This window comes from Archocentrus centrarchus, chromosome 7 (assembly GCF_007364275.1).
Source record: "Archocentrus centrarchus isolate MPI-CPG fArcCen1 chromosome 7, fArcCen1, whole genome shotgun sequence".
NCBI classification, from domain to species: Eukaryota; Metazoa; Chordata; class Actinopteri; order Cichliformes; family Cichlidae; genus Archocentrus; species Archocentrus centrarchus.
In genome coordinates this window covers 15,034,471-15,298,785 of record NC_044352.1, presented here as the reverse complement: position 1 = coordinate 15,298,785, position 264,315 = coordinate 15,034,471, and the positions used below count along the sequence as shown (strand labels likewise).

Below are 264,315 nucleotides of genomic sequence, written 5' to 3'. Positions count from 1 at the left end.
TTTTCCCTTTGTCTGTACATATTTCAAATATTATCACGATTGCAGTTTGAACCTGTCAGAAGTGCCTGATGACTGCATAATATTTAGAAACTGCTATAACTGATACATGTAAAGGCAGCTGTTCTGCACAGGAATTTAGCATATGCTTTTGCTGATAAGTCGTGTGTGTGTGTGCATGAGAGGAGAAAGGCAGAGAAGATAAGGGCACTGTGAAGATACAAGCTCTGTAAAAGGGTTTTGTCTCCATGTGAGAAAAACGTGACACTGTCTGACAATGAATGTGCAGGTGGTGTTAATTGTTCTGAGAGTTCAGTGTGTGGGGTGTGTGCAGTTTTGTCATGTCTAATCTCAGTGTGTGTACTATGTGTGTGCTGAGGATGTGTTTGACTTGGTGGGAAGTGCATAAAGAGTCTGTGTATGTGTGTGCAAAGGGGAGGGAGTGACTATCGTGTGCCTGCTTCACTGAACCCCTCTGGCAGAGAGGGAGATAGAGAGAGAGAGCAAACGCTCTAGCTCTGTATGAGAGGGCTGTGTGTGAGCTCATGTGAGTGTATGAACAGGGCATGATAAATCCTCTGGAAAAAAGACGAGCGATTAGTAAGAATAGCTCAGAAAGGGGGGACCACAGCGAAATGGCAAGAAAAGGACACGGAGCATTTCTCTCCCAGCTTTGGATTTTATAGAAGGAACAGAGCTTAGCAGATAGTAGTTGTAGATAAATGTGAGCATTGAGAATAATTGTCTAGGAAGGTAGTGAGGATCAGAATTTGTCTTCTGGAGCTCCACACTTTACTGGATAGTGTCAAAATTTAAGGACATGTTGGACCTGGAGCACAGGAATGAAGAAACAAAGATGTTTTATCTGAGCAGCTGAGACCTGGTCTCTTGGGTCGCCTACTTTTACCACAGCTCTCTGCCCACTACTAAAGATCAGCAAGGTTACTTCCAGAGGGTGGCTCCGCTGATTTAACTCCAGCCATGCTCTGTGGTCTGAGGAGAGACACCAAGAACAGCATTGGTAAGAGGAACACATTTTGAGATTTATAGTAAAGGGGTACAGCTTGTGTGTAGTCATAGAGGATTTAAGGCAGCAGGAGGTCACTTCTGAAAGGCAGCTATGTCCCTGCAGTCTTAAATCTGTTCAGCCTAAATGCAAATGAATTTGATGGTGGAATAATTGCAATCATGCAATATAGCAGTGATAGATTGCAAGCGATTTAAATGTCAGTGGACTCGACCACCAGCTCTGCATATCATCCTGCCATGTGTAATTGGGGCAGATATAGCAGCATAAACTGGGTCTGGAAGGGCCCAGTTTATAAATAAAGTTTCACCTCTGAAAATAGCATTATGATTTCATTGTCTCTGTCAGCACTGGCCCCATATTTAACCTACATTCTGGGATGGCAAAAAAGTGCCCTGAATTAATTCCGAAGTTAATTAACTCACCACATATTTATGCAGGGAGAATCTTATTTGTAGTCACCAGGTATTTCAGATCCTTGGGGAAAAAAAAGAGTTTCCAACAAAGAAACAGAACTGAGAGTTTTCATAGTTGTGGCTGTCTATAATCAACACTGTCCCATTCTTAATTTTGGCTCATAAGGTGAGTGATGGTTTTTCAAAGCTGGAGGAGGATGCCTGGAGGATGGCTTGATGGTATAGTAGCATTCAGTCACATGCGGTGCGTTGGGTCTGCGTAACCCAGAGCCAATGTTGCCTTTTGACAGCAATGACAGCTGCTGGACTGTCAGGGCCCCGAGGAGTCCATGTGGTTACGAGGCTTTTGCCTTGCCTAATGTGTTTGGGATGTGTCACTCACTTTGTGTGTTTGTTAGTGCCTCACAGCTGCTGGATACGGGATTTGTGCAGGGATGTGGGGTAAATTAATGATGATGCTATGCATGGGTATATTCTGTAAATCGCCATAATGTGCAAGACAGATATTTCTGTAGTTAAGGTTTGACTCATGCAGCTGTGTCCACATGAAGGCGGAATTTTCTTCTTGTATCCCATGGCTGCCTGAAGGTTTCAGGTCAGTAAAGGTATGACAAAGGATCTATGCCTCTCAGCTGTCCAAAGGCTTCAGCTTCAGTTGGACAGATGCAGTGACTCGATGTGGACAGCGATAAAGAGGTGGGTTTGATGCCCTTCAAGCACTTCAGTCTTTACAAATCAGTGAAGACAATAAAAAGACATGTCAGACTAACTGAAATTGTATTTTTCATGTCAGAAGAATATACCGCCAGTAGATCATTGTCAAACTGATATATTCTAAAACCTGAGAGCTGACTTACTTCTGTCATTTCTGACCTCCAGAGCAAATGACAGTGGATCATACATTAATCTGTCACTTTCGTCATACATTACATATGTGTAGTGCAATAGGAAAAAGTTTTTTGGTCCATTGTAATTCTCTATCTTACTTGTATTTAGCAGATTGTCATGTTTCAGTGAGTTCTGAAGTGGGCTACAATTTGAAATCTGCTTTTTTACTATAATTGTTTACATCTGACACTGTTAAAAGCATGCATAATTAGCTTTTAGCAGCAGGTGCTGTTTGCAGTATGTTTGTGGATATAAAGAAAAACGTGGCTTCATTAATTTTATACAAAGGAAAACTTACATTTATGATGATTCCCCAGCAAGCTCTGGAGTACCATGGTTTGCCTTTTCAATGATGTGTAGACAGATTTATGGACATTTGTTCAGATGGATATTGTAATTATTATGACACTCTCACACAGCGTAAATCACACTGAATCTAAAAACATGTGTATCACATGGCACCTCAGTTTCCTTCAAGAGTTCTGGGGCTGTGTGCTGCTAAATCTATGTACCAAAATACTTAACTCCACTCTCCAGCAGTTTGAAAAGTTTGGGCAGTTAATGTGTTTGGACTGACTGCTACCAGTGTCACTCTATTAATGCAGTCATTGCAGACTCTTGCTTGTGAGTATTTCAGTTTCAGTTTTCAGTTTGATGCATGCCATGAAAAGCAGTAACATTCCCCATCCATTCTTTAAGTGTGGACCTGGCGCAGCTATTTTTGAAGTTTGTAGTGTGATGTTCAATTGCTGTGCTGGACAGCTGAAAAGGTAATCCGCAGTGGACAGGATTAGCGAAGTGCCAAGTCAGTTTCCTCATTGCTGCGACTGCTGACATGGATGCATGGCTGCTTTCAGGTTCAGATGGCTGGGCAGTGGCTCTGCTAATCTGAGGACTGCCCAGTGCTGAGTCAAAAATGGGTCCCACTATGGGTTAAGAATAAAAACGAAGTTGCTCTTCAGAGCACATTTCCTAGCTGTCTGTGATGACTGCTATAAATGACATGAAATGATGATTTCCTCTCCATGCATGAACAGATCATTAACTGCATGCTGTTCTTTCAGGGAAATTCCCATGCTTTAGTAGCTGCTTGCTGCAAATGCGTTCTTGTGTTAAATTAATGGTTTTCAAAGGTCTTTGCTGGAGACAGAGGCTAGCTATTTTAAATCCTTGAGCCTTCAGTATAATTGTTGGGGAAACAAATTGGTGTGACCTTTCAGGGTCCCGAGTTTGAGGTGATCACTCTAGCTCAGACAGTCCTGACAGATGTATTTTTGGCTGTACCGTTTCCCTACAAAAACTCCTGCATGACAGAGGGTGAAGTTCAAACCCCTAACTGTGGGTTGCTGTCACGATGTGCAATGGGGCAGTCATTTTCATTTAGTCTTCTACTGCAGCGTTTCCCTACATATCCTATCACCACGCTGTCTCCTCAGATGAAGGACCATACTCAAAAGGAAGCAAAGAGTCTGGGGCAACTGACCAATCACATTCATCCCGGAGGCGCAGCCTTTCAGGTACAATACAGTCAAACCTGATGTTACATCATTTATTTTTGTTTGTTGTCTGATTCATGCTACTATGCTCAATTTACCTGGGTCTTCGAGAAGCGGAAGCGTCACTCCGTGTTTGATTGAGAATTTTGTCTGCATGCACGTGGAGCCATTTGTGTCCTGTGTTTTGCTTGATGTTGCGCTGTTTTGAATGCTTAGATAAGGTAAAATATTTGCTTGTGTTGCGTACCTGTCATTGGCACTAAACCACACATCACAGATTTGATTTAACAGCACAGCACAATGTGGAGCGCAAGACAGAATGAGTTCTCTGTTGACACGTACAAGCACATATCCATCAATTAATGCCAGGCTAACAGTTTCCAACTGGTGTCTTTTTAAATAATAATGCACTGGATTTCTTCTCATAATCCTTATGTAAAGTGGTTTTAATAAAACCAGTTTTATTCTCCTCATCCTCCTCTGAACCCTTCACAACAATTAACTGAGACGGAAGGATTTGAAGGTACAAGGAGAAGACAGGAGGCTGAGAAAATAAAGTACGAGGTCTTGTGTCAGAGAGCATTTCTGTGAAAGATTCAGGGAAAGAGTCTTTCATTGCCCCTCAGACAGGGTGAGTCTGTCAAGCAGAGGCTAATGCTGACTGCGGATCTGTGCCTGCGTCTGTATCTGTCAGCAGAAGAGTATCGAGGAGTGACCACAGTGGACCTGATGAAAAGGGAAGGCAGCAGCCTTGGCCTCACTATCTCCGGAGGGTCTGATAAGGATGGCAAGCCCAGAGTGTCAAACCTGCGGCCAGGTGGGCTAGCTGCCAGGTGAGATCTCTGCTCTGTGATGCATTTAAAACCTGGCAACCACACCAAGCTGTCCGGACTTGTTATTCTACCTCCAACAAATGTACACATGTTGCAAAGCTGCACCATCTCACTACCTGCAGGACTGCAGGCAATGTGTTAGATCAGTTTGTCTCAGAGTGATACCCCAACAGAATCAATGTAGCTGTGTCCATGAATTGATTTAAATTTTATCTTTATTTTTGATCAGTCCCTAATTTGCTGTATTGTGATGGGAACTCAGTGTAAGTGTTTTTGTGAGTTTGCTTTTTTGTGTTCAAAGATTGTTTAATTAAGATAGAGCTAATTATCCTCAACATCAACCACGTGAAAAGAAAATTCAGAGGAAAACTCACATTTGATGATGATTAAGCAGCACATGACTGTAGTGAAACACACACACACACACACACACACACACACATAGGTTTGTTAGAATGACACAGCCCCTATGAAAATGTCTCGGCCAAATATGCCTTCGCTCGTCAGATCCAAGGAGTTTTTAAACACAGACACGGTGCTAATTCTTCCACGCAACTTGTTTTCCTTCAGCCGAGTTCATGCTTGCGTGGAAGTGCTAGTTAATTTACTGGGTGGAGAGACACACAGGCAGACAGGAGAGCGACAGGCAAAGACATAGTGTGATGAGACTGGACCAGGCGACAGGCTGTTCAGCTCTGCTGGTTCAGACATCTCTCTTACTGCTGTCAGTGTTGATTGTCAGTAGCCTAAAGGTGAGGAGGGCAAGCTTTGCAGAACATCTATTTAATTAATTAGCTCTCTGATGAGCAGCGTGGTGACTCAGAATGTCACATGTCAGGCACCATGTACAATCATCTCTGTCACTGTGCAAAGACGAGAGGCTTTCAGCCAACCTGCTCCAGCATCCAATCTCCTTTCTGCACAGGTGGTTTGGTGTGTTAGTCGACTTACTGCAGCTGCACATCAAATCCAATTATCATGACTGTTTTAACACAAATAGAAAACCAACTATGATTATTTCTGTAAAGATTTTGTATCACATACTTAAATAACATTTTTGGGGTTTTTTCACACAAAGGGATGATGCACTAAAAGCCACTCAGAACCTTATTTCAGCTTGCTGATAGCAGGTGGCTTTGGGTAATGAGAGTGAGGGCTGTTGTGACTTATCAGTCCAAAAAAAATGAGTTCCCAAAATATTTTGATAGTTCTCATTATGAAGCACAGCTCTCTCTTAAAGATATGTGTAATTTCAAGGATCCTCATTAAGCTGTGGCCACAATATCAGGTAATACAGTAGTACAGACAAGAGCGGATATTGCACATGAGTGGTGCAAATTTGAAACTTTGATAACACACTTGCATTGACTCAAGCTATTAGCCTAAGAACAGCTGCCTGCTTTGCCCACTTTTGAACTGAATGTTGATCTTAATTGTCTGCCCATGACTTTCCACAGGAGTGACCAGCTGAATGTAGGAGACTACATCAAGTCAGTGAATGGTATCAACCTGTCAAAGCTTCGGCATGATGAGATTATCAGCCTGCTGAAGAACATCGGGGAGAGAGTTGTGCTGGAGGTGGAGTACGAGCTGCCTCCATTCGGTAAGTGATATGTCTGACTGATGGTTTTAGTGGATAGAAAAAAACCGTGTGTGGCGACAGTATGAAAATATTTAAGGAAAGCTGTATCATTAAAGGAAATGCTTTTGTATTTTAAAATAGGGTATAGGTTGATAAATAAGCTTCTTAACACTTGCTTATGTTAAATAAACCAGTATAACTGTCAGAGGGCACTGAGGGTCTGATCAGTGCCCTCTGACAGGGCACTGCTTTACAATCTCAAAAAAGATAATGACAAGAAAAGTTATAGAGGCATCAGCAGGAAGTGTTCTTCCAACACCCCTCTTCTCTCTCATCACTGGTTCTAACACTCCTTAAATACTGCTGCATTGTTTGGTCTGCAGCCAAAAAGGTGGATAAAAAATGAAAGTTAAAATGTATGATGGGGAGAAGAACATAGCTGCCTGTCAAAAGCATACTTTATCCTGTTTACTGTTAGTAAAACTAACTGCAGTAGCCAAAAACATGGGTCAAATGCAAAAGCATTTTGGCATACTCTTAATGATAAATATAGTTTTCATTTTCAAATGAAAGGTACGAAAATAATGATAACTGGTAAAAACAAGGGGAAAAAAAAAACCCTGGACATCCAAATGATGCGGGTCATGTTGAGGACACTGCATTGCCAGAGGGCCCAGTCCTCACTTCCACACTCGTCTACACTGTGGCCTTTCTACATGTTTGGATCTAGATGTCCTGACATGTTTTTAAAAGCAACCCACCAAATGCTTAGTGGGATGAATGTGATTAGTTATTTCTGAACAGCTGTTTAGTCTTTGTTTATACCCGTATGAAGCACAGCTGCTCCAACTGAAGACGTTTCTCCTGTATTAAAAGAACAGTGATAACCTGAAACCTGTCAGCCAACTCAGGCACAGTTTTAAGCTGAACATCTAGACAACTTACAGCGTGAAAAATCACCAAATCAATGCTTACTAGGTTTCTGTGATCAAATTGTTGAGCTCAGAAGTGGAGCTGGTCCTCAGGCAATGCTCTCTGGCTGAAAACCAGTAGGTCAAACACATAAAGTTACTCACTTAAGTAATCCATGGAGCTCATTTTCTTAATTCAACATTTCAGATTCAGATACTAAAATCAAACTTTTGAGAAACCTATTTTATTGCTAGTATTTGTTTAATAATTTTTGTCAATTCCTCTTTCCTCTTAGTCCAGACCCCCTCAGGAGTCATAACCAAAACCATAGAGGTGTGTTTACACAAGGAGGGAAACAGCTTTGGTTTTGTCATGAGAGGTAGGTCCCTGGAATATTTCCTTTGTTTTTATGTGATTTATCAGCACTTTAGAACAAATACTACATTGTCTTTCTTTCTTCGGCCAGGAGGCTTCCATGAAGACTGGCGCAGATCTCGTCCCCTGGTAGTGACCAGCGTCAGGCCTGGGGGTCCTGCTGATAGGTAAGGATGAGGACAGAGACATGGACAGGTGTCTGCTGGAATCAGTGTTTGTGTATTTAGGCTATGTGCATTACAGGTGTAGCTATTTGTGTTTCTTGCATGGATTTTATGTCTTGAGAATGCATAAGCTATCCTTTTCACATTATTGCATGAGTGCATTCATGTTTCTGTGATGATGTATGTAGCTGTGTCGTTCCTAATAGATATGTTTTAGCAATTAGCTATTAAAACATGTTATTCTGGTGGAATTTTAGTTTTTAGATGTTAGAATAATGCATCTATTTAAAAATAATATTTAATGTGCACATTGCTCTTCTTCCTTCTGCATTACTATACACTCAGGCCACTGCGTGAAACTGTGGCTGTGACACATATAGAGTATGTTATCTTCAAAGCAGAAAGGCCACTGCTCATCCTGAGGCTACTGTAACATTGCACTTTTTTCCCCATGAACAGTGAGACCGCGAAAACACTGGACTGAGCATAATTCACCATCAAAGACTTCACGGTTGATTATCACCTTTATCCTTCATCTCACCTGGGAGGAAACATTCATGTGGAACTGTTTAATCATCCACTGTAACTGGTGCTTCGATGCTTGTAAGAACGTCTTATGCTTGTTGTCTATGCTTTATTTTGTTCTCTGTTTATCCTTCTGTGTTTCTCCAGAGAGGGCACTATTAAGGCCGGAGACCGAGTATTGAGCATAGATGGGATGCCTTTGAACAGGGAGAGGCACGCTGACGCTTTGACCATGTTAATGCAGAGCGGCCAGGAAGCTCTGTTCCTGATTGAGTATGACGTCTCTGTCATGGGTGAGCACACACACACACAGGAAATATGTGGAGGCACATAGGGCAGCATTGCTCTGAGGGTAAATCATGTGGCCGTTTGGCTGTGTGGATGTGAGTGAGTGATGGCGCTGGAGACACCACCGGGGGGTCATATGAGCCTGGAAGCATATTAGGAAAGGGTACATGATTGTTTTATGAAAAATGTGTTTATTTGCTCTTAAAAAATTAGAAGTATGTTGCTTTTTTTGTACCTGTATTTTTCTTTTTATTTGACACAAACTAAATGAAATATGGTTGGAGCACAAGGCAGACATTTTATTGCCCCTAAGCCCTGGTGATGCTATTTAAAGAGACAAGATGACAAACTTTCAAAGCAATGTATTTACCCTCTAACCCACCTTGTAAGTATATGAAGATCATCTCGTCCCTCACTGACTGATAGCATCATTTTGTCCCAGTTAAGTCCCCTCTGTTATCCAGCAACCCCAGTAGTCTTAATAATGCACCTGCCCAAGTTATATCAAATGTTGGCTGTCTTAAAACTAAAATTCAGCTGTAATAAATCTGATGCATTAATTATTGGTTAAAAAAAATATACCTTGACCTACAGTAGTTCATTGACCATGAATACCAAGCAGTCTGTTCATAACCTGGGAGTGCTTTTTTAGCACTGAGGTCATGCCCCAATGCTCAAGTAAAAAATATGCCAGAATTAGATCATTCTCATCTGTTACACACCTTGACTATTGCAGCCTACTGTAATGCTCTTTATACCAACATAAGTCAGAGCTCACTTCATTGACTCCAGCTGACTCCATTATGTGTATTTATATGATGAAACCAGTTGGGGTTATTTTGATCCCAATAAAAAAATAATTGAATCAAGAATCAAGAATGCCTTTATTAGTCCCACAAATGGGGAAATTGCAGTTAACAGAACATCCATCCAAAAACATAAACATAACACAGACAGGGGGGACAGATGTCTGAGGTCATGCAGCCGTTTCTTAACGGCGCTACCTTTAGCAGAAAGACAGAAAGAGATACACTGGGATAGTTAGGTTCAAAAAATCATCTCATACTGTGTTCATAAAGAACACCTTACGAGGTTCCAAAAAACACCTCAGCAAAAGCATATTGCACATATAAAGCCGGGATAGCAGTATGGTGGGTAGGGTCAGGGTCAGGAGGGGATGCAGACGGAGACGAGAGGGTGGGGGGCATTGTGGAGCCCAGATGCCGGCTCCTAGCCAAACAGTTTGCTGATAGTGATGGAAGTTCATCAGCGGCCTTGGTACACCAGATCCAGCTTCACAAATCACAGAGAGGGCTGAGGGGGAGGGCGGCCTTCACGCATAGCTCTGGAGAGATATGATTGCCAGCCAAGGCCGGCTAGGGAGCCGAATTCTGATAATGCAGATGTTGTTTTGGAACAGGCTGCTTGTTTTTTTCAACAGCCTTCAGTCTCACTGGGAAACTGAAATAAACACAAAAACAGCCAACCCAGAAATGTAATCTCTCCAGCGTGTCTTGACCAACCACCTCAACTGGCTCCTTTCAGTGTGGAGGAGTAGTTGCTCTACTCTGAGTCCCCTCCTCACTCTGCTGGAGAAAGCACATTTCTGCCGCTTGTATCTGTGATCTCATGCTTTCCATCACTCTCCAGAGCTGGAGGTGAGGGTGAGAACATAGACTGACCTGTAAATCGACAGCTTCACCTTCACACTCAACTCTCTCTTCACCACAAAAGACCGGCATAGAGTCCACACCACTACAGACACTGCACCAATCCATCTGTCAATGTCCCACTCCACTCTTCTCTTACAAGACCCCAGCATACTTAAACTCCTTCACTTGGGGCAGTTCCCAACCTGGAGTGGGCACTCCATCCTTTTCTGGCTGAGAACCATGGTTTTAGACTTGAAGATGCTAATTTTCATCCCAGGTGTTTCACACTAAAAACAACTTAAGCAAAGGACACACTACAGGCTGTTTCAGCACACAATTTGCCTCATAAAATATAAAACTATTTCTTCTGCCCCAGTTTGTAATGGGATTTAGTTGAGTCACCATAATTACACCACAAAGATTATTTTTTTGAGACTCACAAAAATTAAGCATGTCCAAAGCCACAGAACACATTATACAGCATGTGGTAGTGCTCATGTGCTGGCTTTAATGTGTCCCATCATGTCATTGCACCTTTAGGTGACTTATAGTTGGACTGTAATGCAATAAATGGTACATACCACCATTACATCAAACAATTTGAACTTGCAGTTTTATTTTGTTGGGCTCATTTTGAGACAGAACGCTGTTAAAAAGGAAAAAAAAACATAACTATAAGTCACTCTGAGTTCACAAATAGAATGCAGTGTAATCAGTTCTACCAAGCATCCTCGCTTGGTTAAAAAGTAGAAAGATATGAGTCTATAAACAGGAACTCACTATAGAACCACTAACCTAATTATAACCTCGATTTGTTCGTGGTGACTAATTCTCAAGATTGCACACGTTGAACTGCTCCGTGCAAAACAGGGCAGGTCACGAAGGACAGCTGACACATATACACACATATCCTGTGTGTGGAATCTAAGGATTCAGCCCTTCCAGCTCCAGAATCTACCACCCACAGGATTCAGGATTCATCTGAAACATTGCTTAACACTTATTATGAGCAATAAGTAATACACTTTATTTGTCCAGCAAAAAGTAACACCACTCAAGATATTGAACCTTTTCTACATAACAGGATCTAAAATGATTTTTTAAAATCATTGCTTACATCAAGATATGTGGACTATAACTTGCCAATCATTAGTAATGCCTAAATGATTTATCAAACACTTATAAGGTCAATGTCAAATTTATGGCATGGTGTGCTGTGTGGCAGGAGAAGGTAGACCCCAAAATGCAGGACTCACAGACAAACTGAACTTAAAAGGTGATTTATTGAGATGAACGGACAAGAAATAATGAACAGTGCTATATCAGGCAGGTGCCAGAACTGAATACAACAAAACCAACAAGCAAGGTGGCACGCAGCAGAGGGGACAGGGACAACAACACAACAAAGAACAGACACAGACTGAGGACTTAAATACACACACAAGGTAATCAGGGAACAGGCAACAGGTGAGGGGCACAGCTGAATGTAATTACACTGATGAGGCAAGGGGAAGCAAAACTAAACACAAAGCACATGGGACAAGGGATTGCCAAAGTAAAACAGGAAACAACTAAACGGAGACAGAAACGCAGACCTGACACACCGCACAGGACACAAACAACACAACAAAAGTGCGTAAGACCAGAGACATGACAGAGGGACAGGACAGACCCCAGAACACAGGGACACAGGGCAGACAGGAACAAAGGGAACTAGGAAATCAATATGTAAACAATAACTAATAACAGGACAGAAAACTAAGATGAATAATCAAAACCAAACTGGAACACAACAGAGAACTCAGTGAAACAGAACCTAAACAGAACTAAACACAAAATGCTGGGCACACGGCCCACACGGACCATGACAATTTATTTATATAGCTCATTTCATTAAATGCAAACTCATTTTGCTTAACGTAAAATCATAAAAACATCTCTTTAATGTCTTAAGGCAATAAAACCAACAAAAACTACAAGGAAATAGAATACAAGTTAAAACACACACACACACACACACACACACACACACACACACACACACACACACACACACACACACACACACACACACACACACAGTTATTAACTTTAAGCCTGTGAGAATAAAAAGGTTTTTGAGTCTGTTTTTGAATGCACACACAGGCAGCAGGCAGCTGGTTAAAACGGGACCACAGTAACTGGAAGCACCCTCAGCACACATAGATTGTAATTCTGGGAATAGTTAAAAAGATCTGCACCTAATTAGGTTAGAGACACTAAGAGCTTTATGAACTTGTAGAAGGATTTTAAAAGCAATTCTGTATTGAACTGGAAGCCAATGAACTGATTTTAATTTGGGGTAATATGTACAAATTTCTATGTATGTGTAAGGACTCTGGCTGCTGCATTCTGGATGAGCTGAAGGCGTCCTAGTGATGATTTGGATAATCCTGCAAATAGAGCATTACAGTAGTCCAACCTACTCGATATGAATGCTTGGACAATTTCTCAGAGTCAGTTTAAAAACTAAATTTTTGAAGTGATAAAGGGCACTTCTGGTGAGGTTATTAATATGATTATCAAAATTAAGACAATGAATCCATGAATTCCATCTTATATTCCCTTTAGAAACTTTAACTTTAGAAACAGCATAAGCAAATACCAAGTAACTGCATTAAACAAAAAATGTCTCCATTTAGAAAATGAACAAGTGTGCATAAAGCGAATAAGAACTCTAAGACCAAAAGTCTGACCACAGTGTGCTCATCCTTTACTGACTTGGGTTCTTTGTCTTTCTTTTGATACACTCGCTAACTTAGTCGACTTTACTCATATCGGTCCAAATGATCTGTTTCAGAGGCAGTCCAGCAGGCCTCAGGCCCTCTGCTGGTGGAGATAGTGAAAGGCCCCTCTGCCAGCCTGGGGATCAGCCTCGCCACAACAATATACAGGAACAAACAAGTTATTATTATCGACAAGATAAAGGCAGCCAGTGTTGTGGAAAGGTGAAAATTGCTTCTTTTTTTCCCCCCTTTTTTTTCTTTTTAAATGTTACTACTGCTCAGACAGTTTCCTTACAGAAACCTTCCTCACACCAACCACTTATGTCTCACTTTTGCAGGTGTGGAGCGCTGCATGTAGGTGATATCCTCCTGTCCATAGACGGGACCAGCACAGAGCACTGCTCTCTGATGGAAGCAGCACAGCTACTTGCCAGCACCTCTGACATTGTCAAACTGGAAATTCTTCCAGCCAGTCAAAGCAGACTTCCCATCAGGCCATATGACACAGGTACATCCTGCAGGTGACACAAAAAAAAAAAACAGAGGAAGTCTCTAAATTTTGTGGAGGCAAAAATGAATTATAGGAGCCAGATTCAGCAGTGAAAGAGGAAGCTGTCTAGGATAAAATGAAGCAGATAATTGATGTCAAAAATAACATACAATTTGGCCCTTTAAGTTACTTTTTTGACATTTTGCTTAACCCTCTTAATTGGAGGGGATGTTGAGCTAGAAATAAAAGTGTTTTTATACCAGGCTGTAAATGTGTATTTCTGCTCTAAAGCTAGGTTTTTTTTTTTTAACATGGGAGTCTGTGGCAAGTGACAACTTGCAAGGTCGTAAAATGAAGCCAAAAGTGCCAAAAAACTACTGTTCCTCAAATGGTCACACAGGCCTGGCTTCAAAAGCAGGTCGCTCTCTGCAGACATGAGTAGTAGATGTTCAACCCTCATTTCTTGCCAAACATTGTTGCAGTTTTTTCAAATTTGTCTTGAACAATAGTTCTCCAGGCTTTCTTCAGACATTGGTTACTTTTTCCACATATTTTCAGTCGAGTCACTGTACCGGTCCCTTTTTAGAGGGCTGTCTTTTTGATGAAGCCTCATCAGAAATGGTCTCAGTGGAAGTGTAGCTGTTAAGAAGCCATTTTTAAGGAAGGAAAACGGGTAGAAAAGGCTGAGGTATGCCAAATTATACAAGAACTGGACTGAAAGTAAATAGCAAGAGGTCTTATGGAGTGATGAACCCAAATTTGAAATTTGTGGTTCAAATCATTATGTACAGAGGAGGCTGTCATTATTAAAAGAAGTTAAGGCTGTGCAGATGAATAAAGGTGGTCACACCAAACATTGATTTTCAAGCTTGTTAGAATTTCCCAAAATGTTTTTGCCTTATTTACTGTATTTCCAGGAAATGGGAGGGTGCTCAAGACTTTTGCACAGTACTGTAGTGCATGTCATTTAAGTATTTGGCTACGCATGCACTGGACCAGTGTGTGGGTAGTGTAGTGTTGCAGTTTACAAAAAAAATGTACACAGAGCACACAGAGCAATCTCAACTATGTGACCCATTGCTTAATCACCACAGCACTGTGTGGAAATCCAGTAGTTCCAGAGTGTAGTCCTCACCATATGTATTCCATGTATTCCTCTGTTCCTTTACCTACAGCTCCAAAGAGCCTGGCTGCTTTCCTGCTCACTTCCTCCATGCACTCTGAATTAGTCCATGTGTGCTTGCGTGTGCATTTGTGTGTGTATGGCCACAATCCCTCTGGCTTTGGGTACACACTCTGCCTCTTTGCATACCAACAAGCTTCACACAAATACACACACACACACACCCTTTCTCTGTCAGAGATCATGTTCTTGCCACGTTCTGGAGGCTTATTTCTGGGTCAGCAGCTGCAGGGACTCCTTAACATGTAGGCATTGGAAGAATCACGTAACAACAAAAGGGAAATGAGCTAGGATTATTTGTTCACTGCTTTTGCTTGGTCTGGTCTGCAGTGCATTTCTTTTTTCTTTTTTCTTTTCTTTTTTTGGACTCATGCACTTCTAATATGTTTCTGAAATCTTTAATCCTCTGAATAGGAGAAAGAATTTGGATATTTTCCTTTGAAGGTGCCTGTGTCACACTGAAATGGCTCAGTTAGTGGCAATTATTATATATTCTGCAATGACAAATGATGCCATTCAATATATTTTCTCAGTTGCTGGCTGACTTGAGTATAGTAATAAAGTACAATGTAAATGTAATTAATGTTGTCACTAATAATGTTTACCACTACAGCAGACAAACATGACACAGATGAATACTTTGAAGGCTGAAACCTTTGAACTGCATATATACTGTCTGGGTTCATAACATAGCAGGCTATCGCTTCTCTATAAGTTTACAGGCATGTCTTGTGAAATTTCAGTTCAATAATTTATCCATTTTTGAATGAGGCGTTGTGGTGTTATGATAACACACAGCTTTTTCACAGCTTCTTCCACCTCCAGGATAAGACATGATTATAAGATGCAATTTGTCTAATCTGCTCTGGGGATTTAAGAAGACTGATATGGCCACTAAGAAATTAGGCGTTAATGTTTCTTTCCATCAGTGTAGAATAAAAGCACCATCTCTTGGAGAGATTCCCCTAGGTGGGCTTAATATAAGCCAGCAGAGCCAGAGCTTTTCAGTTTTGACTAAGTCAGATGGAAAGTAGTTCCCTGAAAAGGGCCAGAGGTTCTCCTGCATGTGTTCTTTAACCAAGTTCTGTGAGCATGGCAACATCTCAAGCGTGACTGCACTCATCCACATTTCCAGCAAATCCTCCATCTATGAGAGCAAGTTGTCAGAGATTAGACGCCTGCAAATGAAGCAGCAAGGATTACTGTCACATGTAGCATTTTTTGACATATTTAGTTGAGTTAATCTGTAAAATAAAGCTAATTATTGAGGTGTGTGTCACACAGTAGGTCAGCTGCTTTCCTTTGAATGCTTCATGAATGCTGTTTGAATACTCGGTGTTTCACAGGCTCAGGCATGAGGGATAAGATGCCTTTCAGCATAAACAACAAGCTCAATTTCTCAAAAGAAACACACACACACACACAAAAGAATTACAGCAGACCACATAGACTGACAATCAGATGCAGAGACAGGCAGTCTACATCAACACCAATCAAGCTTTCAGCTGCATCCAATCAAGGTCAAGACACATGCTTCCAAACAGTTAGGATCACTTTCTTGCCATGTCCAGCAGCAGTCAACTTTCTCTGTTTGCATCTTTGGACTTTTTTGAAAATGAATTTAGAAAAATGATCTTCAATTTGAAATCATCATGTTGGAAGCTTGCTAGGAAAAGTAAGAATTTATCTTTTTTAGGCCCTTCATTCTCACAGAGCTGCGTGTAATGTTCAACAAAATACATTAAACCACAGGATTTAATCTAGCGTACCATGACGAAGACATTAAATATCAATTACTCCGCTCTGAATTATCCTTCCAGGCACTGTGTGGTGTAGTACAAATTTAGACATGGGACTGAAAGTGTGATTTCATGGGTAGAATTTTGAAAAATGCAAAACAGAGAAATGGTGCTGCTTCATTCAGTGGATGCGTTGTCCTCCTTGCTGCTTGCAGTAAAAGTGCAGAAAAGCAACCATCATCACTGGGACCAAAGCAGCAACTACTGCCATCCCCCACATGCCAGCCACAGCAAGACATGGAGCAGCCCAAGCCACCCACACAACCAGCAGGACCACTGCAAATGTAAGTTATCACTTGTGACAGCACTGCTGCTGGCAAGACACCACAGCAGGAGCCTTTTCTTCAGCATGATTGTTAAATCTTTTTTCCAAGAGGTTTACCCCAACTCTGGTTTCTTTCTTTTGTTGCATGTTCCAGTAGTGCTGCTGTGGATGATGAGTTAAGATCTTACTGTACCAGCCTTTTGATACATGTTTCCTTTCAGCTCTGGTGAGTGGTGGCTTCTCCCCTTCCTCCACAGCCACCTCAGGCTTCAGCAGCCAGGGTAGCAACACGCTACCCTGCCCCGTCCTTCCCATCACTCCCACCAGCCCTCGCAGCTCCACTGGCAAGCGGAGGAACAGAAAGAAGGACCACAAGAGCTCATGTATAACAAACCACCTTCTTTTTCCTCTTCCCTCCCAAATTAAAGGCTCAGTTTAATTCAAGTGTTTCCTTATTTAAACCTGTTTGAATCAGATTGTGCAGCTTTTTTTTTGTTTTAATTTCAGAATCATGGCAGATGCACTTTGCCAGTTAATTAGATACAACCACACTAATAATCTAACAGTCCTGCAAAAATTATAAGAGAAGGTTGTTGGTTCAACTCTTAGGTCATCTGGTGGAGCAGCTATTAGCTGTGAAGTGTTGTTTTTTTGTTTTGTTTTTTTTAATTTGAGTGAACTGAGCTTTTAAAACGTAAACCACATTTTTATTGTTTCACCCAGTGTGTGTGAACAGATTTGACTGATTACTGACGTAAGCATGACTGACGTATACTCTGATTAAGTGACTCATTCCCTTCCCGTTCCAATGTCGTCTCTGTGGGCGCATGTCTTTTCCCCTTACTCTCCTCTGTCTCTCCCACAATCCCTTTCTTGCACCATTTATCTGCCACTTCTCTGCTGATATCTCTCTCTGATGTGTCCCCTCCCACCCCTCCCCTCAGTGTCTTTGGCATCGAGCTCTGTCGGCCCAGGGGGGCAGGTTTTTCATGTGGAAACGAGCGAGATCGTCCTAAGGGGGGATCCACTCACAGGTTTTGGGATCCAGCTGCAGGGAGGTGTCTTTGCCACAGAAACCCTATCCGCTCCCCCGGTCATCCGCTTTATTGAGCCCGACAGCCCAGCTGAGAGGTAACGCAATGAGACACCTAACAAGTAAACAAATATATAGGCAGTCACCTTGAACTAGAGTGCCTCGTTGTTAATCATTCAGCCCCACAATGATATGCCACTTATGTCTAAATGACTGCCTGAAATCACCCCTCTCTCATTCACTGTCTATAGCAGACACATTGAGATTTCATACACTTGCCATCATTCTCTGCGATCAATGGCAGGTATGGAGTCACTCAAATATATCCATAAAATTCAAAGAATTGTATTATGGAACTGTCAACAAAAAGTAGTGCATATGCCATATTTTTTACTATACAGTGGACTCGTTTACAACTGAGAATTTGTACAAACTAGTCTTTGAATAACTGCCTCTGGAAAAATTATGTATGGTACTGTGCAAAAGTCTCAAGCCATCCCTCATTTCTTTATGTTTTGCTTCCAAGGACCCAGATTTTCTTGTAATTTTTTTAAGTGGTCTTGAACAATAGTTCTCCAGGCTTTCTAAAGGTCTTTTCAAAGTTTCTTTGGACATTAGCTGCTTTTTCATTTTCAGTCCAGTCCTTGTACTTGACAATTTTCAGAACTTTTTGTTTGATTGTTTAAGCCACTTAACAGTAGCTGAAAGTTATTTCCTTAAGAAATGGGGGGAGAAATCCAGCAAATACCTGACACTGGATATGAGAGATGCCTCTGACCCTTCGGTTGATCCATCTACTGTTCACTGAAGCCTCATCAGAAATGCTCTCAGTGGAAGGGTGGCTGTCAAGAAGCCATTCTTAAGGGAAATCTGGAGAAAAGGCTGAGGTATGCCAAATTACATTAGAACTAGACTGATCTGTGGCAACAGATTATTTTTTTTTGGTTTGCACCTTTATATATGGAGGTCAGGAGAGAGGTACAGCAGTTGGTGTCTGTAGCCATCTGTTATGCACAGTGGAGTCTCTATCATTGTTTGGAGCTGCATTTCAGTCAGTGACGTTGGGGATCTTGTCAAAACTGATGTGATTATGAACACAAAAAAATACAGTCAGGTTTTGATTCACTGGAAAGCCTCTGATGATCCCAAACACATGCCAGTGCAGTTAAAGGATACCTGGATAGAAAAACACTATCAGTGATGGACTGGCCTCTCCAGAGCCTGGACCTCAACATTACTGAGGCAGTGTGGGATCATCTTGATAGAGAACAGAGCAAAAGGCAGCCAACATCCAAAGAAGAGCTTTGAATGCCCTTTGTGAAGCCTGGAGAACTATTCCTGAAGACTACTTAAAGAAATGACAAGAAAGCTGCCTCAGAGAGTTGAGGCTGTGTTGTGGGTGGGTGCACTTTAAGTGCACTTTAATGTGTTTTGTCGCCTGTATTTTTATTGCTTCTGTTGTTTTTGCTGCTGTTCTGTACAGCATACTGAATTTCTACTCCATGAAAACTGCTATGAAAAACAGTTTGTGGTTTTGGTGAGTGATTTCTGATATCTGACAAAGCCAGTAAGTATTTCTTCTTGAGACAGAAACATCTGTGCTGCATTTGTCTAATATGTAATTCCCACCCACAAGTCAAGATGATTGATAGCAGGAAAACATCTTGACTGCCAAGTTATGCATCCCCCCCCCCCCCCCCCCCCCCCCCCCCCCCCCCCCCTTAGACATTCAGCTTAGCTGGTTGTCATTTGGCTCTACAGAGACAGTATTGTTGGCTAGCTAGCCTGCACCTTTGGTCCAGGCTGAAATTTCATGGGAGCAGACAGTACATGGTTCCCAGATAAAGTATTCTTTAACTGGCCTGATATTTCTTAGAATGCTGCCTAAGATCTGTGGGGTTTTTAGTGAAATGTCTTAACTGTGGGGCAGACTGCAGTGACTTTAACACACTCTTTAGTTACCTTCATAAGAAATGTGAATTTACTCAATTCCTTAGGTTAACATTTCACCAGATACCTGTGAAAACTGCACTGCAATGATGTTGGCACATTCACATAAGGTTGCTAGTAAGGCTGTATACTCTTGCACAGTATATAAACTACGATTAGATATTAATTTTAAGAGGAAAATCAACAATCAACAGCTTTTTTCATCGCCATTATGTGAACAAAGGTATTGGGACGCAGCTCTTATTTGAATTCAGGTGTTTTCAGTCCTGTGGCAGATTGTTAAATTTGGCTGTGTAGTTCAGAGGGAAAAAAATGGTTCCTTGAGGAAACTCCTCACATCAAAATTTCTTTTCCCCCCTCCTCAGCAAGACAAGTGCTATTTAGTTCTATTATATTCAAGAGAAGGCGGACATCTCTACAGCTGGTACCTCCAAAAACAAACTAGATGGATAAAAGCATTAAAGACGAGGGTAAAAATATGTAAATTTGATTTTTGGTCCAACCATTCTCTAATTATAAAATGCTGTGTATATTTGTACTCTATGTATTGTACTAATCAAGACTGCATGTTGCAGTCTAATTAACACACAGCTCAACTGTGTAGTAGGTCTATCTATTGTTGTTGTGGTGCAAGATTAATGATGGTGTCTGCTGGCGGTGCAGGGCCGCCTCCCCTGGGTGTTGTAACATGATTAGTCCAGCAGCAGTTGGACAGGAGTGACTCAAGTACAGCATCTGACTGTGATGTTGGTGTCTCAGCCTCCGCGCAAGGTTAATGAGCAGGGGTGGTTAGTGAATTAATATTAGCTGACAGGGCTTCTGTGTTTGAACTCATGACTTAAATGTGATTCCCCCCCCCCCCCCCCCCCCCCTTTTTTTTTCCCCCTTTTTTGGGGGGGTTGGGGGGGGGTGTCTTTCTCATCTTATACACATTTCCTTGCTGAGGTAATTTTTAAGTTCACAAAAGGTCAGTTTGTGAATGTGTTCATGTCAAGCTTCAGGGCTGCATTTCATGTTATAGATGGCATTTTTAACATTCACACTAGGTCGCATGTGGTGTTAAAGCTGATGACAGTGTGGCTCACCAGAATCCCAAACATGCCTTGCTTACGCTGGCGATGGAAATGTAGTGTTAAGATTGATGCTGACACAATTGGTTAACTGATTATTTGATTTCATCTCCTGGAATCTGCATGTGCTTTAAAGCTCAGACAAGCTTTCTAAATAAGTTGGATGCTTTAGATTTTACAATTATTTGTTAGGTGTGTGGTGGTTGGTTTGGGGTTCTTATGATTACTGTATTATACAGAGTGGTGTTTCTGTCACCTGCACTCACTCATATAAGTGGGGTAACACAGTAGAAACGGCATACAGTTCCAGAACATCTTCTAAGATAATGATAAACTTGAATCAATATCTGTAATCATTTATAAAACAATAAAAAAGTAAATGTATGGATGTAAAAGTTCACTTATGTAGGCTGCTTGTCCATGCAGAGCTTTAAAAGTCAACACCAGAATCTTAAAGTGCACAATGCAACTGAATTGGTCACTATGTGAGTACTTGGAAGACTTAGCCGGAAGCCTCGCAGCTGTATTCTGAAAAACCTTCCAAGTAAGTATTAAAATGAGTAAACAATGAATTCCAATAATCCAGATGGTGATGAAATAAAAGATGAATACTAATTTCCAACTCAGAGCATGTCACAATGGAACTCAGTGGAACACAGTGGAACTCAATGGAACCAAATTTGGCAATATTAAGTGATAAAAGGAAGAGCAAACCAGAGATTTAATGTGAGCATCCAAAATGAAGGCCGAACCAAAAGTTACCCCAAGTTTTCCTGATGGAAAATGTGGCAAAGGGACCTGAAATTCCCATGACCTTTGGCACAAATCTGTCAGGGGCACAAATGAGGACTTCTGTTTTCTCTTCATTAAGTTGGAGAAAATTGTCTGCCATCCAACTCTAAGCAAGATCTGTAGCTTGAAATGAGATTAGCGCCTGTTTGAAAATCTTTCCCTTCGAAATACATTTTTAAAAAAAGAACCTTAACATAATTGTCATGAAAGGAGGAATTATTTCAGGACTGTATTAGTTTTATAAGAAGCTGGCAATTTGTGATTCATGTTTTCTGGTTTAAAAACAACAAAACTAACATTTTAAAGAAGACAGTTAATGGTTTACTTAAAAAGAAAAAACAGAAATTAAAACCTATTCTTTTCATTTTTTGTGTATTTTTCTGCATGAAGGTGTGGGCTGTTGCAGGTTGGCGACAGACTGTTGTCCATTAATGGGATCCCAACTGAAGATGGCACTTTGGAGGAAGCTCATCAGCTGCTCAGAGACTCTGCTCTGGCTAACAAGGTCACGCTGGAGATTGAGTTTGATGTTGCAGGTATTGCGCAGGAACAGTAACTTCATATTTTGAAATCTTGTACATGTAAGCCTTTCTGCTTTCCATTTTTTAAACTTAATTCTAAATCTCAATTAGAGTCAGTGGTTCCCAGCAGTGGCACCTTCCACGTGAAACTCCCCAAACGGAGAGGAATGGAGCTGGGCATCACCATCAGTGGTGAGTTTATTAGCAAGGTACCCAGAGGGGGGCAGTGTTGCTCAAATATTTTGCATGTTGTAAATTTCCCTTGAATCAATGTTCTGTGATCCATAAAACTCAGGCTTCCAAAAAAAAGCATGAATCGTACACCTCATTACCTCCAAATAATACAGCCCAGTACCAACATTCATCATTATCCTTTCTGCTCTAACTACCTCTTTAAAAAAAAAAAAAAAAAAAGCACAAAGACAAAAATTATCAGTCCAACAAAAAGAAAGGGAAGCTGAGTATTTTTTTTAATGTTAGTTAAATTGGTGTTGTCTTTATCTTGCTGCCTGAAATGATTAAAAAAATATATTTTGTTTTTAACAGCAAGTAAAAAACATGGTAAGCCCCTCATCATCTCTGACATCAGGAAAGGAAGCATAGCACACAGGTATGTCCTATTATCACGCTGAGCTCATAATGTTGAATGCTTTGTTGCTCCAGCTCTCTCAACACTCAGTTATCCCCCCCCCCCCCCCCCTTAAAAAAAAAATAAAAAATTTTAACCATAAGTGAAACACTGTTCTGTGCCATCAGTGATGCAGCTCACATTAGAAGGACAATGTTTCTCACCACTTTACACTTCAGGGTGATCTAGGTTTTCTGGGCTTAGGTGGGATTATTCATGAACAAAATTACATTTTGTCTATCCACTGTATAACAAAAGCCTAATTGGATTGAGCTATAAAAACTGGATCAGTAGGGCACAGCAGCTACATTTCAGAAGGGCTCAGTGTTGAGTAGGCTGAGGGTGAGGTTACGGTCACCCCCAAGGATCCCACTGAGACATGAAGCTAATAGGATTCTAATGGTGAGTCAGGAGGAGTGGCTCTCTGGTCCCAGTTAATAGTTGTGATCCTCTTGCTCTTGTGTCCGGTAGAACAGGCACTCTGGAGCCTGGAGACAGGCTGCTGGCCATCGACTCCGTACGTCTGGAGAACTGCACAATGGAGGACGCAATGCACGTCCTGGAACAAGCGGAAGATATGGTCAAACTCCGAATCCAGAAAGATGAGGACAATATTGGTACATGAATCACTTAAAATATATTCCATTGTCAAAGATTAAACCACGTTATCCCAACCTGTTTGGCTTAAGGGTCCTGGTTTTTAGCTCAGATGTTTGTTGGTTGGTCCCACCAAAAGTTATCACATCTAAACTTCTTAGATGGTTTCATTTTAAATTGTCATGAAAGAAAAAAATGCTTGAATGTCATTTTTCCACACAAATCAAAATAAAGACTATAGAAAGTCATTTTATACTGTTAATGCTTCGGTTTATAATGTGAATCCTAGAAAAAGAGGTCTCAGCCCACTGTGTGAACCAGTACACTACTACTGCGACTAACCGTTCTTTACATTCCTGATCTGTTAGTTATTTTTCTCAAAAGGTCAGTTTATTCTTTCGTGCACCCACCCAACCCCTCAAGTATTTTGGGTGAAATGAAGAGCAGACTTGTTTCTATTATAACAATGAAATTGACCAGACAGTGGAATGTCACCTGTGAGGAGGTGCCTCAGTGAAGGTCATGACATTCGAGGCCGAGGTTGTGCAAAAAGAAAAAAGCCATTGGTCTTCCTCAGTCTCGTTATATCAATTTTTTCACTTTATTGGTCCATGTCAGATATGGCTTTTTTTTTTTTTTTTTTTTCTAAAACTCAATGAGTCACAATTCCATGGATCATTAGTTGTTACTTACAAAATTCTGGATTGATGTCATGCTAGATTTAAAAAAAACAAACAAAATTTATTTTTACTTCAGGAACAAAAAAGAAGCATGTATCTCATATTTCCAGAGCCAGTATTGACATGCTCTGAAGTTATGTTTTGTTAAGTTTAATATCAAAGTATTCCAGTTTCAGATGACCAGCAAAATCAAAATAATTCTGAAGCGATTAACTGTTGCAGCTCTATGCTGGACAAACTAGCTAACTGTGGATATAAGTGTAAAATAATTCAACAGTATAACAATCTCATATTATACAGTAATATAACCTTCACATCAGCCATTCTCCTACATAACTACTTAATTGCTCTGACGCTTAAACGTTCCAGTTTTTGTGTTGTGTGGTTTTGGTTTTTGTGTGGATAGCTCCTATTATTAGTCAGATCTCTATTTTAACAGTTTATTGTAAGGTTTCATATCTTGAGTGCATGTTATCCTCTGTCTTTGCATACTGTAGATGAGCTGGAAATGTCAGGCTCCATAATCTACACAGTTGAGCTGAAGAGATATAATGGACCACTGGGCATTACCATTTCTGGCACAGAGGAGCCCTTTGATCCCATTGTCATTTCTGGCCTCACCAAGAAAGGCCTGGCTGAGAGGTGAGTGAAGGGCAGGGCGTGACAGGAGTCACAGGCGGGGGTTCAAGGTAGTAGTTCAAGAGAATGGTGACACATTAACCTTAAGGCTGTTCAACTCTTGGGTGTGCTCTTTTCTTTTTCCAACTAAATGAGCCAGTAAACAATGACTGGCTAGTCTTTTCCTGTAACAAAGATGCCTCTTTGTTTCTGTCTGGGTCAGCATGCTGGCAGCCTGACAGCTCTCCTGGCCTGCCCTGTTGGTACTGTCTGGTATAGCTCCGCTTCATCTGCTCTTCTAACCCTGCAGGACCGGAGCCATCCATATAGGGGACCGAGTCCTAGCCATCAATGGTGTCAGCCTGAAAGGAAAGCCACTGAGCGAGGCCATTCATCTCCTGCAGATGGCCGGGGAGTCAGTCACCCTCAAGATCAAGAAACAAGCCGATCGTATATATTTTTTAATTTAATTTTTTTTAAAAGTACTCTTAGTGGAAAAACCTCTTTCATATACAGTTGCAGAATTAAGGCAAAAAAGGCAAAGGGGAAAAAACCATCTGTGTTATTGCACAATGTTAACATTCACATTCAAGTAAAAACTTGTGTAGTTTCACTGTTGGACCTTTTTGAAGTCACTCTTGTGGTAAAGCAAATTGTTCTTTTCAAAACATTATAAAACACCTTGTAAAAAAAGTAAGAGATAAGAGGGGCACAGATGACAAAAACGGGCGATTTCATTGGGAAAGTTTTACAGTGTTTTATTTGGGTATTGTGAAAAATAGGTGTGTATTTCTTCCTTGTTTAATTCCATCTCACTGTTTATTCTCAGAGTTTGATGGCCGGCGGCCTTTAGACAGAGAAGCTGGGTTTTTGAGTGACACAGAAGATGACCTGACAGACTCCCAGAAAACCAGCAAACACTCTGAGCTCTATTCTGCCACTGTGCCCAGTATAGACTCTGCCATGAGCTCCTGGGATAGCTCAGGCTTTGATGCAGGCTACAGTAGCCAAGGTGAAGTCCACTGTTCATGAGCTGCCTACAAGGAAACCATTTTCTTCTGCACATCTAATGAGATTTTTTTCTTATAGGGACGTATCTTCACAAAGCATCTGATATACTGTTCAATACAAATGAGTGGAGGCGCACAAAGCCCAGGAGTCAAACCAGCTCTGCAGGTCTAGTCCACCACACAGCACTGTATGATGGGCGATTCACAGAGGATGAGTGGGACAAGATACCTGGGTAAGTGCAGAGTCCTGAGGTCCATCCCAGATATTTAGTTTAGTGAAAACTCAGGATTCCAGAAAGCACTCTAACTCTGAATCTCGGGTTCATTATGCCCTTTCATCCACTCTATGTAGATGCTTATCAATTTGAAGATTTTAATGTTGAGATGCACCCAGAGAGGGGATTCATTCTCAGTGTAGAGTAAAATCTACACACTGAGCACACATTAGACAGATTCTAAACTGTTCCGCTGCACTGACAGGTCTGGAAAGCTTCAGTAAAATCACTTCATATGTTGTGTCTGGTTAAACTAATGAAATGTTAGATTATGTGAATATGTCTGAGCGAGGATGATCCTGGTGCAGATGAAGACTGGAAGATTTCTAAACCATACAAAGAGCTGTTTAAAGTGTCATTTTTCTCAACAGTGTCTGCATCAAACATGGTTCTACTAACTTTACATGTAAAATGAGTATGATTTAAAAACTGGCAGTCGGTAGCTAGACACTTTCAGTTGCAAATCATTAAAATTAAATGGATGAATCTGTGAGGCCTGGCATTGTGATTCATCTGCAGTTTGTCGAGTTGTAGCTCAATGAATATTCTTAATCTATAACATGGGGGGGGGAAAAAACCCACTTCATCTGTTAAACAAATGCAGTTGTTTTTCTGTTGTACCTGCTTGAACACACCTTTGTGGCCTCTTGTCTCCAACATCTTTGTCAGTGTAGCTTTAAGTGGTTTTCTTTCATTTAAATAGTAATTTGCATAAGCAAACTCTCCCGTGATGTTTCCTTTCCCTGTTTGTTGGGGTCATTGGGGAAAAAACAAAAGTGCTTTCTGAATTATTTTCTTGTTGTTTTATGTTGTATGCCTTCATGTTTTTGTGCTTTTCCAAACTGTCCTTTTCTCTTCTTTCTCAGGTATTCTCTCTCTCATCTGCTTTACTAACTGCCCACAAGCTCTTTGGTGTTTCACATGTGTACATCTTTTTCTGTCACCCTTGTCCACACACAAAAAAAAGTCTTCTCAGAAAAACATCCAAAGGGCCCAAGGATCAGCCTTATGTCTCGTCACACTTTTTTTTTTTTTTTTTTTTCCCCCCCTGAACTTTTGTGTCATGTGCTTTAAATTTCCTGCTTTTTTTGGGGGGGTGACATCACTTTTGTAAATTTGAACTCTTTGAAGGCTTTATCTTAATCTAATGGACTCCCACAGCATTTGAGCTGTTACAAGTGAAAGATTTTACAGTAAACCCTCACTGTGGTCCTGAGAGATTCTCAGAAGGACTCTTCAGCTTTGCAGCCCCAATAAACTGCATTTCCCATGCTGCCTTTGTACGCAGCACCAGCCTCCAGACTGCAGGGCTGCTCTCATGTTTTGGTTCCTGCATTGTCATAGATTTGTCAGCCCCCCTCGTTGCCATGGCACCCTGAACCAGGAAGACAGCTTCTGGTCCCAGGCTCTGCAGGACCTCGAGACCTGCGGCCAGTCAGAGATTCTCAGGGAGCTGGAGGTAGGCCTGCCCATTATCTCCACACACCCCCCGCCCCCCTCCTCCTGTTTTGGTTTCCTCTCAAGCTTTGTCCTACTTCTGTACTCTTAGACTTATACTGGCCTAAATTAACATGCCAGATGAAGCATTATGATAACCATCATCGCCATAATCTGTTATTAAACCTGACAAGACAAGCTGGGCACCTGCTGCCCAGACTGAGGAAGGCTTTTGCATAGTGCCTTGGCCTCTAATCTGCATATGCTGTATGAGTATGTTCTAAATGGAAGTCTGTCTTCCTTTTTAAAGCAAAATGCTCTAATGATCCCTCTGATTTGTCTTTCAGGCATCCATGACAGGTAGTGCGCTTAGTCTGTATTTAGATGAGACCAAAACGAATGACGACTCAGTGTTCCCCTCTGAAATAAGTCCAATCAAGAGGGAAGGAAGCCATGGAGAAGCTAAAAACAAAAGCAGCCTGAACATGTCGACTGGAGCCGGAGATGTATCATCCAGGGTCAAAGGGGACCCCGCTGAAAGTTTGTTCCCTGCAGCCCTGGCACTGCACAAGGTGGGGGGAAAAATAGTAATTTAAAAAAAATCAAGCTTTTTTTTTTTTTTTTTTTTTTTTAAATACAGTAATTACAGGTTGTATACACTGGCCTCCAGGCTAAACTTCGTCCTTTTACAACATAATCCTTGAAGAACATGAGCTAATAATTAATACCTAAGTTGATAAGTAATAAATTAATATGTGACCTACTTTGATCCAATGCTTGACCCTGCTATACACTACATTGATTTTTAAAAACATATGAATAGAACAATAATGATCCTTTTCCCCAGACTCAGTAATGTTGTTTGTTTTTAATCTTCAGGGTTTTAAAAAAAAAATAAAAAAAATCTTCCAGTGTAAGAAGGATAATGGTATACATCTAATGGATAACCAGTTCAAGACTTAATATTTCATCAACTACAGAAAAATGTTTAAAAAAAACTTTTATAGCTGAATTAGCCAAAGTTTTCTTGATTGCAAATCAGCAAATGCATACAGTCAAGGCCTGCTCAAACATGACTGGTCAACATTTCAACAACAGAAACCAAACTACAAAGAGAAACCAGTGAGCTTACGGCACAGAAAATGTGTCCTTGTTGCCAACAGGTTCTGCATATTCCTATGAAGATAGAATTACATTTAAAAAAATAAATTAATTTGGGACACTGTGTAAAATGTAAATAAAAACAGAATGCAACACAAATTTCAACTGTCCTTTATTCATAAAGGAAAAACAAATCATACATAGAAAAAACATAGAAAAAAAAATCAAATGTTTCAACTGACAAAATGTACCCCTTTTTTGGTGGTGGTGGGGTGCATTTTGAATTTGATGTCAGCAATATGTCTCAAAAGTTGGGACAAGGACCAGTTTAAGCAAGCATCCCCTCTTAAGTCTGTAAAAATCTGGAAACTGAGGGGACCAGCTGGTGGACTTATGTGGGAGAGGAATGTTGTCCCATTCATGTGTGTGATCAAATTTTAGAGTCCTGGGTCATCTTTGATATATTTTTCATTTCATGATGCACCACATGTTTTCAGTTCATGAAAGGTCTGGACTGCAGGTGGGCCAGTTCAGCACCCTCTACTACAAAGCCATGCTTTTGTAATACAGTAGCTGCGTTATGTAGTTTTTCATTATCTTGCTGAAATATGCAAAGCCCTCCCTGAAAAGATGACATCTGGATGGGAGAATCTGTTGCTCTAAAGCCTGTATATACCTTTCAGCACTGATACCTTTTTAGATATGCAAGCTGCCAATTCCATAGGCACTAATGAAACCCCATACTATCAGAGATGGAGGCTTTTGAACCTCTCCTCTTTAGTCCAGAGGATGTGACATCCTTGATTTACGGAAAGATTGTCAAATTTTGTCTGTCTGAACAGTTTTCCTCAGTCCACTTTAAATGAGCTTTGGCCCAGAGAAGATGGTGGCATTTGTGGATCATGTTCACATATGGATGCTTCTTTCCATGACAAAACTTTAACTAGCTTAACAAAGCTTTGTTCAGTGATCATATCGCACATTTATCATTACTCTGCTTTTCTAAGATCTTCTTTTTGTATCCAATCATGTTACTGACCTGCTGTAAATCAACCTAATTGGCTCCAAATTTTTTTTTTTTTTACATTTACTTTTCTAGACTTTCTTGGCCCATCTTGACTTAAGATGTGTTGCTGCCATCAAATTCAACATGATCTAATTTTCATGAAATGGTAAAATGTCTGTTTAAACATATGGTATGTTATATGGCCTATTGTGAATAAAATATGGGTTTATGAGATTTGCAAATTATTGCATTCTGCTTTTATTTACATTTTACACAGTGTCCCAACATTTTCACAATTGCAGTTGTATGTTTAAAGAAATGATCTGAAACTTGTTTAGCTGTTCTTGGCTGCTCTTTGGAGATTACATTACACATTCACAAAAAAATCAAGTCTAAACACGACATAACTGGAAAAAAGCTTTTGAAATGCTGTCAAATGGTGATCAGAACTTTAAGCATTAATAAATGGTAAAATGGTAAATGGACTAGTTCTTATATAGCGCTTTTCTACTCAGTATGAGCACTCAAAGCGCTTATACAACCTGTTTGCATTCACCCATGCACTCCCATTCATACAAGCACTTCCATTTTTACAAAGCTAAGTGCTTTTAATTACCTAACATTCACACGCATTCATACTCCGACAGAACGGTCGGAGAGCAACTTGGGGTTAAGTATCTTGCCCAAGGACACATTGGAATGTAGCCCGGAGTAGCCAGGATTCGAACCGCTGACCTTCCGATCAGTAGGTGACCTGCTCTACCTACTGAGCTACAGCCACCCCTACTGAGCTACAGCCACCTGTAAGTCCTGTGAGTCTGTAAAACTCAATTTAAGAAAGTAAATAAAAACATCTAGCACAAATAAATCTAAACACATTATCTTACTGTAAGGGCATTGTTTCCGCTTATACAAAAAAACACCCTACATGTACTATTCAGCTCCACTCTGGTTCTAATCTTGAGCTGTAGTGAAACACTCAGCAGTACACGCACACACTTGACATGTGACACATGGCAAAAAAAGCATGTCCTGAGGGATTCCAGGAGTTATGAAGTAATACCTGCATGCTGCTTTTACGTGACTCATTCCTACTCTCAGTACAGTGCAACTAGACTGAGTGTATACCTGGCCAGTCAGGACTTGCTTTTAAGAAAAATTTATGTGACGCACTACCTGAGAAGCTACACATACTGTGACCCTAAGAAGCCTAGTTGGTGTTATCTGTGCATCTCACTGTGACAGTGGGAAATAGATATCACTCCCACAGTGTGGAAATTTATAATATTTCTAGTTGACACAACCTACGTGATATCATGGAAAATCCTCACGTACCAGCTTCAACCTGCTTATTTGGTTGTGGTTAAAGTTGCTGACCTTGTTTCAGGGAACATGAAAAACAAATAAAGAAGCATGTGGCTGTAGGCAATGTAATTGTGTAGTCTTGACACAGTAAAAGACTATATACAGAGTGTGGTCAGCTGTTCAACCTAGTTTCCTTTCTTAAACTACTTCCAGGTGTCCGCTTGCTTAGTTTAGCATTATGTATAGACACAAAACTGAAAATTATCTAATTTTTGCAAGACATATGAAAATACTCTGGAAAAAAAAAACACGCTGTTAAAGGGGAAATGTTCGAATCAGCCTATGACTCAACCAGTGAATGTCAGCTTTGATGTTAATGGGAGAGGTTATCACCTCTGATTCACCTTGGAGACTTTTTGTTCACTTGATTTTTTTTAAATTTTTTTTCCTTCTAAATAAATGGAAACCCCTCAGTGTTCAAGACTATATCATCTATGACTGTAATGTCCTCTGTTTGTAGGTGATTATAAGAAAGGATCGTGAAAGCCGTGACTTTGGTTTCAGTGTGTCAGACGGGCTCCTGGAAAAGGGTGTCTACGTGAACATGATCCGGCCAGATGGCCCAGCTGACCAGGCGGGGTTAAAACCTTTTGACCGCATTCTTCAGGTGCCATTTGCCTTTTAAAGAAATTAACATGCTGGAAAATGTACTTGCTTGTTTTTGCAGCAAGTTGGATAAGAACATTGATACCTGTCAGTTACGCTCACCAGCCACTTTGTTTGGTACACCTTGATTGTACTGATTTTGGACCTTCTTTTGCTTTCGGAGCTGCCTTAATTGTCCCTGGTATAGATTCAACAAGGTGCTGGAAACATTCCTAAGATTTTAGTCAATATTGACATGATTACATAACACAGTTGCTTCAGATTTGTTGGCTACATATCCATGATGTGAATCTCCCATTCCACCAAATGCTGAAGGTGCTCTATTGGACTGAGATCTGGTGACTGTGTGTGTGATGACCATAGTTGATTATCTTCCAGGGGCCAGAGCAGGTGACATGGAAGATGATGTGAACACCTGGCTAAGGCTAAATGTAGATTTGGTAAAATTATAATTCACATTGGCAGTAATGACACCTACTTGCATCAATCGAAAGTCACCAAAATTAATGAGTCAGTGTGCAACTTTGCCAAAACAGTGTTGGACTCTGTAGTTTTCTGTGGTCAGACTGGGGAGGGGGCAACAGTGGCATGTTTAACAGCATGTTCTTTAGATTGCTGACTGAATGGTGTCCAAAAAAATGTTGGCTTTATAGATAATTGGGAAACTTTCTGGGAGAAATCCGATCTTGTTAGGAGAGAAGGCATCCATCCCACTTTGGATGAAACCTGGTCAAATTTATTAACCCCCCCCCCCCTCCCAAAAAAAAGCCAACAAAATAAAACAAGCTGACTATCCAGGGTTGAGACCAGTAAGCAGAGTTGCAGTCTTACATGCCTCTCTGAAGCTTCATTCCTCCTGTCATCCCCCAAACTTTATCCCCATAGACTATCTGCTCCCAGACCATCAAAAAAAGACATTTAAGCATAAAAATTCACAGAATAAAAAAAAAAAAAAACTGTGTAACATCCCCAGCTGCATTAAAGAGTAAAATGGTGAAATGTGGATTATTAAAAATTAGGTCAGTCTCTAAGGCCTTGTTAGTAAATATTGAACTGAAAACCCTCTTGTCTGATCATTTCTTATAACCTCAAAAACATTTTCATTACAGTAGAAGTCTTTCTGAAAGTGCTGTATTTGTGTTTAAAGATGTAATTCTACCGTTATCTTCAATGCCATGTGCCAACACTCTGCAGAGCAGCTACCTAAACTCTACTCCCGCAGAGGTAGTTTATCTCGTCAATAGCATCCTTACTGCATGTGAGTCTAAATACTGTGGCTCCTCTGAAAAAGAGATCCTCAAATGAGAAGTGCTTGACACCGGTGTAAGTCAAAAACGTGCACCTTAAAGCTGTAAGGTGGAGCGAAAGTGGCATCTTGCAAATTTAGAAAATCTTTGTTCAATTTATTCATGGAAACGCGGGAGTCTTCTTCCCGCATTTAATCATGAAGTTCCACAGGGTTCCATGCCAGGACTGATTGTATTTACATTATACGTGCTTCCTTTGGGCAGTATTATTAGAAGGCATAGCACACACTTTTGTTGTTATGCAGATGATACCCTGTTTTATTTATCTATGAAGCCAGATGACACACCAATTAGATAAAGTGCAGGAATGTCAGGAATGACAAAGATCTGGCTGCACTCTAATGTCCTGCTTCTAAATTCAGATAAAACTGAGGTAATTGTACTCGGACCTAAAAATCTTAGAAACATGTTGTCTAACCAGATACACTCAATGGCATTAGCTTGGCTTCCAGTAACACTGTGTGGTCTTGGAGTCATTTTTGACCAAGATATGTCCTTCAATACTCATATTAAACAAACATGTAGGACTGCTTTCTTGTATTTCACAATATCTCTAAAATTAAAAACATCCTGCCTCAGAGTGATGCTGAAAAACTAGCTCATGCATTTGTTTCAAGGCTGTACTTTTGTAATTCATTATCAGGTTGTCCTAAAATGCCCCTGAAAAGCCTTTAGCTTAACCAAAATGCTGCAGCTAGAGTACTGACAGGGACTAGAAAGAGAGGGCATATTTATGCCATAGTGGCTTCTCTTTATTGGCTCCATGTTAAATCCGGAATCAAATTTAAAATCCTTTTTCTCACAAACGAGGTCGTGAATAATCAGACCCCATTTTATCTTAAAGACCTCATAGTACTGCATTTCCCTAATGGAGCACTTCACTGCCAGACTGCTGGCTTACTGGGGACTTCCCATGATACCTTGAGTGTTTCTTCTTCACTCACCTCTTTTCACTCTGTGTTTATACTCCACTCTGAATTTAATTTATTAATTATTAAACTCTAGCTCTCTTCCACAGCATATCTTTTGTCCTGTCTCCCTTCCCTCACCCCAAAAGGTCATGGCAGACGGCTGCTCTTCCCTGAGCCTGGTTTTGCTGGAGGTGACTGTTGTTGTGATCTGGCAGTATATAATTAAATTGATGTCCTGACTATTTGGATAACTTAGGCACCTCTTGAGTGAAATATTACCAGCAGTCATGGAGATGATAAAAGTGCAAAAATGCAAGTCCAAAATGTATTTGCACACTTAAAGTTGGCTCCAGTTTTTTTTTTTTTTTTTTTTTTTTCCTTCCCATTCCTTGGACCATTCACTGTAAACGCTAGAAATAGTGTTGCAGGGAAAATTCAAGTAGATCAACAGTTTCTGAAATACCCAGACCGACCCATCAGGTTCAAAATAATTCAAATTACCTTTCTTCCCCATTGTAATCCTCAGTTTCAACTTCAGCAGATCATCTTGACCATGTCTACATGGATTGCTGAGTTGCTGCCATGTTGCCAATTAGATATTTGCATTGGGCAGCATGGTGCTTACCAATGTTGCCTCATAGCAAAAAAAGTCAAGGGTTTAAATCCACTATCTAGCCAGTTCTCCTTGTGTCCTTCCTCCCACAGTCCAAATGGACTGGTGACCCCCCCCCCCCCCCCCCCCCCCCAATTTTTTTAATTAATTGTGTTAACAGCTCAACAGGTGCACCTAACAAAGTGGTCAGTGAATATGGTGCAGTTAAGCTATGCTTATTTAAAAGCCAAGATTAAAGGTAGGCTTTAGAATTGTATTTTACTATTTGTGTAGTAATTAATCCACTAGGAAACATTTTCTATACTAAAGCTGACACTTCTGCTAAAAGAATAAAATTAGGCTTTAAATTAAATTAAAATTTCCAATAAAGCACAAAGCAAATTCTCTCTAGTGCCAACTCTTAGGGAAAAGTGGTGTGTACTGAATAATAAACTGGTTGTGGTCTCCCAGGTGAACCGTGTAAGGACCAGGGACTTGGACTGTTGTCTAACTGTGCCCTTAATTATGGAGGCCGGAGACAGCCTGGACTTGGTCATTAGCAGGAATCCACTGGCAGCAGCAGACGCGGAGCTGCCAAACGACTGTGACGACCCCTCAAACTCACTGTTCTGCTTCCCCAACCACAGGAACAACATCGTCGCCCTGTGACCACAAAGAAGATGGCCAACTCTGCAGTGTAGGGACCTCACACACACACACACACACACACACACACACACACACACACTCATCACACGGTTAGGTCTGTCACATTGTACCTCTCGGACACACCTTCACACTCATTTTCAGCATGCAGAGCATCCACAGAAACGGCCACTTTCTTCCCCTGAAAGCATCTTTCTCACAAAGTCACAAGTGCATGTGTTCACAATTGCCAGTTTTAGTCACTGTGTTCACATGATGCAATTCAGGGAAGGCTCTGGCTTCAGGGCAGACTCCCGCACCCCTCCCACCTCCACAGGCAAAGCCACATGCAGGCTTATATAACAGGGGAGTCATAGCATCTGATGGAGCCAGGATGTCAAACACACATGCCTCAGCTCTAGAGAGACTCAAATGCTGCATGCGTTCACTGCACAAGTTACCTTTTTGGTTTAGTAGTTTTAATTCTCATTTAAGGACCGAAAAACCAAATTTAGTTTTTCATGTACACATTTGCACAGAGAAGGCCCAAATGCAATGTTTCATATGCATGTAAAAATATTTACACAGGCACACATGGCGCAAGTAGGCTCAAGATCAAGGAACGTTGCACCTATGTGAGTTATTTCACCCATGACTTGGCTCACTGTCCTCCTTTCCTGTCTCTCCTCCACATTGCCTGCCCCTAGAGAAGGGACAGTGCCTCCAAATAGACAGAATGCTATCTGGTACTTGCCAAGTGTCATTAGCTACATTTTAAATTCCCTTATATATTAATGTCACAAATCCTTGGAAAAAGACTTTATTCTCTGTTTTAAAATCATTTCATGGATTGTTTCTGAATCACCCCACAGATCATATTTTTGTTGTTTTTAGTTTCCTGTTTGGAGATTTTCCGTTTCACAATGTTTTTTTTTTTTTCTTTGTAACACCACATTTGCACCATTCCACATTTAAGAGTTCATATGTTCATTTTTTTTTTAATGTCACCATATGACATCTTTGCATGTGGTATTGTACCAGAATGACTTGTGCGCTGATGTGTCCTTAAGTGAATTACTTTTTCCAAAACATGGATGACACGCCTTTCATTTTCCAGTGATGAGCAGTTGCACTCTACATCTCACTAAACCAGCTATCAGGTTATTTTTCTCTGAAGTTCCTACCAATATGTATAAGCATGTTAAGCATGCATACGGTTTGTCCTCACCGAGTAGCTCTTTGGTATAAGTATTGGAGTGTTCTGTTTCCTTCAGCAGGATCTTTGTGAGAGTGCTTATCATCATAACACTGTTCTTATAAAGGCCCCTGTGAAGGAAATGTGACCTGCTGATTAAGCAGACTGCCAGGAAACAAACATTTGTTTCATTTCATGTGTTGGCTTGTGTGAACATGTGGTGAGTTAGTTGCACTGTCCCATTTAGAGAAACCTTGAGACTGAGTCATCTGTGGGACAGTAACCTCTTGATTTACGACTCATGTCTTTATATTAAATGTCATGTTTTTACAGTGGCCTATTTTTAAGGTTTTGTATTAATTTATGTATTGCCCCTTTTTTATTTTACTGTAAAATGTGTCAGGTATGCAGTGCTTTTTATTTTCATGCACATAGTGTGGTATCTTCATGTAGGCTGTGATACTGAATGTGAACTTTTCATTTTTTTTGACATTTACATCCTCCCCGAATATGTCAGGAATCATTTCACAAGAACTTGAAAGATTTATTGGATATTTTATTTTTGTTAATTAATTTATTAAGTAAGAAATGTATTTCTTTTTATGAGAATAAAGTTATGAGACCACAGTTGAGTTACCTCTGGTTTCTGGTGTTCGACTTGTTTCCCTTACGTGTTAACATTAAGGTGCAGCATGTTTTTAGATTTTTCTCATCCAGCCACTTAATTATTTCCAAGCCAAGTTATGTCAATAAATGCCTCAAACACACTGAGAAAACCAGAACATCAATGACAGAGTAGCTCATGATCTTTCAGAGTTCACAAGTTACTGCCCATAAAATGACAAATGTGACCTTGAATATGTGATAACTTGTTTATTTTTGGACGTGTAACAATGTACCATCAAGTGAATAAGGCCATAGTTGCACAAGCCCAGAGATTGGTCTGTGACCACCTGGAAACGAGCTGTTGTGAGGGCAAATGGATTACTCTCCAACCAGTTGTGAGTGGTTCCTGGAGGTTGATGGCAATTTCTGAGAAAATGACTGCTGAAGTCCCAATCACACAGTCCTCAGTAACCCTTGACAACCACACGTCAAAAAGGACAAACATGTATTCCACAACCTCCTTAGGACTGCTTTGGTCACTAGCATATTGCTGTGGTCGTAGTTTTAATGCAAGTGTCGGACAACAAACAATATCCAGCTACTCTCTGAGCTGTAGTGAAACTGTGAATTGTGCAACACACAAATGGAGACGGTTTGCCTTAAAAGTAAAGGCTGTACCTCAGCACCGCAGCCAACATGTTTCCATTTCCAGTTTTACTATCACTGGGCTAGTAGTTAGCAAGTATTTGCAGACAAACAGGAAATCTGCAACCAACCAAAACAATTGGTAGGTGGGTTTTGGTGCAGCACCTTCTTTGCAACCATTTTTATCTGATTTGATTAGGAACACTAGAAACCAGTCAGGGAATACACATTTTCTCCAAGCAACTGGTGGTTGTATCACATCCAATATGGCAGACAACTCTTGAGCAATGTGCACATGTCACACAAGAAACCTCAACAGAAGTCCTATGAAAAACTGAAGAGTTTATGGACTCAGTCACTCATTTTGGGTTATATAGAATTTTTTTAAAGTCCATTTTGTAAATCCTGAACAGACTATGTTTGAGAAGACAGGCATACCCCAGATAATACCCCAGTGTCTCAAATTGGTTTCACATCCATCCATTTTCTTCTACCTATCCATTTCAAGGTCACAGTAGGATCTGTCTCAGCTACCATAGGGCCAAGGCCCAGGGTATACCCTGGACAGTTTGCCAGTCTGTGACAGGTTAGCTTGGTAACAATCACATCTGGCAGGTGGATTCAAACCCATGAGGCAACAGTACTAACCACCACACCACACTGACACAGTTTTTTGTTTGTTTCTAATTTTTGTGAACACAACATACATGAAACTGGCTTGGAAATATTCTGCGTTTGTCATGAAGTGACTGTGTGGCAGGCAGGATTAGGACCCGAATGCAGGACTCTGGAGAGAGGACTTGAACTTAAAACTTAGCTTTATTTGCTGGTAACCACAGGAGCAAACAAAAGATGCACAGCACAAGGCAGGAACAAAACAAACTAGAAACTAAGACTCTAGTGAAAACCACAGAACAAGGAGAGCACACAGCACAAATAACAAAACAATTAAGGAACCAAACACAACCTTACAGAAAACCATGAACATAAATCACTTCTCAAAACCAAATCGCAAACCCACAAAACGTAAAACCCTGCATCCAACACCGAGAGACTGTGACAGCATGAATTTAAAAGATGGCAGTCTTTTGGTAATTTGGGTTCCATTGTAGTAGCTTGTGTTGATAGTCATCATTTCTAATTGGCTCCATTAATGGATTCTTTGACTATGACTAAGGATATTTTTAGCCTTTTCAAAGATTTTTTTATTGTCATTAAGCAACCACAATGAAAAACACACAAGACATATTAAATGTTTGAATTAAGTCTGCAATGTTTACATTAACAACAAAAAAAAAAAGATCTGGTTTTGCCTTTATTTTTGAACAGGACAGTAGAATGGGCAGGAAAGGAGGGGGAGAGAGCATGAGTGAGCAATATGCAGGAAATGGCCCCAGGGAGAATGAAACCCAGGCTCCTGCAGTAGCCTTTCAGCATGAAGTTTGCTTGTTTAACCCAGTGAGCTACACTGGCACCCTCATACGCTACCTTCTTTTCAGTGAGTAAACATCCTATCACTTGAGGTGACTGAATTCAGTATGAAAAGTGAGCTTCTCACTTGGCTCTTCACAGAAATCCATCTGCAGACATGATTTCACAAAGGGCTGTCCAGTTTCCATGAATCCTTTGACGCCCTTCTATTCGCCTGCACTCAAGACAGTTCTTTGGAGATTCAGTGCTCAAATGGTTTGAATGCTGGAACACCAGAGACATGCCCAAATAAGTCAATCCTACATTTGTGTGTGTGAGATGTCAGTGCAGTTCCCACCTGCTGTGTGGTGAACTGTAGATTAATGGCGGGACAGACACCCTGAAAAAAATTTAGGACAGGTGTCAATGAGCCATCACAGGGAGAGGGGAGTCAGGGTGACATTGGTGGCCTTCGCTGGAGGGTGTTTGAATAAATATAGATGGCTATTTCAGGAGTGGAATCGCGATGTATTGTGATTTGGACAAGGCGCAAACCTCAGAATAGAAAATAGTGTTAATGACGGTTAAAGTGGGAGGCAGTCCCATGATATTTTCTGCACACAGGTCAAAAACATGTGAGCAACAATTCAATTTGAACCCACTGTGAAAAATAAGAGCTGCAAATGATATCCAGCCCAGTACTATTCCTGCATGGCTTCTAGATGAGATTTCATTTATCCATGCAGTATTGCAAATGCTCGATCTCTGTGCAAACATCTCAGTAAGATATACTAGATATACTTAATACACTAGAAATACTTCCACTAGATATCACTTCAATAATATACAACAGTCCTGTCATAACATTTGTTTTTATGAAATAATGTTCAGATTTTGGTGACATGTCTTCTCTGTTCACAGACATAAAGGGAACATCATAAAGTAATAAGTTAACTTTACAGAAGAATGGATTGGATTAAATTGTGCAGGTACCCCTAACAAAATGTACATTCACCAGTTACTTTGTTAGTACGCCTTGCTTGTACTGGTATGCACCCCTTCAGAACTTCAGAACTGCCTTAATTCTTTGTGGCTTAGATACAACAAGGAGCTGGAAACATTCCTCTGAGATTTTGGTCCATGCTGACATGATGGCAGCTGTACATCCATGATGCGAATCTCCCGTTCCACCACATCCCAAAGGTGCTCTAATGGATTGAGATCTGGTGACTGCGGAGGCCATTTGATGACACTGACCTCATAGTCATGATCAAGAAATCACGTTTGAGATTATGTAAGCTTTACAACATGGTGCGTGAGCCTGCTGAAAGCAGCCATCAGAAAACTAGTCAGCAATATTCACATAGGCTGTGGTTTTTGGTACTAAAGTCCCAAAGTGTGTCAAGAAAATACTCCCCAAACTATTACACCACCAGCAGCCACTGAAAACACTGGTACAAGGCAGGATGGATCCATGATTTCATGTTGTTTATGCCAAATTCTGACTCTCACTCACCAGATCAGACTGATGAGTCTGACTATTCTCCTCTGACCTCTGACATCAATAAGGCATTTTAGCCCAGAGAGCTGTCGCTTACTGGACATTTTCTCTTTTTCAGACCATTCTCTGTAAACTTTAGAGATATTTGTTTGGAAAATCTGAAGTACTCAGACCAGCCCATCTGGCACCAACAATAATGGCATGTTCAAAGTCACTTATATTGCTTTCCTTCCCCATTCTGATGCACACTTCAGCAGGTTGTCTTGACCATGACTCCAAGCCTGAATGTACTGAGCAACTGGCATGTGATTGGCTGATTAGATATTTGCACTAACAAGCAAATTGAACAGATATAGAGTGGTATGGTGGTGTGGTGATTAGCACTGTCACTTCCCACCAAGAATTAGAGGCCAGGAAAGTGGATGGTTGGATGAACAGGTGTGCCTAATAAAGTGCATACAGCATATACTGTGAAATCTATTGATGATCATTTCTCCACTAAGCAGGTATAAACAAAAATTATCAGAAACATTCATATCTTCAGAAGTATAAAATACACACACACACACACTCACACACACACACACACACATTCACATCCAAAGAAAATTATGTTTATTTAATCTATATAGAAATGATGCAATGTGCATCTCAAAGGGAAAATACTTTGGTACATTTAAATTTCAACATTGCATTTTTTTAATGGAGAAAGCAGCATGGTACTGTGGTGTGGCGGCTCCTACACATGCTTAAGGAAAACAGTCCTTCCAGATTTTGTGTCAAACTATTGCAAGTTGTTTATGAATGAGCAGACAATGCCACCATTTCACTGAATATTGCACCTTACATGTGCAAATCCAGGCTTAGAATAATTTTCATATTTATTTAGCAAACACATTGGTAAGCTTTGATTAAAATAATGAATCAGTGACGGTGTTCAAATGATGTACAGTATAAAATAGATACAAAAAGGCATATGTGATTTACAAACAATTCAAATTTCTACAAATATTCTCTCAGATATAACTGAATTAAAAGCTAGACTCCAGTGGTAGTTCTGCAGAGTACACCTGCTACTGAAAGCACAACGGAGAGAGCTGTCAGGCCGTTTAGTAAAAACTAATGCTTTTACTTTTTGAGTGATGTTCTCACAGATCCCACTAACAATTAGAAATCTGAATAGTTGGTGGCAAATTTCTAACTTTATCATTTTTTAAAAGACATTGATAGCTCATATCAAAGTGTACAATTTCAAAAAGTTAGAAGCTAAAAATATTTCCTCCTCAAATGTGTTGCAAATGTAGCAACAAGACCTTGCAACAATAAAAACACACTACAATAAAGGTGAAACAACATATAAAGTGCAAAGAGAGGTTTCAATAAATGCACTGGGACTGACTATAATAGTCACACAGGCAGTGTACAAATACTCTAAAAATGCCACTTCCCTTGTTTCCCCCATTTTTTTTTTAATTTCCTAGCTGTTGTTGTCTTTTATTTTATCTCAACTGCTTTCAAGATGGAACTTCCCATAAAGGCATTTCTCACAGTAATTGGCCAAGACCAACTTTTAACTTATAAGATGTCAAGCAAGATTTACTCTATACACTGCATATTGCTGCTTAACATGTAATGGATATGTATTCTAAGAGACACAGGTGGCTCCGTTTCACTGCAAGCGGAGGTACATTCATTTCACTGTGGCATAAAATGACAGAAAAAATTATTAGTCAGTACAACAAGACTGTCACAATCACGTGACACCTTCCACCTTTTTTTTTTGCAGTTAATTATACATTTAGTTTACTTTGCAATGTGAAAAGTGAGAATTTCTTTTCTTCTATGGCGCCGGCAAAAAGCAAATTCCTCATCTTTCCGGAATCAACAGAAAGGTAGTAAACTGAAAATGTTCTAACTTGAAATACTGCCTAAACTGAGATCAGTGCCAGCTACAGAAACAAAAAATGTAACAACAACAATATCAATATAGTAAAAAAGAAGAAAAAAACAAGGAAAAAAATACAATAATAAAACTTTTTTTCATCAAAATCAAACCACACTATCTCTAACGTGAATATATCGGACAATGTAAACCTACTAAAGTTAGCAAATATGATACCACAGAAAGCACATCAATCTTAATTCCTCTCACAGAGAGCGCTCACATCACTGTTTCTACAATGGTGTGGGTGGGCTTGATCAAGCCATTGTTCCCATTTGGATCCAGGGGCTGTGTCAGCTCGCTGCCCTTCAAGTTGTATTCTTTCGGGCGAGAGCTCACGCCTGATTTTGCCGGGGCTGCCACTGCTTTGATCCTCTGAGGGAAGGAGATAGACATTAAAATAATGATCATCAGAAAGTGGGGTGGTTTAAGGCTCGAAGTGACAGTTATCGAGTTTAAAATGGCAAACATCAGATAGATACACTGAGCCGAAAGAAGAAATAAACAACAAGGACAGCTGAAAAGGGGCAGTTGTGGGATTATTAATTGTTGTTTACTTTCTTTTTCAGTAAAATGCTTTCAGCTGCCGAAGTTGGTAGCTGGACTTTGCTGTGTTTGGAAAGAGCCAGAAAATCTGTTTTCACTTGGCTTTGGATTGATAATAAAGTACAAATTGTGAATAGTATCAATTTTCTTATTTACATCTCTGCAAGAATGCTTCCATTAAAATCTCACCTCAATTAGAGGTCCCTCAGACTGTAAGATCTTGATGACCATCACCATCGGGATGCAGATCATGGAGGACAAGGCCAGACACCAGCCCAGACCGATGGCCCAGTCGGGGTACTCATACACCTTATTATAAGTCAGTGGCTTGTACTTCACCAGGGAGAAGACAAAGCAGCCCTGTGGGGAGCAAGCACACGCGTTGCACTTAGTACAAACTGCACCACCTCTGTGTGCCCTTCAACAATCAGCATATGTCACATCATGAACTGGAGTATCTCCAGTTCCTCCAAAACAGTAAAGTGGCTAATGTGATCTCTCACCATGCAGAGGACAGGAGTGATTATGGTCCAGCTCCATTTCATCCATGGGTTTGGTCTGTAGCCAATCATATCCTCAACTGCATCATAGAAGTTATCAACTCCTGTCCAACACAAAATAGTATAAACAATAAGCCACGTCCATATGTTTGCAAGGTTTGCCAAAATAATGAATATTGCACATAAGATACCAATGATGTTAATCTGCACGTGTTGTTGTTTCCAATAATAGAATGACCTTGTTTCTACCAGCTGATATTAACATGTTTATGAACCCTTATCTGCCTTGTTTGCATGAACTGCAGCATATACAGTATTTTCACTGGGTCATGGCTATATAGTATCAATAGTCTCAGCTTTGTCTTTTACACCTTACTAGGCCATCACAGGTCCATGTGTTTAGTGCAAGTGTGCTGTACTAAACTTCTGCATGACATTTGCTGTTGATGTAAATGTCATGAGTTGTTTTATTCTGTTTTTACAGTTTGTCTTTTTTTTTGTTGATTATTGTTGATGAATAAACAACTACTATAGCAACATCATTTCGAAGAACTATTTAAAAAACAGCTTTCAAAGGTTTAGGACACTGATTCTTAAATGTTTGCCAAATGAACCCTTTACAATTAAGCAAGGTATACTCAACACTTATTAAGTCTTGGTATGTCTGTGGGCAATCAACATCTAACCAAAATGTTGTAGTTCCCTTCTTATAGTCTTCACTTGAAAGAGAATATGTAACAATGAGGATCTTGTTTAAAGTATAAACTATAGAAAGCTGGAGAAAAATGCCAGTCAAACACAGAAGCCTCCAACTTTACAACTCCAGTGTCCATATATCATATTTTGAAGCCTTGAGAGCTCAGGACATGCAGGTTGGGAACCACTTTTCTGAGCCACCAATAAAAAAAAGGAGGAGGTTCTATGTGATTAAACCACAGTGGCATTAGCAACTTCACTTCCATTCCATTTAAGGTTTTTCTCTTCTGGCTAAATGTTGTTTTGTTAATAATGGTGGGACATAATCTGGTGGGAGGCGACTCTTAGTGGCCAATCACAATCTAGCAGGGGACTAACTCCATCCCCACCTCCCCTCAACTTCAAAACAACCCCGCAGTTAAAGTTATTTACTACTGGTGTGCAAAAACCTCACAAGGACACATTTGTTTTACACGCCAGAGATCATTTAGACCTCTTTTACAAACTCTTTGACAAATGATGACGTAAGAGAAACCTATCACATGTAGAATCATTTCCACTTACCATAAACCCAGGCTACAGCAATGCATTCAAAGAATGCAACCCACAAAAGGCACACACCACTGGCTGCATAGTAATCAAAGAGCTGAAACACATACATGCCACCCTGGAAGAAGAAGAGACAGAAAGCTGCATTAATTATCTCTCTATGTGCATGCTGAAAAAGGATGTCGCTGAGATATAAGGGGGCATTAAATCAGGGTGGGTGAGGCTGCTGAAAGTAGGACACAAGGATCCTGGCACTCTACCAGTAGAGTTCAACAGGTGCTAAGATGTCACTGAAGCACAGTTGAATGCTCCATGGAAAACAGCATTCCAAATTGTTCCATCCTGACATGCGTGTGTGGTGAATGTGCTAGGCAGCCATATTTGGCTCTGACAATACAGCAGCCGAGAGGCATGTAGAAAATGTTTGGGGTTATCGCTGTTGTTCATCTGTTCCTTTTCCTCTTCTCAACAGGACAGACAGCTGAAGTAAGAGTGCACTGGCTCAATTAAGTAATAGTTAATGAACTCACTTTTGTCACCATGGCGAGTCCCAGGAGATAGCTTATGAAACACATCACAGCTATGAAGATCTCTCGCCGGTAACCTTTCCTGAGGACGGATGGATACAGATCCACAATAGAGGTGATCTGACCTTCCACTTCAACAAACTGCGGGGACAAAAACAAATATTAAGTTCTCAGAGGAATTTTTAAAAATCTGCATCTCTTTCTGTGTGTATGTAGCTCTTGTTTTGCCTCCACAAACCAGTGATTAGAGAATGAGGGCTGTCTTTGTTGGGCGGTAATGAGAATTTAAACAAGGCTCCTCTCTGCAACACTGGTTTGTTGCTACCAAGACACAAGAGAAACAGAACAGTGCATCACTGTCTCTGCCTCCTTGTCTATGTAACACGCTTGCTCCCTTGCGTCTCATCATTGCTTCATAAGCAACAATATGTTGCAACAAAATGACAAATTTCCTCCGATTCATCGGACTGCAGGGCTGTTATGCACAAAGAACACGCTCCTTTGTTGCACAAACACAAAGAAAAAACCCTTACACAACTGTGGCATGTATGTGTGAGCGATGTTAACAATATAAAGCATTCAGGAGTACAAATGTGCATAAAATTTATGGTCAAATAAATGCACCCACACGCGCTGGCATAATTTCTCTCATGGAAATAGCTGCACTTGCATGAGCATTTACATGTCCTCAAATTTAGAGCGCTACCCTGATCTCGCTGTTGGCTGAGATGAGTAGCTGGCCATGTGCAGGATTGAGTTAGCACAGGAGTAGAATTACACTTGAAGGTGGGAAATGTGATCTAGCTGGAGAATCCCTTGGGCATACACTTGTGTTTTGTCTACTTAGATTATCTTGTCTTAGTCAGACCTCTACTTTTATAATAGTTTATCATTACTTTTACTAACTGAATGTTTGGATATCCACCAACTTCTCCAAATTTAATTTGCCACACTATGGGGTGTTAAAAGTGCTGTAATCCTCACGCAGCGTAGTCAAGTGTAATAGTAAAATGCCTTTGTGTAAACTGGCTTCTTGTCTGTCAGTTATCTGATACCTTAGAGATGTTAGCTACAGATCAGAGAGACGCTAAATGTGTTTTACATATTGGGTCCAGCAGGAGCCAACAAACCCACAGAGCCTTGGAGGCGTCTGTCTTAAATTAATGGGCACTAGATCAAACAACTGTTCTCTGGCTAGTTTTACACTACAGCAAAAACACTGACCTGGCTGTCAAGGCCCAGAAGCAGCAGCATGATGAAGAAGAGAATGGCCCACAGGGTTGGCAGTGGCATCATGGACACAGCTTTAGGGTAGGCAATGAAGGCCAAGCCAGGACCTGGAAGGAGAACAAAGAGGGGGTGGGGAGAAGGGGCAGAGGACAGAATTAACATTTCTGTCTAATTTTGGCTTGGCCGATACAGTGAGAGGGAATGGCAAAGTACTGTAAATACTGTGCTAGAGAGGCTGAGCAAAGGAAACATTATATTGTGACCAACAAGACAGACATGAGATAAATCTAAATGGGTTAACAGTTTATTATTATTATTATTATTATTATTATTATTTTGTTGGCCATATGATAAAACATAATAAAACTTCCCTTAGAGTGGTTTCTATGCTAAATGTGTCCTGTAGGTGTTTACTTGCAGGAAAAATAGCAAATATATATATATATATATATATATATATATATATATATATATATATATATATATATATATATATATATATATATATATATATATATATATATATATACTGTACATATGACATCTTGTCTTCTGCTTATACTGTACATATCATACACTTTATGGCATTGCTCTTACAGTATATTTACAGCTCCATTGGTTAGTTATTCAGTCTTTACATTAGTTTATCTGGATACATTTCTATAAGCACGTAATATCTGTAATATGCTACACTGCATTTTGGTACTTACTGCGTGCACTGACAATAAACCTAATCTAAACAAAGCAGACATTTAACAAAGCAATGAACCAGTTCAACAGGATATAATAAAAACTTCAGACACAGAATCAATCAATTGAACAGCTCAATATATTCAAAAAAAAGTTATATATAAAGTTATATATTCTATAGCATAGAATTACTGGCATTATCATGTGTTCATTTGATTATTTTATGATATTCAAGATAGCAAGAGTTTAACTTAAACTGAACAGAGAAAGCATGCTTAAAGAAGACACCTCCCCTTAAAGTTAGCATAGAAAATAAAAGAAGACAGATCCAGAACCAGTGGCGTCAACCTCAGGAGATCCACAACTTGTTAGCAGAACTGGACTTAGAGTACAGTGTTGCCAGTCAAAAATATGACCTCAGGGTGCCAGGGCACATACAGTTAAGTACATACAGTAAGGGGCCAATCTTCTTAGCAATGGTCCAAAAGATAAAGTTACTGAATGGCATGAGGAGGATGGCTGTGGGACAGACTGGTGCCACTGAACAGCTGTAGTAATGATGAAGGCACAATGCAGGAGCTCTTTAATGCCGCAGTTCATTGTGTAGCTAAAACACACAGCATTGCACCAATGCTGTGAAATCTGTCCTCAGAAAACGTGGAAAACTCATTGTAGTAACAAATCTGTTTCTTTGAGGCTTATTCAAGGAGTGTGCAGTTGCCGATACCTCTACATTACTAGATTTCGAGACTTAGATTTTAACTTAAAGCGACTTCTTTTAAATTTGGATTAAATTTTTACGTTTCCAATTGTTATTGTTGTTTTTTTTTTGTTTTTTTTAAAATTGGCAGCAGTGCCCACCATCACTGCTTCCATCACCTTGGACCCTCGTACCTGACTCTGCCACATCGGCAATGTCCACCCCTTGTTCTTGTGCCATGAAGCCCAGGACGGAAAATATTGCGAAGCCAGACACAAAACTGGTACCGCTGTTCAGGCCTCCCAGCAGCAAACAGTCCCTATGTCACACATATGTCATGGAGGTTGTTAATGAACACAGGTGGAACCGAAGTTCCCATTTTCTTTTCACGCAACCGTCTCTGACACGAGTTGCTCTCACAACTACAGTCCTACTCACCCTAGTGGAAACACAACTCACCTGTAGCAGTTGTATTTGTACTTGTTGTAGCTCCCCAGTGATGTCATGGCGCCCAGGCAAATGGCATAGGAGAAGAAAATCTGGGTTCCTGCATCAATCCACACCTGAGAAGTACGAAGTGATTGCTGATTTTTCATGTAAAGACTTCAAAAGTTAAGGGTAGTAGAAATAAGGTTTAAATACTCCATCATCATATCAGCACCTTGCTGTGTTATTCACAAACAACTGGTTATTTGCATATCCAGTATACAGGAAGCTGTGGCCAGTAAAACTCAAATAATGAACTGAAAAATGCTCTAAAGCTCTGTAGAGAATCACATTCGTCACTAAAAATAGTGTCCATGTTGTTTCTAAATGTTTCCAAAAGTGGAAGAACAACTTGGAAATCTGAACATCAAAGGAGTGTGTGAATGATGTGAAGGTGCAGCAAATATGCAGTGAAGCCATGAGCAGCAGTGGGATATCTTAGCTTAGCACAAAGACTGGAAACAAAGGGAAACCGGCAGCCTGACTCTTTCCAAAGGCAACAAAATCCACCTGCAAATCCAGAGCTCACTAACTGAGGGCCAAGCAGGGAAGCTGCTTCTGACACTGGATTCTACTGTATGGCAGCTCTTTGAAGTGTATAGCTAAATCCTTTTAAATTTGGCACAATCACCTAGATTTACTTGCAACGTCTCAAAGACTCGTGCATCACTGATGGCACAGTTAAGTTGGCACATACCTTTTAAACTATGAACAATTTTCAAAAAATAAGTACTATTGAGGTAATTTGATTGAACAGAGCTATGATGTGAACTTCTGCCACACAAGAGTTTTAAAGTTTAAAAGTTCTTCAAAGGCCACAACTTTTTCAAATTTTCACCATAATTGCCACACGTGGTCTTCAGGCTAAGCCTTGTCAGCCTTTATTGTATGGATTTTTCATTTTGGTCTTCTGGCACAGCCAGCTGAATTCAGTGGTAAAGCTGGCAAACAGGAAGAGAGAGCATCCCTCAGTAGTTGTTTTATGTATTGATACCAAAATTGGTGAATGGACATGGCATTCCTTTCCAAGACTGCCCTACAAAGATTGTGTGATTTGACCACTGAGGGTATTGTTATAAGGAAAAATAAAATCTTATTAATACTCATAGTTGTGCTTTTAACATAACCACATCAAGTACCTGACTGCACCCTACTATACTGTTTCATTGCTGCTTGCAGCTGTACTGCAAAAATGTTTTTATACTTTGGTTGTATTGATTAAAGTTAAAGTTGGATTAAAGTTATATCCTGTTTGGGGGATTTGTAACTTCAAGACAGAGCAGGTATAGCTGTTTCAGATCTTTATGGTAAACTAAGCATAGCTTAGTTTGACTGTGTGTGCCTTCATATTTAAAGTTCAGAAAGCTCATCTTGGGCTCAAAAAAGAAATAAGATGTCACAGTAATGTATGACCTGGGATTACAGGGAGCTTTAACAGATAAAGACAGAGTTTTTGTTGCTTACCTCTGGATCTTTTAGGCGGGTTAGGTCAGGGTAAAGGTAAAATTTGATCCCTTCAGCTGCTCCAGGCAGAGTCACACCACGCACCAGCAGTACAATCAGCATCACAAATGGGAAAGTTGCTGTTATGTACACCACCTAAACCAGACAAAGGCTTTATTAGCTAAAAACAATGAACAGTTACAGACTTATGACTCATCACTATTGGGATATAGTGGGATAAACAGTTCTTCATTTTTAAACTCTCATTTCTAACTCCCATTTTTCCAACTGCAGCACAAAAGAAGCATTGTTTGTCATGATCCTGGGCCAGTGGCCCAGTGTCTTGTGTTCTTTTGGTTAAGTTTTGTTATATCTCTGATTATTATTATCGTGTAGATTCTCAGTTTGTTATAGTTTTGAGTTTAGCCTCGTTATTGTATCCCGTTCTTGTCTTCCCGCGTCTCTGTGTTCCAGTGTCTGTTAGCTCCTGGTCTCTTGTCTATTCTATTCCTCATGATGTGTTTGTGTCTTGTTTGGTTACTTCCTGTTTTAGTTTGACAGTCCTGTGTTTTCTGTGTTGTGTTGAGTTTTGCTTCCTGTGTTGTCATTAAGTATGATTCTGTCCACCTGTTCTCTCCAGCTGTTTCCTGTTATCCCTCATCATTCCCTGTGTATATATATATATATATATTGCCTACAGTTCCCTCTGTTTTCTGTTGCGTCCTCCCTCATGGAGGTGTGGATTTTTTTTTCCAGTTTTTCCTGCATGCCTGTCAACTTAAGTTTTGTTGAAGTGCTCCTTGCTTTTGTGTTTATATTTTGGATTACAGCAATAAAACCACCATCTACGTTCAGTTTTTCTTTCAGAGCTCTGATGCTTTCAGATGCTTTGGGGGTCCACTTTGCCTGCCACACCGCTCACACATGACATTGTTCTTCTGAGGTGATAATTTCTCTCTACAAATGACCGAGTGGAGGGGCTATATGCATTTCTTCTCTCAGGAAAGTCATACAGTATAACACTGCATGCAAGCAATCTTTCACTGTCTGATTAAAGATTAGATCATATTAAGACAATTTATCACAAAAAATGGACCCATAAACACAGATCAAGCTCCTAATCCAGTTAACCATTTTCCAAGACTAGTGCCTTTTGCCTCTGACCCATTTTCTGGTCTGCTAACAGAAACAAAGACAGGACTAAGGAGCGGCAGTCAAGTGTTTACAGCAGACAGTTTGTCTGGCCAAGGACTAACTTCCAGGACAACGTGGAGGCCTGTGTCTTTTAATCACGTCTATTAACCTTGTTTCCAAGCATGTGGGCTTTCTCTGAGCAGCAGTATTTTGTCACTGACTTGTTAGGGAAAAACTAAAAAAACTGCATCCAAGCAACCCAAAAAGTACAGGATGTGTTTATGATTCGTACTCACTTTCCCAGTAGACTTGACTCCCTTCCAGATACAGAAAAAACAGATGATCCACACTGCCAGAAGACACAAGGCTAGGTCCCACTTCAGGGGCCCTGGGTCTTCAATCCCAGTGGAGATGCTTAGGACGTTGCGTCTGCAGAGGAAACGTATGTAAGTGCCTAACCACCATTTGACAAATTGCCATTAGAAGTTAACACATCACAAAGCAAATGTGAATGGGGGGAAAAAAATATCTTTCAATTTAATCCGACCAATAAAGTTTAACCTTGAGGTGGCTCTAGCATATGAAGGGTACAGTGTAAACCTAGTTTATATTAAACTAGTGGAGAACTAGTGCTTTATAAAAGTAAACTGTGGTTTTGAAAGAATGTCACTGTTTAAACACATTTACACAAGCGAGATAAAGAGGCAGGGTTACCTTAGTATATTCAGGTGTGTGCATGCGTGTGTGTGTGTGAGTGTGTTTGTCACTCACTCCCAGAACTCAGTGACGGGGGAAGTAAAGTTAGTGCCGTTGGCTGCCAGCCAAAGTGTCTTGTTCTTGCGGACTGTGTCCTCAACACAGTGCTCTGTGTTCCAAGGCTGCTTGCATTTTGCCCAGGGAAGCTCAGGCTGAAAGCACTGAAACAGGTAGTAGAGTCCCCAGGCCAAGATCACAATGTAGTAGATGTTTAGTAGAGACACAATCACGATAGAGGCATAGCCAATGCCTGGAGACAAAACAAGAAGGCGGGCAGATTTAAAGATTATTATTTCTTTTAATATTATAATCAAGCTTTTTTCAGTGCAATGACTTCATTTAAACTTGCAAAAACAGATATGTGACCACAGCAGAAAGCAAGTAGTGGACATAATATTGACACATATGGCTCAGGTCTCCTTTTTAGCTCAGCTGCTCACCTACTCTGTCAGGTTTTTGATGCTGCCTATTGTGAAAGCTCAGTTAGAGTGAACCAAAACAGGAAATCAAAACAATGCAAAGTATACAATGCAGCACACATAATTTGCTGCAGAGACGGGTGAAAATTCCATGTGTATTCATCACAACAAGCAACCCATTTGATGTGCAATTACTCATGTAATTCCCTGTTTATATAAAAATATTGATAATAGCCAGTTTAAAAGCACATGAAAATCTTGTGTAGTTACAGATCCAGTGGTACGCACTTCACACTCAGCAATGATACGGAGTGAGTGTGGTGAACAGGAAACATCTATTTTAATTTTAAAAGTAATAAAAAAAAAAACTTTAAAAGTAGAAACATAATTTCCAAGTAACTGAATATGTAGGGAAACAGCCCAGGTTTGACTTGGCTAACTACCGTTATGATGTCCTCAGTGTTTTTAGGTTATTTTTAGATGACTTTGCTAGGAACCTGGACACAGACACCCCTGTACTCTTCCATCGCTCCAGAGTATTTTTAAACTTATCATCTCTTTCACTCCCACCTCCTCCTTCCCACATTCCAAATGCAAACTGATAGAAGAGTCGGTGCTGCAACACGTACATGTTCGTGCTCGACATGAGTAAAGTGACAGATTTGCTGTGTGATAAAAAAAAAAAAACACACACACATAAAGGTATGATGAACAGTGCAAAGAATTGTGATTGGTCAGTCCTGCAGCTAACTGGCAACTTTCTCTGCCGTGCTTGCTGCTACAAAAGCAGACATCAGCTTCAGCATTCTTTGGATAGCAGGGACTGTTGGCAGCTGCTGGAGATCCGGAGCCACGCAGTTTCCTCTCCTTTCATGTGACGTTCCACGTGCAAACATGAGTAAGGGTGTCAAAGCAGCTGCCAAGGGAGTGGTGCGTCAGTGGTTGTCTACAACACATTAAAATGTGAAGGGCTGCACGTAAGAGGCTGCGAGAGCTCAGGTAAAGAAATCGGTGCGACTGTGGCAGCGCTTGTCCCTGAGGACACGCAGTATTGATTATCCCTCATAATCCAAAACAAAACAAGCAGACACACTGCAGCTCCATAGCAACAAAATGATCTGAGTCTTATGCAGCAGGTCTGCATGAGACTCTAACCATTGCTAGGCAACTTCCCCCCCCCCCCATAGTCTGTTTCCACAGCAACCAAGAACTCATCAGTCCATTTTAGCAAAGACATGATGAGGGAGAGATGCAACATTTAAAGAATTATGAATAGAGGTTGATGAGAGAAAAGTTACTGTACTCTCCCACCCACCAAAAAGCCATTTAGGTGCTTGATGATGAACTAATAAGCCAATTTGCGTTGTTGCACTGAAGCATGTACACAGTTGAGGTTCACATCAATTTCAACTGTTTGGTGGCTGGTATACATACTCCTGATTGTAGGAAAGATTTAGGTAAGTATACATATCTTTATTTATTTATTTCTTTTGCTTTACTTTCTATATCCATAACATAAGTGTGCATTATATTTGAGTGGATACACTGATGTTGTCTGCATACAGAAATGAATTGTAAATGAGGCTTGCATTTGTAATAGAACTATACAGTTTTAATTAAACATAAAAACGTTTTTTTTTTAAGTTTAATTCAAAGCTGGGTTATTATGTTTAGTTGAAAAAAATGGGCTTGGTCTTGTTAGCCCAAAATAACTGCACAGTATACGCTTATGCTCACATATGTATGTTTGTATCCTCTAGCAGGAGCTCCCATCCTCTATGTTCAGGAATTTTAATTCTTAGAGTCTGTATTATTGCATTCTTTGTGATGTAACCTTCACAACACAAAGCAGACTAATGGGGTAAGACTGGTCTAATTACGCTGGCAGGGAGAAGAGGACACCTCGGCAGAACATACTGTCCAAATGATGAATACTGGACTGACACAGGAAGTAAATCAGGGCAGAAAACTTGTTCAGACAGATGAGGCTTTTCCCTCAGCATTAAATATTAAACAGTCTTGTCAGGGAACAGTTGTGCTGCGGTGCAGAGTTTTTATTGATCTTTCTGTGGGTGAGGACATTTGTGTCTGTGCATTTGAACTGACCAGTGAAGATGGGGCAGAGCTTGGCCCAGCAGGTGATCCCTCCCTCAGAGGTGTACTGGCCCAGTGCGACTTCCAGGAAGAACACGGGCAGACCACCCCCAAAAAGGAAGATGAAGTAAGGGATAAGGAATGCACCTGGGAAATTCAAGTAGGGTTGAGTTCAGATATTTTGTTACTGTGATCATTTTTTTTTATGTGTATGTTGTGCATCTTCTGCCTACCTCCACCATTTTTATAACAAAGGTAAGGGAAGCGCCAGACATTTCCTAATCCGACAAAGCCTCCGGCCACGGACAGGACAAAGTCGAGCTTACTGGCCCACTTCTCCCTCTGAGGAGCCTTGCCCTCTGCCTCATCTTCAGGCCTTGTACCTGGGCTCTTCCCTGGTGAAGGTTTCAGGGTGTCCTTGTGAAAGTCCTTCAGACATTGAAGCTTCTCTTTTTGTGCCATGCTGTGGGGTAGAAAAAAAGAGATACAATAAGACAGACAAACAGACAGAGGTGAGCTGGAAGAGCATTAAGGAGATAATGCTGTCTCCTGACTGTGTTTCTGCTTGCTGCATGAACATGGCATACAGTACAATGCTGTTAATCTTGCTAATCTGAGCAACCCATGCATGGAGGTCATTGAGACTAAAGAAATGTTTGGGGATTTGCACTGGAAGAGCGAGCAGAAGCATATTAGATAGCATACTGTCAAAGATATAGTATATAAGGGGCTTTGTGCAAGAAAAGTCATGCAATACAAATTCTGCCATTTATTAAGGGACATCAAAACACCAGTGCTTCACAATGCAAAAGATCTGCAGCAGAATACAGTGGAGCAATCACACAGTGAAGAAACCCACTGTGTTTCTTAATCTGTCTCAATAATCTACCAATGGAGAGAATCATTTGGTTTTAAACACATGATGCAAAGCAAAGTTAAATGACATTGTTGCACATTCACATTACTGTTTTTGATTAGCTGTGCATGCCATTTCACAATGTAAGCCTTCATGTCCCCGAGTGAACCTGAAGAATTGATTTATAGAGGAAGCTATCCCTCGAGATTCTGCTGCTCTCAAGAAGCTTAAGTTAACTCAAGTGTTTACACTGTAAACTGCGCTGCATGAGCCAAAGGGGAAAAGGTAGCCCTAATAGGATAGCAATAGCTATGTAAGGAACATCAAAGCTGAATGTAATTTAAGCTCCCAGCTGGCATATGCTGAAGAACGAACAAAAGAGGCACAATGGCAAAGCTAGAATTAATATAATTTTAAGATATAAGATTATATTGGATGCTACCCAAATAGAAAATGTCTATGAAAAATTAAAAATCTAATCAAATCTACTTAACAAAGATCATCTGACAAAGAGCATGTAATGAAACTAAATCTGAGTTCAGTTCCTGTTGACAACTATACAGCCAAAAAAAAAAAAGGAATTAAAATATGAGGCTTCTTGAATTTACAATCACATGTTCACCTCTCAGGAAATGGACTTTAACCAACAGCAACATTAAGGGGGGAAAAAAAAATTCTCAGAGAGCTCTCACATTCCTGCTGTGGACTGTGTCTCCTCACTAAATTAACTCTCTATGCACACTGCGAGGCATCTTTTTCTAAGTTTTCTCTCTTCCTGTTATGCATGACAAGTTAACTTGAATTGCTTGCCATTCTCAGACTTGCTTACATAACTGGATCAGTTCTGTTTCTCATCCTGTTTCTCTCTCTCTCTCTTTATCCCTTTTACTCCTTTTACTCTCGTCTGCTCAGCATATGCTTTCACTTGCCTGCCTTGTGTTAGGAAGCTACAGATTTAAGCAAACAGTCCTTTGGATTCACCCCAGATATAACTCACAACAAATTCCCTAATCTTATAAACAGGAAAACACTGGAATTGTTGGAAATCCTCAGTGATAAATGTAAAATTACCGCCTTTCTTCTTCATGTCAATTTGCATCACAAAAGACAACAACAAAGTCTGTTTGCTGTTCTTTCAGACCGTATTTTATCTCAGCAAGAGGCTTTTAATATCAAACAAAACACTATTTTGACTTGATTATTTTAAAACCCACTCAAAGAGAAAGCTGTGCCTAGACACACCCAGGCTACACACCCGAGAAAAATCTAAATCTCCCCTTAGCAAAGCAATTCAGAAAACTTACATTTCCTTCATGGCTGCGACTATGTATAGTGTTCCTCTCTCTCAGCTGTCACCATTCCTCTGTACTGAATGTCTTTATGCCGACAGGGTCAGAAGAAGTGAAGCTGACAACAGGGCCCGCCCCTTGGCTAAAGACAATTAAATCCAAAGTAGAGATTGGACACAGCTTCCTTCTGACAGGCAGCTCAGGTACCAACACGGGAGACTGTAAATTTCCACTTACCAGTCCCTGCCCAAAACATACAAACTGCCAAGTGGTGGGTGTCAGTGTGTGTCACACAAGCACATACTATTTATTCATGTTGACACAGAGGACGTTTCAGAGGAAGAGACAGTCTTAGACGGCTCTTCACTGGTTTATGATCTGGTAGAAATGGACCAATTGAATGAAGTATTGAGAGTTTTTTGTCTGTTTGTTTGTTTTTGACACTCAAACCAAACTGACACGATGAATTTCAGTTCCACAGCACCACTTCCTCTGAAGGGGGATCTTTATGTGAAAACTACTTGAATTTAAGAGCACGCCAGGATGTCCTCTGTTTTTTCATGACACGCGACGTGCTATCTGAGAAATATAAACAAGTACAGTATCAGCTAATAACAATGCCAAATAAGGTAATGTGTCTCCTCTGCTTGTCCATGGTCTGTTAGGATACAGTTCACTGCTTCAAAAGCTCACAATGGCTGGCATAGAAAAGTCCATTTGAACTCCTCTGCAGGATTTACACAGTTAAATGAGGGACAAGAATCAGCTGGTGACAAGCTGCCATTTAAACACACCTTTGAATTCATGGTTTTAAATGTCCAAAGATTTTTTTTTTTACAGAACTGCAGGTTCTGTTTGGTGTTTTCCAGTAAAGTCTAATCTGGCTTTCCTGTTCTTAAGTGTAAACAGTGGTTTGCACCTTGTTGCAAACCCTCCGCATTTCCATTCATGAAGGCATCTCTTGATTGTAGATTTTGACAATAATACTCCAACTCCTCAAGAGTGCTCTAGACTTAGATGTCATCAAGTTATCTCCACCATGGAAATAATTCTGTCATCATGCACTTTAGTTGTCCTCTGTTGTCCTTCAGGCATTTTGGTGTTGCTGAGCATTCATTCATTCCAGATTGTTGATATGGCCACCCCTGAATATTTTGCTATCTCTCTGATAGCTTTATTTTGGGTTTTTCCAGCCTAATGATGGACTACTTCACTTACACTGACATTTCCTTGGGCCTCATATTTAAAATTATAGTGAAATGCTATAAAATGCAAATTCAACATTTTTAGTCACGTGCGTTTAATTTGAAAATAAAACGGGAACAGGCCTCACCTGGAAACTAACCTGCTTGTCAGTCGATTGTCTAATTACCGTGGAGCCTCTGAAAAAGGGGGACTATGTATAAAAATGTGTGTTTTCTAAACTGATAATGCATGTTTGTTTGTTTGTGTGTCTGTTTGTTTGTTTTGTAAAACTCCTTGAATTAAAGCTGCAAGTCTGCACTTCAGTCACGTATTGATTGTTCAATTTAAAACCCATTGTGATGGTGTACAGAGGAAACACCATTAAAATGGAGTCTTTGTGCAACAAATTATGGACCTAACTGTAACATCTGACAAAACGCTCATCTCTTGCACGGGTTCGGGTCAGACCACAGGATTTGGATTCTGAAGGTAGACGCTTGCAACACAAAGAAAGTCTATTAGATGGGTCATAAAATCAAACCTTGTGGCGTTTGTTTAAGGAAAACTAAGGGGTTGATTACAGCTGAGTAACATCAAACTGGATCTGTAATACTGCAAACTGTGAATCTAATATTTATTCTTTCACCTGCTTCACCACCTTTTTTTTTAATCCTGAAAGAATCATGTTTGTTTTTTTTGTTTTGTTTTTAATGCTGTTACCTTGTCTTCTGCAATTTGGCTAAAGTGACAACTTTAAAATTGATGTTCACTTTGTAATGATCAGGCCTGTGTGCAATATGAATAACATATGGAAATGGGGAAGTTTCGTTGATATAGCACATTTCATTACACATTAACTCATTGTGCTTTACATAAATAAGCAACCTAATATGCATGCCGTTGGACTGAAGGTGAGTCAGCAGGTTGTGTTGTTTTTAAAAAGAAGAATTACAGTAATCCAGGAAAACACAGCCCAACACAGAAACAAAAAACGATGTCACCTCTTAATTTACCAGAGAATCAATAATTATTTTAAGGTTTATAATTAATTCAACAGTAACTTGCGGAACCACTGCAAAAGTCACAAGTTCACATACAAAAGCGCCTCTTTTTTTTTTTTTTTTTTTTTTTTGCAGAGCGTCTTCAAGAAACATTTCCAACACGCCCTCCGAAAGGCCAGTTCGCGTACTTTATTTTCAGTGCCTGAAAGTACAACTACCCCTTGCGCTTTATCTGCTGAGGGCGGATTGGTGTTAATAAAGGACACATGTCAATCCATCATACACTGGATGAGGCGGAGACACAAGAAGTAGGTTAAGTATGTGCTACTACCATATAAGCTAGTAAACGTCTTAGTTCATCAGACCTACTTCAGCATTAATTCAGCTGAAGACTTGTGGCTGAGAAAAGTGAAGTTGCACCCGGGGCACGCATCAGGCAATAAGCAAAATAAATGATTATTTCCCCCCCTCATCATCACATATCGCTGTAAAACCCGTGCGTCCCTGAACGCACCACAGCAGCCCTGCAAATATGATCAAACAGAAACTGGAAACATCTTATCAGAAATGAACACGGGGAACCGGGTTCAAAGACCAGGCCTACGGTTTTTATATAACATACAGTAATTTTGTCATGTTGTTTGTATAGCAGGGTTTAAACAGTCTTCCTTTTTCCTTTTCCTTTTCCATCTTTTTAGCGGAAGCGCACAGCATCACGTAAAGGAAAATAAAGAGGAAATATTTCTGCTTTTATGAGCGAAAAAAACGTATCCGCGAGCTTACTTTCCACATCAGAACACTACATATTTTTTTAAAAAGCTTACATCTGAATTAATTAGTTTTCTATTACACCTTTTCTTCTTTTAAAATATTTAGTCTATTAACCTCATTTACTTAATTTTATAGAAAGAATATATAGGATTACCTGTCCTCTTACTTTTATTAAGCAGTCTGTTGTTCCTGGTTTGGTAGCCTGTGTTTAACGACGAGTCATACAGTGTAATCTACTTTTTTTTCAAAGATCATTGTTTCAATGAGCCGGTTGCGCGTTTAAATTCAGTTTGAGTGGAAAATCACCAGCTTCTTCATGCTACCTCTTCTTAAAGTGACAGTCTCCCTCCGTCCGCCCTTTTACCCAATTCTCTAACAGCTACGGACTGCGACATTTACCAGTGATTTACAAAAGAGCGGGCAGTCAAAATCTATAGGACTACGTTGAATTTGCCACGATGGTGAAATGCACCAAAAGAAATGAACCAGAACTATGCAAATCAATTTGGTATTACTTTGAGTAGCCTTTGTAAGATGAAATAGCTTTATTGGTGTTTAATAAATGATTTACTGGAGCGGTATTGATCAATTACTACAAAATATTAACAACAAGTGGAAAAATCCAGTCAGAAGCTATCTATCATTTCTATGTAGTATTGTGTTTTTATGGTAATCCATTATTAAATTGCAGCTTTCTGTTAAAGTGGTCCTCTTCTTATTAAAATCTGGAGTCCATGATAACATGACCCTGTTTTCTGTGCCTTTTGCTCCCAGCTTTAGCTGATAAGTTTGTTCATTTCTTTTGCGTTTCTTCCATCTTTCTCTGTGTCAGGCTCATGTGTCTTAGTCTTGGTCACAGTGTTAGCTGCTTCCTGTTTTATTTTGGTGACCTTTTGTCTCTTGTGCTTTGTTCACTTCTACTTCCCTTGTCTGATCATCTGTAATTAGTTTCAGCTGTTTCCCCCACCTGTTTGCATCTATCATCCTGTTTGCATATATTGTCTCAGTCTTCCTTTGTGCTTTGTTGGGTTCTGCCTCACGGCTGTGTTCATCCTTTACAGTTACAGTTTAGTATTACTTGTTCCTGACCTGCCTTATTTTGGATTTTGTCAAGAGTTCAGCAATAAAGCAGCATTAAGTTACCTCTTGTTTTCCCAGTCCTGCATTCTGGGACCTACTGCTGCCAGCTTCACAGCCAAACCCTGACAGGTTTAAAATTCAATATGAAGTTTCACAGGATGAACAGACCATTTCACACAAGACATTTCAGTGCTGGAAAAGAACCAGTGTGACCTAATGTCATTAACCCTGGCTCTGCTCCATCTTCATCTAAGTATTGTGCAAGAAGACCAGAGCAAACAGCACCTGTTGGGAAGAAGATATTTTCACCTAGTTTGAATGTTTGGCCCAAGTGTAAATGGGAGTGACTACAACTGATAAAGGGTGTTCAGTGGGTTATTGAATCATTAAAAATGGGTGTGCTGTTAATTATTTACACACATGCTTTTACTGCTATCACACATCTGCTGTAAAAACACGTCTACGGTAATTACTTTGATTCTCTCACTTCTTATCTTGCAGAATAAAATTAATAAAAAAAAAAGTTCAGTGTCCTAATTTAGCTTATTTGTCTGAATAACAACATTCCCATCAGCCTCAGCTGGCCTTCTGATTAAATGTTAGCATGCTAACAAGCTAAACTAAGATGATAAATGCTAACTAGGCCTTAAATCTATTTCAGTAGTATTTTGTTCATCGTGGACTTCAGCTAGCATGTAGTTCAAAGTCTAACAGGGCTTCTAGGATGGTTGAGAAGTGGTCCACAGTGTCAACAGCCCATTTGATATCAGCAAAGCTGGACCATTAAAACATATACTAAAAAAGCACTCCTCCATTTTTTTTTTCCTTCCTTCAAGTCTGAAGAAACACATTCTGAAAATGTTCAGCTGGGCCAGAGCCAGGACTTTAAAAAAAAAAAAAAAACCTTCACATTCTTCTAACCAAAAACTGTTCTGTCTTTACAATTTAAACAACTTTTTTACATCTAGGAGCCTTCTTCTTCATCAGCTGCTTCTTTTAGGGGTAAACGCAATGGAGCGTCTGCCTCCATCTCACCCTAACCCTAGTATCTTCCTCTGTCACACCAACCCTCTGCATGTCCCCCTTCACTGCATCCATGAATCTTCTCTGTGATCTACTTTTCCCCCCCTGCCCGGCAGCTCCATATTCAACATCCTTTGTATATGCCCTATCCCTTCTCTGCACAGGTCCAAACAATCTGAGACTTGTCTCTCTAACTTTGTCTCCAAAGCATTCAACCTGAGCTGTCCCTCTGATCTACTCAATTTCTGATCTTGTCCATTTTCCCAATGAAAATCTTAACATCCTCAGCTCTGCCACCTCCAGCTTAGCATCCTGTCTTTTTGTCAGTGCCACCATCTCCAAACCATACATCTTGCAAACCTTCCCTTTTATTATTGCTGCCATCCTTCACTATTACACCTTCACACATATGCATTCTGTCTTGCTTCTACTGGCTTTTATTCCTCTTTCCTCCAAACCATACCTCCACCACTGCAGGCTTTCTTCAACATCTAGACATATTAATGAAAACCATCAAGTGGGCCAAACAGGACCCTCTGCTAGGTTCTGGGCCACATGTTTGACACCCTTGGTTTGAGTGGTTAAACATGAATGAGTTCAAAAGAGTTACTTATCAACAGCTGTTTATGGAGCTGAAGTGATCAGTGGACTAATCGACAATTAATGAGTTATTTTTTTCCTTAACTCTCTTTTTGTGTATTTTAATTCATGAAAAACGAAAAAATTAAAACACACAAAATTCCCCCACAAAATTATGCAATGGAAAAAGGCAAAGATATAGGTCAAGAATCTCTATACGTAATGAATGAAGTGACTGATAAACAGGTGAAGCAACAGATGATATGGATGGCACATGTTTTGAAAAAAAAATGTCCAAGGAGAATTATAGAAATGGTTATATAGATTATAGACAGTGAGTGAGTGATTGAGTGATTGTGTAAAAAAGTGAATTATTTAACGAGTTAATTCCAGTCAAAAACAATAAACAACCTCTGAAATACATTTGTTTGCAGGTTTCCTTTTTCACATAAACTGATGTTTGGGTTTTTTTTTTTAATTCAAACAAAGCTCTGCTCTGCTCTTGTGACTATTGAACATATTTTTATTTTTCATGTATTTTATAATCAGTGATTATTAGAAAATAATGTTAGCTGTTCTACTGTATAAAGAATTACTAAAATGCTCATTTGTTAACAATTAATAAAGCCAATAATTAACCACTGATAAAAGCTGTCTTATTAGCTATGGTAATGAAAATGCTTCAATAAGAGGGGATCTTTTATAGCAGAGGGCTAAGATGTAGTTTCAACATCAGATATGCCAGACTTGATCCCTGCAATGAAATGACTGAAGTTCAGCAGTCACTTCTTTGGCATGTAGCCCACTGTGCTGTAGTTTTGTCTTAATCTGGAGCATCAGCCATACTAAACAGATGGCACAGCCACGTGTCTGTATATCATGTATTGGTGGTACAGTAGGGACACATGCAGCGTCTCTCTAAGTGTGTATAAGACAGTTCCCACTGAAGAAAACTACAGTGTGTACAGTGTGTAGAAGGTTATCTGTGATATTAGGTTAAAAATGCACTATTAATAGAGTGGATAGATTAGACTAAGTTTAAGTACAGTATTTAAAAACAGGAAGAGAAAGCTTGCCTCAAGGTTTCATTTTTTTTAAACTTGAAATGAAGCAAAGAAATTCTTTGTGCAATTTCATTAAAAAAAAAAAAAGATGTGAAGAAAAACAGATGATTCAGTTCCCTATTTTTACAACGTGCATGCATTTACTTGCATGTGGAAGCAACATCTCATGACTCTCTTGTGGCTTAAAGCAAAGTCACTTTTAAAGCCTTCTGTGCCTCCGGGTTTCAGTGAAGGTTTCACTCTGCAGAGAACAAAAGCTCTGTCAGTGGGACAGACTGACTTCTGATGCCTGAGGGTAGGATAGCAAGGAAACCGGAAAGTGGCCGGGGTAAAAGCATACAAGTTTGGCCACTCAGTGTTTGTAACAAAAACCAACCTTGAATCTAAATTAGCTGAACACACAGGGTGGGTGGGTGGGGGCTTTGTCTAACTCCGATTATACAAGTAAGAATGGGGGGTATGCCTACAGAGCAAACATCTCAGGCATGGAATGATTTTTAAAAAAAAAAACAAAAAAAAATTTATATATTTTGAAATAAATTAGTTTTAACATTCAAAAAAGGAAAATAAAAATAAAATGTGTAACACAGGTGGACCAATGAGATTTACCTGCTTTTTAATGTCACATTGTTCCTCTGTGAGGTTAAAGGAACCAAAACTCTGCTCAGTTGATCATTTATATGGGTGACGTAATTAAGATGATGTGCTGCTGTTTTAAAAACAAACTGTTTGCAGCTCATTTGCTTTTACTTCTCAGGCTGCATTGCCTTCATCTTAGAGATCCCTAAAAGTGCTTTTTATACTTTGTGTCTCAGAGCCAAGATGTGAACAGACTTAAAAACAATTAAACTATTATAAAGACTGCTTTCAGGCATGCCCCCCATTTGATAGTAGTCATAATGTGAAATGATGTCCCTGGGGTTATTGCCAGTCTCAGCAGTCATGAGGAAAAAGCTCGAAAACTTGAAACTAAAAATAAAAGTGTGAATACAAGTAGATGTAGCACAGACATGTAACTTTCACTCTGAATAAATCAACGGATGTGAAAATTCAGTCTTGATAGTAATAATCTGACTTGGAATAAGTTAAGCAAAGAAACAAACCCACATTTACATTTAAGAAACTAGGCTTGAGTGTTGTTGTTTTTTTTTTGTTTGTTTGTTTGTTTTTTGTTTTTTTAATGTTAGGTGCGGAAAAGAGGAAGTGCAATTTGTACTGTAACCAAACGAAGCAAAACAAACATGAAACTGTTCCCTACACAGGTTGAATCTGCATGTCTGTTTACATTTGAAGCGTTCGGGGCCAAAGGTTGTTGTTCTTGACAGGTTTAGCCCGTCTTTTGTTAGAGGTCTGTCTAAGGACAAAACAGTCACATGGTGACGGTGTAATCCTGTCTCACATGCAGACACTGGATCACTCTGTGGAGCTGACTGTGTTCTGTACTGGCAACCTTGTGACTCACCTCAGGATGAATTTGATGTTGTACTATACACAAATAAACATGCAAGACAGATATAATGAAGCATAAAGCGAACACACACCTGACCTACAGTACATCGGACAGACATGACCACAAAGAACGACCTTTACTGGAGCTTAGATTTGTTTCTGTGATTAGCAACTTGCCGGATATATTTACTCAGCTTTCTCAGAGAGCTCGCCGTGTTCGACAAAGCTGACTAATACGACCACTGCTTGCTTGCTTGTCTGTCCCCAAACTGCTAATACTTAAAGGGAGCGTGTAAGGCTTAATCCCATATTACCGTGGCTATGTTAAGTGTAAGCATCTGACTGCCACACTTCTAAGCAGAGCCTCCATGCAGAGCAGGGAGATAAACAGAATTCTTGCTTGATAAGCTCAAGCTGCAATCAGTGTTTATGAAAGTTTATAAGCATCCTTGTAGCCTGGTATTTGAATTTGACATGGCAGTGGAAATGTGGGGGAAAGGAGCGCCCGCCGAACCCCTCTCATATCAAGGCAATCCAATAAAGAGATCTTCTAGGCGGGAACCTGTTGTTCAGTTAAATGTGTTTGGACCTGATGATGCCATTTCTTACATAATGGCTGGCTGGGACTACACTACACTGACGGACATCCTAAGTCTGTCCAATGAAATGCAAGCATAGGTTTTCTGTGGTGCCAAACAAGGAGTGTAACTACAATACAAGGAGCAAAATATTGCATTTGTATATTGTGTGTCAGAATCGTGTGCATCTTTTTTTAAATGCTTCTTTAAGCATAAAAACATAAACGTGGGATGTAAGATAGAGTGAAAGAGACAAAGCCTTTCAGGTCAGTCACTGGATGAGTATGAGCTTACCACTCTCCCCCCTCTCTGTCTCTCACTAAGGTGGTAATCTCTAACTAATAGCAAATTAGGATATTGGCAGTGACAGCAGCAGTGAGTTATGTCTGCCGCCTGCAAGGACGTGTCATTACTCTGAGACAAGGTCACAAATGTGCAGTCTGTCAACCACAGAACATGGTTATAAGTGACACCTTTAATGTTTACACTTAAGTTTGATTTTATAATGATGTAAAATAACATAGAAATATAAGACATGGTAATATGTCTCTTGTTATTTTTTCTTTTCTTTTATGATCTTTTTCTTATTTAAATGACAGAACCATCTGTGTGTTACTACATGTGAAAACACTACATCTAATATACTACTTGAGTCAAAATACCATGTCAGATGTATTTTAAAATTCATATCATTATATTTTGGAGCAGAATGTCCCAGTTTGAAGGTAAATGTACTTTATTTAAATTATTTTATGATTGTACTCCACAACAGTTGAGCTATCATACTTTTTATTCTTCCACATTTCTGTGATACCTGATTATGATTTTACACACAAATATGATATGATTGGTATTTAAAATTTACGAAAACATTAAAACCCTCCTCAGGTATTACTGCAACAATAATGATAATTTGATAATTAGATGTGTAAAAATGCATCGACTGGCCATTTTATTAGGCTCAACTGTGCATCAACGCATATCTAATCAGGGAATCACATGGCAGCAACTCAGTGCATTTAGGCATGTAGAGATGGTCAAGATGACCTGCTGAAGTTCAAATTCAGCTCTCTGAGGAAAAAAATGTCTTGTTGATGCCAGAGGTCAAAAGAGACTGCTTTGAGCTGATAGGAAGGCACCAGTAACTCAAGTGAACTCTTATTACAACCAAGGTATGCAGAAGAGCATCACTGAATACACCACATGTCAAACCTTGAAGTAGATGGGCATCATTTAAATACCACAGCTTGCATAAGTATTGTAGCTGACCATGTCCATCCCTTCATGACCACAGTGTACCCATCTACTGAGGCCTGCGAGATAACGTGTCATGTCACAAACCTCAAATCATCTCAAACTGGTTTCTTTAACATGAACAAAAATAACTTTGTTGTACTCAAATGGCCTCCCCAGTCACCAGATTTCAATCTAACAGAGCACCTTTTGAATGCAGGATTTGGAGAGTGTGTGCAGTTGGTTATTATTTTAGTCTCTTTTTTTTCTAAAACTTCAGTAAAACATATTTCCTCTTGCCATTGTTGCAAAGTAACTGCATATCAAACACATGATGGAGTAAAATATTCACTTCTGAAAGTAATAAAGTAGAGAGTAATAAAATAATAAAATAAAGAAAAAGACAGAGTGGCCTACTGTACACACTCCTTATTTGCTTATGTTATCAGTCACCTGCAACATCCTCCCTCTGCTCTGCTCCACTATGTAAAAAAAAAAAAAATCCATCATGTTAGCCACATATGCTTCAGAAGAACACCGAGATGAGCTTGTTGGAAAGACAGGCAGACAGATGCTGTGAATGACACAACTCTCTGTACACGTCATCTATGTAGCACCTGAAGTGGCATTTGAGCATGAAACAGCAAATTGCCAAAATAAAACGCGGAGGACTCCAGAGATTCTTTTATTTTGGTGCAGTTAAGCTGATCTGCCTTAAACCATAACTAAACCCCCTCCGCATATATATGTACTCTCTGGCATTGCAAGAGTACGTATATAATAAAATAAAGACGAGACAAGCCCGCAGAGCATCTATAGAGCTCCTCTTGGAAAAGAGGAGGAGCTTTACTTAGCAAAGTAAATGTGTTTGGCACAACAGAGCATTCAGATCTTAATTCTGCTTGCTACAGCTGCTGGACTGGACATATTTTTTTTAAAAAACAAACAAAAAACGAACCTAAATAAACTCTCTGGTTCGCACCAAGTTGTGATTCAAACCTGCCTCTAACAGCCTCTTTTGTCAGTAAGTGCAGCCTGGGAGTTAATAGCTTGTATTGATTTCCTTTTTAAGTGCATAGGCCAGAGAGTACAACCACTTCTCCCTTTGCCTTGTTGATTTCTGCTTTTCCAGATGGCTCCAGTTGTCACGCTGAAGTCTCAGTGAGTCACACAGTGGCATGACTCAAGAGCTGAGAGATTTTAGCCCCTCATCCTCTCTTCAAGGTTTTTTTTTTTTTGAAGACTGCACTGGACACATGACAGAAATATGAGTCATAACTTGGACAGGACAAAAATAAATATAATAACTGTTTTGGTATGGGTCAGTGTGCTCTGTAAAGGAGGAGTAGCCATTTAATTTGCCAGCATTCCAGTGTGATGAAGTGGATTTGAAACGGAAATTAGTGTTTAATGCCTGCCATATCAAAATATGTAATACACAAACCTTCTAATGTCCTCCTGATATTTGATCATTTATTTATTTTACTTTTTTGGTGCTGCTAAAGAGCTGATTGCATGTCATTGGTAAGGTCCTATCAATAGTTCAGGGGTGGCCAACTCCAGGCCTCGAGAGCCGGTGTCCTGCAGGTTTTAGATGTGTCCCTGATCCAACACACCTGAATCAAATGGTTGAATTACCTCCTCAGTATGCAGTCAAGTTTTCCAGAGCCCTGCTAATGACTTCTATATGTGATTCAGGTGTGTTGGATCAGGAACACATCTAAAACCTGCAGGACACCGGCTCTTGAGGCCTGGAGTTGGCCACCCCTGTAATAGTTCATTCATACCTGGTGTGAATGCCAGTGAAGTCCATTTGTAAACTATTCCAAAAGATATTGTCACAAAGGGCAAAGGGAGAATCTGATTAATTGCTCAACAGGCTACAAAGAACAATTTTGCTGCTGTGCTCAGCATGAGATTTGGGTGTGTGTCAAGTTAACTAAAAAACAATGTTGTGTAATCATGGAAAAAAAACCCTAATCAACTCTAAGCTATGTTGGGTCTGTTATTAGCCTTAAAGTTGACTCTTAATAAACCAAAGTAATGGAAATTTTAAATTGGAATTTATGGGTTTTATAGGTTTTTAGAGAAGTTATTAGTTTGCTTAGTTTCAAAAGTCCCAATCTCACCAAATCTAACAGCAATACACCGAATAGCTGTTTAATTATTTTTGCTAAAAGCCAAAAATTTTGTAATTTAAATCTGGTTCAGTGGATGCCCAGCACTTAACCCACCTTGATATGCCTCCGATCAAAGCCATGTAAAGTCAGATTTCATTAGTAGCAGGCAGTCTAGATCAGAGCTCACGGTTTTCAGGCGTCATTCTGACCTGCATCGACTTGATGAGGGCTGAAGACTGCAGAGGTGTGTGCATGAGAAGCTTGATTTCTCAACAGTCTTCAGGGAAAGTGATTACAATTCTTAGAATACATAGGCTGTTGCATTGTCTGAGATAGGATGTGGTAAGTTGTATTTTTCTACTGCAGAGTAAAGACAAGTTGCTTAGGAACAACACAAAAAAATATTTGTAAAGGGAGCTGCTGTGTATTCTAGTCTTTTTCAGCTTTTAAGATACTTGCTGGAAGCCAAAATTTTTGTTTTTTAAAGGACAGAAACGGTGAACGGCACTTTAATGTGTCCTTTTGCTCCACAGTGTCCTCCCTACTGGGATTTGAGATTACCCACTGCGGAGAACCTGAGGGCTCCAGTAAGGTGACGCACAGCTTTGTCTTCACTTCTTTAAAATAAGGGTGACAGAGCCCACTGGGTCACCAATAAGAAACTATAAAACGAGTACAGTAACCAGCATATGCTCATATCTAAATCACAGCTAACACGGAGCCGTATCCAAGTTATTTACAGCCCTTCTCGGCCCTGTTGTGAACTTGTGATAATGAAGCCATTTGGAAAAGCAGTCAAACAGTGTTACAGAGAAAAGGTTCCCATGAGTTCAGAGACCCCCAATGAAGGAAGTGTTTCCCACAGATAAAAAGGTCAGTGAAACATCCATTCACTAGTGAATCTCACAGCAACAGACCGAGTTTAGTGAAATGGCGCCATCTTTAGGTGCCTTCCTAAATTTGCTCCTCTATTTCAAACAAACATACATTGCCTTTTTTTTAATAAATGAATAAAACTGGAAAAGAAAATGGTTAAGTTTCCTATTTTATTTAAAGCTGAAAGAGCCACATCTAAAACCTGTAAACTTCTCTTTAGCAGTAAAACTACTCCATGTTATCATAGAGTAAAATATGTTTTGTTTTGTTTAAAAAAAAAGAAAAAGAAAATGCAAACTATGCAAATATAAAACATTGGGTCAACACAGTGGGGTGCTGGGTAATACTGTTGCCTGACAGGAAGCATTACATCCTTGAATGTATCCTGGGGTCTTTCTGTGTGGAGGATGTGTGTCCTCCCTGTGTCTGCATAGATTCTGTCCAAGTACTCCAGCTTCCTCCCAAAGACTGAGGTTAACTGGTTATTCTAAATTGACCATAGCTGTGAATGTAAGCATGAATGGTTTGTCTCCCTATAACAGATTAGCAATCGGTTCAGGGTAATTGCTGAAAAATACTGACAAGTACACACTCACACAGAGACTGACAAATTTAATTTTAAATTCACCCAATGGTTGTTGGCGACAGACTTGTGAATGACGAGTCTATAGACCAAAAAAAAAACACTGCTCGTGCTTGCAATACTGTGTTTTATTGGTGAAAGTAAGAGCAGTTACTTTCAGATACACACACGAGGCAACAGAGGTTTGCTGGAAAAAAGATTTCTCATCTTAGGTTAAAACAAAGTGCATGAGTTAGAAGGGCTAAATATTCACACTGGAGAAATGTCACTGTTCAAACAGCAAGGCCAACTACAGCAGCCAAATATAAATAAATACAGAGAGTTACTATTGACGTGCTTCTGCATAATAAATGCACCATAAAACAACATCAAAGGGTTAGAAGAAAAGGACGAGATTATTTTCTAGATAAAGTGAATAAACTGTAGTACAAGTAGTTCTCAAGTGTGAGATTGTGAGTTTAACATGGAAACATGGATTTGTTCAGACCAAAATGTTTATAATTCGTTTTTAATGTTTAATATGACCTTCTCTAAATTCTTATAACTACAGCTTATTTATAACTTAAATGCATTAGCAGTGCAAATATATTCTGTTGTAAATGTAAATTTTGCTGTATATTCTGAACCCATTTTTCCAAATATCTTTTGTCACAGTTGGTATGTCTCTCTGAAAAAAACTTTAAACAGCCATCATGAACAGCTTTCTCTCAATCTGCCCCAAACATCATAACCAGCTATTTTCAAATATATATTCTATGCAATAAACTATAAAATAAAAACTGCAAACATACAGATGCATGTTTTTTTTTTTTTTTCTTTTTCATGTTTCTTATTAGAAGTGCTTGTTATCCCTTCACAATATTGCCATTCTTAAAACCTTCAACCTTCACTGGAGCTGCACCACAAACCTGCAGAACCCTCAGCAGTCAATATTAATTCTTGACAGCAGCTCCTCCAAGGCTTCCAGTTTCTGATTAGCCTCCTCGATCGCACTGTACGTCTGCACGTTGCTCGCGATGTGGTAGCGGATGTCGTCCACCAAGGGGACGGAGTCTGTCTCCTGACGCTCCTCTAATGATGCAGCATCCTCTTTGATGATCTCGGCGAACTCGGCTTGCTCCACCAGCTGTGACAGAACGAATGCAAAGAGGTACACAGTTACAGATGGGAATTCTTCCTAATGGGGAACTGAGTGAAATTAACATACTTTAAAAAAATAAGGAATCTAGCTCTGTAGCTCTGGAACAGCAACAAAAAATTAAAAAATTGAATCAACATGATTAACTGCACACATTCAATAAAGAACCACCAGCCACTGACAATGGGACGCTGTCAGTGCCACCTACCCGCTCAATTATCTTGGCCATGAACTCTGTGCACTGATCTTCCAGCCGGGAGAGACGGAAAAGCTTGGCCATCTTCCACATGTGCAGAACGTTTTCCTCGCATATAGTCTTAGCCAGCGTCTTCCCACAAAGACGCTTAAGGCCCGGCAGCAGATACATGTCAGCCACACACAGCACATCAAACACGTTCTCCATCATTAGCTGGACATACAGAGAAACCAGGAGGGAGAAAATGATCATTATGAGAATTAAAAATACTGAATTTATTTAACACACAGCCTGCCAGGCCGGGCTACAATTTGTCAACATGAGAGACAATCCAGATGTCTTTTACTTAGAATATTATGGCATGTAAATATGTCATTTTCATCATCTGGCTACATCTCTTTTTGTGTATGCCTCCATAGCAAAACTTAATGAAGTATTTAAAAATGTAGAGAAAGAGAAACTGCAAAGACTATATGAATTTCACTGGCACGTGTTCTGAGTCACAGTTCTTTCAACTTACTGTAAGAGAAAATGAAAAATACTATTTGAAGGATATTTTAATATTCTACAAAAAACATGTAACCTTCCTCTGCAGCATTAGAGATTTACTGCTACCTGCTACTCTGAAGGTCAATTCTAAGATCCGTGTAGAACTCAAAGGGTCAATTTTGACCACCTTCTTCATTCAGCTGTGCTTTTAAGAGGTCACCACAGTGAATCACCTGCCTCAATGTCATCCTTGTCCTAGCGTCTTCTTCTATCACACAAATTCCCTGCATGTCCTCCTTCACTACATCCACCTTTTCTATGGTCTTCCTCCCGTCCTCCTGCCTGGCAGCTCCGCAGCACCACTTAATGAGTTATTTAACAAACAACTATCCCATCTCCGCACATGCCCAACAGGTCAAATAGGGTTAATATAATAATAGGCAACTGCATTTCATATTTTACAGAAGTCCAGTACACTAGTCGTGCAATTTCATCAATTTTGGAATGAATACTATAAGAGTAGCAATCTGAAAATTTGGACATAGCCCCATTTTGGTCTGCATTTTAGTCATTTGTGGCTACAATTAAGAACTTTTGGTCTTAGACTTGACCTGGTAACACGTCATGAAAACTAGAGCCAACTAAGTTTTAAGCATCATATTCAGTTTCATTGACTCAAAAATAAATAATGTTTGACTGTATTTGTTTCATAAGCATTTTGGCTGTAGACCATGACTCTGATATTACTATGTTTATCCTTTATCAAGGTTTAAAATTTCATCAATCAACACAGCAAAACTTCTCTTACAATTTAATGAAAAATCAGCACAAGGGGGGGTCATTTTTCAGAGAATTCACCAGTCAAAAGGAAGTCTTGCATTTTCTGGCTTTACTAAACAAGTTTGTCTGTGTTTATGACCAGTGTTTTCAAAGATCTTAAAAATAAAATATATCAAACGATTTAATATGCTGCAATGGGTCAAAGATGCAAACATATCGAGGTAAAGAAATTGTGCACAAACCTCAGTGTCATCGGTGTAGATATAATACATGATGTGAATAAAGATTTCATGCGAGATGTTGTGTAAAGTAATCACTGGGGTACTGGGCTGGGACTGCAGCTGCTCTCCCTCACTAAAGTGGTCCTCCAGTAGGGCTTTAAAATAATCACTACGTCCACAGAAAAATGCCTGGAGACACACACACACACACACACACACACACACACACACACACACACACACACACAGATAATTACACTTCAGTCATTCACATTCGTGTTAATAATCTGGATGGTGTGGGAGTCTGCACTGCAAGTGAGAAGACATAGTGAGAAATTTGTCATTCATACCTTATGACACAAGAAATCATAACCGCCAACTCTGAAGCAGATGTCGGGATAAGTAGGAAAATGGTCAACTCTGTTAAAGGGAAGCTCACCAAATCCAACCTAAAGAGAATCAACAGAAAGGAATGTGGCATTAAGCAGCAGCTACAACAGGCTAAAACTCTTATTTTATTGCTCTGATGTCATCACCCTTAGTTCAGTGGGCAGCGCACAGTCTGCTAACTGAGCCATCTCCTCCTGAAGTTGACAGCTGTGAGGCTCGAGGGTGAGAACTTTCACACAGATTCCTGGTTTATTGGACACTTGGATACGAGGAGAGGGGAAAAAAAAGAGACGAGATGGAACAGTCATCATTAGTGAGGGCAGGAGAAAACATCAAACAAGCTCTAGACAAAAAGCCATGTGAAGCTATAAGAAAAAGTGTGCATTACATTAGTAGTATGTATGTACCGTGCAAATTTCTTTGTATTTTGCTAGCAACATGGGAAACAGGTGCAGCAATTCACTAAAGTATACAGTATGAATACAGTGTACAAGACAAAAACAGAGTTTGTCCAATGAAAGTCAGCATTTGGTATTAGCACCTTTATTCCTCAGCACAGCCTGAACTCTCTTGTAATTTCTTTATGTAGTCTTCAGGAATAGTTTTCCAGGCTTCCTGAAGAACATTCAAAGCTCTTCTTTGGATGTTGGCTGCTGTTTGTTCCGTTCTCTGTTCTGCCTAGGTATGCATTGGCATTGGCAGTGCATTTGGGATCATTGTCATGCTGAAAAATGAAGCTGCTACCAATCAGATACGTTCCAGGTGGTATTACATGGTGGATCAAAATCTGATGGTATCTTTCTGTGTTCATAATTCCATAAATTTTGACAAGATCTCAAACATCACTGGCTGAAACGTAGCCCCTGAACCAGACATTCTAAATTTGGATTCATTGCTCTGTAAATCCAGTTTGTAAGTAATGTGGCATACTTCAGCCTTTCCTATTTGCCTTTTATTTTTAAAGATACTGTTCTTTTTTAGGCTCATACTTCTTCTTTGGCCTCCACTTGTCCAGTTTCCTCAAATTTGTTAAGGACACACTGCCGTGCTGAGATAGACCAAGTCTTCAGTTAATAGCTCTCTGGGAATCACCCTGTTGGTGCAAAACTATTATTTTATGCCTGCCAAACTATGTTACTGTAGATTCAACTAAAGAAATGGGAACAAATTATGTGTTTTTGTGAAAGGCCAAAAAAAAAAAAAAAAAAAACTTTAGAAGACCTTCAGAAAGCCTGGAGAACTATTGCTCAAGAACATTTTTAAAAATTACAACAAAGACTGGCTCTTTTGAAGCAAAATATAAGAAAATGAGGGGTGGCTCAAGGCTTGCTTTAAGCTGTACATGTATTACGAGTATAAATATAAATCAAGAGTACTGCCTTACCAAATTCATACACTTGTTTGCATTTATTCTCCAGCTCTTCTATGAGATCTGCCATTTTGCACTGTTTAGCCAGTCGCCTACTGTCCTCCACGAGACTTATATCAATATCCATCCGTCCTGTGAAATACAGATGGAAAAAAAAAAAAACAAAAAAACATTTTCACTCAACTTTGACTTTCATACAGAGGTTTTTATATATATATATATATATATATATATATATATATATATATATATATATATATATATATATATATATATATTTATTTATTTATTTATTTATATATACATATATATATATAAAGATTACAATGATACATTTACTTTCTTTTTCTCTGTGCTTCACTATAAAAACTAGTTAGCAGTCTCACTACAACCTCTCATTAAAGGGTAGCCTGTGCAATTTTCTCTCAAAGAACAGCCAAACAAAATGGCATTTACAATGCTTACGTGCACTTTTCTGATGTAAAAACAAACTTTATTGGAAAGTGGCGTGCTACTATTCCAGAGGCTCTTTTCAGTATATTCAAAAGCAATGTGTCTTAAAGGAAACGCTGCTACACTCCTGTGCAGTAGGAAGTTGGGTTTTTTGTTGTCTTCATGCATCTCTTCCATCACATCTTTTAGTGCAAATGGCTGAGCACAGAAAAATGTTCATGACCAGATGCACAGGGTACCTTTAAATTCAGCTGCAGCCAAGTGCAAGTGCAGCCGAGTGCAGCTGGATAAAGTGGAATATCAGCTGCTGTAATTCACACCCACCTGTGTAAAAATATTGTAGTATGGCTCCAAATGCAGCAGGATTGATCTGAAATCAAAACAGCTTTTATCCATATATAATTAAAATACATACAATATAACTAAATATCATCTAAATGCATTGCAATGTAACAAGGCACTAATTAATTCATCCACAGGCAACATATTGACTAACCAAAGGATGTTTGAGGGTGATCAAGTTCTTCCCTTTCCATTTGGTCTCAAACATTTCAGTGAAGTATTCTGAGCGAGCACTGAGAACACATCGGTGGGCCAGAAATGTTTGTCCGTGAACCAGGAACTTGACGTCACTGTGCTGACCTTGTTCCAACAACCTAAAGAAAAGCCACAGAAATGTTTGGATTAGACAAACATACTGTGAAGGTGCTTCTCCTCTGATTTTATCGTTTCTTTTCAGTGTGGACATGACTCTTACATGTGCAGAAAGTAGTTGAAATCATCCCGCTGCATGGCACGGATGCTTACACACTTATAATCTTTTAGCAGGCGTCGGACAGAGTCGCTCAGCGAGCCATACATGCATCTCTCGCCATCAAATGTGTTGGCTTCACACTTGGCACCTGAAAGACAAGCAATCAAAAACCTAAGATGATACTACAGAATACTTCAGGGCAATTATAAAGCACAGCACGACATCAGGGTAGTATTGTGTTGTTTGATTATGACTGCAAGACTTAAACCAGTGAAATGTCAGTCTTACCACTAGCCAACAGGTACTGGACCAGCTCCTCATGACCACAGAGACAGGCATAATACCTGAAGCACAAAGTGTTTACATTTAAAGCAGTTATAATAATGATACAGTTACACCAGCTGCATAAAATGTACTTACAAAGGAGTGCTGTCCCATTTATCTCTTACATTGAGGTCCACATCTCTTTGTTCAACAAGGTATCTGAGAAAAGAGCAAAGAGTGGTTACAGTGATGTACTGCAAAAAAACAAAGTCATGACTGGCTATAAAGAGAAACACTGCATACAAAATACAGACAGTTCAGTGGATTTAAACAGGAGCATCACATAGGAAAAGGACAGTATATACATATGATTCTATTGATACTAAAGCAATTATTGACTCCTATTTTATCAGTTTCCTTATTCATTCTAATAGATTTTATGTGGAGCAAAAGGAGGAGAAAACAGGGTTTTAGCATCAATGCAACTTCTGAGTCTGAGACTGCTCCACTTCCATGAATATGACATCACTGTTTTCAAAGTGTATCTACCAGAAAACAGCATTAATAAATAAATCCGACAAAATTTAGAGGCATGCAGTTCTGATGGACTGGACAATTTGGTAATGATTCTTACCCCTGCACTGCTGCAAAGACATCTGAAACCTGTGACCGCATGCAAAACATGGAAATTGCCTAGAGGTATATTATTTACACAGCTGCCTGCATAGTCACGTGAAATAGCTTGTAGAGCCACTTTTAGCAGCAACAACTTGAAGAAATTGTTTACTGTATAACTTCATGTGTCTTTAATCATTGTGGAGGAATTTTGGCCCTCTTCTTACAACATTGTTCCCATTCACTGAGGTTTGCAGGCATTCATTTTTATATAATGTGGACTTTGACTGGGCCACTGCAACACCTTGATTCTTTTCTTTTTCAGCCATTCTGTTGTAGATTTGCTGCTGCACTTGGGATCATTGTCTTGTTGCAGGACCCAATTTTGACCAAGCCTTACCCATCAAACAGATGGCCTCACATTTGACTCTAGAATACTTTAGTATACAGAGGAGTTCATGCTCATCTCCTGTAGCTGTGAAACAAGGCCAAATCACTACCCCTCCACCACCATGCTCAACAGTTGGTATGAGGTGTTTGTCCTGATATGCTGTGTTTGGTTTCCACCTAATGTGATGCTGTGCATTACGGCCAAACATCTCCACTTTGGTCTCCTCTGTCCAAAGGACATTGCTCTAGAAATCTTGTTCAGATGCAACTTTGCAAGCCTAAGCTGTGCTGCCATGTTCTTCTTTGTAGAGAGAAGACGCTTTGTTCTGGCAGCCTTTCCAAATAAACCATGCTTCTTCAGTCTTTTTCTAATTGCACTGTCATGAACTCTAACATTTAACACGCTAACTGAGGCTTGTAGAATCTGAGGTGTAGCTCTTGGGTTTTTCGCAATTTCTCTGAGCATTGCACGGTCTGAACCTGGGATGAATTTGCTGGGTCGTCCACTCCTGGGAAGGTTGTGGCATTGTGTTAACACACACCTGAATGCTCCAGACCAGCAAACTGTCAAAACTTCTGCTTTTATAGAAGTGGTCACACTTGCTATAAATAATCAAGTGCATTTGGGTGCTACTTACACTCTTAATTCCAATGGAAGCACAGGACTGTATATAGCCCTATGAAAATGTTCTTTTCACATGACTGTATATACCACCCCCACCCCAATTTGCCTATGCAATTTCTGTGTTGTGTATTAATTTTATCCATTGATTCCTGCTTTCAGTGAGACATAGTTTGCTGTCCTGACCAATTTGTCACTCGTAATTCGTGGTATACGTCCTAAAGCAGAGGAGTCTAGGTATCCAGTCGAGCAGCCGACACTGATAGCTACTACCTTCATTACATTTGGGCACTGAGGAGCAAACCCACACAAGTTAGCTACAGTTACAAACTGGCTCACCCCTGCTACTGTTAACACTGGCTTTCGTGGGTAACTCCCGTTTATTTGCATGAAGTGAAATTAAGCTGCGAGACTGCAGTCTAGAGAAGGCCAAAAAAGCAGGAGGTTAGCCTTTTCTATGCTAACACTGTCACCCGTAAACATGTCAAGCAAAATTAGTGAGTTTTTAGCACACAACCAAAAATAACGTCAGCAGAGCTGATGGTTACCTGACTCTACAAATGTCGCCCTTTCTGCAACTACTAAACAAATCGCACACGTCCATAATCGCCTCGGTGTTTTCGGTCCTCTGTAATGCATTGAGACGGCCTGTCTACCGGACAGGTGAGTGATGGTTTGCTGTAACTTCAGAGTTTGCTCGGTGGATGCTGAGAAAGTTGTTGTGGTTGTTTTTGTTGACAGGGTTTGCAGGATCATCGGTGTTTTGGTCGAAGAGGTACAACAGTCACGTGACTTGAGCGTATACTTCACTGACATCAGGAAATAGCGGTGACCTAATAACGACAAAAATCGGCAGCTATGTACCATAATATACCTCATAATAATATGCCCCGTTTTACGTTTTCATCACATGACTATCAACCGCTTAAACGCTGTACAATGAACTGACGATCCTAACCAAGGAAACATAACTGGAACAAGTAGCAATCTGCGCTCGAGTGTAAAAAGCTGAAATTCCGAGCTTACGTAGATAAATTAATTGCAGCATACGTCATTGCGTCCCATCGTCTGTTTATGTCTTTTAAACGAACAGTAAAAAAAAAAACCATATATATATATGTGTGTGTGTGTGTGTGTGTGTGTGTGCGCCATTATCAGTTCATGTAAATCTCATTTTATAATTAAAAATATAAAATCATATTTTACAGTTTTTGAAATTAATTTCTAGTATTTGTCATCTAGTAATTTACGATGGAGAATGACAACACTGGGTGGTATCACAGTGTAGTATCACCGCATAGAATTTTTTTTTTTTTTTGGGGGGGGGGGGGGGGGGGGGGGGGGGGGGTTGATGTATTTCTCTGGGTTTAGTTGTTATGAATAGGCCACTCTGTCACTTACTGTTTTAACTATGTTTGACACTAAGGGGCTTTTCTCCCCTTTCTTCTTCTTTATTTTACTTTATTATAATATTATTTTACTTTTACTTTTTTTTTAAAAAAAATTCATTAGATAATGTTTCAGGCAAAGCTTGACAAAGCTTTGCCTGAAGGTCCCATGTGGCAAATTTGATGAAGATTGGGAATAAATGCAGACCGAATCAAAATTTAAATGAATAAAATCCAATGGGCAGTCACATGGCAAGTGTGCCACCTTGGGGCCTCTCTTAGTACAAGAACACATCAACCATTTACTGTAGGCCCTCCTAGTGGTGAAATGCTACCTTGATCCCTGGTCCGCATAGCCAGTTTTTGATCACAGATGAAAGGGTTGTTGAGATATTAACTCAACTCCTATTTAACAGCTTCACCACCGATTTTAATTTGCTGTGACAGACAAACACTTAGAAAGTCTAAAACCAGGTTTAAAGATCATATGTGCCAGTTTTGGTAATGACTGTTGTTCTGACAGTTCAAATTCATTTTAAACCTCATTACTTCTTTAACTATAAACTAAATAATGCCCTGTAAACACAAGTTAAACTTTATAGCATAAAAAATATGATCTATGACACAAAGGTGAACTCAGGCTTTGGCCAAAATGATTCTACTTGTTAGTAAGATCAGTTCATTATTGCTGCTATTTATATACACTAAGAAAAGTGAACAATGTCCCAAAGTCCCTACATTTTAAACCTTCTGATTCAAGATTGCATGGCCCTTTATCACACCAAATGTCTAGAATCAATCAGTTACAAAAATGCAAAAACTTATGTGTACATGAAACCATTAAATCCAACTGTAAACAACACTCCTAGATTCCAAATATATTTTGAATCTCAGCTTTCATAGAGGATACACTGCACTGAAACATCAAACCAAGCACAGCCTCAAATCACAGCAAATGTGGGATGGCATTTTAAATTACAACTTAAAGTACTCAGAGTACAGACAGTGGACTCAGGACTTTGTGGACTGGTGCCAGCGGAACCACCTCCTGATCAACGCCGCTAAAACCAAGGAGCTGGTGGTGGATTTCCGCAGGCGCAGACCCACCACACGGACACCGGTGAACATCCAGGGAGTGGACATTGAGATAGTGGACTCTTATAAGTACCTGGGTGTTCACCTAAACAATAAACTGGACTGGACTCATAACACTGATGCGCTCTACAGGAAGGGTCAGAGCAGACTCTACCTGCTGAGAAGGCTGAGGTCTTTTGGAGTGCAGGGGACACTCCTGAAGACCTTCTATGACTCTGTGGTGGCATCAGCCATCTTCTATGCAGCAGTATGTTGGAGCAGCAGCTTGTCTACAGCTGAGAGGAAGAGGATAGACAAGCTCATCAGGAAAGCCAGCTCTGTCCTAGGATGTCCTCTCGACTCAGTGCAGGTGGTGGGAGACAGAAGGACTCTGACCAAAATAACATCACTGATGGACAAGGTCTCCCATCCCATGCATGAAACTGTTGCTGAGCTGGAAAGCTCCTTCAGTGACAGACTGCTGCATCCTAAATGCACAAAGGAGCGTTACCGCAGATCCTTCCTCCCAGCAGCTGTAAGACTGTATAACCATCACTGCTCCCAACAAAAACCACAATAGCCTACACAATGTAGGATAATATATAATATACTGTAAATAGTCCGGCCTGTTAAGGTTCAACACACAGGCACATCATGTACATTGTATATAGTGTTATTATTAGTAGTATTAAGGTTAATATTGTTTGTTGATTTTATATATATTCTTTTCTTAATAGTGTGAATTATTATATCTTTATTTATATTTATAATAACTGCGGCTGCTGTTACACCCAAATTTCCCCTCTGTGGGACAATAAAGGCTGTTTCTTCTTCTTCTTCTTCTTCTTCTTAAAGCAGTGATTTGTAACTTAGCTTTGCCCTGCATTGCACTGAGCATGTTTAATCATATGAATACTGATGCAGTACAGTATGTACCACTAAAAAATGTTTAAGGGGCAAAAACACCAAGAGATCCAGCGTTGCTATTCTAAATATGTTTCATTCTTCCTGTAAACATATCTTTAAGATGCATACCTTTACTATTGAATACAAGTCCTCACTGCAGACAGACAGGCATCCACGCCCTCCTTTTACATAGCCACACTTTTGTAATTTTTTGCAATGCAGATTGCATTGTCTTGTTATAATATACATGGACATCCCTGAAAACAATCTCATCTCAAAGGGTGTATTTTGGTATGTTGCTTCAAAATCTCTTATCGCTTTTCAGCACAATAGTGCCTTCACAGAGATGTTCCATCAGATTGCTTGAATCTTTTAATTATTTTATAAATCCTAAAAAGTCACCAGTCCAAACTGCTTCCTATCCTTTCATTAAGGAACGGTGTTTTAAGAGATTTCAAGGATTTTTTTTCACATTTTACTAGCACGCTGACTTCAGCTGTTTGAAATTATATCAACAGTCATTTTTATTGCCTAAATATTATGTAAATTATGCTCATACTAACTTGTTTGGAAATGCACTGCAAGCTTGAATGGTAGATATAAATGCAAATTTACAAATAAAGTGAAGTTCACCAGGAAAAACAAACAAAGAAAACATTTAATATCCACATCCTGTCTGCAATAAGATATTAAATAAAATGTATTTAGAAATCACTGCTTTCTCCCTTTCTGTGAATTTTCCATACTGCCTAGTTTTCTGAGCAGGGTTATATAACAGCTTTTGAAACACATGTCTCTGCATCTGCCTGGAACAAGACAGAGTAAATTACAGTTTTACTCTTTGCCTGTCATAGCTCTGTTAACTCCTCACTGGGTATCAACAACTGCACATCCGTTGTTGCTCTCTCTCATCTAGAAGGGAGTAGCACTGACTAATTCCACCTCAACAAAGTATTGATCACCCACCTTGTGGGCCTGTGGGAGGATGTGCGTATTAAATGAACAATCCTCCCACAAAATAGAACAGTGAACGAGTCCATATCATGAAGAGGGATAGCAGGGATAGCTCGTCATTTCTTCTGTCATATCAAACTCTTTATGGAAGTTGAATGGCTTAGCTGAGTTTGGTACAAAGGCTGCCAGCACATTTTCACAAATATAGCACACAACTATCCTGTAGGGGGAGTACATTCATTCAGTTCATGAAATCATATGATAACATGTACAGCTGTGGTCAGCAGTTTACGTACACTCATCATGGGCATCAATGTCATGGTAATTTTGGCCTTTTAATCATTTCTTTGAACTGTTCTTTTTCCAGGGTGGAAAATATGAAAACACTGAGTGATAATTTACAGGTTGTGCAATAGGTTTGATTGCTCTGATATGACGGTGAATATTATATCTAAGTAAAGTAAGGGATCAGGATCAGCACTATATTCTTCAGCACTCCAACAGAAACAGTTCTGTAAACTGCAAGTGCTTGACTCCAGTAACGACCTCTGTAGCTGTAACATCTTTCAGTATGGCAGGCCGTTTTAACATAAAATCTGATTCACCTCACTTACATTCCAGATATCTGAAATTGATTTATGACTAGACGTATTAGTAAATTGAGATATCTCTAATTATGTTTTGACTAGTCAAAATACCTATTTGAGATATCTCTAATTACATTCTGACTAGTCGAAATGACGTTAGATTTACCATTCATTCGTATGGCGGCTTCAATTCAAGATATCTTCAATGAATTTCTGACTATCTGAAACTCACATTTCAGATATCTACAATTAAATTATGACTAGTCATAAAGTTAATTCAAGATATCTTGTTTTTTATTCTGACTAGTCATAATTCTATTTAAAGATATCTAAAATGACACCATATTTCAAGATATCTTAAATGTATTTTTAGATAGGCGATAAATAGTTTTGACTAGTGCAAATTAAATTCTAGATATCTTGAAAGTAAATAATGACTAGGCAAATCTAAATTAGAGATATCTAGAACTGTAATTTTGACTAGTCAAAATGCCTTTTAAGAGATCTCCAAATGAATTACAGATATCTTGAATTAGACGGCTTTTCTATTTAAGATATCTTAAATTAACATTCTGACTAGTCAGAATCACGTTTGGGATATCTTGAATTACGGAGCATTTTGGCGGAATGTTTATAAGGCAGTTTGTTAAAACGGCCTGCCATAAAATCTGAGATTCTATGCAGATTTCTGAAGCAGTCTTTAAGTACACGATTCTCGCGCTCTCCGCATATCCCATACTGAGGAGCTCTTTCTATATTGTTGCATTTTATTACAATTTTGTCTATAACGGCCAGCACCATTGCAGGCACCTGAAATTCTACACAGGCAATTGTTTGGACAGCTCAGTACAGCTCGTTAAATTCAGATATCTAAAAGGTAATTTCGATTAGTCATTGTTACGTTTTAGATATCTTAAATTGTAATTACGGATGAGTGACCCATCAAATGACGAATCCGGTGATGTAATTTGAGATATCTTGAAAGGAATTTTGACTCGTCAAAATGTAATTGAAGATATCTTGAATTATTATTCTTACTAGTCAGAATGTAATTGCGGATATCTTAAATTACCATTCTGGATAGTCAAAATGTAGTTTTGTCTAGTCAAAATGCAGTTTTAGATATCTGAAATGTAATTACGGATAGTCAGACAAACGGATTTTATGTTAAAACGGCCTGCCATACTTTCAGTGCTCCCACCAGACATTGACTGAACCTGATAAACCTGCTGCCTTTTCCTTTTGTTAACATGTCAGATTACTTCGAACTCATTAACTCTGAAAAAACAAGTCCACATTTAAAAACGACTCATACATACCACAGGTGTCACAACAACAGACAAAAACAAAAACACACACCAATGAAACTCCTTGTTTTGAGTGGGTCAGGTTCCTGGCTTCAGATAGATGCACATCCATCACCTCCAAAATAACGATGATATCATATCGAGACACGATCTAGAAAAGAGAAACGTGTTTAATAAAAGTCATGCAAAATTTCAAGGACAGAAAGCATATGTCTTCATTCTTTGTTACACATTTCCAAAGAAGAAAACTTCATAATTCTGAATAACTTTGTGTAATGGCTTTGCTCTCTATAATGTGTCCTTGCTGAAAGAGTTGATATTTGCTGCCTCATTGCTTTAGTATGCTCCACGAATGTTTTACCTTAACCAAGCTTGTTTGGACCTCTGGATCTGAGACCTGAGTCAGTCCAAACGTCTGTGCACTGAAGGAAGCAATCATCATTTCAAAAGAAAGGCTAAAAGAAATATTCAGTGTGATGTAAAATACATTTAAAGTAAGTCCAGTATTATTTTAAGTATACATATGACACTAACTCTTGGAGCTCTGTTCTCTGAACTTTAATCTCTGATGACAGGTTGAGCAGGTGGCACAGATTCAGTGGCACATGAACAAACCAGAATAAATCTGGTTCTGTGAGAAACCTTTTTCTTTGTAGTTGTTTGTTTAAGGGGAAAAGATGATTGGATAATCAGACTCAAAGGGGGAGAGGGAGAATTTGAAAAGAAAGCAAGAGGACAGATCCAGATGTTGGAGTATGGGGCCTGGATGGACGGATTTAATTACTGTTTAATTAGTATCTCATTTGTATTAAAGGGCTCTGATTTAGATGAGGCAATAGCTTTTGTACTTCCTGTTTATGGGGTGGAGTGTGTGGAATAAAGAGCTGGGTACATTCTTGTAAAATGAAGCAACGTAGTTTCCTGACCCAAAATAAACAAATAAAAAACAGTTTTTCAGTGTTTTTTCTCATAAATTTGTCTTTACTCTGAGAATGGTTTATGTTTTTCCCTGATATTTACAACTTTAGTATGTTGAAAAATATTTGAGTTTTCCAGAACATTTGTGTTTTTTCTTTTTTCATAAATTTACTGCTTTAATCTCAATACTTCTTTCACTTAAGGGAGGAAAAATTAGAAACACAATTTTCAAAAATGTTCTTCTAATCTCAGTATGTACTGCATATATATTATTTAGGAACATTTTAAGGTAATTGTATTTTGTATATCGTTGTTAGAACCTACTGACTTAAATTTGCATTAAAAACCTGAGAACCCTGCAGTTAAAATCACTTAAAAACTCACTTGCTCTTTGCCATTTTCCTCGTGTTAAAAATAATCTTCTTTTGCTGCTCTTGTTGCACTGCAGCTAAACCTCATTTTGTTTCATTTATTAATTTTTTATAATCAGCGAATATTTTATATATTTTGATGACTTCTTGGGTCATATCATGGACTAACCTTTCAGACTTTGTTAGCATAGACTTTTAGTGCATTAAGGAGGACATCTGAAGCTGTGTAGCAGGAATAGATTTCTATTGCATCTTTACAGTGGGGGCAGGTGGGAGAACAACAGGTATGCGTCAGACTGGTTTACCAACATTCAATCACTTCAGTATCACCACACACCCAGTCAGTCATGCCCTATAAAGCAGATGAAAAGATAAAACATACACCTCAGAGTTGTACCACCACCTCCACCAGCTGAGCTCTCCATTCTATCCAGCAGTGCAAACTCAACAACACCATGAGTCTGAGGAGGAGGCACAATAGCCTACTGAACTCATCTTCAGGACCTTTCAGCAGTAGGTCCACCGATTCCTACTCCATCCCTAAAATCAGCACTGGTGCCCCTATAACACCAGTAACCATCAACAAGAGCCTGCTTGAACCATTAAACATAGAGCTTGACCCCACAGTCCAAGCTGTTCGCACAACGGAGAAAGAACAACTCAAGAGCCTCAACAACAAGTTTGCCTCCTTCATTGATAAGGTAAGAGGAATTTCACCGTTAGACTTAAACCATTTTTAAATTACTGGCCTTTAAATCTATATGTAAAGTTGGACTGTGCTGGATTTTTTTTTTTTTTTTAATTCCTTCTTGTGTGTCAGGTAAGACTTCTGGAACAACAGAACAAAGCCCTGGAAACCAAGTGGCAGCTTCTGAGTCAGCAAAATGCCCCCTCCTCCTCCTCTGAAGTGGAGTCTTTGATCAAGGCCTTCATCTCCAACCTGGAAAAAGAGCTGGAGCTTCACAAACGTGATAAAATGAGACTTGAAAATGAGTGCACACTCATGCACGAACAGGTGGATGACTACAAGACAAAGTAGGTCCTTTTTTATGGAAGAAACCAAACCACTGCTGAGCAAGAGTTCAGTTTGCATCATTCATGGTAATAAAGTTCACAGTGATAAGAACTGCTTGTCTAATCTGATATTTCTGGGTGTTTCAGGTATGAGGAAGAGTTCAACAGAAGGAACAATGCAGAAAATGAATTTGTAATGTTCAAAAGGGTACGGCAGACAATCACACCAATAGATGGTTTTACCTGTGAGAAAAGGAAAAACAAAATAGCAGTGAAAAAACCTTTATTTATTTTTCTGTTGCCTCCAGGATGTGGATGAACAATATATGTCAAAGGTGGACCTGGAAACTCATTTGTCTGCTCTCTCTGATGAATTCCACCTCCTCAAGAAAGTGTATGATATGGTACACAAGCTTTCACTGCAAGTCTTTTACAAATTCGAATCAGTGAATCGTAATGTGTGAGCCTGTCTCATATTCTGGATTTTGTTCTCTAACCTTCACTGTATATGCTGTTTTATATAAGGAACTGCAAGACCTACAGGAGAATGTGAAAGACATCTCTGTGGTGCTGGAAATGAACAACTCCCGTGACCTGAACATGGATGAGATTATATTCCATGTTAAAGCTCAGTATGAGCATTTTGCTTCCTGCAGTCGTGACGAGGTTGAAAAGTGGCACCAGAACAAGGTGAAGGTCTAACATAAATACTTGGAGGTTGCTGTCAATGTAATAAACCAAATGGAAAAAAACGAGCTTTTTCTGAAAAGTAGAACTATGAAAGCGCTCAGAAGTTAAAGCTCATAAATCTACTAGAATATCAGAGCAATATTTGCTCAGATTTTCAATCCAATAATTACTGTTGTTACATTTTTGTCTCACTGTTTGATATTTGTCTACACCAGTTTGATGAGATGAATGCTGCGGTCACAAAACATAACAGTAAGCTGGAAAATACCAGGGCTGAAATAGCTGAACTCAAGAAGATGATTACTCGCCGACAGCTTGAGCTTGAGTCTGCAAAGGCACAGGTGAGTGAATGGCTTATAGAGTTTCTCATGTGCTGTTTGATCTTAAACTGCATTTTAACAAGTAATCCAAATGCTGTACTTGTTTAGAAAATGCACAGCAATTTATCATTTTTTGTGCATATGTTCTGCAAATTAGTTAGCAAATTAGAGTCTGGTGTAAAAAAAACCATAATTTTCCTTGTAGGCAGTATCAAGAGGAGCAACAGGTTTAGTTGCTGTTCTCAGAAAAAGAAAGGAAACTGAAAACAGGGCAAGAACAACATTAATCAAAGTACACATTCAGTCTTTATGGTTTATTTTGTGGTTTTTATCTTGAGCTGGCAGATTAATTACATACATGAGAATTTCTCTGTACTGTCATTAACCACTCTGAAAGACTGATTTAGTTTTGAGGGCACCATACATACAGAAAAAAGCCAGCTTTTAACAAAACCACCAGATCTGTACTTTACATGAATCACTGACACACTCAGATTTAAATAAAACTTTGCTCTTTATCAGCGTCGCTGTATTGAGGAGAACAGGGCTAAGATGGAAGAACAAGGGGAACAGGCTTTAGAAGATGCAAAGAACTGCATCAAGGACCTTCAGGAGGCTCTGAGACAGGCCAAGCAGGACATGGCCAAGCAGCTCAGAGAGTACCAGGACCTCATGAATGTCAAGCTGGCTCTTGACATAGAGATCTCCACCTACCAGAAACTCCTGGAGGGAGAGGAAGAGAGGTGAGCTGGAAATCTTAGCAGCTACTGGTTGCTGGCAGCAGTGTGTTAGGCAGCATCTTTTCAACAATTTATTTTGTCTCATGATGACCACTGATTTGAGGTGATGGCGCTGAAAATCTCTGCATCAATTTATTGATAAACATTAATCAGTAGTGATCTTTTTAATTGTCCCAGTTACCATTTGTGCAAACCACCCGCCGACAGTTTGGGTGGAAAATTGGGAGTGTTATAGCAAAAACATGGCCTTGAGCCAAAAGCTTCAATCAGAGGCAAGAAGTTGTTTTTGTTTTCTAGTTCCACAACCATTCATTATCCAAGTTCATCACTTCAGTGTGTTGCATTAAACAATAATACACAAAGCCCAGGGGGTGGAATGCAGAAAACGCCCACAGGTATTTCATGGCTAAGTACAGGTGTAGAGCAGACCGGCTTTTCAAAGAGCAGATTCAAAGAGAAACAATGAGCCCAATGTACATGTACAATGTACAAACTTTGACAACTAGCAAATAGGTGATGATTTGTGATTCCTTGGAAGTCTGTGTCTTCCAGTTTATAAGAGAAAAAAATGTGAACAATGCACTAGTTGTTTACTCTGGGTAATGTACCACCCTTTGTTTGATCTTAAGCCCTAAACGGTGTTTATTAGCACAGACAGCTCCCTCTAGAGCCACGAAGGGCTTTATGCGTCTTCTTTCCCACATCCACTTGAACAACCGTGTAGAAAACCTTACCACAACATCAATGCTTATCTTGCATTTCCTGTTTTCTCCCTGACAGAGTTGAGCAGGACTCTGTTGTCAGCATCCAAAAAGTGCCCAACAAAAGTAAGTACTATATTTTACAAATAAAGATGAGATCATCAAGATTGCCTTAATCTCAGAGATTCAAGTGACACCCTGTTCTATCTTTTTTCAATCTTCTTTCCAATAGCTGTGCCCGTTAACAGCCAGCCACGAAAGTTAGGCCCTATTCTCATCAAGACAGTGGAGGTCCAGGACAGGTCATACAGCTAAGGCAGAAAACACACTGCAGTACTCTGACCTGCCAGATTGCTACTTAAGTCTATTCTTACATTAATGTCTTTGCAAACTGCACTGATGAGCCACATGTGTGTATTATGTTTTTATTTTCCTTCTGCTTCTGTCACATTTAATTACAACTTGGGAAACTGAAAATAAATCTGTACTCAGCAACATGATCACCCGTGTTCTTTTTTTTTTTGGCTAATTTTAATCATATTAAGCAAAAAATTTTGACAGGTACTGACAGGCCAAGCAGAACACACCTCGGGCAGTGGCTGAAGCAAAAAAATCAGGTGTGCGAGGAGTTCAGTGAGGCCATAGATAAAGACTTTTGGACTGCCTCAAAGCAATTCTGGCAAACCATCCAGCAACTCAGGAGATACGAAATGTCTTTAAAACTGTTTATTAAATTATCCAGGGATATTATATACAAAGAAAAGAGAATTGGTCCCAGGATTGAGCCCTGAGGGACTCCACATATGAAGGTTTGAGTCCCATTACATCTGGCATTATATATTTATTTTACAAGCATTTCATGAAAATAACCTCATACCAGCAGTCAAACATGGTGGTGATAATGTGATGGTCTGGTGCTGCTTTCCTGTTTCAGGACCTGAGTGACTTACTGTAATTGATAGAGAGCAGAATTCATGGTTCTATCAGAAAATCGTGAAGGAGAATGTCTGGCCATCAGCTCATGCCCTGAAGCTCAAGTGCACTTCGGTTATGAGGCAGGATATGGTTCAAAGAAGTTTTGGAGTGGCCTAATCAAAGTGTGGACTTAAATCCAATTGAGATTCTTTTTCATGATCTTAAACAGGCTTTTCATGCTCAGAAAGCCTTCCAAGAAGAGTGGGGCAAACGTCTTCCACAGCAATGCAAAAGACTCATGGCCAGTTATTGCAAATGACTGATTGCAATTCTTGCTGCCAAGCGTGGCACAATCAGTTACTGGGTTTAGTGGCAATTAGGGAGCAAGGTAGGTTTAGATAGTTTTTTTTTTCCTTAATAAATGAAATCATCATTTAAAAACTGCATAAAAACATATAACACTTACATGAGCTGTTTGGCCATGGAAACCATGCCATGAAGCTCCCAGCAGTTTTTAATGCTTATGTTAATCCCAGAGGAGGTTCGGAGCTCTTACTGAGTCAGCAGAGCATTGCCAACTTTTAAGATGCACTATGCACCTTAGAAGTCAGCGACCCCACTCTGTAATTATACATGGTCTGAGATGCTGTAGTTCCTGTATGTTTCCACTTTGCAATAATACCACTTACAGTTGATTGTGGAATATCTAGAAAGGAAGACATTTTACAAACTGACTTGTTGTAATGGTGACATCCTATTGCAGTACCATGCTCGAATTCAGTGAGCTCTTTAGAGCAATACATTCTTTCACAAGATTTTGGTAAGGCAGACTGTATGGCAAGATGTTTGATTTTATACACATGTAGAAATAGAACTGAAAGCACCTGAATTCAAAGATTCTAAATTTGTGATGTGATGTATTAGTTAGTCAGTAGTATCTGTCCAAATGTGCACTGCAAATACTGCTGTAATTAGTGTGTTTAATCAGTGAGCAATGATAATATTCACTGAAACAAAATGTATAACAGAGATGGAAAAACAAACATATTCATTAGATGTGGAGCTTATTTTCATCTTGTCATGCTGAGCCACCTACACAAGCTGTAGTGGGTTATTTGTTTTGTGTGTGTGTGTGTGTGTGTGTGTGTGTGTGTGTGTGTGTGTGTGTGTGTGTGTGTGTGTGTGTGTGTACGCGCGCTCGTTATTTAGTCGTTATTTATTTATTTATTTATTTTACAAGCAATATTTAGAAATCTTCTGCTGCAAGTAGGGTCCTGCATTCAAAGTGCTATTTATCAAGCGTGTGATATCAGCTAAATATTCTAGAGTATACACAAAGTATATGTGAATTCCCAAAGTAACCTGAGTGACGCTGCCAAATAAACTAACGAGGGAAACGTACAATATGAGCTATTAAGCAGCTTAAATGCTTAACTAAAGAACAAGTACGTTCCCTGCTTTTAAGCAACTTGAGACTGATCCTGACGACAGGGACTGACAACACCCTGCTCTTCCTGCTTTAACTGTAGCCAAGCCAGCCCCCCCCCCCCCCCCCCCCCCCCCCGTTGTTTTGCGTTGTGTGTATATCCTAGGTATTACGGTAAGAGGAGCTCTGATTTCAAAATAAAAGCAATTTTCCGGTGAATGTGATTTCAGCATAAACCAATACATGTAGTGCGTCATTAATTATATAACAACTCATGGAATACATAACAGTGATTTAAAATTATTTTTCACATTTATTTATATTATATAAATTATTATAGTATTGAAATCACATTCACATTTTGAAATCCGGTCTCGGTTTCTCTTACCGTAATGCCTGGGATATATACTTGGCGCAAAACAAAGTGGGGGCTGGCTTGACTGTGCTCGAGAAGTGGGGACTGGGTTGAAGGGTTAGTTAGTAAGTAGTTAGGGTGCGACTTTTCCTTTTTACCAGTATACCACGCCCAATGGTAACCATTTCCAGTAATATTCCTTGTACTTTAGGCTATTCTGTAAACACGTGAATTGACGTTAGCACAGCTGGTAAGTACAGTTTATGACACTGTGATTTATTCGTGGACATGGATGCTCTTTCACGGTTTTGACTGAATTATTTTAACTCTGTATTCAAATGTATGCATCCTCAGCGATTAACACAATGGACAAAGACGCCGTATTGATTCATATCCTGAAGTTAAAGGGCGTTTCGACGCTCCTTGGTGGGGATCTGCCTGTCAGAGTCATAAACGAAAATAAGTACATATCCCCACTCGCTGCTGAAGGTGAAGTGATAGAGGAAAACTTACCCACCGTGGATCAAGCCATCCGCACAGCTCTGACTGGTGAGAACAAAACTGTTACCGTCATAGGCCCAGAAGGATCTGGTAAAACCACTGCTTTGGAGAAGCTTGTTGTGGACTGGGCAAAAGGTGAACATCTTCAGAACTTTGAATATGTCTTCCATTTCCGGTTCCAGGACTTAAATGCTCATGAAGATGTACTCTCCATAGCGACCTTAATCCAACGCTGTCACCACTATTTCCCTCCCAAGGCCATGCCCCTGGTTGTGCAGAAGCCTGAGGATGTGCTATTTGTTTTTGATGGTCTGAATGACTACAAGCATAGCCTGGACCCCGCTGCGTATACCCTCTGCTCTGACCCGGACCAGGCAGTTTCAGTTCCGTGTTTACTGGCCAGTCTGCTTCATGGATCCCTGCTGAATGAAGCTACCTTTGTGGTTGCCACCAGGCCAACGGCATATCTGAAGTTCCTCAGTGGTTCCCAGGTGAAGGTGTTGGGGTTTCTGAAGTCCCAAAGAAACTCTTATGTAAACAGCTTCTTTACTGATGCTCCTGCTGCCAACAAAGCACTAATGCACATGGAAAGGACTCTAGGCTTTTATGATTTCTGTACTTCTCCAAGATTTTGTTGGACAGTTTGCTCTGTTTACAAGCCTCTTACTGATTCTGGAGGAAAACTTCCTGAGACTTTATCTCAGCTGTTTGTAGATATCCTGGTTCACCTGATTCAGATGCTCTCACTAAGCCAAGCAGACAGCAGAGAGCTGGTGTTGGCCCTCGGCAGGATGGCTTCTCATTGCTCTACTGGACAACATCTGAGCTGTACCAAAGCGCAAACGTATTCCTTTGGTTTTCAACCATTTCTCACCTCAGCTGACACTTTTTTGCGAAGAGAAGGTGAACTGGAGTCGGATACATGTGTGTTCTCTTTTCACTCGCAACTGATGCAGGAGTTCATGTTGGCCTTGTCTTTCTTTTTGGACAAGTCGATATACACAGGTGCTGAAAAGATGCTGGAGAAGCACAAAGACAGTACAAAGTTTCTAGATCTTTTCTTGTCAGGGCTTTCAGAGCCAACTCAGCGTAGACCACTGGAGAACCTCCTCGGGGAGTTCAACTGTGATCAGATCAAGGATTTCAAGCAGTGGTTTAAAAGCAGCTCAGAGGAAGCACTGCAGGGATATAACACAGACAGTCACTATAGATGCTTCCATCTGCTTCATCAGGCTCAAAGTGAGAGCTTGGTTAAGGAGATCATCATCCCCTCAGCACGGATAGGCATCAGCTACGGCAACCTGAGTCTCCAAGACTGTGTAGCTTGGAATTATATTGTTGCATGCCTCGGTGGGACTGACTGGTTGAATCTGTACCGTACAAGCAATTTAACAGAGGAGATGGCAGAAATCCTGGCTCCAGCTATGAGTCTATCACACAAGATAGTGTAAGACAGATTTCGAGAAAATATTTTGAAAGTTTACATCATTTGTTAAGCGTGCAATGATATATTGCCTTAACCTGTAATATGGGTCTGTGATGTCCCCCAGCTTGACAGCCAGCTTTTTGAGTACTGGGGCTGTCTCTCATCTTGCTTCAGCTCTCAACAGAGGACTCACCAGGGAGCTGGATCTCTCTCACTCCCACCTTGGAGATGAAAAGTTCAAAATCCTCTGCGCTGGACTCAGAGACTGCAAGTTGCAAAAATTACAGTAAGGATAGTCAATTTTTTAATATTTGCCGTTTAAATTGAATGTTTGATTTACCTGCTTTTGGTTTTAGTCTTGTAACATGCAATCTGACGGAGGCAAGCTGTGAAGACCTGGTTTCTGCGCTGACCTCAGACACCTCTCAGCTATGCTTGTTAGAAATGGCATTCAATGAGATTGGGGACCAGGGCTTTGAGAAACTGTGCAGAGCACTGCATAGCCCTCACTGCAAACTTGAGAAACTCCAGTATGTACCTAAATAGTGTAGCTTTCATTAAAACTATTGTATTTTGACTGTTTGTGTTTAAATCATTGCCATATACTTTGATTTTGTTTACTAAAAGGCTTGACACGTGTGAGCTGACTGAGGCGTCCATGGAGGTTTTTTCAGCGGCTTTGTGTTCTGGACAATCACAGCTGAAAGAAGTGGACATGAAACGAAACATAATGGATGACAGTGGAGTGGAGGCTTTGTGCAAAGCCCTCCAACACCCACTGTGTAAACTACAGAGCCTCAAGTAAGTTTAAAACTACAACTGTGCCACATGAGAATCTTTAGAAAGGATGCTCAGTCTAAAATGTAAGAACACAAAAATCACATCTTTTTCTACCTTTTATCCTTTCTTTTAGTCTCTCCATGTGTGAGCTGACAGGTGCATGCTGCTCTCATTTGAGTGGAGCCTTAATGTCAGAGTACTGTTCTCTGTCAGAGCTGGATCTGTCAGTGAACGAGTTGGGCCAGGAGGGGGCACTGCTGCTATGCCAAGCTCTAAGGCGACCTGGCTGCATATTAGAAAAACTTGGGTAGACTCACTCGTATTAACTTTTGACTCTTCAGTGTCAGAATACCACCTTTCTCAAATAATGACAGCATTGTTGTTTGCTTTGTTCCACCCTACAGTTTGACACGATGTGAATTAACTCTGCCGGTCTTTGAGGAACTCGGCTCACTACTGAAAAGTGGGACTTGTCAACTCAAATCTCTGAGTGTAGGTTTAAATAAAGTAGGAGACCAAGGAGTTAAACATCTTTGGGATGCCATTGCACACCCAGGCTGCCTGTTGGAAGAACTGGAGTGAGTTGACAAAATTATAAAACAAAACACTTCTTTTCCCATCTTTTTACACCACATTACAGTCCACTACATTTAAACCTGCTTGTCTGTTTTTTTTACATTGTAGTGTTGAAATGACCAGGCTGACCGATGCCTGTCTTGAAGACTTGTGCACTGCAGTAAGAGCCAGTAAGACTCTGAAGAGGCTGGAACTGAGAAACAACTCACTGACTGATGCTTCTGTCCCAGCACTTGTCCAAGTCATGCAGGACAGCCACAGAATGCAGGAGATGAAGTAAGCACGATTCATTTTAGTCAATCATGCCTAAGCCAGTATGTGCAACAAAGTTTTCAGGCACACAAAAGCAAATGAATTAAGAATCTAACCACTGCTGTTGTCTGTAATTCTTTCAGCCTGAAATACAACGATTTCAGTGAAGACGTTTTTGACATGTTGGACAAGTGCAAGAAAATTACATACTGAAGAAGGCCGACTAGAATTGAGTTAGTTTACTGAAAAATTGACCTGAACCATGTTATGAAGGTGTAGAATATGAATAGTATGTAAGAGTTAAATAGGACTAGTTGCTTTTTTGTCTTACATTAAAAGTAAATAACTGTTTCCTGGACCAAATAATTAATATGATAGATCCATTCAGAAATTTAGGAAACAATAATAATGTTGCAGCAGTTTTCATTCTACAGCCTTTACATAATAAAGAATATAAATCACCACTGGATTTGATGCATTTGTTTTATTAAGAAATCTTTGGTATTTTAATCAAGTTTTTAGCATTTGGAATTGTAAGCTAGAGCGTAAGGCAAAAGGCAGTGATTTCTTCTTGTATTAGTCAAATATTTTATCAATTTCACTTGAGAAATAATTCACATGTGCAGTAGTAGCAGTCTCATTGGCTGCTATTTATTCTAACTTTAAGAATACACACACACGCACGCACACGCAGGGATGGAGACATGCCACACGTTTTTGTCTAATCCTGTAAGCAAACAGCAGATGTAAACTTCACACTATTAAAGTCTGTATGCCACACATGGAGTTCCTCTGTATCCCAGGTCCTCCCTCTATTAGAACAGCACATTTATTCTGTGTGAGCAACAGTGTTCTTCTCAGAAGATCACAGTGACACGGTAGGTTTCACAGGCACCCTGATGAATGAAGGCCACAGTGGAAGTAAATATCCTCTCTTTGGTACTCAATGGTCACAAGTTTCTCCATTAAGGTTACTGGTGTGACTGCTATCATTTAGCATTTGGGTCTGGCTTGGGTCCGTGTTGCTGGAAAGCTCCTCATCTGAGCTGGTCTCTATGTCACTGCGATCATCTTTTGCCACCTGTAAAATAGTGTTCTAGTTTTACTCCTACTTATGAAACAAAGTTTTTATAATTAAAAGTTAAACTTTACACCCTCACTAGCTGCTATGTGAGACTATAACAAAGCTAAGATGCTTTTGCTAATGTAATTTTGATTTGCATGGTAGGAAAACAGATGTTGCGGGATCCTGATGCTAAATGAGATTTGGCAGTTTTACAAACAACTAAATGTGACAAAAAAATAAGAGGGAAGCAACAGCTAACTGCTTTGGTTAGAATTATGAATTATTTACCATTAGGCTGCAGGTTCCCCCAAGATCTTTCAGATAATGAACATCAATTTCCACAACTTATACCAAGACTAACCTTTCCCTTGAAAATGGCTTTGATGGCAATGCCCATGATGAGGTAGAACCAGATGATGTGAAGGAACTGAAGGACCACCAGCAACCCATTGAACAGCCACCAGGACTGATACGGCCCAGCAATCTCCCAGCTCTCAAACAGAACACTGTGAATAATCCTACAAATAATACATGCAAAGGTTACTAGATGTATCTATATTACAATTAAGAAACTAGTGATAAAAGATACCAAGAGTCTGACATTCAATATACTGTATGTAAGTAAGCTCTTGTTTTCCTCACCAGAAGGGAAAGATGACAAGTCTGCTGATGAAAAAGCTTATGCTGAACACCACAAAGAGGCCATCACATAGCCTCTGGTACTTGGCATAGTTTGCTAGCTTGGCTGCCTTAGGAATAAATAATGCATTACATATTAATAATAATAATATCAAACTCACTGTTGTAATATACACCAATGATGCATTGTTACTATAAAGTCAGTTAAGTTGCTTCTCTTTAGAACTGGTAGTACAAGTAGCTCACATCACAGTTTCTGTGTTCCCAGCTGTGTTTACCCACACAATGAATAATCATGGGCAGCTATTCTGAGTTAAACCAAGTGCCCTCTTTACCAGGATCTTGTTTAATATCTAAAAATCAGAAAGACTTTCTTTACCTCAAGGAAGATGTCAGATACATCATGTACACACATGACCAGAGTGCCAGCTCTTAGCATGTTGTTGGCATAGGAGAACGTGATGAGGATTATGGTAGCCAGATGGTGGACAAGCATAATGACGAAATCCTGCCATCAGAAAAATTAATGTAGATGACAAAGAGAAAGAAGGGTGAATTGGTAGATGGGATGCTCATGTTACTGACACATTACGTTTCCAAGCACATAAAAACACCTGCAGCTAAATGAAACTGAAAACAATGGAGTGACAGGATAGGATGTAGAGCTCTGTCTATTTGAACAGTCATGACTATTTGAATTTCAAGTTTAGAGGGAAACTGATCGGTCAAAAAGTCAACACTCGATCCTCTCTTAAACAATGCCACGTATCAAAGGCGATATAGCCCACACCATGTATTCTTCCAGCCACACCCTCCCACATCTAACATCCAAACCCATATATGGCCAAATAAGAATAAGCAGTTAACCTTAACAAGCTGTGGAAGCAAACTGGTGAACCTATTCGGGCACAGAGAGAACAATCAAACTCCACAAAGAATGGCCCCGGCCAACTAGCAGGTTCAAACCCAGAGACTTATTGCTGTGAGTAAAAACCACTGTGCTACCATGCCACCCCTACTCAAATTTCTTCTTCTTCTTACTGGTCCTTTTTGATCACCACAGTGGATCATCTGCTGCCATCTCACCCTATCCCTTGTATCCTCTGTCACACCAACCCTCTGAACATCCTTCACTGCATAAATAAACCTTTTCTATGATCTTCCTCTTTTCCTCTTCCCTGGCAGCTCCATATTTAACATCCTTTGTCCAATATAACCACTATCCCTCCATCTACACATGTCCAAACATTCTCAACCTTGCAGCCATTTTCAGTATTTAATTAACAGATCAGTCACACACAAATTCTAAGTACAATGCTATATTTACCACTTTAAAGCCATAAAGTAGGAACACATGTTCCAGATTTGGTGCCAATGATTAGAACCTGCTTAGGTGGCTAAAGGAGGAACCTCTTATTTAAACCTTTGACATCTGGGATTGTGTTCTTTAATTATTCTCTTTTAATGTGCAGTCCTACCATACCATGATCTAAAAGCTCTCTAAAGTTTTCATTACAAAAGGTTGGATTCCTACAGGTCTGGGATTTTAAAGGATCTCAAATTATTATTTGGCATAAACTATTTAACTGTAATGAAAATCCTTTACAAGAGGCATATAATAAAAACAGCTTTCAGCATATGGAGCTCATACCAAATGTGAATCATGGCAGTGGAAGTATTATAGTTTGCTCTACTGTCTCAGAAACTGGGCAGCTTGCAGCTATTGATTCCTCTTTGAATTCTGCATTTGTGCTTGAAAAAAAACATGAAAATGTAAGGCCAAATGCCCAAGAGCTGAGGTCCAGGTGGAAGGTGTTCTTTTAATGAGCAAAAGGACACCTTCCACCTCGACCTCAGCTCAACTAGCAAATGCATCAAGGCATAGTTTAGAAAGAAATAGCAGGTTATGGAATGGCCCAGTCAGGAAGAAAAATTAAGCTCTCTGAAATGTTGCAGGCAAATTTGAAATGGGCTGTAATTTTCCCTGTGGTTGTATTTAAGCGCTTACATCTGTAGGCACAGTTTAAAACAAGATCAAAAGTTGGCTTGCCTAAATACGTCAAAAAAAACGAAAGCCAACAATTTCCATGGGATGTACTTATAGTTTGAACGTATAGTTTATTATCCTCTTTGCCAGAGCACATAATCATAAGAAAATTCCTACACGTTTCCTTAAACAAAAAAAAACAAAAACAAAAAAGGCATTATATATTTACTGAGACTATTAAATAGTCTCAGTAACTAACTATTGTGCTGCTTTTTAATAATTAAAAAGCAGCACAATAGTTAGTTAGGCCGGTCATTGTTGACTCACCTTACGTTTAATGTCTATGAACTGGGAAAACATCAGAGACCAATAAAAAGCCAGCTCTGCAAGATAGTAGCTGTATTGTCCAGGACTCACAGGCTTTGGAAGAGAGTGAAAGAAACACACCTTTGACAAATATGTAGCAATACCGACTAACCTGTTAACATTATGAAGCTGAACAGATTCACCTCATAATAAAAAAAACTATCAAATGCAATGCTTATGGATAAAAAAAAAAAAAAAAGATTTACCTGAAAAGGGTAATTATGCCAGCACTGTCTGGTATCCCACGTCCAGCGTGTCTAAAGGAAACAGATTAAATGTGCAAATGATTTAATCAACAGTAAGCATACAGTATATTGATACATATTCACTTCTCTTTATATGCCAAACATATGAACCACTTCCATGCAACATATCAGTATTGCATAGGGTAAAAAGTATATTTTAACTTACCGACCATAAATGGTTGATGCCATAAATAAAAATCCCGAGGTAAAAAGTGAATCGCCACCTAAAATTAAAGAGAAGAATAGAATTGGGAATTTAGTATACAGCAAATACTGTATACTAGCACAGGCGCACTTACAAACATAATCATGCTCACAGTGATCATGTTAACATTTACTAAGTAGCACTTGTGTGACTGGCATCTGTAAGTACTGTACTGTAAAGTACTGTGCCTATTTAAATTTTTCTTAACAAGCGTATGAAAAGTGAGTACCAAGATGATTAAAATTTATTTCAAGAGACATTTTACTAAATATTATGGCAACGCATCTCAAATGTTTTTGTGACATTTGATTTAAAAATCACGTCAGAAGCATGATTCATCATCTGGGAATAACTACTGTCTGCAAAATATTAAGAGGAGTCAACAAGCAGATGTTGACAGACACAATGGATTCCTTCTGTGGGGACCTTGGATATCTGTGCAACACTTCAAAACAATTTATATGACAGCTGTTTGCATACACGTGCATGAACCAGACCAGTTAAATCTCATTACACAGCAGTGTAGCTGAAACTCCTGCATGAACCTACATACATGCTCTCACAGAACTTTTTCTGCACGCTGGGCCTGTCCTGGTTCCGACGGACACGAAACCATCTCTGTATTTTGCGTACATCTAAGTCCAGCTGCTTGGAGAGTCCCTCTAGTTGCCTTATATCTGGACACTGAAGAAGACAAACATAAAATGACTCACCACCCCTTGTAAAACCACAGTACCAATAGGTATGCCTATCACATGACAAGAGGTATTTACTGAACATATCATTATGACTGTGGTGGCGTGTTCCAGTACAATAACATCTTGGTGCTGCTGCAGTGTGTACAGGAGCATGTAATGGAGTACAGAACAAACACAGGCTTTATGTACCGCTTTGGACTGATACAGCTTCTCCAGGACAGCATTGGGCTGAGCTTGCCGAGGCACTCCCGGCTGAATCTGAAGTATGTGGGCACAGGGCTTGGCCACTAGCCTGTATACACACAGACAGAGGGGCAAAAAGGAGAGGGTGGGGACGCAGAAGTGGTTTGGTATTAGGAGAGAGAAATTCACACAAGGAGAGAGAAAGAGTTGTTTAGGTGCCTCAGAGGAAAAACAGACTGTTAGCCAGCATTTGCTAAGGGCTTCCACCATTTACATGAACTGTTGAGCTTTCACAGCTTGCCCACACAGTTACATCTGGCATGTGTGTTTGTCTAAGAGGGAGGGAGCATAATAGAAGCTATAGGGGAGACACAGGGAAATGTTGGAAAGAAGGAATCCTGAGGAATGTTGCACCTAGTCTAAACAGAGTGTGATGACCCGTCATGTGAGAGTATGAGAGACAGAGTGTGGGAAGGATGTTTCTATCCAAAATACTAATGTGTGTCATAGGATCATCTGGTTGACTTGACCGGCATTCATGCTTAAATTCAGAGTTATTAATCACACAGCGCCCTAACAACACCCAGCGTATCTGGAAAAGTTTTCACAACATGAAAAAAAAAAAGAAAGAAAAGGGATTTGAATGAATAGCAGTACAGAGTAGACTGGGCTTTGACTTTCCCTGAAAGCACAATCTCAACCTGTTCCCATGAACCCAGATTTAGCTGAAAAACATCATTTTTAGTGCAATTGTGAAGCCTGGACTCAGGAAGACCTAGTTTTAAAATTCCTGACTGATGTTACGCTCACATAACAAGTAATGCTGTTCCCTTAAACCAACGATGTGTCTGAGGCCAGTGGAGTCATTTTATTTTAATACATCTCCTACACAGTTAGCCTGATTATCTCATCAGGAACATTACTTGAAAGCGTCAGAGTCAACCAGCAAATCAGGTTTTTTTGCAAACCTCGCTCGGGCTGAAAATCCCGCTTGTCAAGGAGTGCAAGTCATGTAAGCCTTCTTACATCGGGGCCATAAACGGTAGCTATCAGGACTGAAAAGTGACAGCAGTGCGTGAGTGCTTTGAAAAACAGCCAAAGTGAACTGTACTTAAATTCTAAAGTTGAAACGTCAAAACAGGAAGTGACAAATGAACGAGTGACGTCAGTGTGTGTGGACCTTCATCTTTTATATACAGTCTAGGAGTTGGATTTCCCGCATAAATAATTTTAAGGTGTTATACCAGTGCCAACCTTTAAAGCTTTTTGGTGGAAATTCACTAAACCAGTTCTGACTGCCTGGAGTAGGACTGGAGGTAGTGACTCACAGAGCTACTGAAGAATATCCTAGTCACATAACAGTTGTACAAAATAGTGTCCACTGCTACACACATGATTCAAACAGGAAGTGAAAGACCTAGTGAGCAAATCAGAAAGAATGTATGACCTGCAGGCCCCTCCCTCAAAAAAAGAAAAAAAAAAATTGTTTCTGTTTTTCATCAGCAGTGTCATCACCTCACGAGAATGCAAACACTAAAATAAAAAGACCTTTCATATTCATATTAAAAAGCGATGGCCTATAATTATCTGTCACACGAAAAGGCATGTGACAAGATTTTTTTTTTAAAACATACTGAGAAATCCACAGAGTGGGTAGTCTCCAGAAAGTTAGTCTTTTCTTTGTAAACAAAGGTTTCCGAAGCCCACCCACACAAGCGTAGGAAAAACTAAAGTACACACACACACCTTTCAAACAGGATTCTCAGAAGAAAAACTCCGGCAGCCAGAGGCAGGGCATACAGTATGTCCCTGGGTCGGGGGTACTCCACGCCAGGTGGTGGATGCTCCAGGTCCGCCCAAGAGACATTTTCGGGAAGCCAAAATCTTTCATTCCAAATCCAGGCTGAGATAGAGGAAGTCATCGGGGGAAAGGAAAACACAGCAGATCAGCAGCAGCAAATGAGGTAACTGTGATGGAAAAAAAAAACAACAAAAAAAACTGTCGGACATCCAGTATTAGCTTGGGTTAGCTAACTAAAAACTTGGCAGTCATTCCTCCCCTCTTCTCCCTGCAGTTGTAGTAGCACAACTCTAAGTCAGCATCACTTCTGGTTATGACTCAACTACACAGACACGTAACGGCGACGACTCTCAGGGGCAACACCCACCAATTATTATTCACGTAAGGCAGAAGGAAGGGTGAAGGGTGGCTTGGTGTTGCTTGCTGTGGCTGCGTGGTCAAAGGCAGCTGACGCTAACTACCGCAGAGTGGGCTACACCTTCAATTAGCGGTGAACTTCATTTGATTAGCTTATGCTAGGTTACCAATTAAACCCACCAACCAACTAACTAACTAACCTACTAACTTACTAACTAACGGAGGTGGTAGTAACGTTCCCATATGTTGGAGTCATTGGGTTGGTAAGTTGTAGCATTTTAAGAGCTTTTTAGCTACATTCAGTGCTTTAATTTTAAGGCAACAACAGGCATAAACAATATGTTTGTAATGCTGTCTAACTGAATTTAAAAGCACCAGTCAGATCAGCTGGTTAAGACGGTGATTTAAAAAAAAAAAAAAAAGTTAAACAGTTGGAATAAAAAAAAAAATATAACGTCACTAATTAACTATCATAAAATCATAACTTGATGAGTTTAATCCAAAACACCTTGTATGTATCTTGAAACGTCCCAGGGCATTTATTTGGGTAGTTTCAATGTAAACTGAATTGAAATTCAGTGATTATCGGGAATAATGAATTCATGTGTGAAATCACTATTATTCTGATATATATAAAAAAAAAAAAAAAAAACTGCTGACTTTTCCCAATTATACCCCCACGCCCTCTGACCTCGCCTGAAATAATAAATCCCTAGTAAAAACTTTAATAGTAACTGTAGTTATAAAGTGATTAAAAATTTTTTACAGTAAATAGCATTAAAGCAAAGCACACTCAGCCATTTTATTAGGCACACCGTACTAGTCCTGAAGTGGACCTCCGTTTCCCTTAATTCTACCTTCAACAAAGTGCTGGAAACATTCCTCAGATATTTTGGGCCATGGTAGGATCTCCCAGTTGCTGTGCATCCATAATATGAATCTCCTTTTCCATCAGATCCCAAAGGTGCTCTGTTGGATTGACTGTGGAGGCCATTTCTGTAGAGTGAATTCATCAGTGTCATGTTCAAGAAACTAATTTGAGATCATTTGAACTTTGTGACATGGTGTGTTATCCTGCTGGAAGCAGCCATCAGACGATGGGTACACCAGTCATAAAGGGATGGAGATGCTCATTAATAATATTCTGGTAGGCTGTGGTGTTTAAGTGATGCTCAATTTTACTAAGTTCCCAAACACTGATACTAGGCAGGATACATCCGTGTTTGTAGATTGATTATACCAAATTCTGACCCTGCCATCTAAATGTTGTAGCAGAAATTAAGCCTTCATCAGATCTGGTCACATTTTTCCAGTCTTCTATTGTCCAATGTTGATGAGCAATTTTTGTGAATTGTAGCCTGAGTTTCCTGGTCCTAGGACTGGTGTTCTGCTGCTGTGGCCTATCTGTTACAGGGTTTGATTTATTGCGCATTTAGAGATTCTCTTCTGCTTGTCTTGGATTGCATCAAGTGGTTGTTTGATTTACTGTTGCCTTCCTATCAGCTTGAAGCAGTTTGGCCTTTCTCCTCTGACCTGACATCAACAAGGTATTTTTGTCCAGAGAACTGCCACTCACTGGATGTTTTCTCTTTTTCCAGTCATTTTCTGTAAATCCTAGAGATGTTTGCACAGGAAAATCCCAGTAGATCAGCAGTTTCAGAGTGTTCAGAAATCATGTTTTTATCCCGTTTCCGATGTTCAGTTTGAACTTCAGCAGCATCTTGACCATGTCTGCACACCTAAATCCACTGAACTGCTGCTGTGTGACTCTTTAAATTAAACTATTTGTTTAATTATGTGACTGACTGTGTTAACAAGTAGTTGAACGGCTGTACCTAACAAAGTGGCCAGTTAGTGTACATAAAATGTAACAATAAAAACATCTTTAATCTTTATATAGCAAGAGATGCTGATCAAAGATAATGCCCAGGTTTCTAGCAGATTGCTTTGGGTCAGTTGTTAGTTGCTCAAGATGACACTGTTAGAAATCTGATCAGCACCAATGAAAACGAATTCCAGGAAGTCATTAGATGTCATCCAATCCTTTATAGCAGTGAGGCAGAAATGTGTGGAACCTAGATTTGTATGTTTTTTTCAGGACTAAATAAGACCTACAACTGTTTTCCATCAGCATAACAATGGTAAGACACTTGCGCAAATTACATGGCCAAGGGACATTAAATAAATACTAGACACAAAACAGGTCCGAAGACTGAGCTCTGTGAGACCCCACGTGCCATGAGGGTAGCCAATGAAGTTAAACTATGGAAAGCGGCTCTGAGTACTTTGTTCAGTAGGCCAGCCCAGTTTCTAAGTCTGAGGAGAATTCAGTGGTCTGTTGTGTCAAATGCTGCAGTGAGGTTCAGTAAAGCAAGGGTAATATGGCCAGATGGGAATTTCACATTTTTTTCCCACCCATTGCTTCTAAGAGCAGCTCAGCAACCACATTTTCAAGAATTTTTGAAAGTAGAGGTGTCTCACCTGCCACACTGAGACACTGTGCTAACGAGCTTGCCCCATTGTTCACGAACATCTTCAACTCCTCACTGGAGGCTTGCCACGTGCCTGTCTGCTTTAAAACCGCTACCATTGTTCCTGTCCCCAAGAAGCCAAGGATCACTGGACTAAATGACTACAGACCTGTGGCACTGACTTCTGTGGTCATGAAGTCATTTGAGCGTCTGGTGCTGTCCCACCTCAAGTCCCTCACAGCCCCCCTTCTGGACCCCCTGCAGTTTGCCTACAGAGCCAACAGGTCTGTGGACGACGCCATCAACCTGACTCTGCACTTCATCCTACAGCATCTGGACTCCCAGCGAACCTACGCCAGGATCCTGTTTGTGGACTTCAGCTCTGCCTTCAACACCATCATCCCTGATCTCCTCCAAGACAAGCTGTCCCAGATGAACGTGCCAGATCCCATCTGCAGGTGGATCATTGACTTCCTGATGAACAGGAAGCAGCACGTGAGGCTGGGGAAGAATGTCTCGGACTCCCGGACCATCAGCACTGGCACTCCTCAGGGCTGTGTCCTCTCTCCTCTGCTCTTCTCCCTGTATACCAACTGCTGCACCTCTGACCACCAGTCTGTCAAGCTTATTAAGTTTGCAGACGACATGACTCTCATCGGACTCATCTCAGACGGGGACGAGTCGGCCTACAGGATGGAGGTCAAACGTCTGGTGTCCTGGTGCAGCCACAATAACCTGGTACTGAACGCCCAGAAGACAGTGGAGATTATAGTGGACTTTAGGAAGCACACAGCCCCTCTACCCTCCATCATCCTGACTGACACCCCCATCACCACAGTGGACTCTTTTCGCTTCCTGGGAACTACCATCACCCAGGACCTCAAGTGGGAGCCCACCATCACCTCTGTCGTCAAAAAGGCCCAGCAGAGGATGTACTTCCTGCGGCAGTTGAAGAAATTCAACTTGCCAGCAAGGACCATGGTGCAGTTCTATACTGCCATCATTGAGTCCATCCTTACCTCCTCCATCACTGTGTGGTATGCTGGAGCCACCACTAGGGACAAACAGAGACTACAGCGCGTTGTGCACTCTGCTGAGAAGGTGATTGGCTGTAACCTCCCATCTCTCCAGGATCTGTACACCTCCAGGACACTGGGGCGTGCAGGTCGGATCACAGCCGACCACTCTCACCCTGGGCACAGACTTTTTGACCCTCTCCCCTCAGGCAGGAGGCTACGGTCCATACGGACCAGAACCTCCCGCCATAAGAACAGTTTCTTCCCCTCTGCTGTTGGACTCATGAACAATTACCCTAAGACTGTTACCACCACCCTCCACAAATGCTGATGACCCTATGTCTATGCACCTGTCTGACTGCACTGATGTACATATTAGTGAAATATAGTTTACATTCCTTTATCTTTTAATTAGTCTCTGCACTGTATATTTTGTAAGCTCTAATATATCTGTATATTTGCAATTTGTATACTTGTATATTGTCTTATAGTTTTTATAATTATTTGTTTTTTTGTTTTTTGTTTTTTTCTGTAAGCACGAAGTACCGCAGCAATTTCCTAATGCTGTGAACCTGTTCACCCATATGGCAATAAAAACCTTCTGATTCTGATTCTGATTCTGAATTTAGAGATTGTTTAGTCGCTATGGAGAAGTGTTGACTTTAAATGTGGTTTCTTAAGGAGAGAGAAACTGTTTGTGGTCATGACCCAATTAAAATAGACCAATATAATGCTAAGTAGCCACCAGGTTATGATTTTGAAAACCTTTCTGAACAACTTAGAGGGAATAACATCCACATGCATTGTCATATTTATATGTTCAGGTCCTTGAAAGTAATGAGGGTAAATGCATCTAAAAGCATGGTGGTAGAAATGAACCAGTGGGACAGAGTGTTTCATGGCTTTTTAGTAAAACATTTTAGGATCTTCTCAAGTCTCAGGTTGTTTTTATAGTTGTGACCATCTTTAAAAAGTAAGCAAGTCTCATTTTTAACAGCTCCATATGAGCCAATGCTCCATATGACCATCTTTTTCTGTCAACATTCAGCCCTACATTTGCAAAAACTGCAAGGATGTTTTGTGGGTCCTTGATAAACTGGCAGCTTACTGGACTTTTCCAGTCAAAACAACCACTTGGGGGGGTTATGGCAGAATACATTCACCAATAACAAAACATGATTACTGTTGTGTCACTGTTGTACAACTTTTTTTTTTTTTTTTTAAGTATTCGTAGATTGCTTCTTGAAGCCTGTGACCAGTAGTTGAACTAGTTTGACTTGCTTTTACCGTATCACTAGCTTTTATAACTGAAGTGCTCGCGCTGGAATGTAGGAACACGTGCCAAAAAAACAAAAAAAAATCAACCTATGAATCTTAAATTTTCACTCCGAGTCAAACAATGAGTTTTACTACATCCCTGTTGAAACTTCCTTCACCCTTTTTGAATTTCCTACTGCTATCTGCATTTCTCTATGGGGATTGTTTTCATTTTTTTCGTTTGTTTGTTTGTTTTGCTTTTTAGATCTCTCACCATAATTTTAAAGCATATTGAAGTAACAAACAGTAGCTAAGTGGTACATACAGATTATCCCTACAATGGTAACTGTACAACTATACGTTTTAGGGTGGCATGCATATCTAACCCCAAAAGTCAAAAATTGATAGATATAAAGTGAAAAACTAATGACATACAGGACAAAACAAGAGGGGAAGTGGATGCAACCCATGCATGAAACACTCTCTCATGCTGCCAGTCCCTATTCAGTTCCATCCTGTAGGTTTTTACAGCCGTACCAACCAGCCAGAGAGCAGCTCAACCCCCTGAACAAAACCTCTCTGTGTCAGTATGCAGCTGCAGCTTCCGAGATGCCCTACTCGGATACATGACCCAGAGTAGAGGGGCTGGGGACTTTAGCCACAAAAAGGGGGGGGTCACATTTTTAAGGACACTCTTCCATCTTGTCTCTGGTTTAGCATTAGTGTCATATTTAAGCAACTTTACTCTTTGCTTTAACCTGTTTATTTTTTCCTCTCATGGGTTTTAGTACACAAGTAGCAGGGAGGTCTGGTACAAATTGTCTGTCATCACTGTCCACCCCCCTCGAGCTTGGACTGGTCCGTTTCGCATCTGAAAAAAAAAATCTCATAGTTGGAGAAGAGTTCTTCATGTCAGGGACTGCTGTAGCCTCAGCACACTGATTACTGCTGCTCCTGGTTCATCTAAGGTAATATTTTTCTGTTAAGTTTTATTCTTAACCTTTTCATTAGTGAGTTTACTGTGACCTAGTCCTGAAATTCCTCCTTCCTCAGCAGCTCTCTGCACCTGTCTCCTCCAGAAGTACTTATGTGTTCATAGATAAACATGTATTTTTGTGTTTACCTTTTTTTTTTTTTTTTTTTTTAAATCTCAAATATCTAACAATGACAACACCAACAAAAGTCTTAAGCAACACTGTTTGGGGTCTTTTTAAACAACATTTATTTCATTTAAAGCTTTGTATCTTTATCTGGGCTTATTATGTCTTTTTGTTTTGTTTTTTAGAGATAAGAAAATGGATGAGAAACAGCTGAGTGACCCCCTGAATAACGTATCTGTGATTAAAGGTAACTATGGACACCATTAATTTAAGTGAATGACTAGGCATTGTTTTGCTCCTCTAATGGCTCCTACCTGACACAGCATATCTCCCTAGCTGACTGTGGAAAGGGGGGAGGACCCTGAGTCACACTCAAAATGAGTGTCTGGACCCATAAGGACAGCTGGTTCACTTTAGAGCTTACAGTGCTGTAGATGGCCTTGTTTTAGAGGCTGATGTCTCTTGTGTCAACAGCTTATTAGAAGATGGAGTCTCTTTGCACAGAGGGCAATGTCAGCTGACGATGTCAGTGTGTTAGCTATAACATTTAGGGTGACTAATAAGAATAGAATGCAGGGGATAATGCAATGATGGTGCAAAGCAGGGAATATGAAAATCAGTAGGAACATTCTTGACAAAAAAAATGGCAGAACATTGGTGAGTGAATCAATTTTGCATGATGAATGAATTTGTAATGCTTCACTGCACAGTATATAGGGAGCACAAAGGAGACAGTGTCCTCACAACAATACTATCTGAGCAATTCAGATTGATGAAGATATTTGAGATTCAGCTACATACAGAATATGTTGCAGCTGTAAAACGATCTCCCTTTATGATCAGCAGTTTTAAAGGGAATACTGTGGCAAACGGTGCTAACCCCCTGATTCAGTTAAAGAATGCTGTCACATTCAATGAGAAGGAAACGGACAGCAGGCAAAGATGGGCCACAATGGGTCTAGCCTTCAGCACCGGAGCTAAAAAAAGACTTTCTCCTACATTTTTTTTTTTTTTTTAATTTTTCCTGTCATCACTTGAGGCAGTGTGATGCTCAATATTCCCAACTAGTCTGCGAGGTATTTTTACACACAGACTAATTCCATTACTGTGCTGTCAGGTGTTATTCTATGACCCTAAGACATTATCGCTGCAATAACTAATCTCGCTAAAGATAACATGTTGCACCCTCATTTGAAACACTTGTTATTCCCTATGCTGTCTTTGTGGGGCATTCACACAAAGTGAACACAGACAGCTTACTTACAGGGAGCCCACTCACTCGCACATGAAGGAACACACAATCACATACTGGGCAGAGCACTGTCCTCCCATGCTTTGTCTGGCACACAGCGGGGTGGTCATGTGCTTGAGTCAGAGGGTGTCACCGGCTCTGGGCCTTTGTTTAACACCGCTTCATTTTTATTTATCAAAGCTGTCTACTAACATATACGACTGTATGGGTATTTGTGCGATTATGTAACTGTATGTGATGGATCTAGACATGGTTTTCACAGTAAGTGCAGGATTTCAGGGCGTTTCAGGTTCTGATGCATGTCCATTTATGGTGCACATGCTTAACCTGTCCTCTGCCAAATGTTCATTCTGGAATGAGGTCATCTCTTTTCCTAGCTGTGGTAGATTAGGGGCTCAAGATATTCACTAGGCATTTGCAAAGCACAAGTATTTGTGGAGCCTGTTTCCACCTCCAGAAAACACAACAGACCCTTGACAACGCTGGCAAGCCTATTCCCTTTGTGCATTGTTTAGTTACTATTAATGAGCAATGTCAAATAGCTATAGACACGTATGTGGATAGGTTAATGAATAATTTGGAATGAGAAGTTTGATAGATAAAACACTTGTTACTATTTCTGGGTTTGCAATTACTTTATGTAATAGGCCCATTTTGAATATCTTGGGAAATCATCTAGTATGTCAGTCCTGTTAAATATTTGGGACTGTAGTAGAAGTAAAACAGTGAAACTTCCCATTATTCTTGCCATTTTTGTGGCAACTGACTGAACTGCCAGCATTATTACCTGAATTCTCTTTACTCATGAGTGTGACTCAATACCTCTCTAAGTAGTCTGTCCATGCTGGGATAATGGATCGTCCAACTGGGATTACCATTTTTTTTTTTTTCCTTCATTTCTTCATTAGATGACCTGACCAAGGCAAAGATGGGATCCTCTGGTGACTCTGAAAAAATTATTCAGCGCTTGACTGATGAACTTCGAGAGGCCCAGGAGCTAGCTAATACAGAGAAACACAAATATGTGGAGCTACAAGGTGACGCGCCACATCTGATGATAAATAACACCGTATACTCTGTTATACACATATGTGCACACACATAAATGAAGTAAAGATTTTAATTAAATACTGTTTAGGTATCCTGGAAGAAGAGCGAAAGGAGAAGAAAAAACAAGCTGATGAATCTGCAAAACAGATAAAACTTCTTGAAGGTACATCTGTCTGTGGATTAGAAACATGTTGAATATCAGTAATAATAATAATAAAATTGAAACAGTGACCCTGGTTTGGACAGGCCAGCTGCGGCAGCTCAAGGATGAGATGGGCGTTCTCAGAGAGCAGATGGACATCTCCTCCAGTTCACGCGACGAGCTACAAGATGCACGTGATGAAGTGAAGTCGCTGAAACGTGCCCTGGAGGCAGCAGCTGCCGAGCGGGACCGTGACGTTGCTGCTGTCCAGTCTAACCTGGCAACCGTCTCCAACGATCTAGACAAATGGCGTCAGACTGCCAGCAAATATGAACGTGAGATTGACAACCTGCAGCGTGACCTTCAGCAGCAGAGCAAGCAGTGGCAGAAAACTGCAGAAATACAAGGTACTACATGGTACACTTGTCAGTCATGAATGCATGAAAGGAAGCTCTGTATTTTTACAGTATATATATCACTTAAACACTATTACTGTTCCTTCTTTCTTCACATTCTTTGTCTTACGTGTGTTTCTAACAAACAATTCTCCTTGTGCACTGATGATTCAGAATATAACTAGAAACATTTTTTTTGTGATCATTTTAGTTTTATCTGTAGGCAAATCAAATGCATACCATCTGCTCCAAAACAGCATTATTACATAAGCCTTGTTTTTGTTTACAGCCAGTGAGCTTCAGTCCATGCAGGTGGAGTGCAACGGTCTTCAGAAAGAATGTTCTGTTCTTCGATCTGAGAAGCAGGACACTGTGAATAAGCACCAGAGAGAAAAAAGCAGTCTGCAGAGTGAATGTGCTTCTCTCAGGGCTGAGAAGGAAGAACTCCTCAAGTCTCACCAGAAAGAAAAAAGCAACCTGCAGAGTGAATGTGCAGCACTGCGCACTGAGAAAGAGGCAGTGCTGCAGAAACAGCAGCAGCTGGAGAAGGACCTTGCCAGGTCGGTGCACTGATCTACATCACTAGGAGTGCTTTACCCCCTCCTTTGTGCTCCTTCGTTCTCATTTGCTTGAATCAGTACCCACATGTTTTGATTTACATGATATCGTACATTTTTTTTTTTTTCCCCCTTATCTTTTACCTATTGAACTCAGTGTTGTTTTGCTTTTGGTAGTTTGCGTGCCCAGAATACTGAGCTGAAAAACAGCCTTGGAGCCCTTGAGCACTCCCAGCAGGAGATGGAGAGGAAGCTGGTAGCCCTGCAGCTCCAGCACCAGCAGGATAGCACCACACTGCAAACTCAACTGGATGAGGCAGACAGCCGCAGCAAGGTTCTGCAGAAAGAGGTATGCTCCTCAAAACTGGAGACATCAACCTTAGGGGGTCCAGGGTCTCAGAAGGAGTCATGATGATGAATACTTTTACCTCAAATGTAAAAGGTGGACCTGACAGGCCTTATAACCACTCACTTGTTTTACTTTTAATGCTGCACAAAGTTGATTTGGACTTCAGGCCTATTTAGTCTTCACTTATACTTTTTTGCATTTAAAATTTTCTAGCTAAATGGTAATGGTTCTGAGTGCATATCTGTGGCAGAACTGATCCAGTTTAGAGGCTGTTGGAAGACTGCAGCTACTACTACTGGTGTGCTGCTGACCATGCTGCTTTAGAGGGCCAATGTTGACATGGTGTTGCAGTATTTATGAAGTTACACTTGGACAATCTGGGAAAGGGGAAACGTTCTAGTTTGAAAGCAAGTAAAATTAGACTATGATTACATTCAGTACCATAGACTGGCATTATTGCAGAGGAAAAAAATCCAAATAAATTCAGAAAACGCCACCACTTGAATGGCAAGTCACCCCCAAGCCAAAGTGCATTACAAATAAAAGGAGAAATTACTATGCAGCTGCAATAAAATGACTGAAAATATCCTGGATCATTTGCTCTTCTGCTTTTTCATTTTATGTTTTAAGGAGAATTTAAATGTGAACATGTCTTGGCTATGTTAACAATTTAGCCAAAACTTTCCTGTTGGTGCTCTGCTTTCATGGCAAAATTCCCACCGCATATGTGGACCAGCGTTCTTATGCTCTTCTCAATTTGGAGTCCATGTGATCTCATATGGACAAATTAATTTTTTTTTGTTTTTATTTATTTATTTATTTACCAACCATGATTAGCAGTAGCAACATTGTTAAGTATTAATAAATTTTGCCCATGATTGAAAGTCATTGGTTTTTACTCTAATTAGTAATACAGGATGCATCTGTCCAGCACAAATAATTTTGAGTAAATTGAGACTGAAGTGTCTGAAACTTTTATCTGTTTTGCTGGACCACTGGCTGCTTTTCCACTGGGCATACAGTGGTTTTTATGCATTCATTATTTTTCTTTTTTTTTTTTATTTCCTGTAATATGATTTGATGGAATTTGTTGCCAGTTCTGAATGCCAACTGTGGGCATTCAGGACGTTAGTAGACATTTACAACAGTATGGGACAGGCAATAGCTTTCTGTAGTCATCCACACAAGACATTTTATTGTATTTCTTCTTGCCATCAAAGACTGCACCTGAAAATCGGATGATGAGGGTAATTGCACTAGTTTAGAAAACACATTCTCTATGCCTAAAAGTGGCTCAGAGTGACCGTCACTGAGAATTTAGAACAGATTTTCTATTTTGAGCAGCTTTAATGATTTCCTTTAAAGGGTGTTAGACACTCGCATCATAAAATCTATGGCCATTACTGAAATCGCAAGGAAAATCAAAGCAGCTTCCCAAAAATGCAATCAGATTTTAAGAGAAGAAAAAACAGTTCCTGTCCACACATCCCACTGGTTGCTGTGGCACCACATGCTCTTAGCCTGGATGGGGACTGCTGTAACACTTAATGTGGAGTGGCAGTGCTAAGTCACAGGAACCATAGCTCAAGTCATCCTTGACCCAACTTTTTTGTGGGGCTGCTTTTCAGTTGGTGTATGAATGAAGGGGAAAGGAGTGTCTAACGGTGTCCTTTATCTGCGTTAGGTTGAGCCCCGCCCTGATTAGCTAATGTATAGAAAATTCAGCCGTTAAGCTCTGCAGGAAAGACTGGTTAATCTTGTAAACAGTAAGAAACAGAAACTGTTTCTCAAAAGTACTCAACAATACCCACATCTACAAAATTTACATTGAAACTGAAGTGATAAGTGTGTGTATTTGTGTTGTTTGTTGAAATAAATGTTTAATTTGCTTCATGCAGTACGAGGAAGCTAGGACGGAGCTGTCAGACCTCAAGGAAAAATACGAGAAGGTTGAGCAGGAAAAACAGCTGGTTGCAGATGAACTTGAAGCATGCAAAGTCAACATGAAGGAATTACAAGAGAAAGGGTCAAAGGTGAGTACTGAGTTATCAAACACCCAACCAAAACAGGAAGGCATTTTACCCTAATGTATAAACTGCAGCACGTAATTACTTGTAAACCAGTTGCATGTTATCTATTAATAAGTGTAGAAATGATCATCTACAGTTATGTTACTGCAGTTTTATTTTTCGGAGGCAAACATCTTCAGCAGTTTTATTTTTGGGAGCATGGGCTTTCCAATTTCCTTTTATCCCCCCACCCCTTTTGTTCAACATGTGTTTGCACAACATCTCCAGATATAAAAGATGAATCTTTTGTAAGATTCACATTTAAAAATTTTTTTATTTTATTTTAGCATACATGCTCCCCTCTAGTCATCCAGTGTCTGTTACTGTTGCTTTTATGGGCCATTCACACATATGGATTCAAAAAAGCTGTGCCAGACAGCTGCTATTTGGTGACTAAGCTGAGCTGAGAGCACCATACTACTGTTTCACTTCAAACTCAGATAATGGACTTAATGCCAGGCATACCTGACAGCTTAAAACATCTTCAAGTACTGTAAGGTTTAAAAAAAAAACTCAGCCAACTATGCTGTACAACAGGAAATAAACACAGCTGTTTATTGTAAGGTTGATATTTAGGATGTCTGTACTAAACGCAACACATCCCCACAACTACATATTTATGAGGCCACAAAGTGCCAGCTTCTTTCTATCTGTATGTGTGAACTAACCATGAGACACTGACAGCTGTGTGTGACTGAGATTTGTGTAAATACCAGTTACAGACGTAGATAACTGACTGAAGGAACTATTAATAAAGCTGCACCCAACCAAAGTATGTCCCATTGCAGTTGATTACTATAATATCCCTTCCCTTCTGTAGACATCCCTATTGCTGCCTGTTCAAGCCATAGTCATCGGCCTTATCCTGGCTTTGCTGTATTGGTGCTTCGGCGCATTGTGGTAGCAAGGTACACATTACTCCTGTCAAGTCGGCCTACATCTTTTCATCCTCATTGGTGTCTCTTAGACCATTGCATGATTTAATCAGGTTTTCCTTATTCCTGAGAATGCCTTGCTGAGGGGACCCCCCCCCCCCCCCCCCCCAAAAAAAAAAATTAAATAAAAATCTTCAGAAATCTAACTTCTAATCATACAGCTCCAACATCTGACATCTGTTTGTCCTGTCTGGATGGCTAATGCTTAACTGTTTCTCACAGTTGATTTGGATAATGCTTATCTTTATCTGCGCGAGCTGTGTGTAATTGTGCACTGCCTTGATTTCAATGGCAAACTCCCTCTGTCAAAGCTTTGGTGATCCATAGATGGGCGGTGGTTTATGTGCCGTTCCTCAACTTTCTATTTCTGTGTTGCCACTTATTCCAGAAACCGTGGATGATCTGGGGGCCTGTGGTTGCTGTGGCTCTAACAGCTGTGACTGCCGCCGTGCTCTTCAGGACCTGAAGGCGACTCATTCAAGCGCACACATGCACGCACACACAAGGGAATCCATATTTGTCTTCAGGTGTCAGTACTTGCCCCCCTTATCATATCTGCACTATTAACTAGGAGGGCTCATATTTAACTGTTTAATTTTTAAGAAGCTCTATTTTAAATGGCAGAGAGATTAAAAACGTCAGTTTTGTGTGCAAATCAGTAAGTTTGTACGTCTGTTATTTAAAGGAAGTCTAGTCGAGTTTACGATTTCGATTTGGATTATGGATGAATGTAAAAAAAAATGTGCCACACACTGAACTAATTCTTAGTATTTATGATGATGTTTTAGGTGGATCACTTGGAGCTCTAAATGTAGCACTTCTATGTAATTATCATAATAGTGGAGATTATCACAATAACACCCCCTAATGGAGTGTGTAATGAAAGCCATAGATGGGTAACTGCATTAGTGATGGGAATTGCAAAGAGATCTGTTGGCATAACTGTTATGTGTGAAAATGGATAGATGTTCAGACAGTATTGAGCTGAGTAGGCGTTTATCTTGTTTTTGTTTTTCTCAACAGAGAATAATTAAAGAAAATTGCAGAAACCTTTAGATCTGTTTTCTTTATTGATGTCGCTAGTGTCTAGACTGCGATTATCGTGTCCGTATTTGATTTTTACTGTACTTTTTTTGCTTTTCGTGCAAGTTGTATGTAGCCTGGCAATTGCAGAACTACCTTCTTAAAGTTGGATTTTGTTGTTGTTGTGGCATTAAAAAATTGACGAGTTTAAATTTGGTCTAACAGATATTTGAATAACCCTAAACTGTTGATCTCTCCTATACAAAAAGGAAGTTGTATATTACCACAGTGCAACAGTGTAAGTGCATTATTCTTAAGTATACTGTAGTACATGTTGCCAGTAGCTAGATGTCTCTGAAACTAATATTTTTGCTAATCTGAACGTTGAAGTAACCCCATAGCCAAAGTGGTTATTCGCTCAGCGTTCCTTAGCTAAAATGATTGCATGCATGCAAAACCTTAAAAATATCTATATAATGTGCACGTATGTCATTAGGTATACCTATTCAACTGTTCAGTAACACAAATATATTATCAGCCAATCACACAGCAGCAACTCAGTACATTGACATTGAGTGACAGGTCTCTGGGTAATAATGCCTTGTTAATGCCAGAGGTCAGAGGAGAATGGCCAGACTGCTTCAAGCTGATAGCAAGGCAATAATCACTTGTTAAAACCAAGGTATGCAGAAGAGCATCTCTGAACGCACAATATATCACACCTTGAAACAGATGAACGAGAGCAGCAGAAGATCACGCCGGGTGCTACTCCTGCCAGCTAGGAACAGGAAACTGAGGGTACAATTCACACGGGCTCTCCAAAATTGGATAACAAAAGATTGGAAAATTGTCTAGTTAGATCCATTTGATATAATCAACATGAATGAATGGAAGCAGATGAAAAGTACGGATCCATCCTGTATCAGTGGTTCAGGCTGGTTGTAGTGGTGTAATGGTGTGGCACATTTTGGTGCCCTTAGTACCTACTGAGAATCATTTAAGCCCACAGCCCACCTCAGTATTGTTTTTCACCATGTCCATCCCTTTGTGACCACAGTGTGCCCATCTTCAGATGGTTGCTTCCACCAGGATAATATGCCATATCACAAAGCTCAAATCATCTCAAATTGATTTCTTGAACATGACAATGCGTTCACTGTACTCAAATTGCCTCCACAATCACCAAATCCAACAGGACATCTTTGGGATGTGGTGGAAATCTGCAGCAGCTGTGTGATGCTCTCATGTCAATATGGACCAGAATCTCTGAGGATTGTTTCCAGCACCCGACTGAATCTATGCTATAAGGAATTAGTTCTGAAGGCAGTGGGGGGTGGGTTTTATTTCCCCTGAATCACCCTAATCTTCATCCAGCTGAGCCGATTCCATCCCTACATCAGAAGACAGTGCAGGTAGTATGTCTGAGGTCATTTCTTTGTCTCTGTTTGAATATTGATGGAAGGAAAATGTTTTTCTAAAAATGTCACTCCCGTCATCCAGAAAGGGTAAAGTTGGGTCTCATATCTGCTGTATTGCACTCCCTTTCCTATCAGTCTCTTGTATTGCAGGTGACTTTGAAGAAACTTTTGCTGAGAGTCCTGTTTTTCTTGATGTTTTATGGGGTAAAAGGTGTATATCACGTGAGAAGTATGTGCAGTTGTAAAGTCAACACGCAGACAGGCATCGACCTGCCTGCATGCAATTAAAGTGGCAGACTAGACTGACATGGACGTGATACTGGAGTTTTTGAACAAGCAAAACTAAAGCTGGTATCAGTGTGCACATTTGGGGGGCTTGTACATACAGTCATTGCTGTAAAAATATTTCTACATGTTATCAGTTGTCATTGATCATAGGATTAAATGTGTTGAGACAATCTTGGAAGAACAGATTATACCTGATTCTCCCAGAGCTTTTGAAGGTCATTTTTTGAATTAATTTACAGTTTATTTACTTCTTGCTTAAAATGTTAAACAGGCATTTTTAAGCATTTTTACACAAGATTGTCCACTTACTCATCACAGTTTGCCAAAATAAACCTGGTGATATCAAAAGGATTATGTCTGCTTGAACTGAGCACTGCAAATGTACAGAACAGCCTGTGTTGCCAACTGTAGTTAAGGGGTTAAAAGTAGTGGGTACTTAGGGGGCTTATAGAGTCCAATTAAAGACTTTTTAAAGGATGCTGTGATTCTGGACCTTAATCCTTAAGGACAAAGGCTGTTTCCAAACCTAGTTAGAAGTTGGTTTGCTCTAATACAAGTCAGTTGCTGAGAGGGAGAACTTGCTGCATTTCCCATCTGTTTGATCCCCTTTGAAGGAAGGGTTGAAATAAACTAAGCCAAAATGCATGTATAAAAACCACAGGAAAACCTTCACTTTACTCTTTGGTTAGAGATGTCTGTGGTGGAAAGGATAAACACAGAAACTTCAAATGAAGGTCCTGTCTGTCTGATGCTAGTCCAGATGAGACCTCAGTTCTCTTGATTTTAGTTCCTTCATATCATAGAATATAAAATTGAATCACTTATCCCAGCTGTCATAGGGCAAGAGGCTGGGTACACCCTGGACAGTTCACCAGCCTATCGCAGGCCTAACACAGAGAGACAGACAACCATTCACACTCACACCTATGGAATCACCAATTAACTTAACCCCACTAATTGCATGTCTTTGGAAAGTGGGAGGAAATCAGAGTACCCAAAGAAAATCCACACAGACACAGGGAGAACATGCAAACTCCACACAGAAAGGCCCCAGCCAAACCCAGGACCTTCTTGCTGTGAGGCAACAGTGCTAACTACTGCACCACCACGCTGCCAGGGCACGGAAGTATGACAAAATACCACAAGCAGCATCTTATTGGGTTTTTTTGGGGGTTTTTTTTGTTTTTTTGGGGGGCGGGGGGGTGTTGCAATGAATAATTGTACTATTTAATATTCACTTAGTTAATGATCACTTCCAGCTGAGGCTCTGATGAAGGTTCCCATGGTCTCTTAAACCCCTTCACTAATTGAGCCATACCTGTGGTGGCCTTTCTGCTGGAGGACGAACACTCCGTGCCCGAACACTCAAAGTTACTCTGTAAAGGAGGAGGCTGCGTGTTACTCAACAGGACTCTATTGCCAAATGTCAAATTTCACAATCTTCACAAGGTCATTGCTCCCAGCAAAATAGCTGACCCTGTGAGAATATGCCACCACCATGACACAACTGAGCCACAGTTTTGCATTGCTACATTAGCTCTCTTGTTTCTGTTCTGCCAGCTTTTGCACCAAATATCCTCAGGATACAATGTGACAGCCAACATGATGTAGCCAATGTAACGTGAGCAGACTGAAAGCAGCCATTCCGTCCTATATGCACCCAAATATGAGAATCATTCCCATGCAAGGCAAGCCCCTCTGCGCGGTTATCGTGTCCATTTTGTTCTGCTCTAGTTTGTATGTAGGTCATCTGTAGTGGACCAGAGATGCAGCAGAGTGGTAGTTGTGAACTGCAGTGTTTTTACTCTATAATCCTTGGTTTTATACTGGGTTCAGTTTACATTTCATCATAGTTTGAGTAACCATAGCAGTTACAGCAGTTTCCTAAAATCACAGCATAATGAGTAGCTCAGTCCTTTATAGCAGACCTCATAAGTTAAATGTCAGTGTGCCAACAGCAGTTATCAACTGTTTATTTAGCTGTCAGTGTTGTTTATTTTATCAACCTTTAGACTCCGATTGAACTGGTGTGCACAAGGTCATAAATAAAAAAATAAATTAATTAATTAAAAAAACTTCTAATCAGTTATAAATCAGAATGCCCCCCGGTATGATCCTAGTGCTACTTTGCCGAGTTATTCTTCTTAGTGAAGCAGATTAAATCTAGCTGAAAATATCTGGAAAATTTAGTTATAGAAGAAAAATTAGCTTTAATGGGATTAGACATAATGTAAATTTTAAGGGTGTTAACTTACTATTCATGTACATATTTTTACTCATATTTTTGACATATCCGTATGCATTAGATAAATGTACCAGCATCTACAAAAATACTGATCTAGACCTCTGTAAAAAGTAACAATCATTTCAGTTTACACAACACTGGGAGACATCCGGTGAGTCAACATCACCACAAGCAGGCAGTATGTACAGAAAAAATAAAGTGTCTGTGACGCTGGTGAAAAGAAGTCTGTATCCAAATCCCTAAAAGCTTCTCTACACACTGAACGGGAAGTGATGACATTATACAGTAAAGTCCTTAGGACACCCAGTGGTCTTGTGCAAAAATGCCTTGAATCTTTACCACTTACTGCAGGAAACAAGCTGCCTCTATAATGACACCCAGTGGTAAGTTTTGGCCCTAAGCTTGAACTTGTAAATTGATGTGGATGTGTGTGAAAGCTGACTTTACTGAGCATTTACTCTCAGACTGTGTCAGTAGAAAACACATCCAATCCGGTGACTGCCGCTGAGGGTTCTCAAAGTCAGTCAGTGGGCTTTCTCACCACCACATTTTAAGTAACCAAATTAGGTACCTTTTAAGGAAATGCATTTTTATTTCTGGGATTCCCAGAAGGAAGTGTGACAGGTCTGTCAAACTCACTAAAATTTTCCTTTTTTTAATGTTTACAGTCTAATTCAGAACTTCAATCTTTCTTGGAATGGGGGGTAAGAAAAGCCATAATTTGCCACATTTGCCACAATGTAAAACACTTTAATATGTGAACAATTCAGGATAAAAACAGAGCACTCTGTAAGATTGTGCTCTATGAAATAATCATTTTCATTTTTGTCAATTGTTGGCTCTAAAAAAAACAAATCTGAATTATGTGAAAAATCACACTATTTTAAACATCAGCTTCTCCTCATCATATCTTGTTTTGTCCAACAAAGGACCAAAATTATTTTACAGCAATGTAAAACCAAAATGCACCGCAAATTATTATTATTATTATTATTGTACAATTTTAAACCTGAATTCATCAAAGATTTGGCATTTCTGCCTGGAAAATGACCCCAAAGACTACGGTAATCGGTCAGAGGAGTTACATCTGTACAGTACATATGTGGTTTTTGATGTATTTAACATTTTGTATCTTGACTGGTCATGAAATTACCCTCACGGAAAGAAAATAAATCACACATTTACTTCCGTAACCTGATTGTGCTCCTTTTTTATGAGCCTTTACATGTATAATCATGTCTCTGCGGATGTCTCTGCAGGTGGCTGTGTCTCCCCAGGTCATTGTTCCTGCAACTCTGATCCTAAAACACATCTGCAAGAATAACCTGTTAAATCTGTAGCAAAGCAAAGCTCAGCCTGTGTGTTCACTTTAAATGATTGACCCAATGGTGGGGTGGCCCATTTTTACCCCACTGATGTGAAACAATCAATGAGTTTATCCAGAGCAGACATAATCTGAAACAAATAACTGACTCCACAACAGGCGCTTTTCATTTCAGAAATATCAGTTGGCCATTTATACTTTCTGCACATAAAAGTAGCTGAGAATATATGTTGTAAAGCCTGCATGCTGCAAAACTATTTAAGAAAAGCACAGCTGAACCCGCAGTCACATGTTCTCGCCTGAGACAGAAGAAACAAGGAGGGGAGAATCATCTCAAAAGTAAGTTTTTGCATTTTTAAAAAGATGCATGTTACACATGCTACATCTTTTATTTTAATCTTAATTAAATACTGAATTTGTGTGGATTATAACAGTTCCTCTGCCCAGAAGAGCAATGTGTGAGTTTGTGTTCATGTATTTGTAGTTGAGCCATGGCAGCTGATCTGGATGTGGTTAACCTGTTTATTATTGCCGGAGGAACACTGGCTATTCCCATCCTGGCCTTTCTGGCTTCCTTCCTTCTGTGGCCCGCTGCACTCATTAAAGTGTATTACTGGTAATGTAGATAGCTTTCTTGAGCTGTACTTCAATTTATATAATATACTTTAACATATTTTAATATGTTTTTGTTTAATTTAGTAAGTAACTTAAAGGTTGGACAAATAATCTTATTCTGTCTTACTTTACTGTATATATATTCATAGTTAGCATTTCCGTTATTTTAACAGAAACCCAATACTCCTTAATTTTAAAGAATTGCAGTTTGTTTCTACCCAAAGTTCAAACTGATATGTTTGGTGTCCAGTAGAATTTCAGGTAAAGCTGCATGGCTTTAAGAGAACGTTTGAAGGCTGCAGGTCTGCTTAAAGGTTCTCATTTTTTGAATCTGTCCTGAACAGTTTAGGTCACGGTCATTTTTCCTCCCATCTTTACTGACTGCAAAGAGCCCCTTTTCCGTGTAATAAAGAAAAACTTTGAACAGTCTTGTTTGATTCCCAGTCCCCCTAAAATGACACCCACAAACGCATGCTTTCTAATTTGAACAGTGCAGGACATTCTGTATAGCCTGTTAAAATGTTAACAAAGCCCAATCTGTTAAATAGTAAATAAGTACTTTTTTTTTAGTTTTCTTAAGAAAAACATTGTGGTTTGTGTATGAATGACTTCTTAAACCAGGTTAAGTTTTCTTATCATGGTCATAATAGTCACATTAATAGTGCTTCTATCTGATTGAATCTAATATTCACTACCGGCCACTTTATTAGGTACACCTAGCTAGTACCAGGTGCCACTTTTGTTTTCAGAACTGCTTCAGTTCTTCATAATATAGATTCAACAAGGTGCTGGAAACATTCCTCAGAGTTTTTGGTCCATATTGACATGATAGCATCACAGTTGCTGACGATGATACGCATCTCCCAAAACCCCACAGACCAAAATATTGCTATTGGATTGAGATATGGTGACTGTGGAGGCCATTTGAGTACAGTGAGCTTATTTTCGCGTTCAAGAAAGCACTGGAGCTTGATTGGAGTTTGGTGACAGGGTGCGTTATCCTGCTGGAAGCAGCCATCAGAAGAGAGGTGCACTGTGATGGATATGGTCAGCAAAAATACTCAGATAAGCTGTGGCATTTAAGCAGAAATTGAGACTCATCAAACCAGGCAACATTTTTTTTAATTGTCCAAGTTTGGTGAGCCTGTGTGAATTGCGGCCTCAGTTTCCTGTTCATAGCTGACAGGAATGGCACCTGGTGTGGTCTTATGCTGATGTAGCCAATCTGCCTCAAGGTTTGACATGTTGTGTGCTCAGAGACGCTCTTCTGCACACATTGGTTGTAATGAATGGTTATTTGAGTTACTGTTGCCTTCCTATCAGTTCAAAGCAATCTGACCATTCTTCTCTGACCTCTGACATCAACAAGGCATTTTCTGCCGCTCACTGGATATTTTCTGTTTATGGGCCATTCTCTGAAAACCCTAGAGATGGTTGTGTAGGAAAATACAAATAGACCAGCAGTTTCTGAAATATTCAGACCAGCCAGTCTGACACCAGCAAGCATCCTGCATCCACTAAAATCTCTGATAAATCATCTTTTTATCTCCATTCTGAGGCTTCACTTCAGCAGGTTGCCATGTGATAAGCTGATTATATATTTGTGTTAATGAGCAGTTATACAGGTGTACCTAACAAAGTGGTGTATATGCATATTGTGTACTGTGCACTTTGTGGCTTCTAATTCAGAAACATGCTCTAACGATTAGCTTCATTTATTAAAAACATTTCTCCCCCATCATACTTGATTTAATTGTATTTATTATGTCTTAGTTACAGTACAGTAACTAATAACTATACACAGGGAGTTGTAAATGTTTAAAAATAAATTAATGTTTTTGTGTTCATATAATGTAAGAAAAAACAAGTCACTTTTAATTATAAAGCTCAAGAAGAAGAATCTGCCTCAACATGAATCCTTTAACACATTTCAATAACTTGAAGAAAGCCCAAATTTGAATTTCAGTGTAGCTGAGTCTCACTAGCTCAGATATAGTACCATGCTTGTCTTCAGGTACTGGAGGAGGACTTTGGGCCTGCAGGTGCGCTATGCGGACTGTGGTGGTTATCGCTTCTGTTACTCCTACAGAGGAAAGCCTGGGATGAGACCTTCCATCTTAATGCTGCACGGCTTCTCCGCTCACAAAGATACATGGCTCACTGTTGTCAAGGTTTGGGTAACACTAAACATTACACTTTGCTTCCTGTGAGCTCATGGGGCTAATACTCAGCTTATTAAATGTAACTAATACATTTTTTTCAAAGAAATGCTAAATATGAGCTTTCAGTCAGACATCGATCCAATCAGGTTATAGCCTATCAGTCACATGATCCAAGAGAAAGGGTTCTCCCATTTACATTTGGAATTTATTTCAATTTAAACTTTAATTGGAGATGATCTTAAAAAATACTTTGCTTCTTATATTATATTCTTCTTGGAAAAGCCTTTCTTGGATTCCATGTATTTAACATATTAATTAAATTAAGCATTCCTTTTTGTCTTCTGCTGCTCCAGTATCTGCCAAAACATCTGCATATTGTGTGTGTGGACATGCCTGGCCATGAGGGGACAACACGAACTAACACAGATGATTATTCCATTCAGGGGCAGGTCAGAAGGATCCATCAGGTGCACAGAAGAGATAGCTTTTAAATCTGTTGGTCCATTTGTCAGGTACTGAAATCATTCAACTGAAAATCTGTTTTTGTCTTTCATTCTTCTCAGTTTGTGGAAACCATCCACTTAAACAGGAAACAGTTCCATCTGGTTGGAACCGGCATGGGGGGAAACGTGGCCGGGGTTTACGCAGCCTGCTATCCCTCAGAAATCTGCAGCATGACTCTCATTTGTCCAGACGGTCAGTCTGTGTGTGTGGGTGTGTGCGTGTGTGTGTGGGTGTGTCCCCACTTGTCTAATGTGATGGCATCAGTCTGTTGACAAGGTCACACTGTGGAGACTCAGTTCTAATATGGTGATAAAAACTACATTTTAGAATGAAGACTTGTTTAGGTAATGAGTGCTTAGGTTTGGGGTAATTCTTTGGGAAATTAAAATCAATTCCCTGTCCTCTGAAGTCGTGGAAACACATCTGTGTGTGTTCCTCTGTGTAAACCACCATCAATGAGCTTTTTGTGCTTTGTCCAAAGAGAGGCTGGATGCAGAAAAGAGTGAATATTTTTAACTTTAAACAGGCACTCACATGTCTTTTGAGGTAGCTCTTCAAAGTTTCAGGGAAATGATGACGTTGCAATGTGTTAGCAAATCTGTGCTTTATATTTAGATCCATCAGAAGAGCAGTGCCCTGACAATCCAAACATTTTACAAGCAGTGGGTTACTGTTTACCTCATTTTGTTCAGAATAGGGGAAACGTAATAACATACTATGCTTTAAAAGCTCTATACTCACTTCATTAACAAACAAAATCCTCATCTAAAATCTATAACAGCACTCCTTTTTTCACACTTTAATACTATTAAAAGATTAGTCACAAACATGCTTATAAAAAACTTAAGCTAAATTAAGAACTGTTACTTGTTTACCTTGAGCAATTAAATCTGTTAAATTAATCTTTAAAAAGTAGCCGGTTAATTTATTTAGCGCAGTGGTGCCCTGGTCCATTGACAAGGGATGAAAGGTCTAGCTCAATACTACATAACATTACATTCTATGTCCTGTAAAGTTTCATATTGTTTTACATGGATTTCATTTTTTACCAAATAATGTCAGCCTTAATAAATTTACACTTGGTGATTTTAGATTTTTAATTGTTTCAATTTAATGTTAAATTGTTGTGATTTTACACATCAGAATGTAAAAGGCTGACCAAATCCCTCAGCTTAAATCAGTATGAACCTCCTGAGACCTAGGATAGGTTTAGAATAGACTTAGGATAGATTTTTAATTTCTCCTAACTATTTGGGGTCAGTCAATATAAAATCTAAGCTTCCTCTTTACAGAGAGGGTTTTTTGTGTGTGTTTGCTTTTTTAAGTATGTCCTCATGTGCGGACAATGGGTTCATTTTATGACATAACACAGTCACACGTTATTGAGCAGGAGCAGCATGTTAATGAAGTTTAAGGTGTAGAAAAGCCAAAATGTATGAGAACTAAGGGTCTCTGGAGATTTAATAGTACCTCTTTAACAGCAAACAGATTTATACAGTATAAATTAATTTCATGTCCAAAATCACTCACTGTTTCTGACATTTCACATAATTTTTTTTTTTTAAATAACGGAGCACTTTTTTTTTTTTTTTTTTTTTGCAGGAATACGGCATCCATGTGAGACCAAATTTGACAATCATCTGCAGGACCTGGAGCACAGCAATTACACCCTGAACATCCCGCTGATCCCCACTACACCTGAGGAGATGGAGGACATGTTCAAACTGTGTTCCCATGTTCGCTTTAAAATTCCTCAGCAGGTCAGGCCCTCACTTGAAATATTTTTTTTAAACACTTTTATATAACAATTTGCAATTGTCATGTAGACTATAAAAATGACAAAAACAAAATAGCATTCATCTTACTGTATTACTCTCCTATTCAAAGTTTGGATGTTTTAAAGCTGCTTTTTCCCTGGTTAGATTCTTCAAGGCCTGGTAGATGTCCGAGAGCCACACAACACATTTTACCAAGAAGGTTAGTTCACTTTGTTGTGAAATATCTTAGTATTTTCCATACAGCAGCAGTATACTTTTTTTTGGGGGGGGGGGGGGGGGGGTCATGTCACTCCACTAAATTTTCCTTTTCTTTAGTTTTTATGGAGATTGTAGGTGAGAAATCAAGATACGCCTTACAGGAGCACTTGCATTTGATAACCGCACCTTTACAAGTAATATGGGGGAAACAAGACCAGGTAAATATGGTTGATATTACACAAATACAGTGACTCAGCAAATCCTCTATAAGTACACAATTACACAGCAGCTTTTGCTTCTAAACTAATGTGAAGATACATATTCCTGTAGGCTACACACACACACTGTAAATTGAAGGTGGTGGCTCAGGTTTTTCTAGTGCAGAGAAACCTCATAGACATAATAACAATGGTTCTGTATTTGTCCAGGTGGTGGATGTGTCTGGAGCGACTGTGATTGCAGAGATGTTGCCTGGAAGCAGAGTGGACCTGCTGGAGAACTGTGGCCACTCTGTGGCGATGGAGAGGCCTTCTCGGACAGCCAAACTCATTCTGGAGTTCATCATCTTGCAGCAAAATGCCAGGAGCGGCACAAAGAAAGCCTCCTGAGCTAAAGACTTTTCATCATTTCTTTTTATTTTAATGCTACAAGTGCACCTCATTGCCATGCTTATGTAGAAAAGATGCAGACACTTCAAAAATGTATATTAAGACAGTAGAGAATTACTGAAGGCTTTCTGCATTTCTTCAATACAAATGAATCACATTTCTGTTGTAACACAAGCTGCATGACGATAATAAAACGCCCATGCGTTTATCTGTGAGTGTGATTCACTGAGAGGTGCCTGCAGTTGCAGCAGGACCTCCCTCCTCCTTGATCCTCCTTGTATGCGCAGTTTTGCTGCAGCCCGGAGCCGAGCACAGCTGCCCGATGCGACCAGCGGCAAACATCAATGACTATCAGGCTTCACCGTTAAACACCAACCGCAGACTACTGCTGCTGGACAAAAGAAAATCCAAACCAAACTAAAAAAACAAAACAAAACAACAACAACAAACCCCCCCCCACAAGTACACACGAAAGAGAACTGGTAAGACTTGGTTTTAGCTCCTATTTCACTCACTGTTCAGTTAAAACCCCGGTGTTAACCTTAGTAGTAGGAACAGCTAAAGGGATGCTAGCTGCGTTAGCTTGCTAGCTAGAAATTAGCAATTAGCTAGATTAGCAGGCTATATGTTAAACATTTCCCATGCGGTGCTTGCATTGTGTTTCACGCTACACAGCTCAGTGCATCCAAACGGGATTTGCAGTTTATTTACGCCACTGAACTTTAAAATGCACTTCGGTGCTTGTTGTAGCAGCTTGTGAGCCAGCTGGCAGCGAATGCAGCAAAAGCACCATCGACTTTGAATACTGGCTGTAAATGAAACACTGGTTAGCTGGCTTCGTTAGCATCCAGTAGAAACAGTAGCTCAGTGTGATGTGCTGCTATACGGCTCAGTGAAATAATGTCAATTAAACATGTTTGTGTTGAAAGGTTTACATACGGTGTTTTTCGGCGCCAGGTTTCAGTTTCAAGTTGAGCGCAATTGTGATTTCTGCTCTTTAGTCCCGACTTTCACACGTGAGATAACAAGTTTGTATCTAAACTGGGAAGCAGCTGCTCTGCAACCTGCCTCATAATAGTACCATACAAAATGAGGTTGGACCTCAGACGTGAATACTGATTATTCTCAAGAGTAAATGAAAAATGATGGTAAGACTGTGCCACTTATTTGCCTGTAGATGGGCTATCAGATCACAAAACCAAATTTTAGCAATGGAATTTACTTCCTTTTACTCTTAATTATGTACGTGACAAAATTTTGGATGTACCAGTATACTGTATTGCCTTCTTTTGATGATTTTTTTTTCAGTGTACAGAAATATACAGACTGTCTAAACTTTATGACACCCTGTGGCACAGAGGTGGGGAAAGTGGATAATAGACGCTCATTATTTAATTGGGCAGTTTATTAAAATGAACTGTCTGTATATATATAAGTAAAAATACATACAATTAAACCACCATTGGCTGCTCCTTTTAGGGGTCACCACAAGGGATCATCATCCTCCATTTCACCCTGTCCCTACCATCACACCAGTGCAAATGTACTGGTTTTTGTGTAAGCAAATATTATGATATATTGTCAAAGACTGTCCTCCAGTGTTGGGGTGGCTGTAGCTCAGGAGGTAGAGCAGGTCATCTACTAATTGGAAGGTTGGTGTTGCGATCCCTGGCTGTTCCAGTCTGCATGCCAGAGTGTCCTTGGGCAAGATACTTGAACCCCAAGCTGATCTCCGATGTATTCATGGGAGTTTGAATGTTAGATAGAAAGAAGAAGAAACAGCCTTTATTGTCCCACAGAGGGGAAATTTGGGTGTAACAGCAGCCGCAGTTATAATAAATATAAATATAATAATTTACACTATTAAGAATATATATATATATATATATATATATATATATATATATATATATATATATATATATATATATAAAAAACAACAAACAAGATTAACCTTAATAATAATAATAACAATACTACTAATAATAACACTATATAGCACTTAGAAAAAAGTGCTTGTATGAAATGGGGGTAAATGAGGCATGTTGTATAAAGAGCTTTGAGTGCTTAAATAGAGCAGAAAAGCACTATATAAGAAGACGTTCATTTACTGTTTACAAGTGTATTGAGGATCACCGAATCCCTGTATTATGACAGCATCATTGTCATGGGCTGATATGTATGATCACACTACTTTCATGATTCTCAGAGGACATTGCAGTTTTGGAAAAAGTCTTCATGTTCCCCTTTCTGTTATGACTGACCCTGATTGGTTACACCTGGATTACTGTGTTATTTTGCCAAGTGCTGTTGAGAAATATCTAAAAAGGAATAACTTCACTTCATAACTTCATTCCCAAAACAGAGTGACCAGATTAGTGAGGTACATAAAAGGGATCTTGGGTAACTGTGGAGGCTAAAATGAAAGCCTGTCAGCTGGTGTTTAAGCAGACTCTTGAAATTATTTTCTTTAAACTAAAGAAAATCCAGACAGAAAAAGTTCTTCATCTGCAGATGGAGTTTAGCAGTTTTTTGTTAGTTTTTCTGAGCACACAAAGCGCTTCACTATGTTGGCTTCGGGATTACAGTTCAGAGCTTCAGCTCCATCCGTTCATAAATGCAAATTTAATAAACCCTATCATAAGAGTCCCAACATCTACTAACATCCAAGGCTGCTGACTTCACAGTAAGAGGGTAAAGTCACACTAAAAAAATAACATAACTAAAATCTTGAGCACAGTCTGTGTATTTACTCTTACTCATATAAATTAAAGCATGCACAGAGGTGCTTCAGTCTGTACTAAAAAACATGATTTAACTCAGCTTACATGACCATGTCCATTTTCTTCTGTATATGAAGTTTTGTTAAAACTCACGTTAATATCACTGTTTTCACAGGTGAAATTAAAGTGAGACGATCCTCATCTGTTCCCTCTCTATTTTGGTTCTGACCGAGCAGGTATTCTTCTACAAATGGATAATGGAGACTGGGGCCATAGGGTAAGAGACAGCTAGGAAATGTCATGTGTCTGAATCTCATGATAAACTCACTCTGTTGCCAGTTTAGATTAAACTAATTTAGTCTAATACAAGGCAACAAATTCTGCCCTAATGAAAGTTAGAACGCTGAGGCTTTTTTGCCAATTTTTTTTAATGTTTTCTTTTTTCTTTACAATGGTGGGCTTTAGTTGCATTGACTTCTATTGCACCCACTGATGCAATATGTTTTACCACAAGCTGCATGAATGCATGTAAGGCTGTTTTTTGTTTGTTTTGTTTTGTTTTAGACTGCAGTAACATGAACTTTACAAATTGTCCTTTTCTTCAAGATGACTACTCCTGTTACCTTGAACGTGGGAGGCCACCTGTACACCACCAGTTTATCCACCCTGCAGCGCTATCCAGACTCCATGCTGGGAGCCATGTTCCGTGGAGATTTCCCAACAACTCGCGATTCCCAAGGGAATTATTTCATCGATCGGGATGGAACTCTTTTCCGGTACATTCTGAACTTCCTGCGGACATCTGAGCTTACCCTTCCTGTGGACTTCACAGAGACAGACCTCCTGAGGAAAGAGGCAGACTTCTACCAGATCGAACCTTTGATCCAGTGCCTTAACGATCCAAAGCCGCTGTATCCTCCCGACATCTTTGAGCAGGTCGTGGAGCTCTCCAGCACTCGGAAACTGTCGAAGTACTCAAACCCAGTTGCTGTTATTATCACACAGCTAACCATAACTACTAAGGTTCACGCCCTACTAGAAGGTATTTCGAACAACTTCACCAAGTGGAACAAACACATGATGGACACCAGAGACTGCCAGGTGTCATTCACCTTTGGACCATGTGACTATCACCAAGAGGTGTCCCTAAGGGTTCACCTCATGGACTACATAATGAAACAAGGCTTCACCATTCGGAACACACGTGTGCATCACATGAGTGAGCGGGCCAATGAGAACACAGTGGAGCATCACTGGACTTTCTGCAGGCCTGCTCACAAAGTTGAAGACTGAGTTACGCAGCACAGTTGTTGTGGGTGACACTACTGCTGGATTTATCTTTTTAGGTTATGCAAATGATGATTTCAAAAAAACAAAAATATTGAGCAGAGTTTTAGTAATTTTTCCAGAAAGCAAAAAATGATGAAGATGTGAAATCTGATTTATTCACCTGTTTGGACACAACTTTATTTGTGCTACCGCTACATGTGCTTATTATACTCTAAGGCCTACAAACCCAACACTGAAGTTTATACATTTAGGGACATTGTATTATCCCTATTATACTACAATGTAGGTAAATGGTTCTTATAGGAATAACTGGCTAAAAAGTCTGTAAAAATGTGGTCATAAAGAAGGTATGATTTGAAACTCTGCCTACACTGAGTACTAGTACCTTAACAGTAAAATGCATTAATATGAATTTCAGCCACAATTTGTAGAAAAAAAAATACTTGTAGAAGGTAATGTGGTCACAATTTAAAATTAATATTGACTCCAGACACATCACAAAATATTTTTTTTGTCAGATGTCAGGAGTATACTTTTATAATAACTTATTTAGCTCAGTAGCTTTCTGGTGAGTTTCTAGTAGATCTTGAAATTAGTCTCTTAGGTCTAGCCCCCTGTATGGTACTATTTATGAAGCCCCTTGTAGTTGTTGCATGTGTCTGAGTGTTTTTGTATATGTATTACTGTATGTATCTGCTGTGCGCTCTTTACAATATGCCATACTGTTATCACTCAGCCATCACAGCCAAAATAAACCCATCATCATTTCATTAAATTTGCGTAACTTTTCATTTTAACTGATGTATTCTGTCAGTTGTTTAAGGCCCTTTGTAGTTGTGTATAAGGTCAAGCAGTTATCTGTGAAGCACAATGATTAATCTGAATAATTTAATGTTTTTATATATATACACATACATTAGGTAGAATGAATTCTAAAAACAAAACATCTTGGTTTCATTGCATTTTTTTTTTTGTTGTTGTTTAGTTTATAATTCCCAGAGGAAAGTAATGTGGAGATTTTCAAATCGCTGTAAGAACCATTAACTTAAACCTCTGATTTTGATTCATTGACCTGTTTGTAGACTATTTGTTGAACTTCAGTATTGAAGACACTGCTGATGTGAAAAACAAGGTCTTCTTACCAGTCTAATGCACATGTTTCAGGTCCAAAATATAAGGAGACATAATCATAAACCCAAGTTTAGGTTCATGTTAAATTTTTTGGGCTATACCATCTCCACTGCCTCTCTGTGGCTTTGACAGAAAACTAAATGACTATGAATATAAGACAAGAACTTAATTAATCCCAAGGAAAATTCTTGCCTCTTTTACAGGCTCAGTGCAATAAGAATGGAAACAGAAACACTGAATAGAATCAGAGGCAGTAAAAACAGCAAAAATAAATTTAAAAACAAAATAAAGCTCAACTATTAAAAAGATAAGAACAAAAGTATGAAAAAATATATATCAGTATGTACAGCAGCACAAATGGTAAAAAAAAAAAAAAAAAGTGGTACGGTGTTAATGCTTTTAGCAAATGTAATTGATCACTGAATAAATTACAAGTGATACTGTAGTAGTAATAATAATAATCCCATCCCAATTCCAGATGGAATAGGATTGGTTGAACTGTAAAAATGTGTAGCCTATACACTAAATTAAAAGAAGAAAATAAAGGGCTTTGATTTCACTGCCAGCACTGAGTTATCTGTGATCCTGTAGGTGATGTTTTGCCAAAAACTTCTGCTCTCTTTTTACAGTGAACCCATTGTCATGTTCAACCAACCAGATTGGAGCTTTGTGTCATGGTGTGTTATCCTGCTGAAAGCAGCCATCAGAAGATACACTGTGATCACAAAGGAAGGGCCATGGTCAGCAACAGTACTCTGAGATGTTGATAAAAACAATCCCTTTAGTATCAACGATTCTCAGGTGTTACTAAGGGGTCCAAAGAAACACCACACTATTACACCACCACCAATATTTTGAACCATTGATAAAAGGCAGGTTAGATCCATGTTTTCAACCATGCCGCATTCAAAGTCACTTAAATCACCTTTCTTCCCCATTCTGATGCTCTGTTTGAATTTCTGCAGGTTGTCTTGACATGCCTAAATGCACCCAGTTACTGCCATATGATTGGCTGATTAGATATTGGCGTTAACAAGTTGAATGCTTGAATCTAAGCATTCATTCTCAATGTCTGGCAGAGTTTAGGACCAAAAGACCAAAAAACAATACACTTCCATGTTGATCATCTCCAGAAGGCCTTGTAATTTTTGTAGAGGTGTCACTGCCAACATCTTTTCTTTGCTGTAAATAAAAGACTGATTTCTGTCCATTATTTATACAGATTTACTATCAACCATGAAAAATAAGTAATTTTTACTCCGTTATGAATCAGAGGTCCTTCGATTTAGGCAAAAAGTTTCAGGGAATGCGTAACAAGCCATGAAAACAATAAAACATTTTTAAATTACACACATGTATTTTTTCTGTCATGTTATGCAAAAAGGATCAAAATATCAAAAACATTTTTAAAAATAATATAAACACTAATGCCACCCGGATGTTACGACTCTTCTTGGGCGCGTTCGTTTTCTATAAAATCCTGGAGCTGCCATTTAGTTAGTATATAGGCCCTAGAGTGTTCAGCCCATTTGCTTTAAGTCGGTTTACAAAACGAACGCACTCCACCTAGCACGTCCGTTGTTGCAAAGGACGTGTTGTCGGTATATGTATGCGTTATTCCTTAATATCTCACCTTCCGAGTTTTTCCAGGGCTCTGTGGAAGTGTTTGTTGGGACACAGCTTGTGTCTGCCCGTTAGTCAGGATGTTTCACAGGAGTAAAACCATAAAAGATTTGTTGAACATTGTCCCGGGGAAACGTCGCCTCGGAGCGTACAGGTTCCTTCCTATCTTCTTCTGCATCGGAGGAATCATGGAGTGGATCATGATCAACGTGAGGATAGGACGAGAGACTTTCTGTAAGTGTAAGCCATAGACTCGCTCAGCCAGTCTGACAAATTGAGTATCTGTTCAAAAGGGAAGTTAGCTAGTTTTCAGTAAGTTAGGCTAGCCCCGTTAGCTGTCGTAAAGGACAAATAAAAGTCGCCAATGTGCTTGTCTTTCTACCGTCTAAATTTGGGTACTAGCTACCGGCCTGGCAAACTACTTCAGATGCTGCGATCTTTTGTTGCAACACTATGTTTCCATGCTGTGTGTTTACCACGAGTTTACAGTGAGCTGACACACTGTGGGTACCTACAGTGTGTCAGTAGGGACTGTAGGTGCATGTAGGTATGACAGTGAAGAAAGATGTGATACTCGACGTGTACCAACGTCTTTGTCGACTTTCCAGACGCGTCTTCCAACTTTCCCGTCCTGCACCCTCTCATCAGAGAGTATGAGGCAATAGATACACTTGTTGGGTTTTTGCCAAAAGTATTCACTCATTCACCCACCTATCCAAATCACTGAATTCAGGTGTTTTAATCACTTTAATCACAGAACTTGACTTGACAGAGTCTTGACCTCAATCCGATAGAACACCTTTGGGATGAATTGGAGCAGAGACTGCGAGCCAGGCCTTCTCATCCAGCATCAGTGTCTGACCTCACAAATACACTCCTAAACCTTGTGGAAAGCCTTCCCAGAAGAGTTGAATCTGTTAAAGCAGCAAAATCAGTTTTGCAGTAACTGCTAAGTGTCACAATCTAAAGACAAACACACTTTTTTTTTTTTTTTTAATATATCACTAAGTTTGAGCATCAGTATTATGGGATATAGCATAGATTTATTAGAAAAAAATGCACCTGTTTAATGTCTTTGACTTAGAATAACCGAAACACACATCTGCACTCTGGATGTTTTATCTGTTTTCTGATAATTCAGAGAAGAAAAATGTAAAAAGTGCTTTTTGAACAGACTTTAAAGAGTTTGTTCCCCATGTCGGCTAGATGGTGGGTTAAAACAAATTATTGCATCTGGCCTACACTTTGATACCAGGCTCATCTTCTACCAGTGATTACATTAGGGTCAAAATCCATCCATTAGTCTATCCATTCATATTCTTCTGCTTATCCAATTAAAGGTTGCAACTGCAAGGCAAAAGGCGGGGCACGCCCTGGACAGGTCACCATTCTGTTGACTAGCTAACACACAGTTTGCATGCAGGTTCCCCATGTCTGTATGGGTTCTCTCCAGGTACTCCGGCTTCCTCCCTCAGTCCAAAGGCATGCACGGGGTTAAATTAACTGGTGATTCTGAATTGACCATAGGTGTGAATGGTTGTCTCTGTATAGCCCTGCAACCGTTTTGCAACCTTCCTCTGTGACACCTGATCTTTGAGTAACAAATAACCATCCATCAAATAAATTTAGTCCTATATATGGCCGTTTGAAATGTAGGGAACATTTTTATAGGTGATGGGTTTTTAAAAAATAAAAAAAACCAAATAAAGTAAAAGTAGCTCGAGTTAATTACTTGAGTACAGTACTTAACTAGCAAATGTATTTTGAAGGAGTGTCTTGATGCATGATGAATAAACCCAGGAAATCCCAGAAAGTTTATTTTATTCACCTGGATAGACTGAACATTAAAGACTGAAGAAGTCACTTGGATGAGTGAAATGAAACATTTCTCCCGCTGAAAACGCTGCATGTAACAGAATCAACGTTATGGGTACTTTGAAGTCTTCAGGGAGTTATCATGCGGTGTCAGAACTGTTAGAAAAACAAAAATTCACATGAACACCCACTCAAGTTGAAAAAGCAGGTCAGAAACACCACTCAAAAACTGAGAAAATGTTGACGCACAAGTTGCTGAATTGTTGACACCAACAAAACATGGATGTTGACAGTAAATATCTGGGTGATTGTAAGGACATTATGATTTACCGGTGTAAATTCATGCACTGCAAACCATTTTTTTTTTTTTTTTTTTTTTGCTAACGTTTAATTTGTAAGATGGTATTAGGTTTGTCCACAGAGAGTGACCTAGTTTAGTTAGAAAAGTTATGTAGGAACTGTTTCCAGCTTATTTCGGACCATCTAGTGCACACATGCATGCAGGGACAGTCAACTGTCTCTGTCACGTTGCTAAAGCCGGAATGAGTGGGTCACTCAGAGACTGAAAAGAAAAAGGACCCTAGTGTGTTTTTGCTCTTACTAAACCCATTTCTCACTATTCCAGATGTGCTGTTAGGAGAACTAAAATGGCTCAAATCCTCTTGTGTTTGGGGAGGGGAAAAAAAAAAACCCTGCACATTTTATCCTGTAATCTTCAGAGGCCGTTTGGGGACAAAAGAAGCGTTTTCCTCTACAGAGAACTGACTTCAATTCCTTGTGCCATTCCTCAGCTTGGCAGTCACTCTGTTATTATATTACATCTGTTGTAGCTGCAGAATCCCATGATACTGCCCAGATTGCTTAGAAATTCTGCAGGATAATAAAAACAGACATTTTGACTTGCAGTAGCAGGAAAAACACACACACACACACACGGGGGAACAGATTTTGCTGATGATGGTTGATTTCTATCCAGAACCCTGGAACTGCCTCACCTGAGTGGTATGCAGTCAGTATTAATATTATTTGGTTACACGTGTATTTTTTCCTTCTTGGTCACGTCAAAATATCTGCTGTGCGTGCTTGCTCACTTTCACACTGACCACTTCCAGGTACACCTACTGTTAAATAGTAGCACAAACCTGTGTATGTTTTACCATGTCACATAAACTAATAGATGGCACATTTTCAGTAAGATATTGGTGTCAAGAATCCAGAATGCTTTGTCTGCACAGGTTTTACCGGAGCCACATTTCAGTCGTTTGAATCTCTCTTCCTTCCAGATGATGTCTACAGAAGGAAACAATCAGAACGAGAGTACCAGCGGAAGATAGAAGATGGATTGATAGTTCTCAATGAGCCTGCAGCCAAGTGAATGATGGTGACTGGATTAAATGAGGACTTGACACGTCATCTAAAGACACCACGGGACACCCATGCAATTATGAACATTACTGAAGAATCAAGAGTGAAAAGCTGATGGAGAAATGACTTCCAACATGCAGGTTTTATTATTTATATAGTCTCCAGTTGAAGAAACATTTGCAGCACTGCAGTATAATGCAGCTGGTAGGAGAAATAGTTTCAGAAGGCTGGAAATAATCACAACAAAGGCTTTGTTCAAAACCATACCAAGATCACATTGTTCATATATAAAAACATCACAGAGCACCTGTTAGGAAAGCCATCTTTGCCATAAAGTAACTAAAATGACAAAATCTTATTTTTATTTTTGCAGAGATGTGCTATATACAGGCAGATATTGCTGTTAACTAAACACTGTTTCTTCTTGTTGATGTTGTAAAAGATGATTTCTATTATGAAAGTATTCAACTATACAGTATATTTATCTGTATAAAAATGTTGCTTGAGAGCTTTCTTTCTCATTATTTATTATTTTTCTGTGCACTACCTGTGCATCTTAATCCTTAACTTTACACAGAACTGACTAGAGCCCCAATATTATCGGCCAATATTAGCTATTTGCCAATATATCCATATTGATAAGTAATTTTCATTTATCAGCCAATAAACGAAAATATAAAAAGTAAAGAAGAGATGGGAGAAACACCCCTCAAGCATGTTACAACGCAATGATGTTGCATACATAGCTTGTCCGCCAAGGGCACAATGCAACTTCCCTGTTGGCAGCACGTTTGGAACGTGACAACCAGCTGATCCAAGCAGAGTCGGGCAGAGTGTAAATCTGCAACTTTGTTATATTACCAAGTAAGACTGAATAACTACACTAAGTGCTAGGGAAAGCTGTTTGTTTTTCTATGCCTGAAAGAAAAAAAAAAAAATCATCCGATATTTCAGATTTTTAAATCTCCATATATCAGTATGGGTCTTAAAAATCCTAGATTGGTCGGGCTCTAGAACCCTTGAAGTATGCCTCACTTTCTCTCATATTTCACTTGTACCAGCCAACAGGGAGAGACTGCAGACAGATGAAGCTGTTAGGGTGCTGTGACAGCTTCAGGGGGTTCCCATCCAGTCTCACCTCATACATACTGGCCCTGATATAGTGGCTGGTGTTTCCTTTGCAGAATGTCTCATCTGTTATTGTTGAGATCTTGTTGTTCTGCAGGAGACCAATTCGAGAGCACAATGTTGGCTACAACTTCCAGACAGGAAAAATTTCATTTCCTCTCCAAAGCTCTTTTTTTTTTCTAAATAAATTAGAGATGAACTTACATGCAAATGAACAACATGAAGAGACTCCGGAAGATGGGGCACGGCTGTCAATTCATTGTTTCCGAGGTAAAGGTACGCCAGTCTTGTGAGTTTCTGCAACAACACGGGACCACTATTTAACACATAATGATAATTTCTGCAGTGTTTTAACACAAGATGATGCATTCACTTGCCAACTTACTTTAAAAGCATTTGCCTTTACACCCTGGGTTTTAAGCTTGTTGAAATTGGCATTAAAAGCTACTAGCTTAGGTGGCAGCATGGGAAGTTTGGTCAGTCTGTTTTCTGCAAGTGTGAGCTCCTCAAGATTGGGAAGTTTTGAGAAAGCTCCGTCTTCTATCTCAGCAATGAGATTCCCAGATAAGTCAATTCTTCTTAATGTAGCTGAAAATAAAAACAATGGAAGAAAAAGCTTAAGGGTGGGATTCAATAAAAAGAAGAATACTTTAAAAATTATAAAAGCTTTTTTTTCCCCTTCTTACCTGTGTCTGCAAAGTCTTGGTTGCGTATTTTGGTGATTTTGTTGAAACGTGCATAGAGATACGCTGTTTCCTTTGGCAGCGTTGGGACGGCTGACATGTCAGGGGATACGTCCTCGCAGTAAACTGATCCACTCAGACAAACACACAGTAGACACGTCGGCAAAGCTGAAAGGATCACATAACTTTTCTTTATATGGTATTATTTATATGCCTCAATATAGAGAACATAGACTTTTCAAAACACTAAACAAAAGTAGGATCCACAATCTTAACAATAAAGCAAAAGAAAAAAATAAATGTGGAGGGCACGTAGGTACTCCACTTTAACAACCTCAAACTTCCTTAAATATCAAACTTCCCTACATTAATTACCTAAAACTCAACACACACACTCACTATATCACTCTGTCTCATTCCCAGACTGAAACTTTACCCCAATAAAATCATTTATATGCTCAGAGAAGAAGAAACTAAGAGAAAACCAGCAAAAGGTCCAACTCTGTGGATACCTCAATGCATCTAGAACCTATCTTGACAAATATAAACTGAAGCATTAAAGTTAAATTCCATCCTCAAAGCCTCTAATAAGCAAACTTCTATACCAAATGAAATTTTCAAAATCTGAGAATCCACATTTAAACAATTCTTTGATATGTTTTGATTAATTGTATCTTTAAAATTCTGTAAATTTTGCCTATTCATTTATTGCCTGCTCAAATTAATGTAAATAATGATTTCTTTAAGTTGCATATACCTAAAAAAACAAACATATTTGTTCTCATCTATTTCATCATTAACAGTTTCTACATCCATTTCTCTCTATGACACCAGCAGATTGTTTTAAAAAGATGCATTTGTTTATTGTGTAAGTCAGCTAACTCAGCAATGTGAATGTGGAGCTTAAAATGCACTACACCTAGTTTAGCTGAGGACACTTGATCGGCCCCATTATTACATAACCTCAGCTTTAGCTGCATCCACAAAAATGTGGAAGAATACCCCAGCAAGCGTTGCATAATCAGCTTTTAAACAGTTGTGGAAAACCATTTATTTGTTCTATTAAGCCTTACCTTCTGCTTTTGGAGTTACTGCACTATCTGTGTCTCGAAGGACGCCATAGTCAGACATGCTTTCTGTAGCTTTCTGCAAAAAGAAGAAATCCTCTCAGTCACCTCGGACTCATGCATATCTTTCATTAAGATCATTTTGAAACCCTCCCCAAAGTTTACTTACTGCCGGTTTTCTTGCTTCCATGTATTCATTGTTTGCTACAGAAGACATTATCCATGGGATCATTACAGACGTGAAAATTAAAATCCTTAATTGTATCATTGTGCCTCAGTGGCTGGTGAGAGAAGAAAGAGCTGTCTGCTAGGCTGAGATCTGGGGTACATCTGAGAAGGAAAATTTTCCATCCACTTTTATTAAGCTGCCAGCATACTGCTGAGTAAGAAAAGGAAACTAATTTTAACTCAATACACGCTGTGTTTGTGTCACAGTTAATGGTCTGGGTGAATCTTTAAGAGTGGAACACTTTATATTTGTCCAACAGACAAGCTTTAAAAGCTTGATGGTGGTGAAAGTGATGATGAAAACAATCGATTATGGGCGAATCATCAAGAAAACCCAGTGCATGCTGCAGTTAAATTCTACCAGCATTACTGCTGCTAATGGGGCGAACAACTTAGTACTGTTTGAAGGTATTTAATTTGAAAAAACTGACTGATTTACCAGCAGTGAAGTAGAGAGAGGAAACTACTTTGAGTAGCTTAATTTTTTTTTCAGCCAGTTACTCACAGGAGTCGATATAGACCGCCTCAAGAACAGAATGGGCTGGTTTCTTATCAGAAGCAACTTTTTCTGAATGAACAGCTGTTTTTGAGGTTAAAGTCCTATGCCTGTCCACTAAAAAATGTGTCCCGGTCAGTTGATTTTTTTTTAAAATTACAACAGCAACAGGTACAACATTGAGCTTTTATGTAGTTTAATAGTTAATGCTGTTCCCTCTTTTGCTTACTTTGAAAAGGTCAGACTCTCCAAGTTGTCCTTAGGTCCGAATTAAAGCATATAGCTAATCGGCCCTATGGAGTCCTAAGACCAGAAACAGCCTGGTTCTTCACATCAGAACCTCACTAACACTTTTAAAATCTTTTTCAAAACATGTTTTTTAAATGCGACTAAGTTTTGATATTTGCTCTTACTTATGTTGCTTATGTTGCTTTACTTATGGTATTTTTGCACCAACAAGGTGATTCCCAAAGAAGTATTAGCCAAAAATCTGAAAGTCATGTCCTTAAAAAAAAAAAGGACAAAAATCAAGCAAAGACCTGACACAAGACCTGAAAGATACATCTGGCCCTTCATTTGATCCATCTACTATTTGCCAAGGCATCGTGAGAAATGGCCTCAGTGGAAGGGTGGCTGTCAATTAGCCATCCTTAAAGAATGAAAACAGGGTGGGATATGCTAAATTAACAATTCAAATTAATTGAATTATGAGCACAGAAAAGTACCGTCAGATTTTGATCCACGCAATACCATCCGGAAAATGATTGGCAACAGCTTCACTTTTCAGCATGACAGTGATCCAAAACACATTGATAATGCAGTAAAAGCGTACCTGGATAGAAAAAAAACACACACAGTGGAACACCATCAGTCACCATTGACTTCCCCGGAGCCCAGACCTCAACATTTCTGAAGCAGTGCGGGATCATCTTAACAGAGAATGGAACAAAAGGCAGCCAAAATCCAAAGAAGTGCTTTGAATGCCCTTAAAGAACTCTGAAGAACTATTCCTGAAGACTACTAAAAGAAGTTACAAGAAAGTTTGCCTAAGAGACTTCAGGCTGTGCTGAAGAATAAAGATGATCATTAAAATAATATTGACGTTCGAGTTTGTTAGAATTGCACAAACTCTGTTTTTGCTTTATAAACTGTATTTCCACGTATGTTTGCACATGTTTCAGTAAACTACTGCACCTTTCCCATTTTACTAGCAACATAAAGAAATGCTTCAGACTTTTGCACAGTGCTGTATATAGTGATGTCAAATTGCAACCCCACTTTCAAACAGGACCTCTACAGGAAGATGTTGTTAAAAGGTGTCAGTATGTTTTTGGAGTACTTTTAATTTATCTGCTATTAATGTGCTGTCAGTCCTTAGTTTGTTTATCAGCACCTGCACTCATTAACATTTGGAACTGCTCAAGCGTCCTTGAGAAAAACACTGACCTTGACCTTTGATCGTGACTAGGAATATATATATATATATATATTTAGACCCATCTCCAGTTATCTGATCATACAGATGTATAGACATGTAACGTGTTTAAACTGTGAAGACGGCCAATATTTATTTTGTCTGAGTAACAAAACCACAAAGTCAACCGACCCGCTGGTGACACCCCATATATATATATATATATATATTGCTTGCAGTGTTGCAATGCACTACGCTTGGCTACACTGCTTATCTTTGCCGTATGAGCAGCGGCTGCATTACGTAAGGCAGATGTGCGGTGAGAAAAGAGGAAACAGAAGTGGCCGTGTAGCGGAAGTGGTGCTGCCCTGAACGATACGCCAAGCGAGACGGAGGACGGAGGCTGAATCGTCCAGAGAGCAAGAGAGAGAGAGAGAGAAAAAAAAGCAGGATTAAAAAGTCATCGCTATCGTAAGTGTAATAACCTCAAACGTATGAATATGACACGATAACACCACATTTTCATTGTTAGTTCGTTGTTAGAAAGGCTGTTCTGCCGTGTTCGCTCGAATCCTGCTGAGAAGCGAAACATAACGGCTAGCTTGGTGAAAGGCTAGGCTAGCATTAGCTGCTGGCTCGCTAACGGACCGTGAGATTCCGTGACACTTTGTTCTGACAGGCTCAGCAGCCTGGGCGGGCCCTGCTACAGCTACCCTGGACGAAATCAATGCGAAAGTAATAGGCTGCAGTTCAAAATTCTCCTTCATAATGACTACATAAAGCGACAAATGTTGATTGCCAACACCCAAACCGCGTATTTTAAAATGAAAGGCGGCGGTTGCTTTCGCTGGCCTAGCCGTGACTGTTAGCGGTGACGCTAGCAAACTGTTAGTAACTTCACTCATTTTTTTTTCTGCTTTGGTTATCGCGAATACCATAGTTTATCACTCATAAGTATATACAAAAATATGGACGCTTCTAATCTTTAGTATTGCGTTTAAGCTAATCTAGCCATCAATTTAGATTATCTATTATCCCCGCTAGCGGTGCTAGCAACATTGTGGGAGGGCATTAAAACCTGACCCGGGAAGGCTTCCGCTGGTGCAGCAAGTGTCGGTTGAAAGAACGCCAAACGAGCCAAGAAGACAGCGGTGCAAACTGAATTACACACGGTTTGACACATTAAGACGTGCGAGTAATTTTATTCAGCCCTTTAAGATGAAATTGGGTTGGGACGGTAAGAACGAAGCAGGGGCAGCTATTAACTTAGCTAGCTGCTAACCGCAGCAATGGATGAGTGTGGTTGACCCACTTGCCAAAGGGCCCAGTTCACAAAGCTTATCCTCTGAATTATTATTAAATTCATTTTTTCACTGCTTAAAAGAATAAGCAAGATAAAGGAAGTTCGTGTGAATTACAATAACACACACCACACTGGTGTGGCTAATGCGTCCTAAACACCTTGCCTTGTTTTTAATTTTTAAATGTTTTTTTATTTTTTATTTTGATGATCACTAACAGTATCTGTTTTCTTATATTGTGTCTTGTTTTCCCCAGTCTAGAAAATGGATAAGAGCGACCTGGTACAGAAGGCCAAGCTTGCTGAGCAGGCTGAGCGCTACGATGATATGGCTTCAGCCATGAAGGCAGTGACGGAGCAAGACTCTGAGCTGTCAAATGAGGAGCGCAACCTTCTCTCTGTTGCCTACAAGAATGTCGTAGGAGCGCGGCGTTCATCCTGGCGCGTAATCTCCAGCATCGAGCAGAAGACTGAGGGCAATGACAAAAAACAGGAGATGGCACGTGAATACCGGGAGAAGATAGAAGCTGAGCTGCAGGAAATCTGCAATGATGTGCTTGTAAGGATTTCTCATTTTTCACAGTCCCAATTTACGTTCTTGTGAAGCTGGTGCTTGTGTTATCATAATACTGAACAAAAGTTTACTGCTGTTTTCAGGAGCTACTGGACAAATTTCTCATTCCAAAAGCATCTAATCCCGAAAGCAAGGTGTTCTATCTGAAAATGAAAGGCGACTATTATAGATACCTGTCTGAGGTTGCATCTGGGGATAAGAAGAAGAGTAAGTGAAAACAGGATTGACATTGTAACTTTGTGCTTTACCACAGTGTCATTTTGAAGGGTGAATAAAATAGCTTCATATAAAAGTGCATCAGTAGCATGTAATCTGAAATCCCCGACGGTGGCAATTCAAGAGCGCAGAATCATGATGCGTTTCATCTGAAAAATGGCCTGTAATTTGCTTATTTATTCTTTTTTTTTTTATGTCATCAACTTTGCTTTCAGCAACAGCTGCCTGCATTTTTTAGCAAGGCAGGCAAACAAAACTGATTTACAAATGGTTTGCCCTACACCAAATAACAAACCCATGTAAAGATAAGCTGAAAAGGGAAGAAAAGTTTGACAGGTCTACAGTTAATGCAGGGTTTGCCCCATGCAGAATAAGAAACTTTTTCCATTTTAATGAATGTTATAATACAGTTTGGGATCATTGGAAATCTAATTTTTCTGCTCTCTAGTTGCAGAAGTTCAGTTAATGACAACTTATTTATTTTTTTTTTGTCTCTTGTGCTTACACAGCTACAGTGGATAATTCCCAGAAGGCATACCAGGAAGCTTTTGACATTAGCAAGAGTGAGATGCAACCAACACACCCCATTAGGCTTGGCCTGGCCCTCAACTTCTCAGTCTTCTATTATGAAATCCTAAACAACCCGGACAAGGCCTGCACCCTGGCTAAAACGGTATGTACTGTGGCTTAAGTGTATGGCTTTAAAATGTCTTGCAGGTTATTAACAGATTAATTGAGGGGGGAACATAGATTAAATGGCCAGGAAATGTGTGCAAGATACTTTGCAGTCTGGATTTAATTTAGTCACTACTTAACTATAAATCGCAGCAACCAAATCTGTTTTTCAGGCATTTGATGAAGCCATCGCTGAACTCGACACTTTGAACGAGGATTCCTACAAAGACAGTACCCTGATCATGCAACTACTAAGGGACAACCTGACTGTGAGTTTTAAGCTGTACTGTTCTGTTTCTGATTGATGTGGGCATATTTTTCACAAGATGATCCTAACAGTTGTCTTCTTTGTTTCCAGCTGTGGACATCAGAAAACACGGCAGATGAGGGAGAGACCGAAGGAGGGGAAAACTAATGGAATTGCACTGTTAATCCACCTACACTCTTTATCTTAAACACAGACAGCTTATATACATCCCCCTCCACTCCATCAGCCCCTCCCACTTCTGTATGACAAGCAGCCTGAATTGCTCCTGACCAACTAGTTTACCCCTCTGTTTACTGTCAGGTGACAGGGTAATTTTTTTTTTTTTTTTTCAGTCGTTAGCAGATTCAGTCACTCTGTGGAAAAATGTGTTGATTAGTGAGTCCACGTTGCTTCTTCTTTTTTTTTTTTTTTTTGGTCAGCTTTGTGTGTAGCGAGTGTGAGTGGATGTGAGAGATTGTGTGTATGGTCTGGGGTGGGGGTGGGGGGGTGGGGGTGCTGTGAAATCTAATCGTCCTTCCAAAGTCCTTTGTCCCTGCTAGTTTGTTGGTGCATTTTTCATCCCCCTCTTTCTTTCTCTCTTTTTTTGTTACTTTTCTTAATTGTGATTCCTCGTGATATTTACAGGTTTTATTGTATGGTAATTAAACTGGCAGTTGATTTCCACCAAACACTGTGATGGTAGGCGCGTTCCATTTGCTTCACAACCCTCTTCCCCCCAAAAAACAGTTTTGTGTTCAAATTCTCAGATGTACAATCCTGTATTCAACTAACTGCAATTCTGCTGTGGGCTCATACAGAAAGGAGGCAGGCTGTATTGTGACACTGACATTTTGGTGTAATGCTCCTTGATCATGCTCACAAATTCACAGTTTAAACTCTGAGGGACCCCTTAAATTTTGTCATGTTCAATTTAAGACATTCCACACTATTAGGCTTTTGGAAAGGCAGTGCTCCTTTTTGTTTTTTTGAACTAAGTATGGATTGTCATTGTAGTTTTACTCACTGTTCAGGTGCTGCTTGACCTCAGTACAATGAAAATTGTATGTGCGTAAATGTGGTTCCATGTATTTTGCAAGATTGACTATCATCTGTATGTAAAACCTACAGTAACCTTTATTGATGTTAATTGAAAAATGTCTTACCACACTGTATCAACCCTGCTTGCAAAATATTCCTCTTAAAGCGGTTGTTTTCTCCAAAAAATTTTTGTGCCTGGCTTTCTCTTGCAGCTTAATTTTTGTTTTCACTTAGACAGCAGCATCTGCTTGTTTGATGAAATCTCGGAGACAATGAGTTAAGCCATTTATTTAAAAAAAAAAAAGAAAGAAAATAGCTAAATATTGATAAGGTTTTACCCAGGTCCATCAATCTGCTGTTAAAAGTAGCTGATAACAGATTATCTCAGATGAAGTCTCTTTAAAGGGTTCGGAAGGACATTTCATGGCTTTTGGAAAGAAACTCAGTGTCACAATACCATGTTATCACCACTACATTCCACGTTACTGTAGTTGAAGACACCATTCCACATTATAGCTGACAGTGTTTACTCTGACAGTGCTCCAATGAATCGAAATAATCTGTTGGGAAAAAAAAAATCATGTCAGTTTATTATTATGCTTGATGAAAATGCAGTTAGTGAATGTGGAACGAAGCCTGTCTGTATATCAGGTATCTACTTGCTTTGTTTTTACTGACAAGTCTTAATGGCTGAAATTTGCTTCTGTAACAGTCTTATTACCCAGTGCACACACGTGGTTGTGAAAATTTAGATTAGCTATAAAAAGCAGTGACTGGAGATAAACAATGGTTGGTGTAATTCTAGCTTTGTGTTTATGTATCTTAAAACCGTTCTAGTTTCACTCTACATGTAAGAAATAGGAAAGTGTCAAAGACCATTCAGTGAAATAAAGTTTCGTTTAAGATAACAGGCTAATTACGTCTTCATTTTTGTTCATGAGTTATATTTAAAAATTAAAACTCATAAAATCATTCAAATTTGGCAGTAAAGTTTGGGTGAGCTAGAATTGCAGATACATCCTTATAACTGGCATGTCCTTGAATTCCGTTTACAAACAAGGATAACATAAATTAGATTAGCATTTGATATGGTAATGAGAACTACTTTGCATCGCGGAGTGCGATGTCCATTTAATGTTCGAAGCCCTCACAGCTTAATTGAAATTATATTGCGCGGAGGAGAGGTGCACGTGTTCCACGGCGATAATTAAATCAAAACAACCTCCTGTCAAAAATGTGCCAAGGAGCCGTTTAACTTGAGAATCAGCAGTACGACGCTCTACCCGTAAACGTAAGTTTGTTTAGTCAAAATCACACGGTCTTATCTTAGCTAACTTTGATAAGTAGTTCACAAAGAATTAAAGCTTTAGCTAATTTTACCACTCGAGATAAGTGAAAAAGTTTGATGACTTAAATGTTTAACGTGTTAGACATTTTTTATATTGCATAGTTTAGCAGATTTCTTTCTTGAAGGTGACTATATTAGGCTTCTGACACACGTCCACCTTGAATATTTTTATATTAAGGTCCTCTAACCACACAGAGTTAACGATTTCTTGTGCAGGCCTAATTCAGGCCGTTAGCGGGACCCGTAGTTCTTGTTTGTGTGTCTATTGATTCAAATGTGTTGGAGGATGTAGTTTATGATATTGTCAAACTGCATCATACAAAAATGTTCCTGTTAGTTTGGACTTAATACGTATATGACACTGAAAAAACAGTAAAACTTAGTTCCTTGATAATAATTATTCGAAGATGAGTAGGTGTGGTCACCTTCCTGTATGATTGCTGTATGATGATCAGTTTTATAGATGCTGTGCATTAGTTTAACCTTTTATTACTTTATAGTGAATTTAGCCTGCAGTTGTAGAAACTCTCTAGTAAGAATAGAAAACTTCTCAAAAGCAGTTCTAAATTTACAGAAACAACTGTGCAACACTCATAACTGTTTTTCTCAAACCAGCTGTTACCCAAGATGAACAGCAGTGGACCCGCATATCCTCTTGCTTCTCTGTATGTTGGGGATCTGCACCCTGATGTTACAGAGGCCATGCTTTACCAGAAGTTTTCTCCTGCTGGACCAATCATGTCGATCCGTGTGTGCCGCGACATCATCACCCGCAGGTCTCTGGGATATGCCTACGTAAACTTCCAGCAACCTGCTGATGGTACAGTACCAATACAGTGTGCAATATTTGTTATCTATGAGTCATTTGCAGGTGTGGTTGATTTGTGGCCATTTGCTGCTCTGCTGATGCTATAAAATATGATTCACTGCCCACACGAACGCTAGACATACAGAAACAAGACTTAAATCGTGCCAGTAGTTTAAAGCAAACTTTTACAGTGATTCTAAAGATCAGTCTTTGAATTTAAAAGTGGACACCAAACCCTAAAAACTTTTTTAAAAAAAAGGAAAAAAAGAGGGGTTAGTAAGTTCATGACTGTTGGGAAATCAGGGTTGAAGGGATCTGTCTGTACCAGCAAGTCAAAGAAATGTCTATCAATACAATATTGTGTTTGAATCCCATGTGTAGTCTGTCTAAAATAACCAATCTAAAATTTCTGCTTCATTTCAGAAATTATCCCAAAAGAAGTCTGACTCCCCTCTTTTTTTTTTTTTTTTAAAAGATCATGTTTAAGTAAACTAAATTATTAGCCACATTTTAAATATAAGTTCTGTGTATGTACTATAAAGTAGAATTAATTTGCAACTTAAATTAGAGCTGAAGTTTAATCACATTATGTGTCATGTGGCATATATAATGGAAATGTGGTGAATATACACACAGGTCACTTTATAATGTATATACTGCACACAATTACACCACCAGCAGCCTGAGCTGTTGATACAAGGCAAAATGGATCCATGCTGTCATGTTGCTTACACCAAATTCTGACCCTACCAGAATTATCAGCAGGTCATCTTGACCATGTCTAGATGCCTAAATGCATTAAGTTTCTGCCATGTGACTGGTTAGAAATTTGCCTTAAGGAATAGTAGAACAGGTTTACGAAAAAAAAGACAAAAAGATGTAAATGTTTTCATTTTCATTCCTCCAATTTGGTTTTAGCGGAGTGTGCCCTGGATACGATGAACTATGATGTCATCAAGGGTCGGCCAATCCGAATAATGTGGTCTCAACGTGACCCGGGACTCAGGAAATCTGGTGTGGGTAACATCTTTATCAAGAACATGGATGAGTCTATCGACAACAAAGCGCTGTATGACACCTTCTCAGCCTTTGGAAATATTTTGTCCTGCAAGGTAAGTGGCCTGGGCCATCTCTCAGAGCTGAAGCAGCTGATTGTAGAGTGTCTGCTTTTTTTTTTTTTTTTTAAATAAACATTATGTTGATGTTTATTAATACAGCAAAAGCTCTGTAATTAGCATGAATTAAATCCTTTGTTTTTGTAGGTTGTTTGTGATGAGAGAGGATCCAAAGGCTATGGATTTGTTCACTTTGAGACTCAAGAGGCTGCAAACCGGGCCATTGAAACAATGAATGGAATGCTGCTGAATGACAGGAAAGTGTGAGTGAACTAAACACTAAAATGTTTACCACTATAGTCTCTGGAGCTTGAAAAAGGCGACTGGACTTCTTTTTGTTTCTTGAAGACGTTTCACCTCTCATCCGAAAGGCTTCTTCAGTTCTCAACCAAATGGTGGAGAGACCCAGGTATTTAAACCCCTGTGGGCGTAGTCCCCTGGAGGTGGTTATGACCCTCTATTGATCATGTGCGTGAACACATGTGCCCAGGTGTGAAGGGGGCGTGGGTCATATTTAATCAGTGGTTTCAGTTGAAACCAATTTAGGACTCCGCTCCATTGTTTCCTGTGGCCTATTGAGGTCACTGGAACAAAGGTGTGAATGGGGGTTGAGACGTCTGGGAAGGGAGCTCAGGACAGCACTGTAAGCGGGGGAAAGTTGGTGACGTAATCCACCTCCTCTGTTCAATGATGGTTGTTCACAGTGGACATAGATGGCTTCTTTCACTCCTCTTTCAAACCATCTGTTTTCCCTGTCCAAAATGTGAACATTGGCATCCTCAAAAGAGTGCCCTTTTTCCTTCAGATGCAGATGTACTGCTGAATCTTGTCCTGTCGAGGTGGCTCTTCTATGTTGTGCCATTCGTTTGTGAAGAGGCTGTTTGGTTTCACCAATGTAGAGGTCCGAGCACTCTTCACTGCACTGAACAGCATACACTACATCGCTGATCTTGTGTTTGGCGGGTTTGTCCTTGGGATGAACCAGTTTTTGTCTTAGGGTTTGACTTGGTTTGAAGTATACTGAGATGTCATGCTTGGAGAAAATTCTTCTGAGTTTCTCTGACAAGCCTGACACATATGGGATGACAATGTTGTTCCTCTTGTCCTTCCTATTCTCTGTAGTTTGTGTTTGGCCTTCATTCCTGTGCATCTTAGCTGATTTGATGAAGGCCCAGTTGGGGTAACCGCATGTTTTGAGGGCTTTCTTAATGTGTGTGTGTTCCTTATGCTTCCCTTCTGCCTTAGAGGGAACACTTTCCGCACGGTGTTGTAGGGTCCTGATCACCCCAAGTTTGTGTTCCAGAGGGTGGTGGGAGTCAAAGAGGAGATACTGGTCTGTGTGTGTGGGCTTCCGGTAAACTTCAATGTTGAGGCTTCCATCTTCCTCGATAAGCACCGCACAGTCCAGGAATGGTAACTTGTTATCTCTGGTGTCCTCATAACCACCTCCAGGGGACTACGCCCACAGGGGTTTAAATACCTGGGTCTCTCCACCATTTGGTTGAGAATTGAAGAAGCCTTTCGGATGAGAGGTGAAACGTCTTCAAGAAACAAAAAGAAGTCCAGTCGCCTTTTTCAAGCTCCAGAGACTACTATGACCTGGATGACTGAGAATCTACACAGACATAGTTTACCACTATAGTTTGCAGTGAGTGGTAAAATGTAACCTACAAAAACAAGCTCAGGCAAAGAGTAGAGCAGAATATGTACACCGATCAGCCACAACGTTAAACCACTGATAAGTGGATTGAGTAATATGTTTTGCTGGGAAACACTGGGTCCTGTCCTTCATCTGCATATTACTTTAACACAGATCACTCACCTCAACATTATCTGCGGTTACATACACACTTTTTTCATTCTGAAGTCTTTTCCGTTGAAGATTTTCAATCAAAAGTTTTGCACAATACATGATTTTAACATGATCTGGTGTTTACATGTAAAATGTATGCAAAATAACTAAGTCACACAGTTATCACCCTCTGGTGCTATTCTGACTTGTTCAGCAAGAGACATCAGCATGTATGAAAACACCTACTCACCAGTCAGCTCTCTAGAGCATATTGTCACTGTTCCCGAGTACATTGAACTTGCTTCATGGTACAGGCCCCAGTAGCTGCTGTGAGTGTGTTACTCATTTTGTGTGTGTGTGTGTTCACCCTACTGGGGATCAAGCAACTGGTTACAGGTCATTTTCAAGAGATGGGGCAATTTGATGCTTCAAATTGATGCCGGACACTTGTGATGCTCTACAGTTCAAACTTGAACTGTCCTCAGCTTTTTTTCTTTCATCCTTTTTTTTTTTTTTTTCTTTTTTTTTTTTTCTTCAGTTAGGCTGGAGAAAACTAATGACAACTTCGGGGTCATTTGTAGTCTAACCTGCTATGATTGGCCATGTTGTAACTAGTTTTGTTCCTATCTTTTGATTGGTTGATGGAAAGGTTTAAACCACTCCACATATTTACATACGCAACATATTTTTCTAATGATTCCAACTTGTTCATTCTGATTGAGGCGTTTATATGGAGCATTCCTGTTCTTATTGGTATTTGATATTAAGCTCCATGTAAACTGGCCACTGTTGCAGACCAAATGCATGGCACCAGTAATATCAATCAGTGACAGTGGCCCAGCTGAACTGCTCACAAATAGCTTGAGGAACTTGAAATCTGCCCTCTGAGTTTCCTATATCCCAATTCGATCGAGTATCCATGGGCTGTGGAGGCCTTTTTCCATAGAGTACACTCTCAGAAGCTCCATGTTTGTGTCAGGGCAGAGCCGCTTTGGCAGAATGAGTCTACACAATATTAGTCGGGTGGTTTTAATGTTGTGGGTTATATATATATATATATAAAAAAAAAATAAATATTATAGAAATAATTATTTAAACTGTTCCTACTGAAGACTCCACACGTTTTGACTTTTCCATGTGTTTTTTTTTTTTTGCTCAGTCGAAAGGCAGGTAAACTGTTGGAATATGGCATTGTCAACCCAAAGGCCCGTTTCCTGTGGGGAAAAATGTCAGTTCTCTCTGCTTAGGTCAGTGACTAGGTAGGATCTCTGTCTAGGTTTGTTGTCTTTGTCTGCATTATAATATTAGGGTTAAGCAGGTAGTACAGTACTGCACAAAGCAAAACCATCTGAAAGCTGTTTGTGATGTTTTTTATCTGTCCTCGTCATTTGCCTTGTAGCTAAAGATAATTTCCCATGCTGTAATTGATTTCCTTTTGTTTATTTCTTGACATTCTGTCCCTCTGGTCCACATGTTCAATTATGTCTGCAGATTTGTTGGCCACTTTAAGTCACGCAAGGAAAGAGAAGTGGAGTTTGGCAGTAAGGCTATGAAGTTCACCAATGTCTATATCAAAAATTTTGGTGAGGACTTCACTGATGAGAAACTCAAGGACATTTTCTCTGCATTTGGTAAGAGGAAAACATTATGAGCATTTTTTTTCCCCTTTAGCTCAATTTTGATCACTTCATCTCATGGTCTGGTTTTCATCTCAGGGAGAACTCTCAGTGTGCGGGTGATGAAGGATGAGAGGGGTCATTCAAGAGGATTTGGCTTTGTAAACTATGCTCACCATGAAGATGCTCAGAAGGTAGTGTGTGTGCTCAGATTTGATTTCTCCCAACAGAAGTACCGTATTTTGTGGACCATAAGGCGAACCGCATTATAAGGTGCAATATCAATGAACGGGTCTATTTTCATACATAAGGCGCACCAGGTTATAAGGCGCATGTAGAGTGAAACAAAAGTCAAGTAAGTTGAACTACTCATTCACAATAACTCAGAATATTGTTCAGTTGCAACAAATACAGAAAAATACACATTTTAAATCATTCATCTTCCACAAATCCATCAAATTCCTCATCTTCAGTGTCTGAGTTGAACAGTTGGGCGATTTCGGCATCAAGCATGCCGGGTTCCCTCTCATCATTATCCGAGTCAGTCTCGTTAATATTTTGTTTTAGTTGTGGCACACAGCAACCATTTAATTGTTAATAAAAGGGCAACTTTTGCTGGCAATCTCTCGCCATCTTCTTCAAAGTCTTAAGACACGACAATATATTCTTTATTAATGAGGGTAAGAACAAGTCATTTCTTCATTTTATATATAAGCCCTTCGCAAATCCTTTGCACCTGTCTATTTACCGATATAAGCAAAGAAAAAACATTTATTTAAAAAAAAAAAAAGGAAATCCCTTTTTTGACACAACACCAGAAACCTGAAAACTCCGCTGTCACCGTGTTTTGTGTACATACAGCGCTCGTACCGTGTACCTTCATACGCTGTGGCATCGCCCGGACCTCTCTTTGGCACCGAGGAGGACAGCACACACACCCCTGGACCTCGATTCGTCCTTTAGCAACTTCTAGTGATTTTTGAGACAGCCGACAGCCAGTTTTGTTGCACAAAAGTTGGCAGCAGTGCCAGCTGCCAATCGCCACATTACGCACAAATATACGGGTCAGCATAGATGAAAACAGGCCAGGAACATGCAGAATAAAATCCATCATCGTTTTCTGCGGTTTACTGCGTACAGTTTCCATTTTTGGAACAATGCTTCCACTTCTTGTTGAATTCATCTCCGGCGGATTTGGCTGTTTTCCACACCTGCTGCGCCGCGCTCACAGCTTGTTCCTGTTTAATATCGTCAGTCATTTTGTGAATCGATGATGGCCTATTCTAGAAAATTCAATGAGGCCTTTGAACTGATCCACCAGACCGGAGGTCATATCGCTGCAGACTACGGTGGGTGCAGCGGTGTGAATGCCTTGGCTATCGGCAGTCAGATGGAAGCGCTCAAATTACACAGACCAACATTTTCTATTTGAAAAACGTATGCTGGGTGTTGCCCCCCCTCCACCCCACCCCCCGTCGTACGCTTTGTACGCTCTGGAAAATGTTGATATTTGTAAAGCGTCCCTTATCAAAGTCACACTAAAACATTTTGACAGATTTTTGAGCGCAGTGTACCACATAAAAATCAAGGTCAGTAAGCGCAACAAGAATTCTTACATAAGGCGCACCGCCGATTTTTGAGAAAATTTAAGGACTTTAAGTGCGCCTTATAGTCCGAAAAATACGGTAGTTCATTATTCTGTTTTTTAAGGTGTAAAACAGGATTGTCTCTAAACATTTGGTCTCAATTAGAACTTGAGTTGAACCCTGTTAAGTTTAATTTGCTGGCTGCTTTACTTTCTTGCCTGGTAAAACTAGTAATTGTCTCTTCACTCATATTTGTCTTCAATATGTACATCCTTAAACAAATTCTGGCAAAAATTATGGAATTATCACACTTGGTATATCTGAAAAATTACACCTAACAAATTAAATAATTTAAATTAATGACAGTAGGGGAAATAATTATGGAATTGATTATTGCATTTCTAAAACAAAGGGGGGGGGGGCAATTTGGAAGGAGGAAGCAACTTCTTGTCCACACTATATATGGATGGGACTCCAACCAAGGATGTTGGCAGTGGAAGGAATACTTCAAGGATCTCCTCAGTCCCACTGACTTGCCTTCTGTAGAGGAGCTGGGGAAGATTTGCCCATCACTAGGGGTGAGGTCATTGAGTTATGTAATTAACTCCTTAGGGGCAGGGCCCCTGGGGTGGATGAAATTCACCCTGAATTTGTTCCAGCTTCAGGGTGATCCCACTCCCCACTCCTGTGAGGGGTACTTGGGGAGTATGGGGTATAGGCCGGTTGTTACAGGCTATTTGGTCCCAGTACGATTGTTGCAAGAGCTTGGTCTGCATCGTTGGCAGTAAGTCAGACTCACTCTCGGGCATTGGACTCCACCAGGAGTATGTCCTGCCCTTTGTCAGTGATTCTCTTCATAATTTTTATGGACAGAATTTCTAGGCACAGCTCAGACGTGAAGGGTGTGTGGTTTGGTGGCCTCAGGTTCTCATCTCTGCTTTTTGCATATAATCTGTTTTGGTTGGCTTTATTGAGCAATGACCTCCAGCTTGCATTGGGGTGGTTTGCAACTGGGATGAGAATTAGCACTTCAAAGGCCAAGACCACAGTTTCTCAGTCAGTAAAAAAGTGGAGTTTGCATTCTCGGTCAAGACTGAGTTACTGCCCCGAGTGGAGGAGTTTAAGTATCTCGGAGGTCTTGTTCAATAATGAGGGGAGAGAGTAGTGGAATGAGATCACAGATATAAGTGGCTGAAATGAGCTTCCACAAAAGGATTACCTTTTTTTTTTTTTTTTTTTTTTTTTTTTTCTCTTCCCCCTCCTTCCTGTAAAGGTGTGTTTATGATCCCTGTCCTTGTTTTCCAGGCTGTTGATGAAATGAATGGAAAGGAGATCGATGGGAAAATCCTATATGTAGGGCGGGCACAGAAGCGTCTTGAGCGCCAGGGAGAGCTCAAGCGCAAGTTTGACCAGATCAAGCAGGACCGGATCCAGCGCTATCAGGTGCTGCTGTGTTCTGTGCATGAAAGGAAATTGTAATATGAAGACTTCTAATTGACTGTTGTTGATAATCTTAATCTTTGAGTTGTTTATAGTGAAATGTTTGTGAATATGTTAAAGGCTTAGTAGTGTGTGCAATCCATCAATGCATCTGCTTATTTTCGGTTGGTTATCTGGGTCTGGGTTATGGGGGCAGCAGTCTAAGTAGAGATTTCCAGAGCTCTCTCCCCCTCTCCAGCCAGCTCATCTGGGGAACACTGAAGCATTCCCAAGCCAGCTGAGAGTAATCTCTCCAGTTTACAATTTAGGAGTGTAAGAAAGAGTCTTAGGTCTGCCCCACCGGAGTTACCTCTCGGGATGACCTATGACTCCCCCTTACACTCCTAAATAGTACATTTTTTGATATTAATGAACATAGTCCTAATGTTCTCAAAGTCAAAGCCATATCTCCGGAAAAATATTCCTTGAAAATCATACCAAATAAAAGCAGAAATGTCGACGCTAATCCAAATATGATGGTTTCATTCTGGTGGTGATGCTGTTGTTTTTCCAGCATTGTTTTTCAGTTTTGAGTCCTTGGTCTTTTATTCTTCTGATGTTGCCAACTGATTTCAAATATTCAGAAACATTGGGTTACGTAACGTAATCCCTGGTTCTTTGATAACAGAGTGAGGTGTTTCACTATGGGAATCGCCTTGGCGTGACCAACTACGGAAGCTCCAATGACACCACGTCTGTCTGCGACAGACCTGTCAAGCCGTGCTCAGGGCCCCGCCCCTCCTATCACGGCTGACCAGCTCCTCCCTACTCATTCTAAGCAGATTTCTTTCCATGCCCAAGCAAGGAGGGAAGTGATGGTGAAACACCTCACTCTGTTATCAAAGAACCAGGGATTACATTACGTAACCCAACGTTCTTTTTCTAACTTCGTTCGGTGTTTCACTATGGGAGATATAGCCCACTCCCGGATTGCGCCAGCCCTCCCGAAGCTACAAATGTGTGTGGTGTAGCCCAACTTGCTGCTGCACAGATATCCTGAACTGACACCCCTCTGAACAAAGCCCAGGATGTAGCCATTCCCCTAGTAGAATGAGCTCGAAGCCCCGATGGGGGCTGAGTACTCTTACAGCTATAGGCTAGAGTTATAGCCTCTACAATCCAATGAGACAGCCTCTGGCGGGACAAAGGCCTGCCCTTGTGGGGGTGGGCCCAGGAAACAAACAGCTGATCAGATTTCCTGAACCCAGCTGTTCTGTCCACATATGACCCCAAGGCCCGCACAGGGCACAAGGTGTTAAGCCTGCGCTCCTCTACAGAGGAAAAAGGCGGGGGGTGAAATGCCAGCGGTTCTACTGTGGGGCACCTGTATGATGACTCTATCACCTTAGGGACAAAGGCCGGGTTTGGCCTCAGGCATGCTTTAGTAAGACCAGGGGCCAACTGCAAACAAGAGGGGTGAATGGACAAAGCCTGTAACTCACTAACTCGCTTGGCTGTAGTTAGAGCCAGCAGCAGAGCGGTTTTAAGTGAGAGAAATTTCAACCCTACAGCCTCGATTGGCTCAAAGGGGTGGTAGGAGAGTGCATCCAAAACCAGTGATAAATCCCATAATGGGACCAGTGGCCTTGAGACTGGGAGCTTACGGCGTGCCCCCTTCATGAAGCGACAAACAAGAGGGTGCTGACCAATAGGTTTATCACCCAATCCCACATGGCAGGCTGAAATAGTTGCCAAATAGACCTTTATTGTGGAAAAAGCTTTCCCTCCGTCCAGCAAATCCTGAAGAAAACACAGCAACTCCACCACAGAGCACTGAAAAGGGATAACCTGCCTTTCATAGCACCATTCTTCAAAAACACGGCATTTACAACTGTAAAGAGAGCGTGTGGAGGAAGCTCTTGCATTCTGAATGGTGTCAATAACCTTCAGAGGCAGACCTGCAGCATTCAAATTCGACCTTTCACGGGCCAGGCCCAGAGAGCCACCCGGTCTGGGTGAGGATGATATATCTCCCCTCGCGCCTGAGACAGAAGGTCCCGGCGGATGGGGAGCGGCCACGGTTCGCCCGCCAGGAGCTGAATTATTTCTGCTAACCAGTGATTCGACGGCCACCGTGGAGCTATTAAAATTAGCGACAGCCCCTGATCTCTCACTCTGATTAGGGTTGGAGAGATAAGACTGAGAGGCGGAAAGGCATATAGCAGTGTGTCTGGCCATGGGTGGGCCAGAGCGTCCATGCCCAGTGGGGCGACTGGGTCTGACAGGGAGAAAAACAGTGGGTAATGTGTGTTTTCCTGCGAGGCAAAGAGATCTACGGCAGCCCGGCCGTATTTCTGCCATATCTGCTCCACCACCTGCGGTTGAAGTCGCCAATCTCCGAACAACGGGTTCCCTCTGGACAGGAGATCCGCCCCCCTGTTCAGAATACCCGGCACGTGAGTTGCCCGAAGGGAGAGGAATTTTGTGCTGCTCCACACAATTATTTCCCTGGCCAGTCTGTGCAACTGCAGGGAACAAGTACCACCCTGGTGGTTGATATAAGCAACTACTGTAGAGTTGTCTGTTTTCACCAAAACATGTTGACCCTGGAGATACGGCAGAAAATGCCTTAGAGCTAAGCGCACTGCGTGCAGCTCCAGTATGTTGATGTGAGCCCGAGAGAGCCTCCGAGACCAAACACCATTTATTGCCCTCCCCATCATGGTTGCGCCCCACCCTGACAGAGATGCATCTGTGGTCAGGGTCATCCTGGATGACACCGCGCCGAGAGGTACTCCCGCCGCAAGAGCTGCTGGGTTCCTCCAAGGCTGGAGAGCCGATATACATGACGGTGTTATTTTTACACTGCGACCGAGATGGCGGTGAGGGCACAGACGTAGGGACGTGACCCAACGCTGAAAATCCCTCATCATAAGCAGCCCCAAATGCACCACATTTATTACCGAGGCCATAAGGCCGAGGAGGCGGAGACAGAGCCGGAAACGCACGACTTTTCCCACTTGAAAGAGGGAGAGGCACTGAGTGAAGGATGCAATCCTGCGCTCTGAAAGCGTGACACGATAAGATCTGGAATCTAAAATGAGCCCCAGATATTCCGTATACTGTGCGGGTTTCAAGCGGCTCTTTTCCAGGTTGATTTTGAAGCCGAGCTCCGTAAGGTGGTTTGCCACCACCCTGGAATCTCTGATCGCCTGCTCCCGCGATCGGGAGCATATCAGATAATCGTCTATGTAAGAGAATATTCTGATGCCGCTGTTCCTTAACGGAGACAGCGCTGCCTCCACACATTCGGCTGAACACCCTTGGGGCTAATGATAGCCCGAATGGTATAGTCTGAAACTCGTATGCTGCATTCTGATAGGCGAACCTGAGATATTTCCTGTGTGGAGGATAAATGGCGATGTGAAAATATGCGTCTGAGAGGTCGATTGTCACAAACCAATCGTCTGGGTGAACGGCCCGACAGAGTGCTTTGTGTGTGAGCATTCTGAACGTGTACTTTCTCAAGTGTTTGTTCAATACACGTAGATCTAAAATGGGCCGGAGAGAGGAACCCTCTTTTTTTGGAATGAGGAAATAGCGGGAGTAAAAGCCCTGCTGAGCCTCCTCGCTCGGGACCACTCTGATCGCCTTTTTGCGTAACAGGGAAGCAATTTCGTCCTCCAATACATTTGCTGACTCTCCCTTGGCCACTGAAATCAACTTTCCGTTGAATTTCGGTGGTTTCATTGCGAACTGAAGCCTGTATCCTTGGGAAATGGTGGCCATAACCCAGGGATGGACTGCGCATGCGCGCCATTGCTCCAGCAGCGCAGAGAGCGGGCCCATGAACACGTGTGACGTCACCTCTGCCTCCCGCATGGAGGTGTCCCCCTCGTGAAGAGCGCGAGCTCCCTCCGCGGGGAACGTGGTGACGTGACAGTGACTTTCTTTCATTTTTTCCATTTTCTTTAAACTGGGGGGACATTCTGCCCTTGGCAAACTGCCTGGTTGCAGGAATGCACACTTTATTTCTTTTTGAACCCCCGAAACACAATGAAGTGTCTGAAAACTTTGGGCAGTGCTTGGTGACACTGATAGATTGCTTTGAAGTGAATAATGAAACCGGGGAAGTGCATGGTGACACTGCGACCTTTGACCCCACATCTCCTCTCTCTGAACTAGGTGTGGGAACCGAGAGAGGGCTCCTGATGAACTGGGAACCCCAGGAGCCTCTGAACCATGAACCCTGGGAGGTGTGGTTGCCTCTTCCAGCACCTTCCTCCTCTTTGAGGGAGGAGAGAGAGGTGATGCACAACGTTGCAGGCTTGCTAGGCTGAACGCTTCTTCTTCCCTTCCCCGGGGTGTGATGTTCGGTTCTTTGCAGCAGCCGCTGCAAAGGAGTGTTTGCCCCAAGGCCTTGGGTTTTCTGCCTTGACCTGGTGGGAAGGCTGCAGTCTTGCCGCTTGCCTCTGAACTTTAGCCCCACTCTGCCTACCCCTCACGGCGGCAGCTGCTGCTGCGAAGCCTACTCTAGGCACCTGGCGAGATTGTGGGTTCACTTTTCTGGGTAAGCAGAGATTGAAAGCTTCTCCCTCCTGCTTTCTGAGAGTGCTTGTCTCTCTCATTTTCTCCAAAGCTGGGCCAAAGAGACCCTTGGCTGGGTCATAGGCTGCATCCATGACTTCAGCCTTCTGAGTGTCTCCCAATCCTGACAGGTTTAGCCATAAAGCTCTCTCACCTGAGACTGCAAGACCCATTACACGCCCACAACCTTAGACTGCTCCCCTGGAGGAGCGTAGGATGAGATCGTTGACCACACAGATCTCATCCCAGAGGGCCGGGTTTGGAGACCCCGAGTCCAGTTGACGGCCCATGTCCTCTAAAATCTCTGCCTGATAAGCTGACAGCAGTGTAACCGCATTAAGGGAACACACTGACTGTGCTGAATATTTGTACATCCTTTGATAGATGGATGCGGTGAGGCGATCCATCTTACTGGGCAGAGAATTATTAGAAGAAGCTGAAACTGACCTGCGGTTAGGGTGAAGGTGATAAGCCACTGAAGGCTCAACTGCTGGGGGTCCGGTCAGCCCCAGCTCACCCATTCCTTGCATCTCCAGCTTAGAGCAGCCCTGGGTAGGAAGCTTGCTCTTAAAAGGGCTAGACCAATAGCGACTCATTTTGCAGGTGGTGAGGCTGGAGGGAGCCTCTTGCCATCATACAGGTCACGTTCTGCCCCTTCAGCCGCCTGGGCTGCTGGCCATGTGATGCCCAGCCTGGCAGCAGCCCATTTGCAAACATCATACAAGTTGCTGTCCACTGGGGGTACAGCTTCAGCCCCACTTGGGGGCCTGGACTGCTGGGCAGGGAAGGTGGAGTCATCCTCCTCTTCCTCCATGTCTTCTAGGCCGAGGAGGTTGGAGTTGGCATCGCCATCCGCATCCTCATCCGCCGGCTCACCCTCAGTTGGGTCGAGGAGCCCCTCGAACAACTGGGGCATAACCGGGGACACTTCCTCCATTATGTCCGCCCAGCTCGTTGTGGCTGTCGGCTGATGGATATCAATCGTAGCATTGTTGGCTGACAGACAGGGGTCCTGGCTGTTAGCCACTGCTACTCTCAGCCTCCTTTCCAGGATTTTCTCTGGCATCAAGGTGCAGTGAGAGCAACCTTGCGGGTCCGCCAGATAAGTTTGAGCATGCTTAGCACCCATGCAAGCTATGCACATCGGATGAGAGTCCCTGCCCAAAATGGAAGCACCGCATGATGCGGGGCATGGGCGGGATGCAGCCTCTTTGGCCTTCGGTTCTGACCCTTTGGTGGGGGTAGGAGCCGTAGCCATCGTGGTCGGAAAGATGGTGAGACTGAGCTATATAAGGCTCGTCGTGACACATTAGCCTGTTTGTAGCTAGCGCTAGCAACGGGGTTAAGTCCGAGCTAGTCGCCGTGAGAGTCAGCTCGTCGTGACACGTTAGCTGAGCTCTACCAGTGGATTCAGCTAACAAATTAATGCTAACTGAAACCTAACACTGTTTAGGGTCGGTTAGCAAATTAATGCTAGCCAGACCTAACACGGTACTGACCCGCTAACAAGCTAATGCTAGCCGGACACCGAAAAGCTCGCCGTGACGCGTTAGCCCAAGTTACACACACACACACAATGGCTACCCTGCTAATTAAAACCAGGCGACCGCTGAAGACAGCTCGCCACGATGCGGTCGCTGTCCAGGGTCTATAACTACCAGTACACTTCTTTCGAAGGACTTACTCAGCACAATCCAGACTGAAAACTGGAGAACTGCGTTCGGCGACGTACTCCTCTACGGGACGCCTGAGAACTGTTAAACAGCTAACCAAGCTAGCCTGGATGCGCTGAGGGAGCCCGATGTAGTTTCTCACGGGAAGAAAGCGAGAATGAGTAGGGAGGAGCTGGTCAGCCGTGATAGTGGGAGGGGCGGGGCCCTGAGCACGGCTTGACAGGTCTGTCGCAGACAGACGTGGTGTCATTGGAGCTTCCGTAGTTTGTCACGCCAAGGCGATTCCCATAGTGAAACACCGAACGAAGTTAGAAAAAGAACATGTTTTATTATATTGATATATGCATATAAATCATGAATCGGATGGACAGCAGGGATGTCCATTGGACCACCCCATCCAGAAAACTCATTGTTTTATAAGTAACAGAGGCCAACAGATGATCAAGCCTGTAATGGTAATAAAAAGGAATTCAAAGCCATGTGAGAAATTTGGGTTGTGTTTTCTTGCACAGTCAGGTGAGAATGTGTTTGCTCCATATGAAGGAATGGTTAACTTAATAACTGAATAACTAGAAGCAGCGGAATCTCAGATTGAGGACTATTTTCAGCTCATTGGCTAAAAACTCGAGGATTCTCAACAGGAATTTCTTCTCACATATTTAAATCCTGATGGATTTTTTTTTTTTTTTTTTAGCCTTTTCTCAATCTCCAAAGAAACGATTTTATTCTGCTGAACATGTGATGTTTATCCATCAAGTTTATGGCCATTTTAATGCTGGTGTAAAGGTTGTACAAAACATTTTACTCAAAACTGTAAAATGGAAGTAGCTTTATTTTGGTAATCTTTTAGGTTTGTATGTTTACGTTGAATAGCTTGAGAAAACATGAACTTACTCTTTCTGATTCCAGGGCGTGAATCTGTATGTAAAGAACTTGGACGACAGCATTGACGATGAGAGACTCCGGAAGGAGTTTGCTCCTTACGGCACCATCACCAGCGCAAAGGTAGAATAACACCACAGTGTCCGATTAATGTAATGAAATCTTGACTGAACTTGTGTGATTATAGTTCATACCAAAAACATTTTCACCTGGCCTGTGCTGATATTTACCTATTTAATTGTTTTGGTGTGACTTACCCAGTTTTGGAGATATCGGCTGTCTTGACCTCATTACTTCTCCTGTTTGCAATGCATTTTTAAGGAATAAAGCGCTGTATGAATGTCTGGTTTAAAAAAGTGCTTTGATTGCTTAGTAGAAAGGTGCTCTATAAGTACCAGTCTGAGCAGGTGGCTACAGTAAGGCAAGAAAAAATAAAATTACAGATGTTTTTACAATGATATGTAATGGGGGGGGGGGGGGGTCTTGTATTTACCTGTTTTTTATTCAGGATATACTGGGTGCTGTATCTCCTCATACAATGTTGCTGGTTTGACCCTTTGTTTTCTTTAGTGTCAGGTATCTTAAACATTTCTCACTGTGAAAGTTTTGTTTCCTGTAGGTCATGACGGATGGCTCTCAAAGCAAAGGATTCGGCTTTGTCTGTTTCTCTTCCCCGGAGGAGGCAACAAAAGCAGTGACTGAAATGAACGGGAGAATTGTTGCAACTAAGCCACTGTATGTGGCTCTGGCTCAGCGGAGGGAGGAGCGCAAAGCAATTCTGACCAATAAATACATGCAAAGACTTGCAACCCTGAGAACCATGGCCAGCCCGATCATTGACTCATACCATCAGTCTGGATACTATGTGACAGTACCACAGGTAGTGATCTTTGAACAGTGGGAGTAGGAAGCCAAGTAGATCCTTTATTTTTATTAAACCAGCCAAATGTAGCATCAAAATGTTTAAAAAAGAACTGATAAAGTTCGGGCAGACTTTATCAGTTGGTTAAGGCTGGGTAAATTTGCATCTGCTGCCAACATTCTGACATTTTGCAGTTGCACCAGTGCTAATATTTGCATTATATCTGCAGCCTCCCACGCGCTCCTTTTACAACCACAGTGCTGTCAGCAGTGTGAGACCAGTCCCTCGTTGGGCAGGACAACCACCAAGACTGCAGGGTGAGGGATTGTTTCTTATACCTGCATAGAGATTAAAAAAAACAAACAAGTGTTGATGCAGTGGAGATAAGGTGGTTTTGAGCAATAGTTGTCCAGGTTTTTAAAGTTTTTCTTTGTACATTGACCGCTTTTGACCAATTTCAGAGGAATTTTTTTGGTTTTTGTTAAATCACTTAACATTGACCTACTGTTTGACTCATTTAAGCATAAAAAAGGCACCTAACTTAAGTGTCATCTACATGTAACAGATAACTTGGCAAAGAACCAAATTTTATGCACCCGTCGAAAGGCAGGACATATTATGTAAACACCCACCCATGGTGGGCATCTGGGCAGCATCCATCGAGGTGTCCGCTCAGTAACTCGAGAACCGTGTGGCCAACACTTACCAAACTTCATGGGTAGATGGCTTATGACCAAAGCAAGGTTGGGATTATATATGGGGTCACTAGGGTCAAGATCAAGGTCACTCTTACTTATACTGCACTTCACTAGTTCACCACATCAAGATGCTGTGCAGTGATCAACTTTGGGAGGTCAAAGGCCAATTTTTTTTTTTTTATCCCTTCATGTCCATGTCATTACTAAGAAATGGTTTGAAGGCTTTTGATGAAACCTTGCATAATTATTCTCCATATGAAGACATTATTCAGAGATCAACTCCTGGAGGTCAAGGGCACATAATTACTAAATTTTTGTATTTTCATGTGACAAGCAGGGTTAATACAGCGTGATGGGAGTATTTTGCCCCACTAGGCAGTGCTCTTGTTAAATTGTGCCTTTAGGCACTTTGTTATTGAGAGAGAGAGAGAGAGAGAGAGAGAGAGAATTTGTTCCCATTGGCCAAACATTTGGCACATTTTTTCATGTGGGATTCAATTTGTCGTATGTTCAGAGAAGATCAGGAGAGAGATGTAACAGTGAGTGTCTACAGCCATCTGTAAAATACAGTGAAAGCTCTGTCATGGTTTGGGGCTGCATTTCAGCCTGTGGAATCTGGGATCTTGTCAAAACTGAAGGAGTTATGAATGCAGAAAAGTACCATCAAATTTTGATCCACCATGCAATGCTATCTGGAAAGCATCTGATTAGCAACTTCATAAATTTTCAGCATGACAGTGATCCCAAACACTCCGCCAGTGCAGTAAAAGCATATAGAGATAGTGTTCCATTGTGTGTTTTTTCTATTAGTCATGGATTGGCCTCACCAGAGCCCAGACCTCAGCACTACTAAAACGGCGTACATTTTGGCAGAACAAAACAAAAGGCCAGCATCCAAATAAGAGCTTTGAATGTCCTTCAATAATTCTGGAGAACTCTTCTGAAAACTGTTTAAGAAATTACAAGAAAGCTGCCTAAGAGAGTTCAGGCTGTGTTGAAGAATAAAGGTGGTCATATCAAATATTGACTTTCAAGCTCATTGGAAGTGTGGAAATACAGAGTATAAGGCACAAACAGAATTTTTACCTTTTTATGTTTTGTATTTACATGTATGTGTGAATGCTTCAGTGGATTGCTGCACCTATTTCCCATTTTTCTAGCAAAGTATGAAGAAATGAGGGATGGCTCAAGACTTTTGGACAGCACTGTATGATATAAATGTTGTAAATGTGTTTAGGCCCCTACTCCACCCAGTTGATTGCTGGCTCTGTACCTCGACGTGGATCGACCCCCATCGCTACAGTAAGACAGGCTTCCACCCAGGCCCCACGCATCATAACATCCTCACAAAAGACAAGTAAGTTCCTGAACTATGGCAGCAGACATGCTGTCTCCTTCTAAAATGTGTCATTCATGGATGGTACTAATGCTCTCTTTAGATGACATTGGAACCCAGACTGTGGGAGGGCGCACTGACATTGCCAATGTTGCCAGAAGCAGCCAGTACAAGTATTCGTCTGCAGTGAGGAACCCTCAGCAGGTTGTTACTGTGCCTGTACCCATGCCCAGAATACAGGTAGTTTGCATTGTGATGTTTTCTATTTTTAATACCTTACCCACAGCCAAGAAAAAAGTTTGAAACCCAAACAACAAGTTCAAGCATTAAAAACACTGAGGGTGCAGTGTCAGCACAATGACTTGCAGTGTAGTTACTTATTTAAGTTGCTGTTTAATGACTATCTTATTTTACATTGCAGCTGAATATAGGATACACTCATTTGAGAAAGTTGCATTAATAGTCATGGGAAAACTGTAAAGGGCAGCTCAGAAAGCACAACTCTTGAAATGGCTTCCTGCACATAATTTTGACAACTTAAGTTAACCACTGATTTACGAGCTGAAAATGAAATGGGTCTGTGGAATTGTTTTGTGTCCTATGCACATGCGTGTGGGTACCTGCATGGGTGTTGTTTACAGCTAAAATATGTTTAAGACAAAAATTTAGGTGACTGGCATCTGGATGTCTTCAGGTTGTTCCTGCACCTGTGATGGAGCCGCCAGTACACATTCAAGTTCCAGAGCCACTCACTGCCTCAGTGCTGGCTGCAGCCCCACTCATGGATCAGAAACAACTCCTTGGTGTGCAATTGCTCAGTCCTACACACTTTTTTTGTCTCCCCCTACTTATGATTAAAGCAGGTTTTGTACATTTCCCTTCATTCCTCTCTGCTGTGATGCACAGGGGAGCGACTGTACCCGCTGATTCATGCTCTGCACCCAAACCTGGCTGGAAAAATCACCGGGATGTTGCTGGAGATCGACAACTCGGAGCTGCTGCACATGCTGGAGTCGCCCGAGTCCCTACATGCTAAGGCATATTTATGTTCATATTTTTCTATGGGCTGTTTAATGGTTTGAACTGTACACTGTGTATAAAGGTGGATGGTAAGCCACAAGTTCTTTCCAGTGTACAACAGTGGAGCCAAAATAGCTCAAAAACGGGTGGTGCAGGTTTGTTCTAGTGGTGTTATTTTCACAGTGGTGACTGCAGGATGTCAGTGTCATACCTGTAAACCCTCAGATTAACGCCTAAACCTCAAGTGAAGAAGTATTTCTTCCTCTTCTTTTTTCAGTGCACACTAAAATGTTTTTCAGATCCTTTTTCTTTTTGTTTGAGTAGGATCTGGTATAATTTTTAAAATGGGGTCCACAGTTAGAGGTTAATCTGTTAACTTGGTGACTGACCTGACTTCTGTTTGCCCCTCAGTCATTATTACCGTATTTTTCGGACTATACGTCGCTCCGGAGTATAGGTCGCACCAGCCAAAAAATGCATAATAAAGAAGAAAAAAACATATATAGGTCGCACTGGACTATAAGTCGCACTTTTTTGGGGGGGGGGGGGGGGTTGATAGAATCCGAGACCCAGAGCAGAAATTCCATCTTGAACGGCAATTTAAAATAATAATGGATTAAAGAACAGGACGAACACGGTTACACCTACGTTATGCTAACGTAGCACATTCAGCTACATGACGCACAACGAACACGTGTTCGGTATTGTAACGTTGTAAACACACTTCCAAAGTCGGCGATATTCACAACAAAGGTCGTCTTTATTAACAGAAAAACGGCTGCTGTAGGCCACAGCCACGCCAACCACAACTACAACAGCGGAACAGCAACACACACACAGGCAAGCTCTCGGTCTTTTTCTCTCTCTCCATGCTGCCTTCACGAACCTCCCGAACAGTCCGAAATCCCACAACATCAACACGCTCTCTAACTAAGAGAATCGCTACAGTATGTTAACGTAACATTAAGTTATTCAGATAACCATAGCATAAAGAACATACTAACAAGTTAACCAAACCATCAATCCATTGAATTCTTTATCCTCGGTGTCACTTCTAAACAATTCCGTACACTCCGTAGACGAAGCGCCGCTTCCTCTTCTGTGTCGCGTTAGTCAGACTCGTCGTCAGCTGCAGTTCCAATTATTCCAGCCTTTCTGAATCCCAACAGGATGGTTTGGTTGTCACTGAAGCCCATGTTTTCTTGATCCATCCAATGACTTCCAGGAAAGTTGGGTGGCGCATTCTCCCAGTTGCCGTTAAGCTGTGCTCTCCATCCACTGCGCCCACAGGTTACGCAAGACTGCCTTAAAGCTGCAGTTCACGGAGATGTCAAGTGGCTGGAGTATTTTGGTTCATGTGTTATAAATGTCACATATACGTCGCTCCGGAGTATAGGTCGCACCCCCAGCCAAACTATGAAAAAAAGTGCGACTTATACTCCGGAAAATACGGTACATTGGAAGTAGTAGTTTGAGCAAAAGGAAAGGAAGGTCCACTTGTTAGCACATCTTTAGCCTTCCTCTTGTTATGGGGGAAAAAACAGATTAATTTTAGTTCATGGGTCACACACAGTCCAGTTTGATCTCAAGTAGGCTGCACATACTCACTGGCCCCTTTATTAGGTATTCATACTGCTTGTTAACTACTGCTTGTTAAACTAAGTACCTCTAATTAGCCAATCACATGGCTGTAACTCAGTGCATTTAGGCATGGAGATGTGGTCGAGATGACCTCTGAAGTTCAACTGATAATCAGAATGAGGAAAAAGGTGAGAAGAGCATATCTGAATATATCGAACCTTAAAGGAAATGGGCTACAGCAGCAGAAGATCACACTGGGTGTCACTCCTGTCGGCTACAAACAGGAAAATCCATCCATTTACTTCCGCTTACCTGGGGCCGAGTCACGGGGGCAGCAGTCTAAGGAGAGCAGCCCAGACCTCCCTCTCCCCAGCCACCTCCTCCAGCTCATTCGGGGGGGACACAGAGGCATTCCCAATCAGCCGAGAGATATAAACTCTCCAGTGTGTCCTCGGTCTGCCCCAGGGCCTCCTTGTGGTAGGCCACACCCACAACGCCTCACCCAAGAGGCTCCCAGGAGACATCCTTGTCAGATGCCCGAACCACCTCAACTGGCTCCTTTTGATGTGGAGGAGCAGCGGCTCTACTCTGAGCCCCTCCTGCATGACTGCACTCCTCACTTTGTCTTTAAGGGAGAGGCCAGCCACCCTTTGGAGGAAGCTCATTTCTGCCACTTGGATCCGCGATCTAATTCTTTCAGTCACTACCCAAAGCTCACAGCCATAAGTGAGGCTAGGGATGTAGATTGACCAGTAAATCGACAGCATCATTTTCATGCTCAGCTCCCTCTTCACCACGACACACCGGTGCAGCTGCCCCAATTTGTCAATCTCCCACTCTCTTCTTCACTCATGAACAAGACCTTGAGATACTAAAACTCCTCCACCCAGGGCAGCAACTCACCCTTGAGCTGGAGTGGGCACTCCACCCTTTTCCAGCTGAGGACCATGGCCTCAGAAGTGCTAATTCTCATGCCAGCTGCTTCACACTTGGCTGAGAACCGTTCCACTGCAAGCTGGAGGCCACCACCTGAAAGTGAGGCTACCATTTCCATGAGCAATAGGAGATTTGGAAAAACATTGCCTAGTCTGAATCTCAATTTCTGCTGCCTCATTTGGGTGGTACAGTCAGAATTTGGCATAAAAATCCTGCCTTGGATCATCAGTTTGGGCTGCTGCCAGTGCTGCAATGGTGTGGAGGATATTTTCTTGGCACACGTTGGGCCTCTTAGCGTCACAGCCTACCTGAGTATTGTTGCTGACCATGTCCATTTTGACCACAGTGTACCCATCTTCTAATGACTGCTTTCAGCTGGATAACGCATCATGTCACAAAACTCCAGTCATTTTAAACTGATTTCTTAACCATGACGATGAGTTCGCTGTACTCAAATGATCTCCACAGTCACCAGATCGCAATCCAATAGAGCACCTTTGGGATGTGGTGGAATGGGAGATTCTCATCACGGACCTTCAGCCACTGTGATGCTATCATGTCAATCTAGATCAAAAACTCAGATGTTTACAGCACTCTGTTTAATCTATGCCATGAATAATTAAGTCAGTTCTGAAGGCAAAAAGAGGTCCAGTCCAGTACTAGAAATAATGTGTCAGTGTATTTCAGTTTCACACCTGTGCAGTAATACTGGCATTACTACACAGGACTACTGCTGTCTGTCTTATTGAAAAAGTTACATGAGTTCTGCAGTGTTCTCTTCTAAGAATCATCCAGTTGGATTAATTTGATTTTGTTTTTTGAGAAATACTTAATGGTTAATTATTTTATGTATTATTTTGTTGAGAAGGCCAGTACTTCTTAGAGTGGTGGTAAATGAATTTTATTACATAAAGGAGAATGCCAGGAAAGCTATTTCCCCATTTCTAGTCTGCATTTCCTGTCTGTTGCCTGATACCTATTTATCAGAGGATGCTGCTGTTGCAGAATTTTTCCATTTTTGTCTTTCCTCTGGGTCAGGTGGACGAGGCGATCGCAGTCTTGCAGGCTCACCAGGCAAAGGAACAGTCTCCTAAGAAGTGAAGAAGCCTTAAAGGTCAGCAACGACATTTCTTCTGTTTCTGCGTACCATGTTTACAACAACCAATGTTCAGGTTTAATTTGGTCTGTATGCTGCTTCAAAGTATAAATCAGAGTTGATGCTGCTGTTCAGAAATGAACCTGGGATAAATTGTCTTTTTTGATTATACAGACCTGTGCTAAACTCCTTGATCCCAAATGAGTTAGCAAGTGTCTGCATCAAATTACAGTAGTTAAGTAAAGTCTTGTGAATGAAAAGTCAGACTTTTATAATTAGCTCAGCTAGTTACTAAGGCACAATTTAACTGTCTTATTTTTTTTTTCCAGATATCAACGATTCTCTGGAGGAGGGAAAATTATAAAATGAGTACACTTTGGGGGAAAGAGGGGATAAAAGTTCTATGTAGATTAAACTGATGATGTGAAGAGATTGAAGATAAAGCTATTTTGTTGTTGCAGTACCTTTTGTTAGAAGATAAAGTTTCCAGTATATGCATTAAACCTGTGTTGTTGTTTGTCATTCTAAAGAAGGATGCGTAATTATTGCATTGGGTTCAGAAGGGTACTGAGCACCTTTCCCCTGCCTTGAACAGAGCCATGGATGGACACTGTAGAAAAGGTCAGGGGAGTTGTAAGAAGTAGGGAGATTTACAAGACATGATCTAGCAAAACCAAACTTGTACTGTTGTCTGTGCTTTGCTTTGTAAAATCCCAAAAAGATAATGGATAGCATTAAGCTGCATCCATATAGGAAGTGACTATGTGATGCGACTATTAGAGAACTTAAATAACATTGGATTCGAAGCAGTTATGCACAAAAAACCCCACGGGCAATGTGAAGTTGGCAGGCCCTGAAATCTCAATGTTGAGGTGCGCATTTGAAGCACCTACCAAGGAAAGTGGAATACCGTTGACGTATGTAAATACAATGGTGTGCAAAAGTTTTGAGCCACACCTCATTTCTTTGTATTTTGCTAGGAAAATGGGAAGTATCACTTCCTGTGTGGGTGTTGCATTATAAATCTGAGCTGAGTAGAAAGAGGAAGCTTTCCTAGTGTGGTGTACTGATAGTACTGGATTCATTAAAGCCCCATTGAAGGCAGAAGTTGGCAAACCTACACAGTAATAGTTTTACTGTGTACTTAACTTCATTAAGATGGTGAATCATGTACCAGCAGGTGAGGGTGCATCTAAATATTCAAGTATCACTTAATTAAATGTGATTTTAGGCCAGAGGTATCAAAAATATGGCCAGGGGACTAGAACCAGCCCATAAAAAGGTTCAACCTGCAAAGAAGATGTAAGCTGCAGATTTAACTGTTTATCGCTTTTAAAACTTTGCTCCCTTAAAACATTTCAAAAATACACACTGTGTGAATATTGGATATAGTGCTGTAAACTCTGAATACTCAGACTAAGGCACAAAAAGTACCAATTTATCATTTCACCACTGTAGCACTATTATACAGGAATTCACAGGGAATGAGGAAAAACATGGGTCCAATGCTGTTAACTGACTTTAATCAGAGGAAATAAACTCCCCAAAATGGTAACAAAAACAAAATGAACCATCAAATTTGCCAAGTTTATTGGGAGCCTTCATACAAAAATGAAATTATGGTTGTATAAAGTTACAAAGGATTACTGTTTCTGTACTTTTGGCATTTAAGGCCTATCATCCCAACACATTTTTTTTCTAACTCTGCACTTTTATTTGAAATCTAAAATTTGATTTAAACAAGCAGATATGACAGTAATATTTAAAAACATGTAGACCAATAGATACCTGCAGATTACTTCTTGGTGGTAGTTTACAACACAAGCCCACAAAAAAATTTGAAAAGCAACTAAAAAAAAAATTTTTCCCCCCCCAATGGTGAGCATGAACTTGAGGCCACTTTTATTACACACAGCCAACTAACTCCAATGCAAATGTTTCAATGACATTTTTGTGAATGCAAACAAATGTATTTACAGACTTTCAGAAGCTTGTCCGACTATCGGCGTGACGGCATTAGAAGCTGCTTTGCCGTTACTGAATCAGGGAAAAGGTTGTGGTAGGTTGGTAAAGGAACATAGGCAGCAGTTATCATTTTGCCTGTGAGGTGGAAAAGGGGGAGAAGAAAAGTGTTAGAACCTGCAGTTTGACCAAGAGTCTAAAACAGAACAAATCAGCTCTACTTCCTCAAGGAAGTAGGACTAAAATTTATGGAAAGTATTCTTAAAAACTAATAGCTGCCAACTTCAGTAGTGTTATATACCTGCAAACCAGCGTCCATGAAGTGCATTTACAGTCGCCATGGCTGCTGGTATCGAGGGACACTTCACGTACACATTACCCTGTGAACAAAAAGTGGGATGAAAAAAATGTGAAAAAAAATGTTCCCAAACAAGTTCAGTGACATCTAAACTCATTTATCTTGTTTTAAGCTTCAACTTACTTGAGGAGAGTTCTTGTCAACATAAATGTGAACGATTCCCCCGTGTTTGTTGCATTCCTCAATCACATCATCTTGGATTTCAGCGGCCCAGCTGGGATCATTTTCCCTGTGTAACATTCAGCAATATTAGAAATCCAGTAAAATGTCCTGTTTGACTAAGAAAACCTTTGAAACTTTCACGATTTTAAATCCACCTGAAAACATTACAGATCTACTTCTTACTAGTCACCGTAGTTGTTTCACCTGTTCAGATTTACCTTCCTAAAGGGGACAAAATTCATAATTATCCAGAATTTAATGATCTTCTAAACAATCCAAAGTTGGATTTTATCTCATTACTTTCCCCTTAACTTATTAAGAAAGGGATTTCTTCACAGTCAGTATAGACAGGAGGAACTGAGACCATACAGACATGAAAGACTTGTCACACACTGAGTCTGGGTTTCTTGTTTCATTGTTGGCTTGCTTTCAGTTCAATCTCTACCAAATTTGCTGCAACATGAAGCACAACAAATGCCACATCTGATTTAGTCAGCCTTCTTTATGCAAACTGCAGCCCTATTAGCAAACAAAAAGTTTGTTAGTATGATCTGGTCTCAGTGCAGAGATGTAAGGGGTTAATACAAAAAAAAAAAAAAAAAAAAGAGTAAACCTATTTGAAAGAATATCCTTACGCTTGTGGGTTGAAGAGGTTGGACAGCTGAAGGCAGTGTGTGGCCAGCGGCTGAGATGGGAGGTTCAAAGCTTGGCTTGGAGCTGGAGTCGGAACAGCTAGGGAGGGGCAGGGGCGGGGAGAGAGAGAAAAAGTTTGGTCACTAAACCTTTGGCAAGAAAATCATGCCAAATATCTTCCATCATCTAGACTCACCTGCTGGAGCCCCAATGCCCCCAAAGGGTATGGAGCCAGTCATCTGTAGAGCCTGCTGAGCAGCAGGAGGGATCTTCAGACCAGTTCCTGTGGACGGAAAGAAAAGTTGTTTTGCACAGGATTAATTTTAGACACTTTACTGCAGCAGCATCAAGACACTCAGATTGTGACCTTAATAAAAACAGTGACAGTTTGGGAAAGAGATGCATGTAAAAAAGCAAACAAAACCCTACAGTCAAGGATGAGGACAGAAGAAACAATCACATCTAAGTAGGCTTCATTCATGTTTGCCTCCCTCTACCAGACTCATGTACTTTGTGGAAAAGAGTGCCCCCTGCTGCTCTCTGACTTTGTGCTAGACTTTTGTTTGCCACTGTGTTCATGCAGTGATGGGATTACTGTTGCTGTTGAGTAACAATTATAGTTAATTAAAAAAAAAGATTTGGTCTTGTTTCAATCTCACAAATGACCCCACCCATATCACACTACATGCCTGTTGTTTTACTCAATAGTTTAATAAAGATGTCTCTTCCTCTTAGTCAAACAGTTTTCAGGGACTTGATACTGCCATCAATACAGAAGGGCTATAACAAACCTTCTGCTAGTCGAGCCATCAGCTGCAGACGTCCAGTGGTGCCTAGGTCAATGCCAGTCCTCTCCAGCTCGTCATTGTCCAGGAATGAGCTGGCTGTAGAAGAGTCTGAGCGCTCTGTAACATGTCCCACCTTCATTGGCCGTCCGGCTAACTCAAAGCCGTTCAGCTGCTCCAGTGCCTTTTTTGCACATTCTGCATCTGCAAACTTCAGAAGATGAAGAGGTTATAAAGTGAACTCAGCAGCAGACAAAAAGCTGCCAAAGCAATACAAAGGCTGTGGTTACCGATATGAAGCCATATCCTTTGGATCGCCCAGTCTCACTGTCCATCATGAGCTGTATTCCTTCAATCTATGGAGAAGAAACATGTGCAGATGATTAGAATAAATTCACTTACTTACATAAAAAAATAATCTATAAATTTCTCCTGACCTTTCCAAAAGGCTCAAAAATCCCTCGAAGCATTTCTTCAGTAATATTGAAATGCAGCGAGCCCACATACAGCCGCATCGGACCTGAACTGCCCTTCTGCAGATTATTGGCAGCAGCCGCTGCTCTATTTTTCTCTGCCTGTAATTAGAATTAGGCATGCAAATAATTAGGCAGAAAGGTTAGTGTAATTACATGGAGTATGTTAAAATGATGAACTGTATTGGAAAATGAATTGCTTACTTCTGGCCTTTTTTTTGTTTATTCCTTATTACTATTATCTATTCTGTACATTTTTTTCCCCACTAATGTTTCATTCACAAACAGAAACAAGTTTTTTTTATAGTGCCTGGTATAGAGTTCTCTACTACTGAAGCATGGCAGCTGATTAATAATATGTCTAGTCACACTGAGCAAAAATAATCCACTTGTCTTATATTTAGATAAAGTTACCAGAAAGCCAGGACACTGACCTGAGAGGCCTGGACAATGATCGGCACTCCTAAAAGCCTCTGGCCAGTCAATCCAATTGCCAGAGGTACAGAGGAGGACTCCACAAACTCTATGTATGCAATACCCTTTGATCGCCGAGAGTTTCTGTCAGAGATGATTCTCACGTCTCTGACCTACAGGAAAAAAAAAAAAAAAAAAAAAAAGGGCACAGTGTCAGAAATAATTTCTTGAATTAGCTGGACTTTACACAAACTGAAAGTCAACTTACTTTTCCAACAGCTGAGAAGAAATCCTCCAGGTCTCGAGCTCTGATTCTTGCAGCAAGCTGCATGCAGAAAACTGTGCGGGCGTCCCTCTCCTCTGGTGTTAGATTGTCAATTGGTGCCCTTCAAGGAGGAAAAATCATCAACGTTAAAAATTTTTTAAATGGCTCTGGAAGGACTATAACCCAAGTAGTGAAATTAGTAGTGCAACAAATTTACATGTCACAGAAACCAATCAGTCCTCATAACAAATGCTTAATGACATAAAAACTTTAAAGATGTGATAGTTTTCTGAATTTGGGGTTTCTATACTAAAACCACCAGCATCTGGCACCACTTGAGATGACTGATGTGAAGAGGTTGAGATATTTTAGTAAGTAATCAAGATGGCTACTGTTAGTGTGGGACCAAGCAGCAAACTGGGGCTAAAAAATAAAGCAAATGTACAAAAGCCAAAAAAAAAACCCTGCTGTTCCACTTTAATGCTCTTTGAGTCTGGTACAAGACCTCATGCATTTAGTCACAGGTAAGGCTTAACATTAGGGGTGTGGCAGCTTTGTTTCACAGGTGTGCCAATGCAGGCAGCTACAAGTCAAGGGCTGTCAGACAGCCCTCACTTCTACTATAATCTGAGTGGACCTTTCAACAGTGTTTGTGGTATTGGTGCCTTGTTTTTTTTTTTTTTTAAAGTCCATCTTTTATATACAGTCTGTGAGACAATATTTTGAACCTGATATCTGTTACATAGCAGCCCTTCTGCAAACCACCACCTTATTGTGGTGGAGGGATTTGTGTCTCCCAATGATTCCAGGGGCTATGTTGTCTGTAGGGTCTTCCAAGGCAAACTGGTCCTGGGTGAGGGGCCACTCAAAGAGCAATTCAGATGATGCTTATGAGGAAAAGATCAAAGGAACAGTTTACCCTGACCGGGATAGGGTTACCAGGCCCCCACCATGAGGCCAGGATACTCGAGGGAGAGAGCCCAGTGGCTGGGCCTTTGCCCATGGGGCCCACTCTCTGCACTGATCATGTGGCGGGGAGGATGGACTGATTTGGCGCACCTAAACATATAGTGAGGGTGCACTGGGAACACCTGGCAGAGCCCCCAGTCTGTGAGATCTTCAACTCCGACCTCCAACAGAACTTCGACACAGTTTCGAGGGAGGCTGAGGACAGAGTCTGGATGGACCATGTTCCATACCTCCATTGTTGACACTGCAGCACACAGATGTGGCGGCAAGGTGCTTAGTGCCAGCTGAACTCTGCCAGGGACGCCCTTTGGTGCTGATTTTGTTCATAACTGTTATGAACAGATGAAGGCTGCTGCCTTGGTGGCCCCAGAATCTCATCTCAGCGTTTTATGAATGATGTGGCACCGTTGGCTTCATCAGGTGGTGGCCTCCAGCTCACACTGGAGTGGCTCGCAGGTGAGTGTTAAGTGGTGGGAATGAGAATTAGCACCTCTAAATCTGAGGCCATAATCCTCAACTGGAAAAGGGTGTAGAACCCACGTAGAGTCAGGGACAAGTAGCTACCATAAGTGGAGGAGTTTGGGACTGCGGTTATGATGATGCAAACGGCGCACTGGTCCGTCGTGGTGAGAGAGCTAAGCGTAAATGTAAAGCTGTCGATTTACCAGTTAATCTACATCCCTACATCCACAAGCTTTGTGTAGTGACAGAACAAGAGTGCGAATACAAGTGCTGGAAATGAGCTTCCTCCAAAGGGTGGCTGGCCTCTCCCTTAGAGATAGGGTGAAGAGAACGTGCTAGAGAAATTCTCTTTTGGCTGGCCTGGGAATGCCTCAGAGCCCCCCCCAGCTGGATGAGATGGCTGGGGAGAAGGTGGTCTAGGTTTATCTGCTTAGGCTGCTGCCCAATGACCCGGCTCCAGATAAGCGGAAGAAAATGGATGGATGTCAGTACTGCAACACCTAAATGTTCTTTTAAAGAAACTTTTCAAAGCCTCTGTTGTTAAGATGCATTTGTGCTTTGTAACCTACTCTGTTGCCCTTATTGGTCTATTTAGCTGAATGTAAGAGAATTTTACATTTGCTTGGTGATTCAAGACTTTAAAAAAAACCAAACCAAAAAAAAAAAACAAACAAACAAAAAAAAAAAAAAACAGGCAGTGTACACACATACATAAAAAAGCACCAATGTGACTTATCTTACCTGATGGGGCTCTTTTCTTTTTTGAAGGGGCTCCGACTTTTCGAACGTTTGCGACTAAAAAACAAAAATTGCCTTCATGATTTTAAATGGGGTCAAAAAGAAAAAGTCACATTTTTCCTCTTATAGAGGTATTTGGCCTGTCATATAAACAGTCATACAACATCAACAAAAACTTAAAATTCCACAATGTAATTGTAGCACACCTTTAAATAAGACCTAAACAATTCATACAATTTAAGTATTAACTGAATACTATTAGTTTCATTAAGACAAACGTTACAGCAAGCCTCCTTCACTGAACTCTACTGGAGGACCCGATAAAGTTAATGGCATATTTACTGACTTCTATGTGTAAAAGGTCACATACATAGGACTCCTACGTGCTCTATACCGCCCAGATCGATCTTTGCTTCGGGAACGGCTGCGATGGCGCTCTCTGCTGCGGCTTCGTTTTCTTTCCCGGCTCTTGCTCCTCTTCTTACTCTTCTTTCTGTCTTTGCTTTTGCTTCTGCTCCTCTTCTTCTTAGCGCCTGGACTTCGGCTCCGGCTTCGACTCCTCCTTTTCCTGTAACATGTTACAACAGTGCTATTGTTGTACAAGCACAGACATTTTGTGGTTAACATGATGGAAAACCAAAACTTACTTCTTGCTCTGGTCATCGTGTCCATTTGCATGAGAGGACTTGTTCTCATCCTAAGCAAGGTCGATAGAAGAACATCATGAGGACGTAGATGAAACATTTCATGTCGTCAAGGTAAAGGGGATGGGGTGGGACAAGAGAAAATGCAAAATATATTCAATTAATAATAATACAAACTTCCTACTGTCATGTCTGGACAGTGGCCTTTCACCACCCCAATAGCTTCCTATCCCACTCCATCTTTTTTTCTTTTACAAGGCTGCTCAATAGTTAATGCAACAAAGCAAAGGGAGAGTTTCCAAGATATTAGCTCAGTTCAGGAAGCTTTGACATAGTCAGGTATTTCTCCACCAATACCCTTCTAATAGGTCGTACCAATGCCACTATTTGTGCCTAAACACGTGACCACGTATGGCCCACGGCCACTAAAAGAGATCCTGTGTGGTTGGTGTCAGTCCAGAGATCTTCACCCATTTTCGTTCTTGGACTGTAAGAGCTCGATGCCACCTCTGTCACACATCTTGCCCTGAAGCAAACAGGGATTCACACTTCTTAGTAATATTGACGCCCAAGCAAATAAATAAATAAAAAGATTAATTCAGCCACGTGTTACACTACCATCATCTTTAGTTTACATTAATAAATAATACTTACAACCTTTTGACTTAAGGAATTATTATCTATTGAAAATAAATCATTTTACCATACAATAAAAGGCAGATGTATCTATTTTACAGATATTCTAGAAATATATCAATATCTGTGGTGTTCTGTAGCATGCAAAAATCAAGATGCTGATTCACATTACAGTTGGCTAAGGCAAAGAGGCAGTATTCATATTTACGTGCGAGAGAAAAGTTACTTTCAATATTTCTGCTACGGAACTATGACAAAATGTGATCTTTGGATTTTCAAGAACGTCTGTAGCTAAGCCACTTACAGTTTGACAGAGACATAAATACAATAACATGACGAAATTATATTTAAGGACAACTTTATAAGCTAATTCTTGCTAAAGAGCAGATTTATTAATGCTTTATAACAAAAATATAGTCTTGCTGAAATCACACACCAAAGGGATATTTTTTTTTTTTTTATCATTACACAACATTTTTCTTGGGAGAAAAAAAAAAAAAAAAAAAAAAAACCTCAACAAGTGCACATTCAGGAACAATGATAACATGCAGACTGTAAATCTGAATACTGCCTCCTTTGCTGGGCAAGTAAAGATGGGCTTATCAACCACTGGCATTCACCTTGTTGCAACCGAATAGGGATTGGATGTTCTGGGTTGAATCTCTTTTAGTCCTAAAGTGAACCACAGTACATCAGTATATGCGCAATAACTACCTTCCTTTTTTTCACAGTTCACAGTGGAATCAAAGATGAATTCATGGGAGTAGAGGTGAGATATCATTAGGGAAGTCTATAAAGAGAGATAGATGTGGATTTATTTATAATTCTGTATTGCGTCTTAAATACTCAATCACACCACACAACATTCAAGTTAACTTTGTCACAGTAGCAAATATAAAAGGTCTAAAATAAAAAGGACTAACAGCAACACAGGCCTCATTTCTCCAACTTTTAAACCCACCTTTCTGTATGGAGCCTCCAGCATAGCCTCAACGTCAAAGTCATCAGCCATATTGATCCTGCAATAAGAAAAACAAGACAGTGACCCATCTACACACGAGAAACTATAATGTCCGGGGTAATAGCTACAAGTATACACTGGGTGGTAACGACAAATAAGACCGAATGCTGGGTTTTCTTCTTAGTATCGTCTCCTTAATATACAGTCCATTGCACGATCGGACACATACTAAAAATATGAAATCTACGAATTTATTTCCATTTGAACAACAATAAAGCTTACTAAAAACGTAGCGTTGCGCACGCGTCTGCCTCAAAACGAAGCTAATGCTAACTCGCCACCATGTCCGTCCTTTCAGGGGCCCGCTTTAACAATTTATGCTGACCATTTTCATAATATGAATATCAACAGGCTTACATATATAAAATTGACAATCAACTAAAAACCATTTAGACGTGTTTTACTCGACTTCAAACAATGTTTATGGCGAAAAGCAAAAGGAGGCGCTTAGCTTCCAATATGGCTAAAAAGCTAACGGCGTTTCCGCGGTATCGAGCTTCATTAGCAAACATTGACGTTACCGTGTGAGATTGATGGAAATGGTGTGCCAAAGTCAAACTATCACGGGAAACGTGTTGCTGTAGAGATTCCTCTTCGACGCTTCTCTTTGTGTAGATCACACAAAGCCAAGATGAAGTCACAATTTCGGAAGTTATATAACCTCGTTTTAGGAAGTCCCCGTTGCAGGTCGTGGCCTGGTACCTCACCGTTCGCCTTCCTTCTTCTTCGCGCTCTTCCTCTGCTGTGATCATTCACAGCAGAAACGCCGTTTTGGTGCTGAACTGCTGCCACCTACTGGAGCAGAGGATCACTTTAACCGCCACTTTTGGCCAGCAGCATATTATGGTTCCACTCTCTCTTTCTCTCTCTCTCTCTCACACACACACACACACACACCACCACCACCACCACCACCAACAACAACAACAACAACAATGACTACTACTTCCAGGTAGAGATCAGTCGAAATTTTCAATATCTCAAAATTTCGACTTACTGGCTGAGTATCTTGAAATAAGTTACTTCTGAGTAAATTGATATTTTGACATACCTAACTCAAAATTTTGAGTTATTAAGTCTCTGACCCCATTTCTTTCAGTGGTGGAAACAAGCTTCCATACATGACCACGAGGTGGGGGGACCACATGCAAAGGGAACAGTTGCAATTCAAATAATTTAATATTGGTGTAAACTGGTGCCACATGATCACTTAAGAGATTAATTTCCAAAGGACAAGATAATAATTCTTTCAGTATTTAATGGGAAATGTTTGTTTACTGCATTATATTCATTCATATTTTGAATTTTCACCTGGTGTCTAAAATTTGCATTTTCCAAGACATTTCTACTATAAACTGATGAATAAAAGACACATATTGGTTTATGAAACTGCATCTGAATGTAGGAACTCCAGTGTCTGAAGATGACCCGTTTGGATTTACCTCATAGACAAGCATGATAACAAGCATGCTATGTCAGAAGCAAGCTGTCATAAGAAAAATCTCTGATCCTAAATGTATAAATATAAATTTGGGTAATTACTCATCCCTGAATATTTAGTAAATAGCAGTGCTCACTTATTTCATCCTTAAATCATGACTTGCCTGCCATTTTTACTCAATTAATTCATTTTCAATAGGCTGTTCTTTTCTTCTTTAAATTATGCACTAAATATCTCTGGGCATTTAGTGGCTTATTGTTAATAATTCCTGGAAATGTCATTAGTTATTAAGTACACCTACCTATTTAGAGAGTTAAACATTGTAGATTTCAGAAAAAAGTTAAATATTAATCACCCCCAGACTTTTGGGGAGTTTAGAGAGACATTTATTCTGTCACTATCTAAGGTTTAGTCTAAGTCAGTAGGATTAAAACAAAACACTGACAACTGTTTAAAATAGTGACTTTGCACTCTGCTCCTTTCAGGCATTAATTATATTTATTATCTTGTATCTTTTATATCAGACTATATAAAGTTAGTGCCTGCAGGATGTTAGAATTACAGTAGTGGTGGAATAACAGTCCCGACCGTCTGACCAATGATTCTCTGTTTAGCCTGTAAAACGCTACTGAGGGCCCTAACAACTGGGAAATCACATTTCCTGGGGAGGACTCTTTTGGGTCAGTTTGACGGCTCTATGTTGCCATCTAGTGAACACTGAGCAAATTGCAACTTCTTTGACATCCAAATGTTTCCTGTTAGAGATCAATAAGTTATCTATATTTATATATTTATATCTATTTTTCAGATAATGATTGGTAATATATTTTAAAGTATCAACACTGCACTATTTACTTTCAGCCCTATTTTATATTTTATTTTATATATTAGTTTTTATATATTAGTATATATTATTTTATATATTAGTATTTCACACTAATGCTATTACTTCTTTTAATATTTACACTCTAAACTGTGTCTATTCTCCTCCTGCAGACCCTGAATTATTAACATTAAAAACTGGTAGAAAAACAACAATGTCAAATTTGCTCTTTAACACTCAGTTTCCTTTAATGTTTGCATGCAGGGAAATTAATAACACCCTTATTATTTTTATTAGGCAGTGTTGGACACAATCATGACTGTGATCACTGGTGAAACCTATTTACAATGAAATGAAAAGAAACAAAGAAAAGTAATTATTACTGTAACACAGACTGTCATTAATGCAGTAATTTCTTTACTTTCAAAGAATAATATGGGCTCACTTATACTTGTTTTCTGCGTCATGCCAGTTAAATGCACTGGCAGGCTTTGGCTGCTGATCATCACACAGTAGAATCTTCAACACTAATTGTATTGCTGTGTTTAAGTGTGAGTGGTGAATCATAGTTTGGAGGAACTTCAAAAAACAGCTCATCATCGAAACAGAAATCATCAGAAGGTGATGCAAAGCACGACAGCCTCAAGACGAACCCTGTGAGTATACCTCCCAGTGCTGACAGTCCTATGGTGGAGAATATAGCTGCGACCTGGAAGAGAGCCTGTTCCTTGGCAGTCCTCCCCAAACCTGCCTTTAAACCAGGGATCATCATCTGGAGCTCTTGCAGCTTGGGGTCCCCTTCCACTGGTGCTCTGTGGGTGAAGATCTCATAGAAACTGGGGCCGTAAATGTCCTCATTAGCGGCCAGTATGGCACATATTCCTGCAATGCAGGATATAAGTCCAGTTAGACCGTGCAAGTTATGTATCCCGCACTGATCTTGGATCCTGAAGCGTTGTGCCAAGATGGGGCTCAAGTACTTGTAGCCCAGCATGCATGCAGCACCACCTATCATACCCAGACTGTATGCAGCTGCAGGCGATATCATCATATCCACAGATGCCCCAACTGTCACACCTCCAGCCAGGGTAACATTCTGAATATCAGCCATGGTAAGCTTGCCATTTTTATTCAGCATGGCAGAAAGAGCAAAAGCTGTAAGTGTGGAGGCACTTAGTCCGATGAAGGTGTGGAGGATAGCCCTGTGCTGATCATCTCCTTTCAGGACTAAAGCTGAATTGAAGGAGGGCCAGAACACCCAGAGGAACAAGGTTCCCATTAGACACAGGATGTCAGAGTGGTAACTAGTGTTCTCCTTTGCATGGCCTTCATTTAGTGAAGGCCTGTACATCACAAAAGTGACACCCAAACCAAAATAGCAGGCAAAGAGATGGATGAGAATAGAGCCTCCTGCATCATTGATCTTCAGATACTTAAGCACAGCCCATTCTGTGACGGCAAACACAGGAACCTCCAGCAGAGCCATGGCCAGCATCTGCAACGGACTGGTCTTCCCCAGCACTGCCCCGTAAGATATCAGGACTACGGCACAGGCAAACTCTGCATTTATGAGGTTGATCACTCCCAGGTGGATCTTACCGTCGTGGCTGAACTGGAAGTAGCCCTGCACCAGAATGGCCCACTGGATGGCAAACGTAGCTATGAGGAAGTTGAAAACCATCCCCCCAAAACCGTAGAGCCGGAAAAATGCCAGCAGGCACCCAAAACCCACGAATATCATGAAGTGTATGTCTGCAAAGAAAGGGTAGTCCCTGTACACTGCATTGTGCATGGAGTTGGTCTGATTAGTTTGGAATTTGGCATCAGCCTCTTCATCATAGGTAACAAATGCTGCATATAATACAACAATAATCACCTCTGTGATGAACACAAATACAGGTAATCTCACTCGAAGATTGGCCGATTGTTTCTTCATGCTGAGAGCTCTTCAGAGCAAATGACACTCATTTCTTTTGCACCCTGGATTATCTCTGTTTAGATAAGGGAGGTCAAAGGCACTGCTAAACCCACTGAAACGCACCAATATTCCTCCCCCCTGAGAAATGACATTGTGTGGACTTTGCTCATATTAAGACATCCAAAGTCAGCATTCTAGTTCCTTCTGTGTTGAAAACCCACTTTTTTTTCAAGGCTGTTGTGCACTATTTGAAAATTCTATTTAGTTAAAAAAGAGAAAGAAAAAAAGTGAGCCAAGGGGGTCAGGGGTATAACATACACAACGTTTAACTTTCAGTCACTCAGTGTAAATCTAATATTCTTTTTAGTAATTCAATTCTCACAATAGCCATTCAGGATTAAAATATAACCCTGCTAGTATGATCCAGCTGATGGACAGTCAGAATGTTCCAGATGTGATTTATGTTCTACAATTTTTGTTCCGGGAGGGTGAGTACATCCACATAAATGCTTCTCACTGTGGTCGTCTTCTGCTGAGATGCAGTCGCTGCCCTCAAGGTTATTATAGTTAAATAAATTAAAAACTAAAACTAGATATCCTATGATGATATGACGCCATATCCTTCCTCCTCCACAAGACCCTTTCACACATAGACACTGGTAAGGGGAACTATGTGAGAGTGCTGTTTGTAGATTACAGCTCAGCATTCAACACCATAGTTCCCTCCAGGCTGGTCTCTAAGCTGCTGGACCTGGGCCTGGGCCCATCCCTGTGCAGGTGGGTTCACAGCTTCCTGACCAGCAGACCACAGGTGGTACGAGTGGGTCACCTCACCTCATCCTCCCTCACCCTCAACACTGGATCCCCCCAAGGCTGTGTGCTCAGCCCTCTGCTGTACTCACTGTACACCCATGACTGCGAGGCCACGTCAGAGTCCAACGTCATCATCAAGTTTGCTGACGACACTGCTGTTGTGGGACTAATCTCTCACAATGAGGAGACAGCCTACAGGAGAGAGGTCTCCCGCCTGGAGAACTGGTGCCAGGAGAACCACCTCCTGCTCAACGTCAGCAAAACGAAGGAACTGATTGTGGACTTCAGCAGGAAGCAGCAGAGGGACTACCATCCACTTGTCATCAGTGGTGCTGAGGTGGAAAGAGTGGACACTTTCAAATACCTGGGAGTGACCATCTCACAGGACCTGTCCTGGACTCATCACATAAACATCACTGTGAAGAAGGCCAGACAGCGTCTCTACCTCCTCAGGCGGCTGAGAGACTTCAAGCTCCCACTCAAGGTGCTCAGGAACTTTTACACCTGCACCATCGAGAGCATCATGCGTGGGAGCATCACCACCTGGATGGGAAACTGCACCAAGCAGGACTTCGTGGCCCTAAAAAGGGTGGTTCGTTCAGCTGAACGGACCATCAGAACCACCCTCCCCAACCTGCAGGACATTTACACCAAGCAGTGCAGGCTGAGGGCCATGAAGATCCTAAAACAGCCCAGCCACCCCGGACACTCTCTCTTCTCCCTGCTCCCATCAGGCCGGCGTTACCGCTGCCTGAGGGCTAAGACTGAAAGGCTGAAGAAGAGTTTTTACCCACAAGCCATCCATCTGCTCAACTCTGAGCCCTAACTGGACCATTATTGCACAATGTAAATATTATAATTTATAAAAGTGTGTATAGTGTATAGTATATAGAGTATAGTGTATAGTGTGAATTACTTTTTTTTATTTTTATTCTTCTTATTTATATGTGTGTGTATATATGGTTGCAGGTACAAAATACATTTCACTGTGCATTGTACTGTGTATAACTGTGCATGTGACAAATAAACACTATCTTAATCTTAATCTAAATCTCTTAATCTTAGATGTGAAAAAAGTTAACTATACTTTTGAAAAAAAAATTTTAACTGAAAAATGAACGAAAATAAAATAAAAATATAGAAGAACTCTCCTTAGTTTAATCTTTGTCAGTTTGGTAAAATTTGCTCTCATAACTTGCCTTAAGAGGCAAGTTTACTGAGACTTTGAATGTCTACAAGACCATGAGTCAAAAAGTGCTTCATTTTTCCAAGACAACCAAATGTGAGTAATGGCGTGAGATATCATGAAGGCACATCAAGAGTTGCAAAACACCAGTGATAAAATCATCCTAATCTATAAGGAGACACTGTAGAAAATATGACAAATATTTCACCTGTTTTACTAAAATTACTTTAATTACTTGTACATGATTCCGTACATGGTAGATAAAACAAACTGCCTAAAATCTATAAATCTCTAAAACTTGTACTGACAAACATGAAAGGTGTTTATCCCCACATGTAAAAATCACAGATGTGCATTACAAATGTCTTCACCGTCTCGTGCTTCAGCATGCTGTACACGCAAGAACAGGCGTCAAGTACATACACACACACACACACACACGGACACATGCGTTCTCTAAAGGACTTTTAAAAGTCTAACTTTAAAATTCTTCATGCTACAGTGACCCACAATGTCCTGCAAACAGCTTATGAATCAATAGTAACTACAGATAACTAAGAAGCACTGAGGGCTGCACTAGGGAGCCCCTGAAGTCCCATGAGCTCAAACGTTTTTTTTTATCTTGATTTCAGGTTGCACACAGCCACCATATAATGGTAATCAGCTAATCAAGTTTCATGTCAGAATGTCCACAATGAATACATTGCTGCTCTTACGCAGAGAGAGGCTAGTCAAGTATCAGGTTAAGTATCAAAAATTCCTAGAAATGTAATTAGTTATTATATGCACCTTGATACATAGCGAGTTGAACATTATTGGTGTCAGGAAAGTTAAGTATTATTCATTCCTTGAAATGTAGGCAGTTAGATATTTACTCCAAAAATGCTTAGTCTAAGTCAGAAGGAACAGGGTGTAATTTTATCCCCGGCGGGTGGGAGGGGTGGGGTGGGGATTATCTGGATCCTGTTCAATTCCAACTTTTCATTAAGCCACAAAGCACCGCTGTTTCACAGTGAAAACTACCACTAACTAAATAAAGGATAAATGAAAAGGATTTAATGGAGCTAATGAAGTTTAGGTTTCACCTCAGGCTGTCTACAATGAATGTACTATTGCTGCTCTTACACAGGGAGAGGATCGTCATCATTAAGAATCGCTGGGTGCGCAGGCTGTGCACCATACAGTCCTCATGTATTGCAAGCGAATGATCTCCGTTTGTAGGAGCAGCAAGAACTAGGACATTTCCCTGGGAAATTAAATTTGATTAGATGAGTGGTCTTCATTATGTGCTGTAATTGCTCAATCACACTAGAGTAAAAGTAGGATAGCAGCCTCCTTATGAAAATCAAAACAAAAAAATTCTGAGGTTTTCTGGTGGTTGCAGTTAATTTTTTTCACTTTTGCCGACTGATTGCAAGTAGTTGTAGCGACAAAGTGGTCGCCCAGAGGTTGAGCATGCAACACCCTCAACCTCTGGGTGTCACTTTTGATCACAAGGTGATTGCACGGGTCTACAAACAATTACTTTTAGACAGATCTTTCTGTTTAATTTCTGTGTATGTTGACTACAACACATTTGCAACTTCTGGCATGGTTTAACCTCATTCAGTGGCAAACTGATACCAGCCTGACTCCGTCTTGATGCACCAGCTACTTTGAAGACAGCAAGTGGAGGAAGATCTTGTCTCCATCTTCGAAGTAACCATTTCAAAGGCAATGAGCTCACAGGTTCATTGTAATCCAACCAAGCTGTGACTGCAGCTTAAAGAGACACAATTTTATAGTAAGGGTAACTTTTGTGCACAAAATTAAAAAAAAAAAAAAAATACAACCTTATGGGACTTTATTGGTTCCACACTGCACAGATATTTATCAAATGGAAAGTACATGATTGCGTCTGTGATGGTGTTGTTTTTTGGGGTTTTTTTGTATATGCTACAGAATCAAAATCATATACAATAAATCAGAAGGCAATTAAAACAATTGTGTGGTCGAATCCTTTAGGCTAACTGTTTTATATCTTTGCCAATAAATTACTGTACAAAAATAATCAGTTAAGGGGAAGAAGAACTCAACTCACCTAACACTGAAACCACTGTGCACCATATAGCCTAGATACATATGTGGAGAAAAACTATTATTACTGAAAGCATTGTTTCAATACTGATTTATAAACTATGCACATTCTGAGGTGCTAGTCTTATCTTACTAAAGTTTTACAAAACTGGTTCAATTTGACAAGTCCAAAGGTCTATGAAGAACTTTATGTCTGCTGTTTATTAAAAATCACTAAACCACACACGAAGAGAAGTTAAATATCCTTTATATACATGCTCACACACACAAAAATCTTCATTTCTGAGAGACAGGATCATCAAATTTAATTTCTAAGTCATAGTAAAAGTTTAATATGCACCTTCTACAATTCCTCAATAAATCTTCCATTGGTCTAACTTCTCTGCCTTGTCAACACCACAGCTGATTCCTTCATATTTTCAAATGGAGTACAGCAGCAAATCAAAATGATAAACATATAGTTGTGAGGTGCTGTGAGGTAATTATGAAAGCCAATAGACAGTGAGTCTGGTAGCCTGGTAGACTGATAAAAACTAGAAAGGTTGCTCTGTCTAAATGTAGAAAACGCCAGCGTACTATTAAACATTAATACTGTTTTGTATTTTGGAGAGTTCTGTGCAACTACTGCCTCTACAAAGTTGCTGCTAACAGTGAAAAATCTGCCAAATAACTACTGATCAAACGACTAAATGCAGCTTTAAAACCTCCGGTTCACTTAAACATATGAAATGCACTCACTGACCACTTCATTAGGTACACTTTTTTGGTTGGACCTCTTTTTGCCTTCAGAACACCTTCATGCATCATGGCACAGATTTAACAAGGCATGGGACACATTCCCCAGAGATTTTAAACTTTCTTTTCCACCACATCCCAAAGGTGCACTGACTGAGATCTGGTAATGATAGGTGCCATTCGAGTACAGTGAGTTCAATGAGTTCATGTTCAAAAACCAGTGATTATCTGATCTTTGTGATATGGTGCATTATCCTGTTGAAAGCATCAGTGGATGGGATGGACATCAGCAACAATACTCAGGTAGGCTGTGCTGGTTAAAGGGTTGTCAGTGACTACTAAAGGGGTCCAAAGTGAACCAAAAAAATATCCTCCACACCATCACACCACCAGCAGCCTGAACTGTTAATACAAGGCAGGATGGATCCACGCCATGTTGTCTTCATATTCTGGCCCTACCATTTGAATGTTGAAACAGAAATTGAGACTCAGTGTGTTTTACTTGTGCGCTGTCCTCTACTTTTATCTTTTTTCCCCAATCTCTCCCCCTATTTTTTGCCCTGCCCCTGGAAGGGGGACCGGAGTTTTGTTTTTGGTATGTTTGTTAAATGTGTTTGGAACAAAAGAGCACTCTGCTTGCTAAAGCTGTTGGACAGGACAGGCTTTATTAAAAAAAAAGAAAAAAAAAAAGAACTCTATAAAGACCAGGCAACGTTCGTCCAATATTGCTCAATTTGGGTGACCCGGTACAAACTGTAGCCTCAGTTTCCTGTTCTTAGCTGATAGGAGTGGTACCCGGTGCAGTCTTCTGCTGCTGCAGCCCATCCACTTCAAGGTTTTACAAATTGTGCACTCTGCATACCTTGGTTGTAACAAGTGGTTATTTGAGTTACTTTTGCCTTCATATCAGCTTGAAGCAGTCTGGCCATGCAACTCTGACCTCTGGCAGCAAAGCTTTGGTTGGGTAGAATCATGTCTACATGCCTGAATGCATTAAGTTGCTGCTGTATAGATATTTGCATTAACAAGTATTAGAACAGGTGTACCTAAAAAAGTGGCCAATGATTGCACATTTTAATATATTTAATGAATTTCAGATGGTTGGATAGATTGCATTAAGTCTTCATGTTTTCTATGTAGGCTTTTAGCATCTATACAAAAAAAGTCAATAAGCCTATTTTTTCAAAATATCAAACTATTCCTTTTTGTGCACTTGCCATACATGAAGTAATAATAAATATATAATAAATTACTTTTTACAATCTTTTTCCCCCAAAACACACAATGAAAAAAAAAATCTGAAATAAAAATGTTTGAAATGCTGTTGATTTATTTAATAATCTATTTTAGTGCAAAACAAAGACTAGCACAGCAATGATGGTGTAATTTTAGACTTAGGGGAGTAAAATGAATGCACACCTGTCTTAAATCAGTTTGATCACACTGGCTTTTGTATGTATTCACATAATGACAAACTGTTCCCAAACGCCAGTATTATATCTTAAATACTTATAGCCACACTATGAAACACAAAAACAGACAAAGACACACAACTAACATAAATACATAAATAACATCGATACTAAATGATAGAAAATAAATAGAAACGGTGAAGAAATGGCATTCCTCTTTTATCAGTAATGGGGGACAAAAGCAAGAGGAAAACACTGAAGCTAGAAAGCTGATTTTTAAAATTTGGCAAACTTCTATTTTCTGAGGATAACTTTATGAGGTCATTTGTTCTGTAATTAAATCCTTAAACTGCTGAATTTGTTCTTGATCTGAAGAGTCAAGAACAAGGTGATAACAGCTATGTACTCAAGGTAATCCCTGCAGCACATGGTTCTGTGTACTCTGCACTCTATAGGTTACTTGGAAACACATTCAGCTGAATCTACATAGTATTTCACCTGAAAAGTCTGAGTACAATGCGTGGTGGCAGGTGACAGGATAGGTGTGTACGGAGGGAGGAGAGGACAGAGTCCATGTAAATGTTGTTAAGAGATCATGAAAGTCCTTCAGGAGTAGATGGTGATGACCTCACGTCCACCTCCGCGCACTAGGAGGACTCTATTGAGACCTTCAGTGAGCACCTCAAGAAACTCCATGTCTGGGAAACAATTATAGTCAAGGAATGTTTTTAATACCCCAGTGATAAAGTTTATTGTTTGAAAAGGTGACAATAACTAGTTAAAATTGTTATTGATCTAATCTGATCTTACTAAAGGGAAATGGCTAAATATTCAAAGAAGCTGCAATAACTTGGATTTATGCTGAGACTCCACAGGAGGATTTTCAACACTGTTGTGCAAAAAAAAAAAAAAAATTAAAATTATTCGAATTAATTTGATATTTCACCCCAGTGACAGACACCAGCATGTTCATTGGAACTGATAAAAAGCCAGATAAGCTTTTACTCTATTATATTTAAATAGATATCACTAAAATCATTTTTTGTGTAGCTAAAAGTATTAACTAGTTTCATTTAAACTGGGGCCCCTAAGCATAATTTCTTAAAGCGCAGGGTAAAAGAAATTTCATTTAGCTATATTTGAACCCGAACCACAATTTTTTAAAAGTCTGGCCAAGTAGTTTTAATACCTAATATCAACCAAACATCGACTTCTGCATTGCATTTTACTTTTCTTTCTTTTTAATCATATTCTTAATAGATCTGCATCACCTGCTCTTCTGATCATGTCTGACTGAAATAGGTGGCGCCCAACTGATCCATTTTATGCAATACTGCAAGATGGCTGTGCTCCAGGAATCATTGATTTTTAAAGTAAAATGATGATCTGAACTGAACTAAAATACAAAGACAAACACAGAACAGTATGTGAGTTGGATACAGTTTTCATCGCCCACACGGTTCTTTGGTGGCCCAGGCATGTTGAGCAGGACAAGTTTCGCTTCCTTGGACTTCTTTGTGATGACCTCATTAAGCCTCATTGCTGTATGCATACGCCTCACATCAGTCTGGTTCCTGAGGCAGGAAACATTGGGTCACAGCAGGGTTGGTTCAAAAATCGATCTTTGAGCTGGTCAACTCAGTTGCTAAGTCTAAAAATGAAAATACTTACAAGTTCTCCCATTCCCTGCAGCGTGTGTGGAGGGAAACAATATTTGGTATGTCACACAGAAGGCTGCATTAATTGTTTTTTTTTTTTGGTTTCAATAATGTGATATAGTGTACATTTTAATTAAATCTTTTACATTGACTGAGTACCTTAGAAGTGGATAGAACACAGCACGAGCTGGAAATTTCAGTATATTAATATTTCCTCTGAGTTTTATTGAGGACTGTTGTTTTGTCCCGTTCGTTTTTCATAGATTCTCTAAGCTCCTCTTTTTTTGTCACCTCTTTTGCTTCAAACCAGAGGTCCTGTTAAAAAAAAAGACTTCTTGCTCCTCAAAAATGTTTGCTCACAGGGGATCTTCTATTATGGCTCGGTAACACCAGAATAAAACAGGACAGCGACCTTCTTGCAACTAGGAAAAATCTATGGTTGCCTGGTGATTGCACTGAATATTTTTGCATCAAATTGCAACCAGCTAGTCTTCCAAACCCTCAACCTCTGTGCGACCACTTTTGAATGCAAGGTGACTGGAAAGGTCACCTGGTGGGAGGCAGTCTCGCAGTTCATCTCAGGCTGACTGCAGTCACTTGCAGACAAATTGGCTAAAGCTTTCAACTCAAAGTTTAATTTATCAATACAGATAGGTTGGCAACATGTTGCAAGTAGTTAATGTGAATTTCTGTGTATGTAGATGACATCACACACATGCAATCTGTTTATTATCACATGTATTATTCCATGTATCTGCAAACTGATAGCAGGCCGACTCTTATCACTGTTGTATCACTGTCTTGAGGCACCAAAGTCACAAGTGGTTGCAGATCTGTTGTCTGTCTTCATGACAACCATTTCAAAGGCAACAAGATAGCAATTTCATTGTTAAACTGTTGCAATAATTTTATTTGTGCTGTGGTCTCCAACCATTGTTTTCCCTAGCGTGGGAAGAAGGGAGTCACAGGTAAATCATATACCTTATAAAGCAGCAAGATGAGGATGATGATAATGTTGTGAACTGATATTATATAAAATTTAACTGAATTCCAAATACACAACAAATTACTCTGCTTTGTTGGGGACTGTAATTAATCTAGATATTCATTACACTCTATTGCATCCTCACAACAAGCCAGCAAAGTGTAATTTTTGTTTTGTATTATTATGCCACACTGGTAGATAAAAGTAAACAAATTCTGTTGCGTGATACTAGAAATATTTTTGTCATACATAAGTATCATGCGGCATAACAGAAATTTATTAAAAAAACATGGGCATGCAGAACTTGAACTTGGAAAAATCTCTTTTTTCATTTCACTGTCAAGTTCAAAGTTTTGTTTGCCACAATCTTGCTTTGAATCCTGTAACATGGGTCGATGCACACAAATATTTACAAATGACCCGTGTGTGTGTGTGTGTGTGTGTGTGCGTAGGTCATTCGGCTCAGCCACAACATGACAGTCACTGACTGGTAAAGTGAATGATATTGGTGTCAACTCTTCTAATCCCAATCCCACTAAACGTCCAAAGGATGTGCCAGAACAAGCCTGCTCCACAGAAACCCCACACCACGACCAACAGGACCCATCTGCTGCCAGACATCCCAGAGGCCCTGTGTCCATGCCCGGATGGGTTCAGAGCTGTTTTTCTCAACATGATTGCACAAATTTGGACAGGTAGTTTTAAAACTGTGGCTGATCTGATTATGTTGGGCGTGATGTCTGTTTCCTGAGCAGAAAAGCTGGGCTAAATTAAGCTGACAGATCACTCACGGCTTCATGCTGAAGAGGTCTTTGCCTGCTTCTGGGGTTGCCGTTAGCAGAGTCTTCTCCTTCCCTGTACCCTTGCTGTCGGGCCAAGCGACAGCACCCCCTGCAGGTGCAGCAGGGGACGTGGGGCTTGTGGGGCTGGTTGGTGTGGAGACATTTTTACTGTGGATCAGCTGTACCTGTTGTGGGTTGGAGACAGCCTCAGACTGACAGAGAAACGCCATCACATGACAGGGTGATACAGAGAAAAGAGATACTTGTCAGAAAAGGCGAACCTCTAGAAGTCAATGACTGAGCAGCCGCTGGAAAGAGTAAACCAGGTGTCGAGGAAGTAAAGACATAAGTACTGTAAATTATCAAGATTTCCTCCAATGTAGGAGGTCAAAGAAACTTTACCTCCTCTTCTGGTTTTTCTGTTATACCAGCTCCCTCCTCAGCACTGCGCTGTGACCGCAAAGCAGACGGATTTTTACGCCGTATGGATCCACGGGAAGAATCTGTAATGCTCTGGATCTGTAATAAAAAAAAAGACAACACATCATCTGATTCCTATATTCCCTCTGGAGTTTATTTTTAATACCCACAAATCAGTGAGAACAAGTACAGGCACAGATACCTCATCATTAATCAGTTCTTTGCCTCAGAGCTGTTATTTATTGCCCAAAGTGATAATGAAAATGTTCTTCAGTTATCGCTGCGACAATTCACACATTTCAGTTGTTTTCCAGTTACAGATATTATAAATGTTCCTGGCTTACCTCTCTCTCCATTTCATTCTTGGTCAGATGCATCTGTTTGACGATCTGCGATCGCTGTTCCATTATCAGCGTCTTCTCGTAAGTGTAGGCTGATATGTCACCGTCATGCTTTCAAGGGAAAACACATATCATATGAAATCCATGTGTTATTTTGGAGAAATGGTGTGGCCTACGGATAAAAATGGCTCATTCATTGCGACATTTGTGAACTCAGAATGTGTGCCAGACAAATCTCTTACCATCTCAACCACTTCCACTTCAGCATCGATGCGCAGGTGATAGAGGAAGGTGATGAGGTCTTTCTTCATCTGGATGCTGTTATCATCCATCTGAGCTACAGTGAAAATGCGCATCTTACACTTCTTCCACACCTATAGCAAGAAAAAAAAAAAGACAGCTAATGACATAAGCAACGTGCCTTGAAGACAGTGCTTTTGTTTCAATTCACTGCACTGTATCACACTTAACTTGTGCTCATTTAAGTGTAAAGAATACACAGTTTCTTGTTCCCCACCTTATGCTGGCGCAAGAGGAACGGCAGAAGCATCAGCATGCCTCCATCGTGAACAACCCACCACACATCTATGTGGCCTTCAGTAAAACGCTCTCCATTGGATGGATAGCTTGCGATATTCTTAGGGACCAACAAGGCTATACTGGCTATAGTTGTCTCTCTAACCACCTCTACAGAGGGAGGAGAGAGAAGTAACATGATGAGGGGCAGAGAAACGGATTACCTGGTTTTTCACCAAATTTTTAAATACCCCTCATTTGGCAGGAAGTAGCAACATTTGGTAAAATAAACATCTTTCTCATGGGCTTATACTGATATTCTATGGACATTATTTCACCTGAGAACTTACCAATGAAGTTCCTAAATTCCTGGTGGCACTCAGGCTGTTTCCAGTTTCGGGGCCAGCTGACCATCACCGTGTTGTGCTTCAGACCTCCAAGTCCTCCAACCTGGATCAAGTGGGATGTTCCATCTCTAAGGTTGGAGGAGATGACAACCTGAGTGAAGCCCTTTACTTTCTCTGTCTCCATCAACTTACGCAAAGACTGCAGAGATATAGAGAGAGAGGGCGGGTGCATCCGTTAGGGAAAGCTGTGATACCTCTGTGTGTGCGTCAGAAGTTTAAATGTATGTCACGGTAGTAACAGACCTGATCTGCCTTTTGGGCTTCAGTGTAATTGTCAAGGAAGGTTCCATGAACAGAGGTGCCAACAATAGTTAGACCCTTCCCTGCTTTTAGCTGATTGGTCAGAGAGAGAAGACGAGGCTGCTCAATGTTCTGCTCAGCATCCATGCTCACTAGAACCAAGATCTGTGGCCTGACAACAAACAACAAAATCAGTCAGTGATAATCCATTAGAACTCAAAACAAGCATCTCGAACTGTTAAGACAGAGTGAGCTGACCTCCAGTTCTTGGTGTGTGGTGGTCCCTCCTCCAGCCTCATCAGAGCAAAGCGAGCAGCGCTGAGCGAGATCCCACGTATCCCATCACCCCACTCCTTCTCAGCTCTGTCTCATAGCATATTAAAGGATTAGTGGTGGTATATTTACAGCATTGTGATCATTAAAAAAAAGGCTACTGTATGACTTTTGTCACAGAATCCTTATCAAATTACTGTTACTTACCCACAGAACTCAATGTATTTGTAGATGCAGGTGGCGATGCCCATGGCCACAATTGCATAATACCAGGAGCACATGAACATAAGCGACAGGCATAGGCTCATACCCAGGAAAGACAGAGCCCTGTGGGGGACAGTATGTTGCATGTTCAGTCCAACTCAGATTTCTGCCAGCTTCACAGAGCTGGCTTATAAATGGAAATGTTGTAAACTATGTACTTTTCAGAGTGATGCTACTGAGCTCATCCTGGAAAACAAACTTGTTTTTTTATGGGGATTCACACAATATCCTACGCAGATTTCATCTTACAGGTGTTTGCTCTTTGTGTCAAATCCAGAGTTTGTCTTTAGGCAACGTTTAAATCCTCACTTGTTTTCTTAAGTATGTCTCTTAAATATTACACATGCATGGATTAAAAAAAACATCTTTGGGATTGTTAAAGGATTTTATGCATGGCTCCCTAGATTGTTTAAAGAGTTTCACATGTACTGTAATTACAAACACATGAGGTGATACACATCCCTGCTAGCATTTGGAGTGTTGAAATGATCTACAGGTGATATTAATATGGTAAGAAAAGCAGCAATGGGTCAGCAGTGAAACTGAGTATGAAGGCTGTAAGCTTAAATATCACTGTAAACACTGGAATATTTAAAATATGTATATTAAAAAAGGATTTTCAAATGTTTTATAAGGAAAGAAATGCCTTCTTTGTTAGCTTTCCTACTCTGACGCACAAACTTACCAGTGGTAGAATTTAAATCTCGGCCTCCAGTTTGGAGTCCTCAGCAAAGTCTGCAGAGCACAGGCAAGGTTCACGAACATGTAGCACATCAAGAAGAACCTATAAAGAGAGGACAGATGAATGAACAGAGTGAAAACAGGAGTCTGAGGACAAAAACCACAAAAATAAGGATTTAAACTATATTTGCTGTGTTTCTCAATAAGAATACAAAATTGTCCTTACATGGAGAGAATTGGTGCGACTGAATCCAGAGAGGCAATGATGATGCCAATCTCACAGATGCTAGCTGTGAGTAGAAGTGCCCAAGTGGGCTCCCCGTTGGCTTTACCATGTCCAAAAACCTGCAACAGCATAAGTGCCATACAAGTGAAAGAATGGGATATTTATCAAATAATAATAGCTGTCTCTGCAGCAGATGGGAGAAGAATACCCACAAGCCTCCACAAATGTTCTGGCTCAGTTGAGACCTTTGAGAGGTCTGTATTTAAGACAGAGATAGATTTGTGTACTCACTCTAAGGAAGGGGATGATGCCATCCCTTGAGATGGCCTGGAGGAGACGGGGAGCTCCTGTCAGACTCTGAAGTCCAGCACCACAGGTGGAGAAGAAGGAGCCAAACACAATAACCCATGGAGACGGCCATGCCAGCGTACCAATTACAAGGTTGCCATTGACCCCTTCACCAAACCTGCAGAGAGACATGAAGAAAGAGCTTCAGTTTGTAATAACACAGTGAATGCTAATGTCCTACAGGTGTTCAGTACAATACAGTCAGTGAAGTGCTGTGTTCTGCTAACAGGTACTACTAGAAGTAGACTTACTTGTCTCTTAGGACGACTCCTTCTATACAAGCACCAAACAGCACCACACAGGACATGTCTGGGTTTAAAAAAAGCTGTTAAGGAACACATGGTTGAAAATGTTTAAAGAAAAGGTAATGGTAACACCGGAAAAGTTATATTAATTTTAGTTGTAAACACTTTTGCGGTTTCTTTTAAATTGGCTTTAGCTCAGTGAAGGATACACACAGTCGATGTGGTGCTGATGGCTGCAATGGTGCCGATAGGGATTGACTTCTGAGCATCACGGAGGTCTCCAGAGCGGTTGGAGCCGGCCATAATACCTGTGAGTGGAATAAGGTAAAATAATCAGGAGACTATATATAGTTTCATATATATATATATATATATATATATATATATATATATATATATATATATATATATATATATATATATATATATATATATATATATATATATATATATATATATATATATATATATATATATATGAGTCAATTGCTGACTTTAGTTATGGGTGCTTTAGTTATAGGTTATTTGGTCATTCTAAATTGCCCATAGGTGTAAATGTGAGTGTGAATGCTTGTCTGTCTCTTTGCCCTGCGACAGACTGGCGACCTGTCCAGGGGTGTAACCTGCATCTCACCCCATGGCAGCTGGGATAGGCTCCAGCCCCCACCACATAACCCTGAATTGGATAAGCAGAAGACGATGGATGGATGGACTGTTTTCTTTGGCCAGTGGAGGGTAGTAAAAACAAGCTGTAAACCCAACACTGGCATGTTGCAGTAAAAACAACAAACTGACATGGAAAGCCTGTTAGCAAATATTTTCCTATTTACACATCCAGCAAGCATAAAAGAAACAATGTTTTTTTGCAGTCATCTTCTCTTACAGATGAATGCAAGTTCGACTGTCTCCACCAACATCTGAAGAGAACATTTGGCTCTGTTAATGACAAATTCCACTATGTTTACCACAAAACTTTGTGTGCGTGCCCTTTGGAAAAATTAAAAGTAGAGACTGTTGCTTGCTATTCGAGAAAGTGATTAAAGTGGTGAGATAGAGCCAAAACAATTTTAAACATTTCCGAGCAGGCATTAAGAGAAGTGCAGAGTCTGGTGCATATTATATGCAGTTATTTGATCCAAATTAGAGGATTAGAGGATAACCTTTGATAATTTTTTTTCGAAAAAAAGGACCTCTCAGCAGGATGAGGAACCTCTTTAGTAGACCTGTCTGGTACTAACCTGTGACAGATGGGAAATAAATTCCCACCAACAGGGTGAAGAAGCTGGTGATATCAGCCAGAATGTAGCGGTTTGAGCTTGTGGTGGGACTGTCTGGATCCGCATCAGATGCAAGTCCACGCTTCTCCAGAATCATCCCTTTCTCCAGATAGTTACCAAACAAGTTCTCTGAGAGGTGAAGAAAATTGAAAAATAAAATGAACAAATTAGAGGAATTTAATCTTCAATATATACCGGACTGTGGTTGGCAAAGATGCTGACAGAAGGTTTACACTGAAAACTTACCTGCCAGGATGCCACTAGTGACCCCTGGAATACCTTGTATCTCTGTAACATTGTTATTAGTGAAGTATTCATCACAAGTGGCATTGAGGTACTCAGAATCACAAAAGCTCCTCCAGAGTTTGGTGGTGATAGTCTCGTTGTCTATCTCAATGACCTTTGCACAGACATCATATCCTTTAGAAAGGAGAGTTCGATTTCCCAGCAGACAGACGCTGCAAAGACAGCCGGCATAAGGCATACTTGTCACGTACTAAAATTTGACGTCACTGATGTCACTGGGAATTTGTACAAGTGAATAAAGAGTCACTTACGGAAAGACAGGGGGGTCAATGGCAGTCTTGATGACTCCAGCATAGACAGCCACAATAGAAAGTATCACACAGGCCAGGAAGACCAGCGCCAGCTTATTGACATATTTGACCCCCACAAACACCACCAGTGCCATGAAACTCAGCACAATAGTGCCATACACCCGCATGTTATTGAGCAAAGCCGCCTCTGCCTCCTGTCCCTCCAGGCCCTCAATCTTAAAGATGGCTGCCTGAGGAACAATATAAATCTGAAAGAGGCAAAATGGTGAAGAAAGGGAGGAGTAGAGGGGATGAAAAGGATAAGACAAAGTGTGGAGAAGTATTGTGCGGAGAATAAATAAACTTTTTATTTGTTTATGCAACTTATGCAACTTGTTAATCAAAAGTAACATCATATGGTATATTAAAAAGCAAAATACACATTTTATTATCTATTCTTGTATTTCATATTACTTTATCATTTTAACAGACTTTTTTTTTTCATTAAAATTAATTAAAAATGCATTCACCGGCCACTTTATTAGGTTTACATATTCACCTGCTTAACACAAATATCTTATCGGCCGATCACATGGCAGCAACTCAGTGCATGTTGACATGGTCAAGATGACCTGCTGAAGTTCAAGCCGAGCATCAGAGGCGATTAAAGTGACTCTGAATGTAACATTTTTGTTGGTGCTAAATGGGCTGGTCTGAGTATTTCAGAAACTGCTGATCTACTGGGATTTTTCTACTCAACCATCTCTAGGGTTTACAGAGAATGGTCTGAAAAAGAGAAAATAGGCAGTGAGCAGCAGTTCTCTGGGTAAAAATATCTTGTTGATGCCAGAGGTCAAATGAGAATGGCCAGGCTGCTTTGAGCTGATTGACAACAAAACCATGCAGAACAGCATCTCTCTGAATGCACAACACATCAAACCCTGAAGCAGATGGGCTACAGCAGTAGAAGACCACACTGAGTGTAGCTCAGCTAAGAGCAGAAAACTCAGGCTATAGGGTCACCAAAACTGGGCAATATTAGAAAAAAATTGCTTGGCCTACTGAGTCTTGAATTAGACCCACCAGACCAAGGATAATTCACCATGTCACAAAGCTCAGATGACAGTTTTTTTGAGCATGACGATGAGTTCACAGTATTCCAACTGCCACCAATAGAGCACCATTCAGGAGACTGTGGTATGGGAGGTTTGTATAATGGATGTGCAGCATCAACTGTGTGATGCTATCATGTCAATATAGACCAAAATGTCTGAGGAATGCTTCCAGCACTTTTTGAATCAAAGCAATGAAGAATTAAGAGAGTTCTGAAAGCAAAAGGGGGTCCAACCTGGTATTAGTGACATGTACACATTAAAACTGCTTGTGAGTGTAGACAGATTTATGTCAGTTTATTTATGTCAGTTTTACTGGTGTTTCTGCTGGGTTGAAATGACCTGTGCTGGCGGGTGTCATCATGTGTGAATGTGAGTTATTTAGTTTAAAGTGGGAGAGTGTAACCTTGTTTTTTTCATCCTTTTACTACCTCATATCCTGTCATTATTATTTGTTGGAGCATCATGTTGTGCGTCAGTGATTCCTGTTTTATAGCCGACATTTGAACACCATTTAGCAAGAAGATCACAGGTGTAAACAACCAAATTAATAACACATGGGGTACTGGTAGAGCTCAGCGGGTTGAGCAGGCAACTCATACTGAAAGGCTTCTGCAGGGGCAGGGGTTTGATTGCCACCTGGGCCATTTCCTGCATGTCATTCCCCCCCCCTTGCTCTCTGTCCCTCCTTTCCTGTCTGCTTTACTGTCCTGTGATAAAAAATAATAAATGTCAAAATAAATCTAATGCATCTGTTTCACTTAGCTTCAGGAGAGAACCAGTGGCAGGATCCTGAAACTGAAACAACTGAAATGTAGCCTTTATTTTTAGATCTTGCTTTTACTGTTAGTACATTGCAGGTAAAGAAAAAAAAAATGGTAATATGCAAAACAATATAAATGTGTCATTTAAAAATTCCAATGACTTACCAGCAGAATTTCAATACAGCCAAGAATGTACATGGCACCCGCAAAAGTGGTGCCCAAATAGAAGCAGATCCCGACAGCACCGCCAAACTCAGGCCCCAGAGAGCGGGAGATCATGTAATATGAACCTCCAGCTGTGAGTCACAAACACACATAAGGCTCAGTGCACCGCTCTGTCGCACACAAACATACTAATGCATGCCCTCAGATATCCACTCACCCGGTACGACTCCATTTGTAGCAATGGCACTCATGGAGATGGCTGTGAGCATGGTCTGAAAACAGCAGCAGACAACAAGGGAGGATTATAGGACTCTGAAAGGCAGCAGGTGGGCAAGTCAAATTAAACGTGGCTGACAACGAGGCCTTGGTGAACTGAGGGAGTATGCTGTGAAAAACATCCAGCAGCACAAATGCTGTTGAACCGTTCCTCACAGGAATGACTACACAATTGGCTAGGCATATACAATCACTTCCGTTACTATATCGTAGTTAAATACACTTTCATAATACTTCTATGTAGCTTGACTCTTTCTATTATATAAGGCTATAATTTGACTTTTACAACATACTATTACAGCAACTAGTGGTTGAGAGGTTGTACAAACAAGGCCCAGACAAGATCTATTAGTAATTTCTGAGTGAGTGAAATCAGATGAAGTCCAGAGATGTGTTATTAACACCTCTCAATCTTCCAACAACCTGCTGGGGAAAATCAGAACAACCAGCTATTTAGCTTAGTTAAATATTTTCTATAAACATTTTAGAAATGTATTTTAAAGAAACCTTAATTATTAACCTTATTTTGATTTTCATGTATTAAATTTCACCTTTAATTTTTTTTTTTTTTTTTTTTTGCACAAACTAGTTATAGGAAGTCAGCGTCTTTCCTTATTTAAAGGAAGCTTGTTTCTTCTTTTCTTTCTGTAAAACATGATCATTTTATGGAATACAATTTATAGACCCTTTTATTGACTAAGCAGCAAAATGACAGGCTCTCACATACAAGGGGAAATATAGTGTTGGAGGCCTGTTTACTGGCAGATTGCCTTATATCAGGATTTACTATGTCACCTTCAGAAGCTGCACAATGTAAAGTACACTCATGCTGCCTGTTGCATAAGCCACAACATTAAATCCAACTGTTTAATATTGTATATCTCCCCCTGGACATGAATACGGGACCTGTTTGGTCTGTACAAGCAGCAGCATCTGTGGCTGAAAGGCCCAAATCTGCAGTTCCTTTATTGGCTGCTTGAGGCAGAGCCCCACAAAGAGTCAGTACTCGTAGACTCCCATGTTAAAAAGTGGTTATACTCTGGTACAAAAGTGGTTTGGTGCTCTAGGCATAGTTTCCCTCTTTATAACAACTATATGGCACATATATATATATATATATATATATATATATTTTAAATAACTGTATTTTGCTGATATAAAGTTAGGGGTGTGGCAACGTTAATTCACAGGCAGCTGTAGACAACAGCTGTCTTCTAGGTGTCACCATTGCTAATTCAAATCACTGACCTGAACCTTTTGAGAATGTTTGGGGTGTTAGTTCCTTCTGGAGATTATTCAGTTGAATTATTTGACAACTCATATTGCTTTCACTGTGGTACAGACTTTTTTCGCTTCAGTTTTCGTGAGTGAAATTCTGGTCATTTCCTTTAATATGTTTGCTAGCATTAGTTGACAACTTTGCACACCACCCTCTCATCCAAATATCATCAATTCTGGTTCCAAACAAACATCAAGACAAAAAACCAACGGTGGCTATGTCTGTCTTTTATATACAGTTTGTGGGTTAGGTAGGTAGTATATGGCAAAGTAACATCCACATGAATAGCTCTCAACAGATGACTGCATAATAAGGAGGTGATCAGTGTTATTTAATTTTCCTGTCACTGATGTTAATAGTGTGATGGATCCATGTCAATTATAACAGCTTGTAATGCCACGCTCATCTAAGTGGGTATGGGCTGAGTGCCTTTTAGTCAGCTGATTAATCTTTTACACTGATTGGAGAACTGGCAGAGTGGTGTGGCTGAGAGTGCCCTCACAGCAGGAAATCCTGCAGTTTCACTCACTGTAGAACAACACATGAAAACGATTATAAAGGAGCCGAAGACACCTCCAATCCCAACCATCCATGTCATCCGCAGGAAGAGGATTACCCCAAAAATATTCTGGATACATGGCAGGTACACTCCCATTAGCGTGCCCAGCTGAGGTGCCTGGAAAACACAAAACAGAATATAAAATTCCAAAACTTATGTTACACAGTACAGTGAATCCCTTTTTTTGAGCTAATACATGTTACAGTCTGTCAGTTACCACTTTGCTGTTGGTCCTGGGTGAGGGGCCTGACAAAAAGCATGTGTCAGAGGCCCCGGCAAACCGATCCCCAGCTATCGAGACTGGCTATTGGGACATGGAATGTCACCTCTATGGTGGGGAAGGATCCTGAGTTTGTGCAAGAGGTTGAGATACACCGACTAGATATGGTCGGGCTAACCTCAAGGCATGGCCTGGGCACTGGAACCAGTCTCCTGGAGAGGGGCTGGACTCTGTTCCAGTCTGGAGTCGCCCTTGGTGAGAAGTGGCAAGCTGGGGTGGGTATTCTTGTATCCCTTTGGCTTGCTGCCTGTACACTGGAGTTTTCACAGTTGGATGAGAGGGTTGCTTCCCTGCACCTTCAGGCAGGGGAACAGGTCCTGACTGTTGTTTGTGCTTATGTGTCACAGTTCAGAGTACTCAGCCTTCTTGGAGTCACTGGGTGAGGTGCTCGAGGGTGCTCCATCCTACTACTGGGAGACTTCAATGCTCATGTGGGCAATGACAGTGAGACCTGGAGGGGTGTGATTGGGAGGAATGGCCTGCCTGATCTGAACTTAAGTGGTGTTTTGTTATTGGACTTCTGTGCAAACCACAGTTTGTCCATATTGAACCTCATGTTCTGACAAAAGGATGTTCATAAGTGCACATGGCACCAGGACACCCTAAGTCTCAGGTCGATGGTCGATTTTGTAATCGTATCATCAGATCTGTGGCTGTATGTTCTGGACACTCAGGTGAAGAGAGGAGCTGAGCTGTCAACTGATCACCACCTGATGGTGAGTTGGATCAGGTGATGAGGGAGGATGCTGGACAGACATGGTGCACCTAAATGCATAGTGAGGGTGTGCTGGGAATGCCTGGTAGATACCCCAGACTGCGAGATCTTCACCTCCCACCCCTGGCAGAACTTCAATAGGATTCCAAGGGAGGCTGAGGACACTGAGTCTGAATGGACCATGTTCTGCACATCCATTGTTGAGGCTGCTGCTCAGAGCTGTGGCTGCAAGGTGGCTGGTGCCTTTTGTGGTGATAATCCCCAAACAAAATGGTGGACACAGGAGGTGAAGGGAGCCATCAAGCTGAAGAAGAAGTCCTATCCTTCTTCAGCCTATCCTTCTTCCCAGTCCTATTTTTTCTCTTCAGGTCTCGGCGGAGACGGTCGCACTTTTCTTCTCTCCCCAGCCTTTCCTTTTTCCCCTGCTTTGCTGCTTGCTGCTTTAGAGCCTCTCTTCACACAACTTCCGAACTAGAATTTATAATTATGGATCTGGCCAGCTGGTTTCTCAACGCCATTGTTTTGATCAAATTTTCACCATTGGGGGTAGGAGAACCCTATTCCCTCTTATCAATTGACATTCCAGCTGGCTACGTTATGGATTCCTGTGTGGTGTGGAAGATGACGTGCCTGGCCGTATTGTCAATGGAATACACACATTTGGCTTATTGAAACTGGGGTTTCTCCAAATTGGACCTGGAGATACCTGGCTTGTCAATGCAATTAAGGAAGTCTAGGCAGCTGTCTGGCCTTGGTAAGGCTGCTTATGACGGGAACGCGGGAAGGGTACAGACTCAAACTCAGACTCTGTATATCTGGAGCTGATTCGGAGGGGTAAGATCTTGGAGATGTATGTATCTGTTTCTGCACGGCGAAGGAACAAACCAAGAAGATTTGGATGAATTGGATTTTTTCGCCACAGAGAGGTGCCAGTAAGACTGAAGGCTGTCAACAAATTAATCAGTACAGTCTGTACCAAAACAAGTCATAGAATCAGGAATTTGGCTCCCTGGCAGCCTTGGACTGCCGCTTATCAAATTGTCTCCGGGATGTTTGTAAACAGATGAGTTAAACCATGAGAACTGCTTATACTGAAGCAGTTTATTTAATTAATCGCTGCAAATGTGTTGTACCTGTTTTGTGGGCCTATTACTATGTGTATTTGAGGCACAAAACATGGTTAATGGCATATTTCTAAGACAACTGTGGTCGCATCAATTTATGACTCAAAGAAAAAAATCCAATAAAATGTATACTTTTTGTAAAAGCTTTCAGTGCTCTATATTTTGATGATTTTAGAATAGAATAGAATAGAATAGAATAGAATAGAATGCCTTTATTGTCATTATACAGAATGTACAATACAGAATGTACAATGAGATTAGAGGGCCAATCTTGTTCAGTGCCATGCTTTAGAAAGTCACACTTTCTAGAATATAAACTAGAACTTCTAAAAATATAAAGAAAATAAAACAGAATATATAAAAATATATACATTGTAAAAATAAAATTAGTATATACATATAATAATGAAGATGGTGAGTATTGCACTTGGTGAATGAATATTGCACTAGTGAATGTATATTGGATATTGTACAGTATAGGAGTGATAGATATTTTTCAGTATTAATAATATAATATTGCACAGAGATGTGAGTATTGCACCGTTAAAGTGGGTGAGTGTGTGAGTTCAGGGTGGTTATTGCTTTGGTGAAGAAACTGTTCTTGAGTCTGTTTTTTCTGGCTTTGATGCACCTGTAGCACCTGCCAGACGGCAGCAGGTCAAACAGTTCAAAGTCAGCGTGTGAGCTGTCTTTGATGATGTTTTTGGCTCTGCTGAGGCAGCGGGAGGTGTAAATGTCCATCAGGGAGGGGAGAGGGCAGCCAATGATTCTTTTGTCTTGACTACCCTCTGAAGCCTCTGAAGCCTCCCCCCTGTCTGCCTCAGTGCAGCTGACGTACCATACTGTGATACAGTACGTCAGCAGACTCTCAATGGATGAGCGGTAGAAGGTCAGCAGCAGGTTTGAGTCCCAAGTTGTTCTTCCTGAGGACCCTCAGGAAGTGAAGTCACTGCTGAGCCTTCTTGATAACAGCTGTGATGTTATCTGACCAAGAGAGATCAGCAGAGATGAGGACACCAAGAAACCTGAAGGTGTGGACCCTCTCCACACGCTCGCCATTGATGTAGAGGGGGGCTGGGTCAGTCCTGTGTTTCCTGAAGTCGATGATGATCTCTGGTTTTCCATCGTGTTCAGTGCCTCATCTCCCCTTGAGATGAGTCCGAACACTGTGGTGTCGTCAGCAAATTTGAAGATGAGGTTGTTATTGTGGGCCGGACTGCAGTCATGGGTGTAGAGGCAGTACAGGAGGGGCTCAGCATGCAGCCCTGTGGGGAGCCAGTGCTCATTGTGCAGGTGGAGAAGAGATGGGGGCCAAGTCTCACAGTCTGGGGCCGGTTGGTTAAGAAGTCCTTTAACCAGGAATATGTGAGAGGGGGGAGGCCTAGAGTGTGCAGTTTGGTAGTGAGAATGTCCAGGATGATTGTGTTGAACGCTGAGCTGTAATCCACAAAGAGCATGTGAGCATAGCTCTGCTGCTGCTCCAAGTGGCTCAACACAGAGTGAAGAGCTACAGAGATGGCGTCCTCTGTGGATCTGTTTGCACGATAAACTGATGGGTGTCGAAAGTGTGTGTGTGTGTGTGTGTGTGTGTGTGTGTGTGTGTGTGTGTGTGTGTGTGGGGGGGGGGGGGGGGGGGGGGGGTGGTCTTTGATGTGCCGGAAAACAGTCTCTCAAAGCACTTCATGATTACCGGTGTGAGGGCCACAGGGCAGTGATCATTTAAAATCATTTTCATGTAGATACATTAATTAATGCATTAACTCACTAATTAAAGCACCTCACCAAGCAATAAAAAGGAGCTGTTGACTGTGGTCACACTAAAAAAAAATGGTGCTTATAAGGTTATTAGATAAATTTGATTTGACATATATGATTTATTCTCCAGTTTCCTATTAGGGCTAGACCTTACAGACATAAATAGTAAATAGTAATTCACTGTTTTATGATATTTTTTGATATATGATATAATATTGAAATTTTTAATTGTGTTGCTGCAGAAAGAGGTTAAATGTGTGACATACATAACATACTCTACCTTCACAGGCTTTTTAGATGGACGCGTCCCCTCCTCATTATTCTCAGCCTCCTCGTGCTCTTTGCTGCCAGTTGGCAGGTTGGAGTAGTTGGCTAGAGTGCTGAGCAGAGAGGAAACCATAGGACTGGTATCCATCTCTTCCTGCAGTACAATACAAATACATGCAAAGTTTAAGTCAAAAGCATACACATTCATATTTAAAAAAAAAATTAGATAGTGTACAGTGAAGAAAGAGAGAGAGATAAGGGAAGATATGCAACAAAAAGCTACGGGCTGGCCAGGAACCCAGGCCACCTGCACCACAACCATGCAGCGTACATGGTCACCTGCTCACCCACCGGGCCACCCCAGCGCCCTTCACATTAACATTTTTGACATTAAAAACACCACTAAGGACTTCACAGCAGGCAATATTACAGGGTACTGAAGACTGCGCCCACCTCAAACAGAGCCATGTTATTGCCGTCGTACTGCTGGCTCTTATCCATGTTAGTGGCTGCACTGCTGTTGATGAAAGGACTGCTCTCTTTAGGGTTCCCATCTCCTGAAACACAGAAACACCAACCAGCAGAGTCAAAGTCGACTTTTCAGTCATTTTAAAAGCATCACTGTAATATTTGATTTGGTGCTGTTGTGGACCGAGGGCTTTAGTTAAAGTGTCAAGCCCTCATTTAAAAAAATAAAAAAAAGCTTTACTCTTATTTACTCTTAAGATCATTCCCTGATGGTGTTCTTATGTTTTATTCATAAAAGATGCTGCACATAAAAATCCTTGCCTAATCAAACCATATTTTATAACTTATGCAGATGTGACCAATAAATGTCAAATTAGTTAAAAGTGACATCACCTTCTTTGAATTTTCTCCTTATTAATGCCAGCACAAATCTGACCACCTGTACTGATGCTAGCTTGCTAAGAGACAATGCACAGGAAAGGCAAAATGTAGCTGAAGGCAGGCAATTTTGAGAGAGGTGGAAATCAACAGGAATAAAGTGATCTGTGTATCCATTTGCCATCTTACTATGATAATGACACAGTGAACAGAAAGTTCAAAGACTGAAACGACTACAGCATTTCTTTGAGCCAAATCTCCAAACAATAAAACTGTAAAGCCAAGTTTCAAAGCAGCAAATTAGCTGTCTTAGTCATGGAGGCCAGTTTGGCAGGGATTTATCTATTTATTTATTTATTTTCAATTTAAATGGTTTCATGTGTGGCCAATGTCCTGCCAAACCACTAGTCAGAGCAATACGTGCCAGCCACATCACCAAAAAGTCTTAAAATTTTTATTTGGCTTTCTCACACAGCCATTCAACTGTCAGTTTCAGTCCTGTAAAACAAACATCACGAGGCTCAGAAATGTATGAAGAACAAAATCAAAGAGGGTGTACATTATTATGCATTATTTTGATTTTATAAATGGATTTATTTAGTTTAATCAAATAAACAATGTTACCAAATTAAATTTTTGGTTTTACTTTGGTATCAATTTTCTGCTGAATGTGGGTTTTGTGTGGACCAAGATGAACATAAGAAAGCTTTGTAAGACATGCATTTTTAATTTAATAATAATAATAATAATAATAATAATAATAATAATAATAATAATAATAATAATAATAATAATAATAATAATAATAATAATAATAATAATAATGTGATTCTCATTTCATTGGAGCGACTCTTAGTGCACACCACCAGTGAATTAGACCGGCAGACAGGAATAGCAATGGACCAAAACAGAAAAGCAGACAAAGTACACCTCTGAAAACTGACTCCATTCTAAAATCACATTTTTCTGTGTCTTTCAGTAATGTACAAACAGCTGTGGTTACTTCTTTCTAATTTGCAATAGTTGATTACATCCTTTCTTTAATTCAGACCACCTTACATTTGGAAGTACTCCCATGAATCTTTAATTGAATCCCTACTACACTGTTCATAATACTCATGCAAGTTCCCTCCAGGCTTGGGTGCGTATGTGTCCCAAACAGGAAAATTACATGTCTAACCCTTTCATGCATGAATTATGGGAACCTCAGTAAAGATTTTTTTTTTCCTGAGTGTTTTTATTCCTCTTTAGGCATGACAAAAAAACCCCAAAACAAAACAAAACAAAACCCAGCAACAATGCTATTGAAATTTTCTTATGAACCTATTTTTCATGGAGTTAAAAACATGTCCACTAATCTGGATACCATACGTTTGACTTTTGAGCCAAAGAAATTTGTATTCAACAAACCAATAACAGAACTTTACATATATTTATATACTATTAGAATACTTTTCAAGGCAATGCAAATGTTGAACCTAGCTTCAGATTGATGAACTGTGGACTTTCTATGATTTTTAGGAAAAAAGAAACACTCTGTCAGAACGCAGCATAGTCTTTTGAGTATTACTGCCATTTACAATAGTTCAATAATTAAGTTTAGGCTGACTTTAAGGAAATTTGGCAAAACATCCAGTGTACAAACCAAAAATAATATGTTTGCACCAATTAACAGGTGCTAAACATGGCCTTACAGAAAGTGCCAGCTATAGTATGTTGAACTAAACAAAAGAAAAAACTAGAAAACGTGGCAGGTTGCCTTCCAACATTTCCAGACATTTCTCATTTTTTTCTGTCCCTGAGCTTTGTCTGGTGGTGCCTCCTCAGATCCCCTCAGCATCGTCAGCCACCTCACCACCCACAGCTCCTTTAGCATCCTCAGATCCACTGTCACTACTGCTAGCATTGCCTAATCCTGATCGTTCTCCTTGTTTTTTCTGGCAGCCAGTCTTCATCATTCCCACTGGCATCATCCTCACTTGTCTCAGATGGTTTATGCTCCACTATCCTGTAGGCCTTCCTATCACAAGCTGCGTTTGAACACTACAAAATATCAAGTCACTATATTTACTCACTTTATGGAGATAATATGTAAAATAAAATAGTTTTCATTTTTAAAAACTATTAACAACATTCTATTAGCAAATATCAATTACATCACACTAAAAATGTCACTGCAGAACAAGTTGATCAAGAGCAGCAAAGTTACAGTAATGGTATGAATTGCAGTTGAAATATAACCAGTGATGCATAGGGTCCAATTTGATGGACTTGTGATTAATTGCAATTTTTTTCCCAAAAAGGACAGTCAAGGGCGCCTGGGTGGCTTAGTGGTGAAGCCGGCGACCACATACACATGTCGCGTTGCGGTGTGGGCGGCGTGGGTTTGCGTCCCGGCCCGTCGCCAATTTGCCTGCATGTCTTCCCCCATATCTTTCCCCCATTTCCTGTCTCTCTCCACTGTTGATAAAAGCTGCTGTGGCCAAAAATGCAAAAAAAAAAAAAGGACAGTCAAAAAGGCTTTCTTGCTAGAGGATTATTAGATATTTCTCTGATGTTCAGCATTTCTGGCATTCAATTCAATTTTATTTATATAGCGCCAAATCACAACAAACAGTTGCCTCAAGGCACTTTATATTGTAAGATAAAGACCCTACAATAATTACAGAGCAAACCCAACAGTCAAAACGACAAGGAAGCACTTGGCGACAGTGGGAAGAAAAAAACTCCCTTTTAACAGGAAGAAACCTCAGGCAGAACCAGGCTCAGGGAGGGGCAGCACATCTGCTGCAACTGCTTGGGGCTGAAGGGAGAATGACAGGAGATCTTGGTCCCATGAATAGCAAATAGGTGGCAGTGTATGGGAGGATACACAAGCATCCACTGTGTCAGCTGACAATGATATAGCAACAAAACATGTGCATATACAAGAGAACAGCTCTGAAGAGCTGTCTTCTGCAGCGACCACTATGCATGAAAGGGCTAGATTCTTAGAGACGAGATCATTTCCACATCAAAGAAAATGTTATAAAATAATTAAAAATGGTTTTCTGCTCACCTAACAATAAAAATCGATCACAACAAATAGGAAGTTACCTCTTTTTTATTTACATTTCATTTTCAGTTAGTGTTTTTGTTGGTATCACTGAAGTACAAGTAAGAATATAATATGTGATGTCTTACAAAAGAGAGTAAGAAAGATACACTGGATTTGTTTATTTTAACTCAGACAACTGAAGCAATTCATTACTGTCATATTGTCCGGAAGAAGAAGAAGAAAAAAGTGTTCATATAGACTTTTGAACTTTTCTTAAAAGTTCATCAATATGCTTTATCAGTAGATTGAGTCAACTGAACACTGCATTTGTTGATGATGATCACACAGCAGGGTCACAAGTTTGAAAAACTTCAAGCAAAGTGTATTAATGTGGCACTTTATGAATAGAAATCACTAATTGTTTTATATGTGATTTACTTGAATAAAAGAAGAAGAGATAAGAAAAGACTACAGAGTTTGTTCTTTGTTAACTGCTTGTTAGTGCAAATATATAATCAGCCAATCACACAGCAGCAACTCGGTGCATTTAGGCATGTAGACATGGTCAAGTCCATGGTCATGACCTGCTGAAGTTCAAACTGAATATCAGAATGGGGAAGAAATGTGATTTAAGTGGCTTTTAATGTGGCATGGTTGCTAGAAACTGCTGATCTACTAGGATTTTCCCACACAACCATCTCTAGGGTTTAGAGAAAAAGAGAAAATATCCCATGAGTGGCAGTTCTCTGGGGTGTAAATGCCTTGTTGATGCCAAAGATCTTGTTCTAATCCAAGGTATGCAGAAGAGCAGCTCTGAATGCACAACATGTCCAACCTTGCAGAAGATGGGCTACAACAGCAGAAGACCACACTGGGTGTCAGTCCTGTCAGCTAAGAACAGGAAACTCAGGCTACAATTTGGCATGGTCTCACCAAAATTAGACAACAGAAGAGTGGAAAATGGTTGCCTGGTCCAGTGAGTCTCGATTTCTGCCTCTTTCAGTAGGGTCAGAATCTGGAGTAAACAACATGAAAGAAGGGTAGTGGTACAATGGTGTGGGGGATAGTTTCTTGGCACACTTTGGGCCACTTAGTAGCAAAAGAACATTGTTCAAACACCACAGCCAACCTGAGTATCATTGCTGACCATATCTATCCCTTTATGACCACAGTGTGCCCATCTTTTGATGGCTGCTTTTAGAAGGATAACGTGCCATATCACATAGTTCAAATAATCTCAAACTGGCTTCTTAAACATGACAATGAGTTCACTGTTCTCCACAGTCTCCAGATCTCAATCCAATAGGGCACCTCTGGGATGTGGTGTATTCATGTATGTGCAGCCACCAACTCTGCAGCAACTGTGTGATGCTATTAACATCAATATGAGCCAAAATCTCTGAGGAAAGGTTCCAGCTTCCACAATTCAAGCAGTGGTTACACACTCCTCTATTATCTGCTTTTGTTAAAGTACTTGGCCTGGTTACATTTCACTGAAGTACAGCCTGTTTTTGCCCCATGAGTCTCAGGAGAGACATTCCTTGGGCAATAACAGAGGAGTGCTGATGAACCACTAAATTATAGAAGCCCGAGGGAGCTAAAAGTATCATTATGTTTTGTTTTGTTTTTTTGTTTATTTGTTATTTCTGAATCCAGTGGTCATGTTAGCGTTCTGAAGCTGTTCATGGTGTACTAACGAAAAGAAAAATGCATCTTTTATTCAACATGTGCCTGTTGTATTTCCCACATAAGATTAGAAGAACACAACAACTAAAAAATTACTGCAACACGAATGCCGTGTTAATCCCACACGAGACCTCTCTACAGACGGACAGGGTTGGAGCGATGTCATAAATCAGCAGGATGCATGTTTGTACAAATAAAAATCGAATGCATGTTCAGTGCGGAAATAATTATTTGGTTCCCCGATGAATTTGTAAGTTTATTCACTTTCAAATAAAGAAAATAAAATGAAATGGGTTTCCTCCACCAAGTACTATGTTTGTACTATGCTTGGTGATCAAATACTTATTTCACTCAGTGACATGCAAATCATTTGTAACTTTTATGTGTTTTTTTTTCTGGATTTTTGGTTGATATTCTGTCTCTCTCCATTAAAACGAAACTGCCATTAAAAAGTAGAGACTGTTCATTTCTTTGGAAGTGAGCAAAGTTACAAATTCAGCAGGGGATCAAATAATTATTTACCCCACTGTATGCAGTCCAGCTGATATTTCTTCCCAGTTTTCAGTCACAGCAGGTTAGATTTAGAAATGAATCAAGATTTGAATTAACACGCTTTCAGCAACTTTATACCTGACTGCCAGAAACTCCAAATGCAAATATCTCCCATAACAGACAATCCTTATTGGAACCTGCATTTACTAATTTCTGGAAAGTTGGATGTAGCACAGAAACACACAGTGGAGACTTCGTCTTATGAAGTATGGTGAATGTGCTGGGAAACAGTTGCATGCTTGCACATTTGTCTCCAAAAACCCAGTGCAAATAACTGACACTATGTCTTTGACACTATGTCTGGTGCTGAGCAGTGCTTTTGTCTGTTGCTGTTTTTAACAGCCGTTTCATTGGAAAGGGCTTCCTGTGCCCAGAAGCAGAGAGTTCTGAGAATAAACCACAGAATTAAAATTGGAGGCATGCAAAATCCAAACAAAGAGGCAATAAATTTTGGTAAAGCTGAGAAGAACTGCAGTGTTGGCTGACAATTCCTTTGTGTCTGCCCATATTTTGTAAACCATCATTAAATTGAATTTTTTTTGAAGCTGATTTTATTCTAAGCCAAGAGCAGAAAATGAGCTTTAAATGCAGATTTAAAAATCCTGGTGGATTACAGAATACTCAGGTGGTTGGCGTCAACATAATCTAAATCACAGCCATAAGTGGAAATAAAAAAAGTGCAGCGTGAGGCTTAATGCTGCAACACCTGGTAACAAAGTCGTCTTGATCTCACATCTGCACAATCTGGGATTTTTCTTTGTCTGTAACCACTGATACTCTGTATTCTTCTTTTAAATGGGATTATACATCCCCATTAAAGACATCCAGAAATAATAAATGTTTTGAACATGTGTTGAGGCATAAAAACAGGTCTGTAAAATCCTAACAACATCCAACTGAAACGTTTTCTAATCCAGTTTGACATTCAACATGTCTTTAGGACAGCGGTCCATCGTTCTAAGGATTATGTGTTGTGTGACAGCAGTTTGGCTGCCATTTGACTCTCTGCTTTGCTTTAACAATTAGTGTATAATACTGCTGCAGCTTGGGGAATTGGAAGGGGCAACTTCAGTGCACTGCTTATTTAAACTGCAAGAATTTATGCTGTTGAATGCTTTGACATCAAGTTGATAGCTGAAACATCCTCCAAGGCATGGTGTAAAAATTTTGATTTGTTGTACAGGAGATGTGGGATTCTAGGGAAGAGGAAAGTGTGTAAATGACTAAAATGTGAACATAAATTCAAGCTTGCTCCAAAGGACAGTTATTTACTTGCTTGTGACCATTAAAAGGATATGAAATCATTTAATAACATTAAAGGAAGGGTTTGTGAAGTCTGATTGTGCTTTCAGAGCCTTCCAAACATGATTAAGCACTAACCAAATAACAAGTGTTAAAGGTCCCATTTTTTTCCCCCACAGTGGATTGTGTGTTGTAAAATTAGTCACAAATACCTTTGTCTACATGAGTGGCTGACATCTTTTGAATATTTTTTTTAGACTCCTCTTTATGCTGCTGCTTCGTGTGCCATTCGGGTGGTAAACTTAACAGAAAATGCCTCATATTTGACTCAGTGTCTTTAGATCTTTATTCTGCAATATGACCCTAAATGAGTGGCTCTAAAATATTTCCAGCAAAGCTGCATGTCAGAGATAGCATGGTCGCAAAGATGGATCTTTGCTGGATGCTCTGATCTATTAGCATTGGGATAAATATCCTCTACTGTGTTTTGTGAGCCATTATATTTGTGTGTTTTCTTTAAATTTTCATACTCTGCTTTTCTTTTCCACTTCTTGGGGCTTGAAAAAAATATGAATAGAATAGCATAGATAGAATAGAATGCCTTTATTGTCATTATAAAGGATGTACAATGACATTGGAGGGCCACTCCTGTTCAGTGCCATGCAATAGAAAGTCAAACTTTCTAAGATTTTCTAAAATAAAAATAATCTGATATAATCTAAAAATATACAGAAAATAAAACAGTATGTATAAAATATACAGAAAATAAAATGTATAAAAATATATACAGAAAATAAAATTATTCAAAATACAGAAAATAAGAGAATGTATAAAAATATATATGTTGTAAAAAATAAAATAAGTAAATACATATAATAATGAAGATGGTGAGTATTGCACTAATGAATGAATATTGGATATTACATGTGAAGCCCGCAAGTGTGTTCACATGTGGATGTAATTAGAAATAAGCATTTGAATAAGGTCTATAATGTTGTTACATACACAATATAGGAGTGATAGATATTGTTCAGTATGAATAATATAATATTGCACAGAGATGTGGGTATTGCACAGTTAGGGTGGGTGAGTGTGTGACTTCAGGGTGGCGATTGCTCTGGTGAAGAAACTGTTCTTGAGTCTGTTTGTTCTGGTTTTGATGCACCTGGGTGACTGGGTTTCTTGAAGACATTTCACCTCTCATCTGAAAGGCTTCTTCAGTTCTCAAACCAGAAGATGGAGAGACCCAGGTATTTAAAGCTCGGGGGGGGGGGGGGGGGGGGGGGGGGGGGGGGGGTTGTTCCCTGGAGGTGGTTGTGACTCAGTATTGTTCATGTGCATAATCACATGCGCCAAGGTGTGAAAGAAGGCACGGATCATTACAATCAGTGGTTTCAGGTGAAACCAATTTGGGACTTCACCCGATTCTATCTAGTGACCTATTAAGGTCACCTGAAGAAAGGTGTGAATGGAGGTTGAGGCGCCTGGGGAGGGAGCTCAGGATAGCATTGTAGACACCGGAAAGTTGGTGAAGTAGTCCACGGTGGACATAGATGGCTACCAGGCAGGATACCAGGAATAATAAGTTACTGTTCCTGGACTGTGCTGTGCCTGTTGAGGAAGATGGAAGCCTCAACGGTGAAGTTTTACCAAAAGCCCACACACACACACAGACCAGTACCTACTCTTTGACTCCTACCACCCACTGAAACACACACTCACCCAAAACCACTAACTGTGATGACCCATGCCTTCTTTCACATGTTTGCACATGTAATTATGCATGTGAACAAGAGTGAGTGAGTTACAACCACCTCCAGGGACAACCCCACAGGGGTTTAAATACTTGGGTCTCTAGATCTTCTGATTTGAGAACTGAAGAAGCTTTTTGGATGACAGGTGCAATGCCTTCAAGAAAATTAAAAGTAGTCCAGTCGCTTTATTCAAGCTCCAGAGGCAGCTATGACCTGGATGACAAAGAACCTACACAGACATACAGCTTAACCTCTTCCACAGTAATAATGCATGGCAAATCAATTCACTTTCACTCCCAAAAGTCATCTATAATACATTTGCAAGCTGCAGAAATCAAACTTTGCTTCTGTATTCCTATCCTCAGATTAGTCATATTGCTCTCCAAATCCTTCACTGACACTTTAAAGTTTCAGCAACCAGTTGATCAGAGGTCTTGCTTTTGTTTGATCTTTTGTTCCATCACTGTGACATGCATGGGTGCTAAAAGACTGACCTATAGTGTATTTTTCTATCATTGAATTTCTTAATTTTTTGCACATACTGTTGTATAATTTCTCAGTAAGAAACATGTAGATATTAGCAAATTATCATAAGTAAAAACAGCTTCATTATTCTATGAGAACAGATACTATTTCACTTTTAAATCAAATGCATTTGGACTAATCCTCCTCTGATGACTGTATCATTCATTGCATAAAGTAACTGTAATATGACGATGATTCCATGAACTCCTAGTGTCTTTCATTTCTTAGTGAGCAATGAAAATTCACAGAATATGGTGCAAAAATTTCTACATTAATAATTAATCTGCCTTGCATTACTTAAGCATGTTTTATAAAGTGTTAAATGCAAACTATGTATTGTCCAAAAGGTTCAGCATTCTAATATGTGACACTGCTGCAGCTTTTTATTTTAAGTTTTGAAAGCATTTTTATTTTAGGAAAGCTGCTGAAATGTTCAGAGACCCAAACATTTCAATCAATTTCAGAGATTAAATCTGCATCCGAAAGGTGTGGGAGGAGGAGGGGTTTCTGAAACTATTCAAGCATATCTAATACTCTTCTGATGGAGCATTATTGATTGATTTGATGATCCCTTAGTTTTTTTTCTGGCACCATCAAGTCAAAATTTTGATCTGCCAAGTACTTTGGTAGCTTTAAATATCTGCAAACTATCAACATTTTCTCGCTGACATTGAGTCCAGGTGTGCTTGCATTTTTGGGGGGAATCTCGAAAATGTTACCATGCTATCATGCAACAATAGGATACTAAACATCAGCTTAATTGCATATTAACCAGCTGTGATGAGGGTTTAGCTCAGAGTACTCTCTCAGAGCTGCCACCATGCTGACATAATTATAGTGATGTTTAAATTTATTGAGCAACTGAAGTTGCATAAAACTTCAAATTCTGATGCCTTTTATGCCTGACGATGCGCATACTAGAGGATTATTATATTATATATTTAGCCTAATCTTAAAAGTACAGAGGGCGTCTGTTTCCTGAATCCAAACTGGGAGCTGGTTCTACAGAAGAACGACCTGAAAGCTGAAGGCTCTGCCTCTCATTCTACTTTTAAATACCCTAGCAGCCACAAGTAAGCGAGCAGTCTGAGACCTAGTGCTCAGTAATCCTGTACAGGTAGAACACTGTTCTTTACCTCTCTTCTGAAATCATCCTGCCTAAAGCACAAAGATCCACCTTTAACCTGAGGGCTCATTTGTGTAAAATCTTCTGCAGCTTCTTCTGAAATAGTACTCAGAGGTCTTTTCTGCTGGAGGCTTCAGTGTTACTGGGCCAGTGACATGCAGTGCAAATACTTCATTATTTCTGAGCCCCAGTGGGCGACAATCAGACATTATATTTATTTTGATGACAGACCAATATTCAATTCCTCAGTGATGGTGTAGGTTCTCTAGAAAAGAAGCAAACTCTAGCTTTTATCAAATGATGGTAATTGACACAAATGCCCGTCTCAGTGGTAGAACTGTTACTGATTATTTTTTGTTGATAGATTAGCTGTTTCCCAATGTTTAACACCTGGAAGGTTTTGGGAATGTCCAAATAGGAGGAGAACTCAGGGCCACTCAAGCCTACTGTTATGACTGGGTGACCTCTAGCTTTACAGGTATCTAATATTTCCTTTCTCTGTTTAAAGTTCTTCACTGAAAGAAGATCAGATTATTTCATTTCACCACAGTGCTGCATTTATCAAATATCCCATGAAATATAACATTCATTTAAAATTTTTACTCCTAGTAATGGTACTACAATAGGCATCTTAATGGTACTACAATAGGCATCCAAACTGCTTACATAAAGTCTGAGCCTTGCTAATCCTAAAGGTCATTGCATGCAAACATCAGATTTATTGTTTGACAATCAACAATAATTCTATCTAGTTAAAATTTGCATCAGTTTCTTTATTGTTTCATCAAACTTCGTTGCATTTCACTGCTGAACAGCACAGGACAAATTTGCAGGTTGCAGTTCACATAGAGGTGATTAAGAAAAAATGTTGTTTTTGTTTTAAAAAGAGAGAACAGAGTCAATCAGTCTGGCAGCCGAGGACTGTGTAATCATTTTGGTCTTGGTCTCGCGCTGTCTGAAGATTTTAGTTTGAGCTTATAAGCGGCTACAAGTTGAAGCTTGGCACCAACCCAAGGAATAAAGTGAACTCATAAAGCAGTATGCTTGTCTGTCTGTGCCATTTTAAATTGCTTACATGTCGTATTGCTGCCTTAGGCTAAGCATTCTTAAACAATTAAGGATTATTATTAGATAGCAGGACAACATCTTTGTTTCGTTTTAATATTGCGTCTTGTACTGAGTGATCTGGAATCAAAGATCTTTGCCTCCCAGAAAGTGAAAAAGGTAAACATATTGCTTCTTACTCTGGCTGGCACAAACCGCTGGAGACTTTGCTTCAAAACAAAGCAACAACTTTCCCACAGAGCATAGTAGTGACACCCTTTGCTTTCCTCTGTGGGAAAGAATATTTCCCTAAAGGTACATCATAAAAAGCCAGCAGCAAATTACACCAAGCACCAGAAATGTAACATATTATCCTTTGATTAAAGACAACTAATCTTTAACAACATTGTAATTCAGTGGCCTGCTTTTACGTGTGTAATTTCTTAGATGTGGTCTGTGGACAGATGGTCAAGAAAAGTCTTTATGGAAGTTTGAGAACCTTCACACTGATTTTGACATTAAACAGTGATGCAGGGGTCATGCACTCTGAAGTCTCAGATGCTCACTACATCTGACACTTCATATCTGAGACTTTAAGCTGTGCAAAAGAAAATGTCGCAAATGTCTGTAGTTTACCAGGTGAACTCTGCTGTGAAGAGTGAGGTAAAGAAAGAGAACTAAAGGTTTATTATCCAAAGAAAGAGAAGCAAGAGTTTTGGTGCAGATTGTGGTGTCACTCTTATAGTCAGTGCTTCAGGGGAAGTAATATGAGAATTATTAAACTAAAACTTTCTAACACGTTTAGAGAGGAAATTAGATAAAGTGATCCTCTATGTTGAGTATTTTGTCCAAAACACACTAGATAGATAGATAGATAGATAGATAGATAGATAGATAGATAGATAGATAGATAGATAGATAGATAGATAGATAGATAGATAGATAGATAGATAGATAGATAGATAGATAGATAGATAGATAGATAGATAGATAAAAATAAAACATATGCAATATAAAAAAGAAAATAGAAATGGAAATTGAGACATTTGAAATACTGCTTCTGTGCAATAGAGCATGCAAATTAATGAGTAAAGTGAGCTTGTCATTATTACAGCAGGGTTGAAGGATCCACTCAGCTGTATGACTAGTAGGTCGTGAAAAGAGTGTGAGCTGTTTTCCAGGATGTTCAGCAGTTTGTGTGACATCCTAACTAACTGTAGGGGCTCCAGAGTCCCCAGCACCAAGCCAGCATTCCCTGTGTCACTGGTTCTGATGCTGCTACGACAACAGAGTTCTGCAAAGAAACTTGAACTAGCAGTCTAACAATAGGTATGCAACATTTTACTGTTTACATTAAATGACCTAAGCTTCCTCAAGAAGGAGAGTCTGCTCTGTCCTGTAGACAGTCTCAGTGTTACACCTACAGTCCATATTGTCGAGGTGAACACCTAGGTATGTGTAGCTCTCTGTGCTCTTCTCCCAGGATGGAAATGGTGTTCGTCTTGGTCTCGTTCACCCTGAAATCTTCAAGACTTCAAGACTTTATTTGCCATTTGTACACACACGCAAGGTTTGGGTACATAGGAATACCATTTCCTTTGCCTTGGCCACATTTAGGAGGAGGGTGTTATGACCACACTACTCCAAAAAGTGGTGCACTGGTTCCCTGTACTCTCCCTGTCTCCTCCCCATCACTGATGCACCCCAGCATTGCAGTATCATCTGAGAATTTCTGCAGATGATAGTACTCTGAGTTATACTGTAAGTCAGAAGCGTACAGTCTAAAGTGAAAAGGTGAGAATATAGTCTCCTGTGGTACTGCTGTGCTGCTTACCACCCACTCAGACACACACCTTCTTAAGCGTCATTTATGATCCCGCAAATTGGTCCGTCTGTGTACACATGCCCACTTGGACAGCAAACAGAGAGGGGTTTACACGCACTGCAAAAGTGTTCCAAAATCCCAACTGCTCATTGCTGGACATGGATGACCCGTGCATCAGTCAAATGCTGACTGGTTAACAAGGGCCTGGAATAGAGAAGGAAGTGACAGTGGAGTCTGAAGTCTGAGATGGCCCAAGACCAGTTTCTCCAGGATTTTCATTTTGTGAGATATTAAGGCAACTGGCCTATAATCACCGAAGACAGATCGAGACAACTTCTTTGGCACTGGGACAAGACAGGATGTCTTCCATAATCCTTCTGCTTCCACCTGACAGACATATAGGATTTATTAATTAGGAATAATCAATTCAGAAAGACAATATTATTGCAGAGGAAGAGCTGAAGACACCTGTATTTCCTAATTAATTTGCACACAGCAACTGTGATGCAATTGTACCACAGCATGCAGATGAAAGGCAGTGGGTGGTGCAGATTTGTACCCTTGATGTGACATGGCTATTAAAAAATGAACAGTTTATACCGGCTTTTAAAAGCTTAATAGGACACAGGCTCAAGGGGATTATCCAGCAGCTGCTGGAGGCCAAAGAGGAAGGCAGAAATGAACTTCTGCACGTGAGAGAACTGCACCAATCAGCTGCACACCAGCCTTACAATTACATCAACCACACACATACCTCCACCATTTTCACCTCACATGCTGCAACTGAGGAATTAAAGCTAATTCCATGAAGTAATTTGATTCATTTAAATCTGTTTCCTCACTGAAAGTCTTTCTCACTGTGTTGCACATAGCTTGTTGTCTCTATCTGTTCTACACAGAAATTAACAGTGAGAACAATACATTTTCATGATTTCTGTCAAAAACTGACAAATTTAAATGTAAAACCGTCCCTGAAATCTGTCATTTCTTGCTTTCTTTAACATTTCAGTGTAACAAACATTGCAGTTTACAATGTTTGTTACATTTTTTATTTGTTTTCCCCTTCCTGTCTTCTCTTCTGGAGAGTGCCGACATGTCATTTGACATGTACCAAGTGAGACCAGGTCACTGATAGTCTTGCCTCAGTGCTTTTAATGTGTAGCACACTGTCTGGCACACACATCTAATGTAATATTCTCCTCAACTTATTTGTTCTAAAAGCACATCATTATTAAACACTGCTCCCAATTTACTCCAATATCCCATGTCTTTCAAACAAATATTAAAATTATCTGGGGGACCTTCAGTGTGTGATTTAAACATCTGAAATTAAGAGGCACAGGAAATTGGCCTCTCAAAAGCAGGCAGGCATTAAAATGAATGATTAATTCCCCTAACCTGGCAAGCCTGGTTTCAGTGTAGTTTTTGAGGAAGGCAACACTGGGTTTCACTTCATCTCTTTGGTCTGACTCACATTGTGTCCGGTACAGACATTAATGCTGCACTGGCTGTAATAACTTTGGGGATTTGTAATTTGTTTGATAAAATATTGGCAAAACTGATAACTTTGCCTTTCTGTGTGGCGTTTGGTTTGCGTGTTCTCCCAATGCCTGCTTTGGTTTTCTCACGGTACACTGGTTTCTTCCCACAGTACAAAGACATGCACGTCAGATTATCTGGTGATTCTAAATTGGCTGTAGGTGTGAATATCTACTGTATGTGCTTGCCCTGCGACAAACTGGAGACCTGTCCAGGGTGTACCCTGCCTCTCACCCTATGACAGCTGGAATAGACTCAAGCACCCCTGAGATCCTGAATTGGATAAGGGAAAAAGATGGCTGGATGTTAACATTCTGCCAGTACTGCTTTGTCAGAATGGACGACAAAAGGCTTGTTATCAGAGTGAAACAGTATAGCTACCCAAAAAACACAATAACAATAAACCCACACACTGCGCACAACTGTCTCAACTTGTTGTAAGCTTATACATTCCCTCATATGTTTGCATAAGGCCCCACTGTCTGCTTGGCTGTAACTTTGCTAACAACCCTTCACGAGTCCCAAGATATAAAAATATAAATACATGAACTTCCATCAACTTGTCAACAGATCTTAACACTATAACTGAAATAAAGGATGTATAAAGGGAAAAATCACACCAGCATGAGATTTCCAGATGTAAATCTTTGTCATGTTGAACAAACCAGTGTTGCTGCATGTGAAATCAATTTACGCATCTTCTGCTCCAACACGTACAAGTAGTTGGCAAACAGAACAGGTGAAAATTGATATTCCCTGTGTAACGCTGCAGCTAATGAGACCACCATGTTCGTGTGGTTGTTGACATTCATATAAGCCAGCAGAGACTTTAATTTGGTGAGAATATGAACAGGAATACAGATACTTTATACTGTAGTGTTGTATTATATTGTACATGTTGTGTAAAACACAACATGTGAGTGCTCCATGCCTAACCAGCTCAGGGTCACGAGGGCCTGGAGCCTATCACAGCTGCTTAACAGCTGTTAATAATGAATATCCATCCATCCATCCATCCATCCATCCATGGATGTCTCAGCTGCCCTACAACACAACAGTGAATATGTTGTAGGGCCACAATTTCTGTGACTTGCAAAGCAAGTGTGCCATTTGGGAAAATGTATTGCTTTCTTGCTGACATTTTAGTATAAAGAGAAAAAACAGGGAAACAGCTAACCTGGCTTCTGTCCAAAGGGGAGCAAATTCTAACAGACCTCCCAGATTCAGGGCAGGAAGTAATGACAACTGCAGAAGGTTTCAGCTGAAACTAAATTTACTTTTCTAATGTTTTAAGTGTTAGTTTGACATTAATTTGTGTTGTCTAAAGGAAAGGTTTAAAGATGAATATGTTTATGGAAACTGTGATATGTGCTCTGTCAAAGGTTTCTTCATAAACTGGGTGCCTCATTTGTTAGATATCACTCCTCTTCGTAGGTGAACAGACAGAAACAGAAAGTGTGACTATTCTGAGAAACAAAGGGTGAAAAAATGATGTAAAGGCAGGTGGGAAAAACAGCTACACACATAAGACCTCAAGTTTAATCAGTGGAACAAGCTCTAAAGAAAAGTTTTGCGCCCCCAGCTTACTAGTTTCAGAAAAGGAAAAGCAAAAGCAGAGCCAGAAAAAAGACTCTATGATAACTCATCTGTACACTCAGCCAGTTTATTCTTCTCAACAAGGGAACATCAAATGATTCATCCGCACCTATGAGCACTCCAGGCTGTATGAAGGTCAATGAGGATGATTTTATCATATTACATGAAGAATCTCTTATTTTTTCTCCCTGTTTCTTTATGTCTGCCAGTTGCTTGCTATGAGTGGGTGTGGAGAATGAACAAGTGTGGATAAAGGGAGGACTCTGGCAGTGTGTGAGTCAGAGTTCACTAATCTATAAAAGATTTTACAACATATGGAGCTGAGAAATGACAAAGAAAGAATAATAATGATGAATAAATGAATGGCTCAGGGAAAAGAAATACAGAAACATGTTTATTCTAATCAGCTTGTCAAGCATAATAATTTTACAGCTGCAAGTAGCATCTTGGCAACTATATACTTTGGTCTGGACAAAGTCAAACAGAGAAGAGTAGATTTTGATATTTATCATACATGCAAGTTGTTCTTGTGTTGTATAAATGACACTTGCTGTGGCCTGTAGGATGATAGGGAAATGTAAAATATAGTACAGTGCAAGCACAGATGACTCATCGAGTTAGCAAACCTCTCTCAGTGGTGCATGCACATCAGAGTGTTTTCATGTCCAGGGGGTCAAACACTGATGTTTTCTCAAAGTTGTCCCAATCTCCAAGATACACATAAGGTGCAATAGGTTTCTTGTAGAGATGCTCCTGCTTCTTTGTTTTTGGCTCATTCCGATTTCAGATTTTCATAATAAAATAAAAGATTAAACTTTGCATTTTCCCCAAACTTCTCTCACTCAAACAACTCATAAAGTATGTTGCTACTGGAAAGAAATACAAATAATTCACCAAAAATGAATTGCTTGTACACCCAACTTTACCTGACACATTTTACCTTGTCACCTTCCAGCATGTTTATAACTTCTCAACTCATCTCCCTAATTTTCCTCATAACTACGTCATGACTGCTCATACTGAGGCTGCTGGCTTGTGGCTGTCTCTGAGCTCTCTGTCCTCACTCCCAGTGAAGAATGCTGATGATCAGCTGATTCTGATCCCTGGATGGTCATACCTAACCAAGGAGTTTTGGGTGTCCAGTGCACTGCCGCCCAGCAGCAGTGTAATGATGCTATAAAACCATTACAAGTGGAGCGAAATAAATTAATAATAACATTCATCATCATAAATTAAATTAAAAGTTGGAGACACTATTCACTTGCAACAGTTTCTGTTTCATTATCCCAACCCTTACAACACTATTGAAATTTGCTTAATTTCTCTTTGTATACTGTAGTTAAACTTCTGTCATTACAAATCCTGGACAAACTTTTATGCTAACTTCCTGATTCCTGTCATACATAAACTTAAGGTCTTGGAACGTGTGAAATTATAATTACGACATTTACACATATTAATTAATCAACTGCATTGAAACAGTTTGTGTGAAAGAAGTTCTTAGATTCCTCTCCAGACTGGGTGATATGACTGGACTGCTTAGAGTGAGCTGTGGGAAGGAACATGATGGGGAAGAAAGGATTAGAACAGTCTGTATTTCATAATCTCCAATCTAAGATGACTTGGTGGGAAAGATGTTGCAGCTCAGTGGGAGGATTAGAAGAGAGATGTCTCACTATTGCCTTTTCTCTTTCTCCATTTCAGCTGCTCTGTTTCTGGATCTCCTACTGTTGGCCTCTGCGATGTGATCATGGTCTTAACAAAGCGATCAAAGCCTTAGTGAGTCACTCCAAACACTGTTGCTGTTGAAAGTAGGTGTCACAGAACAGTAGTGCCTAAAAATAGTAAGAATGTTCTTACTGCAAGGAGAAAATGTAATCTTTTCAAATGTAAATGTTGAAATGAATCTATCCAATCACAGGGGACTGGAGCCCATCTCAACTGTCACGGAGCGAAAGGTGGGGTACACCCTAAACAAGTCACCAATCTGTCAAATACTAATAAAAGCAAACAGAGAACCAGTCACACCTGTGGCCAATTTAAAATTGCCAATTAACCTTAAATTACCCTTGCATGACTTTGGACTGTGGGAGGAAACCAGAGTACAGGAACCCACACAAACACAATGAGAACATGCAAACTCCACACAGAAAGACCCCAGCCAAGACCTTACTGTGAGGCAACAATGATGACCACTAACTATTGCGCCACTGTGCTGCCAAAACTAAATCATATGAGCGATTAATGGAAGCAAGATTTATTTTAATGGGGCGGCACAGTGTGGGGATCAAGAAAAACAGCAGGAATGGAACACAGGAAAGCAGAATATAATAGAATTGGTGTAAATAATGTAGAAAACACTGAGGATTTCAAGCGGTGCCATATTGCAGATTTGTTATGTAAAAAGTGGTGCAGGTTAAACATAATTTTGTTTTGCAAAGTAGAAAAAAGCATTTAGACTTTTTAACTTTCGTAAAAGTTATAACACTTCTTAAGTAGCTTAATAGTACAAGTTATTAAATCAAAATATATTTTAAATAGCCATTATGTGGCACTTTCATAATCAAATACATTGTATTATTGCACACTTCATAATATTAATGCAATTTATCTAAATGGCAAATTAACAGGTACTTATGTAGCACATTTCTACTCAATTTTAAGTACTTTAAGTACGTTCTAATCCGAGTCTCATCCACTAAGTCACACAAACACATTTGAGCAATGCTTTTATCTATATCTAAACACTTTTATCTAACATTCAGACACACACTCCCACTCTGATGGATGCATTGAGAATAACTCGAGATTCAGCATCTTTCCCATGGATGATTCAGCTAAAACACAGGAGGAGCTAAGGATTGAGCCACTGTCCTTCTGATCAGTAGATCATCTGCTCTACCACCTGAGACACAGCCACCCCCCCACCCCCAAATAATCAGTAACAAAAGGTATAAAATAAATGGTATAGAGTAGAAACTACAATGTTTGATTTGACAATATAGTTAAAGTAAAAGCAGACAATAGCATAGGGTAGAAACACTTAAATAAATGACCTACAAGCGCTTTAAACGTGTACTTCAGTAAAGTACTTGAGTAAGTTGCATTCATGCTGGCTCTATTCATGTGCTCATCCAGTGGTGTTGGGCATTTGAAGATTAACAGTAATCATATTTCACCAATGGTCAGTGCTACCCCTTGCACCCCTTTGGACACGCCCCTGTATGGAAGAGTCACACTGTTAATTTTGGAAGACGATGACAAATAGATGATGAGTGCCTGACTATTTCTGCGGTCAAGCTGGCTTAAATATTCTTTAGAGCGGGAGAAAATTTCAGATGAGATGAACAGAAATTGTACACACCCGTGAGTTGTGGAAGGAAGTACTAAAACAACATGCAGGCACAGCGGTGAAGTGATGTTACATAATGTTTTGTTGCTTATTGAAACACTGGGTTCTTCTGGACTAATAAAGAGAGTTGACCGTAAATGTGACGAAGGAGCTTTTCTGAAATTCTGAAATAAAATCGAACACATACATACATCAGGTGCATCGATCTATAAATGAAATGTGCACAACATGTCCAGAACTCATTCCAACTTCATCATCGTGACCATCTCATCTTTTGGTCACAAGTGTCATTCAGAAATTGAAGAATGTGACAGCCCTGGTGTAGCCTTTCTTCCTGTCACTCACTGTTGAGTGACTTGTAACCTCTTTGGTATTACTATCACTTTAATCTGTATAGTTGGACATTGCAAACCAATGACCAGTGTGTTTTCTGTTTATTAAGCTGTAAATCAGCTGAAGATACAACAGTGAAATTTCAGGGAAGCAGCAACATTAAAATCCTACACATGGCATTAACATGTCAGCTTCATATAATGCACCACTATGAGATAACACCCTATATACAATTCCATAACTACTTGTGTCCACAATAAAGCAGGAAAGAAACTGTGCATCTATGCAAATGTATCAGGTGACCGGATTATGTCCATCTCAGTGGACTGCAGTTATGTTAGCAAGGGCAGAAGGTGCACATGTGTAAGATTCAAACTTCAACACCTTTACAGAAACTTATTTGCCTGTCTAAACATTAAAAAAAATTCTGCCTATCACATCCTGAAAAATAGGTAATTAACATGTTATAAAAGCTCTGTGAAACTCTATACTTTTATGTTAAACAAATGACATATGGGATCCAGGCAAGCTGTTCACTGTGACTGCACGAGACTTTGCAGCCCTTGAGCTCCACTACAAGGCAAGTCAAAAAAGACCCGGATGCCCAAGGTTAGCTTTCAGTGCGGCTACAGGATGAAATCAGACTGATGGTTCCTTCTGGTATGAAACTGTTTCAACAAGCCCTCAAACAATGCTGCTCTAAACTCGCTCAAACAGACTCTCTGATCTGCCACAGCTCTCTAACTTGCCATACTTTGATTTATTTATTTATTTTTTTAGATGGATTTGAGACATTCATGTTGCACAGATAATGAGTCCTACTGACTCTGGTAATGCCCTGAGTATTTATTTCAGAGAGTTTTGTGCAGTACTTACAGCCTCCAAAGAATGAATTTCAATGACTTGGATGTCATTCTGACTTTCCTGTAGAGATCAACAAGAGCTGATATGGACCTACCATAGCAGCAACTTCAATGTTGCTCTTGGCTATATGAAGAAACTTTAAAATAAATAGGGCTGTATCCAGATAGCTAAACAAAGGACAAAAGCACTCAGCTCAAGTGTCAAATAATTACTCCCCTAAGTGAACTACAGTAAACTACTTTGGTTATTCATAGTTGCTTGTTTTGATGCTTTCAGTCCAGAGTTACAATATGGTGGCTTTGGGTTATTCTTAAAAGGGTTGCATTCAATATTTGCTTTCATCTGTGAATGCATATTTCATAATAAAATGCTAACCTCTGACCTTCATTTATCTCCTGTGCCATCTGCTACAGATGATACAAACAGCACTTTGGTGGCTACAGTGACAAACCCTGCTGGTACAATAAGCCACTATGAACATTCCCAAGGCTTACCCGTAGATTTGACTGGTTTGGTAAAATGACAGAGAACACAGGATTTAGCAATACATATGTAAGTGACACTATGATAATATAGTGCTTCTCTGTATGCCTGTTTATATTTGCTTAAACCTTCTGTGAGTATTTCCACTTTAATATAGTAGAAATATGCACTGTAAGTGTTCACGCTATTACATTTTTTTGACAACTGCAAATAGAGGCGATGATATCAGCTATGCTTTGAGCAATGAAATGCTGCTTACATGTTAAAACATCAGTGATATGATAGCAGTTAGAAAAGTGTGATGAAGCCAGTATAAGTGCCATTAATTTAGATACTATATTGCATTTTCTTTGGTATACATTTATTTAAATGCATTTATTTACAGGAACATTTGAATGAAATTGAGTTATGAATGTAATTTAGATTATTTACAGACAGCTCTAGAATAGGGCTCATCAGTACAGAGCTGAATAGGAAAGCAATTTACAAGCAAAGGCAATCAAAAATAGTTTTTTTTTTTTTTTAGAACATAAAAGCTCAGTATTTTAAATGTGCGGCAGGATTGATTCACCTAAAAACAGATTCCTCTTCTCACCTCACAGTCCCTTCTGGCCAGCTTATTGATTATTAGACCTCATTTATTCTGATTGCCAGTGGTCAGTGTGCAGGCTCCAGGGATCTCATCAATCCATCCACTTGCTCTCTCTTTAAATGGGCCACAACTATAATGAGATGGTATGTATTTACTTCAAGGTATTATACTGGCTCAGGCAGTGGTTATGGTGTATAGTGTTGTTCTGTGCGCTAGCTCAGTGCGCCTACACGGGCGCCCTGAATACCACCTCATTATTCATCCCTGTGGTGTGATGGGGTGGCTCATGTCATGACCTTTAAAAAAGCAAAGGTCACTGTCCCTCTTGTGCACAGGGTGTTCACAGGAAAACTCAGTATCTGCCTCCTTAAATTATATGTATGCATACATCTCTCAGTCAGTAGTATGTGAAGCCATTAATCTAAAATTTACTTATTAATGTTTAATTTTTTTTTTTTTAATGTCAAGCCTGGAAAACATGACATGGTGAGCAAAACACTAAAAACATATAAAATATCTTTTCCAAACTAAACTGAAATCATAAACACTAAAGCACATTTTGGCCAAATGGCACTTTCATATACTTATAATTTTCTTCTTGCTCATCACCTTCTTCTTTAAAATAAATTTTTTTGGCCATTATTTGATAGTGTGCCAGTGAAGAACATACAGAAAGATGTGCAGCAAAGGGCCACAGGTGGGACTCAAACCCAGGCTACTGAGTTTAGGTATCTGACTGCCCGCTCACACTGTGGCAGCTGTAACGAACGTGATGTGAAAATCTTTTACTGTCATAAGCTTGTTACTGGATTCACCACTTGATCCTACCTGACATAGCTCACTAGAGAAACCAGAATTTTTATTCAGTCTAACAAGTAACTAAAATCAAGATTTGGTCACCTGTAAATGGCATTACAACCTCTTTCCACACGCTAGCCACCAAGCTAACCAAGTATACAGCTAATGTATACTTGGTTAGCTGTAAAGTTGTAAGTGAGTGATGTATCATATACAGAGCTTTTTTAAAATATTATTTTTATTTATTTTTGTTATGTGCTTGGTGATGAAGATAAGTACCCCGCTCACATGCAAGTTTACACCGAAACATGTCCACTGCTATTGTTTCTAAAGAGCTCGTTTGATGAGTCATTAAAAGGATTTAGAAAAACATCTCTAAGCTTATTCATCCCAAAAGCAGGCATGCCCTCCAAATTTCCTCACAGGATCTGGGGCAAACTCTTGCAACTTCTGCTGTCAAAAGTGAATATTTATACAAGTGGAAAGAGAAGGCCTGAATTTGACCTGCATGGATGGCATGCTAGCAAAAGCTTTTGCTAGTTAAACAGTTTGCTAATGAGTAAAAACAGATTAGAACAGATTAAATGTAACTCTGGACAGTATACATAGATTGTTGCAGACCAAAGCCAGCTTTTTGGGAGAAGTGGTTTTTGATGCCAATAGTGTACTATGTGTTTATTTATTTATTTCCAAAGAAGGATATTACATATACTGATATTTTTTATTGAATTTAAAAATAGCTATTTTTCCATGTTGTAGTTTTCATCTATATTGATCTGAACTAGCCTAATACCCTCAGTTTGTGAGAATATGAAACATTAATCTCTAAATATACTCATGGAAATCATTGCGATTAAACTCACACAGCATCAACAAACACATGTAATAATATTTATATACAACAAAGCTCCCCTTGAGAAAAAAAAGTGATTATGTTGATGTACAGCTCTTAGAAAAAATGAGAAACAAACTGAGTTTACCCTCAACAGAAAGAAACTGTTCTTGTAATCCAATTTTCTGCCTTAATCCTTTCAAGCAACATGCCTTGAGGGGAATGCCATGCCAGCCCAGTTGAATGAAGCAGAATAAAATCCTCAAGTGGTTTTTTTTTTTTTCTGCCAGTTACACATAAAAACTGTTGCACCAAACCCTTAAAAAGGACCAACATAAAATAAACAAGTCTACTTAAGACAAAGACTCCGAATTAAACCAAAACCAACCAAAATCAATTAATGTAATTAATTAAAATAAGCTGTGCTAAAATGATATTTCTGTGTAAACTGAGTACTCTATGTGTGTGACAGTTGTCATATTTAAAGGAAATAATCAAAACACACAAAGATAATTTTAAAACCTTGTGATTAAAAAATGTGTCTCATTGGTACATAATTTATCCTGATTTACTTCATTGGAGGATTTCTCCTGGTTGATAATGTGCACGCAAACACAAAATACATTTGTTACAGCTAGGACTGCACCTTAAAATTACTGCAGTGAATAATTAATGTCCTAAAATGGGGAAAAATGCCCATGTTGTTCACTGTTCTTGGATTATTTTTGGTGAGTGGCAGAAAGAAAAAAAAAAAACAAGAGAAAATGAATCATTGCATTTACTAATAATACTGTATTAAAGCAGTCGCAATGTTAAAATATTTGCATACATGTTTCAGCAAACTCAGACTGCATTTAAATGCAGCCAGAGCCACACACTTACAAGCTTATGAAAGGCTGACATTGCCCCTGGGAAAGATGTTCTTGATGGGAAAAGGCATGAATGAGTTTGAGAAAGAAAGTCTATTTTTCTGGGTGCAATACAAGGCTGCACTCAAGTCCGCTGGGAACCTTTTTGTAGAACCTTTTTTATGACTCTACAGGCACAGGATGAATTGTACCACATTTGAGTCACATATCAAGCTGTTTTTTGTTCAAAAAGCAGCACCCCATCAGCTGAAAGGAAGACAATGTCTGAACTGTTTCAGCAGATGGATGTTTACGTATGCAACCCCGGGAGGTGAAATGCATCAGAGCCAAGCGAAGGTGCTATGTAAGACAGATCTTTGACTGGAGCAGATCCAGTTGTTATATTTTACATTAAGATTTGTGTCCCACTCGGGCATTTAACCAAAAATTAAACCAGGATGGGAATGCAAGGACCAAACATTTATGTTTTGCTGTACTGACATCATTTTGTTTCTCTAACTCTTAATGTCAGAGAAACAAAATGATAACTTAATTCTCTAATTGACACGTGTGCGCTCCCTTTCAGCACCCACACTGACACTTACACACATACACAAACTGACGCACCAAGGTCCTTGCACCGTCACACATGCATGCACACTCCCTCACCAGCCGGCGGCAGATTTCATCACTCACCCTGGCTGTTGGGTCCCCCCTCTCCCTCCTCGCAGTCCGTCATGTTGTTCAGCATCCTCTCTCCTCCTCAGGCTGAGCGCACTGAGCAGCACCGCTCTCGAGCTTGTTGCTGAGTAAAAAGCTCTGGACAAGTTGTGCTTTACTTCTCCGTTTCACAGCCTCTTTCTTCTTCCCTCTGGCTACTCAGTTTTTTTAAGCACTAGAGAATGGAAAGCTACATATATATGTATATACACATATATTTGTATTCTTTTAACTTGCGTGACTCCCTCTGTCTTGCTTCAGGAAGAGAATGGAGTGACTGAGAGCGGCTACAGGGGAGAGCTGATGATAGTGCTCGGTGTCACTCGCATGCACACTTTCTGTCTCTGCACACTACTCACCCCCCAGTCAGTTTAAGCCTGATGAATACATTCATCATGTATTCAGAAGGTATTATCCTTCTCTTCCTCCCTCCCTTTTTTTCTCCCTCACCCACAGTCACCATCATCCATCTCATCATGAGAGAGACGGATGGCGAGGGATTGCGAGACAGAGAGGATGCACATCAGATGACAAAGTATTGCCTCCTGAGATTAAGCATCCCTTTTGATGTTCTCTTTAGACAGAAGTTCAGATTTCATTTCATTATTGTATATTTGTTTTCTTTTTATAGTTCCCCTTGCATCTTATATTTTCCTATGTGGTCACACCTCTTCATCTGTAGGAGAGCTACAGGCTGCACTCTGAATTTACAATGCAAGCCTCACTCTGTTACCACACAGGGTGAACTATCCTAGAGTGTCAAAAGACTTTTGTTCCTTTAAAAATTATGGCGGAGATATTATTCCAAAAGTTTTTTCCCATTATTAAACCGTTTTAATAACATTTAAGGGAGTAAATAAGGAGACACTGCAAGAGAATGAGGCAATTAAGGAAAAGATTGGCAAAAAAAGGGGCATGATGGGGATGGTTAAGAGTAAAAAACTGTGATATGTTCTAATACAAACTGTGCATGATATCTATACTGAATTTTAGAGAGCACTAATCCACACCACCATCATTTGATGTCCAAAACCACAACTGGCATTTAATGGATGAAATAAAGAGGGAATGGCTTTAAAAAAACAAAAAAACATTAGCATTTGTACTCTTGACATTATGTCACCGTGAACTGTGTGCCCATCTCTGGTTAGATGATCTCTGAGTTTTGGCAGATGCTCAAAGAGACTTTATCCTCACTGACAGAAAACAGCTACAGACTCCATCATGTTCACTCTGGCTCAGCTGATATTTTTAAAATACATCACTCCACTGTGACCAAAAGATGAGAAAAAGAGAAAGGAGGGAATATGAATACTAATGCAGGATTCACAGGGAGATGCTTAAAACAAATGGGGTTATTTTAGATTATAATACTACTGGTTACAAAAAATATTTCTGATCCTATTGAAGTCTATGGGAAAATAACCCTCTGCTTTCAACTGGAAATGGAGGACATTTGCCCTCAAAGTAGAAGTTGTGCCTTGCACCCACAAAAAACACATTTCAAAAGGTGTGACTTTTACTTTGAAGGTCAGCATTCTCCTTTTCCAGTTTGGGCTGCACTTTTCACAGTTTCACTACCACCAGGCAAGTAGTTTGTGTCTGTAGACAAGGTGGCCACGCAAAGCATGGGTGACCACAGCAATCTGTTGGTGACCAAAGCACTTGTGAGGAGGTTTGTGGTGCAGCGCTCTATTTGTGACCAATTTCATGCTGCCAGCAAACTGCAGCAACTGGTTGGGGATTGAAGCTTTAGCAATCGATTTCACAGAGACTGCCAGCAACTTACAACCAGTCAGGGAATACACCTTTTTTTTCCTTTCAACCAGTGGACAGGTCTCTAGGCGAGTGTGACTGAGCTCTTACCCAATGAGTTTATTTGATCATTCACTCATTTCAGGTCATACTGAATAAGACATTAAGTCCATTTTGTAAATTTGTCATCATTCTAAGTTACAGAAAGGAGGATTATCCAGGATATCCTGAGAGCCTAACACATGTCAACCACAAATTGTTATACGCATGGTTTCACAGTCAGATCCACCCCCGGCTCTCTTCAAAACACAGAGGATGCAGCAGAATAGTCCAACATAAAGTCCAATGGGTCACAGCAGCTATAGCCATCTTTTCTGTTGTCTAAGTGGGTATGTCTAACAATAGTTTTGTGCATTGCATTTGTGCAAAAGCATTTCAAAAAGGGAAGAGGCGTAGCCCACCCTGATCTCCAGTGGTTTTATCATGTCACGCCTGCTGTGTGTACTGGCTCCCATCAGTAATGCTGTAAAACTTTCAGTCAGACATGGTGGTAAAAAAATCATCCCAGATTAAGTTACACTTTAAGCAAAACAAGTGTGGAGTTTAGGTTAAATATTTACCTTTTCAGCCACGTTTTGGCCTAAGATAAAAAAAAAAAAAATTGGTTTTAGATGTTAAGTGGTTCACTGTATTCACTGGCTTTTCTCTAACCGCGCCTGCCTGCTGTTTGGTGCTGTGCGCAGTGAGTGGGTAGTGTACAGTGTGTTTTTAGTGTGGTTCTTTGAGGACAGCTGCCTGCTGTGGCTGAAAATGATCTGATGAGAGCTGTGAGAATGAATCAAAACAGTAAAGCTGTAGGGTGTAAAACTCAAGGAAAAAAGGTCTCTATAGAGGGAAACTGCAAAGTTAGGGGATACTTTTTGTGCGTTTGCCACTTAAAGCAATCGTTCTTATATCCACCTAGTTATTTAATAGATTATTCATATAAAATATTGCAGTTTTAAGTCAATTTTAAGCACAGTCCTCATTCTTTATATGTCATACTGTACACTGTCTATTATATATGCAGTAAATATACACAAAATGTGCGTGTGACCTATCCTGCTGTACTCCTGACTTGTCAGTGAGAGTGGGCTGCTGGCTGGGCTTTGACTGGCAGAGAGCCTGAGAGCCATCTTCATCTGGGCCAAGCAGCTTTAGCGCTTAAGCCAGGGGTGGCTCCCTCCCCTCCCATCCGCCTGCTGCTGCTGCTGCTGCACATGTGGTCCTGGATACTAGAGTTCACAAACTGCTTCACACCTATGTTGATATACAAAAGCATGCAACCACATGCATTGCAAACATATGTTTTCCTCAAACACAGACACACACAAAAACATTTGTATGCATGCAGACATAAACACACTGGAGTGAACTTTCTGATGTCCTAATCCTGCAGATTAAGGCCAAAGAGAGCTGGGCTGAAATCCACTTTTACTTTTTCCCTGATCAAGCACAGGGCCTGTCCTACTGCTCTTAGCTCTTCATTAAACTCTGTCACCTAACCACTGAGGTGACATCTAAACTTTGTTGAATCTAAAAAAAAAAAAAAAAAAAAACCCTTACACTAGCTGCTGCCCCTTAGAGACACAGTGAAGCACCAAACTTTACAATTGCTTTTATCAGTTTTTGGGATTTGGGCAGCATGTTGTACAGTGGTTAGCACCATTGCCTCACAGCAAATTGGTCCTGGGTTCAAACCCAAGCTGGTGCCTTTCTGTGTGGAGTTTGCATGATTTCCCTGCATCTGTGTGGGTTCTATCCAGGCACTCCAACTTCCTTCCACTGTCCAAAGACATGCATGTCCTTTTGCACATTGAAACTATTCAGGTTTTTCATTTGTTCAGGCAACCTTCACATCCCTTCACAACCTTCACATAATTACACATCATATGGCTATTTATGCTCTTCGCTTCCATCATGAAAATCATCCTCAGTGATCAGAATTATCTGAAATAATTTGGAAAGTATTATTTTATTTATTTATTTGATGGGATGCGGGATGCTCAGCTCACGTAGAGAAAGTAAAAGCTGCAAAATTCCTTTATTGCTTACAGGTTACCTTTGATATTGTCAGCCGAACTGGCCCCACATTAAAGATTTATGACTGAAATGGTGCTCTGGGAGCAGTCGGTGGGACAGATATGTGACAGAGGTGTTTTGAATTTGTCAGCAAACTGGAGTCATTCAAAGGCAGAAAATATCTTTAGACCTTTGCTCCAAACCATCTGCCTGCTATCACTTACAATTTATTACCCCACCCCTAACCCTAAAAGCACCACACAGCTTCACGAGGGCTTGGTCAATAATAAGACCTGACTTCCTGCTGTGGCTGACTAGAAAGACTACGGGAGTGGTGAGAGCAAAGCAGCTGGTAAAGCGGTGGACCAGTTGTTTTTTTTTTACATGCCTACCCTCTGCCTGACTTTATCCTATTATCATGACCAGTTACCTTATTATAATTTAACCTATACGCTCATCTGGGGCAACTGTGTGAAAACCTCTTTAAGGGAAAAGGAGCAGGACTCGATGAAACATCAAGACTTGTAAATCAAAACTGGAGCTCTGTAGAGCCTTACCATACAATACTCATTTTACATACAAGTGAACGTGTTTTCCATTGTTAACATAAGATAAAATAAAATAGCTTGAAATTCAACTTTTTTTCTTTTTTTTTAAAATGAATAAAGACTAACTGCTGTTGCCATTATTAGGCATTACATACAGTACTACCAACTTCCCTGCCATAACTAACTATGTGGAAATAATTCAGAACATTTCTTTTCCCCATGATTTTATGTTTTTACATTCACGGTGGTAATTGATGACAAATTATCAGTAGTTATATGCTGACACTTTCATGATGTACTAATTGTACTTTCAACAAAGGGAGTGCAGTTCCTGAACATACAGCCTCTCTGGGACTGCCAAACACCCCCTATTCTGTGTCCTTGAGAACCTTTAATGAATCTTAATGAATGAAGAGGGTTTATGAAAATGTGTCAAAGCACAAGGGCTGAGGGATGAAGTGGCAAGTAAGAAGCTCAGTTAATGAATTATGCACAAAACCAAGATAATGCTGCTATTACTGTATGTTCCATCTCACCAAGGGAAGCTGAATTTGGGCCAATTTCTTGTGCATCCAGAATCCCTGCTGACACATACTGCTATTAAATGCACCAGCTGTAGCACAGTACAACATTTTCCCATGTCTGTTAAACTAAGTAACTCTGATGTCCCATAAGTTAGCATTTCGTTTCAAACCTTTTTTCATTTTCTTCATGCCTATGGCTATGAGCCTTATGATTTTTTACGAGCTCGACCCCTAAATGACCTCAGATCCTTGCATATGGGATTCTACAAAATATGCCTGAAGGGATTTAATTAAAAAAATGGGGGTCACTGTATTGAACAGTATGGATTTTACATTTTCACATAAGTATCATGTGGCTCGTAAAAGAAGCTTCTCTCAGCCTTGAACTCTGGATGAAATGTTTGTAGAAAATGAGCCAGAGAGAAAATCTGACACTCCAGGAGTGGCAAAAAATATTTGTTCAGCAAGGTTGCTTTAATGTCATGACAACACATGATCATGCAACACACTGTAACAGGATCATACGGTTGAATGGTGGCAGATGTGTTTATGTTGAAAATATATAGACTTTCATCATATTTTATATCTGCTGTCTAGAAAAGAATGTGAAGGCATCGTGTAGATATATTACTGACGAGAAAGTATCCAATTTCTCTTTGGTAACACAGATATCATCAATCCAGTCATGATTTATTACACCACAGGCCAACTTGATAAGAGTTGGATGGCGAGGGATGGCTGAAAGAACAAAGTTAGTATTGAATATCTGAAACAGGTCAATAGATCAGTGCAAAAAATGTAAGAATCAGATGAGTATAGATGTATTATACACTTGTTGCATCAAAATATAAATAAAACAGGATCTGTGCAAAGGTTCTTTCTCGCTTATCTCTTAATATTTTCATGAGACAGCTAGAAACACTAAAAAAATGAAAACATTTACACCCTGTAATCAGATATGGAAAAATTGACTACTCTGGAGTAAAATTTCTGTAAAAATATGAGGTTTTCAGTTAAATGTCAGTGATATTAAACAACAAAACAAAACCAGTATCTCATCTCAAGATTCTTTCATAGGTTATCCTAATGTATGAGGTAAAGGCTGGTACCAGAAAGACCAAAGCAGGCGTGGCCAACTCCAGGCCTCGCGAGTCAGTGTCCTGCAGGTTTTAGATGTGTCCCTGATCCAACACACCTGAATCAAATGGCTGAATTACCTCCTCAGTATGCAGTCAAGTTCTCCAGATTCCTGCTAATGACTTCTATATGTGATTCAGGTGTGTTGGATCAGGAACACATCTAAAACCTGCAGGACACCGGCTCTCTAGGCCTGGAGTTGGCCACGCCTGGACTAAAGGCTGTCAACAAATTAATCAGTACAGTCTGTACCAAAACAAGTTGTAGAATCAGGAATTTGGCTCCCTGGCGGCCTTGGACTGCCGCTTATCTCAGTTTTCTCTTGGATGTTTTGTAAACAGATGCTCTACTCCCCCGCCGTCCTGTCTTCTTCTGACCTGTGTTGGACTGATCTCCCTTGACCTAGCTGCTGATGAACATTTTTCCACCTCTTATCAGAACTGTTAGCCGAGGAGGGGAGTTGACTCAGCCCCACAGTAGCCCAATCCCCCCTCTTGCCTCCGCTGGCTCCCTTCCATTCCTGCCCCCTCCCCACCCTACTGCTCCCATGCTTTATGCCTTATGTGCTTACTATGCAGAGGTTTTTTTTTTTTTTTCAACCTCATACTGTGCCCCCATTATGGGGCAAATTATGAGATGATGAAACCATTATATCCAGGACAAATTAATCCAGTTCAACACCAAATTAAAATGTTTGAGTTCAGGAATATAACCCAGCCACAGGGAGGCCACAATCCCGTACACTCCAAGTGCTGCTTCTAAGTGTGAATTAATGGGGAGAGCTGTATCAGGAAGGGCATCCAGCATAAAATCTTTGCCAAATCAAACATGCAGATACAAAAGGCAGGAGGTGGAGCCGAAGGTGGCAGAGATGAAGCTGTTAAAACTGTTAAGATTTTCACTGGGAGTGACCAGGATGGATAGGATTAGAAACAAATATATCAGAGGGACAGCTAAGGTTGAGCAGTTTGGAGATGTTAGAGAGGCAAGGCTGAGACGGTTTAGGCATGTGTAGAGGAGGGATAGTAGATATATTGGACAAAGAATATGGAATATGGAGCTGCCAGAGAGAAAGACCATAGAGAAGACTCATGAATGTAGTGAAGGAGGACATACAGGGGGGTGATGTGTGACAGAGGAGGATGTCAGGGATAGGATGGAGGCAGATGACCTTCTGTGGCAACCCATAAAGGTAGCAGCTTAAAGAAGAATAAGAAGAAGTAGTTCAAGAGTATGCGGAGGACTGCATGATCAGCAGCAATCATGGCCATAAAAAGAAAAGATGTGAACATTTCAGCATGCTATACCACTGACCATATTACTGATATTAGCATGATGGTAAGAAGGCCCCAACCATGCCTTCCTAATATGAGAATCAAGCAATAGCACCACTCCCTCATTCATCATAACTAATAAGATCACGATCATCACCATCTAACAGGATACAAGTGGTATGTAACATGCATGACATTATTTGATATTAAGTGAAGTTCTTTCTTCATCATTTTGTGCCTGCAAAAATTATTAGCATTGAAAATGACCTCACAGCTCTGGTTCTTTATCCCAACCTAGATAAAGTCATTATTACATCATAAATGAACTTAATGGTGGCACTTATGCATTGAGGGGCATACGCAAACACTCATTCATGAACATTACAATCCAGACACTGAAAATGGGAACAAAGACAAACAAATGAGTTTAAAATACTTACAAAATGAAAAGTAAAATAATTATAGCATTTTCTGTCTGATCCGTAAATAAAAGAAAACATGCTATTTATGGTTTTAATGTTAATAACTGTTAATGTTAATAAATGTTAATAAAAAAATAATAATTTTTTTTTATTGTGACATGAATAAACATTACCACAGAATCACAGTACATTACATTAAACAGTTTAGTACTGACCCACAGAAGGCTGCGCAAACCTCCCAGTAGAAACTTTCTCTTTCAATAACACAGATTTAAAAATAAAATAAATATACTTGTTTTCACAGTTTGTTTTATTCAGCATTTTTTTCCACAAATACAGAAGAATAACATTAACATTTGGTCTGTGTTGCTGTGATAAATATTTGTTCCAAATAATCTTTAATCTTTTATCTATTTATAATTCAGCAACATCAATCCTACCCACCCCCCCCCCCCCCCCCCCCCCCACACACACACACACACACACACACATTTCCTGAATTGATCTGCCTTCGTCATGAGTTTATTTTTTCTCTGATCAAAGTGGTTAGGCTTTTTTTTTTTTTTTTTTTTTTTTTTCAGCCAGGAAAATGTCAAATGGTGTAATCCTAGCAGCGCAATCCTCTCAGGATGGTGACGTGTTGTGGAGCTTGTGTGACGGATCAGTGACCAACAGAGGCCGGCATCTCCTGAGGTCACTCTGAACTTTGCAGGCAGTGTCTGACATGCGGGACATTTGTGAACAGGGATTTATCTGCTTGCTTTTATCTGTCTACAGGCATTTTCTACAAACTGGCCGTGGAAGCCTCGTGCTTCCAAACACAAGAATAAAAACAGTGAAACTCTTCGTCTCAAGTAGTAAAATGCATAAATCTTTCTTCTACCAGTGATGCTACATACCTCAATGAATTCACCACTTCACCACTGCAATTAAACTTATTGTTGACAGAATTTTTTAAGAGTTTATCATACAGTTTATCTCTTAATTAGACTGAAAGTATGATACCACTCTAATACTCCATTAAAAAAAACATGTTGAACTGTTCAATTGATATGACTTATCTTTACATAAATATTAAAGGGATTCAAATTATTTTCTTTCTTCTTGCACTCTAGTTACACATATGCTGCATATCAACTGATTGTTAACACATATCTGATCAGCCAGTCACATGACAGCATGCAGCATGGTTGTCAGTGCCAGGTGGGCTGGTCTGAGTATTTCAGAAACTGCTCATCTACTGGGATTTTGCAACACAACCATCTCCAATGCCATTCTTTTTCGAAAATGGACCAAAAAAGAGAAAATATCCAGTGAGCAGCAGTTCTCAGGGCAAAAATGCCTTGTTGATGCCTGAGGTCAGAGGACAACGGCCAGACTCCTTCAAGCTGATCAGAAGACAACAATAACTCAAATACCTCTTGATTATAATCAAGATATGCAGAAAAGCATCTCTTAACACACAACATATCAAACCTGGGCTAATCTGGGTGCAACGCCTGTCAACTAAGATATGAGTCTTGATTTCTGCTCGTACCTTTGGATGGTAGGGCTAGAATTTGGCCTAAGACTTTTTAACCAGCACTGCTCCCAGACATAAGAGTGTCTACTTATGTGTCTGCTATGTACATATCATCTACACTGGTCATATTGTCTATACTGTACATAGTGTATACAGTTCAGATTTTTTTTTATCATTCTTTGTACCCTACCTCCTGTATTTTCATATTTTCTCATTTATTTTTTCTTTTTATACTTTCTTATTATGTTTATACTTATCTTATTGTGTCCTGTCCAATACCTTGCTGCTGCTACATTGAAATTTCCCCATTGTGGGACCAATAAAGGGATTTCTGTTCTATTCTAAACAACAGGAAGACATGGATTCATTCTGCCTTGTAGCAGTGGTTCAGGCTGGTGATAGTGGCGGTGTAATGGTGTACGGAATATTTTCTTGGATCATAATAGTGCATCATTTAAATGCCACAGCTCACTGGAGTATCGTTCCTGAGCATGTCCATCCCTTTATGACCATCATGTAACCATCTTCCAAGGCTAATCTTTGATCCACATCCTCAACCACAACCCATCCACAATCTTTGGGATGTGGTTGGTACGGCAGATTCAGATCTGCAGCCTCTGTGTCAATATGGACCAAAATCTCTGAAGAATGTTTCCATCATATTGTTGAATCTATACCATGAAGAATTAAAGCAGTTCTGAATGCGAAAGTGTCATGGTCTCCCAGTCCTCCTGGTTGACTTGCCCTTCTCTCTCTCTCCTTTTCCTTTGTCTGGGTGTGTGTTTGCGTGTGTCTCTGTGCTTGTGTGTTCCAGAAACAAAATTTTACCTGGATCTCTGCGCTCACGGCCTCGCATCTGAAAAGCATAAGTGATTACACACCTGGTTGCAGCTGGCCTATTTAAAATGGAGCCATTTCCCCATTTGAGGCCAGATTGTTTCACTGCATGCGGTAACCTGCTTGGCTTCTTATCTTTGGGAGTACTGAAAAAAAAAAACAGTTTTGTACATACCTTGTTATCATGTGTGCAGATGTCCATTGCTGTGAGGAGAGGTGCTGCCAGAGATAGTAAATTGGAAACTGAGATTCAGAGAAGCTTGAACTCACCTTCCCTGCCACATCACAATCTGCAGCTTCATTCAAAACCAACTGTGTTAACCGACCACTCTTTACAACAAACATCCTAAACTTTTATATCTGTGTTCTGCTTTTGTGTCCAGGTCCACCCCGTTTAGCACAACAAGAAGAGTGTCCAGCCTCGTACTAGGAAGGTATACCTAATAAAGTGTTTTCTTTGTAAGACAGTTTATTTCTAAAATCAAAATAGATTCACTGAAATAAAGCTTTTTGTCTAGTTTAATTTACTTTTTCAGTTACAGGAGTTATAAAACTAACAGTGCAATGGGCGCTTCACAGTGGTCTGAAATGCTCACCAAAGTGTTTTCTCTGACTCAAATCCAGCACTTTATTGTTGTAGGAAGCATTTTAATGTAGGCTTCCTGGTCTGGATTTTATTACACTGTTTGGGCCTGTAAAGTGTGACTCAGTATGTTCTACAGCTTCTCTGCTGTAGGGATTTAGTGCAGTATTCCTGCTGTGCTGTCTAAAAACCAACAGATGGCGACACAGACTGTGTGTCTGTTAGTTCTCCGACTGGAGTTTGTACATCTTTTAATTAGAGTGGTTTATTGTGTACACTAGTATTGTCCTACGTCCTCAGCAGGTTTATAGGTGACACATTTAGTTCAATTTAATTTAAAAACCTGAACCCTGAAGCACCGTAGCAGTGAGATCTGGTGGCTTTGCTGTGCTGCGTGGGGCAATTTGCTGGTGTGGCTTGGACCACTGGTCTCGTAAGGGTCAGGTTCTTGGTTATCATCTCTGAAAATCCTGTGACCCATCTTGATAGAAGTAATTTCTTCATCCACATGGATCACTGAATGCATGTGTTTTTCTGCATCAAAGAATCTTTTGATGCTCTCAAAGAGGTTGAAGTCAACCGAAAAGAAAATTCACTTACTCACAGTTTTGGTAAGTGGATTCCATGTCCCAAAAAATAAAATTATCCAACTGCCAGAACTAAGCTGAAAATTGATCAAATTGTGTAAAATAAGATAACATGCTTGTTGTCTTTAATGTAGATGTGTGGTGGCCACATATATGCACATTTCACACCAGAATGCCCCAAGCTCTTATTGCGGAGAGAGACCGGAATAGATCTGGAAAAGGCGGGAGAGAGAGGCCTGTGATAAAAGGGCTTGACTCCTCCTTTTGCAGGAGTTATATTTGGAGTTCTAGTTGTTGTGTGTTTTACCGAATAAAGCTGAGACTACATACCTGCTCGTGTCTCCTTCCACCGACTCCTACATTGGTGACCCCGACTAAAGAACATGTCTGCTGACGACAGCTCAACGGCCGCGGCCGCTGTTTCCTCACCAGCCGCCGCCGTTTCTCCCGCTATTTTTGCGGCCACGGTCAAGCTCCCGGAGTTCTGGCAGCACGATCCAGAGCCTTGGTTCCAGCACGTGGAGGCCCAGTTTCACCTCCGCGGGATCACCTCAGACGACACCAAGTATTACCATGTCGTCGCGGCGCTGGACTCTGCTTCTACCCGCCGGCTGATGGGACTGCTCCGGGACCCGCCGCCTGCTAACAAGTATGGAGCGCTGAAGGAGAACCTGCTGCGGATTTATCAGCTTTCAGACGAAGAGCGGGCTGATCGCCTGTTATCCCTGAATGGCTTGGGAGATGGTAAACCCTCCGAGCTGATGGAGCACATGCTGGCTCTGCTCGGCCCGGGCGACGCTTCGTTTCTCTTTACGCATCTGTTCCTGCGCCAGCTCCCCCCTCCCGTGCGCACCGCGCTAGCCAGCTCCGCTCTGATACGGGCCAAGGATTACCGCGGGCTAGCTGAAGAGGCGGACAAGATTTTGCTGGCATCCAGGCATTCCGGTGTGCATGCACTTTTACCGAGTGCGGCTCTACAAGGGGCGGAGACGAGAGAAGCTGGTGCTGTGGCCGCCGTCGCAGAGCGCCGGAGGAAGGAGAGCGTGCTCTGCTTCTATCATCGCCGGTTCGGAGTGAAGGCGAAGCGCTGCATTCCGCCGTGTACCTTCCAGCACCAGGGAAACGAGAGGGCCGGTGCTCACTAGCAGCTGTGTGCGCTGGCAGCTCGGACAAGCTGCTCTTCATTGAGGACACTGCTTCGGGACGCCGTCTGCTTGTGGACTCGGGTGCTCAGCGTAGCATCATGCCGGCTTCAGCTGCGGACGCCTTGGGACAATGTCACGGACCCCTGCTGGACGCGGCGAACGGTACCCCCATTCGCACATATGGAATGAGGTTGGTGACTGTGTGTTTCAAGGGACGTCAGTTTAACTGGGACTTTGTGATAGCGTCTGTGTCAGTACCTATACTCGGCGCTGATTTCTTGTGTGCTTTCAGGTTGTTGGTCGATGTAGCTAATAGGTGCTTGATAGATGCTGTGTCTTTTGATACCTACCCCTGTACACTTGGTAGTCCTGGCCCCCTGCCCCTCGCTAACATGCTTGCCACAGGTGATGAGTACCAGCGTTTGCTTGCCGAGTTTCCCACCCTCACGGTTCCCACCTTCTCTGCAGCCGTAGCTAAACATGGTGTGGAGCATTACATTACCACTGTGGGTCCGCCGGTTTTTGCGCGTGCACGCCGTCTCGATGCCGCGAAGTTAGCGATAGCCAGGGAGGAGTTTGCAAACATGGAGCGCCTTGGTATTGTGCGCCGCTCAAACAGCCCGTGGGCGTCCCCGTTGCACATGGTCCCTAAAGCTGACGGTGGGTGGCGCCCTTGTGGGGATTTTAGGCGCCTTAATAATGCGACGACTAATGACAGGTACCCGGTTCCCCACATTCAAGATTTTTCGGTTCATCTTGCGGGGGCAACTATTTTTTCAAAGGTGGATTTGGTGAGGGGATACCATCAGGTTCCTGTCCATCCGCGTGATGTGCCCAAGACCGCGGTTATCACTCCTTTTGGCCTTTTCGAGTTTTTGCGAATGCCCTTCGGTCTGAAGGGCGCGGCACAGACGTTTCAGCGCCTCATGGACTCCGTTTTGCGTGGTATGCCATTTTTGTTCGTCTATCTGGATGACATACTGGTTGCCAGCCCTTCCGCCGCGGAGCATTCAGTGCACCTCCGCCAGTTGTTTGAGCGTCTCAGTGAGCACGGTTTGATTGTGAATCCAGCTAAATGCCAGTTCGGTCTGCCGGCCATAGAGTTTTTGGGACACCTCGTTTCGCCCCAAGGGGCGTTTCCCCTGCCCGCTAAGGTGGAGGCAGTTTCTGCTTTTCCGCGCCCTTCCTCAGTGAAGCCCCTGCAGGAGTTTTTGGGGATGGTGAACTTTTATAACCGTTTCATCCCCCGGGCTGCTCACCTCATGCACCCTCTGTACAGTGCACTTCAGGGCAAGAAAGGCAACCAAGAGATAGAGTGGACACCTGAGCGGGTGCAGGCATTTGACAGTGCCAAAGCTGCTCTTGCCAACGCTGCCCTGCTGGCCCACCCGTCTCCCGAGGCGCCTGTTGCCCTTACTACCGATGCCTCCGATTTTGCAGTCGGGGCCGTGTGCGAACAATGGGTGGGTGGTGCTTGGCAGCCCCTCGCCTTTTTTAGCAGGAAGCTTCGGGATGCGGAGAGAAAGTACAGTACGTTTGACAGGGAGCTCCTTGCCCTTTTTCTCGCGACGCGTCATTTCCGGTTCCTGCTTGAGGGCCGTGACTTTACCGCTTTTGTAGACCACAAACCTCTCACTTTTGCCATGGCAAAGGTTTCAGAACCATGGACTGCACGGCAGCAACGGCAGCTTTCTGCTATTTCAGAGTTTACCACTGACATTCAGCACGTCGCCGGCAAGTGTAATCGGGTGGCTGACTGTCTGTCCAGGGCGCAGGTTAGTTCTGTGCATTTGGGAGTGGACTACTCTGCCATGGCTGCCGACCAACTTACGGATACGGAGATTCAGGCTTTTAAGGTGGCCGAGTCCAGTTTGCGTTTGGAAGATGTCTCATTTCAGGATAGTGGCGTAACCCTACTTTGCGACGTCTCATTGGGCAGGCCTCGCCCCTTGGTTCCTGCTTGCTGGCGTCGGCGGGTTTTTGAGGCAGTTCATTCTCTTTCGCACCCAGGAGTTAAAGCCTCAGTTAAGTTGGTAGGGGCCAAGTTTGTGTGGCCCGGCCTCCGGAAAGAGGTCAGGGCGTGGGCTTCCTCATGTGTTGCTTGTCAGCGCGCCAAAGTGCAACGACACACCAAATCCCCTCTGGAGCACTTTCCCATACCCCAGAGAAGGTTCGAACATGTCCATGTAGACCTGGTAGGTCCATATCCCCCTTCCCGGGGTTTCACCCATCTCCTGACAATGGTGGACAGGACGACTCGGTGGCCTGAAGCAGTTCCTTTGGCGTCAACCACCTCAGCAGATGTTGCTCGTGCGTTCGTCTCCTCCTGGGTATCTCGGTTTGGCGTACCGCTTGACTTGACATCTGACAGGGGTCCTCAGTTCACGTCTGAGCTGTGGACTGCTGTGGCGGAGAACCTTGGCGTCAGACTCCATCGCACTACCGCGTACCACCCGCAGGCCAATGGCCTTTGCGAGAGGTTCCACCGTACCATGAAGGCTGCCTTACGGGCTGCGCTGGTGGACAGCAGCTGGGTTGACCGCCTTCCTTGGGTCCTGCTGGGCCTGCGTGCGACACCTAAGGAGGACCTGCAGTCTTCTTCAGCCGAGCTGGTCCTGGGCCAGCCTTTGAGGGTTCCAGGGGAATTCCTTCCTGGTGCATCTGCTTCGGGGGCCGACAAAAGGAGCGGGCCGGTTTTCCCGGGGAATGATAGGTTTTTGGCCCCAGTAGCGGCGCATCACTGCCTTCCACAGTCATATGTGCCAAAGGACCTGATGTCTGCCAAGTACATTTTTATCCGCCATGACGCGCACCGTTCTCCACTTCGACCTCCTTATGATGGTCCATTCCGTGTGCTAGAGGTGGGACCTAAGGATTTTTTGGTTGAGCTGGGAGGTCGTCAGGAGCGGGTTTCGGTGGATCGCCTTAAGCCTGCTCACATGTTTCCGGATGGTCCTATTGAGTTGGCCCAACCTCCGCGCCGCGGTCGTCCTCCCGTTTCTATGCCTCACTCGGAGGACCTGCCCCCAGCTGCTGTTTTTTCCCCTGCGAGGGGGCTGTCTCGCCGTGGTCGGGGCTATGCCCCTCCCTCGTTTTCACCACCTGTGGTCGCCAAGCACAGCCGTAGCGGCCGCCTTGTTAAACCCCCTAGGAGATACTCTTGATGTGGTATTTTATTTTTGCTATGTTGAGTTGAAAATGGTTGCTGTTTTTATTATTGTATTGTTTGCCATTCTGTGTGTTCAGGGGGGGCCTGTGTGGTGGCCACATATATGCACATTTCACACCAGAATGCCCCAAGCTCTTATTGCGGAGAGAGACCGGAATAGATCTGGAAAAGGCGGGAGAGAGAGGCCTGTGATAAAAGGGCTTGACTCCTCCTTTTGCAGGAGTTATATTTGGAGTTCTAGTTGTTGTGTGTTTTACCGAATAAAGCTGAGACTACATACCTGCTCGTGTCTCCTTCCACCGACTCCTACAGAAGCACCATTCATTCTTGTAGCCACCCATGGGTAGTCACCTTCCCAGAGGCCATTCCTGAGCTGAATTAAATGGTATGATAATGATATGGACCACATTGTAACCTAATTGAACACCTTTGGGAGAGTTTGAACTGCTGTATTAAACAACACCCTTCATTTTGATCATCAAAACACCAAACGAGGCAATATCTCCGAAAAGCTATGTTGCAACCCACTGATAGATTTCCAGATGCTTGGAGAGTCGATGCCAAGGAAAACGGTATGATGATGGTTTTTCTCTCTCACCTGCAATAGTTACTTCTCTTCCTGTGTTTGTGTCAAACTGTCCTCAAATATATTTTTGTCATCTGTTTCCTCTGAGATTCTGACTTGATGTTCTTATTATTTGGCCCTTGTGACAGCCCATCTGAGAGGATTCTTGGAATTTGTATTAGCATAATGCTGTGAGAAATGGTCCTGAGAAGTATTTCATCATTATGCTGTTTCATGACAGGCCAAAAGCATTGATACCCAGAAAGCCTAACTTCATCACCATTGGGGGAAAATATTGATGTTTATTAATATCATAGTTGATCCATAATGTATTGTTTTTGGTTATTTTCATGAGCCGCATAAGAAGTTCAAAGCACTCAGTGGATTATCAGATGCTATGAATAAACCGTGATGCTGAAAAAGATTAATATTTTCTATTGCAACATCATACCATTTTTGGTCTTATTTTGCCAGGCATAAACTGGAGCAGCAGTGATGCTTAAACCTGATGCAAGCACAAAAGAAACATTGCTGCACAGAGATTACATGATCTGCAAGTTTGTCATCTAAACTCAAACTGATGGGAGGAACACCATGGCTAAAAAGAAAATATTTCATACTTAATTCATAATGCCAATTTAATATTTAATTAAAAAAAAAAAAAAAAAAAAAAGGGCTAAAAGTACAACATAATTTAAGTCGTTTCAGAGTTGACTCATCAACTGCAGGCGTTCTGGTCAAACGAAAGGTGAAACAGAGATAATACGGCACAACAAAACCACGTGACAAACACCAACAAACAGGTTGGGCCAAACACAGATTTTAGTAATGTTTAAAAACATCTTTCCTAACGACTGGCTTACAGCCTTCTGTAACCTCGGCACTACACAGTAATCACAGTCATATTTTTTGTGCAGTGCTGTTGGCACAACGTCAGTATGCTCAGATATCACCTCAGTGGGTGGCTGCGAGGAGGAGCAGGGACCCCTGCTGCTAGCTGAGCTAAGTAGAGCCAGATTGCTGTGAGCAGCATGGGAAGAAGACAGTACGTGTGAATTATTAGATGACCCTCCAGAGCAGGCAGAGACACGAAATCCTCTCCAGATGAGCCTTCTTACTTTGCAGAGAGGAGAGCACGAAGCCCTGGTTTCCACGGCAACAGGGAACCATGTCTGACACGGAAAGCAGCACATGTCTCTGAAGGTGTTTTTTCTTTCTCTCTCAACCTTCTTACTTTTTAATCTTCTGTCAGACACATGCCTCTGCTGTGAAGTCCTGTAAAACAAATTCTGCAAAAAGAAAAAAGGAAAAACAAAACTTTGATGCTTTCAAACAGTACATCTAATTTTCTTAATCTGTGCAACAACAAAAAAAGTGACAGATTTGTCAATTTGTGGTTATGATGGCTTGTGACTGTATTTTTTTAGCCTGGCAGCAGCTGTGAAGAGTACTTTACTCCATGACAACTCGGAAACAAATATAACTATTGATTCCACTGCATGTAAATATTATTGTTTGCTTGAGATCATATCAGATCAACAACCCAAAATATAATAAAAAAAGGAAATTATATATAAGGTTGCAATTAGACTTGAGAATGACAGGCATCTCTTTTAATTTTGGTATAGCAGAGACACTATCATGGTCCTGAGTGTCTCTTCCCCTAATCACCCTCTTGTGTATTTATTGCCTCAGTCTCCCCTCATCCTCTGCTAGTGTCTGCTTCCCTTGGCCCCATAGTTCTCAGCCCCAGAGTTTTCTATTGTAATGTTACTGTAGTTTACAGTTCTCGGTGAGTTTTCTAGTGTTATGTTTCTGGAGCCCTCAGTTCCATTTTGGATCTTGTATTTGGCCTTTGATTACCTGGCTTCAGTTTAACCCTGTTTGCCTCCACATCTCTACATTTGGGTGTCTCTTCAACACTCCACATTGTCAGTAGCCCACCTGACCATGACAGCAGCAGTATCAGCAGCAACCCAGCACTCAAGTCTCTCCTTCACCTGAGCCCTCAGTTATAAGGATGGGTTGGGTGCGTCTAGCCTTGTCGCCACAGCCCAGGCCAGAGGCCAGCAGTCTGTCACCCTGGTTTATTGCACACAAGCCTCTCTTTTTTTGGCAAAAGATGGCCAAAGATGAAGAGCTGATCACCGTTGCAACTCCATCTCCCTCTTCCAGGAGGAAGCACTTCAATGTGCAATGGCTGACGTCAGACTTCCAGAGTAAGCTTCAGCTGTGAGCAACTTTGACTCTCCCCTAAGTGTTTTCTCTGAGCCTTAGAATTTAGAAACAGTGACTTCTGTTTCTGGACTGAGCTTGGTGTTCGTTCGTTTGTTCAAACAAAGAAAGATTACATGCAGCATGAGCTATATAAAAGATGACCTTCTTTAATAGGGAGACCATTTCCACATCAAAATTTTGCAAAAATTATACGATCGGGATAATTCAAGTTGGAGACAAGATAGTTTTCCAAAGAATTTTTTAATTTAAAATACAATAAAAACAATAATTAGAACATAACCTATTACTCTGAATTTCACCATACCAGTTCTGCTTATAAATATCATCAATTCCCAAACTAATGGTATTCATGAGCCAGTCAACATCAATAAATCCAATATTGGGCCATACCTATGAAAGCCCACAATTATTTAGAATCTCATTAACTTTTGCTACCCATCTTGATTTAAAAACATCTTTATCATAAATATCTTTAAATAGTCTAAACATGGCACTGGAAAGCTTTTTTTCCTTACTATTGGTAAGATTACCCCCCAAATTATCATTCGTTTGTATACTAATGCTTGAATACTAAATTGACCCAATTCTTCACCATACACCATACAATTTGCTGTCCTTTTATTTATTATCCTTTTATTTGTATGTCAATTTTTTAAAAATTTCTTTTGAAACATAATAATTTGATCTATTTTATTAAAACCCCATACTTCAGATCCATACAACAAGATGGGTATGATCATTCTGTTAAAACGTGAATATCTTAACTTAAGTGCCTTGATTTTCAGACTAAACACTGCACGTCTGGCTTGATTAATTTGTTTGTCAATCAAAGTTACCATTATAACTGAATGTGGTATCTAAGTATATATAATCACTACAAGCTTTGGTCTTATCAGGGCCAAATTGGTAAATGGGAAGATTCCAAATTTTACCCATCAAGAATGCAATAATTTTGGTTTTAGATGTATTAACCTTGAGTTTCCAATCCTTACAGTAATTGTAAACACAATTAAGAGCCAGCTGTAAGTCATCTGCACATTCTGCTATAACAATAGTATCTTCAGCATAAAGAAGTACATATAACCTATTATACACTTCAGCCTCGTTGCTACTAAGAAATTCAGAAAACTTGGATACAAAGCTGTTTAAACCTTTGTAAGATTGGCTCAAATAATTCTCAAAGTCATTTAGATAAATGGCAAAAAGGAATGGTGAGAGGTTGTTGCCTTGCCTTACCTCCACATTACATTTGAAGAAATCTGATAATTTAGACCCAACCTTAATAAAGATTTTACGCTGCTGTACAGGTTAAATGTAACTTGGAAAATTTTACCAGTAAACCCGTACCCAATCAGTTTCTTCCATAATGAGCATCTGTCCACTAAATCAAAGGCTTTTTTTAATAATCAATGAAAGCACAGAATAAACATTTCTTGTTATACAGATATAATTCAATAATAGAATGTAGGATGAAGATATGATTCAATGTTGAGTAATTTTCTCTGAAACCAGCTTGCTATTCACCCAAGATGCCAGAGCTTTCTATAAACTAACTGAGTCTAGCATTTGGCCACAGTAAAGAGTTTACCAATACAGCTAAGCAATGTAATCCCCCTATAGTTGTCAGGGTTATTTATATCACCTTTGTTATTGTAAATGGGTTTGATAAGACCAGCACACCAATCTTCAGGTACAAGACCTGTCTCAAGCACTAAATTGAAGAGATGACCTATTAATGAGATCATCATCTCCAGGCAATTTTTCAGAAATTTGTTAACAACATTATCAGCGCCACTAGGCTTGTTGTTTTTCAGTTTCTTAATTATTACCTTGACTTCAATACAAAATGGATGATTTATAGATTCATTTACAAGATCAGAAGCGATAATGTTCTCAAAAGAGGATTGCTGCTCAGCACATTTATTGAAGCACAGATTTCTGAAATGATCATAAAAAAAAACACCAATAGAAATATTTCCATGATCTGGAGTACTTCTGTTTACATTATTCAGAATTTCCCAATACTGCTTTGGGTAGGATGAACGTCGAGGGAAAGGACATCGAGACAGTGGTCTCTTACAAGTACCTGGGTGTTCACCTCAACAACAAGCTGGACTGGACTACAAACACAGATGTCCTGTATAAGAAGGGCCAGAGTCGACTACACCTGCTGAGGAGACTGAGGTCCTTTGGTGTCTGCAGGACTCTGTTAAAGACCTTTTATGACACAGTGGAAAAATCTGCCCTTTTCTACGCAGTGGCCTGCTGGGGGGGTGGATGCACCAAAATGGACAGGAGCAGGATCGACAAACTGGTGCGGAGGTCTAGCTCTGTGCTGGGATGTCCTCTGGAGTCTGTGATGGTGGTGGGTGAGAGGAGGATGTTAGCAAAGCTGACATCCATTATGGACTACCCCCATCACCCTCTGCACGAGACCGTGGGTGAGCTGAGCAGCTCCTTCAGTCAGAGACTGAAACATCCTCGCTGCAGGAAGGAGCGCTTTCGCAGGTCATTCATCCCAACAGCAGTTAGACTGTATAACGCATCATAATGTCTTGAGTCACTTGGACACTTTACCTCCTCTGCCATCACTTTATCCTTACAGTCCAGATACATTTTATCTATTACACTCACCCATATAATGCATACCGTGTATGCTGTGTACCTTAGCGGCTACAAATGTATATAATGTTTTGATATCTGTATATAGTGTTCTGATGTGTGTGTACATGTGTGTATATGTATATGTGTGTATTGTATTGACATTGATATATATTTGATGTATATAGTGCTTATGTATATGTATATAGTTCTAATCTATTCTATTTTAGTTCATTTGTTTTTACTCATCGTTTTCATTTTTCTCTGTACTGAGCTGCTGTAATGCGCAAATTTCCCCGTTGTGGGATCATTAAAGTTTTATCTTATCTAATTTCATATTTCTCAGATCTTTATGAAGCTGCATAAAATACTCTTTACGTTTATTTTTCATAATCTTGTTGTAGGATTTAGAAAGCTAAGCTTATTTTTCAACTTCATATATTTAACCCTAATTGATTTACACTCAACATCAAACCAGTTCTTGTTCAGTTTACACTTACACCTATTAAAATTCCTAAACTTAACTTCTTTACTGATGCCCAATTGTTTTGCAGTAAAAATAAAAATAGAACACAATTCCTGAGTTGGAAGGTTTATATCATTCTGTGTAACAGAGTTAAGCTCTCTTGACATTCTGTCATTTAATTTACCAGTCAGGTCAGATGAACTTTCAAGTGCAGCCCTAAATTAATTGGCTAAGTTTGTATCCTGGTTTGTTTTTAATTGAACTTTTGAAGTATGATTTCTTTCCAATGATAAATAAGAAACATCCAACACATTTGATATGAATTTGGTTTTGATACTTAAATTAACTGGGCAGTGAACATCAGAGAGATTTATGTCATACAGATCTACTTCAAAAGAATAGATTTTGGACTTCAATTTAGGATTCACAATAGCATAATCAACAGTACCTTTACCATTGGGTTTATAACAAGTAAATTCACCCACTCCCATATCGGATTCTATCCTACCATTCACTATATTTAGATTGAGAGCTTTACGCAGTTCAATCGGTTTGTATCCATTATTGTAATCCTGATTATATCTTGTAGTTGGTATGCCTAGTAAATCCATCTTACTACCATCAAACAAAAAAATCTTCAACATGTAAATCACAGGAAAAGGCAGGGTTTTCATCCAAATCAGCAAAATCAGATAAGCAACTAGTACAAGCATTAAAGTCCCCCCACAATAAAACTAAACAATCCTCAAAGATATTATTAATCAAGATTAAGTCATTAGCTATAATATCAAATAAATCAACACTGTGATAGCACTCAAAATAAGATTTTCACCACATATGCCTGAGTCACTTTTAACCCATAGTACATTCTGTTTAGAGCTGCCTTTGATTAGTAGTCCGCAAACAAATCCGGGTGAAAGCTCTAAACAAAATATCTTATTACACATTGACCATCTCCCTATGATTATCATGTGTATCTGCTTGATGGTTTAATGATTTTGTGTGATGATTCTGATGTTTTGATGATTTATTGTAATTGATTGATTGATGTTTTTAATGCTTTTAATGATTTTGCTGCACATTTGTTTGATGTTCTTATGATGTAAAGCACTTTGAACTGCCTTGCCACTGAAATGTGCTTTACAAATAAATTTTTACTTACTTACTTACGTACTTACATTCTCAGAAGCAGTGCCTTCAACAACTGAGGTGTGGCTAAAAAAATTTTCACAGACAAAGGCTGCTGGGTGTCGGGTGATTCCTGGGCGCCTGGGGCCTCGGGGCTGCATTCTCGGCTCATGCTGGAGGGGGGGGTGTGGGCTGCTCATTGCCTCTGGCTCTCTGGGCTCTTGCCCATTGACCGTGGGGGCTCCGTCTGGGGTCTTCCTCCTCTGGGGTGTGCGCATGGTTGCCATTGGGATGTGTGGCCTCGAGTCTTCTGAGCTCCTAGTGTGCCGTGGATGACCCGGGTCCCCTGGGTCTTTCCCTGCCTGCCTCTGGATCCCGAGGGGGGTGGTTGCGGCTTCTTGCCCTCATTATAGAGTACGTTCCATGACAGAGGAACACACATACATTACTACAAACAACAGTAAGAGTGTGTGTGTGTGTGTGTGTGTGTGTGTGTGTGTGTGTGTGTGTGTGTGTGTGTGTGTATATATATATATATGTGTGTGTGTGTGTGTGTGTGTGTGTGTATGTGTGTATATATATATGTATATGTGAATGTGTATGTATGTGTAGCTTTTATCTTCTATTTTTTTTTTTTTTTTGTCTCTCCCGCCCTTTTTTTCTTTTTTCTCTATCTCTTTTTTTTCCCTACATGTCAGATCTGGCAAGAGTAAATAAAATAAAAATACAATTAACAAGAATAGCCTATAGAAAACTTATAGAGCACTTCTTGTAAAAGCAAATATGTTTGGTACAATAGTGCCTTCGGATTATCATTCCGATTGCGAAAACTACCAGACATGACAGGTTTAGGAAAAAAAAAAAAAAGATGAGTTTGATGTTCCCTAGCAGACCCATCATAATACTGTGTTCCCTGTGGCAGCCTATATAACAGCTGAGGGGTTTGTATCTGAGCAAGCCGAGTTAAAGACTATGTTTCATGTTTGCGGGTCAGTTAGTAACAATATGAAACGGATTGCAAGGCAAAGGAGTTTTCTGTTCTAGAGCCTGGTAAAGGCACAAACCAACACAAATGGAGCACTAAAAAAGTAGACCATTCTGGTTTGTTTCGGAGCAAGATGGGGGGATGGTGACCTTTGGATGACCTAAAAAATAATCTTTAATATCTCAGAAACAAAAATTTTTAACGGCACAAACCAGCACAAACGGAGCATTAAGCGCTCAGTCTCTTTGCTGGAATTTTTCACATGACCCACTATTGCTCATGTGCATAATCACACGCACCAAGGTGTGAAATGAGGTGTGTAGGTCATTACAATCAGTGGTTTCAGGTGAAACCAATTTGGGACTTCGCTCCCTTGTATCAAGTGACCTACTGAAGTTTTACAAGAACAGCTTTATAGGTTTTCTATAGGCTATTCTTCTTAATGTTTGTAGTTTTATTTTTATTTTTATTTTATTTATTCATGCCAGGTCTGACAGGAAGGAAGGGATATAAGAAGAAAGAGAGAGAGAAACAAAAGAAAGAAAAAAGGAGGTAGAAAACAAAACAAAACAAAATAACAGGAGAGACGTACAAACATACATACACATATTCACATATACATACATGCATATACATATACACACATACACACAATCTTGCTGTGGTTTGTAGTAATGTGTCTGTGTGCCTCTGTCATGGAACGTACTCAATAATGAGGGCAAGAAGCAGCAACCACGCCCCTCAGGATCCAGGATCCCCCCCTCCAGCACGAGCCGAGAACACGGCCTACTGAAGTTTTCTGAAATAGTTAATGTATCTGTGCTGGCTCCATCAAACCCTGTTTATTGTATACCTGCCATGATAAAAACTGAGATCTGTGCTCATGAGCTGCCACCCTCTGAGGCTGTCAGTGGTGTTACCAGTTCAAATTGCGAGTTGTATTACCAGCTCTAGTCTTTGAAGTGTCACCCCAGCCCACAGACAGCTCAGTTAGAGGCTGCTTATTGTGCTTCTGAGCCAGATTCTTCTGTGACTGCTATTAGTGCCTTGCTGTTTCTGTCGCGGGCCTCCTCCAGGGCCACCAGATGAGCCACATTTCCTCGTCTATTGGCTGTTAGTCAAACCTACTGAAGAACTTCCTCTTTGCTGCTGCTGCCATCTTGTTTGACCTCCTTCATCCACATCAGCCTCCAGTCAAGTCACCCGAGGGACTCTATTGCTGTCACTGGCCCCCAGTCAAACCACCAGCAGTGTCCATCGCCTCCAGTGGCACAGGCCCCTGAGAGACTCCACTCTGAGATGCTGCTGGGTTCCAGAAAGTTCCGTCTCCTATGTTGTCAGTTTCCTCACCTTCACCAATGCCAACCTCCTGCAAGCCAAAGGAGGGTCTCTGTTGGTCCCCTGAGGTGCTTTGCCTCCACTGCTGGCTTTCCAGCTGGCCCCCAGAGTTGCGCCATCTCTGCTGCTGGACTCTCCTTACAAGTCTTGCACTACTACCTGGGTGGCCCTCAGAACTGATGTCTCCTTTGTCTAGCCCCATGACCTGGGAGGCCTCCTGAACTGTTTCATCTTCCCTGTGCTGCCCCATTGCCAGGAGGCTGCCTGGAACTGTTTTTGTTTTTGAACTCTTATGTTCCGTGTTTTCCTTTTGTTCTGTCCTCACCTGACTGTGACGGTCTGAACTTTGGTAGTTGCCTGATGTTTGCACTGTTATTGTTCTCAAGAAACAGAAAGTATGGAGTTGCCTAGTGAATCCTATCTAAGTGGAGAGCTATACTTCACAATCTATTGTTTTTGCATGGTTTTACACCAATAAATTAAGGCACTATAGTGTGGTTGTATGGCCCTGAAATCAAATGAGGCAGACAATTCAAGTTATTTGTAATTTAAGACCTAATTAGTCATTATGGTGACTGAACTTGTTGAAAACAGATTAATACATTGCATGTGTTGTATTAGTTTAATTTTGCTATGGAGACAGCACATTAATATTCCCTCCATATTTATTTTGTTAGTCACAAAACATTTGAACATATTTCATTTTTATTTCAGTCTCATCAGCATCACTACAGATGGAGCAACTGGAAAAAATACAGCTTGACTGTGAGCCCCAGATTTTTCCTCAAAAGAGTGTGCAGCGTAAACCAGTGCATAATGCACACAGTTGTAATAGACTACAAACAGTATACATACAGTCAATTGACATACGGGGATGTACATTTAATGCACACAAGAGCAACAGCAAGTAACAGCCCAATGTCAAATGATTTATAATGTAATGTCTATTGACTAAAGCATAAAGTGTAAGAGACTTAAAAAGGCTTTCTGGCACCAAAGAACAGGATGTTCTTTGGTGGGGGGGCAGTAGCAGTGGAAGATAAATACCAACGATTACCTGTTAGTGCAGACCAGGTCGAGTTCAAATCCATAAACATAAGGGGACATCTGACTCAAATTGACTTGCAATAACAGCTGCATCAGTTGGCCCTGTTAGTATTTGTGACTAATGAGAATATTATGTTCCAGGTTTCTACACAGAATTCTAGCCAAATTGAGTAAGGCATGGTGGATTCATTCAGTATGTTTTGTCACAAGTTTGCTGTCTCACCAATGACCTGAGTCAACCCAATAAAGTGGAAATCCAGCTGACAAGAAGACGTATCTGGCAACTTAGTCAGAATTTGCCCCATGTTTTACTATGGTCAGTGAGCTACATCCAAACAGAAAAAAAAAAACCTCAAATGAACCCTAATTAATTTTTACTGCTTTTTTTCTTATCCAGGCTTAAAGAATTGAAGGTTCTCAAAGAATCTGTTCATGCAGGGGAACATTATTATGGAAGTCATTCTGAGTCACTAAGATGACTCTCAGTCTCATTCATGAGACATTTGGTCTCATTATTTATTGTCCTTATGTTACTTTAGTGAATGATCTTTTAATTTAGGAATGTATTTGGATTTTGGTAGAAAGCAAACACGCATTGCCCTTCAGGTTCTGTTCTATTCTGGGTTTTTTTTTGTTTTTTTGTTTTTTTTTTGGGGGGGGGGGGGGGGGGGGGTTGCCCTGTGCTGCCTAATACTAAAAGTAGGTAGAGTGTCTGTTTCTCATACTACTGTAGTAGTTTTCTACAGGAGACGATCCTGATAGCTGAAGGCTTTGTCTCCCATTCTATTTTCAGAAACTCTAGGAACCACAAGTAAGCCTGCAGTGTGAGAGCAAAGTTCTCTGTTGGGATGAAATGACACTAAAAGTTATTAAAGATATAATGAGGCCTGATCATTCAAGGCTTTTTATGTGAAAGGAAGATTTTAAATTCAGTTCTGGATTTAACAGGAAGCCAGCAAAGCAGAGAACAGACAAATGTGAAAATGCATCCTACTTTGTTGGCATCCATCAGTCTTTGAGGATGGATGGCTAGGTTGGAGCCTATCCCAGTTGTCACGGGGCAAGTGGTTGGAAAGGTGAAGGCATTGTATATGATAAGTTAAAGTTTGCCCTGTTAGCCATCTGGTTGGCAAGCCTTGCTAATCAGGCAAAATCCATTTAGTTTTTCAATTATTGGGAAAGGAACAAAAAAACTAATTAAAATCACTTCAAAAGTGAAATCATCACCAAAGTTGTTACAATTTATTCTCAACCAATTTTTTTTAATGTCAAATATGAACCTGTTTGTGTTAAAAGTAAAATACCAGATAGCAAAATTAAAAGCTTGTGCATAACTTTATGCAGAGGCTGGTATCACACCATCTGAAATTGACTAATCACCATTCACCACATCACCAAGCCTCACCAAGCATTTGTAAAGTGAGACGAGGTGGGAGTGACCATATGGTGCCAGGGCAATAACTGTGAGTTGGGTTTGCAGCTGCAGTTCATGGCATTGTTTGTGACAAGGAAAGGACATGGGCTCTCAAATGAAACACTGGATGATGACACTGCAGGAAGTTTTTTACCCAATTCTAGCAGCTGTGGGCATCCCGTGTAAGTACATTTCAAGAGGTAGAGCAGCTGGCTGATTTCATATCGAAATATTTCACTAGTTTAGTTCATTGAGAAACTTTTCTGATTCATTACAATTCACCTTAAGTGATACTAATCTTTTCTCAGCCAATACCATCACCTTTCTAATCATCTGGAAGAGGAACTGCACACTCTCCAGATCCAGTGCCTTGTATCTGATGGCCATCTCTGTGGCAGACAACTTTGTCCTGATCTTCATTGTGATTCTTGAGCTTTCCTTGAAGTACCATCTGCAGGAGCCATACTGGAGCTACCAGCCTTGGTGCAGCCTGAGAGACATTTTTAATTATGGTGCCTATAATGCCTCTACTTGGCTTGTGGTTCTGTCTACAACTGAACGTTTTATTGCCATCCAAACATGGAAAATTAAACGTAAAATCTGCAATCAGAGATGTGCAGCATGGACTATAATGATCACCTTTGTTTTCAGTCATCTCTTTGCCATTCCTTACTACTGGTCAAATGCCTCAGTCCACGAAAATAACCAGACCAGGTGTATATACAATCCAGAGGCCCCAACTCAGTTCATTCATGTCCTGGTATGGATTCAGACTTTGCAAGCTTACATATTCCCCTTTCTCATTATCTTCACACTTAATGGGTTGACCTTGCGCATGATTTCTCTCAGCAGCCGAGTTCACATCCCTGCAGGGGTTTACAAAGTCAGGCCCCTTCTTCGCGCCAGGACACGAAAATCAGTAGTTCTTTTGGTGACTGTATCTATGAGTTTTGTGCTGCTGTCTGTCACACGTGCTATAACTCAGCTCATCCTTCGCACAACTGACTTGTACACTTTGGATCGTAATGATTATAATCTCCAGATAAATATAGCAGCTGACGCTGGAACCATGCTCTGCCTGAGCAACTCTGCTGTAAACATGCACCTGTACGTGTGCACCCAGTCCAAGTTTCGCCAAGAGTTCTTGGCTTGTATTCAACAGCTGTTCTTCTACTGTAAAAAAGGACTACAGAAAGATAAAGAAAATTCTCTGTGTCATTAGAAAACAGGGTTATTGACGCATTATCCCTGGGAAAGTTTTTACAGGTGCAAATGTTTTTAGGGCAGTCATAATCGGTTAATGACTTTGTTTTTCTCAACACACCACAAAGTCTTTAACCGAACTGAGATGCCATAAAAGACTATTTAATTTTCTTTATTACTTTGCTTTACTCGTTATGCCCCTCTACTAAGAAAAGATATGGATTTTCCACCAAATTAAAAATCCTGACACACAACTCCACTGTTTGACTTGGACTTTAAAATAATGATTTAATTTCCTGCATTTGGTTTTCAGACCTAATCAAAGAAGGCAAACAAGTAGGCCAAACGTTAGAATCACGCTCAGGCAATGCAGTTTGTAATGTACAATCAGTTCAATCAGATAACCATCATGATTAAAGTGTACTGAATAGCTTTAGCTTTTATGTTTTTTTTTGTTGGTTTTTTTTTTTAATGACACAAACACTTTACAAAACCCCATTTTATTTAATTCTACTCTATGTAAAGCAACAATGTTTAAATATTACAGAAATTGTTACTTCTGTCTGTCTTTCATTTTTGTAAGTATGCTGCATATGTGTGTTCTAAACTTTGTGGTTATTACAGGTCTGCAATAATAGATACAGAGCGGGGTCACTGAGTGCAGAGGCACATGGCATGTAAAAGTCACTAGTGCTCTACTGATCTAACTGCATTAACATCAGCTTAAAAACGGCATGCCAGACCCAGATTCAGAGTGTTTCATCACCTAGTCATGACTTTTAACCTATTGATTTGTGTTGCTGGGCATGAACTTTCATTTTTCTTTTTGATTATTATTTTGTGTGATGAATACAACTTTTCATGACTCTACTCTTATTTACAAAACAACATTTACAAAACATTTACAAAACAACATTTACAAAACATTTTCAGGGGTATTATATACATACATACATATATATATATATATATATATATATATATATATATATATATATATATATATATATATATAGACTATGAAGGAACACATAAGAAATCATGTAGTAAACTTTAAAGTGTTAAACAAACCAAAGCATGTTTTAGATTTTAGACTCTTGGCATTCTCTCAATCAGCTTCGTGAGCTAATCACCTGAAATGGTTTTCCAACAATCTTGAAGGAGTTCCCAGAGGTGCTGAGCACTTGTTGGCTGCTTTGCCTTCACTCTGCGGTCCAACTCATCCCTAACCGTCTCAAATGGTTTTAGATCAGGTGATTGTGGAGGCCAAGTCATCTGATGCAAAACTCCATCACCGTCTTTCTTGGTTAAATAGCCCTTACAGTGCCTGCAGGTTTGTTTGGGGTCATTGTCCTGTTGAAAAACAAATGATAGTCCAGCTATCATGTTGCTGCAGAATGCTGTGGTAGCCATGCTGGTTATGTGTGACTGAACCCTCATGTCATCACACTTCATCCCCCATACTGTACTTGGTGGGAAATACACATGTAGGAACCATCCGCTCACCTTTTCTGCATCTTGCAAAGACATGGTATTCAGAAGCAAAAATCTCAAATTTAGACTCATCAGACCAAAGGACAGATTTCCAATGGTCTAATGTCCATTCTTTGTGTTCCTTGACCCAAGCCATACTCTTCTTCAGAAGTGGCTTCTTTGCAGTATTTTAACGATAAAGTCCAGATTCACGCAGTCTTCTCTGAATAGCTGATGTTGAGATGTGTGTACTACTTGAACTCTGTGAAGCATTTAGGTGGGCTCTTATCTGGGGTGCTGTGAACTTACCGTTTCTGAGGCTGCTAACTCTGATGAACTTGTCCTGCGGAACAAAGGTAACTCTTGGTCTGCCTTTCCTGGGGCGGTCCTGATGAGAGCCAGTTTTATAACGTTTGATGGTTTTTGTGACTTCACTTGAGGATACTTTCAAAGATCTTGAAATTTTTCGAATTGACAGACCTTCATTCTTAAAGTACTGATGGACTGTCTTTTTTCTTTACTTAGTTGAGTAGGGCTCAAATAGGGCTATTCACTGTATACCAACTCTACCTCTTTGCAACACAACTGATGGCCTCAAAGACATTAACAATTCAAGAAATTCAAGAAATTGACAAGATACAGCTGTTAACTGAAAGCTATTCCAGGTGACTACCTCATAAAGCTGACTGAGAAAATGCCAAGATGTGCAAAGCTGTCATCTAAGCAAGAGGTGCCTAAAATATAAAACATATTCTGGTTTGTTTCACACTTTTTTGTTTACTAAATAATTCCATATGTATTTCTTCATAGCTTGGATGACTTTAGTATTCATCTACAATACAGACAATTTTGTAATAATGAAAAAACAGTGAATTAGAAGGTGTGTCCAAATTGTATGTGTTATGTGTATGTGTTATTTATATATATATATATATATATATATATAATATAAACAAATATGCATATGATTTAACACACACACACACACACACACACACACACACACACACACACACACACACACACACACACACACACACACACACACACAGAGCAGTGAATTTAACATCTGTCTCTACAAAATGTTACAGAAATACAAATGAAAAGTCAGTGTGAATATGAGTGGGTTGGCAGTTTGCAGTTCTATCAAAAATTTCCTCCACAGGTC

The 264,315-nt window shown here is 40.4% G+C and overlaps 16 protein-coding genes across 27 annotated transcripts; 9 read left to right on the top strand and 7 right to left on the bottom strand.

Annotated features, from left to right (window-relative positions):
- The first annotated feature begins 494 nt into the window (after nucleotides 1-494).
- Nucleotides 495-35,153, top strand: LOC115782646 (glutamate receptor-interacting protein 2-like). 3 transcript variants are annotated; one of them, XM_030732952.1, is made up of 25 exons: nucleotides 495-1,018; nucleotides 2,029-2,136; nucleotides 3,765-3,845; nucleotides 4,522-4,657; nucleotides 6,115-6,260; nucleotides 7,447-7,530; nucleotides 7,618-7,693; nucleotides 8,363-8,508; nucleotides 12,995-13,142; nucleotides 13,259-13,428; nucleotides 16,548-16,676; nucleotides 16,879-17,040; nucleotides 17,602-17,788; nucleotides 21,893-22,038; nucleotides 22,135-22,215; nucleotides 22,570-22,633; nucleotides 23,123-23,268; nucleotides 24,426-24,570; nucleotides 24,857-24,996; nucleotides 25,376-25,558; nucleotides 25,636-25,789; nucleotides 27,176-27,290; nucleotides 27,616-27,840; nucleotides 31,201-31,347; nucleotides 34,628-35,153. In XM_030732952.1, the coding sequence occupies exons 4-25, from the start codon at nucleotides 4,554-4,556 to the stop codon at nucleotides 34,823-34,825; spliced, it is 3,096 nt and encodes a 1,031-aa protein (XP_030588812.1). In that variant the 5' UTR covers nucleotides 495-1,018; nucleotides 2,029-2,136; nucleotides 3,765-3,845; nucleotides 4,522-4,553; the 3' UTR covers nucleotides 34,826-35,153. The 3 variants fall into 3 exon arrangements, with proteins under 3 accessions (XP_030588812.1, XP_030588811.1, XP_030588809.1); XM_030732951.1 differs by lacking the exon at nucleotides 2,029-2,136; XM_030732949.1 differs by lacking the exon at nucleotides 2,029-2,136 and having other exon boundaries at nucleotides 4,519-4,657.
- Nucleotides 35,154-40,756: 5,603 nt separating this feature from the next.
- On the bottom strand, nucleotides 40,757-59,269 carry LOC115782647 (sodium- and chloride-dependent taurine transporter-like). Of its 3 annotated transcripts, none has more exons than XM_030732954.1 (14): nucleotides 59,139-59,269; nucleotides 54,104-54,333; nucleotides 53,883-54,017; nucleotides 51,373-51,607; nucleotides 50,898-51,030; nucleotides 49,489-49,623; nucleotides 47,998-48,101; nucleotides 47,733-47,857; nucleotides 46,143-46,255; nucleotides 44,922-45,059; nucleotides 44,407-44,509; nucleotides 43,150-43,250; nucleotides 42,836-43,006; nucleotides 40,757-42,475 (listed from the first exon to the last, which is right to left on the bottom strand). In XM_030732954.1, the coding sequence occupies exons 2-14, from the start codon at nucleotides 54,330-54,332 to the stop codon at nucleotides 42,320-42,322; spliced, it is 1,878 nt and encodes a 625-aa protein (XP_030588814.1). In that variant the 5' UTR covers nucleotide 54,333; nucleotides 59,139-59,269; the 3' UTR covers nucleotides 40,757-42,319. The 3 variants fall into 3 exon arrangements, with proteins under 3 accessions (XP_030588814.1, XP_030588815.1, XP_030588813.1); XM_030732955.1 differs by having other exon boundaries at nucleotides 59,127-59,243; XM_030732953.1 differs by lacking the exon at nucleotides 59,139-59,269 and adding an exon at nucleotides 56,031-56,163.
- Nucleotides 59,270-70,373: 11,104 nt separating this feature from the next.
- Nucleotides 70,374-78,051, bottom strand: abtb1 (ankyrin repeat and BTB (POZ) domain containing 1). 2 transcript variants are annotated; one of them, XM_030734708.1, is made up of 12 exons: nucleotides 77,787-77,842; nucleotides 75,768-75,830; nucleotides 75,636-75,691; nucleotides 75,351-75,495; nucleotides 75,090-75,249; nucleotides 74,918-74,963; nucleotides 74,156-74,272; nucleotides 72,918-73,030; nucleotides 72,732-72,830; nucleotides 72,403-72,570; nucleotides 70,904-71,104; nucleotides 70,374-70,683 (listed from the first exon to the last, which is right to left on the bottom strand). In XM_030734708.1, the coding sequence occupies exons 1-12, from the start codon at nucleotides 77,840-77,842 to the stop codon at nucleotides 70,477-70,479; spliced, it is 1,431 nt and encodes a 476-aa protein (XP_030590568.1). In that variant the 3' UTR covers nucleotides 70,374-70,476. The 2 variants fall into 2 exon arrangements, with proteins under 2 accessions (XP_030590568.1, XP_030590569.1); XM_030734709.1 differs by lacking the exon at nucleotides 72,403-72,570 and having other exon boundaries at nucleotides 77,787-78,051.
- A 7,093-nt stretch (nucleotides 78,052-85,144) lies between these two features.
- On the top strand, nucleotides 85,145-88,696 carry LOC115782517 (keratin, type II cytoskeletal 8-like). The gene is made up of 9 exons (XM_030732715.1): nucleotides 85,145-85,444; nucleotides 85,564-85,778; nucleotides 85,905-85,965; nucleotides 86,066-86,161; nucleotides 86,283-86,447; nucleotides 86,663-86,788; nucleotides 87,290-87,510; nucleotides 88,288-88,334; nucleotides 88,441-88,696. Exons 1-9 carry the CDS (start codon nucleotides 85,199-85,201, stop codon nucleotides 88,521-88,523), a joined length of 1,260 nt encoding a protein of 419 aa, XP_030588575.1. The 5' UTR covers nucleotides 85,145-85,198; the 3' UTR covers nucleotides 88,524-88,696.
- A 2,276-nt stretch (nucleotides 88,697-90,972) lies between these two features.
- LOC115782516 (NACHT, LRR and PYD domains-containing protein 14) lies at nucleotides 90,973-94,903 on the top strand. Its single transcript, XM_030732713.1, has 9 exons — nucleotides 90,973-91,154; nucleotides 91,259-92,852; nucleotides 92,956-93,117; nucleotides 93,188-93,361; nucleotides 93,459-93,632; nucleotides 93,745-93,918; nucleotides 94,016-94,189; nucleotides 94,296-94,463; nucleotides 94,583-94,903. The coding sequence occupies exons 2-9, from the start codon at nucleotides 91,270-91,272 to the stop codon at nucleotides 94,650-94,652; spliced, it is 2,679 nt and encodes an 892-aa protein (XP_030588573.1). The 5' UTR covers nucleotides 90,973-91,154; nucleotides 91,259-91,269; the 3' UTR covers nucleotides 94,653-94,903.
- A 20-nt stretch (nucleotides 94,904-94,923) lies between these two features.
- LOC115782515 (ceramide synthase 5-like) lies at nucleotides 94,924-101,781 on the bottom strand. The gene is made up of 10 exons (XM_030732712.1): nucleotides 101,575-101,781; nucleotides 99,835-99,937; nucleotides 99,501-99,631; nucleotides 98,909-98,966; nucleotides 98,704-98,754; nucleotides 98,459-98,551; nucleotides 96,524-96,652; nucleotides 96,148-96,254; nucleotides 95,867-96,023; nucleotides 94,924-95,520 (listed from the first exon to the last, which is right to left on the bottom strand). Exons 1-10 carry the CDS (start codon nucleotides 101,748-101,750, stop codon nucleotides 95,383-95,385), a joined length of 1,143 nt encoding a protein of 380 aa, XP_030588572.1. The 5' UTR covers nucleotides 101,751-101,781; the 3' UTR covers nucleotides 94,924-95,382.
- On the top strand, nucleotides 101,656-115,634 carry slmapb (sarcolemma associated protein b). Of its 2 annotated transcripts, XM_030732710.1 has the most exons (11): nucleotides 101,656-101,792; nucleotides 107,519-107,698; nucleotides 108,016-108,077; nucleotides 109,991-110,119; nucleotides 110,221-110,295; nucleotides 110,379-110,681; nucleotides 110,959-111,229; nucleotides 111,404-111,575; nucleotides 113,474-113,608; nucleotides 114,465-114,552; nucleotides 114,968-115,634. In XM_030732710.1, the coding sequence occupies exons 3-10, from the start codon at nucleotides 108,026-108,028 to the stop codon at nucleotides 114,546-114,548; spliced, it is 1,221 nt and encodes a 406-aa protein (XP_030588570.1). In that variant the 5' UTR covers nucleotides 101,656-101,792; nucleotides 107,519-107,698; nucleotides 108,016-108,025; the 3' UTR covers nucleotides 114,549-114,552; nucleotides 114,968-115,634. The 2 variants fall into 2 exon arrangements, with proteins under 2 accessions (XP_030588570.1, XP_030588571.1); XM_030732711.1 differs by lacking the exon at nucleotides 114,465-114,552.
- Nucleotides 115,635-121,014: 5,380 nt separating this feature from the next.
- On the top strand, nucleotides 121,015-126,912 carry abhd6b (abhydrolase domain containing 6, acylglycerol lipase b). 2 transcript variants are annotated; one of them, XM_030733539.1, is made up of 9 exons: nucleotides 121,015-121,216; nucleotides 121,362-121,493; nucleotides 123,507-123,663; nucleotides 124,008-124,121; nucleotides 124,218-124,350; nucleotides 125,761-125,918; nucleotides 126,081-126,135; nucleotides 126,252-126,352; nucleotides 126,563-126,912. In XM_030733539.1, exons 2-9 carry the CDS (start codon nucleotides 121,369-121,371, stop codon nucleotides 126,740-126,742), a joined length of 1,023 nt encoding a protein of 340 aa, XP_030589399.1. In that variant the 5' UTR covers nucleotides 121,015-121,216; nucleotides 121,362-121,368; the 3' UTR covers nucleotides 126,743-126,912. The 2 variants fall into 2 exon arrangements, with proteins under 2 accessions (XP_030589399.1, XP_030589400.1); XM_030733540.1 differs by lacking the exon at nucleotides 124,008-124,121.
- Nucleotides 126,913-126,983: 71 nt separating this feature from the next.
- On the top strand, nucleotides 126,984-131,530 carry kctd6b (potassium channel tetramerization domain containing 6b). The gene is made up of 3 exons (XM_030733542.1): nucleotides 126,984-127,224; nucleotides 129,641-129,742; nucleotides 130,072-131,530. The coding sequence occupies exons 2-3, from the start codon at nucleotides 129,716-129,718 to the stop codon at nucleotides 130,756-130,758; spliced, it is 714 nt and encodes a 237-aa protein (XP_030589402.1). The 5' UTR covers nucleotides 126,984-127,224; nucleotides 129,641-129,715; the 3' UTR covers nucleotides 130,759-131,530.
- Nucleotides 131,531-133,398: 1,868 nt separating this feature from the next.
- Nucleotides 133,399-137,195, top strand: uqcc5 (ubiquinol-cytochrome c reductase complex assembly factor 5). The gene is made up of 2 exons (XM_030733583.1): nucleotides 133,399-133,743; nucleotides 136,608-137,195. The coding sequence occupies exons 1-2, from the start codon at nucleotides 133,590-133,592 to the stop codon at nucleotides 136,697-136,699; spliced, it is 246 nt and encodes an 81-aa protein (XP_030589443.1). The 5' UTR covers nucleotides 133,399-133,589; the 3' UTR covers nucleotides 136,700-137,195.
- On the bottom strand, nucleotides 137,191-139,946 carry ognb (osteoglycin, paralog b). Its single transcript, XM_030733582.1, has 6 exons — nucleotides 139,737-139,946; nucleotides 139,574-139,646; nucleotides 138,504-138,668; nucleotides 138,203-138,405; nucleotides 138,022-138,114; nucleotides 137,191-137,908 (listed from the first exon to the last, which is right to left on the bottom strand). The coding sequence occupies exons 1-6, from the start codon at nucleotides 139,833-139,835 to the stop codon at nucleotides 137,738-137,740; spliced, it is 804 nt and encodes a 267-aa protein (XP_030589442.1). The 5' UTR covers nucleotides 139,836-139,946; the 3' UTR covers nucleotides 137,191-137,737.
- A 2,073-nt stretch (nucleotides 139,947-142,019) lies between these two features.
- On the top strand, nucleotides 142,020-145,199 carry LOC115782574 (14-3-3 protein beta/alpha-A-like). The gene is made up of 6 exons (XM_030732811.1): nucleotides 142,020-142,176; nucleotides 143,263-143,564; nucleotides 143,663-143,786; nucleotides 144,305-144,468; nucleotides 144,644-144,739; nucleotides 144,829-145,199. The coding sequence occupies exons 2-6, from the start codon at nucleotides 143,271-143,273 to the stop codon at nucleotides 144,883-144,885; spliced, it is 735 nt and encodes a 244-aa protein (XP_030588671.1). The 5' UTR covers nucleotides 142,020-142,176; nucleotides 143,263-143,270; the 3' UTR covers nucleotides 144,886-145,199.
- A 1,731-nt stretch (nucleotides 145,200-146,930) lies between these two features.
- Nucleotides 146,931-170,593, top strand: pabpc1l (poly(A) binding protein, cytoplasmic 1-like). 2 transcript variants are annotated; one of them, XM_030734836.1, is made up of 16 exons: nucleotides 146,931-147,046; nucleotides 147,719-147,923; nucleotides 148,830-149,023; nucleotides 149,174-149,289; nucleotides 152,310-152,449; nucleotides 152,534-152,628; nucleotides 155,326-155,463; nucleotides 162,609-162,704; nucleotides 163,201-163,461; nucleotides 163,673-163,760; nucleotides 165,379-165,498; nucleotides 165,581-165,717; nucleotides 166,172-166,280; nucleotides 166,384-166,514; nucleotides 170,053-170,128; nucleotides 170,440-170,593. In XM_030734836.1, the coding sequence occupies exons 2-15, from the start codon at nucleotides 147,731-147,733 to the stop codon at nucleotides 170,113-170,115; spliced, it is 1,881 nt and encodes a 626-aa protein (XP_030590696.1). In that variant the 5' UTR covers nucleotides 146,931-147,046; nucleotides 147,719-147,730; the 3' UTR covers nucleotides 170,116-170,128; nucleotides 170,440-170,593. The 2 variants fall into 2 exon arrangements, with proteins under 2 accessions (XP_030590696.1, XP_030590697.1); XM_030734837.1 differs by lacking the exon at nucleotides 155,326-155,463 and having other exon boundaries at nucleotides 170,440-170,592.
- A 1,083-nt stretch (nucleotides 170,594-171,676) lies between these two features.
- Nucleotides 171,677-180,398, bottom strand: LOC115782784 (RNA-binding protein 39-like). 2 transcript variants are annotated; one of them, XM_030733201.1, is made up of 16 exons: nucleotides 180,154-180,398; nucleotides 179,573-179,630; nucleotides 179,330-179,401; nucleotides 177,979-178,028; nucleotides 177,702-177,899; nucleotides 177,335-177,388; nucleotides 175,166-175,283; nucleotides 174,918-175,070; nucleotides 174,448-174,585; nucleotides 174,301-174,366; nucleotides 174,017-174,221; nucleotides 173,422-173,508; nucleotides 173,228-173,324; nucleotides 172,554-172,659; nucleotides 172,374-172,452; nucleotides 171,677-172,210 (listed from the first exon to the last, which is right to left on the bottom strand). In XM_030733201.1, the coding sequence occupies exons 2-16, from the start codon at nucleotides 179,621-179,623 to the stop codon at nucleotides 172,110-172,112; spliced, it is 1,575 nt and encodes a 524-aa protein (XP_030589061.1). In that variant the 5' UTR covers nucleotides 179,624-179,630; nucleotides 180,154-180,398; the 3' UTR covers nucleotides 171,677-172,109. The 2 variants fall into 2 exon arrangements, with proteins under 2 accessions (XP_030589061.1, XP_030589062.1); XM_030733202.1 differs by lacking the exon at nucleotides 179,330-179,401 and having other exon boundaries at nucleotides 180,154-180,397.
- Nucleotides 180,399-182,144: 1,746 nt separating this feature from the next.
- Nucleotides 182,145-183,863, bottom strand: LOC115782621 (ammonium transporter Rh type B-like). Its single transcript, XM_030732907.1, has one exon. The coding sequence runs from the start codon at nucleotides 183,830-183,832 to the stop codon at nucleotides 182,402-182,404; it is 1,431 nt and encodes a 476-aa protein (XP_030588767.1). The 5' UTR covers nucleotides 183,833-183,863; the 3' UTR covers nucleotides 182,145-182,401.
- Nucleotides 183,864-189,936: 6,073 nt separating this feature from the next.
- Nucleotides 189,937-233,467, bottom strand: slc12a5b (solute carrier family 12 member 5b). Of its 3 annotated transcripts, none has more exons than XM_030732904.1 (26): nucleotides 233,102-233,467; nucleotides 207,985-208,088; nucleotides 207,545-207,685; nucleotides 203,361-203,507; nucleotides 201,494-201,548; nucleotides 201,277-201,407; nucleotides 199,257-199,504; nucleotides 198,946-199,157; nucleotides 198,661-198,828; nucleotides 197,632-197,730; nucleotides 197,429-197,486; nucleotides 197,121-197,295; nucleotides 196,830-196,948; nucleotides 196,608-196,706; nucleotides 195,866-195,985; nucleotides 195,644-195,748; nucleotides 195,389-195,557; nucleotides 195,089-195,284; nucleotides 194,740-194,909; nucleotides 194,465-194,596; nucleotides 194,226-194,333; nucleotides 193,864-193,980; nucleotides 193,471-193,673; nucleotides 191,708-191,722; nucleotides 191,477-191,610; nucleotides 189,937-190,734 (listed from the first exon to the last, which is right to left on the bottom strand). In XM_030732904.1, the coding sequence occupies exons 1-26, from the start codon at nucleotides 233,154-233,156 to the stop codon at nucleotides 190,643-190,645; spliced, it is 3,372 nt and encodes a 1,123-aa protein (XP_030588764.1). In that variant the 5' UTR covers nucleotides 233,157-233,467; the 3' UTR covers nucleotides 189,937-190,642. The 3 variants fall into 3 exon arrangements, with proteins under 3 accessions (XP_030588764.1, XP_030588765.1, XP_030588766.1); XM_030732905.1 differs by having other exon boundaries at nucleotides 193,471-193,646; nucleotides 233,102-233,466; XM_030732906.1 differs by having other exon boundaries at nucleotides 203,448-203,507; nucleotides 233,102-233,466.
- Between the last annotated feature and the right edge of the window lie 30,848 nt (nucleotides 233,468-264,315).

Excerpts from the sequence above, each read along its gene's own strand:
- LOC115782646 (XM_030732949.1), top strand. The coding sequence starts at position 979 with ATGCTCTGTGGTCTGAGGAGAGACACCAAGAACAGCATTG. Across the intron at positions 1,019-3,764 it reads AGACACCAAGAACAGCATTG|ATGAAGGACCATACTCAAAA; the intron begins GTAAGAGGAACA and ends CTGTCTCCTCAG. Across the intron at positions 16,677-16,878 it reads CCAGCAGGACCACTGCAAAT|CTCTGGTGAGTGGTGGCTTC; the intron begins GTAAGTTATCAC and ends GTTTCCTTTCAG.
- LOC115782647 (XM_030732953.1), bottom strand. Across the intron at positions 46,256-47,732 it reads TGCCGATGTGGCAGAGTCAG|GTCCTGGCTTGGCCTTCATT; the intron begins GTACGAGGGTCC and ends TTCTCCTTCCAG. Across the intron at positions 43,007-43,149 it reads TCACTCCTGTCCTCTGCATG|GGCTGCTTTGTCTTCTCCCT; the intron begins GTGAGAGATCAC and ends TGCTCCCCACAG.
- abtb1 (XM_030734708.1), bottom strand. The coding sequence starts at position 77,842 with ATGGACGTGTGCGATTTGTTTAGTAGTTGCAGAAAGGGCGACATTTGT. Across the intron at positions 74,964-75,089 it reads TCACCCTCAAACATCCTTTG|ATCAATCCTGCTGCATTTGG; the intron begins GTTAGTCAATAT and ends TTTTGATTTCAG. Across the intron at positions 72,571-72,731 it reads ATGATTTCTTGTGTCATAAG|GCATTTTTCTGTGGACGTAG; the intron begins GTATGAATGACA and ends GTGTGTCTCCAG.
- LOC115782517 (XM_030732715.1), top strand. The coding sequence starts at position 85,199 with ATGAGTCTGAGGAGGAGGCACAATAGCCTACTGAACTCATCTTCAGGA. Across the intron at positions 85,779-85,904 it reads GTGGATGACTACAAGACAAA|GTATGAGGAAGAGTTCAACA; the intron begins GTAGGTCCTTTT and ends TGGGTGTTTCAG. Across the intron at positions 85,966-86,065 it reads AATTTGTAATGTTCAAAAGG|GATGTGGATGAACAATATAT; the intron begins GTACGGCAGACA and ends TGTTGCCTCCAG.
- LOC115782516 (XM_030732713.1), top strand. The coding sequence starts at position 91,270 with ATGGACAAAGACGCCGTATTGATTCATATCCTGAAGTTAAAGGGCGTT. Across the intron at positions 93,362-93,458 it reads TGCAAACTTGAGAAACTCCA|GCTTGACACGTGTGAGCTGA; the intron begins GTATGTACCTAA and ends GTTTACTAAAAG. Across the intron at positions 93,919-94,015 it reads TGCATATTAGAAAAACTTGG|TTTGACACGATGTGAATTAA; the intron begins GTAGACTCACTC and ends TCCACCCTACAG.
- LOC115782515 (XM_030732712.1), bottom strand. The coding sequence starts at position 101,750 with ATGACTTCCTCTATCTCAGCCTGGATTTGGAATGAAAGATTTTGGCTT. Across the intron at positions 98,967-99,500 it reads AAAAAGTTCTGTGAGAGCAT|GTGGCGATTCACTTTTTACC; the intron begins GTATGTAGGTTC and ends CTTTAATTTTAG. Across the intron at positions 96,653-98,458 it reads TCATAGACATTAAACGTAAG|GATTTCGTCATTATGCTTGT; the intron begins GTGAGTCAACAA and ends TTCTGATGGCAG.
- slmapb (XM_030732710.1), top strand. The coding sequence starts at position 108,026 with ATGGATGAGAAACAGCTGAGTGACCCCCTGAATAACGTATCTGTGATT. Across the intron at positions 110,120-110,220 it reads CAAATATGTGGAGCTACAAG|GTATCCTGGAAGAAGAGCGA; the intron begins GTGACGCGCCAC and ends AATACTGTTTAG. Across the intron at positions 110,682-110,958 it reads GAAAACTGCAGAAATACAAG|CCAGTGAGCTTCAGTCCATG; the intron begins GTACTACATGGT and ends TTTTGTTTACAG.
- abhd6b (XM_030733539.1), top strand. The coding sequence starts at position 121,369 with ATGGCAGCTGATCTGGATGTGGTTAACCTGTTTATTATTGCCGGAGGA. Across the intron at positions 121,494-123,506 it reads CTCATTAAAGTGTATTACTG|GTACTGGAGGAGGACTTTGG; the intron begins GTAATGTAGATA and ends GCTTGTCTTCAG. Across the intron at positions 124,351-125,760 it reads GACTCTCATTTGTCCAGACG|GAATACGGCATCCATGTGAG; the intron begins GTCAGTCTGTGT and ends TTTTTTTTGCAG.
- kctd6b (XM_030733542.1), top strand. The coding sequence starts at position 129,716 with ATGGATAATGGAGACTGGGGCCATAGG. Across the intron at positions 129,743-130,071 it reads ATGGAGACTGGGGCCATAGG|ATGACTACTCCTGTTACCTT; the intron begins GTAAGAGACAGC and ends CTTTTCTTCAAG.
- uqcc5 (XM_030733583.1), top strand. The coding sequence starts at position 133,590 with ATGTTTCACAGGAGTAAAACCATAAAAGATTTGTTGAACATTGTCCCG. Across the intron at positions 133,744-136,607 it reads GATAGGACGAGAGACTTTCT|ATGATGTCTACAGAAGGAAA; the intron begins GTAAGTGTAAGC and ends TCTTCCTTCCAG.
- ognb (XM_030733582.1), bottom strand. The coding sequence starts at position 139,835 with ATGATACAATTAAGGATTTTAATTTTCACGTCTGTAATGATCCCATGG. Across the intron at positions 139,647-139,736 it reads TGGAAGCAAGAAAACCGGCA|AAAGCTACAGAAAGCATGTC; the intron begins GTAAGTAAACTT and ends TTCTTTTTGCAG. Across the intron at positions 138,406-138,503 it reads CCAAGACTTTGCAGACACAG|CTACATTAAGAAGAATTGAC; the intron begins GTAAGAAGGGGA and ends TTTTATTTTCAG.
- LOC115782574 (XM_030732811.1), top strand. The coding sequence starts at position 143,271 with ATGGATAAGAGCGACCTGGTACAGAAGGCCAAGCTTGCTGAGCAGGCT. Across the intron at positions 144,469-144,643 it reads CCTGCACCCTGGCTAAAACG|GCATTTGATGAAGCCATCGC; the intron begins GTATGTACTGTG and ends TCTGTTTTTCAG. Across the intron at positions 144,740-144,828 it reads TACTAAGGGACAACCTGACT|CTGTGGACATCAGAAAACAC; the intron begins GTGAGTTTTAAG and ends CTTTGTTTCCAG.
- pabpc1l (XM_030734836.1), top strand. The coding sequence starts at position 147,731 with ATGAACAGCAGTGGACCCGCATATCCTCTTGCTTCTCTGTATGTTGGG. Across the intron at positions 165,499-165,580 it reads AACATCCTCACAAAAGACAA|ATGACATTGGAACCCAGACT; the intron begins GTAAGTTCCTGA and ends TGCTCTCTTTAG. Across the intron at positions 165,718-166,171 it reads TACCCATGCCCAGAATACAG|GTTGTTCCTGCACCTGTGAT; the intron begins GTAGTTTGCATT and ends GGATGTCTTCAG.
- LOC115782784 (XM_030733201.1), bottom strand. The coding sequence starts at position 179,623 with ATGGCTGATGACTTTGACGTTGAGGCTATGCTGGAGGCTCCATACAGA. Across the intron at positions 175,071-175,165 it reads TCTTCTCAGCTGTTGGAAAA|GTCAGAGACGTGAGAATCAT; the intron begins GTAAGTTGACTT and ends TTTTTCCTGTAG. Across the intron at positions 173,325-173,421 it reads GGGCATTGGGGCTCCAGCAG|CTGTTCCGACTCCAGCTCCA; the intron begins GTGAGTCTAGAT and ends GCCCCTCCCTAG.
- LOC115782621 (XM_030732907.1), bottom strand. The coding sequence starts at position 183,832 with ATGAAGAAACAATCGGCCAATCTTCGAGTGAGATTACCTGTATTTGTG.
- slc12a5b (XM_030732904.1), bottom strand. The coding sequence starts at position 233,156 with ATGCTGAACAACATGACGGACTGCGAGGAGGGAGAGGGGGGACCCAAC. Across the intron at positions 198,829-198,945 it reads CACTAGTGGCATCCTGGCAG|AGAACTTGTTTGGTAACTAT; the intron begins GTAAGTTTTCAG and ends TTCACCTCTCAG. Across the intron at positions 195,986-196,607 it reads AGATTTAAATTCTACCACTG|GGCTCTGTCTTTCCTGGGTA; the intron begins GTAAGTTTGTGC and ends TGTCCCCCACAG.